The sequence below is a fragment of the Candoia aspera genome, chromosome 3 (assembly GCF_035149785.1).
Source record: "Candoia aspera isolate rCanAsp1 chromosome 3, rCanAsp1.hap2, whole genome shotgun sequence".
NCBI classification, from domain to species: Eukaryota; Metazoa; Chordata; class Lepidosauria; order Squamata; family Boidae; genus Candoia; species Candoia aspera.
Window position 1 is genome coordinate 116137423 of NC_086155.1, and position 288358 is coordinate 116425780.

Genomic DNA, 288358 nt, shown 5'->3' on the forward strand with positions numbered 1-288358 from the left:
TGGGCTTAATGTGGAAAAAAAACAGTGAGTCTGGATCATTTTATACAGAGGTCAGTCTGCTTCTTTTCAGTTCTATTAACCTGGTCCAAATGACGTTCCTTAAACTTCTGAGTGCTTCCACTCAACAGAACTTCACTTACAAGTGTCATCAGTCAGTTTTTTTTTTTTAATCGTATGGCATAGCAGTTCGCTGTTCCTGCTGCTTTTTCTTGCTGGGAAATCCTTGTGAGGTCCAGCAGCCAGATGTGTAGACTATTTAGCCATGACAAGTCACTTTGCCCGGGGTGCACCACGAGGAAGCTAGTCTACATTGCACCGAGCTGGGCTGAGAGAAAGCGACTGGCCCAAGGTCACCCAGCCGGCTTTCATGCCTCAGGAGGGACTAGAACTCACAGACTCCTGGTTTCTAGCCCAGCACCTTAACCACTAGACCAAACTGGCTCTCTCCACTATACCAAACTGGCTAGTGCTTTGGGTACATTTTCCTGCTTTAATAGGGCAGGTGAGCTTAGTATGCAAATTAGTTCAGCTTAATATCACTCTTACACATGTCTGTTTTTTTCTTAAGTATATTCTTTCATTTTTTAGGATTTTATTGTAATGTCTCTGCTTGATTATTGTGAGCCACCCAGATTCGTTGAGAGTCAGATGGCATACAAGTTTAATACATTATTATTATTATTGCACATTTGCAAATGGTTGTTTATTACTTGGAAAAAAGGTAAGTACTTTGAATAAAATAAAGGTCTACAATAAATCAGTTACATCCCTTACAAGCTGCAATGACATCAGTATGTGGTGACACATGTATCATGATGTCATTGCACAAACAACTTAGAATTAAGTACAAGTAAGTAAGTTAAATCATTTACATCATAAGATAATGCAGTTGTTATGCTTTGTTCCCCCCTCCCCCCCTCGCTGCTCTGTGGATGTCTGTGGTTACAGTCCTGCTAATGTCATTCTGGTCCAGTAAGTACATGTAACTAATACTACTACACTGTGTTTTGGAAAACAATAATCCTATCTATCTGTAATTCTAATTTATCACATTATTTTACTTATTAACTACATCAAAGGGAAGATTCTTTTAGGAAGACAAATTAATTCTAGGCTATTTTGTTTGGTAACGATCGACTTTATTAATAATTAAACATATTCAATTGCCTTCAAATAATTTTATCCCTGAATCCTTGGTCTCACACATGGCTTTTTATCTCCTTATGTAATTACAGTCAGTAAGCTGCAATGAGCATATCAGAAGATTTAGAGGGTACCAAATATCATTAAGATGCCTACAATTTGCTGGAAGGATGTGAGTTTTGTACCAACTCTAGCCACTTAAACCCTAAACTGCTATTAGTAGTTTGTTGCAGCTTGATTCCATTTAGATGAAAATATATGTATAGACATTCTCAATTCTACCTCTTTTCTTACATGCCAAACAACTTTCATAACGTGTTAATATATTTCAAAGAAGTAATGCATAATTATAAAGTGCAAGGATGCATATATAATCTTTTGTGGATCAACCATTGACTATGTTAGCTAAATATTCATGACAAGGGGCCCAGTTCAAGCCTCTCTGATGAATACGGCTTAGTAGTATAAATTAGGTTTGCCATATCCAGTTCTATGCCAGGAAAAGGGCTGCATTAATGCACCCTATTCCCACCAACATTGTTCCTAAATATTGTTGCTTCATCTGCAAGCATTTTTGTTTGTTACCAATTATTTAGATAAAAAATTACATGCTGGATCATGACTTTATTATAGATCCATAGAAATTAATGGGAATTTGGGTGACTCATGTTCCTTCTCCTCTGTGGTGTTCTCCTTAAATCTGCTCTGAAACCCATTTAAAGTAAGGAGCAGGGAGAATCCACTTGGAGGGCAGAAAAAGGAGGAAGAATCCATTCTACTGTCAGAAGTTATTCAGTCAGCAAAATGACAGCAGCAAATACAAACCAAGTCTATACTCATGACATAATCTAGATCTAATCCTGTATCTTTAAAATAAATAAACAGACAACACAGAGTTCTCAAAATTAAAGTATTAGGGCTTTCAGGCAGATATTTCCTGATGTTAGCAATCAAAAAGAATTGTGTTTTCCATCTTTTTCTTATTATTTTTCCTGGAAAGAAAAAAGGCAATAGACAAGCATAGGATAATTATAAATGGTGATTTCATCTGGACTCCCTATTAAACTGCATGAATGAGGCAAGGCCACTGCATTAAAAAAAACTAATTTGGAATAATAACAACAATTTGGTGCAAATGGTGTGCAGCCCCTCAACAGGTAACCTGTAGCAAACAAATAACAAACTGATAAAATGCCTGAAAACAGGGAGTATCTTAAAAACTCTTATTGCAGTTATGGGGACCCTGCTCATGCTACTGCAGTAATGTTTAGAAAATTGGATCCTCATAGGTGAGACCAATAGCAGAGATTTTTTTTTCTCTAGCCACTTGTGTTTGTGTACTTGTCCAAGCAGGTAACAAAACTTGGCTACCTTTATCTGGGCATTGTAGCTATGCAAGGTTGGGACTGATTGCTATTTGAATAGGAAACCATCAGGAAATCCTGGGTTTGTAGGCTATCCTGAGAAGTAAAAAAAAAAACATCCTGGCAGAAGGCAATGGCCAGCCCCTCTTTACTGATGTAAATGAACAAACAAACAAAAAGACCTCTGCATAGAGGTATCAATTAAGTCATCAGAAATCAAACTCAACTTGGAGACTTTACTTTTTCTGCTTATGCAAGTATATTCCACAAACATCCCCGAAAAATAAAGGCGGCCCATATTGGCACGTTTTGTGTCCAATTACTAACAGCATCTACCTGTGCAAGGACTTTGGTAATTTGCACCGAGATCCCAAGCTTCGCTTTACAAAGAAGGCTTTGTAAACCTGAAGCATATGTCCTGCTTCATATATGAAATTACCTTCCTTGTAAATTCTGACTGGGTTCAAACAAACTGCCAGGAAATGGGTATTGTGCAAACCCAGACAGTGTCATGAGTTTATGATTCAGTGTATTGCATGAATCCAGGCAGATGGACTAAGCAAACCATAAGTTAGTGTGCTGTATGAACCGAGTCGTTATATTGATCTGTATTTTCCCAGGTGATCAGCTAAGTAGCTGTTCTGCGCTGATAAAGTAGACAGTATTCATAACAACATGGATTAAGGGAATAACTTTGCCATTTTGTCACACAGAACATTCAGAAATACGAACCTTGAGTTGGCACAAGCCACCTAACTACCCATTGTAAGATTTAAATGTCATAGTTACATACTGTATATCTTGCGTATGAAATAGTATTTTACCAGGCAATTTAAATTTAGGTTTTACTACTGTATTTTATTTAACTATATACATACTTAAAAGTGCTCTTGATTATGAGTAGGCATTTTCAGTTATGTGCACAACAATAAACTTCGGAAATAAGTAATAGAAAATGATGGTATATTTGAAAAGATATTGTAAAACATAATCATTTTTCATCTATATGCTAAGTGGTTTGGTCTTTACTGCCAATATAAAGCATTTTCTTTAATATAAAAAAGATTATTAGTCAAAACTCCTTCATTTTGGCTAAATGTGGGTCTCCACCAATGAAATAAAAAGAAGTTTTCTTCCAGTAAATTTTAAATTACACTGAAATTGTTAATGTTGCATTTAAGACTTGTGGGGGGGCTTCAGTTATTGTTCTGCATCCTCTTTTAGATGATAACATAATTCGTAAACTAAAATTAGAAAGCAAGTATTTTGTCATAGTTTAAACTGGCAATAAAAAGTCTGGATTTCAGTCCTCCATAGCTGAAAATTATCAAGTGAGCACCAGGAAATAATACAGGAAAATATGAAAAATTTAAGTTTGAAATTTAAGGAACAATTATTTCATAGCAAAACAGAAAATAAAAAACCTTCATTATGCAATCTCCAAAAATTACCAGCTGGAGAGATACAGCAGGTGAGAACGTAGGTTTCTTCAATTATTTCAAACTTCCAAAAGGTTTAACTTGAAGATTTACTGAGAGTACTGGCCAATCAGTACAACTTCCCAGAAACTTGTTTTTTTTCTCTGACAGATGCTAGTATCGGTGAAATCTGTTTATTCTATCCTTACAGGTGCAGTAAGATCAGCACTCAAAACTGTAGTAATAATGCCTACAAAAGCAAAGAACATCATATTAAAACATACAAAAAGCAACAACCAACAACATAGGCAACTATACATTCATTGGTTAAGAAAGATTCTACACCGCATGGAAGTTCCAAGGGCTAAAATAGAAGCCACGGAAGATTGAAATTGGCCAGCTTGTTTTCATACACCACCCTTTGTGTCCAGCTTCTCCCTCTACAAGCAGATGGAAAGGACTTTCCAGGAAGTGGCATAAGACAAATCTGCACAAGCACTGCTCTGGCCAGATGATAACTAAACCTGTTGCCAAGCTGGCACAGCAGTTGCCCTCCTTTGTAGACTGCCAAGCTGGCACCAAGGCGCAAACTGAGGACATCAAGAACTAGACTCCCCACCAGAGGAAGCTACAGAGCATTTTGCACACCTCCAAGGAGAACATGCCAGATATTTTTCTTCTCTTCTACAGAGCCTTTACAAAAATAAGGCTTGATGTGCTTCTGCTGACAGTCAGATTTAGGTCAGATTTCAAAGCGCCTCTTGCAAGAAATTTATTTACCTTCATGGATTAGGTATAATAGAAAATGTTACTTTACCTTTTACAGAGACTACATTGTAAGCACCCTATTGCATTTTCCAGGTTGATCAGAGCAATTTTAGAGTTTCCGACTGCTGTTACACAAAAATCTTTTCATTACATATAGTGTCACAAAATTCTGTGCAACAGCACATAGAGGTAACAGCAAGGCCACCTTTGTGAATTTAATTTTTATCTTATCTGTCTTGGAGCATTTTAGATTTTAATGTGTTTGTATATGTACAGGTTGATTATGCTGGTAGATTCTCTAACAAATGACTTACTGTACTGATGTACAAATACTACTGCTGCTTAGTAGTATTATACATTCTGTCTGTCTTGCTTTGGCTGTAATATATTTCTCCTTTTACTCCTACTCCTTTGTAGACTAAACTGTGGATTAGAAAAACTAATGTGGCTTGTGATTCTGAGTATCTGAATGAATCCATGCAGAGCTGATCTTTGAAAAATGTACAAATTCTCAGTTACAAGAGGGATGTGTAATATGTGTGTGTATTTGGAGGGTTTATAATAAAACTCTTTATTTTTCTTACACTCTGATGAAATCCGCATTCAGAAATAATCACACAATCCCCTTAGGACTATATCATTTCAGACTGCAGACAGAACTGCATGCTTCCCCAAATCTTTTAAAAGAATCCATACATATAAAAATCGTTGTTTCAGTTGGGTAACAATAGGTAGATTATATATAAACATGTCCCACTTGATGAACATTAGAGTTGAATGTATATCGTTATTACATTGTAAAATGATTGAATTTGTGATGAACAAGGGTATGAATGTTCTCACCATTATGGTTCACTAACATGCTAGCTATCAGATGTTGACAAGCACTTTGCATTAACTCAAGGCTAGAATCTTCCTCCTTGACTTCCTTGCTGGCAGCTGCAGATTCTAGTAAAATATATAGCTGGTGCGATGGAGTGCTTAAAGTGTGGCGAAAGGTGAAATTCCTCCAATTGTTTGTAACTTCTAGAGTAAGGCAGACTTCCACTTCAGTCTTCTATACCATATCTATGCTATGGCTGGCCAAGTTCCTCTGATTCTTGGAGAAAGAGTGTGCTCTCCCAAGACTTATTTATTTAAAAAGTTCATCCCATTTTTCTACTTTAGAAGCACTGATGAATTTTATGCTGTGTTGTTAGAACATATACAGATCTAATGTATTTATTTATTTTATAATAAAATATATAATGTTTATATTTTACATCACTTTGTAAGGGCTATTATATCTTAAAGGTTACTTAGAAATCTTTCAATAAAGCAAGGTTCCTTGGCTTTAGCTATTGACAGGAACGTGCAAAATAATATTTTTTTTCTTTGTCCTGTTTCATAAACCCATAGTGAAGCTTTTGAGTTAACTCTTGGTGTGAGCCAAAGGGACCAATGCCATCCATTTTGTATTTTTGTTATGTAGGCTCAGCTTACCAACCATATGATTTTATTGCATCAAAAATACAACTGGCAACAGTCTATAGATAGCTTAGCAAATGATATCGGCTGTTATGCCAGACAAACATGCAAACATTAAGGAAAAAAGGAAACTAGCTGCTGCCACATGATGCAATTCCTAGAAGAGTAACATGCTCACACTCACATAACACAGACAACATCACCAGCAAAGTTATCAGTTTACTTGTGTGTCTATGTGTCTGTCAGGGTATAAACTGTTTGTATTCAGGTGAGCAGTAGTAAACTGATACCAGATTCTAAGCTGCATTCTTTAAACAGATACTTTGGCAAGTGAAAATCCAGGAAAATGTAAAAAAGCTACACTTCCAACAGCTATGCTTCTCATGTCATCTAGAGTTTTTGGTTTTCATTTTCACTGCACTGCTGATCCAAGCAGTCTGCAGGAGTTTACATGAACATTTACCTAAAGTCAAATAAACTTTCAATCATGTAGACAATTTGTGCTAGCAGACAATGTAAGGCTGAGTTCATAATCTTGGGATGAACTTGTATTAGGGGGCTGAATGTGGATATTATGAGAGGACAGTGTTCCCTATGTTCTGTTTAAGATGTTTCCTCCTACTTGCAGACAGCTCACTTCAGAGCTTTATATAACGCTCTAATTCCCTGAAAGGGATAAAGCAGTTTCTGTTTAAATTGCTACTCCTATCGTGCAGACATCATAATTTACAACTTGACAATAAATCTTATGTCTTATTTATTCAGAAATGCATTCCAGTTTGTTTAAAGTGGCTGAGTCTATATCTGTATGTAGAATTGCAGCTAATACCACATCTCTTCTTTGATTGAAGATAAAAAGTTACTTAATTCAAAAGCTGTTGAACTTATTTAAAGAGTATATATACATGTACATAAGAGAATGAGTATGCAACTCCTCTAGTTAGTTCCTTAGCATAATTATAATCAATGCTCTTAGGAACAGAGAAATGCATGTTGCAATCAAGCACAGTTGTTGCTACTGTGTCTTTGATCCATCCCATGAGACTTCTGTAAATGCAAATGCAATTTCATCAGCTCTCTCCTAGTAAAGAACTTTTAAACAATGTTATCTATCTCCTGCAACTGGCATGTGTGTTTGTGTGTGTATATGCCAAATGCCATACATAAATTCCTCTGAGAATAGTTAGTTGTATGACTCCCATAAACAGAACAAAAAGATGGACATTTTTGAATCTGTAATGGTATGTGGGAATGACCTTGAGGGGAAAAGATGCTGCCTAGGGAATGATCATATAAAAGGAGGAGGAGCCTGCAGCTGCATAACGGCAGAGAAAGAAACTTAGAAAGGACCTGCCCTAACTTAACTAGGCTGTAAAAAGAGAGAGAGGGAGAACTGTACTTTTAGACTTGCAAGATTCTGTTAATGTAGCCTTACAATAAAGTAGAATTAGCTCATCTTGTCATGTTTCCTGTCTGGTCTACCTGGGACGCTGACAGAATCTACCACTGCTAGTTCCTCTGTTTTTTTTAATTATACACTGGTGAATGCATGTTGCATATGCATTATGTATGTTGAAAATGTTTGCATTCATGTATAATGTTTCATCTTGATGGAATGACAAAGGGAATTCATGGTCCCACCAAATCAATTGTTTGAACATGTATTAACCATTAGGGGCATCTGCAGGGGTGGATGGGGAGGAATTCCAAAGTGAAGATGTCAGATGCCACCATATGATCAAATACCCACCCATGCTTAATATGTATGTGACATCTGCAATCCATGTTTAAAAGGGGAAGGGCTTCAATTAAGTGGTCGCACTACCATCTTGACTCTTTCAGCCACCTGTGCAGATGCCCCTATTTACTGTGTGCTTTATCATTGGCTCAGTTTACTATGAGAGAGCATGTGGACTGAAATAACAGAAATATTTTTGGAAAGTGGGTTTGCCAAAATGATGGCATCTAATCAGTCAACAGTCACAACTATTTACCACATAGTGGGAAAAATGAACAAACATCTGCTCTTTTGTTTTGGCAAAACTATGCAGAGATCATCAGGACCTCAAGCTTTTAGAATGTGCAAATGTCTTGCTCTTAACCTTGCAGGTGTTTTTTATTCATCCTTACAAAAGCTTGTGACATTTAAAACCATAAGGAGGTGCTTTCCAACTGGAAATTCCCTTTCCCCAAGCTGTATCCCTAGTTAACACAATTTCTGTCTATATTGTAGATTAACTTATAACATGTTTTCCAGGGCATATCCCAAGGAAAATTTTGCACAACTCACATGAGATCCCAGATTGGATCACTGCTGCTGCTCTGCTCCTACTGTTGTTGTTGTTATTGCTATTATTATTTGCATTTACCCTTGCATTTGCTAATTGCATTTACCCTTGCTTCCATAGACAAAGAGAAAGGGAAGGAATGAGAGAACAGTTGTTAGGAAATATATCAGAGTGAACCAAAACTCTTAGCAAAAAGGTTGCCAAAACTGAAATACTAAAGATGTCAGCTACACTTCTGCAGAGAGTAAAGAATCATCACTGTGCCCCCAAAAGAATATTGGACATATGAGAGGGCAGCGTGGGCAAAGCTACAGTACCAGTTATCATCTCCTACCAAGAGGGCATGCCCTGTGGCATGTGGACAAGAGCCTTTCAGAAAGGTGGGAGGTGTTGCTAAGAAGTATGAATAAGGACCGCTGAAACCTAGCAGAGGAGGAGAGCTGATCAGAAAAGGGAGTCTGTTCATGAGGCCATTACAGTGGCAACTAGGAGATGGTTGGGGAGGAAAAAGAAAAGGAAAAAATGACCACCAGAAGTAAAAAAGTTCATAAGAAATAAGAATCTCCTGGCTCAGAAGATATTTCAAGCAGGAGAACGAAGTAGTGAGCTGTGGAAGGGAGAGTGCTGTTGGAATTGTCTTGTGTGTGTGCATGTGTCAGTGAGATGGAAGTTGAGAAGCTGTAATCAGGAATCCAGCAGACTGAACACCTCAGGAGTTTCAGGCAAGAGCTGTCTTTGGAGAGAAGACTGGAGGGTGAGTGCAGTCTTGTCATTTCCCCAACCTTTGTTAGGCAGAGCCCATTAAGAATGATGGTGGCTGCTAGGCCAGAGAAAGGAGCTGAAAAGAGAGGAGGACGCTGGCAAAAGGAGAGTCCTTCGATGACCCAGAGGAGAGTTCCCACAGATTATAGCCCTAAGGACTGTGCCCACTTGGGGACTAACAGGCCTGAACTGTTCCCAGATAATCAAGCCAGACTGTGCCTCAGTCAACTCTAAATGGCCTGCACAAAGTCCAGCTTAGAGCAGAACAGTCTTCAAAGTGGCCTTGCAGATGTTCCTCTGATACCACTGTTCCCACTTAATACACTTGATACCACTTAAACAGAGTTGCCATCCAGCTACATATGAATATACTCACATATAAGCCCATCTGTGGATAAGCTGACCCTCGCATTTTTAACCAAAATACCATGAAAAATTAACTTATGGATAAGCCAATTGTGAAAAATTAAATCATATGAAAATTTCAAGGGTTGGCTTATCCACGGGTGGCACATTTTTCATGGTATTTTGATTAAAAATTTGAGGGTCGGCTTATCAGCAGATGGGCTTATATGTGAATATATATGGTATTTTCCCACTATTATCACATCCAGAGAGAGCTGGATATATGGGTACTTTAAAAAAGTATTACTGTATATACGTCCATGTTACTTGTGTAGGTGGCATTCAACTGATCTGGAAGAAGTTGCACTTCCCTCCAAAAGGACAACTTCAAAGCTTGGTGACAGACCCATTTTTTGCATTGGAAACACAAGCGTCCTCCATGGCACTGAGCGCCTTTTACCAGCTCAGGCTGCTCTGTCAGTTATGTCCTTATTAGGATAGATTGGTATACGAAGTACTGCACAGATGGGTTTGCCCTCAAAGATGGTCCTGAACTATACATAGTACAAAATATGACAGCAAAAGTACTGTCTGGAACTGGCCATTATTTATTTATTTATTTATTTCTCAAATTTGTGCTACTGCCCATCTCCCCCCAAAGAGGGACTCTGAGCGGTTATGATAATATGATGAATAATGATATGATATTTATGTGACGTTATGATAATATGATGCCAGTTTTTCTTCATCATCATCATCATCTAAATTTATTGGCAACCCAACTCCAGTGGACTCTGGGAGGTGTAGAAACCTAGAGAAAACATAAAAATGGCTAAAAACATTGAATCAAACAGACAGCCCAGACTAAAATAATTAATAGACAACAAAATCCACAAAACAGGAGCCACTGAACAAACAATAAATATCTACCCCAGGCCTGGGACCAAAGCCAGGTTTTCAAAGCTTTCTGGAACCCCAGGAGAGAGGGTGCCATCCTTATCCCTTGGGGATGCTGTTCCAGAGGGTGGGGGCCGCAACAGAGAAGGCCCGCTTCCTAGGTCCCACAAGATAGCAATGTTTAATGGAGGGTGCCTGGAGTGCACCCACTCTGCTGGAATGTACTGGGCGGGCAGAAATAATTGGAGATAAGGGGTCTCTCAGATATCCAGACCCTCTGCCAGACATGATCCATGATCTTTACCGGCTCCCAGCTTCTTTCCAGTCCCATTTAAAGGTACTGACATTAACTCATAACTTCTTTCACAGCTTGGGACTGCAGTATCTGAAGAAATGTTTATTTCTGTGGGTTCTTATCTGTATCCCAAGTTAATTTTCTGAGCATATTCTCCTTTACTACCCTGCCACTCTGAAGTATGGTTGCTGAGACTGGAAAAAATGTTGGTTTTTTTGAGTAAGAGTTTGATGAAAGGAAAATATCAGGACTCAGCATGTGCTGTTCAATGTTGCCTAACATGAACTCTGTTAGCATGAGATAGTTTTATATAATATTAGTACAAATGTTTGGCAGACAATAACATCCTTCCAATGTTCTTGCAAAAACCATAGAATAAGCCAGCTATAGAACAAGCTGGTGCAATGTGTTTTCTTAAGAAAAGAGATAAATGAGAGGCAAAGCCTAACGCTTGAGTCACACAACATTCATTTCACATATTCCGTCGATGTGAATATCACCCCCCCACCCCCCGAAGTGAACACTGAGTCTGTAGCTCTATAAATAAAATACTGGGGGAGTAAACTTGGAAAGTGTGAATAAGGTGGGCATCAAAACAACTGTTTGTGAATTGGGCAAGTTTGACTCAGCTGTTGTATGAGCTCCCCATGCTACTACTGATACCGAAGTTGACAATGAAATTCCAGCTGGACAAACCACACTTCTACTGCTTTCAGGTGTACTTTTCAACAGTGTCCTGTCCAGAGAGAGGTATTTCTGGTATCTCTATCTACCCTTGTGAGGGAAATACTTATTAAAAGCAAACCAAAGCATTTGGAGATAGAAACAACAAGGCTTCTGTCCCAGGATCAGGAGTTAGTGTCATCTGACCTTAGTGAAGAATATTGGACGTGCATTTTTCCACCCAGATTGCAACTTTTAGTTAAATGTTAAAATGGAAATCTTGCTCCCATTTTATCAAAAATGTTTATTCAATTCATTTACTATTCTTTGTAGACATATTTCACTTTTTTGTCACCCTTTTTCTGGTTATTATATCTGCTTAAGTTTACCTTGCAGCAATTTTGGCACATATAAAGTTATTTTTGGTAATCTCATGGCCTTCTCAAAATATTTTTAAGTATCCTTTTAAATCTCCATCTCATGGCCTTTAGGAAGCTACAGGTTTTTAGCTGCTGACTCATTTATGTATTAAAAATGTTTATACACCGTTTCCCATAAAGTACCTCAAAGTAATGTACAATCACAATTGCAATGTTAAAATGCTTAATATAAGAACATACCCATTAAAAATGGATGGGAGAGAAAAAAAATTAAAAACTTTTTTTACAATTCATACAAGGTAAACCTGACTGAAAAGATGGGTCTTCAGTAGGTAGTTAAATGATATAATATGTGATGATCTGGATATGGAGGGCAAAACATCCAGCCTTAGCCATATTCAGATAATTTCCTGATCCAGATGAAACTGATTGCCACCAGGGAACTCTACAAGGTGAATGGACTAATTTGGATTGCCCACTCCAGGTGTCTCAGAGATCCCAATGGTGCTTGGGGAACTTTCCAGCAACTTGGTTGGCTGTTCTGTTGATTGTCTTGCTAACCACTGGCAACAGGAGGCTACTTGAACTCTTGACTAGATTGCTCCTGAGTAGCCTTGCAGTCCTGCAGTCTTGGTTTACCAAGAAGTTCTACAAGAGGAAGAGGCAGAAATAACACCTGGAAGAAGCTGAAAAGTAAATCTGACCAAGCTCATGTATGAGCCCAAATTCAGGCCTATATCAATGTGGTAAGGGAGGCAAAACTGCTCCAACCTTTGTGTATCAGTAGGCTGTTGGCCTTATTTAGGGTTGCCAACTCTATTTTGCAGAGAAGTGAGCAGGTTAGTCTACTGTTTGGCAGCTGTGATAATACAAATGGATCACTGAACAAATTAACCCAGAGTTCTCAGGTACAAAAACATTAAATTTTGGGTCACCCCAGTAAAGCATCTTCAACATGGATGTTAAAATCCTCCAAGAACTTTAGTCCTGGAGTTCCCCAGCACTAGATTAGCCCCATGAATCACAGACCCAATGAATTCAGTACTACAAGTGCATCTGCCATACTTTGCTATGTATGGTGCTTTGCTTGGATATAAATTTTTTGATGAAAGTGATGGTTGTTTCTGAATGAGCCTATTATTATTCACCATGTTGGGCCATGATGCAGGTGTTCAGTTTTATGTCAAAGCTATGTCAGGTGTGTGGCAATGTTACTCTGGCTTAGCAGCTAAAAACATTTAGGATGTTTAGGATTTTCCATAATTGTATGCCCACAACAGCAAGCAGAGAGTAAATTATTCACCAAATCATCTAGTTAGGCTGAGTGTGGGGTTGAACCCCACACTTCATCAGATGCTCTCCAGTATCTTAAGCAGTACAACACATTGGCTTTCAACTGTAGTTTTGACATTGTTTATGGCATTCTGACAATCTGTTTGCAATTTGTATATTTCAATTATTTCAGATATGGCTTTTAGGTAGGCAGGCAGGCATTTTTGTTATTACTGCTCTTTATGCACTTGTGTGAGGAACAGAGACTGTGAAGAAATACTAAAACAGACTACTTAATCTTTGATTCTGCTCCTTTGAGGAGTCATCTCCAAATTACTCTACTTTCTTCATCAGATTCTCTACAGTTACAGTATCTGTATTCCAGTGACTGAAAGTAAATGGAATGGGGGATTATGCTATGTGCATATTTGCTGATGAAAGAAGTGGGCTTTTTCCACCAGAAAATCTCTTTTGGACTAAGTTCTGTGTAGGTGTAAAATAAAAATCTGTGAATGCAAAGATGATATTTGAAGCACAATTTAACGCTAGCACTCTGCTGCAATTTCCTTTAATTTTTCATTCTGAAACTTCTTTAATGAGCAGATGTACTAATTTAAGTAATTTAACATGCAATACTTTTTTCTGTCTGAAAATTTAGATATTTGATAGAATTAGAAGGGTAACTTCAATTTAATCTAGGAAATTTAGGCTGAGTGGTAGAGAGTTAAAACAATACTTTTCCCCGCTCCAAGTAAGGAAACTCAAGCAAAGCTCATTCAAAACTCTGACAAGAACAGTTCAACAAATAAGGAAAATAGTGCAGGACAAATACGGACAATCACAAATGGGACATTCCATGCATCTGCAGAACATTTGATTAGTATTTCAAAAGCATAAGTTTAATCAATCAATGTTTTCTGGTGCCAAGTTAATAGGGAAGGGTAGATGAATCTGTTGAGTTTGATTTTGCTTAGTTTCTTAATTTTTTCAAACTTAACTTCATAGAGTCTCATGTTCAACTTTTCTTTTTAAAAGTTTGTATGTAAGGGTTCTCATACACACCTACATACAGTACAATCATATTTTTCCTAACGAACATATTTGTGCATAATACTTTCCTTTCATAATGCACTCTTGTATTGTTTTCACTGATATAAGCACTTTGCACACATTTTTGGTTTTGAAAAGTGTCTATACTGAAATGTTACTGCATTCTGGTTTGGAAAATGCAAATGTGTTTTCCCATCCCTAAATAGGCCTGATTGATAGGTAGAAAACAGCTGCAGAATGAAGAAATAAATGCAAAAGATACAATTCTGCTATATAAATATTTCACCTATAAGCCACATGGCACAAGGTTCAGCTGCTTAAATTTTTCTCCTCATCATTGAGAATGGAATCTTATTCATATTCTTATCTCACTATATAGAAAAGGAACAGTGCAAAAACTGTTCACATAAAATAGATGCTTACTAATTCAAAAGTTACAGTGAGAGGCTGTTACAGTGAAAGGCAGATAGGATACATTTTTGCCTGTACCCAAACTATGTAAAGCATTAAAAAAAAACTTATTTGGCTGGAAGGTGTTTCTCAACATGATTCGTATTTGAATAATAAAAGGCACACTCAGTCTCCAAACAAACACTAGGCAACTGTCTGATTTAAATGAAATTATTTTCAAGTAATAAGAGCAAAGTTAAACTGTTGAAACATTTATAACTAATGAACATGTTACTCTTTGATCCATAAATGGTTTCCTTTCCTTAAGAACAGTTCATCATAGAAGTTTACTAAATGATTATCTCTGATATAGAAGGCTATTTTTCAGTTGATGCAGGGATGTAATGCAGACTCATTGACCAACCTGAAGAGTTGGCCATTTAGGCAAGTTGTTCTTGAAAACTCCTCAGTTCTATTTATCTGCAGGCTGGTTTTATAAGAGTTAAATCAGTGTCCCGGCAACTCAGTGAGTGCATCCATCCAGCAATGCTCTGCTGCCCGGCAGCTTCCTTCTTCCTTTTCAGGATTGCACTGGAAATTGCCCAAACAAGCAGAACCAAGCAGACTGCAAAGGTCACACCTGGCGTGTGGCCAGCTTGCTCTCTGGCTCCAAAACTGCACCCCCAATTGCCAGGTTCAGGGCAGCCTATGCTTTCCCTCTTTTGTTTCCTTTTTCTTCCCCCAGCTGTTCCATTCATAGGCCCAAGCTCAGCAATCTGCCCTTCCCAGAAAAAGAGCCCCTTATTAAGCTGAGCTAACTCAAAGGGCCAGCACAGCACGTGCCACTCCTTATCGGCACCATCTCAAGATCCTATTCCATGGTGCTTAGGCAACAAAAAAGTAAATGGTTTTAACTCCCATTGGCTCCCCTGCAGCAATTCAAACAAAAGTGCAAAGCAACAAAGACATTTTCCACCATGGCAGGTGTTGGTGTCAAATTCTGCCTGAAGCAAACAGGCGCAAGAGAAAAAGAAAAGAAAAGAAAAGGAAAGAAAGAAAGAAAGAGAAAGAAAGAAAGAAAGAAAGAAAGAAAGAAAGAAAGAAAGAAAGAAAGAAAGAATTTTCTAGCAAAGCTTAGACATGCAGGGCCAGAGAGCTAGCAATAATATTCTTCCTAGTGCTCCTTAGTGAACTGGACATAACAAGGGCTGTTTGTTCTCAGTGCAAACCCAGTGAAAAAGGAAGAGACCAACCCAAATTAAATGAGAGCCATTTCAGCTTCATGCAAGCAACAGAAGGAATCTAGTTAGTAAATTGAGAATGATGCCATGTGAGCAAACTCTTACCTTTCTCAATTACCGTAACGAGATTGTTACATATTTTAATCTAAAGGGAAAGAACATAAATACATGTAAATATGGGAATAGTGTACCTGCTGCTCTGATGACAGTCTTATACACACACATTATTACAAAGAGTTATTAATGGGAAGAGGACATAAGTTGGAAATGAACCTAATGAGCATCAGCATTATTATGGAATAAGATGCAGGTAGTAATACTTCTGCAATGCTATTCTCCCCCACTGCCCCACAATTGGTTTGGAAAACAAGAAAATGTAATAGAAAAAATTAGAATAGCTATTTCCTTTCCATACCATACATACATTATTTGTATGTTCCTATGCTAAATAATGTAACATAGATTATATTACACTAAGGAACTCCTCAATTTTCTATACAGTATCAATTTGGTAATCTACAACAGTCTTTTTCAGGCACAAAGAAGTAATTTGATGCTAAAATAGATCTCATATGATTATAAAGTATATGATTATAAAACATGAAAGTATCAGTTGGATGGGACTTTATAGATCATCTTGACCAATTCCCTACTCAATGTACAAAACCACTAAACAAATGACCATTTAGCCCTGGTTTGAAAATCTCGAACTGAGGGGAATTTGCCATTGCTCCAGGAAGACTTTTCACTTTAAATATTATTTTAAATTATTTTAAAATAAACGTTACTTAGCTTTCCAATTCTTTAAAAGTACAAACATTTGCAATGTGTGCTAATATCAATCACCTGGCTTACGTTCAAAATAAATTAAATGTTTAATTTTTCTCACAATTTAGTTCTTTGAAATATTAGCAAAGATTTGGTGAGATGTTTCTTAGGAGAATGACAAAGTCCAATTGATTTATGATTCTCATGAGTTTGACACTAGAATAATAAAAATTGTAAAGAAACAAGCATTCCCCAAAGCCATACATTTATTTCTGTTTTGCAGGTTGTAAAACACTTTATTCCCTAAAATACGGGCATATAGCCCACAAAAATAAGCCAAATGTAAAAATAAATCAATGAGCCAGTTCATAACCATTTTATTCCCAATAGTATATGACTATTAGATTTGTTGAGGGCATCTCTGAGACAGAAGACCAAATATAAATTGGGTTCAAGCCTTTAATAGTGGGGGGACAGGGGAAGGCTCAGAGCATCACAGGAAACTTTAAAATGAAATAAAATTGTGCTGCCAAGAATCAGATTTTTTGTTGTGGAATTTCAGGGGTTCTTTGAGGCCTGCAAAATGTGGGCTGGATACACTGAGACCTGAGGTTGGGGCCAATAATGGGACCTTATGATAGAAATATGACTTAGCAAGAGGAGGCAGGGACTCTTGTATGCCACATGGGAACTTCATGTGCAATGAAGAGTGCAAATGAATTATATATTTATAGAGACAAAAAGTATACATCCTAGGACACCTTCAGTATCATAGATTCAATCTGAAGGAGAAGCACAACACTGAGAAGAACCAAGCTTTATTGCAACAATTGGTGGGTGCCTGCTTTACAAGAAAGAGGGACCCTGAACAATGGGAAAGCAAATGTTTTTATAGAAGTTGAGATACAAGGCAGGAAATCCTAGAGATCTGATCTGTTGGCCAGTTTGGGGAGGCTAGGCAGGTCCTTGTCAGTGTACCTGGAGTTAGTTCTATTGTTAGGCAAAATGGGCCTTTCAGGAGGGAAGCAGAGCTGAGGAAGTCCATTGTGAAGGAAGTGGAATGTTGAGGTCACCAGCTGATGGCAGATGGAAGGTTGGGGTTCCTTCTAGGGTTGCAGTTCCCTTGTAAGGGCTGCCCTTGGGCTGGGCTGTGAGCAGGTGAGGAGGCTTCTATTCTTTGGTTTAAACAGGATAGTGGTGTTGGGGGCTTTGTCTGGAGGCAGGGAGGATCAATTTGGAACTGATGGGATTAGGCAAAGAGGTGAACTGGGTATGATCCTGGTCATATCCAAAAGACGGGTGGTGGTAGTGGTGCAGTCTCCATTTTGTTAGGTTTATTTTTTCTAGTGCATTCAGTATCTGCACAATCCATAATTCAGAAGAATTAGTTGTCTCAATCCAAAAAAAGCCATGTTTTCTTGCTTTCCTCAAGAATAGGTATTTTTTTGCCTACCTTCAAATAAAACCTCAGATTTATAATGGCTCTCAGTTCTAAATAAAAAGGTATAGAGTTGTCTTATATCTAGTTTAGTTATTCTGTTCCTCAATTTAATTTGACTCAAATCAAAATGAAAATAAAAATACCTACAGTATTGGAAAATAGTAATTGGAATAAAGGCAGGGTATGAATACAATTTTGCCATTGTAAACAAATGGGTGGAATTCTATGAATTTCCAGCTTAGAAACTAATCCAAAGAAAGAATAACTACATATAATAGTGTTGAAGTTACATTATTTTAGTGTGGAGGTGGGAATCTAACAGACTATGGTACCAACATTTAGTGATGTGGTTTTCCTGTAACAAACAAGTTTATCATCTTAACTTGCTTGTTTTTCTTACCCCCTTCCCCATCAAAAAAAGTGGAGAGAAAATATCTGACATTTTTTATTCTGTCCCCTCTGGGGACATCAACTATCACTGCTATGCACATTATGACCATTGGATATCAAAGAAAAAAGAGGCATGGTTTCCATCCAAAAAATGCTTATCAATCCACTGTGGCCATCAGCTCAAAGGGTGAACACATAAGCATCTTCATCATCCATTTCAAATCAAATTATTGACTTGGTATGATTCTGCTCTTTGAGGGTCATCCTATGTAGTCAGTCTATGTAACCATATTTGTTACCCTCATGAAATTGACTGAAGGACTACAAAAAGACCCTGAACAAGCCCAGTATAAAATCTGGCCCATTTTTGGACACATTACAATGCTTCATCAGAAGTTGATCAGGGAATACATCTATTAAGAACAGAAATGGACAGTGTCAATGTCCTCAAGTTCTTTTTCCTCTTCCTTTCTTCTGAGGGAACCCAAAGTATTATTGATCCATGAGATGGTTCTACAGTGTGTTGTCTGTATTCATTATGCATAGATGTTTTTCCTTGATTATAGATCTCAGTAAGGCCCAGAATGTTTTAGCCTGCTCCAAAACCTATATATTGAAAACTGTCTGCCTGACAAAGGAATTTGTGGTAGTTTGGATAACTAAACATATGTTGGACTGTGTAGTGTCAAATAGAACATGGCTTTTTATTGTCTTTGACAAAGCAAAAAGAAAGGAAGACTCTTCCTTGATAGTTTAGAATATGGCTATTGTATTGATATGTATTTGGTGTCCAACTTCTGAATATTTTTATTGGTATTCCAAAAGGATTTCTGATTCCTTTCTTCTTTGCTTATTGAGGAGAAATGGACTTCTGACCTTTCTAAACAGAATTTGTTTGTCTTAGTATAGTAAAGGTAAAGGTTTCCCTTGACGTAAAGTCCAGTCGTGTCCGACTCTAGGGGGCGGTGCTCATCTCCGTTTCTAAGCCTTGGAGCCGGTGTTGTCATAGACACTTCCGGGTCATGTGGCCAGCATGACGACTCGGAACGCCGTTACCTTCCCGCTGAAGCGGTACCTATTGATCTACTCACATTTGCATGTTTTCGAACTGCTAGGTGAGCAGGAGCTGGGACGAGCAACGGGAGCTCACCCCGCCGCGCGGTTTCGAACCGCCGACCTTCCGATCGACAGCTCAGCGGTTTAACCCGCAGCGCCACCGCATCCCACTGTCTTAGTATAACCTGGTCGAAAAGAAAATGTAAGCCTACATAGAAAGCAGCTAAGGCCAATGAAGCTTAGTTTCTTTCTGTTTGGACCTACAGCTGAGAAAGGAGATGGTGATCCTGAAAGAAAGAAAACAAGACACAGGGCTTACCCCTTTGCTGTATGGTATGGCTTGTGGTTAATATTGGCTCCTAAAATCAAGTAAAGTAGGAAAAAAGGGTTTGCTACTTGACCCAGAGATCATGTTTTTTTTCAGTGACCTAGGATCTGGAAGGTTTTTTTGAAGTTACTACTTGTGACTACTTCAAAAGTCCTGACTCAGATATTTATTGATTGTTGTAGGCTGCCCAGAGTTGCTTTTTGTGAGATGGGCAGCCATAGAAATGTGATTAATAAATAAATATTTATATTTCTATAATGACTATTTTTATGTATTTGTATTTGCATGTATTTGTTATTTTACTGATTGTTGTACACCACCCAGAGTCACTTTTTGCAAGATGGGTGGACATATAAACGTGATTAATAAATAAATAAATGAATTTCAGGTGATACTCAGTTGTTGCTTATTTGGATAGGTTGTTTAATATGGTTTATTAAAAGTTTGAAAATTGTATCTGGAAGTATCATGCAGTTAGAGCACAAATATTGATATATCCAAATTTATTTCAGTCTCCCCAGAAAAGCTCAGAGTAATGTTTCTCTTTTTACAGTTGTGGACTTGTACATAAATATTCAGAACAAATGGGTACCATCCAATTAAACAAACTAAATCCTCCTTACTTTTTTGTCTTTACAGCACGGTGGAAGTTTGTATTTTTGGCAAATACGATAGAATATTGTTGCATGTGTTATGCCTTCCCATCCCCTCCATTTCTGAAGGGTTCTTAAACTAAGTTTTATACCAAAAAATGTAATTTAGAATGAAATATTTCTTTACCACTTGAATTTTGAACATGCCCCATTCTATATAATAACACCTTTTAGCATGAACTTGCCAGTCAAGAATGATTTTTCAAAATTCAAATGTAGTGGTCTTTTTGTCTCATCTTGCTTTTTAAAAAAAAAAAAAACTTTCTTTGCATTTCAACATTTACTTTTTTCTAATTTCTTTGTATTTCAATATTTTAACCATTAAATTTTTATATAATAAAATTTCTGGGAAGTTTTAAGATTGTCTTATTTATAACACATAGTGAGAATGTAACAGGTAAATTGGAGAGCCAGTTTTGTGTAGTGGTTAAGGCATCAGGCTAGAAACCGGGAGACCAGGAGTTCCAGTTCTGCCTTAGGCAGAAAACTAGCTAACTGACATTGGGTCAGTCACTCTCTCTCAGCTCTAGGAAGGAGGCAGTGGCAAACCACTTCTGAAAAAACCTTGCCAATGATACTGCAGGGACTTGTCCAGGCAGTCTCTGAGAATTGGACAAGATTGAACAGATAAAAAAATAACATGTAAATTACCAGAGAATGGGAAATCATGAAAAGGCTTTCTTTGAACAGCATGATTGGATTTAGGCATTCTGCTAAGCCACAGTTTGTCTAACCAAGATTTATGGAATAAGCCACAATTGGCTGGATCCACCCAATATACAAATCTTAAACAAAACAAACCATATAATGAACGATTGTAATATGTTAATCAAGCCAAAAAGTCACAGCCAATATACCAGTCTGAACTGGTGAAAGAAGTGCATGCTACATTGCTCATAAGTGATAAAGATGGATTAATTGGCATGTCTGAAGTGCAAATCTGATTTTTCAAGAAGAGACACAGTCCCATTCAGAACAGGCTAAATTCAGTCCTAAAGCTCATCTGAATCACCCAGATTCAGATGAATATACCAACTCTCCATTTTCTGGACCAAGCTTCATTTTACTGATAACAAAGAGTCTATCACTGAGCCAGATATCAGGTTAGTTTTTCTCATAATGTTGTCTAAATCAGATAAAAACAAGAAACATGGAGATGACAGCTCACTACAAATCCTCAGATAATTTCAATGATTCTTTTATGTTTTCTTTAGCATTTAAAATTCTTTAAAATTTGTGGCAACATTCTTAAATATCTTAAGTTATTCACATAGCACTCTATCTGCATTTCGAAATTCACATTTGATGTATACACATGTCAAAAATCCAACCTGAAGCAGAAAATCTTTTAAGTCTTACATAATCTTACAATAATACTTAAAAACACCCTTTTTGGAAATTCTGAGGTGATACAAGTTGCATGACCTTTTTATTGTGGAACTGCATTCCCAAAGAAGTTAGTCTAGCCCTAATTTTGTTTAGCATTACGTAGGTCATTAAAATTGGTTTGTTCTTTTCAGCTTTTGAAGCATTTTGGAAAAGTTGAATTCTACATTTTAATGTCTTCTTTAAAAAGTTTTTTCTACTGTTCTTAATTTCTTTTAAAATTGTTTATCACGTTGAAACATCTGTCAATCTACTTAAAAATAATCATGTAAAATAAGCAAAATGCATACTTGATTTGACCTCTACCCCATTCATATAAGGATAATTTCCAAATCTGGGGAGAGATTTAATATAGATACTTTACTGTTACAGTTATAGACCAATCATTACATTACATTACATTACACAACAATGTAAAAACAGAAGAAAAAATTATCAGCCAGGCCAGATAAAATTATATACAAGCCACCTCAATTATTTCTATCCTACTTTTGAAGTGTCTTCTCCAGCTATTGTTGTTGTGATTGTGCAAAACCCAACCACATCTCTAGAGAACTCTGGATTCTGATCAGCTAGCAAATAATTTAGGGGAGGTAGCTTGGCCCTATATGATATTCTTATGATATGGGGAGTTATGTATAGACTCCAGAAGCCTAATAAAATACAGTATGTAGTGCACAATCACATTCCCCATACTTTCTGTTTCTCTGGCTCAACATTTTCAGTCTTCTGGAAGACTGAAATCTACCCTCAAAGACCACAGATGGCAAAACATTATAGTGTGTCAAAATGATTACTCCTTTGCTCACAGACATTTATCTCTATGTTATAAAGATATCAAGGCTGGACCGAGCTACCCTTAACTCTCACAGGAATGAAGTAGGAGGGGACCTGGCTGATATTCTTTTGTAATTCAGTAACTCTAATATGTTGATTGAAGAACCATTTGGCACGATCAAATCCCATCAACAGCAGTACAGAAGAAGTAAGGCTGCAATAGTTTAAAACATAATGTAATTATTTCCCTCATGGGGACTGAAAACTATTTTGGAGGATTGAGCAAAACTTTGACAATAGCTGATACAATAAATCCAAGCTTGAGCTTTAACTAAAGTCATACCTGAATCTACAAATAACACCAAATTTGAGACACATTTTGCAATGTTTGCAATAATTCCTAAATTAGGAATTTAGACTGAAAGGTCTCTAATGATCCACACTCCTTACAGGCACAGGCACCATATAATCTTGGCTGCAAGTGCCCCTTTTTGTGTGAAAAAAAAGCCAGGACAGGTCTTTGGGCCACTTTATCACTTTAGCCTGTACTAAGTACATTTGGGACCCCCAGGAGCCTGAAACATGAAAAATAACTCCCCCAAAATATAAAGATCTAAAATTTCCCCTTACTTTGCCACTTTGTCCACTTGGTCTCTTTGCAAAATACTCTACTGGTGGTATCTTGATAGTTAATAACCAGGTCCTCATTTGCATAGTAGGAAGTAGTGGCTCCCAAAGTTGTTCTTAGTCCAATAATGGAAGCTGGGTCTCACCAACAGCACAACAAAAGATTTACTTATCAGGCTCCGCAGATGACATTCCTTTATTATGAGTCTCTGAACCAAATCATTAATAAAAATTGGGTAACAATGGAGCTGAAATACAACCTTTAAGGTAGGAACTAAGCTAGGCAATTGCCTATCCCTCTTGTTGCATGTAGGTATCTTCATGCAGCATCTTAAATTAATATCAGGAGCCTCTGACCGATGATCTCACTTCTTCGGAAGCTTGTTCCATCAAAGTACTGTTGAACTGAAAGCTGATTTAAGGTTTATATCTAGGATTCCTCAAGGTATGTGTACGTGTGTGTGTGTGTTCACGTATGCTGTACGGTCCAACACTGATCAGCTGTAACTAACAGGCCTGGTCTTCAGCTAGTATGTTCTACACACATGTTCTATATGTTACATATAACTCCTTTAAAAAAGGTTATGTTACTAAGCAGCTTATTTGGTGAGAACCTACTGTGGTGATTCTGGGTATTCTGTCAGGAGATGGTGCTGGGGGAATGTCTGTCTGACATCTGAGTCTATGGCATCCCATGGTTCTGTCTTGTCTACTTTGCTTTTTAAGAGCTACATGAAACTAACAGGGCAGGTCATCTGCGGCTTTGTAATAGGTATCATCAGTATCCTGATGATGCTCTATTGCTTCTTACAATCTAATTCCAAGAAAGCAATCAGCATCCTTGAATGTTGCTTAAATTTGATAACAGCCTGGGCGAGGGAGAACAAGCTGAAAATAAATTCAGGTAAGATGGAGGTGCTGTTGGTAAGGAGAAAACTGAACTCAGAGATTGAGATGAACCCTGATTTATATGGGGTTGCACTCCTGTAAGTGCAGGTTTATAGTTTGGAGCTGCTCTAGTTTTGCAGCTTTTTTTCTCACTTTTTTCTTTTTTTATTCTCTTTTGCCTTCTTTTAATTTAGTTTTTTAGTATTTCAAATTTGCTAAACTTGTTTTGTTTTGGTCACTTATTCTTCCCTTATCAACAAGTATAAAAACATATATATCTATACTCATACATACACATACAGACACACACACCAAGTAATAACATGATAGAGATTAATATTAAGTAATTTAGATTAAGACAGAAACATTTATTATAAAATAAATGCCTTGATGTATGCTTTTCCTTAATTTTTAAATTTCATTTCCAATGTTATATTTAATTTTGAGGAAAAAGCAAACAATCATAATACTTATTAATATCCAAAACTGTAATTAATATTGATAGAATATCCCCTTTTTTCTCTTATATATATGCATTACTCTAAGGTACCTAAATAGTAAACTATTAAGAATCTATTATATAAATATCACTGTATTGAAATAACGTATTGTATTAAAACTGAGTAGCTGGAGCAATAGATGGTCTATATGGCTAGAGTTAATAATACGTTCAAGGATCAAGCTAGTTCTGTATTAACACTTTATGGATATATCTTTAGTTTCTTCACATGTCATTCATTTAATTACTATTATGTGTATCATTAGCACATGTTTTTGGCTGTACTTTATCATATCTTTTGGTTGTTATATTTTACCAATAAAATATTAAACAAAACAAAACAAAAAAGTATTCACTACCTGCTACCTTTCTGTCAACATCTGCACACCTTTAAATTTCTCCATCCATTTCCCCCATCTTTAGTAAACATTCTACCATGGTATACCAATGAATGTAGTTGCTGTAGCACTTGCCATTTAGTGTAAGTTAAAATAGTTCACTCCAACTACTCCAGTCTTTGATAATATTAACTTTCAGATCCACATTATTCATTGCATTTTATAATCTTAACTAATATTTACTGCTAATCATTATGTTCTCAGCCAATAAAATGGCATCATCTGCATACAAAAATATACTACGTTCATATCCCCAGTCAACGTACCTTTACCATCAACACATGCATTCCTCATACATATTTTGATAATTACATTAAGCAACCAAGGAGACTTCACACATCCCAGTTCAATGTTGAACCATTTGCTAAGCATTCCACTTAATTTGACTTTGCTTCCACTATTTACCTCTCTTTATTATTTTTAGCAGACAACCTTCAACCCCATATTTGTGCAAAGCATTCCATAAGTCAATCCAACCCAACCAAACTTTATTATATGCTTTCTTTGAATCAACAAATGTAAAATAAGCTTTCATTCTTGCATTCATACATTTTCAATAACCGTTTGAAGAGCAAAAACCTGGTCTGATACCCTCTGCCCAGCATAAAACTGCACTGACTTTCCCAAATTTTGTTCATTTTAGTTCTTGTACTCTTTCAACCAAAATTCTGCCAAACACCTTGTCAGGTACATTTAACAAATTTCTCTGTAGTTTTTGCATTCTCTCTTGTACAAAGGAATAACAAGCATTCGTACAGTCATCCAGCATGGACACTCCATAAGTAAATCACATCCATATTTTAACTTTTTCCCAATTACACCTTCTGTACCTGCAGCCTTACTGTTAAGCATGTTGAACATTCTCTCACCATTTTTAACACTGTTTGTTGAGAGGAAGAGAAATCCGATTGGTTGCTTAGAGTTTGAATTTTATGAGATTTGCTGCCCACTATTCAAACTGACTGATCAATTCTTCCATCTCTAAATTGCTGCGAGTATTTTTCCCCCCTCATTATGTGCATGGATCTCAGAATGGCCAAAAAGAATTATGTGCAAACCATGTGTGTGTGATTTGTATATGCATTTCAGCTGGACGCCAGCTGATTCTCAGTTCTACTCAATCTATGTATACCATTTCATAAAATCTAACTTTCATGAATGGATTTTTTTATAATTTATTCTTTTCAGATAATTCTACTACTGTTATTTATTACTGCATGTAAACAGTTCAATTCTTTCACAATACTCAAATCATTAAATTGTTCTATAAAATTATGAAACTGTTTTGTAAGACAATTGAAAAGAATAATCTGGGTTTGATAGAATATATAAATTATATATACAAGTTAATTCACAGCTGCACATTTTAATAAAGATTAATCAAAGCTTTACTTATAAGCTTGCCTAGTGTTGTTTAGTATTCCAGTTCAACAAAGATCAATAGAGGCCATTCCCGTCTCTTGACGCCTCTCCAGGAAACAGAGGTGCGATTATGTAAATAGCGCTAGTTCCTCTATACTTCTGCCAGCTTGCTTATCTCCAAAGCCTTCTGCCTGCTGCCACTGGCGACCAATACAGTATGTGCATCTATCCTGTATCTCTTAACAAAGCTCGAGGACTAGAGCCAGTCATGTTAAACAGTGATGCATGTCTGGTTTTATTTGTAAAGTGATTCATTTCAGTACATTTGATCTCTGTTGTATTTAGTTCATATATAAAAACATAGCTGATCAGTTAGAATAAGAAAGAAAACAGATGCATCCAGACATTCACTGGTGCTTGGGATAATCCATTGACTCAACAATGCAACACAGTATTGCAATATAATTAGGAAATGTCAGTGTCACAAAATGGACACTGACTATAAGGAATAAAGGAATGTACATCAAGAAAGGCACCTGGTTTGCTTCCTGTTCTTTTTGCAAGAGAGCAGTAAATCATGAAATGCACCATCAAAATAAAACATTTATGTTTTAAAAACCACACATTAATATAATTAAATAAATTTATCTCATGATAAAAACTGTTGTAATGAACTGAATATATAAGCATTGGCATTGCCTGACAAAACATATTTATCTTGCACTCTCCTAGCATAATCCCCATTTAACATTACTAGCAATAGCTCCTACTGTGAGCGACTATTTTTTATAAGAATGCACTGATTCACAAATAGCTTTTGCACAACATATTCTCAGCTCAGCAAGAAGTCTACACTCTTGAATGAACCAGAACACATTAGTGAGAGAAAGTTCATTAACCTTGCTAGATTCAGAGGGTTAACAGGATAGTGAAAAAAGGAATCGAGTGAAAAGCTCTGTTGCAAAACAAATTAAAATGAATGTCATCATTCCTTTTGATATTCATTAGCTAATTCACGGAGAGAATGCTTTTCTTAAATTTGCAGCTATTTATCAGTGAAAAACAGGTGTACACCTGCTGTTCAAGTCCTTCTTAGTGATGATGATAATAATAATAGTAATAGTAATAGCAGTAGCTGTAGTACTAACAAATACAACACAGAGACTTACCACATCCACTACGGGAGTAACTGGGAGAGGGAGAGAAGATCTGAGCAGCAAAATCCTCAAATGTTAGTAGTTCCTTGTGATTCTGGATTATTGCATCAAGATATAATGCTCTTTCCTCATAACTGTTGGAAATAGGTTAAGGAAATACACTGTTACCAAGCCTCAACTATTCAAATTTGTATTTAAGACACAACATTTAGAATGAAAATTGTACCACAGTTGCTATTTTCTATTTCCAAAGCCACGGAATTCTAAGTGTTGCAATAATTAACATTTAGACTTTATTCATATGAACGTAATAATTTCAGTGCTAAACAAATTATAGTATTAAAAAGACTGGTTTTCAAATTAAATGTAATGGATCTTTATCAGTGATAAATTAAAATTATGTAACAATGAGGAAAAGTGTTATAATAGATATATACATGCACACATAATATACAATGATACATTTACATCAATATAGACATGCACATACATTTGAGCTACTGATTATGACTGGAAAAATTAGAAATGTTAACCTCTTTATTTAAAATAAGAATATATACAAATACTGACTACATTCTTAAGAGATGCTAATCATGTTTCAAGCCTGAGATTTTCCAGAAGAATTGGCAATTTCTTGAGCTATTCTAATTTTAAAAATAGAACATGTGTACACTCTAGTCTTAAGCATCTAAAACCAATGGTATTGCCTTTTAATTAAAACTCAGCAACCTGGAACACACACCATATAAATGCATAATCAAAAATCAGTCACTAATAAAACTTACAAGCATATCAAGCTGAAGCAACTTTCCAGCTGTCTTAACAGGACCCCTGCTTGTGATATCTTTTCACAGGGAAGGCAGCAAATCTCCCTTTTTGTGTGCAGCTTCTAATTTCTTTGATGGTGATTCATGTACTTAAAACAGCAGCAATAACATTTTGTACATATTTAGAACAGACTAATTTACCTTATATTGGATTTTATGAATTCAGTGGTCAATCAATATAATTATGTATATTATTATTTAGGTTAAAAATAGGTTTTTGGTTGTTTCCAATGTTTTTAAAATAGGAGAAAATTGCTTAGTTTTATGAGACTCCTACAGGGGTTGGAACAAAGAGTGAACCCTTTACCATACTCTTATATGTGTAGTTGTTAGTCCTTAAGGTGATACAAGGGTGTTACTTATGTGGCACATTTCGTTTAAAAGTTTAACAAAAGAAGGAACTTGTAAATAATTTATGAAAGGACAAATAACTATCTTTCTTGGACTCTATTATCCAAGTCAGCTGATCATTACATAAAACAAAACAAGGTCAACATTTTTTTTTCATATCCCTTCGTCATTATTGTGCAGTGACAGAAACTACCAAGGTATTTCACACAACGTACCTGCTTGTTTATTTATATCCTATTCTTAGGTACATTTAGAGATGCTTTTCTGTTATAGGCTGAACTGCTGATGACTTGATGCTAATGACTAGTCTGCCAAACTTCCTAGGAGAGAGGCACATGCCTAGAACCTATTCTAAAGGGACTGATGGATACCATTCACATCTCATTATGAACATGCTTACTCTGCCCGGCGCTTGGCTGTTGCTAGGGATCTCTATTCCACATTGACACAGCAAGTGCTGGTCCTGAACAGCAGGATGTTAGGCCTGAGTGGCCGTCTGGTGCACAGACTTTCTGACACTAAGCTGGCACGTGCTGGCGCAGCAGGGAAAAGCCAAGGCGTGACAAATTACTGAAAGAGCTAAGCTAAACTTATGGCTGAAAACCACCTGAGCCTGTGGACCTCTGTGGGCCTGCCATCTATCTTCAATTCCTTTCACCCTCACCCTTTCAGTCTGCAGTCTGCTTGTGGCCTCAGTTTTGTTGAAGCAGTTAAAACAAACCTTGTTTCCATGCTATATCTATAAACATAATAAATGGAAGAGATGCCGCAACAATGGGGGGGGTATATTGTAGATCGGAAAGCTTGATTAGCCAATTATTTTAAGGCATAATGAAATCAGTAATGATAATGCTACTTCAGAGGAGGATAAACATTCACCCAATACAGCCAGTGATAACCAACAGCATTTAGAAATTAATACAGATTTGTGAAATGGTACCCCCAACCAGCCCCTGGGCATACAGGTGGGATAGGCAAAGATCCACTGCAGTGGAGCTAATCTCCTGATACCTGCAAGAGGTCTTCTATATAGTTTTCTTGGTAGCTATGTGGAAGTACCACAGCTATTATCTCCTTCTGATTTAGACTGTAAACTCCCCAGTCTAGTATACAACTGCAGGATTTCCTAGTTAGCTTCCATCAAACTAAATTCAGCTGGGCTTTTTCAAGATCTGCTGAGATCAGCTAAGTGTTCCCAGTGGTAAATTGTCTAAATTACAATAATAATGAAGATAGTTGATATATTTTAAAAATTTCCTTAAGTGTAACATAGGGCAATTTTCTTATTAGACCATAATTAGAGAGTAATTTTAAAACCAATCTTTCCTGCATATTGAAGATAAGAATGTAAAAAATAGCAATATTCGACAGCAGCAAAGCCAACGAATTTTAAATCTCCTGCTATTCTCCTTGTTCATATTTTATTCTAGTTTCAGGTAGTTTATAATATTCTTAGGTTATTCTAGATGAAGTAACATACTAGATATTAAGTAAGACCTAGAATAATGCAAGTTAGTTTACTTTCATTTGTAACTAAGTCAATGAGTGTTAAACATTTAAGGGAAAATAAGATTTCAATAGAGAGCCAGTTTGGTGTAGTGGTTAATGCACAAGGCTAGAAACTCAGAGTTTCAGCCCTGCCTTGGGCACAAAGCCAGCTGGGTGACCTTGGGCCAGTCACCCTCTCTCAGCCCTAGGAAGGAGGCTGAAAAGCCTTGCCAAGAAAACTGCAGGGACTTGTCCTATAAAATTATGCTATTCACACAGATAATTTGGATAAGTTATTTTCTGGGTGCAAATCATGCATAGTGACTTGGAAATATACAGAAAAAGAACAGGAGCTTAATTTTTGTATCCTAAATACTAGCTGCAGTACGGATGCTGTGTGGCCAGGCATTATGCATATCTTTTAGTTTGATATATCTAAGAATGCTACTTGGAATCCACTACCTATCTTTTGGACCCATATCCTTTCTGGCTATTAAAAGCTATTAAAAGAATTATCTGTATCAGGGATGGAGAATTTCTTTGGCCACATTTTTAGCTGCATTCACATGTACAGTATGTAACATTCTAGGGGCTATGTGCTAGGAATGGTTAGTATCCAAGCAACGTTCTGAGTGTCCCTTTCTTCCTCTGTCAACATTAGCCGTTCACAATTTCCCTTGTATTCTTTGCTGCCTGCCAGGGAAAGGAGCTGAGGAGCTTGATCATAGGAGTATTCTAAAGCAAAAATGGGCAACCTTTTTTAGCTCCTGCAGCTGCATCAGTTGGCAAGTTGATGACTGTACACATGTATGTGCATCCATTTTCTCTCTCACTCATTCACCACTGCATTGCCTTCCCTTCCCAGCAATCCTGATCAGGGGTATTGCGAGGAAGTGGGGAGCATTATTATGTATTTTTATTTATCAGATTTATAATCTATGCTTCGTTTGGAGGTCAAGGCAGCCAACACCTTAACCATTACACCACATTCCACTGTTTCTCAGTGGTGAACACTGAAGGATTTGGCTTTCAGATAGCTGGTTTTATGCTGTAGGAAGCCAGTGATTTTGAGCAGGGTAGCTGGAAGGAGAGGGAACTCCCTCTTTCTCCTTCCCTGCACTTTCGTTCAAGATATATTGAAGTCCCATACCAGTAGCAGCAGGAACCAGCATTCTTGCATAGGGATACAATGAGGGGGAAGCAACAAGTTTTTCCCTAACATCCTACTCAACATTACCCACTGCTAACAGCAATAGAGAATGATCTATTCCCCATTGGCAACCATACTGTTGGAATGGAATACTATTGGTGCTAATCCGAAAGATCTAGCAATATAGATCTTGTTTAATTTTTTTTAAAATTGACACAAATAGAGCCTGTCATTAGTGTCAGCATAATACACATCATGTATAACAAGAAGACAGGCATACAATTGCAAAGTTTTTGCTTTATTGGTTTGTCATATTCTCTACTACTTTAAGCAGGATCTGCCCTGGGGACTCTTCCACCTGAAGCACTTTGATGGCAGTGTTTTTCCAAAATAGCACTGCTGCTTAGTAGGCATATGATAAACAATACAGCATGATAGCTACCCTATTCATAATATGAGCACAAGGTACTGATTTGTAATTGCAGTATTACTCATATTTTGCTCTACGAAACTAGTGATTTTCTGAAGGTTAGCTGAGAGGGACATATATTTGGTGATTAATAGCATTGTGGTTGCACACTCTCATTACTGTTATCTATGAACATGAATAGATTTTCAAAGATCACTACAGGTATTGCAATTTGGTATTTCTTAAAAAGGAAAATACTGTAGTTTCCCATCACCAGTTCTCATCTCTTGATTTTTCTCCTTCCCTGGACAAACTGCCTGCTCTCCAGCAATTTCACAAGCATGTATTACTTGCAAACTCAGTAACTTCCACAGAGTTTCTCAATGATTGTGCTCACATAACAGGGTTAACCTAATTACTTGGTTAACACATTTTCTGTATTTGCACAATACCTGAATCATAAACAAGTCAGATGGACTGAGTTGGCAGATCAAAGTCCTATAAAAAAACCTAACCAAGGTTATTACTAAGAAACCTTGGTATACACAAATGTAACGTAGCTGCTAGGTTTAAACTGACCTGGTTAGGTAAGTTGTGCAAACATAGCCAATGCTTACAGAAAATTTCCTATAAAGACAATAATAAAGTCAAAATCTTGAAGGCATGGGAAAAAATATTTTGAAAGGAAAAGAGGGCCACAGTGACTGATTAGAACATGTACTGTGTTCCAAGGGTGAAGCAATCCTAACACTGACAGGATACTACTCCCTATAGATCCAATCTATACAGCTAATCATCAAATCACAGACTATTACTGATACCAGTAACCTTTTTGATTACGTTTTATAGAAAACTATACAAAATATATTCTAGAAGTCTAAAGAGTTTAAAGAATAATTACAGAGAAAGTGTAGACATTATTTCTGTATTATTTTATAGCTAACCAGGAGATTTTACTAAACCTTGTAAATAAATATAACACGTTATACCCTTAAAAACATATTCTCCTAGGTAGTTTAGATGTGAAATGCCACATATGGTTACAGTCCATCGAAAACTATAGCTACATAACTTTAAAAGAAAAAAATGGTGTAAACAGAACTCTTTTCACTGGCAAGCAATTGTTTAAACCGCACATAAGAATTACCATAATATAGTTTTGATTAGTATATGAATTTCAGAAGATTAAAGCCTAGAAACAAATATTCAACTCATGTAATTAAAGGATTATAATTCTAGAACACTAACACAGTAAACCTTCAATTTAACAGAGTATTAGAGAGAAAGAGGTGTCCATTAAAGTCGAATGCTTGCTAATCCAAAAGGAATTTTAGACATGAGCAGAAGCATTTAGCATATAGCTAGATTTTGTGCCCTACTTCCAAAGTCTGCTAAATTGAGATCTGTTAAATAGAGGGTTTATTGTAATGATTTTGCAGATTAAGTCACAAGACTATTCATATTCAAATGCAACATGGTTTAATGTCTGTTCTGAGAACAGGACTATATTTTATTCACATGTAAACACTCATAGAGAACTGCTACACCGGATCAGTTAACACAACAGAGCCGTTTTGATCCAGCAATACTGCTTGATTACAACTCAAGAGATCTGGTTTATGAACCAAGAGAACATTTTAGATGTTTGAACACAAATTACTCAATTGCTCATTTAACTAGCAGGCAATCTTAAGGGAAGGCCCCCAACTTTATATGTCAATGGGCCAACGTGAAACATAACATGAGGATGCTTAAGAAAATGGCTGGAACAAGCAGTTTGCCCGTTCATTGGATACGTTCCGACATAAAATTTATTTACCAAAAGGCAAAAGGTGAGGGTGTTCCTTATCATCCTCTCCAGTTTCCCAAAATACCCAGCTTCCTCTTTTTGTTTTGGAAAGGAAAATTTACAAAGCCCCACACTGCAACCACTCATAATTTTCCTGAGAATTCACATAACCTACATGAAATTCAAAGACACTTTTGGAAATAAGGATGGTTATGGAGGATTTACAGCATGTCAGATTTCTTTTTTAGTTCCTGCTTTCAAGACAGAAAATGCTCCACAGTTATTTATTACTGCTTTTTCTCCAGGACAGGAGTCATGTATACTGACTTGCATGATAGTCATACTGTAGTGCACAAAAAGTACACAACTAGGAAAGCCTTGAAATATAAAACATACAGTTGCTAATGTCCCAATAACATTGGGAGTAGGATGAAAGTAATGGCTATATAGGTTGTAAACATACAGCTACTGGACAGAGATAGGAAAACCAAGATCTGGGTTGCAAAAATCTGGGCAACCACTAGATGGAAGCAAAGAGAAACCCTAAGTTACAGAAATCTTTGAAGGAGAGGGGAAAGAGATTGTAAGTTACTTAAATTTTTGTTGTACAACAGAACGATTAACAATAAAAAGATAAAACAAATGGCAAGGGGAGATCTTAAAGTGTCTAAGATTCACAAATCCACCAGAAAGAACATCCTGAACCCCTTCATTCTGAAAGGCAGACTAATAATTTTATTAAAATTGCAGTAATATCTAATAATGGCAAAATCGTTAAAATATGGGTAATTTTTAATACTTACAAGGGTCTGAAAATGGGCAGGGCAGAGGAAGGAAGGAAGGAAGGAAGAACAGGAATGGACAGAAGTTTATATGTGAATATATTTGTGGATCTGTGGATAATCTGTAGTAGACAGACAATGATTTCTGCTTTATAATTTTTTAGTAATACTAGCAGCAAAAAAGTGAGTTCCCCTCTCTATCAGTTATATTGCTGAAGTAAAGAGCTTGGATAGGTAACAAAAATGCAAGCTTTTGTTCAGTTTTCTTTTCCTCCTATGGAACAATTTTATGCTCTATTCAATTAAAATAATATAGCTTTTGGACTAGGCTTCAGTTTGATGGATTTCATGGTTGTGCCAAAAAACAGTGTTGATCCTGCAAGCCATAAGATTGCCTACCACTGATATACAGTTTTCAATTAGGTGGTAAGATTGCTGTCCCTGTCATGGTAATGTTACAGATAGGCAATTACTAAAATAGCTTGGACTTCTGTAATCTCTGCCTGCAAAGCAGATGTTGATTCCCAGCTAGGGCTTGAAAGGATTCCATTGTTATAAAGAGGCTGCAAGTGACTTCATCTAGAAAATCTAAAATGAAAGCAAACTAAAGATAAATCAATGCATTTACAGCTGCTGCTACTTGTGTTCTGCAATTACAGACAAATCAAACTAAGTATTTATAATTATATAATAGCATAAAGAGGGAAGGCATATCACAGCAGCCAATACTTATTCCTTGACTGAAAAAAATCTGGTATATAACCTTATACAAAGTATGACAAAATATATTTCTTTCAGATACCACAAACCATTTAAGATAATTCCTTAATTGTAACTTCAAGTTTGCTATCACATTTTCCTTTAGAGTTCCTGAGAAGATATGGTCCTATCACCTAAAATAAGGGTTCATAACCTTTTTCTTTATACAGACTACTGCATTATCAAGAGATTTGGAGGTCCATTATACAGAATAAGCTTGGGCTCAGCAATATGGAGCCTGCATGCACCTTGAGATGGTATTCATAGGAGCTTAAAATTAAGTAAAAATGTTTTTTTAGTGGCTGAATTGATTGCCAAATCTCATGAAATTTTTGATGTAGCTGTCCAAAACCTTGTGAAATTGTGAATGAGAATACCAAAATTCAGTAATCTCTAAGATTTTGGTCATTGAAAAATACAGTTTGGAGCCTGCACCAGAGGCCAAAAACAGCAAACCTGCAGGCCACAGGTTGTGAACTTTTGCCCTAAACTATCATGCATAATTGCTTAAATGCACATAACATGAAAAGGAACATTGTTTGGAGATTGGACTCCTATGCATATTTACCAAAGAGCAAGTCCTGCCTTCTTTGTTGATATCTACAAGATCTCACAGAATGTCAGAATCGTTGAGTTTAAAGGGGTTATTTAGGCCAACCTCCTGCTCAGAGCAGGAATCCAAATTAAAGTATCTTTGACAGATGGCTATCTAGTCTTTGCTTGAATACACCCAGTGAATAGGAGTCTACCAATATTCTGGGTAATTGGTTCCACTTGGAACTATTATTGTTTTTTGAACATTTAACCAGAATCTGCCTTCTTGTAACTTAAATCCATTATTCCATGTTTTGTACTCTGGAATGATGAAGGGCAGGTCTTGACCTTCTCTATGTGTGACATCCTTTCAGGTATTTAAAGAATGCTATTACTTCCTGTAATTTGGAAACCTGTGCAGATACAGTTTAAAAATACATTTGTCTTTTTTTGCAGCCATATTCTGTTGCTGAGTCATTTTCAGTTTGGAATCAACTATTATTCTAAGATTTTTTTTCAGAACTACTACTTCAAATTTACATTATAACAGAGAAGATGGCTTTTTAACTATTAGAGATGAAATTCTGGAATGCTTAACTTTTTAAGAAATGGGAGTTTGAAAAAAACATTATTGGTTTAAAGAATGGATAAGTTTGCCTTTATTGCAAGCAAACCAGATCCCAGTCCATTTCTTTTGAATAGATGTTTTTTTAATCCTAAGAATTGAGTTATACATAATTGGGATCATGAAAAAATACCTTACTAAAGAACCAGGTTATTCCCTTTCACCAGTAAAAGTTACAAGGCAGCCCTAAGGCCAAACAGGCCCTTCCCCACTACTGTGTTAAAAGGCCACCCATCTGTCCTTGAGTTCGCAGGAAACAATGCTGGCATGAAATTTGCTGCCCAACTTTTATTTATTATTCAAATTTTGCTACTGCCCATCTCCCCCAAAAGAGGGACTGTATATTGTTGCTCCTTACTCTGCCTCTACTGCGTCTGTTCTGAGTAACTCCTGAATGACACTGTCTGGATTATGCATGTGGAAAGCATGTTAGGCAAACTGTTGAGTTCCCTGGCTTTGCTGGTTTTCCTCTTCAACATATCACCTGCTACTGGGGAAAACACCTACCAGTCATGGCACTGCTATAGGAACAAGGCAGGTTGAACACCAGAAATTGGACAGAAGCCTCTAGGCTGCTTTGTGTGCCCCTGCTCAACTCCTTTCCGTCAGAACACAAGTGTAATATTGTTTTTTAAAAAACCAAATCAGAATCATAAAGTGAACTGAGTCCCCTGCGGTATCTCCTAAGAGTGGTTCTCACATCATTTCACTCTTCAGCCTTGCACAAAACTAGCAGGGGCAAAGAAAAAATACTTACAATTTCAGTCTTATACACGTTTGTCCCAAATTAAATAATTCTAAATTTCTCCCAAATAAGATATGTGTTCTATTACTCTTGTGAAAATGTGTCAGACCACAGAGTTGCATTCTAGCAACCAAATGGACACACCCTGATAGTTTAGGGTTTGGGATTTTTTTTTACAACAATCCACGCTAAATCTTTTAACTGCTATTTCATGTGCTGGTATGTCCCATTTTTTATGGAGACAACTAAAAAACAGCAGCAGAACAGGAGACTGAGGGCTGGAGGGGAGGAGGCATACCTGCTTCAATCTGAAATGGCCAAATAGTGCCACTGTTTACACTTACTCGTTATCTAAATTCACTTCTGACATAAAGGGTGGTGAACAGAATACTGTATATGAGTTTTAGTTGCATCAGAATATCACTATAGGTAAGGATTGACTTGAGCCTGTCTCACACATGGATGGGGGATGAAATAAAAACAATGACACGAAGCAGCATCTGCAGCAAGCCAAAATGATACATTGTATATACGATATGTACACAGTCATGTCATGACACAAATCCCACCCTTATGTCTTTGTGTCTTGATGTCTCATGTGTTGGATGAAAAGCATTTGTGCATACACATCACCATTCCCAAGAGGGAGAATCTAACCTGAGGAATGATCAGTGAGGGAGGTACATCTACAACAGAAAGGAACTTTATTTAAGGAATTACATGATAGCAATAGGCAAAGCCTAACATCTAGCTAACTACATCCTATGAGGATAAAACTCAAGAGACCAAGGGCATGCTTGGGAATAGAGGAAGAAGTAGTGACTTGAGATTAGCAATCTTATTGACAAAGAGCAGACAGAGTGAGGAGGAGAGAGAGATTAAGTCCTTAACTTTTGATCTATACCACATTGCCTTTATAGTCAATAGATTGTAAGATGCCGAAGAGTCAGTCCAAACTGAAGTCACACTTCCAAGCATTCTGTAATTTGCAGTATTACATCATGACACATTTGTCAGTTGCCCCCTTGCTGCTTTGCAGATGCCCATGATGTCATATAGACGGCCCCCGCCAAAAAAAAAAAAAAAAAAAAAAACCCAAAAAAACCCTTGTTGCCATGGCATGTTTGTGTCAGGAGGTACCAGGGACATGGCTTTAATATAAGAAGCAGTTTCTTCTATTCTTAAGAACTGACTAAGCAGAAGACAAGAAAGATTTCACATATGGTTACAGATTTCATTTGAAAGTGGGGAACCCACAACGGTCCAAAGTCTGCTACTGTTTTAGAAAATAAAGCAGCTCCTGAGAATGCAAAAGTAGCTATTGTTACTCTAAAACATCTGGGTCAGCTGTTTGAGCCATTTGGAGCTATTTATCTTTTCTGTTTTCAGTCCTTTTTTTTTCTGTTTCAGTGCTATTTTAAAAAAAAAATTACACAGGTAAACTAATGGTCCAGAGACAGGGTTACTTACATACAAAAAAAAGAAGAGTCAAGAGAGCTAATAGGTGCATCATGTTGGGATATACAGTACATTTCCAGATTCTAAACCTACAAGCCATACAATGATTTACTTCCCTGTAACATTCAGCAAGGCCTAGGAGAATGCCTCCTCTCATATTTAATGTCTTTTTTGTCTGTGGTTTCATTTTAATTATATCTGCTACTCATATTCAAGATAGTAAGTTCCCCATGAAAGTAACCTTAACCTTATATACTTTTATACATTACTGAATACTTGAATTAAATTAAAATACTGTTGCTCACATGACTGCATGATTGCTAATAGGTATAAATGGAGATCACAATGTACCCTGCCATCTCTTGATAATTTTTTTTCAATCTCTTATTTAAAAAGGCAATTCCTTCTTTTTTTAAGCAAACACCCAACATAATACATATATTAGAAAAATCCTAGTTCTGAGATCAAACATCTGGCTTTTATTCTAAAATATGGGAAGAATTACATACATTTCATATCTTAGTTAATACAAATTAAAATGTCTTCAAATTTTGCTTCACAGAGAATGGTGTCATTTTAAATAATGAATGCACAGCTCTTTCTGGCAGCACACCTTCATAAACTGAGAATTAAGTTGAACTCTTTTTTCCAAATCCAATGAAAACAATCTGAACCCAAATTCTTGAGTCCAGTTTCTATTAACCAACAGCGCTTGTCTTGCCTTGAAATTTAATTTCAACTTGTTCTCTCTCATCTAGCTTATCAAATGTAGGCAAGCATACTGACTGCCTCCTTGGAGTCGGTGGAGCAGCAGGGTATGATCAATACATTAATGGCATCTCACTCCAAATTTCAGAGTGACCTTCTCCAGCAATTTCGTATACATATGAAACATCAGGAGGGACAAGACGGAACCCAGATGAATGTTTAACAATATTTCCCCTGACCACCTTGACAATCCTAAAGGAAGAATAGGAATTACTATGAAACAGTAATTTTATAGTAGCTTCAATTTTCTCAGATGATCCAAGAAAGATAACATGGTGGTGGTACTGAAAGCTGCCAGGAGGATTAGCAGTGATGCTCAACCTTCATGCGTTTAGCCTCTATCATCCACCAAGGTGACCAGATCTAGATGAACAGTATCATCCAGAGGCATTTTAAAGTGTGTACCACCACCACCTTTCCCAGAAATGGAATGTTTGAGACTGGCCTATAATTATATATATCTCCTGGAAAATTAAGGGTTTTCCCCCCCATTTTCTTAGAGGATTTTTCACTGCCTCATTTAGGAAAGGAGGAATATATCCCACCAGGTAAGGAAGCATCAATAAGCTTCCTTAATCATGGTGCCATCCCATCCTGGCCAATTGAATCAAGGAGTTTAAAGCCTTCTTCTCTCCAGACACTATGTCCACATCCTTGAAAACTATAAGCTGAAAACAAACCTCAAGTAACCAGAGTAGATGTCAAAGTTACATCATCGTGACCTATTCCAATATGTGAGTCTATTTTGAGTCCAGTCTGACTGTCATTTTTGGCAAATAATAAGGCAATTTATTCCCAGCAAGTTACCAGCTCTTCTGACCTGCCGCTCATCATCTTGAGGAAAAAGATGGTGCATTGTACAGATGAGTAACACTAACCAAGTCTGTGCGTATTACCACTGGGACCAAGACTTTCCTTGTCCCAAGATTTCCCACACTTATGCTCCGAATGTCTGCCCATCCATTTTACATTAAAAAAATTGGCTGATTTGACTCTGCAAGAGGGGCATCTCCCCAGACCGTCTCTTATTCTGTAGATCAGCCAGCACTGATCTATGGTGTCAGTTAACTGGGACTTACAAAATGACACAAAATGTCGTAACACTGAAAATATTAAAGGAGATCTTTGAAGAATGGAGCCAGAAATGAGTAGCTACAATACAGCATCAGTAATGATGTCTGATTCTATAGATAATGTCCAAAAGATATTGAGGGAATGACAGATGTGGAGCAAATTTTGTCTGACAAGAGAGAAAAAATACTGCAAGTGGAACTACAAATGACAGGCCAAGAGAATGTTCTGGAAAAGGACATTTCATTGGATATACAAAAGAAACTGGCAGAAATTTTAAAAATTAAAGGGGAAATACAAATGACAAAACATGAGAATGACATGGAAAATGTTTTCTTATTGGATCTACAAAAGAGGCTTGTTAAACCCTTGAAAAAGTCTGTGCGATGGGATAAAGAATTGAAGAAAAATCAAATCCTACGACTACTAGAATGACTAAAGATTAAGATTGTTAGAAGTAAAAGGATGGAATATAAATTGGCTTATTTGATCAAGGTTAAAATAAGATTTCTTATTTTGGCAACCCTTTACTGACACCAGGATTGGAAAGTTGATGTTTCATGGATTTGCTTATAGATAAGGGGTGGGATATGGGATGAAGAGATACCTGTTTGTAACCTTATAGGGGGTGAAGAGTTACTAATGTGTCTATACTTGTTGTAATAAAGGTTGGAAGTCACTTCTTTATATATTTTTCATCTTTATCATTTTATTTCTTTTTCTTCATTTTTCTTCTTTCTTGCACTTTTTCTTCTTTCTTACTATTCTTTTTTCTTTCAAGTTTAGTTTGTATTCGTTTTTACTACCATAATCAGAATCCTTAATAAAAAATTATATACAGAACCTCTTTCCTGCCAAAATGTCTGGAGGGACAAGAGTTTATTCACCACCAAAAACATTATAGCTTATAGCTCCTTGGTGGGGCAAGGGATTCCATCTCTGTTCAGCTGGTTTTCCTCTTGGTTATTTCTTCCTCCCTCCGTGCAAAACGGAAAACTAAACTCTTGGATACAGAAATGCATATGAGCACTATGCATTGGCTGTCTGTATCATTATGAATTAAAGAAAGGAGAATTACTGCTATTTCTTTGATCCATAATTGAAATACAGTAACACTAAAAGAATTTTGTTTGGGTTTCAGAAGATTTTTCTGAATTAATTTCCTAGCATGCAGCACATTTTAGTTATTTGCTATATTATCTATAGCCTGGCAGGGTGGTCTTAGTTTATAGCAGGCAATGGTGAACTTCCTATTCACTTATATATTTTTAAAAAAAGTTATTTTATGTACAACTGTGGGAAAAAAAACCCTTTAATTGCTGCAGCAGTACTTACTCTTGTTTCCCTGGAAGTAAAAGCCATATATTTTATCCAGGAAACTAATACACAAAAGATAAGCCTCTTCTATAACATAATCATAAACAAAGGAAGGACAAGCACATGGCAGTTCTCTCTTGCGCAGATTCACCTTTCTCCCCCCGCTCCCCACACTAACATAGATCACTGAAAGAGACACAGACCACCAAAAGGGATCGGAAGGACACCTGGAAGGAGGGTTGACAAAAAGCACTACATCTCAAGGTGGACTAGATGAATGTCGCCCATCCTTCACTGAACTGCTTTAGGACAACTGTTACTGTTAAGCCTAGTGCACTTCATAGGGCTGTTGTGAGGACAAAGATGAAGGAGAGCTTTTGTTCCTGGAGGAGATGCTGGATAGAAGTGAAACAAACAAACAAACAAACAATGTTACTCAAGTTTAAAATTGGACTGATTGGCATTTAAATGACTATGCAAATCTGGCATTTAGGAATAGCAGCTTGAGCAGGCTGAAGCACCCCACCAGAGTGTGGGTAACTTTGGAACATCTACCACTTTCCTTTGGGAAGCTGTCAGCTGTTTTCACTTTATCAGAGCAATCACCATTGTGTTGTGTTTGCTTGGTGGCAAGGAAAAGCAGCTGGAAATGGAAGATTTGAGTTAGGGATGAAATTGAGGGTGGGGAGGTTTAGAGATTCCTCCTTGTTCACCAGGTGACACAGAAGGAGCCAGAAAAAGCGAGTGAGAGGCTGGACAAAGCTAAAGTGAGGTGAGAAAGCAACAGGTCTGGTTGAATATATATTGTGTGGCAGGTTATTTGTTTTATTTGAATAGGCTTGGATGGCCACTGGATGTTTTATCCCTATCGGTCTTAGAGATAGAAACCACCAGAACAAATAACCCGAAAGCTTCTTTCCTCCTCCTACATTTCATCCCATGACTGCAACATCAACCACCCCCTCCTTAGCTTACCTCATCCATTTCATTCTTTGAAAATAATTCAAACATTTCCACACTTTGATTGGCTTAATATGGAAATAAGGAGCCTGAGCTTTAAAAGGCTATACAGATTTTTTTGTAATGTAATATAATCATTCAAAAGTTACAATATAAAGAAAGTTATGCTGTAATTTATAACATTTTCAGATTTCTTGACATTTCAAAGCTCAGTCAGCATTGCTTCCAACAACATCCCTGAGGAAGTTCTTTGATCTGTACTTTTTTGTTCTGGCTATTATTTAGTGCTAACATATTCAAAGATTAACTAGGATCATGCATTCATATTTTGCCAAGCTCAAGCAAGAACTATTAAACCAGAGCAACATTTCTATATGAAGAGACAATCTTCAGATCAAAACGATGGGCAGTTCTCAATGAAAAGAGTGAAAGTGAACATTAGCACATCAAAGGCACTTGTCTATAAAAATAAGACATGGCACACACTTTAATCTTTTTTGACAATCTATTCATGAATGGGGAGACTTCTGACACAACTGTGAATACATAGCACAAGGGAATCTTTGCCAAAATAAAAGCAGCACAGAGCGCTACAACTTTCGAACAATTAAGATCACAGCTTTCAAACACCCCAAATCAAAAATTATTTAATTACAAACAAGTATCAGAAATTTCAGTTTCTTTAATAAAAATATGCAAAATTGTTAGACACAGAAACATGCACACACACATTAGAACTTCATTATTTAGATTGCAACAGCTCTGATCCATGGAATCAAAAGCTCAGCAATTGGTTTCCCTTCTGCCTTGCAGGACTGATTATTGTATACCACCAGTAGTGAACACAAGATCCCTTTTGCCTATAGTCTGCCTAGTCACTTCCCAGAAAATTATTGCCTTGTGACTAAAAGTCCTTCAGGTGGAATCACTTCCTTGCTCATACAATAACTCTCCTTAGATTAGCATAGGAAGATAACACATTTATTTGTGGTATTAATGTTTTTATTTGAGTCATGGTTGATTGCTTTTATGTATAGTCACATTTTCTTATTTTTCATCATATTGTTATACTTTGATTCTTGTATTTCTGCTATCATGGCAGAAAGGAAAGCTTATCGGTTAAGTCTTCCAAATTATTTGTTGTTGGTTCTTCTAGTAACGCAAGTGGTTTTGCTGCATTTATGGCACGTACATTGACATCTAATATTTTTCAAAAGAAATGATAAAGACATTTGTTATTACCAAGTGTTGTGTTTAAATGGTTACTTTTATATTTAACTGGTACTAGCTAGCAAGTGGAGTGACTTTGCTTTATAATGAAACTGTGTAATAGCAGCTTTGGAGATAAATAATTTCTATTTGCATCTACTACAAAAACAAAATGGAAAATGTAGATTTCCTTTACCAATGCTAGGTGGAGTATTTGTTGTTGTTTATTCATTTAGTCGCTTCCGACTCTTCATGACTTCATGGACCAGCCCACGCCAGAACTTCCTGCCGGTCATCAACACCCCCAGCTCCCCCAGGGACGGGTCCGTCACCTCTAGAATATCATCCATCCACCTTGGCCTTGGTTGGCCCCTCTTCCTTTTGCCCTCTACTCTCCCTAGCATCAGCATCTTCTCCAGGGTGTCCTGTAATAATATAATGAGAAGTCATTATGTGGCCAAAGTATTTCAGTTTTGCCTTTAATATCATTCCCTCAAGTGAGCAGTCTGGCTTTATTTCCTGGAGTGGTTTGATCTTCTTGCAGTCCAAGGCACTCTCAGAATTTTCCTCCACACCACAGTTCCAAAGCATCGATCTTCCTTCTCTCAGCCTTCCTTATGGTCCAGCTCTCGCAGCCATATGTTACTACGGGGAACACCATCGCTTTAACTATGCAGACCTTTGTTGTCAGTGTGATGTCTCTGCTCTTAACTATTTTATCGAGATTGGTCATTGCTCTTCTCCCAAGGATTAAGCGTCTTCTGATTTCCTGACTGCAGTCAGCATCTGCAGTAATCTTCGCACCTAGAAATACAAAGTCTTTCACTGCTTCTACATTTTCTCCCTCTATTTGCCAGTTATCAATCAAGCTGGTTGCCATAATCTTGGTTTTTTTGAGGTTCAGCTGCAAGCCAGCTTTTGCACTTTCTTCTTTCACCTTCATCATAAGGATTCTCAGTTCCTCTTTGCTTTCAGCCATCAAAGTGGTATCATCTGCATATCTGAGATTGTTAATGTTTCTTCCAGCGATTTTATCCAGCCTTGGATTCCTCAAGCCCAGCATGTCGCATGATGTGTTCTGCGTACAAGTTGAATAGGTAGGGTGAGAGTATACAGCCCTGCCGCACTCCTTTCCCAATCTTAAACCAGTCTGTTGTTCCGTGGTCTGTTCTTGCTGTTGCTACTTGGTCATTATACAGATTCTTCAGGAGGCATACAAGATGACTTGGTATCCCCATACCGCTAAGAACTTGCCACAATTTGTTATGGTCCACACAGTCAAAGGCTTTAGAATAGTCAATAAAAGAGAAATAGATGTTTTTCTGAAACTCCCTGGCTTTTTCCCTTATCCAGCAGATATTGGCAATTTGGTCCTTAGTTCCTCTGCCTTTTCTAAACCCAGCTTGTAGATCTGGCAATTCTCGCTCCATGAATTGCTGAAGTCTACCTTGCAGGAGCTTGAGCATTACCTTACTGGCATGTGAAATGAGTGCCACTGTTCGATAGTTTGAACATTCTTTAGTGTTTCCCTTTTTTGCTATGGGGATATAAGTTGATTTTTTCCAGTCTGATGGCCATTCTTGTGTTTTCCAAATATGCTGGCATATTACCTTGACAGCATCGTCTTGCAAGATTTTGAACAGTTCAGCTGGGATGCACTCTTCAGGATGTCTGGCTCTAGCTCACTGACCACACCGTCAAAGCTATCCCCAATATTGTTATCCTTCCTATACAGGTCTTCTGTATATTCTTGCCACCTTTTCTTGATCTCTTCATCTTCTGTTAGGTCCTTGCCATCTTTGTTTTTGATCACACCCATTTTTGCCTGGAATTTACCTCCGATGTTTCTAATTTTCTGGAAGAGGTCTCTTGTCCTTCCTATTCTATTGTCTTCTTCCACTTTCGTGCATTGCTTGTTTAAAAATAATTCCTTATCTCTTCTGGCTAACCTCTGGAATGTTGCATTTAATTGGGCATATCTCCCCCTATCACTGTTGCCTTTTGCTTTCCTTCTTTGTTGGGCTACTTCTAGTGTCTCAGCAGACAGCCATTTTGCCTTCTTGGTTTTCTCTTTCTTTGGGATGTATTTTGTTGCCGCCTCCTGAACAATGTTGCAAACTTCTGTCCAGAGTTCTTCTGGGACCCTGTCTACGAAGTCCAGTCCCTTAAATCTATTCTTCACCTCCACTGCATATTCCTTAGGAATATTAGTGAGCTCATATCTAGCTGATCTGTGGGTCTTCCCTAATCTCTTTAGTCTGATCCTACATTGTGCAAGTTCGTGATTGGAACTACAGTCAGCTCCAGGTCTTGTTTTTACCGACTGTATAGATGTCCTCCACCTTTAGCTGCAAAGGATGTAGTCAATGTGATTTCGGTGTTGTCCATCTGGTGAAGTCCATGTATAAAGCCGTCTCTTAGGTTGCTGGAAGAGAGTGTTTGTTATGCAGAGTGAGTTGTCTTGGCAAAATTCTATCAGCCTATGTCCTGCTTCGTTTTGTTCTCCCAGGCCATGCTTACCTGTAATTCCAGGTGTCATTTGACTGCCCACCTTAGCATTCCAGTCTCCCGTGATGAAAATAACATCTCTTTTAGGCGTGTGGTCCAGTAGGTGCTGCAGATCCTCATAGAACTGCTCTACTTCAGCTTCTTCAGCATCTGTGGTTGGGGCGTATATTTGGATCACTGTGATGTTAGATGGCTTGCCCTGAATTCGAATTTAGATCATTCTATTGTTTTTTGGATTGTATCCAAGCACTGCTTTAGCCACTTTACTATTAATTAGGAAGGCTACTCCATTTCTTCCGTGGTCCTCTTGTCTACAGTAGTAGATCTGGTGGTCATTTGATGTGAAGTGGCCCATTCCAGTCCATTTCAGTTCACTGACGCCCAAAATGTCTATCTTTAATCTTGACATCTCACCAATAACCACATCCAATTTGCCCTGGCTCATAGATCTTACAGTCCAGGTTTCAACGGTGTGTTGGTCCTTAGAACATCGGATTCGCCGTTCACCACCTGCACCGTCGGCCGCTAGCCATCCTTTCGGCTTTGAGCTAGCTGCGTCATCACGTCTGGGGCTAGTTGAACTCATCCTCTGTTCCTCCCCAGTAGCATTTTGACCCATCTTCCGACCTGGGGGTCTCATCTTCCGATAGTATACCGACATATCTCTGGTTGTACTGATCCATTTGGTTTTCATGGCAAGTATACTGGGGTGGGTTGCCATTACCTTCCCCAGGGATCGCATTTAGTCTGACCTCTCTGTCATGACCTTCCTGTGTTGGGTGGCCCTTCACGGTTTAGCTCATGGCATCATTGAGGTGCTCAAGCTCCAGCACCACAACAAGGTAACGATCCTTTGCTGAAGAGGTGGAGTATACATTTTATAAAACAAACAAACAACATTTAGCATGTACTAAATCTGTAAAAGTAAAATACAGCAGGTGCCTGCTCAATAACACTTGATGAATAAAAAAGATTTTTATCAGGCAAGTCTGTCTGGGAAAAGCATTTATAAACCAGAGCATGCCAGAAAAGAAAATAACTTCCAAGCTTATTACAGTACCTCCCTTGTCTTAATCAGGGGAAGGACCAGAAGAAGGGCTTTTTAAAATGAGTTTAATGATAACTGAGCAGGTTCACCTGGGAAAACTATTTAGGACTTTCAAGATAAAAGCTTGCACAGAAGCAGATTGGATGCCAACACTGGTATTTTAAAACAGCATGTATTCCAGATTCAAAATTCCAGTTAATCATCTAGGTGCTTCATTTTGTTCTAAGATTCTAAGATTCCTGAATTGTCATTTAGTGTGGCACCAGAGAATGATCATGGGTAAGGCTCTCTGCCCACATCAACCTCAGGGGGAAAGTACTTTGTGCCACTGATGCTATGTGGAACTCCAAAGACAGAGCCAGATATAGAAGCACTCTTTGGATATAGTGAGTTCAGTATAGTATTTATGCAATTAACCAACAGTAAGGATTTTCCAATTAAATCTTCTGAGACGCAGTATCAGCAGAGTTGGACACAATATTTAGTTCTCATATCAATCATCATTACAGAGATAGTGCTGAATGCAGAATGTAGCCAGGAAATTTTGTACTAATCCTTATATACCAATTCTGAAGATTGAAAGCCTGTCATTTTTGGTCAATAGGAAAAATGAGCCCTGTAGCCTACTGATATATGCTATTGGTTGGCATTTATAGAGTCATGCAACATACACATTTAATAAATTATGATGATGTTTATGTTTATATTTATATTACAGTAAGGATTTTTCGTCTCTTCTATTAGAGGCAGAGTTAGCTGAGTTATGATATAATATTTGGTTTAAATGACAGTGTTCTGAGAGGGATTATGTTGATGGAAAAATGTTCTGGTTGGTGGTTTTGAACTCATCCTTAGATACATATTCAGGCAACCAATGCCTTTAAGTTTTCATCCAATGGAAGACATCTTAGACACTGTGGGAATATTGTCTCTTTATAAGGGCCAATGAAATGGTTGTGGTAAGAATCAATGAAACAGCTGAATCCCAAGGTTGTGCCACCAATTAACTGAGAACTGGCTTGTATTTAAAAAAAAAAAAGAGGGGGTGGAGAATTAGTAGAAAACCACCAGATGTATCCCCAGTAGGACATATCAGGAGAATACTGAACTGAGCAGAGTTCTCTCAAGACCATACTATCACAATGGAACAGCAAGATAAAAAGGATTATTGGACACTATTGTTCTGGAGTGCCATTTCCGGCCAGAGGGAGCCCAGAATGCTCCTTATTTTTGAGAAGCTATGTGCAGCGAAGCAAATTGATAGATGATTAGAGTGCAGGTGGCATAAAACATGCAGCAAATGCAACTGAGCAGAAGTGGGAGTGCATAATCATATCTGCCACATGGCAGTGGAAGTACTTAAGAGGGCTGACTTCCATACTCTTACTGCACGCTCAGTGAACTGCCCAGTAGTGCTTTCTTTGGTGATGGATAGCTAATCAAGGTTAGGTTAATCCAAAAACAATCTCAACTGAGCAGTTAGTTAAAAATTCAACATAGACTGAAATGCTTACGCCCACACCAAATCAATTGACATAGTTTATACAGAGCATGCTGAGATTACAGAGACATGATCAGATTAGACTCTGGAACACTCTGTTGCTACAGCCTAAGGAATTAGACAAGATGCAGGGATTGGTGGTCAGAACAACTATTTGATCCTTCAGCCAGCTTTCCCTAAGCTGGGTGTCCTTCAGTTGTTTGCCTGTAGAATTCGACTCCCATAATTTTCCATAATGCCCATTCTGGCAAGGAAATTCTGGAAGTTGAAATACACCTATCTGGAAGGCACCTAGGTTGGGAAGGCTACTTCAGACTCTTGCTAATAAAGGCTGGTAAAGTCAAACAGAGAGAGAGTTTAAGTGTGTTGGTCTAGATAGATAGATTAGGTGTCAGCTAGTCAGTTAAACATGTTTTTAGAAGCCAATATGCAGTTCTACTTCTGTGCTCTAGAGAGAAAGTGTGGTCTACAAATAAAATAAATATAATATATATAAACATAATAATAATAAAGCTTCAGAGTGATATTCATCTATCATTGCCAGTATTAATTTCACTAATGTTGATCTAGATCCAATAAATTAATGATTTCAGAAAGTAGTTCATTATCTCCATAGGATGAAATGAAACAGAAAAACAGAAGTAAATTTAATCCAAGATGACACCACACACTTCCCCCCATCTGAAAATCTACTACAAGCCTGGTTAAAAGTTCAACTCTGGATAATGTTGAAATGGTACAAACATAGCCCTCAACAATGGTAAAAATGTCTGGAGAACTGAGTGAATTCACCCTAGAGTTGGGAGAGATTAAGTGAGGGGGCATGCATCTACATAACTTGTTTGCAATTTTTAAACACAGTTGTAGGTATTACATGCTCAATAGCCCATTTTCTATAACATGTTGCAAGTTCTTTACCAATGACTGCATACCTTCCTCATTTTTCTATTTTCTAGCCAGCTAACTATAAACAAGACTGACATTCTGCTTTCTTTTTTGGAGGAGACTCTATCAAGATATAAAAGAAAAAAAATTGTATATAGATTTGAACTTTAAAAATCCTCAGTATGGATCAGAACAATCCTCACAGTAATCAAATATTTCAATTTTCATTGATGCTATCACGCCTCTCTTTGTCAGCAATGACAGTTCATTGCACGCAATGTGATACTATCACAAAGCCAAAAATAAGAATTTACGTGATATTGATGGGTTCATGCTAAAAAGACTACAATAAGGTTGTTTTTTGGTAGAATGGGAAGCATAATATGACTAGGAATTTTAAAAAAATTGTACAAATGTTGGCAAGCAAGTTCTATCTAACAGTTGAAAAAATATTATAGGCCTTTTACAGTGCTCAGGAACATTTAAGAATTTGTTAATTAAACTGCTTGTGGAACAGATGGAATGGTTATTTGGGATCTAATTACGTTAAGTTGTCCAGAGTTTGCAGATTTTAACAAGCTCAATAAAATGAATGATTACATATCAATCACAATTAGAGATACCAATAAGATAGACTGAATAATAATGGTAACATGTCAAGCATGGAAACACAAAGAACAACAGGCACTGGAAACCCTAATTAGGAATTAAACAACCCATCTTCACCCCTGGGAAAAAAGCTTGAGGATATTTGCACAATTGCTTTCAGTTCATGTACATGGATCAATTTTAGCATTTTCCCTCTCCCATTTTTGTCTATAACCTGAATCTCTAGCTGCAGAAATGAACAGACTGTTTGTCATATTTTTAATCAGCATTGCAAGCACATATTGAGTATGTACCACATAGACTGGCTTAATCAGCAATAATGGCATTGCCATCTGACTTTGTAAAAGATTATGTTTCAGTCTTAGATCTAAAAGGGCCAGTGACAGTCAATTACTGCTTGTATTCTTGTTTATTCTGGTATATACAGTATATGGATACTCTCACCTCAGACTTATCTGCTCTAATAAAAGTTTTGCTATCTGGAAATAATACGGATTAAGAAAATATGATTAATGGTAATCAGCTCATTTAAGACAGGTAGGTCCAGTTACTTTCTATTTAAATAAATATTTACAATTTTAACGAATTATATGGAATTTTATTTAATTTATTCAATTTAGGTGCCACTCGACTTCAGACAACTCTGGGTAGCTCACAATGTAACAACAAAAAAAATACAATATGAATAATCAGAAATAAAAGAAATAAAAATATAAACAAACAAACAAAAAGGACAAGAACAAGATGGTGGACTGGCAACTACACACGAAATACATCCCACAAGGGCTCCATCCACTGTAGCTCAATGCCTGGGAGAACAGCCAGGTCTGTAGGGCCTTCTGGAACACCACCAGGGGGGGAGCCACACGGATTTCCAATATAGTTTCCAATTCTATCGTTATAATTCAGAGTACAGAATATACTAAAACTAAAGCCTAAAAATAACTTTACAGCAACAGTTTCAGAAAACGACATGGTTTTTAAAAATTATTCTACAACCCACAGCTCTGAATATCTAATGTCAGAATAGTCCTGCATTTCTTTATTCTAGCCATTAAGCAATGTGGCTTTAGAGCAGAGCCAGGTTACATGAAGGATACACTGTAGTCCCACATTAGGCTGGGCCTTACGGCTGGAATTCAACATTACATTCACTGATTTCCACCAACATGATCGTTGTGCTTCTTTTCTTCCACCCTGCACATTCTCAGAACTGTATTTTTATAGCGCAAGGCTTTCATGAGGCTCTCCCAGACTTTGCCAATTTTTTTGGGGTAAGCCTTTAGAAACTCTCTTTCCCTGCTTAAGGCTAGTTATATGAAAAGAAATTTAAAATATCCAAGGCATATTTCAGGTATACAGATAAACTTTGTATTTTGAATTAATTTGCTTATAGGCAGTCCTTGGTTAACAACCACTTGTTCAGCGACTGTTTGAAGTTACGATGGCCCTGAACAAGTGGTACTTACAACTGGTCCTTGAAGTTCTGCTGTCCCAGCACCCCTGCGGTCACATGATCGCCATTTGTGACCTTCCCTGCCAGCTTCCCACAATAAAAGTCAATTGGGAAGTCAGCAGGGAATGTCACAAGTTGTTCCAGCAAGTTGCTCATGCTCCCGCAGTTTTTTCTCCTAAGGACCCTGGCTATGGAGTACGAGATCTCAGGGATCTCGTACTCCATAGCATGCGCACCTGCAGCACCTCCCTGCCCACGGCAGCCACCTGTGCACCCTCCGTTGCCCAGCAGCAGCCACTTACCCACCCGCTGGCCTGTTTGCAAGCCTCCTGGGACTTGCAACGTTCTGATAGCTTCCCTGTTGACTTTGCTGATTGGAAGCTGGCAGGAAGTTGCAAGCAGGTCCTCATTTAATGACCCATGATCTTTGCCTAACAATGGCAATGGGACTGCTGTTGCTAAGTGATGCAGTCACGTGATGTTATGCTTTACGATTGCATCACTTACCAATGGAAATTCCGGTCCAAATTACCGCTGTTAAGCAAGGACTAGCTGTATTTTTTAGTCCATTCAATTGTGTCCGATTCTCTGCCTGGACAAGTCCCTGCAGTTTTCATGGCAAGGTTTTTCCGAAGTAGTTTGCCATTGCCTCTTTCCTACGGCTGAGTGTGTGTGGCTGGCCCAAGGTCACCCAACTGGCTTTGTCCCTAAGGTGAAACTAGAACTCACAGTGTCCTGGTTTCTAGCCTGGTGCCTTAACCACCATACCAAACTGGCTCTCACCTGATTGTTTATGTTGTACTTTTTAAGCTTTCAGTTGCCACAGTTGATAAGATGGATTTGCTTTCTTCAATTTTAAGAAATATTGTGCAACGATGGCAAAGCATTTATGATAAATGCACTAGCCTATCTAAGATTTTCATGGTTCTCTTCTTGACCATTTGAAAGCACTTGGTTGAGTACAAGGAGTCAGCACTTTCTAAATGTATTGTCCATTTATTAATTTGCACCAAAACATTTTTATTCTAGAACTGTCTGAATGCTACTTTTAGCATGTCACATAAGACTGAATATGGCCTATCACTGGCTTAAAAGGGTTAACCACCCATTACATAGCTGAAACAGGAATCTGACATTCTGGTCTTGGAGCCAGTTATCAAGTTTGCCAAGATTTTCCATTTCATATTATGAAATGTATGATTCTGCTTTTGTGCATTCCTCATTGTTCAGATGCAATTTTCACTGCAGTGGCGGACTACTTGCACTACTGCTGACATAAAACCAAGGATTTTAGTATAAATTCACATATTGATCTGAAAGTGGTGTTAGCCAATACTAGCTTTTCTACTCCAAATTAATACTTCATTACTTTGTGGCAGAAGAAGTTTGCAAAGTCTCTTCCTGTTAATCATAAAAGAATCATTTTAGATAAGCTTAAACCTGTCGTATGTAAGAATTCAAATAATTACCCAACTCAAACTATATTGTTTAAAACCAGAATTTTAGCAAATGTATTTTCATTTTTAATATATTATTTCATTCAATGAAATTTACAGTAAAACATTTCTCATACATTTTAATCCACATTTTGTCTAAGAAGTTATTCTTTAGATTTCCAAAGATCTGACTGAAGCAAAAGATTTTCAGCCTGAGGGGCTAAAAGTGTGGATGTGGAAGAGGGCTTTTGTCTGAAAAATTAGCAATGCTATGAGTCATTGTGCATTAGTGCTAGAATAGTTTTGCATCTTGTATGAACCCAGACACCATATGTCATGCGAGGACCTATTACTTTATTCGGTGCTGTTGCTGACAGGCAGACACGTGGATATCCCCAATGGAAAGACTGTCTCTTCTCTGTAGTGAGTACAGGAACCCAGTGATCTGAACACATCAGACATTGTAACTAGCAGCAGGAACAGCTGGTAAGCTAGGAAGAAGCAATGGCAATACCAAACTAGAATGTTAATGAGAATGTATGAGCTAAACCACAGTGCTAGTCTCAAAGGGGGGAAAGTCAAATTCGTTTTATGTTACTCATCCATGTAACATATCATCTGGATTTCTTTCTTTTTGAAAATGGAATATTTCATTCTGGTTAAAGCATTAGTTCATATAATTATGAAATAAGTAATTATTAATGAAGATTCTCAGGATTTCGAGGCATCTTTAGCTTTACTTACTTGCATTTCCTCCTAAAAAATAAGATGGTACTTTCTGAGCCTATCTTAGTCAAGCAAGAACATATTTTACTTGTTTTCAACATTACGGAGCCAACACTATTTGAGCTTAGCTCGAGTAAATAACAACATGATACTAAAAGCTACTACAGATAGGAATACAATTTAAAATACATTTATGTACTTGTCTGTATATAATGAATATAATTAACCATTTGGAACAGCACTATAAATAAATCCTTGACAATTACTAACCAGAAACTACCTTATTGACCTTACAAAAGGCAAAGGAAAAGTACTTTCTTTATATATGTGTCTGTGATTGTGAGGGTGTGATTGTGAGCTTCCTGCGTTTTTTTGATGAGTCCACCAGTGTTTTTTCAGTAATTTGAGGTGGAAGAACTTCAACTGCAGCTTCTACTAGAAAAACCAGCTCAGGAACAGAAAAATATTAATTAAAAAACCCAACACAGCATATTTCAAGCCAGGGATGTTCTATATGACAAACAAATGTTATAAGCACTATGCCACTGAGCAGTGCCTTTAAGAGAAGTTGCAGCAGACCATCTTGAGTAAACATTGGGAAAATGAAGTGAAGGTGCATTCTTGCCTGCAAGAAGTAGCTAAAGTGCAGGGGTTTACAACACAGAAAAGAACAGCAGGCAAAATAGACAGCAATGTTTTAGGTGACACAAGCTGGAAAACACTACATTCAACTTGGAGCAGGGAACCATGGATAGAGGTCACACTTGTGGAGGAGCTGGAAGTGAGCAGAAAATGACAACACCCATTCCTGCCCTCCAGAACATTGGGGGCCATTCTTATGATGGAGCAACTTGGCACTGTGAATACACCATGCTGTAGGAACACCAAAACCCAATGTTTACTCCATTTTGTCTATTAGTCTTCTAAGGGAAAGAGCTGAAAACCAGGAGTAGTTGAAAAAACAAGCCTCCCCATCACACAACTGACTGCCATGGCCTGGCAGGAATGTATCTCCCAAACATGATGGACTGCAGCAGCCAAGCTCTAACTAATGGTGCCTGACTGATTGATGGGGAAGGGGGTTGTAATATCATGAAGCCTTGCCAGTATTCCCCTGGTGCAAAGTCTCACTGGGTACCAGGCACTTCCACATAATCCTCTCTATTATGAGCATGCATGCCCTGCTGCCTTTGCTGTTCTTCCATCTGTACTCCAACAGAAGTAGCAGCAAAAAATGGGCATCTGAAGAGTGAGATTGAGATTTTCCATCTGCTGAAGCCCTCCCTTCAACATGTCCCTGAAATGAGGAAAAAAGGCCAACAGAACTAGTATGTTTTCCCTTGAATTATCCCTCCTCTGTTTCTGCCCTGTTGGCATAAGCTCAGCAGGACTTCCTATTTTGCAATTACTCCACCTTCACTTCCTCTTTCACCATTGTCTTTGGACTGCTTTACATCCCTGAGAAATTTATTTTGCCTTAGCTCCTGAAATGAAATAAAAATGGTTTCTGCTTAAAAAAATATTGTGGCAAGAATTCTTATAATACAAGCTGCCTAATTTAACACCACATAGTGCAATTTTAGTTTAAAGATGTTTGCTACTTTAAATCCGAGGTAGAGAGTGGGTACTCTTTTCAATGCTATGTCTATACTGTAGAAGCAATACTATTTAATCATTCAGAGGACAGCCATTTCATAGATAACGATAGTAACATGGCGTAGATAACAGATAATAATATGGCAATACTGTAGTTTTAAAATATTTAATTCCTCATTCTTGAGAATTCATACTTTTCTTTGTTTATAACAAATTTACAGAACAAGTGTGATAGGTTGGTTGGACTGAACTGAGGGGTCCCTCTGAGGAACACTGTTGGCACTGGAAAATACTTTATTTACTTTTAAAAACTTTCAGTAATTCAAGAAGCATTACCCCATTCTAAATTAGCCTGTTTTGACTTTAATCACTATATAAACAAATCTAATTAGTTTCATGCTAAAGTCTTGACTTTATCCTTTTCATCATGCCATTCCTGATTGGATAGGATTATCAACATTATTATTTCTAATGATTATAAAAACATCAGAATGGCACTGAAGCAGCAGCAGCAGCAGATGGAGGAAAACAATAGCAGAAAAACATGAACAATTGCTCAACATTTTTTTTTGTCTTTTCTGAAAAGATTTGTGCTTGGAAATCTTCATACATACAGCCACAAGATCCACATACAGCCACAATAAATATGCCTCAATCTCAGCGGAAGACAATGTCACTTCTGGGGGAGAGTTCTGCTATTGGGCCTAGGTTTTCTCTTCCTGGCAGTCTAAACAATCTGCTGTTCTTGCTGAAAGGAATGACAAAGTTTTGGTGCCTAACAGCAAAACTGGATAGTGGATGCACTGTGATTGCAAAATTTCACAGAACTTCTGGATGCCCCAATGTTCTACATGCAACGTAGTGGGCACGGATCACGTGAACTTGGGCAGTAATGTCTGCAGTAACTTCCAACTCGGGCCCCAGCTACTACAGACTCTACTGCCCTGTCTTAGGATCTTATTAGGGTGGTTTGAATATTACTCTGAAAGTACTACAGAAGGACATTCTCATGGAGGCTTGCCAGCTTACCAGAGACTCTTCAGGTAGCTCAGGCAACTGATTTCTAAAGGCACTGTAATTGGGAAGCAAATTATAGGTAATTCTAATCATGTGGTTGATTCCCTTGAGTGCAGTATTTTCCTTTAACCAACAATGAGAGTAGGCTCACTATCTGGAGCACCACATTTTTCTACTTTTGCCTCAAGAGGAAAATAAATTTCTCTCTCTCATTCTCCTTTCAGCACATCAACAAGCTGTACCTTTAGTCGTCCAGAGAAAGAATCCAGGCAATGGATTCGGTCAAGATAGCAGTGACTGGATATGTGATTGGGCTGGATTAGATAGCTGAGATGGATTGGTTGGGGATTGCATGGGAATGAATGGGAGGCATGCCGAAGATGAGAGAAATGTAAGCAGAAAAAAGGGAAAGAAAGAGTACAGGTGATAGAGATGCTGGACAGAGTTGTAAGAGTGAAGAGAATGAGAGCTGGATGAGGAGAGAGAAGTCACAAGATGACAATTAATAAGGAGTTAGAACATGTGGGATAGTGAGGACTATCAGGAGAACTAGGAAAAAAACAGGGTGAGATTAAGTATCCTTGCCAATGCTGGAGGGGAGGAATGACTGGAGAGAGCTAACAGTGGGAAGGGTGATGGTGATTTTCTTTGTAATTTCATTTTCCTGCTCAGGTTGAACAGGGGCCACCATTTGGGGGGAAAATTGCTGCAGGATGAAGCAGAGTGACAGTCTTGGCTAGTATGGGACTGAGGCCATGAGAGTCAACAGTGTGGGTCATCCAGGTCTGTTTGGAGCTCTGAACCACTGTCAGAGGTTCCATGCATGGGCTCTGACATCACAGGACCTGGCTAAACAACATAAGAACTACATAAGTCTACCAATCTTCCTTGGAGGTTGGAGGGAAGTGTTACCATGTGATGAAGACAAGGAGACACACTCTTGGAGAATAGGGGGAGGGTATTCTGAATTCACTTGTACTTCAGTGAGGAGGGCACAACTGGGGGAGAAATAGGAAGAAGGGAGTGTAATTGGGATGATGGGTGAGGATGAGAAGATAGAATCTGAAGGAGATAATAGAATGGTTATGGCAGACATTGAGTCTGAGAGGTGGTACAGATGAAGAAGGGGTATGATAGGAATAAATATAGGCTGGAAGGTCTAGTTGGAACAGCCAAGGCTGGAAGAGCAGTGTCATAGATTAGGATATGGTACACTATTTAAGGCAAACAAATTGGTATAGTGACAGATCAAGAAAGATAATGGTGTGAGAAGCTGGATAGGCCATTCCAGAAGAAAGGACATAACTATTTGGTGCCTATCTCCTCTTCTTGCCCAAATATTTCAATGCAGCAGCGGCAATGGCATCAGACTACTGCTATTAAATGCTACATTTTTATGAAATAAGATGAAGTGTGTCCACAATTTGGCCATGACTCAGTGTGCAGACCTAATTACCAAGACCTTACTGGGAGAAGGTGGCATTTGTCCTCTTTCAAATAGTCTTAGTTTTGGCTTCTGCATCAGCCATAATCCCAGGATAGGGAAGGTAGGATATTACTGTGTGGGATGATCTTGCAGTGACCAGGGATTATGCCTTAGAGACGACAGGGTGCTAGGGGACTTTAATTTTATGCTCTGGGGGAAAGGATTCTGGAAAAATTCAGGAGTTATGGTCCCATGACAACCATAGGTTTGTCCCAGGTAATCTCAGGTCCAGTACACATAGAGCCCATATTTCTGATCTAGTGTTTCCTCAAAGCAGTTGATAGATTATTGGAAATTAGAGGTCATAAAGGCAAGCCTTTTGCCATGATCAGATTCCCCTTTTTAATACAATTATCATCACTGCCAAGACACTCTGCAAGTTGGGAGGATTTATTAAGATAGTCCATCCCAGATGCCTGGTGGAGCCTGATGAGTTCCAGCAGGTGCTTGGGGATATTCCAAACAATCTGGCAAGCAGGCCTGTAGAGTGCATGGTTGATCTCTGGAATGACCAGCATAGAAATTTGGGAGCCTGGCAGCCCGCCTGCACTTACAACTGCATGGGCGCTTCAATTCCCTCCACCACCTCTCTCTTTCCCCCATCTCTGCCCTTTTGGCTGCCCTTAGGTGGCACTCTGATTTGGAGAAAGGTGGATGCAGCTTTCTTACGAGGTTTTGGAAGGACTCAGAAGCCTTCTGAAGCATCATGAGAACAGTGTGAGTGGCTTGGCATGGCAAGCAGCTATCAGCACATAGGGCCAGCCCAGGCATGCTTGTCAGCAGCAGGAGGAAGAAGATGGCAAAGGTGTGCAGGGTGGTGGGTGGCAGCTGGAGCTTGTGCTGTGGTGGCTGGCTGCAGTGTGGGGCTTGAGGTGGCACTCCTCGGTGGTGGTGCCAGCGGTGCTGGGGCTGAAGTAGAGGCTAAGGGGTAGTGGTGGCTGGCTGAGACCGATGAAGGCCCCAGGCCTCTACTTCAGCCCTAGACCTGCTGGCACCACCGAGGAGTGCCACTGTGCAGAGCAGCCAAAAGGACAGAGATGGGGGGGGGAAATGGGGGGGGAGTTCAAGAGGAGGCAGTCCCTTACCTTACCAAGGCTCAGGGCTGGGAGGGACCAAGTCATAAATGGCTTGGATTGGGGTGGGTCCTCATCTAACAACCAGCAGGATTTAGTTAACGATGGCAGTGGGGACTGCCAGGACTTCCATTGCTAAGTGATGCAGTCACATGATATCGCACTTTACGACCATACTGCTTAGTGATGGAAATTCTGTTCCCAATTAACGTAGTTAACCAAGGACTACCTGTATGTTTTATATTATGCCCCCACTTTATTTGTGGAAATCTGAATGCTACTCTCCCTTACAGTTTTCTGAAACAGCTCAGTCAAGACCAAGCTCTTCCAACGAGTTTCTGATTGTTGTGGAAAAAGATGGTTGAGGAACGGAATCTCTCTTGAGGCCAGGTTTTATGAATTTATGCTGTTGCAAACTACTGGAAGTCAGCATGAAGTTGGTGATATAACAAACAAGTACACAAATAAATAAATGTAAATTTTACACAAAATGATTAAGAGAATAAGGACTGCATGTTTTGCCATCTAGCTCAAGTTTGACATGGGGCATAATTCTCAAAATCTGAGAATCTGGGCTAGATCGTAATATTTCTAATAATGGGCTGAAGGCTGCAGCTTCTTTAGTATAATGTAGAAACAACTATCCACTTGAATACTGATGTTGAACACTGCCCAATATTAATGAAACTTCAAAATATACTCAATCAGATCACTCAAATTCCCCATAAACAGTCCTAAAACTTGGAAAATCTACTTAATTCTAGTGACTAAAGAAATCAAACATGCTATCAACAATAGCCAATGGTTATATGGATAAAAAGGAAGGCAGAGAAAAAAAGATAGATAGTACAGTGGGAGTTATTCTAATAGAACACAAACTTTAATATATCAAACAACACAGGTTGTGAAAACTTTCTTCCATATTTTTTCTTTGATTCCAAAATTTAGAATTTTTAAGTATTTACAGAAACATAATCTTGTCGGGCACCAACATGGTACCATAATTTCAGAATTTCACAATTAAGAACATGTAACTAAGGAGAAGAACCTAAATAAATTCTGTGGAGCTTGTAGTTAGGCTATATGAGATTTCAAAGTCTGAAATGGAACAGAACTTAAAACAAGGGCTGCTAATGTGTATAATAGTTAACCATCTTCATATCTTAAAGTGTTCATAGTACGTATGAAATGTATTATTTCTTTGCAAATCTACAGCACTCACAAAGAATAATCCAATGTTAATACAGCTCTGAAAGCCCCACATGTCATTACAGGTTGGAACAGATTACACCTATTGATTATTGCCTAGAGAAAGTTCTTTCTGTGAGAAGGCAGGCACATGGAAGTGACAGTCAGCTGAGCTATTGATCTATTTCAACAAAGAAACTGCACTCCAAAAGAAGGACAGTACTCCTTCACACCATTTATTAAATCTTCAATAATACTTATCAAGACATTACAGAGATTGGTATGATACCACTGAGCAATCTTAAGCCTAGTAGCTTATAAGCACCATTCAGAGTTTTGGCTGACAAATTAAATTTCTTCCCCTTTGGCAAGATAAAGCTAATAATGTTGAAAGGGAAAAAAAAGTGGCCATTTTCAGTTTGCTGCATGGGAAAGGCGAATGCAAAATTTTTTTCACTATTGACAAAATTTCACAACTGTTTTCTCAAAAGGATGCTTAAGTTTATTGACTCACCATGTTAATGCATTTTTACCATATAATTCACATCTCAGAATTTCAATCAACACATTCCTTGGACCACAAAAGTCCACATGGTCCATGTATTATAATAGCCAGAAATTCTAGAGGAACTGAATTATCTCCTCCCCCATTGTCTATATCATAATGAATGATACCTTATTTTGCAATACTGTAAATTCAAATCTTCAGCAAAGGATTGTTACCTTGTCGTGCAGGAGCTTGAGCACCTCAATGATGCCATGAGCTAAACCGTGAAGGGCCACCCAACACGGGAAGGTCACGACAGAGAGGTCAGACTAAATGCGATCCCTGGGGAAGGTAATGGCAACCCACCCCAGTATTCTTGCCATAAAAACTAAATGGATCAGAACAACCAGAGATATGTTGGTATACTATTGGAAGATGAGACCCCCAGGTCGGAAGATGGGTCAAAATGCTACTGGGGAGGAACAGAGGATGAGTTCAACTAGCCCCAGACGTGATGACATAGCTAGCTCAAAGCCGAAAGGATGGCTAGCGGCCGACGGTGCAGGTGGTGAACGGCGAATCCGATGTTCTAAGGACCAACACACCGTTGGAACCTGGACTGTAAGATCTATGAGCCAGGGCAAATTGGATGTGGTTATTGGTGAGATGTCAAGATTAAAGATAGACATTTTGGGCGTCAGTGAACTGAAATGGACTGGAATGGGCCACTTCACATCAAATGACCACCAGATCTACTACTGTAGACAAGAGGACCACGGAAGAAATGGAGTAGCCTTCCTAATTAATAGTAAAGTGGCTAAAGCAGTGCTTGGATACAATCCAAAAAACAATAGAATGATCTCAATTCGAATTCAGGGCAAGCCATCTAACATCACAGTGATCCAAATATACGCCCCAACCACAGATGCTGAAGAAGCTGAAGTAGAGCAGTTCTATGAGGATCTGCAGCACCTACTGGACCACACGCCTAAAAGAGATGTTATTTTCATCACGGGAGACTGGAATGCTAAGGTGGGCAGTCAAATGACACCTGGAATTACAGGTAAACATGGCCTGGGAGAACAAAACGAAGCAGGACATAGGCTGATAGAATTTTGCCAAGACAACTCACTCTGCATAACAAACACTCTCTTCCAGCAACCTAAGAGACGGCTTTATACATGGACTTCACCAGATGGACAACACCGAAATCACATTGACTACATCCTTTGCAGCTAAAGGTGGAGGACATCTATACAGTCGGTAAAAACAAGACCTGGAGCTGACTGTAGTTCCAATCACGAACTTCTTATTGCACAATGTAGGATCAGACTAAAGAGATTAGGGAAGACCCACAGATCAGCTAGATATGAGCTCACTAATATTCCTAAGGAATATGCAGTGGAGGTGAAGAATAGATTTAAGGGACTGGACTTCGTAGACAGGGTCCCAGAAGAACTCTGGACAGAAGTTTGCAACATTGTTCAGGAGGCGGCAACAAAATACATCCCAAAGAAAGAGAAAACCAAGAAGGCAAAATGGCTGTCTGCTGAGACACTAGAAGTAGCCCAACAAAGAAGGAAAGCAAAAGGCAACAGTGATCGGGGGAGATATGCCCAATTAAATGCAAAATTCCAGAGGTTAGCCAGAAGAGATAAGGAATTATTTTTAAACAAGCAATGCACGGAAGTGGAAGAAGACAATAGAATAGGAAGGACAAGAGACCTCTTCCAGAAAATTAGAAACATCGGAGGTAAATTCCAGGCAAAAATGGGTGTGATCAAAAACAAAGATGGCAAGGACCTAACAGAAGAAGAGATCAAGAAAAGGTGGCAAGAATATACAGAAGACCTGTATAGGAAGGATAACAATATTGGGGATAGCTTTGACAGTGTGGTCAGTGAGCTAGACCCAGACATCCTGAAGAGTGCATCCCAGCTGAACTGTTCAAAATCTTGCAAGACGATGCTGTCAAGGTAATATGCCAGCATATTTGGAAAACACAAGAATGGCCATCAGACTGGAAAAAAATCAACTTATATCCCCATAGCAAAAAAGGGAAACACTAAAGAATGTTCAAACTATCGAACAGTGGCACTCATTTCACATGCCAGTAAGGTAATGCTCAAGCTCCTGCAAGGTAGACTTCAGCAATTCATGGAGCGAGAATTGCCAGATCTACAAGCTGGGTTTAGAAAAGGCAGAGGAACTAGGGACCAAATTGCCAATATCCGCTGGATAAGGGAAAAAGCCAGGGAGTTTCAGAAAAACATCTATTTCTCTTTTATTGACTATTCTAAAGCCTTTGACTGTGTGGACCATAACAAATTGTGGCAAGTTCTTAGTGGTATGGGGATACCAAGTCATCTTGTATGCCTCCTGAAGAATCTGTATAATGACCAAGTAGCAACAGCAAGAACAGACCACGGAACAACAGACTGGTTTAAGATTGGGAAAGGAGTGCGGCAGGGCTGTATATTCTCACCCTACCTATTCAACTTGTACGCAGAACACATCATGCGACATGCTGGGCTTGAGGAATCCAAGGCTGGAGTTAAAATCGCTGGAAGAAACATTAACAATCTCAGATATGCAGATGATACCACTTTGATGGCTGAAAGCAAAGAGGAACTGAGAATCCTTATGATGAAGGTGAAAGAAGAAAGTGCAAAAGCTGGCTTGCAGCTGAACCTCAAAAAAACCAAGATTATGGCAACCAGCTTGATTGATAACTGGCAAATAGAGGGAGAAAATGTAGAAGCAGTGAAAGACTTTATATTTCTAGGTGCAAAGATTACTGCAGATGCTGACTACAGTCAGGAAATCATAAGACGTTTAATCCTTGGGAGAAGAGCAATGACCAATCTCGATAAAATTGTTAAGAGCAGAGACATCACACTGACAACAAAGGTCCCCATAGTTAAAGCAATGGTGTTCCCCGTAGTAACATATGGCTGCGAGAGCTGGACCATAAGGAAGGCTGAGAGAAGGAAGATCGATGCTTTTGAACTGTGGCTTTGGAGGAAAATTCTGAGAGTGCCTTGGACTGCAAGAAGATCAAACCAGTCCATCCTCCAGGAAATAAGCCAGACTGCTCACTTGAGGGAATGATATTAAAGGCAAAACTGAAATACTTTGGCCACATAATGAGAAGACAGGACAGCCTGGAGAAGATGCTGATGCTAGGGAGAGTGGAAGGCAAAAGGAAGAGGGGCCGATCAAGGACAAGATGGATGGATGACATTCTAGGGGTGACGGATTCGACTTTGGGGGAGCTGGGGGTGTTGACGACCAACAGGAAGCTCTGGTGTGGGCTGGTCCATGAAGTCACAAAGAGTCGGAAGTGACTAAACGAATCAACAACAAACAACAATTTCAAATACCTTCTTCAGAACAGTAAACCCAGATGCTGAGCTCCAATGGAACTGCAGCCAAAACTGGCACACTGACAAATAAGAGGGAGATAATTGTATGATCAGGAGAACCAAGATGTTGGCAGTAATATTCACTTTCCAAAGTAAAAAGAAACCATTAAAGGGGCAAAACAAAACAAATAAGCTCCATCCAGTGAGGACTGAGCATGCTTAGTAGCTATGGAACACTGAGTGACACCTGGAAAATAAAGACACAAAATGGATTCAGGGTGGGTGGATGTGGAATACTGTATTTGTATGGAATGGTAAAGCTGAAACTCTTAGTAAGGTCATTCTCTTTTAGAAACTAGGATTTTTTTTTTCTTCCTAGCATTTTTCCCGCAGGTGTAGGGTCCGCTTTTTCAGATCAACCGAATGTTGATCCATTGGTTGTGACAGGAATTGACCGACTGGCTTGTCACCTGAGCCCAATGCTGTGGGCCGAGAGAGTGACTGGCCCAAAGTCACCCAGCCGTCTTTCATGCCTAAGGCGACTCTCCTGGTTTCTCATCTGGAGCCTTAACCACTAGACCAAATTGAGTCCCCTCTTTTAGGAACTAGGATGCCCTGTAATATTTCACTCCTGGTCTCATTGGTTAAATCAGTACTGTTCAAATAAAGACCTCTTTTAACTTTGTTAAAAGGAATAATGTAGGCTGAAATTCTACTCTGAATCTACTGTCCACAAAAAGGCTATCACCAGTGCAAGGTTCCAAAAGCCGTGCCTTCTAACTGATTCAGTCTGATAAAATTCAAATATTCCTGTTTATGTGGGAAAAAATAATTGCTATTTGACTGAGGGGAATAATTACATTATTATTTTAAACACAGGAACTTCATCTGGATATCATGCTAGGCTAGGAATTATGAAGTCATAAATTAGTCTAACTGCTCTGAGGGGTTGTGCACTCCTTGTACCCCATTCTTCCTTCTCTTCCTGCAAACACAAGACCTTGGAAGTTGTTTCCACTTCTAAGATTAACTATAGCTTGCCATTCTCAAGCCCCTGTTGAAAACTTACTTCTCCTTATTTTATGTTGAATTGCCTACTCAAGGCCTTTTTCAGTCCTCCCTACTCCAGAGAGGTTGTCTCATTTTCAGCCAGATGCTTTGTTATTTTGGAAAGCTTATTTTTAAAAAAATAAAAGTGCAGTGCCTGGGTGAAAAAGATTACTTACATTTCTGCAGAGCAGTATAGCAACAGCCTCCAAGCTCAGGAACATCAATATGAATTGCAGTTAAGAGTCTGTTTTCTGTTGTGGCAAAGGGATCCATATCACAAATCTTTTTGTGAAACTTTTAAATACTAAGGATCCATTTACCGTTCAATTCTCTTGCTCCGCTCTCCATGTTATAGACAGTTTCCTTGCTGGTGTTGTGTTTTGATGGACAAGAGATAACCTTCTGTCTATTCAGGTTTCCTTGTTCAAGGAATTGGATTTCATTTTGTCCTGATGATTGACATACGGCTTCAGAGAAATACTGTATGTCTGAAGGAAGACAACTCAGAATTGACTTTAATGGAACTTTAAACAAATTGAGCTCTTCAAAGCCAGACAAATTAAGTCCCATGATTTTGAAGGAGCTGTCGTGATTACTAGGTAATCTTTGGGAAAACCTAGGGAACAGATGAAGTGCCAGAAAATTGCAGAAGAGTTAATATACTTGCAATATTCCAAAAAAGAGAAGAGGAAGGACCCAGGAAATTATGGACCAGTTACCTTAATAACTGTGCTGGCTTAAGTATTAGAAGAGATTATCAAGCAGGATGTCTGCAGGCACTTAGGAAAGACCGCAACCATTACCAGGAGCCAGCATGAATCTGTCAAGAAACTATGCCAGGGCAATTTTATCTCTTTTTATGACAGAATGAATACTTTGGTAGACCAAGGGAATGTTGTAGATATAGAATACCTTGATCTCAATAAAATTACTGACCACCTTTCTCATAGTATCCTTGTGGACAACATGGATAAAAGTGGGCTAGGGAAATTGTGGTCCATTGGATTTTCAACTGCTTGAATAATCATATTCAAAGTAAGTTATAAATGGTTCTACATTGACTACGATGGAAGTACTGAGCAGGATCCCCAGTTCTGTCTTCAGCCCAGTGTTATCTGACATGATGTTTTCCCAGCAAAGTGACATAGCTACATATGCAGGTACACACAGAGACAACTGGGAGTACTGAAATGGCTTTGTACACAGATGCAGATAGAAAGTCAGGCAGAGCTGCTGAAGTTCTCTACCTGGATCCAGAAAAACACGTGGCTGCATTAACAGTTTGAAACGTTATTGGCAGAACGTAAGCAAACTATGCAATGCAGCAGCTAAAAAGGTCAATGCAATTTTGTGCTATATCAACAGAAGCACGGCACCCAGATCATGGGGGTAACAGTCCTACGTACCCAGTTACAACACATTTGTATCTAGTTCTAGGTACCAGACTAAAAGCAACATGGAAAAGCTAGAGCAGGTTCAGTGGAAAGCTACCAGGGTACTAAGGGATATACAAATCAAACCCTCTGAGAAGTTATTAAAGGAGATGAGCCTGTTTAACCTACAAATTAGAAGACTGAGGGAAAATATGATGGCAATTTACAAATAGCTAAACAGTTTTCATGTACAAGAAGAGGCTGGTTCCTTGTTGAAAGTGAAGGCATACAAAGTTCCAACAGCTTGAAATTAAAATACAAGATTAAGGCTGAATATTAGGAGGAATTCCCTGACAGTAAGAGCTGCTGTTTTTTTAGACTAGCAATGGACTCCCTCTCACTGGAGGTTTTCGAGTGGGCTAGATGACCACCAGAGATGGTTTGGTGGATTCCTGAACTGAAGAGGACTAGATGACTTTCAAGGTCCCTTCCAACTCATTTCTATGATTTGATCATGACATATTGTCCAAATATATGATCTTTAATAGTCTCTACAGCTAACCTAATGGCTCAAAATTTCAGCCATTTCTGGAATTTATGTATGTGCCAGTGTAGAGAATCAAAGATAACCTTGGAGAAACAATGCAATGGCTGTCAGAAAAACAAAATTTAAATCCAGAAGAGGAAGAAGACATTAGAAAGAAATTCAAAGTAGCTCTTCCTTAACTTTCTTGATTATAAGAGGGAAGGAGGGAATATGCTGTTAGGCTTTCAAGATTCCATTACTATAGCCTGTATTAATAAAGTAGAGTTCCAGTCATTCTTTTGGAGTCTTGTTTTCTGACCTGGCCTACCTTTAAGAGCTAACAGCCAAAGGTCTGGATCATATTGTTTCATAGGAAGGTTCACCAGTCAAGGAGTTTGGTATCCACCTGTAATCATCATCCAGTTGTGATCCATAGTGACCAAATGTAGCCACAACTGTAGTTCCTGCATTGTCCATGATTACAGCTGGATTTGAAGAAAACAGTGATCTATTTTTTCTGATAGGGAAGATGACATCAAGTCATCAGGACGATGGCTGTTCACAAGACAAGGCATCAGATGCTATAGATTCAACGAAGTGCACACTGAGTTGGAGGAATCTAGGCTAAGAATCCTGTCCCTTCTCTCTTGTTTGAGCGAAACTCTAAACCAAAAACTGTCCAGAATTATTTCTAAGTGATCCACTTGTTGGGAAAATTTGAGGAAAATCTTCTTTATATTTATCATAAAATCAGATTTCAATGCTTAAATAATGAACCGGACCCTAACAAGACATAGTTGTTCAGAAAAAGCTTTGATTAGAATATTAATCAAATATGGATTACAAAATTTTCCCTGCAATAACAGATATGCCCCCAAAGCATCTACCTAATGACCAGATGGGCTGATATCAGGCGAAACATGTGCTCATATACTGTCAGTTATGTTAGCAAATACAGAGGAAGCTTCAATTTCAGATTGGAACATGAGTCTGAAATTCCAAAGGTCTATGGAAGCTAGCAAATCCTTTTTCTGAACTGCTGCTAAAATGGGCTATGTTTTCCATCTTGAAAGATGTCTATTGAGGTGTCTATTGAGCTATTTTATATTTTAGCCTGCTTTTCCTATAAAATAATATAATTCAGCATACCCCTGGATCTCAGGAGTGATAGTTGCTCTATAGTACAGCTTCTTTATTGATGAGAGGTTGCATAGCCTGGAGAAACTGAAGGAATTTGTTTTTGTTTCCTGAGTTTCTTGGGCAACAAATGAACCCCAAAGTATCACCGTATAATATAATGTTTCTCATCTTCCAATTGGGCTATACGATTCAAATAAAAATATGGAAAATGTTCTGCTTAATGGGATCAAAACAAGCATTAGAAAGAATTTTAGTTACCACATTAGGCTTCACATCAAAACCATTATCCTCTTCCCAGGACCCAAACTTTTCTAGCCCTCAGTACCAATGGATCCTTGAAGTGAAAGACTGAGCAGGAATGTCCAATGTCCTGCACACTTTCTCTGCCCTGCTAGTGAAGGAGGGAAAGCAAATGAAATAATTTTGTTTTACAAGTACCAGGGCACATCAGAGTTGAGGCATTTGGCTTGCCAGGTTCTGGGGCACAGAACTAGATGTTCGAGCTACATCATTCAGTCTTGTCAGTTATTAGGGGATACAAACAGGAGTATGTTACTTGAAAAACTCCCAATGAGCCTTTTGGCTCTTAACCAGAGACTTTCTATCTCTATCTCTATCTCTGTAACATACAAACAACAAAAAGTGATATGAAACTTACATTGTTACATTGTCATGTAAACATAAAGTGATCCATATACTACATAAAGAGAAACACATTTGCATTGACATTTTGAGAATTTTGCCTTTTTCTCCCCTTCCACATATCATATATATTTTTTTCGTCAATATCAGCTTACCAGTTTTGAGCAAACTTTGCAATCTTGAATGCAGCTATGTTTTTGCACTCTTCATCCTAAATGTATCAGGAAGTTTAAACATGAATGAATCTAAAAATGCTAATATTATTAGAGAGGCTGAGATACACCATGTTTTTCAGCACAAAATGTAATTCAAAGATAGAGGAAATTAGCAATCCAGACACAGAAACAAATAAAAAAGGATACAAGCTCTGATAGAGAGTTATAAGAGACTTCACAGCTCTGCTGGCATTGATACATGTGGCCCGTATAAGACTTGGCAACAGTCTTGCAGTCACAATTGCTCCGTTAAACAAAGGACCAAAAAATGGGACCTGTCGATAAACAAACAACATGAGTATCAAGCATTAAAGGAGAAGTGAAAAAAAATATTGCTGTGGAAGAATGGGTATTATATTGGAGTTTTTAGCAGCAAAAGTGTAAAACCTATGTGCATACATACTACTGTAAAGGATTAATTTTCATATTTTAGTTACAGATCTTGGCTAAACTTGGCTACTATTACACAAATCAACCAATATTTAAAGCATTTAAAAATAATCTTTAATAACTCAGTCTCAACAGAGTTGAGTTTTAAAGTAAAATCATCATGTCAGAAACAATGAAACTATAATTATATACTAGGATAGCTACATGTTCCATTAAATAAGAAAATATGAATTCTCTATTTAGATACAGGTACAACCCCTAATAATAATTGTCAAGCTTTGACAAATAATCAACATGCACATTGGTTCAATGAGAAAAATGTATAGGATTCCAGTTTCCTGTAATTGATGACAGCCCCCTTTCCTCCTCAGCTTTCCTATAATGTTCCATAATATATTCTGGGGGGATTTTTCTTTGCTGCTTTTGAAACTAAACCAACCCTATTTTATGGCATACATTACAAGAGTTTTTTGGTGAATGTTTCCATCCTCAAAATGATAAGAAAGTCTGCTGCCAAATGCTGCCAAATGAGATCAGTCTTTGTTCTTTTAAAATAAACTGCCCTGTTTTGGGGTTCTTCCATCAATATTCATAATATGTGAAAACAACTTTTTAGATGGGTTTTGTAATGAATTTAATGGGATAGGATATTTAGTGCTTCCAATATTAGCACTTCTAGCATGCCTATGAATAGCCATTTGTTTTTTCTTCAACATATTCTTTCTGTTTGCATGTGTATGTGTTTATGTGAAAAGCAAAACACAAAACCTGTGGTGATAAACCACCTGAGAATTACAAGCAGAAGGTTGTGGTGTCAAAACTGTCTTCCATATTCTAGGAATGAAGTTACAGATACTAAAATAACTATGAGATTTCAGTCTGGAAAACAATCAGATAAAATGTAACGTGTTTAATAAAACTATACTGTAGTCCACGAAAACATATAGGGAAAATATAAAAGTGTCCCATAGATCTTCAAAAATTTTTATGATTGTAAAAAAATTCATTTACACTTTTGCTTTATTCTGTAATTATTGAGAAAAACGAAACAGTGCTATGACTCAATTAAAAAACAGCCAAGTTTAAGTAAAGCATTTGAGTTCAGAGACCTATCTTCCATAGTAAGCAATATAGTTTAAAAAGCTTGTGAATGAGAAAATTATTGTACCAAATGGCTGAGCATTAATCTCCGATGACTAGCTGCAATCTAACGAGGCATCTGTGTCCCAGGGACCTCTCAGTGTGTCCCTGGCGGTATGCACACTGTACGAGTCTGTATGGCATTCTTTGTCTGCTTTTACAGGCAGCTTTTTGCCTCATTGTTTAGAATATCTTAATGCATCTGTGATGTGTGGAATGCATTCATACTAAAAGACTTACTATTGTTTTCTCTCAGAGGCTTTGTTGAGCAAAAGACTGAATCATAGTTCCCAATAATTATATTGGTTAATTAAAAAAACAAAAAACTTTGTCAATCATTGCATGGTTGCCAAGCAGGAGGATAAAAAATGAAAACAATAAAGCTGTAGCAATATAACAAAAGTAACAGCTATTGGATCAGAGATTCTTATATTGTGAAGCAATTAATACAAAATTGGTTAATGTTAATGTTACTCCAGGTGTCTCTACTTAGATGCAAAAAAGGGCTAATATTATGAATGTAAAAGGCCAAATGTTACCATGGATCTTGAAACCTGAAAAAGAAGTGACAGCTTTTTCATTTGATTAGAGAACTCCATTTAAATACCAAGGATTGCAACCAACTAGTCATTTATCTCTACAAGATACTTTCATTCATTCCATGGTCAGTAGCTGATCGACAAACGGTCAGTCACATTTGCCCCTGAAATGTGTTGAACAGTTGATTGTATCATAATAGTTACCTTTTTAATGGAATACTAATTTCCATTTTGATCTTTTTCTTTCCACCATATGGTTTTCTTAGCACACAATGCATAATTTAAACAAACAAGCTTCCTCTAGTTACATATTTTGCAAGGGTATTTCTAGATTGCACTTAATAGCTGCTTTAAGTAGACCTTTGTATAGAAAGAAATCTACAAACTGAACAACAACCATCACCTTTAATAGAAACATTATGAAAGACATGGCATTAGAGGGGGAGAATCTAACATTGAAATATTCTCTTCCAGCTTGGTTCCCTCCAAGACTGAGAAATCCCAATGTTGGAATATTAAAAAAGGGAAGGGGAGAGAAGAAACTGTATCCAGAGAACCTACAGCTCTCACTATACAGGTAGTCCTCATTTAGCGACTGCCTTGTACAGCAACCTTTCACAGTTACAACAGTGATAAAAAAGTAACTTTGCAATCAGTTCTTGCATTGATGACCTTTGCAGATCTGTAAAGCAAAGGAAAGCTGAAAGAAGGTCATCAGCCCAGTCGCAGTTTCACTCAGAGAGCACTTTGCTTAACGACCAAGTTGCCAGTCACAATTGTGGTTGCTAAACAAGGCTGTAAAATTGGTCATGGTCATGTGATGCCTCACTTAATGACCACATTGCTTAGCGACCAAAGTTCTGGTCCCAACTGTGGTTGTAAGTCGAGGACTAACTGTATTGTGTTCTATGTAATATATGCATTCTGTATGTATTCCCTACATATGTGTAACTCAGGGTTGAACTGTGGAGTCCTTGGTGCTCTCTGAGCTTGGCTGTTTGCTTGTAGATGTTTCATTACCCAACTAGGTAACACCATCAGTGCGAGTGAGTGTGGGTTTTTTAGCACTTATGATGTTACCTAGTTGGGTAATTAAACATCTGCGAGCAAACAACCAAGCTCAGAGAGCACCAAGGACTCCACAGAGATAAGCTGTTACACTGGTTGAAATACTCCTGATCCCTCTTCACAAAGAGGTCATCAACAAAACTATAGACATGTTAAAATTGGAATTTGATTGTTCTGCTCAAAAGCCTGAAGTGGCAATGAGTTGGACACCCCTGATGCTAAACGCCAAGGACGCCCTCAACTAACATGGTGAAGAACACTGACACACGACCTGAAGGCACTGAATATCACACGGAAGGATGCTGAAGCACTCGCCCAAGACCGAAAGAGTTGGAGAACCCTTACTGCCCGATATGCCATGTAGCATTGATCCGGGATGAGAGAGTGAGCAAAAAAGCCCAATGTTTTCTCTCTTCCCTTTTTCAGTGCTAAGACCGTTCAAGGCTTTTTAGACCTATCTGTTATAATCAAGTTATACCTCTGTATTTTAATTACATAAAAGAGGCTCTGGAAACCTGCTGCTTGAAAAACAGAGCAAGAAGTTCAATTTAAAAACCCAAGTGATAATAAACTGATAAATTTCGGTGATAATAAACTGATCTAAAAGTGTTATGTAAATGCGTTTTAATGAAAGAGATTTCATTAAAAAGTGACAAAACAGATGCTGGAAAATTAACAAATCACAAAATATAAGTTTATCTGACAGACATTACTACTATTCATTATGCAAACTTCTAACTGCAAATGTCCTTCAATTCTCAACACGTCATCTGCCTCTGAATCTGAACTCCTTTTCTTTTTTCTATGAGTGCTCCAGTGCCTCAGGGTAACAGCAAGAACTGTCCCAGAAGGCTGACTCAGTTTGCCTTTCTGACATCATCTTAAAGTGCATTTATTAAGCAGCTGAACATTTTCCCCACACCAAACAGTGCCACGGGGCAACTTTAACAAATACACACTGAAAAATCTGTGTAAACTGTGAAAAATTACAGCAACTGAACAGGTTGAATAGATTCAACATTTTTGCTATTGGATATGATTTGAAGGCACTAGAGAATAAGGTAAGAGAATGTAAAATAAGAACACATGCCTATTCAAAGATTGCAGTGATGATTATTCTTCATTTGATATGAATTCTTATGTGGGATGACTTCTAATGGAACATAAACATGCATTATTAAATTACATAAGCAAGCATTATTCAAGTTAGTATTAAGTAAAAAAAGCAAGATTGTTTTCCAATGTTACCCTCAAACTTTAGAATGTCCTTCCTTTTTTCATTCTTTTTTACTAAACATCAGGACAAAAATGAAGAAATACAGGATTAAAGGGAAAATAAAAAAGCAAAAGCAATCCTCTCCCCAAAATGAAAAAAAGAAAGAAAATAAAATAAACTTGAATTCATTTTTGGGATTCATTGTTGGGTGTGAAGTGCTTTTTTCAAAACCTTTTGATCAGAAGGAATGACTAACCGGGCATAGCCATCAAAGATGATATGCTATATAAATTTGCTTACTGCCAACATATTGTAGAAAAGTACAATTTAGTGCACTTTAATGCCATATTTGGATTATTTTCAGTTTTTGATGACTTACTGAATTAATTAAAAAAAAAAAAACTATGCCACAAAGAGTTCCAATGAGATTCACTGAGTTCAAATCCCAAATCACCCTCCCAGTTATTTTTTAAGATTTTCAAAAGAACCTGTCATACTTGATGCATGGGTTTTATATAACACTGAAAAGATTCTCTTAATTTTAAATGAATTAGATGTACATAATTCTTCAAAAGGTGTTAAAGGTTGTAAGTGATGGTTTTTAGCAAGCTTACAAAGGAATAATAGAACCTGACTCATCTGAAGCAAAGCTGGAACATGACTAAGCTTTTTGCAGAATATATTTAGGAGTAAGAGTTTTCATCAATAATTATTCATTTAATTCTATTTAATTCATTTCTTTCTATTCAATACATTTATCCTTGTAAGATAATGATTAAGAAATGGGGAAAGAAATCAGGACATCCACCATTTTTCAACTGTCAAAGTTTTAACTATCAATTTGAAATAACCTGTGACCTGTTGGGTCATCCTTTCAGAGATATTTCCTTACCTAAACAGAGAAACAAAATGATCACTGACAGGCAAAAAAGCAGTGGGAGCAGGAGCTCCCAACTTCCTGCCAGCTTCCCCATTGAGTTTCTTTGTGGGAAGCTAACAAGGAGTGTCAGAAATCACTCCTCCTCCTCCGCTGACCTGCAGAACTCCTGCCACTTTGCTGTGGGGAGGGGGAACAAAGGAATTATCACAAGCAGGCAGCAGTAGGAGCGGGAGCAACTTCCAACTTCCTTCTGGCCTCCCCATTGACTTTGCTTGTGGGAAGCTGGCAGGGTGCATCGGAAATCACTCCTCCTTCTCCTTGGCTGACCCACGGAACTGCCTGCCACTTTGCTGGGGGGAGGGGAAACAAAGGGAGCTGTGGACCATGAACAAAACTGTACCCCTGCTCCCCATCTTGGCATGTCCCCAAGGGCCCTCCCCCTCCAGGGAGGAAGAGGACTCACCCGACTGCTGGTGCCCCCCGGACAGCCCTACCTCACCAGCAGGCATCCGAGTTGCTCCCTCGTCCTTCCCTTGCCACCCACCACCATTAAGAGATTTCAGATTTCAGCCCCAGCTCCAAAGCAGCCAATTGCTGCTCAACCTGCAGCCAGCCGATTGGGTGCAGGAGCCAGAGGGAGGCGGGAAAGAGGGCAGGGATACACCCCTCCCATCTATCCTTGTGCCACACAACCTACAGGTTTCTGGGAAGTATAGTTGGAAGGCGGGGTGGCACTGAAGTGGCCACAACTTTGCCAAATTTCAATCCAACGGGAGTAATTGGTCCTGGATTTCAGACACATTCTGTTTGAGGTACCTTGGTTCAAAAATTGTTGCCCTATGATGCACTGTTTTGCCCAACTGAAGATTACAAACAGACATGAGAATTTTAGTAGTATATGGAATGTCCTTGCCTGAAAAGTAGCTTTTTGCTACTGAAAGATTGGTGAATCTTTATTCCACCAGATTTTTGAGATCTTAAGGATCCCATGCATGCTAGGGTTTTTTTATTGTTTATTTCAATTTATTTTTATGCATTAAATACATTTATTTATGTATGTACATTTATTTATATTGTACTTTTATACTGCTGGACTTCAAATGACACCCAGTGTCATAACATAAAACAGTACCCAAGGGCAAAAGAATGAAGATAAAATTATAATATAAAATGCAGGTAGTACACATAAGCAATAAATGGTGACAAATGCCTGGAACAGTTCAATCTTTAAAAGCTTCCAGAAGGCCAGTAATGAGGGCACTAGCCTAACTTCAGGAGGGAGGCCATCTCACAGTATATGGCCACAACTGAAAAACATTGCTTGTCCCCCCCTCCTTCATTTACCTCATGGATTGGGGGGATCATAAGCTGATTTTGAAGAGGTATATGAATTGGATGGGTCAGATGGGCTGCTTTCATACAGAGAAGGCAGCCTGTAAGCATCTATGTGTTAAGGTTCATAGGTTAAAAGCAGCACTTGGGATTATACCTGGAAAACCACTGATAACCAGTAACACAGATAGTATATGAGTACAGCAATTTTGGTTTGCTAATACATGGGCTGCTGTGTTTTGGACCAACTGCCATTTCCAAATGGCCTTCAAAGGTAGCCTCAAATAGACCATATTGCAGTAATTGAACTGGATAGTGATAGTGCATGAATTACCAATATGAGGGCTTCCTGCTGCAGGTAGGGCCACAACTAGCTCATCGGCTGGAGCGGACAAATGCCCCCCCCCCCCGACTACAGCTTCTACCTACCTATCTAGCAGCAGTCAAGGTCTATGACTGGATCTTAATCCAGACAGAAAGAATTCAGACAGGTCTAAATAATCTGCAAGTTTAAGAGTGTCAACATTCTACCACCTTCCCAACAATATTGCCTAAGAAAGGTTGGAGATAGTCATTTTAGATAACTATCTAAAATATCTGGGTCTACCTCCCCACTGCATGCCAAAGGAACCAGAGAATATGGATTAAGCTGTAAATGGCAGAAGTCATAAAGGGTCCACTCTCTGTCATCAGGTATCAGAAAGGGCCACATCAGTTCCCCTAACCAAGCATTTTGCAATAATGAATGCCAGTTTAATTCACTCATCCCTAATTAAATAATGAAGAATATGCCATTGTTACAGATGGAACTGATATTCATAAGCAGTAGCCCAAGGCCATGGTAAACAATGATCTGACTATATAATAAAAAATGACTATATAATAAAATAGTTTTTATTGCTGGAAGCCGCTCTGAGTCACTTGCTGAGAAGGGAGGCTATAGAAATCGAATCAATGAATGAAATATATAAATCTAGAAGAGGGGCTGCAGGGATGGAAGTGGGGACCAGCATCAAGTTGGTATTTCCCTTCCCCTGTGAGAACTCACTCAACACCCCTTGCCGTGTTTCCATCACAACTGAAATATGATCACCACCTTCCTCATCAACAAAGTTCTTTGCAATTCCTCCTCACATAATTAGCAAGTTGAGTCCAAACCAAAATCAGCACACCCAAATGTTTTACACCCACTTTTCCAATTTACTAGAGAGTCCAATGTCTGTCAAGCCACTCTCACCAGCCCCTTAAACTCATTCTCATTCTCTCTTCTAATTAACCCTTCTTCTACTTCCCTCCATTTCATCTACAGTTCTTCCCCTAAGAGCCCCAATCTCATTCAAGACCTCTCCTCTCACTTCCTGTCCCTTACCCAGGGTAATTTTTTAAATAACAAATCAAACGCACTTACACATCCCCTCTTAAACCAGCTCCTGTTATGTCCACATTTCTGCCTCTTCTGTGGGAGACGTGATGCTGGAACCTTTCACCGTAAGTTCTGCTTTCCACTCTCCTTAACCACAGGGGGCCTAGCTAGACAGCCCACTCTCCACTGCCACCAACTGTACCTTGTCCTTCACAGCCACAGTAATGGTAGCACCCTTTTAGCTGGTCATCATCGAAAAGGTGGGAATATTACCAGTACTATCTTGGACATTTGGCCCTGAAGCCACTTCCTGGAATCCTGGCTGCCTTTGTTGTTCTGACACCTGGGGTTTCTTTGAGTTAAATCACTCCACACATCTCCATTATACAGTTTGCATTTTAATTTCACTTCCAAGTTCTTCATTTGACTCCACGTTCCAGTGTATCTTCAGTATATTAATTACATGTCATCAAGTCAATGTCAACCACATAAATAGATACTATTTTAAAACTTAAATTATTTTGCAAATATTTCTAAGCTCTTATGATAAAAGGGCCTGATTCTTTATCTCTGGGGGACATGGCTATGCACTGAGGAAATAACAATGTGGGAGGCAGATGTGCCCTTAGAATTGATCCCAGAAGCTCTAATAAAAGAAAAAACTACTTTACTTTACACCACTGAGGGCTAAGAAGTTTTTGTTAACCCATCTTCCTCAACCCTGGAAGCTCCAGTGGAGCCTCACCTTCTCTGTGCTGGCATTTGCAATTACTGAAACAGTAATATCTATCCATTGGGCAGCTCACCGTAGCAGATTTGATCACACAAGCTGCAGTTCTATTTAATGCTCGCTCTAGGCTTTGTTTATGAGACCAGCCTAAGCTTTGCAGGGAGCTATCCAAGGTGCTACCTGATTTTATTGACTTTGCTTTACTGTCACTGGTTCTGTGCTTTACTTATTTTTGGTTGTTAATGATGAGTTTATACCTCCCTTTTCAAGCATATTATCAGGACAATTTTCAATAAAATATCAAAAGATTGATAAATAGGAAGAACACAGACTAAATTAAAAGTAGAGAATCTGTACAGGCAGAAAAAAATGTATCAAATATCAAAACTATCAATCCACAACACGTCAATACAACAGCCTGCAAAAATAGTAAGACATTTACGTGTGGCTGTAAAGTTATCAGAATAAACACAAGAAATGCCCTTTTCAAGGCAGAGTTCCACATGCAGGGTTTCATCTCTGAAAAATTACTTCCAAGATGGGAGAACATGGGGAAAAAAATCTTTCTGATGATTACTTAAAAGTACAAGCAACTAAATGTAGAAACTAATGATTCTTCAGGAACCTAGTTCCAAGCTATACAGAGATTAGAAGACTAGGACAAGCTTTTTCAATAAAGTGTGGAAAAAGACCAAGAGCAAGTGCAATTCACAAAAGTTCATTTTGGTTCACATACCCCAATTCCAGTTAGAATACAGAAATTTGCTAAACTGGTCTGAGGCCTTCATCTCAGATAGATGGTTTAGACAGACAGTATATCAGCATCCACTATCTGAAGGGTGGCTCACCACAAGCAGTGTCAAATGTCTTGCTCTGCAGAAGGGTTCCTGAGAATGAGGGCACCAAACAACCGCAAATATCTTATTCTGATGGATCTTTTCTTTTCTGGGGAATTATAAAGTGGCATGCCAATTACAGGAGTTGAAGACGAACACAACTGGAGGGCAATATTTGATCTAATTACTTACTAGAGTAATCAGAAAGTTTTCAAGAAGTATACAGGTAGTCCTCACTTAATGGCTATTTGTTTAACAACAGTTTGGAGATACGACGGGGCTAAAAAAATTACTTATGACCCATCCTCAAAGTTATTGTCACACCACCCCCACAGTCATGTGATCACGATTTGGACACTTGGCAACCAGTTTGCATTTACAACCAGTTGCAGTGTCCTGTGGTCACGTAATCGCAATTTGCAACTTTCCCAGCCAGTTTCTGACAAGTCAAATCAACAGAGAACCATTGATTTGCTTAATGACCATGGTAAAAAGGATCGTAAAGTTGGGTTTGTTCACATGATGCCTCGCCTAATGGCTGCATCACTTAGCAACAAAAATTTCAGTCCCAACTGTGGTCATTAAGCGAGGACTACCTGTAGTATAAAGGTGATGGAAAAAATACCATGCATCAATATTAGTATAAATGTAAAAAATGCCATGAGATTTTATCAATGTTAGTACCAAGCACAGAAATAATTGAACATCATTTCAATTTCATTTCGAAATCAAACCTAATTTTCCACTTTGGCTGTTTGCAGTTGTATTTTATCTGATTTTACTTTTGTAATTGCTTTGGCTCCATCTTGATGGGAAAAAAAAGCAGGGACATGTTATTAATTTAAAATGTAAATGTTTAACTTCTTAATTTTTTCTGCATTATGAAGCCATATTTATACACAAAAGGAAACAATTTTATTTTCTCTCGTTTTTCTGCGGTTCCTGCATGTCCTCATAATAAATGAATGAATGTGTGTGTGTGTGTATGTATGTGTGTATAATACATAAACACACACCATTTTCTGCTATGCTACTAAAGAACTACAAGCTACACATCGGTCAGTAATTAAACCAATTAACTTTTGGTCATAAATATAAAGTGAGATTACTCAACATTAAATTTTCCGTTTCATTAAGGGAAAAAAAAAACATTTTTTAAGAATCAGTTTTCTTTAGCATAAGGACGACTCTACTACTATAAGAACCTGACCCTATTGGATTGAACTTCAGAACATACCTCTGGTTTCTTCATAATCTCTATGTAGAACATACGATTCTTCATTGGATAAATAATAATTAAAACATCACCAAAATCTGTTGGTATAATGCCCCTGCGATAATTTCTCGTGTGTTCAGACCAGATAACATGAACTTCATCATTTCCCAAGTGACGAAGCTGTAACAGCAAATGGATTTGCTATTAATCAGAATGACAAAAGAGTTTGAGATGTTAGGCTGCAGGACAGAATTGTAATGCCAACAGTGTATCTGCTTCACCAGAAAAAACTGTATAAAAATTATTTTCTGCATGTTAAAGAACTTCCTTCTTTCAAATACTATGGGACTCTGGCATGACATGGTATGTTATCTTGTGATAAATGAACAATAATACATCAATGACTGGAACCTCAACAAAATGGCAGGGCCTAATAAGCGATATTTCACAGTAGATATGCTTTGTATCCGCTGCAATTCAGTAATTTTCATTCAATTTTCAGTGACTATATTAGGCTGATCTACAATGAAATTAACAAACTGTGAATATTACAGAAAAAAATTTACAATTTCAAAAGCTGTGGCAAAACCAGCGCTCTGTAAAACTTATGATGAAAGTTGCGTTCTTTCTGAAAATAAATTGTATGGAAGATTTTCACTTACTCAAAATTAAGTCTTACTAAACACAATGGGACTTAATCTAAGTGATCATATATAGCCTTGCACAATGCAACAGCAAAGTAAGAAAGAAACTACAATGGATATTTAATTATTAGCTCGTTATGCCTCAATCATACCCACATCTACAAAATAATCAATTTGGGAGATATTAAAAGGTATCATTATAGCACTCATTAGATCTCAGTTAGATTACTGTATTAATTTTAACAGTGGAAACCAAAAGGCAGAGAAAGCAAATGGAAAAAAATGGAATTTGTTAATCCAATATTGCCAGACAGTATACAAGATAATTCCTTACTTCTAAGTTTTCTATACATACAAAAATTTCAGTGCTTAATACTGTAGCTATGTAAAGTTAGTACTGAAAATGGCCCAAGCTGTTAATATTTAAGAAAGCAACGAATGCTTATACTGGAAATAAATTAACTTAAAAATATTGTTTGCTTCTAATATGTTACATATTATGTAGAAACATTTTCTGTGTCTGCTTTAAAATACCAAGGATAGTAATTCTTCCATATTAATTCACAGTTTTTGTTAGTAGGTATTGACTTCTAAAGTGCAGACATTAAAGTTAGAAATGGGATCCATCCATATTTTAAATGATCCCAAATCAGAATTTACAATTAGAAGGACATCTTCACAGGACAAAAGTTAATACAGAGTCTAACTTGAATTTTGCTATCAATCCTATCCAGCATCACATTTCCTCAACTACAATCTATGCATAAGAAGATACCTCTTAGTTACTGAACATTTGCTATTTTTTTCCAAGCCTTTTAACAACAACTGCATGTTTGGGCATGCAAGTCTATGTGTCATTCTGCATCTACTACTTAATAGATAGTGATAAAGGAACTCTACTTTATTCTCCTAGTCTGCCAGGCTACACATTAATGCTGACTGTGGTCATGGTATAGACACCTAATAGCCTGACCTCCTTTCCCTACTAATTGTATTATAGAGCCAGCTGGCTTCAGAAAGGAGTTGTCTGCATGATTGAAGAACTTCTGCTAGGGTTAGGCATGGGTGCTACTTTTACAGAGTAATAGCCAGTCTTGACATCCCCATTGTCTGCCTGACAGAGTGCCCATCCTAAAATCGAAGTTTTATTTGTAAATTAACCAAGAAACTTCCTGCCAGAACAGTGCTGCCTGGAGACTGATAATGTGTGCCTTTCATTCCCTTTCACTCTTACTGTATTCACTGCCAATTTGTTTTCTGCTGCCAGCCAGCCTTAGGCTATAAAAAGCCTTGTAAGACATAAGTGCAATTATAGTCCTGGAGTCAAATGAATTGAACAAATCCAATAGCGCAGCTCTGTCTCCACTTTGGAAACCCCTACAGCAGTTAGATTAGCTGCTAAAAATCTAATCTAGCTATAACTAATGAATTTCTTGAGTAAAGGAGCAAAAGTTCAGTGGGGGGGGTGACCATGTATCTCAGTTGAGCAGCTTTCTGTCACTAATTGATTTTTTTAATAAAAAAGCTACATATAATTTTGACAAGGAGCTGTTAGTTAGCTGCAGTGCATGCATCTCCACTATGGTTACAAGATGACTGGACTGAAAACAAAAACAAAAGACTATTCATAATGACAAATCTTTGAGATTCAAAAGATACCATCAAATGGTAATTTCACAAATCTTCCAGCAATTGCAATTACTTTACTGTTTTTTACACAACACTATTAAAAAAATAGAAAACTGAGTTATCTTACAGTGCTGTCCACCATTGAGAAAACGTATCTTCAATTATTTTATTCTAAACTGTTTATTAACATTCCTCAGTAGAGGTCAAATTTATAGTATTTATTTTAGATGTCATATGCAAGTGCAATTATTTTTCATACCAAAAAAGACTCTCTCACCATTAAATATTTCTATGACATCTGTCTTATACTGTGGGTCAAAAAATATACTGCCTGCCACAGAATGGTCATATTTACAGGCAGCTTTTCTGGGCAGCAGGTGGTATGACCTTCTGTCATGCTATTGAGTTTGTCAGCTAAGCAAGTTATTCAGCTTTCTCCTTACAATGCTTGGAAATTGGCAAATTAAAGTGGTGGTGGGGGAGAATAATAGCGGCAGGAATACAAGTATCACCTAAATAGTTAAAGAACCAAAATACATTGAATACATATTGATAAACAGAGAAGCAATCTTAAAATGTCATACTTTTTCTAACAAGTAATTTTAATATACAGTAGAAGTTTATATTAGAATATAGTCTAGATTTGCTTTATCTTCCTCTCATAAAATAGGTACTATTGCCTTTACAAAAGTCCTAACACTCCCAAATCTGTCCCTAATTTCCTTTTAAAAACATAGTGAGTACACATATTCACTGGAGTCCACAACCTTATCTTCCAGTTCTCTTGCTCCAGAAAAGTACGTGTTGCTTGATAGGTTTGACATGCATTTAGTGCTACTGTAAAGATGCTGAAGGATTCAGTGTGAAATTTAATCCTGCTTTTAAAAAGAGTTTTTTATTTTCAGTACAGAAGTCAGGAGAGAAAGTCTTCTGCATAAGAAATAAATACAGCGATGGCAGGTACAGAACAGCCTTTATGAGTCCCCTTATTTCTATCTTAAATTTAATCTTTATAATGTGGATGAATTCTTCTGACAAAGATGGAGGCAACTAGAGAAGAGGAAGGGCTTGACTGCAGCAATGTTTGGCCCCTGTAATAATTGCTTCAAAATGGCAGATAAAGAATTATTATTTTAAAAACCATAAACAGTTAAAAGAATGGAGAAAACCACATAAGATATGTACCTAGAAGATACTGCAGTTAGAACCTTCGCAGGCAGTAACTCAAGAACAGATAATCTCTGTTTATTGCAAAACTACAAAAGTTGTTTAAGGAAAAAAATCTAGTACCTGCCAAAAAAGAAATGCAAAACATATTTATTGTAGAAGATGATTCAATTTTTGCACACACCTGTGCTACAAAATGGACTAAAAGCTTCACCCTTTAGAAGGGAGAATCACTGATACCTGCCTGTAATTGTTACAGACCATTCTGGTTTCAGGCTGCTTGCTTCGGATTCTGCCAGACCTAGTCCTCACAGCATGTGTAAAATCCCATTCTCATTTGATGCATCTTTAAATGCATAAAATATTTATAATATGCAAAATACAGAAGCATAAATCCCATTCAGATTCAACAGACATTCTATTTTAATGGACGCTTCCCTCTATCAGTCTACTAAATGAAAGATTTACTGTACAAGTTTTATGGTGTTACAAGAGGGGACCAATAACAAAAAGTTATGGGGTGAGTTTCTTGCATGACCTAAGCATGCATCCATACTTCCTTTTCAGTTTTTGAAAATCAGTGAAGCACAAAGCTTCTGCATTCAACTGAGTATTTATCTGACCTAGGAGGAAGTATGAGGTGACAACTTAAGTGATCTTTGTTGCAAGCTGAGAGATGTGGGGAAAATTGGATTGTCTGCTTTATAACCATTTCCATCTAACACAGGTCTTACGCTCCAAGCAGCTAAAGCCCTCCCGGATTCAACTGTTTTTCATTAGCACTTCTCCTAGTAACAATCCATGAGGAGTCATTCTCATAGAACCTGTCTTTGTAACTTGGTCATTCTGTATATGATCATCCTCTATATGATATTGGGGATGTCAGTTCCGAAAGACTATAGATGTGGACAGGATGGCATCCAACTCAGGCCCCAAACCAGGGCTCAGACCTTTAGGTAAAGGAGGTCCAATAGCTCTCATATTACTGCTACCTGCTGCTACTTTGTTCTCCTCCCCACCCCCTCAGAATCTGAAGCAATTGTGATACTTGGCTGTATTTTGCCTTCACAGAGCATCTTGTTTATTTTAGCTTTTCTCTTCTTTTTCTTTTGAACATAGAAGAAGAAGCCGTCTGTCATTCTATCATACAATTCTACAATTCTGAGCTTTCTATGTGTACAAGTTTGAACAAAAAGTAATGCCTTCCATGTAGTCACTTATAGATAGCAGTATTGATGCATTAAAAGGTCTACTGCATTCTTCCAAATCTGTTATTTCACTTGGCTTGGTGGGAACTTGCTGTGAGAAAAGGTTGTGTTTCTATTATTTGTGAAATGGAATCCTGCAGTGAGTACTCATCCATGTGCTTTAAGGAATGTGCTATGGTTGAATTTTTGACTGCTGAAGGAATCCCTCCAATTGAAAATCACTGGCAAATGCAGGTCGTTTATGGTGAGGATTGTGCTGGCATGAATTGTATGCAATTGTATGCGTTGCTGGGCCAAAAAATGTAAAGATGGTGAACTGGGAAGAACTGATTTGTGTGATCAAGAATAACATGGGTGACCTGTGAAAGCAAGTGATATGTTTCACATGAGAAAGGTTAATGAACTGATTAAGGACAATTGGTGGATCACTCAAAGGAAAATTGCTGTCAAGCCTGGCATTTTACAGGGACATGTTGGTCACATTATTGATTATTAGGTTTGTGCAAGATACATGCTGAAGACACAGACAAAAGCTTCACATTTGAAATTTGCCAGCAATTGTGTCATGCTATGATATTTCTTAACATGAACAATTTCTTAGCAGCTTTGTGATAACTGATGAAACTTGGGCTCATCATTATGAAATGAAGTGGTAGTCCATGGTATATAATCACAAAGCTTCCCCTGTAAAGAAAAAAATTAGAACCCTGGCTCTCTAGGAAAACTCATGGTTACATTTTTGGGATGCAGATAGTGTTATTCTCATGGATTTCCTGAACATGCAGCACTACCAGTTCAGAGTGCTACACTGCAACACTCAAAACCTTGAAACAACGATGAAGCAAAGTTCAGAAGCACAAGAAGGAAATTTTGCTGCAATGTGAGGTGCTAGGTCTTACATATCATGAGCCACCCAAGAGGCAATTGCAAAATTCTCACTGCTTACTCTGCACCAGGCAGTCCAGACTTGGTATCATTTGACGTCCACCTTTTCCCAAAAGTGAAGGAATACCTTTGTGGACATCTTTCTGATTCAGATAAAGAGGTGGAAAGGGCTGCCAGAACCTGACTGAAGAGACAAAAGTGTGGGGTTCTTTCATGAAGCTTTACAAAATTTGTCCATTGTTGGTAGAAGTATGTAGTGAGTGTAGAAGTGAATATTGGTAACAAAAGAGCTCATTTCAAGGAATAATTTCTTGTTTCATTTATTAAAATATCCTTTTTAAAACTAAAGTTATGGAGGTGGAATCATTACTTTTCATTCAACCTGTTATTTTTTCTTAGAGATCTATCCATCTATCCACTGTTACATGTATCTTTTATTTTAAAACATCACAGCTAGGCCTGTTATGAAACCAGCCATTGGCTTTTCCTGCTATTGTTTGTTTTTTTCCATCTGTTGGAATTGTACATGCCTGCATAGATACCTTTATTACAGTCACTGACCAGAGTACAATAACCAACAGTGGATGAAATAAAACAAAACAGTTCATTGATGCAATGTCTGCTTTTACAGTATAACACATTTGGCCACATTCATAGAAATGGAATCATATGGCCTGATAATAACAACTGTATATAAATATATCAGAATTGCCTGGGTACTTTGTCAAATGCGGAGCGATAAGATGGACCTTTGCATCTTTATAAAAACACAATATAGTAGAACAATTGTTTCAACAGACCCTTCTCCACAAGGGTACAGCCTTAGCTCATATGAAATCTTTCTGTATCTGCCCTCGAGACCTGCTGTAGGGAGTGCATTAAAGCATCCTAAGATTAGTGCCCTCTGGAGTTTAGGGACAGTCATATGCTGTAGATATCTTGCTGGCTTAAAGAAAGGGGACTGACTGCTCAGGAAAACATTCCTGGATAAGGCAGATCGATTTAGTTGGGCTTCTAGATCTCAAACATGTTCCTTGAGTGCAATAAGCACTTGGTCACAGCCCTGCATTAGAAAAACTACAGTACTGCAATTCTTGCAGAACTGTCCAATTCCATGTTGATTTAAATTGTCTTCAAGCAGAAAAGAACCCAGATCTTCTGAAAAGAACAATAGTTCCAACCAGTCTGCCTGTAGTAGAGGGGCAAAGAACTACATTTACTTTCAATTTTGTATTACATTTTAATGTTCCTTACCAAAAGGGAAGTGCTTTCTTTATTGCTACTTTCCTAAGCATATGAGATAGAATACTAGTATCCAGTTTTGATTACCCTAAATTTCTTTTTATTCCTAGACTAAAATGGTATTTCTGAATTTTTGGGAAAGGGACTTGTGAATGGCTCATGATGCAATAAAGAGAAGATTCTATAGTTCACGGGGAGGGGGGGTCTATACTGCTGACACCTCAACAGATATGGCTTTAAATGGAAGAGTGCACCATCTGAAAACCATATGTAGGGGTAGATAATTTTGCTTACTATGATAAATGCTCAAGTAGACACATCGCTCATCATCCAGCCTCTTACCCTGGTTTGTAATTCTTGTGTTTGCATTGAAAACTTTACTTCTCCTATACTCAGCTCTAAGTGGTAATTGCCTGTTTAAACTCTCTGCATGGAAAACTCTAGCTCCTAATGTAACCCTAAGACTCACAAGCACTTTTGAAAAGACAATATACATTTCATTATTTGACATTTAGGTTTACATTTTACCTTTTTGGTCAGTGAGTCATCTGAGTCAGATGGCATTCGTGTGGATACATGAAAAATTACTTCCACAGTTGAAGTTGCATAATATGGGGCTGTTTGTCCTGTGCTACCATTACGCTGAAGGCCACCCATAAATCCACAGTGAGTTGAAAGATCAACCTTAATCAAGGAAAAAGGAAGATTTTATCCTTAATCTGTAATTCTAAACAAACTTAAGAGGAAATATTCTCTGAATTTAGGGAACATTTTTACTTAACAGACTTAGAATTCATATTTTGTTGTTTTTTTATTTTATTGGCTTATACACCACTCCAACTGGTCCATTCTGGGTGGTGTTTATCTCTGTCTTCATAAATTGGTATAAAACAAGACCTTACACACTGCAATAAAATAACAGCAACCATAAGCCATAAAATAACACTATAGAGAAACATATAGCACTAGGACAATCTAATCAGTTCATTTTATGAACATTCCAACACAAAGTGCTTCAGATTAGATATCAAACATACCAGAGATAACACAATTCAGATGTATTAGAAAAGTAAGTGATTTCAGTGACTCAAGTAAATAACCCAAACCACAAGGTCTGACATCAATGAATGCCAGTGTATTAAGTACTGGGTTGTACACACTCTGGAGTATCCAGAGGGGTCCATAATGTTCTCATTATAAACATTTTATTGTGGATTTTCTGAATGAGGGAGACTAAGTGCTCAGCAAGTAAAACTGTTGCAGTAGCCACTGGTACTACATAATATGCTACCATGTTGAACATATGTTGGGGTTTATAGGTGTTCTGAGTCAAGAAATTATAGCATTAGCTTTCCTGGGCCTGCTTTGCTAAGCACCAAGCTAAGTGATGTTACCTGTCCTCTGATCTTATGGGAAGGAGGGAACAGGCAATATATGAGATTGGCACTCAGGCTCAGTCACAAAAGAAATGCTGAATTAAGTGGATTGGCACCAGTCAATCTAAAATGTGGAGAAATTAATGCACCACCTCAAATATTCCATTACCACGATTAATATTATTATTTGAAACTAAACATTTGGCTAATATTTACCTCCCAACCCAATCCAGCAATAAAATCTTCATATGCTTGGCTTCCTTGTGGGTTGGACAATATTGAACATTTATCTTCTTGTCCTTCAGCAATGTAAACTACTGCAATCTTGTGAGTTTCACGACTGCAATTGCAAAAATAAAAAAAAACCCACTGTATTACATTTATATATTTCTACTCTGAAGAGTTATGTGCAGTGTGAAATAGGTTTAAACAGAAATAATTAAGAATGTGTAATAAAAAATGAATACAAAAAAATGTGTAAAGTACAAATGGGCCATGTGGGCAATTTTTCAAGACAGGAAGAAACATCAGGAGTAATTAATTTTTTTTTGAGGGCTGTCTTTTGTCACTCCCACCTTCTATTTTTTTGTTTTAATGCCTTCGAGTCAGTGTTGACTCCTTGCGATTGCCTGGACAAATCCCTGCAGTTTTCTTGGCAAGATTTTTCAAAGTAGTTTGCCACTGCCTGCTTCGTAGAGCTGAGAGAGAGTGACTGGCCCAAGGTCACCCAGCTGGCTTTGTGCCCAAGGTGGGACTAGAAGTCACAGTCTCCTGGTTTCTAGCCTGATGCCTTAACCACCACACCAAACTAGCTCTCTCCCACCTTCTATATAACAAGTCAAATATTGTTCTGGAGCTGTCACTTCTTTCCAGGAACATTTGGGAACAATATCCAAGGCATTCTGCTGGAAAATGATAGTTGGTGGGAAGAGATTCATGACTGTCACCAGAGCAAAACAAAAATGCTAGTTCATGCAGGGTTTTGAACAGTATCCTCTTCTTCAACTTCAGTTCCCTATTAGCTCTGATGCTAATATTTTCATCTCAAGCTGTAAAGGTGGGAGTTTATGGTTCACTGGAATTTTCAGTGAAAGTTTATAATGTATTATGATTTGTCGCCACATTCAAAGTGTGTAACTTTCATATTATAAATTCCACTTTTAAGACAGCAGTTGGAAACTATGAACATTCCTCTTTCAAATTCATAATCTTACTTTCAAGTGTATGATTGTCAAATAAAAGCTAGTATGGTAAACTCATATAAACGAACAGTATGGTAGTTACTTCTTGTTAGGCATGTACTCAACATTTTGCACATAAGCAAATTTATGCATACACTCTAAGAACTGAAAGCATATCTTTCTGTGCATCTTTTATTATTATTGGGGAAAAAATCACTCTATTTTTGATTGGAAACCAACTAGCACATGGTATAAATTTGTGTAATCAGAAAGCATGTATTTTGTTTTAAAAATCAGCGGGACAACTGGGATAATACTGAATAATCAGCAGTGTTTCTGCTGAGACTAAAAAGAGTGTACATGGAATTGATAGTGATTCAGTTCATGACTAGGAAGGGAATGGTTAATGTTTCCATACATGCTATGGACCCAAAGAAAAACATATTTTAAGTATATTTTAAAATTGGGCATGGCTTTACTGAACCTGCTTTATATGAGATAGCTTGGCTATGTACAGAAAGTGAACAATGGGTGTGAGAAAAGTTCTGCCGATACAGGGTTTCTAGGGAATCAGGGTGTAAATGTATTGCTAGGATATGAGGTCTTTTATAAAATGAACTCTCAGAAAGAGTTTAAGACAACTAGTGACAATATAGCAATCTGCAAGATTTTTTTAATGCATTCAATTGCGTCCGATTCTCAGAGACTGCCTGGACAAGTCCCTGCAGTTTAAAGATCATAACACTGTAATAAATAAGAGTAAATTACAGTTTTTAAAATAACTGTAAATAAAGAGTTTTTAGTAGATAAGATAGAAATACGTGTCTAAAACACAATATTCTGCTACCCATACTGACATCTTTCAGTGTAATGAAAGATGTTTCCAATTTCATCAAATACCATTTTTGGAATAATAGATTCATAGAGACATTTAAACCATGAAATCCACCCCTTGCTCAGTACAGATATCCAAATTAAAGGTTCCAGAAATAGGACTGACTACCTTCTGCTTGAACAGATCCAACGAAGGGAAACCAATCACTTCTCTGGGTAATTGGTTCCACTATAAATTGCACTGTTACATAGTTTGTTTTTCCTAATACTCAGCTGGAATCTGCCTTTCTGTAACTTACCTACGTTATTTCATATCCTACACAACAGAACAAAAGAAAACAGATCCTGACATTCTTTTACGTGACAACCTTTCTATTTGAAGAGAGTAACCTTTTCCCCCTTAAGTGATCATTTCTCAAGACTAAACATACCCAGTTCTTTTAGTATACTCTTACAAAGCTTAGTTTCCAGATTACCTTCACTGCCCTTCTCTGACACTGTTCTTTGAATTCTTCTTAAAACTAAATGCCCAGAACTGGGTTTAGTGCTTGCGGGGGGGAGAGGGGGGGTTCTGACCAAAGCAGAACAGGTGGAACAATTACTTTCGTTTATTTGGGAAAAGATTCATTTGTATTCTTTGTAGCCACATCACACTGCTGGCTTACATTCAGTTTGCAATCAAACACTACTTCAAGATCTTTTTTGCAAGATAATAAGCCAAGTATCCTCTTTTTCTTCTAAGATCTTCACTAAGTTTTTTATGTAGCTATATTGGCTTCTTTTGTTATGCATCATTTATCCTTTTAATTGGAATCGTTTACAATTATGTTTTTAGTATCTCATTCTTTAGAAAATCTCACCCATCTTGAATCTTCTTTCCTATTAGATATCTTGCCATGTGATCCTGTTTATCATTCTGTGAATTTATTAACATCTACTTGTTATTCTTTCCAATCCAGTGAAATATTAGAAATAAATTAAATAAAAGAGCTTGGAACTTTCTTCTACTCACTGAGCTGACCTCCTGGAGCTCACATGCCTTTTTTACTCTTACTTTCTGCTTTTATTCTGTGAATTTGACGTGTATGTAAGCTATGAAATATAATGCTATAAAGTATTGCTACCACTACTTCATTTGGCATCTACTTCATTTGGCATTGTTTACATCTTGGCTGTGTACTGCAACTAAAGATCATTGCGTATCATCCATTAAAAACTGCAGGTCTGTTTTCCAACATTCTGAAATAAAGTATTACAAAAATGCAAATATATGTCCAGTGAGAATTTGTTGATTATAGATACTCAATCTTATACATCAATTTTATCCTCAAATCAGATTCAACATCAATCCTATCATAATATTTTTTTAACCACAGATGCATGCAGATTATGCATGCAGTTCTGTTTAAAACCTTCATAACATATTATGAATTAAATTATAACAGGACACTTTTAGAAAAAAGTTTGGATATAATCATTAGAGGTGTTCAGAATATGGTCAAGAAATATTGCTAACAAACCATATGGAAAGATGGAGACACACAACAGGGTGGCATATGTGCCAGGAAGGAAAAGAGAATGACATAAAAATTATGTAAACTGAGATAAAAGCAGAAGAGAAGGATAAGTCTAGTAAGAGATAGTCCAAGGAGGACATGGGCTCCATCCAAGATAAATTAATCCATTTTTATTCCTCAAAATTCTGAGATTTTTTAATAAACTCAGCCAAAGCGAACAGTTTGACTGTCTCTAAATTTAATAGGTAAAACCAATCAGAAGTGTCCAAGGATCAAATCTGTGTGGATAAGTAAATTTTATGTATTTATTTATGTTCAAGACCAACATGGTTTTGTATGGAATTTGTTCGTAATGATGCATTTATATTTTATAATTATAAACAAAGAACAAGATATGTATTTTTAGAAAACAACATAAAATTCTAAGTTGCATCTGGTAGTACAGTGTAAGCATATTCATGAACTGTAAGTAGTTACAGTGTTTAACTTACCATTGTCTAGAGTCCAAATTTTTCAGCTCTCTCAACAATTTAGAATTTTTCTTCAAAATATTAAAACTTTTTCTACGAAAAATAGAATAAAAATTATGGCAGACTGCCTCATAACACATAACTGTTATATTTCTGTTACGAACAGGAATTACATACTTTTAAACATTACAGTAAAAACATTAAAGCTACCTAAAAGTCCTATACTCTGGCTGTTTTTGGCTCCCACTAATCCCTCCAAATCTAGCAACTTGTATTTAGTGATCCAGTACCAGGATCTAGTGATCACTTAGTACCAGGTATCTAAAGGACTTGGATAAAACAGCCTTCTATAACTATTTATGTAGCTTATTGAGCATGGAAGTATATTAGTTACTTGATTTTTCTCTAAGATTCCATGTTATCTACTATGTAAATTTTCTATTTTCAAATTACAGTCTCTACCTATAAAATTTCAATTATGGAAATACATTAAAATTGAAATATTTCCTGCCAAAATGCAATGGTTTCCTTTGTAAACTGGAAAATAGTGTGTGTATGTATGTATGTGTACATACACACACACTTATCTGAAAGGGAAAAAGAGTGAATTTCAGTTAGGTGATATCTAAAAAACAGTACAAATAATAAAGAAAATTGTGACACCTTAAAGACTAACATACTTCTTATGGTATAAACTCTTAGATTCGATACTGAGGTTCATGGGTTGATACTGTTGTTTTGTTGCAGAAGGCTAAAACGGCAGTGCCTACGCCTTTGAAACTGACAGTGAAAACGTAAGAACTACTTTTAAAAGATTTAACATGGCTAGTGGTGTCCCAGCTTAAATGTGACAAATAAATTTAACTTTTTGTGTACTCTTGTTATAGAGGGCAGACTTAGCTCTGAATAAACACCTTTTCATACTGCACTGGCGTGGGGGAATCCTTGCCATCCAAGAATAAGTTGGTAAAGAATGTATTACTCACAAATACTGAATGCTGAAACCAACTGACAACTACCGAATATATCTGAATTTTAATTGGTGGACAACAACTTAAGGATGGTCCATTAGCTTGCCTATAATGAGATTTAATCCATTTAGGTTGAACTGCTATGCCAAACTAAATTCAGGAGAGGTACTGAGATCATATTTGGAAGCCCTTGGTATCGCCCTTCAGCCAGATGGATAGAAGTAGCAATCTCACTTGAATTACACTAATTATCCCAATTTATTTCCCACTTTTGTGATCTTTGCCCAGTTCTTTATTAAGGAGGCAGAAGATGAAATTGGAGGGGAGGGATGATTTTACTCTTACTCTTAAATTACCCAGGAGGCATTCTCCACCTCGTGACAGCACTCCTTTTAGAGCTTGCAAGAGTCCAATCTTCAAAACTTCTTCAGAGGGAGGAGCCATCTGTCTCCCAGACCGGACTGAAAGAGCAAGATTGCCCTCAGCCCCAAGAACTTAAGTGTTTCTCCTTGTAATTTACTGCAATGAAATGCAGACAGTCAGGATGCAAAACTATGAAATGCACTTTCAGAAGTTGGCAGCCAGATAGGTTTGCAGAGGAACAATGCCTACTAATCATTGGTGTCTGTTTACAGTCTTCTGAAATCACAGGCAGAAAGCCTTAGCTACTGGCTGCTGAAAAGCAATAGATTAAAAAAAAAATAGGTATAAAGACTGGGGCCTCAGGTCCTCCAGTTGAATGCAGTCATTTTACTGGTCCCAGAGACTTTGCTTTTAGGAACTCCAGTAAGACATAACTGCTCTTCAGAACCCTTCTTTGAAGACTGGACTTTCCTGCAAGTAACAGGAGGAGGCACCATCCCAAGGTGGAGAATGTTTCCTGAACAACACAGGAAAACAAACAGGTGACCAGTTACCTAAAGAAAGAAAAAAGTAACAACAACAAGAGTAAATAGTTAAAAAGTAGTAGTACAGAGAGCTCTGAGAAACTCCACATACTTAGCAGTTGACACTACTTTGGGAATCCTGCTGAGATGAGTTGCAGAAGGGGAGCAGATTTTTCTTTTACTTTTGCAGGGAGTAAGAGAGTTCTGTTTGGAATTCTGGGAAGGGGACCTCCAGTTTAACTTTGTCTATTCTCCCCCCACCCCCTCTCTTCTATAAAAAGAGCTCCATATGCCCTCACTTGCAGTAAGATAGGAAAGCAGTCCTACTACTTCTTTCATAGTAGGTAATGAATGCCTGACCATTCGGAGGCAGCTTTTTAAAAAGAGTAAACAGACTTAAGGTTTCTCTCTGCTCCCTGTACACAATTCAGTTGGAAGAGGAGGTCAACTTGGTTCTCTTCTTAGCTGGAAAAAAAAAAGGCTTAGCTCTCCCCCTCCTCTCTTAGGAAATAAATATCACCTGAAGATGCAACCTTACATGGTAAAATGATAAGTGTTTACTAAGGAAGCAGATAAGAGTAGAGAGGAAACTTTTGACTAAACACTGGGCCATCTTAAAAAGAGAGGGAGGGAGAAAACAACAAGGGTAAAATGATCTTCTTTCCCCAACCCCTGGATGCTAATTACAATTTGGCCTCCAACTCACTACAAATTGCTCTCCTACAACTGGTGAGATAAGCAAAACAGGCTTTCAGTTCATCACTATTGGGGAAGGCAGCGATGTTTTTTCCCCTCAAAATTCTTAGTCTACAGTCATAGTTTCAATCAGGAAGAACTCTTCTGCAGGGAGATTTTGGTCTGGGAGTACAGGACAATACAGTATTCTTTTTTAAGTAACACAGTGATACACATTTTTGAATGCTTACCTTTTTTCCCAAGAATTCATTCCCAAGTCATTTAGCAAGAGCTTACATAAATGAAATGGTGACTGCAGCAGAGCAGATCTTGGCATCTTCTGACTTTCACTTTTTGTATTATGATTCAGATTGTATCCATGAGCATATTCATTTTCTGTGCAACTCTGCTGCATTATTGCTTCAATGATATCATTAACTTGGTCATGACTCATGACAGATGGGGATGGGGATGGCTCATTTAATTTTACTTGTGGATGTAAAAGGCACTCAGGACTACTACTGCCAATTCTTTCTAGCAACTCATCAAGAGCATCTTCCCCCTGATCTACCTGAATGAAATCAGTTGGAGTCTCAAAGTTCTGTTTATTTTTTTCCGTAACTGCAGAGAATTTTCTGTTCTTCTGATTTAGTGAACAACCAGCTAACGGCCCATGCATCAATCGTCCATCCCATGAATACTTTCCTGAGATATCCCTAACAATTACTCTTACTTCTGAGAAAGATTCTTCCAGTTCATCATTTATCCCCCTTTTTGAAGGAATCTGAAGGTAAGAAATGACAGTATTGTCGTTGAATTCAAAGAGCTGTAAATTGGGGCTTCTGAAGACTTCAGGTGAGAGTTCAGAAGATTCCATACAAAAATTGTTGTGATTCTCACTAATAAGACTATGTAGAACAGCAGGTCCTTCAGTCAGAGGATAATGGCCCAAATTGTTTACTAGATGTGCCATAATCATTCGGGCTGTCAATGGTATTAACTCCAAGCTCCTCCTCTTCATTTCTGAAAGCAATTAACATTGATAATGATTTTAAAAAATAAAACAGCCAACTATATACTTTCCCAATTTTGAAATTTGGGGCAGGGACAAGGTACATCCTCAGTTTTTGTAAGTTTCTGAAATGAGGAAGGTACAAGACAAAAAATTAACCAATAATATAATTTTAAGAATAGTATCTAAAGATACACTATTTGTGGGTTTGAAACTAGAGATAGGTTTGGTCCCAGTATATTTAAAGGTACCACATTATTATATACCAGATTAAAGAAACGTTAGGAGACGGATTTTCAAAAATCTACAGAACAGAGCAAAAGATCAGGAGCAGTTTATTATTCCAAATGAGGGGTGCATCTGCAATTACTCTTTAATTTGCTCCTATCTGTACTCAAGACATCTTAAGTTTAAACCAGCTTAAGATACTTTGTCAACATCACGCAAGGTATATGGTCCAGGCTGAAGGTTACTACTCATCCCACTGGACAATTCCCCTGCTCCATCTCACCTTTCTGTTCCAGGAAAGCAACACCCAACTGCTTTCCTTCTTGTAGGCAAATCTTAATGTACATACACTTTAAAAAAATATTGTTTAATTTATTTAAAGATACTTGAACAGTGAAAACAGGAAAAAAAAAAGAATTGTGAAGAGGGAAAAAAAGAACATATTAAAATTTTACAAAATACAAAATAGTTTTTTTTCTTTTAATATTCTGTAAATTCTTTACATAAGAAAAAAGAAAAAAAAATCTACTATTAGTCTTATAAGTCACATTATAATGGGAAGGCATATGAAGATAATTATAGGACAGTTTAGCACTTTGAGAACTAATATTAGAACGCTGAATATCAGAGTTTGACAAAAATAGCCAAAGTAATAAGAATTAGTAGTCAAAATAATGAGAAACTGGAGCAGTCAATCCTTTATGGCCAGTCAGAAAAAAATTACTGTTCTAAAACCTCATGTTGAAAGAAATCTGAACTGGATGTGGCAAAAGGCTACATGCAAAATTATAGAATTGGTTTCCAAATCATGTTAAAGTTCGTATCAGATTTATTTATCTAGCAACATTTATCACCTATAAAGTCAATTTGCTATACTTCATAGGAATCAAAGGTTTGGTGATACTTAACTGGTAGAAAAGCTTAAGTAAGTATTGAAAATTTGTTTTAATCATTTCCTAAAGCTACTAAACTTTGTGACATTGCCACCAGATATGGCAAAACAATCAAACCTGGTTCTTACATTTCCAACAATATTTTGAATATGTATTATCCACTTTGGCAATCAACACTGGAGTAATATACCAACAAAAGAAATCTCATACCAGTTTTTCCTGAGCATAATATTCACAGTAAACTTAGTATCTACCTTCCACTGATATTCCCTTTGTTGCATATCAATTGTCCTGTTTAAATTCTGCATCCATATAATCATGTAGTCTTTGACTTGGTCAATTTCTGAATCACATTTCAATAACCATTTATATATAAGCCCTAATAGATGTTCTGTGTTAGAAGCATTCCAAATTCAGACAAATCTCTTAAGATGCCATCACATATACACTTTTACATGTATGTAATATATGTACATATGTGGGCAGATGCACACACATAAATATAAAAAGTTGTAGACGCAAAGTTAAAGCATCAAAGAGAGCCAGTTTGGTGTAGTGGTTAAGGCATCAGGCTAGAAACTGGGAGACTGGGAGTTCTAGTCCTGCCTTGGGCATGAAGCCAACCTGGTGACCTTAGACCAGTCACTTTCTTTCAGCCCTAGGAAGGAGGCAATGGCAAACCACTTCTGAAAAACCTTGCCAAGAAAACTGCAGGGACTTGTCCAGGCAGTCTCCGAGAATCAGACATGATTGAATGGATTAAAAAAAGCATCAAAATGCACAGATATGCAACCACAACAACTTTTAAAACAAAAAAAATCCTTTTTTGTGAACCATTTTGCTCTGTAATAATTTCTAGATCTTTCCTTTAACATCAGAAGTAAAACAGTGCAGTGGCTTGCCTAATAAGAGTTTACTGGTTCAGAACCCAGCAGAAATGTGGTGGATGGTGTTGCTCTTTAATTTACTATATTCTTTCCTTAGCTAGCTTTCTCTAAAAAGTTCAAGGATTTAAGGAAGAAAAGTGCAGGATTCCATGATTTCATCTTTTTTTCCAGGCGCTTGAGATAAAAAGGTTGTACACTGTGCTATTTAACTGCTGTTGAAAAAGGAAATGTCTTAGAAGCTCTTAGAGATAATGGTGCAAATGGTGATCATGTGATTGCAGGGTGCTGCAACTGGTCATAAATGCAAACCAGTTGTCAAGTGCCCAGATTGCAATCATGTGACCATGGGGATGCTGTGATGGCCAGAACTCCGAGAAGCAATTATAACCACCATTTGTTCAGTGCTGTTGTAACTTCAAACAGTTGCTGAACGAATGGTCTTAGGTTTATTACAAGGTTTTTAGGATTTTAACCTAAAAGATTTTAGGTTACAAGAGTTTAACTACAAGATCCCTACCCCTGATCTAAGACTTATAAGCAAACTGTTGAGACATCAGTTATCAATTGCTTAAAGGCTGAGTAGGAAAAAATCCTTGCACCAATTTCAGTTGCATTTGTGGGAAGGGAAAGTTGACAGATCTAATTTTTTTTAAAAAAAGAAATACATTGACATAAAGCAAGACTGAAAAGAAGTGAACTTTATGAGGTGGAAATTTTTTAATATGTATTTTATATTTATAAGGAAAAATCTGTAAAAATTATACCGTGAATTGCCAAGGTAATGGCATTTTTATACATGATAATTGATTTTAACTATTAAAATATTGAGTGCATTTTATTTGTGTAAGAATAATAATGAAATTATCTGGTGTGTGTTATTGGTTTCAAATAACAATTTCAATTTCATTGATGAACTTTGGTTACAAAGGAAAATTCTACAAATTTACAGGGATGTGATAAACCAGCAGTTTTTAATCTTTTCTTTTATGCAGACATCATCATCATCATCATCATCAAAACTTTTGAAAGCCACTGCATAAACTTAATTAGTTAGCAATGATGAAATTAGTCAGCAATGCAGCAGTTGTATGTAGGATGGTACATATATCTTCTTAGAGGGTAACTGCAAATTCTCCAACTTAAATAAAAGTGAAACACACACACAAATTTATTACTTAAATCTCACAAGATTGACAAATCTCATGGTGCTCTCATCTTAAACTTTATTTATTCATGCATACATACTACATTTCTATCTTGCCTTTTCCTCTGGGAGCTCAAGATGGCATGCATGGCAATCTCCTCCCCCTCAGTTTACCCCAGTTAGGTTGGGCTGAGAGTGAATGACTTGGCAAAGGTCACTTAGTGAGCTCCATAGTGAAGCTGGGACTTAACTATGATCTAAATTAAGCATTTAAACCAACACACCAAACTGGCTTTTGGGAGATTTGCGGCAAAGAATGCCAAAACCTAGTGGGATTTGGTGATCCCATGAGATTTTTATTATCTTAAAACATAGTTTTAAGTTGACATCCACACTAAGAACCATCTGCAGCTTCCTAGCAGGGTACTAAAGTCCCTGGAGCAGAGACTGAAAATCATTGTGACATTATTATTTTTGAGTTTTCTTCTGGGTTATTATAAACTTTGAACCTCAGCACAAACACACTTGAAACTATTGGGTTCTAGACTATTATTAGAGAATCCCTCTATGAAGCATTCTTGCCAATTTTTATTATGTAATAATAGTTAGGTTTCTCTTGTTTGCATATGTCAGTCCAGGTTTTTGTCGAAGTATGAAAACTGTTCCAAAAGTAGCCTTTATTGAAAAGGAAGTTTCCCCCTTGCCTTGCTGCAGCTCTTTGAAAAAGTACTGCATGAACACTCTGACCTTCATGAAGGGCTTGAAATATGGACAAGAAATTGTAGTGACAGAAGAGAAGGAAGTCAGGTGGAAGCAACTTGCATCAGTACATGCTCCAACATGCTGCCTCCAAATTGAGGATTTATCATATCTTAAACATAACGCTTACATCTGTTGGGGTTCAGTTCTTGTAAAACATGTATTTTTCTTTTCCAGAGAGTTTTCAATGAATAGACTTAAAAGGTTCTGTCCCCTTTCAAATTATTTGTTACCTTCAGCAACAGTGAGCAAATTATTCAGGTCTGCAGAAGACTGAAACGGAATCAGTTCAGAATTCCTGACATTTCCTAGGGGCATAAAGGGATCATAGATCTCACTGGAGAGGTCTGCAAGACTTAAAAGATAATGGCTTTGCTGCGTGTAAAGGCTTGAACCATAAACACAACAGTTCAGGATCTGCAATAAAACAAGAAAAATATAAAAAATGAAATACCACAAAGTTCTTCAAGAGAAGCCACTAAATTGCTCCAACCTGAGCTTCTAATTGTTCTAATTGCTATGAACACTACAAAATTGAACATGAAACTGAGTAATCCCTTAAACAGTATCTTTTTAAATAGCAGATATACAGTAGATATAAGGAAACAGCCATGATCTGAAGTGGGGTACTGAAATGATCCTGAACATTTAAAGTACATCTACTTCACATTTAAAGTACATCTACTTCACATTTAAAGTACATCTACTTCACATTTAAAGTACACCAAGAATATAGAACAACAAATGTTGCAATCACACATTTGAAAATGTATCTAAAATGCAGGAACAACCAAAAAAAATTAGCAATGTCCATAGGACACGTGTCAGTGAGAAAACTGGTGCAACAACATGGGCAGGATCTTGAACAGCTGTACACAAAGCCTGGCTTAGTTCATCAATCAAACCTAGTTAAAAAGAAGACAGCCTGTTAATATGACTTTTCTGTAATTTTGTTTCAGTATGCCGCTGTTCATATAAGTAGGTACTAGGAAGTGAAATATTTAGGTATGACCATTCATGCTTACCCTATAGATATAATCAAGCAATGGAGTATTAGAAGAATGTTGATTTTCAAAACTGGAAGCAAATACAGGCTCCAACAGTATCTTCACTGGCAATGTCATGCACCAGTCCAATAAGCAAAGTAATAATGAAACTATAAACTAAAACAGAAACATCCAAATATTAGTTCTACTTAGAAAGTTGGAAAACCTCATCTAACAAAAGAAAATTTACCAGGAAATATATATATGATGTGTAATCAAGAGAATATGAACTGAAAAATTTATGAACAAATACCATCCATCATCAGTAAAGTTATTTTGAAGAGTCCTTGGTCATCTATTTGAAGTCTAAAGCAGAAATTTGCTGTTTCCCCACAAAACAGCAATTGTCAATCATACAAACCAAATTGCCTAATTTAAACATTAGCTCCTCATGTTAACTATGCAATATCAGAACCAAATGAAGGCAGTTTATCATCACATACCTTTTTATCACCTTCCACAGAGGAGTATTCTGCACTTGGTAACAGAAATGCAATAGTGGCAACAAGGATCTGTGTAAAAGCAATTTCAGAATAAATTTACAGAAATGTTTGGTTTCCCCAAATCAGTCAAAGCATAGGACAGCTCAAAAATGTAAGTGAAATATGAATACTTTGTGATAAAATATATACCCTTTACCTTTTTTTCCAACTCTGTTACCTAAAAGAAATAATTACCAAAGTTTCCTAGAAGAAAAGAAATTTTTATATTAATGGTATTTCCTTTTTCTTCAGAGATTTGCAGTCAGGGACTTCCGGTGGGGACATGGCAGACTGAATAGCTGTGCCCACAGGCTCTGCGGGCAGAACTGACAACATGGCAGTTTTTTGGGGCTCAGGCAAGCTTTTCCTGAAGCCCAGGAGTGTTTTCACAGACAAAGAAAACACTCGGAATCATCTCATCTGTCCTCCGGAACAGTGACTTGCAGCCAGAGGATTGCAAACGGCATTTGCACTAGTCTGGTAAGAGCTGCTGGGAGGCTGGGACATCACCATTTCCAAGCTGTGCTGTAGCCTTAAAGGGACACTAAGACCAGCCACCCTATTTCTAAATCACCCTATTTATATTTTTTTAAGTTCATGTACCCTAAGAAAGGCTACATTCTTTCTTAGGGTACATGAACTTAAAAAAATATAAATAGGGAAGCGGGCTTTCATGGCACTTGTTATTTTGGGGGTTAATTAAAAAAATTTTTTTTTGACTTGTTTCTCATCCAAATATTAAGGAGGATTTGAAAGTAAATAATTGCCTCCTTATTATTTTTGTATTGTATTTGAAGAAACTACTATTTTCCTACATGTTGAATCAGCTGATTTGAACCTTCAGATTCCTGTTCACTTTCCCTTGAGAACAGTCTGCTATTCACTCTCACTTCATGTAAACAACTTTCTAACATTCTTGTATCTTCGACTTTTGCTGATTAAGCTCCTAGGGGGTGCCATAATCTACTCCGTGAGACACAGAGGAATTCAAGCAGACTTTCTCTGATTTCCATCAAGACCTTAAGCAAATTCTTTCTGATTCTTATCACCTCTTTATGCAAGGCATTCAGGACATTGTGGAAGATACGAACTTTAAAATGTCTCATCTAGTTGGGGATGTCATGGATGAAATGGAGGAATTTAACAGCGTCAGGAATGTCTCTTTGACTTCTGCTGAGAAGCTGGAGGAAGACTGGATAGTGGAGTTGAAGAAATTAAAGGGACAGATCAAGTTGCAAGCCATAAGTGAAATGGATCTTTTGATGGAGTGCCTTGGGAAAAAAGGGGTTAATATGTATGGGAGTTCTCTTGAAGATAAGTCAGAGGTTTTGAGTTTTTGTCTGATTTCTTTAAGAAAAAAGCTCTGTGTGTAATGTGGAGATATGTAAATGCTTTGGTTTATTTTGAAGTGGGAAAAGGGTTTAAGTATATTTACCTGAATAGCTTTAAGGGTTTGGCTGACTTCATTTACCTTTAATGATCTGAATTAAGATTATCAAGGTATAACAACAACAACAAAAGTATGTTTGATTTTGGGTCTGACATGATTAAGATTGTTAAAACTGCTGTATTACTAAGTATAATCAAATGTTATCTTTGGGGGGGGAAGTTGATTAGGAGATAGATAGATAGATATAGATATATAGATATATATTCTTTTTAATATAAGGGGAGGGAACAACTGTATTTAGTGATTTTTATAATGTGCCAATGGTATGTTTTATAGAAATAATGTGACTTTGGTTTAATATAGGGCAAGGGATTCATTATGGAAAATTGTTGTATATTCTTGCTGATAAAAGTCGGAAGTCATCTTTTTCTGTAATTCTTAAAAAAATTCTTCTGTGTTTTCACATCTTTTTAGTTTTTTTTTGTAGTTTTTTATTTTTCTGTAACTTTTATGTTTGTTTGAAATTTAATAAAATTCTTATTAAAAGATTTGCAGTCAGCACTCCTTCACATTTGCAAAGACGAGTTTCAGCAATCAGCAGCTTAACGCCCTAGAATGTCCTGCAGAAGCTTTCTATGGAAGCTGCGATAGCTGATGATATGTTTATAATGAATGATTGTGTGAATGGACATGTGGGTAGCTAAAATAGAAATGCCAGACTTAAAGACAGCAGAGGGTATCCCTGTCTAATGAAATGAATAGATTCCCCTGCCAACTAATTTCTGATGCCTTGATATGTTTGGAATGTTTGCAAATGATGGACTTATATAAATGTTATTCTAACAGTTGCCTATTAAATGAAATTAGACAAAGATTTATACAATGTGAAGAGAAGCCAGAGTATGAAACTAGTAAGTCTTCCAACTTTCCAAATTCAGGTATTATATTTAAATAGAAATGAAGAACATGATCTACATCCAACATACCAGCACTGTTCCTTAGAATGAACTAAATTCACTCCCATCTAGAAGGATGGAGGCAAAGTTTCTTGGGTGTGATGAAAAACCAAATTAACTTTCGGCAGAAAGGATTTGGATGCAATACCACTTTATCGTCATGAAAAAATGTACAACTGAGACTCCTCAAACAGAACTGCAACTCCAAAAACCTTTAAGTAGATGCAACTGCCACTAAAATGAGAATGAACTGTTTCTAGAAATGACTAACTGCTGCAAAGGGCTAGCCATATGATCCATCAAAATCCAACTGAGGTTTCAGGTAGAGAACTAATTAATGCAGTAATCCTTTATACTGTTTTAAAAATTGAGATAAAAAGGAAACTATGACAAAACTCCACTGCAACTTCTGAAGAAGGCACATTAAAAAAAATGGAACCAGCAAAATATTGGTTCCTGCACCTTATTTTGTGGGTGGAAAAGAATAAACACTAATTAGCTCATATGCTTTGTAGTAAATTGCAGCCAGATGGTTTTGGCAGCAGAGGGAGAGACGGTTCAAATACACCACTACAGAATTACTAACCCTATATCTATTGAGTGGGACATGGAACGTGAAGTGGTTTGTGTTTTCTAAAAACATTTTATAATTATTTTAAACAGCTATTGAAGTGCACAGCAACTCCATTAGCACAGGAGGATTAAAATGTGTCTGCTCCAAATAAGACATTACATTTCACTTAAAAAGCAACCATTATAAACAAATGCTAATTGCCATATATAAATATTTTAGAAATGAAACATACTTCAATAATTTTTTGGGGTAGAGAAATGTTGTATTTCTGTAGTTTTTCCCAGTAAGATGTCAATAACTGAAAGATATCACATGCTGCCTGTGCAATCAGCTTGTTAGAAAACTGCAAAAATGAAAAACAAATTAATAAGAAATAAAGGACAAACAGCATCGCAAGCAGACTGTTTTATTTCTAAAATTTTCTATCTCAGTCTCTATAATTACATAAATTCCCAAATGTCGGATCTATCCATCATCCATATACCCAAGTTGGAGGTAACATTAAACTGGCCTGTATTTTACATAACTTAATGTCCAACGTAAATGATGCTACAATCTCATCAACCTCCCTTGACTTACCTCCATGATTCAGGCCAGCTGATGTGTTTTCCCTTAAGAAGGGATGGGGTTAACAATTCTCAAAACAGTTGTTTGCAATTCTATGCATCCCTCCTACAGAATATTACGCTAATCCCATTCTAAAATTAATTATTTTCTAAGAAAAAAAAATCTCTCTCTCAAAGATGGTAAGAAAGTTTTTTTTTTTGCTTTGTTTCCAATTTAGTTAAGTAATTTCAAACTTACTGCAAACTTTCATGCAGAAAATAACAAGTACAAAATGAGAAAAATTGAAATCAGGGTATTATTTCAATACAATTACATGGAACATTTCTTTTGGTTATAATTCAGCAAATAATTATATAAGATTCTAGGTTCATCATTCCAATGCAGCCCTTTATGTTTTATGAAATGGGTACTCTACAAAAGCTTGTATTATAACAGCTTTGTCTAGATATTACAAGACTTGTTGCTCTAAAAGCTTACCGTGGGTACACCTTGGGAAATAAATAATTTATAAATAAATAACTCACTGTCTCAAATACATGGCAAATATTTCTATCTGAAATTTTCAAAAATAGGGTAATAGACCAAAACAAGTGAACCTTCTGCATAACTTAATAAAATATTTTAAGCATCTGAATCCTCTTTGTTTGAGGTTAGCCCATACAGTTGTGTACAGTCAAAATAATTTGCTATACTTGTACCTTTAGTGTCACACCAAAAACATTTATTGCGTCTTTTACTTGAGGATGGTTGGTACAGTGTACAAGTTCTTCACATATCCAAAGCCCAAGACAGCATAGGGCTAAACACCTTAAGAAAGAAAAGTTTAATCTGGTAAGCCACAAAGTCTTCTATATTTTTCAGTACTAGTAGTGTCTTCAACTGAATTATAAATAATCAACGATGCACAAGGTTCAGATTGTCACTGCTTTAAGGTAATCATTCCCCCCCCCCCCATTTTAGTGCTAAATGCAAACCCTACTAAAGTTTCTTTCATAAAAGCAATGTTTGGTCTTTTGCCTAAGCTGTATTCATTTTTTATATTTGTACACATCAATGTGAAGGGCCTTCTTCCACATGTAAAGGCAGTGAAGTTACAATTATTTTTTGCCCTCTTCTGTGGCTTTGCTTTTTTTCTTACATATCTGTACTTCAGTTTAAGCTGAAATAATTTTTATCTTGGACAGGCAGAAATATCATTCTTTCACCAATACCTATTCTTTCACTGTATTTTCTAATATTTTCTGTTTCATACAGGATTTTACCTTGAAGCTTCACTTGGTTCCTCTGTGGCATTCTTTAAAAGAATATTTATGAGGCAAAACTAGAACAAGAAAAATTACAAAAATAAAATGTTTTCTTCTGATAGTCATATTGCAGATTTTGCTTATTTTTCAGTTAAGATTAAATAATAAAACTTGGATAGACAAAGTAAATAAGATTAATTATTGGGCACTTCATAAATCAACAAATGAGACACTACATAAATCAACAAGAGTATTCCTCACCAATTCTGAAAAGTGCTACTTAATAAATAATGACAAAATGGAGGAAATACTATTCAGCTCAGATTTGTCCTACTTTATCAAAATTTACATACATGCTGGCACAACAGCAGCTTTTAAAAATGTCTTTCTGACTCCCCAGTTTCTTTGCACTTTCCATATATACTCAAAAAGCACAATTGTTGTAACTGTAAACAAAATGTTGCTGTTTTTGTCAGAATCTGGCAGAAATGTTTTTTTCAATTACTTTTCTTCGAGCTTCCTATTTTTCTGTTTTTAAAACAAACCCACACACCCTCAAGTGGCGCACTGTTTCATTATTTTTCCAGTCACCTGAGATTAGAAGGGTTTCACCCTCAGCTGCTAAATACCCCAAATAACTTGTAGGGCAATAAAACCTAATTTAAAAAATCCAAACATTTCTGCTGGATTTTGAACCAACAACCTTCTATTTGCAAGGGAAGAATTATAACTGCTGTACTGTTATAGCACTCATAGTAAAAAGGTAGCTATAAAATGCATTAAAGAGGATGGAAAGCATCGGTACTGAACTGCTGCGGTGAGCCTACAACAAACTGAACCATGCTATCCCAAAAGTGCAGGAGTTGGGGATATAACATGAGAGACAGTTTGGTGTAGGGATGAAGGTGCTGGCCTAGAAACCAGCAGACTGAGTTCTAGGCCTCCCTGAGGCATGAAAGCCGGCTGGGTGACCTTGGGCCAGTCACTCATTTTTGGCCCAACCCACCTCACAGGGCTGTGGTTGTGGGGAATTGGTGACTTTGGACCAGTCACTCACTCTCAGCCCATTTTTCTGTACAGAACACTGAAATCTACATTTTGCTTGATAACAGTTCTTTTGGAAAATAAAACTGGGTTTAGAATTCCTTCAGAAAAAATGAGATTATCTATAACTTGGATTGACAATTGCAGAAAAAAGGGAACTACAAGCTCTTGGTGAATTCATGTACTTAACACATCCTATCCCTAGGATTTCCTAATCAATCTGGTAATACATGAAATGACAGGAAAGCAGAGAGTAAGTCTGGAAGAAGAGGAAGGAGGAACAGATGCATATTTTCTCCATCTTTTCCTTCATCAGGGAGTCTCGCCTGGGTTTAAGACCATTTAAACAGAGTAGGTGGTAATTACCATTTCTGGTGGCAGAGAATTCCATAGTTTTAACTATATATTATATTGATAAATATTTTTATTTTATTCATCCTGTAATTTCATGCAATTAGTTTCAGTGGATAAAATTGAACACTGAGAGATAGACGCAAAAACATTTTTCTATATATTTTTTCCATACTATTTATGATTTGATATATCTCTAGGATGTTTTTTTTTAACCTGCTTTCATTCCAAAAAAGTCTCAAATTCTTTGGTGTTTCCTCACAGGGGAGCTGCTTCAGTCCTTTAATCATTTTGGTTCTCCTTTCCTCCATGTTCTCCAGCTCTAAAGTATCCTTTTTAAGGTGTGACTACCCTGGTTCTAGGTTGCTGGTGAACTATTAATCACCTGTGCATTTTTATGGTAAACGAGTTTTCCTTAGGTCTGATTCCCTTTTTGTACCTCACCACAAATCAGTTTAAAATAGTTATCTTTTCTATGCCACCTAAAAATAAGAGCACAAGTGGCATTTGCATAGATCCCTAACGTATATATTAAATGCACTGCTAGTTTCAGGAAGAGAGCCTTACTGCCTGTTATCATATAGATCAGCTCACAAAGAAAAAAAAATTACTTTGACATCTGCGGTTCCTGTTGTGATTTCTGCTTCAGCAACAGATGGTAACAGTGAGATGTCTTGGTAAAGATTAGGAAAGCAAATCAGAGATCCAAGAATAGTATTTGCTTCTAAGCGGGGAGCCTATAACAAATAAAAAAACAAATGCATGTGTTTATAGTCATGTCAATTAACAAAAATTGTAGATTCTGGTAATACCAAAAGCCATTTTAGGACAGTAGTATTTGGGCCAATCCACATCCTGACTCATCGTCAATTATCATTCTCAAAAAGGACCTCCCAACAATAAGCAGCAGTAACATTTAACTGGTTTTGGGGGCAAAGGACACAAGGTAAGTATGAAGAATAAATTTATGCACGCTGCTTCACACTACTGCAGCTATAGACTTGAACTAAAATAATAATCAAGGAAGTAAACTTTTATCTATGAAAAGTAAACTCTTCCTGATGGACCATGCCTAATTATACTAAATTAGGGATTATACTTTTTGGGAAGGATTTTTCAAGGAGAGTTTGGGAGTTTACATTGGTTTGTTAAACCTTTGTTAAGCCTGCTCCACAGCTTAACACTAAAGCTTTTATATGTTATTCTTCTCAAAATGGCAAGAAATTTGATAGTATGGCTTGAAGAGCTTCCAGAGGCCACAAAGAGAGGGATTGGGGGCCACAAATTCCTTTCCCTTGAACATTTTCTATAACAGTCCATGTACCGTAGAGGGAAGAATCCATAATTTCCACGTGCAGTTTTGATTCCATTTCATTCCTACATCAACTTTCTGCTTCTCTGAAGAAGTTCTGATGTAAAAACTTGGTTTGTGTTAAAAAAAACCCCTCAGTAATTAACCAAATCCCTAATTACATGCTGGAATATTCAAGCCTGGCTTCTTGAAGGCACCTGCGGGACATTAAATTGAGTTCCACTGCCAATTTTTGATATTACTCAGACACATAGTACACACCTTTGCTACATATAGGTAGTCCTCACTTAACAACCATTCATTTAGTGATGGTTCAGACTTACAGTGTTGAAAAAAAGACTTATGACCAGTTTACATTTATGACCATCGCAGTGTCCCATGGTCACGTGATTGTCATTTTGGACCTTCCCGGCCAGCTTCTGACAAGCAAAATCAATGGGGAAACCATGTGATTCACTTAACAACTATGTGGTTTGCTTAATGCCCACAGTGATTTGCTTAACACCCGCTGCAAAAAAGGTAATAAAATCGGGTCAGATTTGCTTAATTACTGCCTTGCTTAGCAACTGAAATTCTGATCCCAATTGTGGTCATTAAGCAAGGACTACCTGTAGCTCATGCTGTTCTGGTAAGCAACTGATTACCCAGAGAAGCAATTCAGGGAGCAAATGTAGGTATTAGGGAAGAAAAAAAGATTTGTTACCACAAAATAACTTCTGAATTCAATTGCACTTTCTGAATTCCTTATATGTTTGACTAAACTGCATAAGCCAGCCCCGGAAGGAAAAACAAAGTATGTTTTAATGGCATTTTTCATCAAAACGGCATAATATTTCCAAGCTTTCTTCTGCTACTACAAAAGATTAGACCTGCAAATGTTAGATGGACTGTACAAATTGCCCTCATTTTATTGTTGACAATTTCTTTCTTCCTCAATGTAAAAGTCATTCATTTCTGATGAGATGAAAAATTGAAACATGAACATAAAAACGAAAGAATGAAAAATGAGAAAATATTCAGATCTCAATCAACTGAATTTTCATTTATTTTCATAGCTAAAACAAATGAAATCTAGAAAGCTCAGCTTACATTCATTTTCAACAAGACTGCATTTCCTAGCATTCAGAAGCAGTGAAATTCAACTTAACATTATCTAATAAAAATATCCTACTTCAGCAATGTGAGTTCTGGCTTGGCTGACTAGTGTAATTGGGAATGAGAAATACTTAACAAGATATCACTTCATACTGTCAATCAGAGCAGATATCCTAATGAAAAATATACCGCTAAATTTTGAGACATTTGGTAAGTTATTTGAAAAAAATCATACATCAATCTGCTCCAATGCCACACTGCACTAATGAGTCAATACTGGATAAGAGTAGGGAAATCTGCACATTGCTAACGATTGTACACTTTTGCAGGAACAAGACAACTCAACATTGACATACTTACCTCCAACATGTTGGTACTCAAAACTCTGGTTGCAGCTGCTATGAAGTCTCTTATTAGCAGTGTAAAGCCAGGTAAGCCCAAGAAGAAAAAGAATGGGGAGCAGTGTTTTATGATAGTGTTTAAAACATCCTGAAAAGGGGGGAAAAATGAAATGTGTGAATAAGCCAAGAGTTCTTTCATTTGATATGAAAATCAGTATCCTGTTCTTATGCAATAGACCATAGGAGGAAGATGCTCTGGTCCATGAGGACAAATGTACTGCAGGAAACTGAACTTTTTGATGCAACTGGCTATTATGTGCAGAGTGGGGGTGGGGATGGGGAGGTGGGAGACTCTTCATTCTGGAATTGGTCATGGGAAATATAAACAATACAGACATAATGCTGACTCTGAAGTAAATACATGTCAATATTAAGAGTGATACTCCCAATATTCATATATGAATTTTAAAATACACACATGCATGCACATGCACACGCTCCTTTCAAAATAATATATTGTCTGAGGAAATATCACCAATATAAACCTCAACAAATAGGCACCTATGTTTATGAACATTCCACTCATGTTTAGAGGTGCAAGAAATGCACTAACATGGGGAAGAGACAACCCTAGTTGGCAATATTTTTCTTATGTTGTCCTAACTCAGCCTGGTCGAGGAAATTTGTAGGCAGGAAATCCATAACAGCTCCCCCATCCTTGTCTACAAAACTACAATTGTAAATAAACTTTTTGCCAAATTTTAAATCTGTAGTCCTCAAAAGTTATATAAAGTTATATGTGTACTAATTAAGCAACAACCAAAATAGTAACATGATGTGGCAGTGAACAGACACCACATTTAAAATATGGACTCCAGCAGTGAAATACATTCATTGTAGGTTGTAAGAGCCATAAGGATCGCTTCAGAGCAGCCCATATTCTTGCCTTCAGCTGACCCTTTTAAAAAATGCAACCTGAAAGGCAAAAAGTCAAGGGGAGTCTGGTAGCACCTTTTCTGTCTAACCAATTTTAATAAAAAGCAAAAGCTTTGAACTACAGCTCATATCATCAGAGGCCTAGAGTTCAGTTCATCAGAGGCATAGGTGCCGTCTATGCCTCTGATGGCATGAGCTCCAGCTCACAAAAGGGTACGCCTCTTAATAAAATTAGTTAGTAAGAAAAGGTGCTACCAGACTCCGCCTATTTTTTGCCACCACAGACTAACACAACTCTCCTTCTGTGTCTAAAACCTGAAAAGCAGTGTTACTTCCAGCTTCTGTCACAAATGTAGAGCTATAGATGACTTGTGACATGGGTTATGACATATAAATGGAAATGCAGAAATGCATATGGCTTTTCCGACTCTGCCTGCTTTTCTCACAATCAGAATATTATGTCTTGGTGTGTTGCACTAAATTTTACTTTTCGGGCTTGTTGCATAGAAAGCTGATCAGATCCTGCCTCAACAAGAGTGTTTATTAGAAATAATCTAATAATCTGGCTGTACAAGAATTTTCTTCCACTTGTTCTGCCTTTCTGCTATAACCATCCTCAAGGCAAGTTCCTGACAGAAGGAACTACTTGAAATGGAAAAGGAGTGCTACCTCCTCTTATTCTATAGGTGAAAGAAAATAACAATATATTAGACAAAAATTAGACAGCATAGTAGAGAGGAGGTTAACCCCACAGTTAAACCTTCACATGAAAATAATTTAAATCAAATAAAAAATTAAAATAACAGTTCCCTCCATTACTCCTCCTGCTCTGTTATGCTTCCACTGTGGATTTGTAAAAGCCCTACAGCTTCGTGCTTTTTTTCTCTAACAAGCCTGATATTCAGGAAATATTAAATCAAAACTGCTGCTCTGTATAACTAAAACTTTACAGTTTTATGCACTGATAGTCAGCATGAAACAGATTTTTCACAAATATTGACTAAAAGGTAAATAAATGTTAGCATCACAACACACAACATTTCCCTGTTGAAGCATCACTTCAGTTAATGTTCAAACTGGTTTTAATCACTTCCCATGTTACATTTTAAAGGCAGTATCAGTCAATGCAAATATTCTAAAAGAATGAGCAGATGGAGGCTGGAGTCATGAAGTGGCTGGTAAACTCCTGTTCTGAAGGCAGAACAAAAGACCCACCTTTTCCATAATTACTGGACTGATTAATGCATTGCGTTTTTCTCACAGCACACCTGTAATTATTGAGAGGTAAGCATTGTGCTGTGTGCCTAGTGTCTGAAACAGCTCTGGAGCAGCAGATGGGGCTACATCTCTGTTGACATATGCTACAATAAAATGACTCATGAATCTTGGCATGAAAGGCAGAGTGCAGCATTTTTAAAGATTAATAAATTCTAACTGTTAATCTTGCTGCCTTTTTTCATTAAAGCCATGTGTCCATAAAAAGATTCCAGAGTATTTTTCAAGAGGAGGAGGCTGAAGCCACATTGCATAAATGGACTAAGAACTTCACTTTTGTTTCTAAAGTGAGAGTTCCCTGGCTTTGAGCCCTTTGGGAGCCTAAAGGAACAAAGGGCACAGCCCTATAAAGTTCTCCTATGCAAGGCTTAATGAAATGAAAGGAACTTGGGCAAAAGCACTCATGGCAAATTGCAGCAGATTATTTCTATAGCTGAACTGTTATCATCTAGGCTGTGTCTGTTTAAAATCATTAATTGGCAGCAAAAAGAGGTATACATTATTTTAAAAACAAATAATGAAGTCTTGTGAACTTTATTTTTATGATTCAGTATATCTGCTTTCTTGAACTGCAGTACTTGTTAGTTGTACTGATCATGATAATAGAACAGATCACATAAAATTTAACAACAACAAACCCATTTGCAAAGCTTACTTCTGGCTCAAGCAATCTCCTCAAAATCTCTTTTCTTTGAAATTAAACTAAAGGACCAAATATTAAGAACATGAATACCAGTCAGTACCAAGCACACTATTGCTGATATAGGCCAATCAGTTAAGTCACAGGCTTACACATATACATTTACACACACACACACACACACACACTTCTGGCTCATTTGTTCGGTTACCTCTGATTTTTCATGACTGAACAAGCATCAATAATCTAGTTTCATATCTGAGTAACCGCTTGGGTTCTCAGAAGCTCATGTTTGTTTCATCAGTGATAGTTTTTAACCACCTTGTTTTCTGTCAAGCTCTTTCAACCGATGTTGATTTTTACAAGCATCAGGGTCATCTTCAATCACTCTTGCTTTCACATTACATGTCCAAAATACTTAAGCTTTAGCTCCAGTATTCATGCTTTCAGAGAATACTTTGCTTTTATTTCATCTAGTATTATTTGTTCGTCTTGTAGTCCAAGGTATTCTCAACAATTTTTTCCAGCACCACAATCCATTAGGAAGCTTTTATTTTGGACTTTATGATAACATTTGCACAAAGAAATATGTATGAAGAGTTATGTGAATAGTGAATCCAATTTATAAGAATACCCTCAGGGCCCACATCTCCCTTGCATTTCCGTTCAGTAACATAGAAGCAGTGCCTCAAAAAAGTGATAAAAGAAAATACAGTGGTGCTTAAAAGTTTGTCAACCCTTTTGAATTTTCAATATTTCTGCATATATATGACATGTTTTTGACTCATTTAATTGGGTTCTCTTTATCTCATTTTAGAACTTATGTGGAGAACAGATCACATTTTAGATCATATTTATGCAAAAATATCAAAAATTCAAAAGGGATCACCAACTTTTAAGCACCACTGTATATGCTTGGAAGCTTTTATTTTATATTATATATTAAAAAGCTGAAAGAAATAAATTTTAAAATAAGTTCCACTAAAATCAGTAGGACTTATCCCTGATACAACTCACACAAAGATATAGTACTGAAATCAGTGCCATTCTCATTGATCTCCTCTTCAAAGCAGATCTACAGCTGGTTTAGAGGGAGCAGGGTGTTACTGCTTGAAAGCTTGGTCTCTTTATGGAAGATTCCCTTAGATCTGCTCCCTCTAGGATACAGAGAAATATTCCTCTGGGACTAAATGATGAGCTAAATTACTGATCAAATCCAGAGAGTATAGGAAGCAGAGAATTCAAACCCAGAAAATGGATTTGGTGAACTAAAGCTAGCTTAGACAAACACAGGTTCTTGTCATTGAAGATTTATTCAGGAATAAGAGCTTACCCATGAGTAGAAACTGTGTAAGAGCCACTCCAAAGTCTGAGAACTTGGGCTCCTGATCATTGGAAATTATGCCTTGCTACAGCTCTCTGATCTTCCTATGCTAATTCTAGCCACATAGTCAGTCTGGCTTTGACTCTCCAACAGGTTTTGGCTCTCCATTTGAAAACAAATTCTACAGATCAATCCCGTTTGAATTTGATGCTGATTAATAACCTCAATAAAGATGGATTTTGGTTCAAATTACATAAATGAACCTTGGGCTGCCTACTGACATTGCTGTGAGTAACTGACCTTCTGAATATCTGCCCTAATTCTTCAACCTGACTACTATGTCTTAGAACTACTTTTGAACAAACTTGAAAAATAGCTGTCTATAATACCAACTGAATAACCATGTCTAATCTTGTCCATTATACTGCAATAATTACTGCCTTGTTTATAACACTGGATTCACCTATTGGAAAGTACCGTAATTTTTCTTCTATGGTAAGTATGGTATATTTTTCAGTGACAATAGGCCTTTAATGACTCCTCTGAATTCTTTCCAAATTGTCTGCAGCATTTATTAACTTAAAATAATAGTAATAAAAAATCCTAGCTACTTGTCACAAATATAGCGTCCAATAATGTCCTGCCTTATATTCACCATCTTGTTACGTTTCAGTTAAAAAATATATTTCATTTTGTTTTTTAAATCATAACTGTTAATGCTTCAGTGAACAACTTTCTCCAGTCTGGTGCCAGTTGTCTTGGATTTCATCATGCTGACTAAGGAGCACAAGGTTGGACAAGCCAAAGCAAAATCTGCTCTGTTGTCAAAGTTAAATATTAGAGAGTAGTAAACTATAACTGCATTTTTGCTACATTTTCCATAGCAGTATGATGTCAAGTAGAAAAACAATTCATGGGAAAACCACAGTAGCTAACAAATCCTATAGGAAAATTTCTTCTTTCATTCCACATTTTTATGGGGGGTGGGGTGGGGAATGCAACTTTACACACTCCAAGTCTTATCTCTGGTTATAGCATTCATGTACCTGGAAAAAGCAACACAAGAATATAATTTAAGACAAACATGTTACTGTAATATTCTTACAATAATCAAAGTAGGTGAAATGAAGCCACAAAAAGAATTGGAAATCAGATGTATCCAGTCATTTTCAGCAGTTTGATAAACACCTACTCAGAAGTTAGTCACAGTTAATTTAACTGGGCTTAATGGAAAAGAAGTATCTACACATTTTGGTTTTAATATGTAACATTAATGGTTGACAAAGCAAAATCAATTTCATTATCTTCACTGGAAACTAAGCAAGAGTCAAGTGGCATTAGTACTGAACCCCAAAATTGATGCTGTTCATTTTTATATACAGGAACCCTACTTCATCTCTTTTAATGTATAATTCAAACTCTGTCATATTTTGTCATAAATAAATACAAATTCTCTTATAACATCATGCCAATTTATACTTTAGACATTTTATTTAAACTTTGCCATAATTTGGAATTATAATATTTGCATTTATGTTTTAAAATCACCCATTGATCAATTAAGAAATTTGGTCACAAATGCATTACTGATGAAACTGTTGATCATCAGCAAGTATGACACACCTCTCTTGAATGCCATTCATTCTTCCAAGTTGATTTCTACTTTCTCCATCTACAAATAAGGTTAAGTGGAGACTGAAAACCTGTGTCTGCTGAAGATGATATGAAGCATTATTCCTATTCATGCAAAACTAACATGTCAGATGAAGATTTGGCTAGAATTCTTTCTCAGGGTCTAATTTTCTACATATAGAGGTCCCCTCATTTCTGGTATGCAGGCACTATCAGTCTTGTAAGCAGCAATTTGATTTTCTAGCCCACTCACCAACTGACCATACCACTGAAAATAATGTGTGCGATCATTTTATAGCACTATATTTTTTAGTATCATGAATCATATTACTTGTTTTCAGAAATTTTTAGACAGGGATAAATAATCTGAGAAACTACATTTGCATTCCCATTTTAGCTTAGTGAATCTTTAATCTTCTCATGGCTGTAGATTGTATCTAATGCATATTGCTTCTGAAGGCTAACACAAATTAATAATTCTTTAAAAGTTCATTTTGCTCTACTTGAATTCCCAAGTTCTCAAATCAGTACTCAAATTTTGGTGAGTTCTGAATTCACCCAATTCCATTTAGATTAACCCTGATAAAATATCTGCAGATATGACCTGGTTAATGAATAAAGCCTACTGGTGAGCAAAATTTAAGCAAATCGCTATTGGCAGTAATAGTCCCATTTCCACCAAAACCACTACAACTAATTACCTACAGGTTTGTTCTAATAATTTCTAAGGGTCAAAGGCAAGTATCACCCACATGCCATTCTTCACTGGAACCTTTTCAAACATATTCCCTGGTGGCTCAGATTTAAGCAGCTTCTTCACACTGTGACTAGCTAGGATGAATTCAAGGTAACCAAATATTTTTGACAAGCTGTTGTTGCCAAATGTTTCAAATCTACTGTTTTATGAAGCAACAGAGAAAACTGGCAATTTAGGAAGAAAATTTGCCTCCAAGGAAACAGCAACGTAAGAATTTCTGTGTTGTGTCAGTGAGCTTACAAATAAATACGTAAGGTAGTTCAAACATACCAGGTTGTTTCCTTCCCTTCAAAGTACAGTTCTGTAAATTTAAATAGCATTCAGCAGTCTGCAGCCTAGCAAATCAATCATTTTAATTGGATGCTGGGTACTCAGAAAGTGGAAAACAACCAATAAGAAAAGCACAGGACAACAGCGACAGAAATTGGTTTACAATTTATCCCACCCACACCCTTTACCACTTTCATAACTGATCTATAAACATATAAAATAATTTTGGATTATTATGGTTCCAAATCATTCAACAATTACCAAAATGAAAATTTCAAATGAGAGATTGATTCTGGAAGCACTTCCATTGTTTACATAATTGCAGAAGCATAATTTTAGTGTTGATGCTGTTATAGAAAAAAAAAGCACAGCAAACCACTGCTATTTAAAACGATGTATTGTAGAATCAGAAACAGGAAGAAGGAAGGAGAGATCTTCTGCTTATGATTAAATATCATACTTTATGTTGATAAATTTTCATTTTCAAAGCACTGAAAAAATAAAATTACACTGCATATTCATTTAAATATATTCTTTCATCTGTTTTAAATTTATTGAAAGGTTATAAAAATGCCTTTTTCCTATTTTCATTGAAACTATTGACATTTATATATGTAACTTGATAGCCTGCCATCTGTCTTCAGAAGGATTCTGAGTTGTTCCTAACCAGGAACATTTTAGTGTATGACAGATTAATTCCTGCCTTTAATTATGTAGAGGAGAACAAGGTTTCAGGTACTGTAGAGCTTAAAATCTCTTTCATTTTAAAAACAAAAAGAGATATTTAAATAAGAAGCTGTGTAGTGTGGTAGGCAGCTAAGCAACATCAACATTTAACACATTATTTTGGTAAAATTCCCAGGTAAACCCAATTCAAATATCTTAAAAAGTCTTGTGAAAGATTTATTAAGAACAGTTTTATAGGACAAATGGACTGGGTTTTAAGTACTTGCATTACAAGTTTAGACACTTTCCTGCACATCCTCTTCATTGTTCTGAGCTTCTAGGTTTTCTTTGCATTCCAGTTTAGCATTTAAATTAGGCTTTCTGTATGAAACATCAGAACCGCAAAAACAATGTCCTCATTAATTGCATGCTATTCTTTCTAGTGGAAGGACAAATAATTAAGAGGTTTATATGAAACTGTTACATTGTTGAATTATTTTTGAACTCTGTCAGCTACACTGTTTTCCTCTCTTTATGTAATAATAAAATATTCAGTAGCATGAAAGCTTTTTCTGAAACAGGGCCTCTAATTCTAATTAACGTTTGCATCAAAAATAGTGTGTGCTTCACAAAATAAGAAATGAAATGATGCAACTGTTGCATGATGTTGCCCTTTTAATTGGGAAATGCTGCTGGAATAAACTAAGGGAAAAGAAGAATACCTCATGTAACAATGAAAAAGAAATCATTCTCAATTCTTAGCAAACAACAGAACCCAGAAAATCCCTAATGGTCAATTTCCAACAACAAAATAATACCAACTGTGAAATTGTAACAAATGACTACTTTATACATTACATCAACAATTAAGTCGGGAAGAATCAATATGAACATTTTAGTTTCAAGTCAATGACACTGAATTCCCAGTGTATTATATATTGACTCCATGTCCTTCATACACTGATCTTATTTCTGGCTTATTCCAATAGGAAAACAGTAACACATTTTATAACTTCACAGTCTGATATTTATAGAATTCAAAGACCTAAGAAGACAAGTAATAATCTCCCAAATCACCTACAACTGAGGAAACACAGTTCTGATAAGATATAATTAGTGGGTAGTTCAATTGTCCTGTGAGGTGAAGTTCAGCTGGCTTTAGCTATAGATCACACTCTAAGGATCAAGTTCAGAGCTTCAGGATGGGGGTGGATGGGTTCAGTTTCTACATGGGTTTTCACCAACTAAGAATGAGATTTCACTTGCATCATCTCATAAATGTAGACAAGGCATGGCTATCCATGTTCTGATTATTGGTAGGCTGCACTGTAAATGGGATCAATTTACAATCTAGGCCATCTAGAAACAGCACTTAGTACAAAACAAAACTAGCACTGTAAGTACGATTCTATGACAGTTGTCATTTATCTCAACTCTGAATATGGAACACCTAGGTGTTAATGCAATGATACCTTATTTCAATTATTTCAATACCTAAGTGCTCCATATTCAAAGATGGGATAAATGGCAACTGTCATGGAGTCCTATTTACAGAGCATTGTTGCTTGGCTGGAAGTACAGAAGAGACACCCACTGTTTTGTGTAACATCAGATAATGTGTAATTATTAGTAATATGAAAATCACTCAATATTCAGTTCTAATTGTTGATTCAGTTGGAATTGTTTTATTCTATCAGTCAAGCTTAGTTGAATCATTAATCTAAGTAGCTGAATTGAGTCAATTTGATACAAACTGTCAATTCAATAAAAATATTGTCACCTACTGAAAAGTTGGTCAATCATCAAATTCATATATTTGATTGAGCAACGTGATTCAGAATAAATCAATCAAATCACCTTTGAATTGAAGATTCATATCAAAGCTTCATATATCCTAACGGTTATGTACAGTGAAGTAGAGTTCAAGTGTATCAGCAACATGATGGACTAAGATCAGGACCAGGGGTAATATCTAAATTTGGCAACAACCAGCTGGGACTAGCAAATCCAGTGTGCTCAGATGTCTTCCCACACTGATGGGTTCTACCCTCCTCCCACTCGGATTGTCCAGGTAGTGGGAATGGCACCTTGTCTCATGCTTGGTCTCTGGTGCTTTTAGCCAAATCCCTTCACCAGGGCTGTGTTACTGCCCCTTTGCTCCTCTAACTGCATATCCTGCTGAAGGCCAAAAAGAAAGTTGCCCTGTTCTTTATGAAGAGCATGGACAAAATTAGTTCCTGCTTATGGAACTTGAATGATGCAGAATGGCTGTCTTTCTCTGCTTAGTATATAGAAAAAATTTAACAGCTGATTCACACAAACCAAAATGGTCCCGCTCAGTTACACTCCTGGTCAGAATCCTGGATGAACCATTGCAGAAAAAAAAAATGGCTGAGAACATTTTCCTATAAAGAAATCTATTCAAAAAAAGGCTGTAATCAAATGAAACTCATGATTGTTTCTGTAGTTTTCTGTATTTGCATGGCAAAGAAACATGAAAAGTTGTGGGGAACTAGTGCAGTGCGGTGATTAGGATGTTGGACTAGAGTTGGAGAGATGAAGATAATTGTAATTTTTGATGCTGACCTATACGTTTGTTTTGCACATGCCTCAAAAGTTGGTTTTCAGAAGAGGGCATCAGTACGCACACACATCAGTATAGATACACAGCAATACCTTTGAATCTCAGCTACCTATGACTGCTGCCATAGCATAGCTAGGTCAAAGGGCAGAACCTAAACTAATAAATATATTATCCAAGTGTATTATCCAAAAGTATCAAGTGAAGATACTTTCCATACATCTGCTTCTAGTAACATGAAAATAAGTATCTATGAAATCAATCAATGAAAACACTGGCACTGGTGCAACAGAGTAATTTAGATGAAAATGCCACTATATAAAAGTTAGCTGTGACAAGGTATAAATTAATATCTCTTAAATTCCCATACAAAGCAGAGGCCTTTCTTCTCATTTAGGGACAATAACATACAGTAGCTAGAATAAAACACCTGAAAGAATTCAGTTAGATACACTTTCCTTCTTTTGGCAGTAAAATATATAGTACCTCCTAAATTTATGCATGAGTAGTTGACGCCTTTTTTGCAACTTTCATTGGAGGAAGAAAATCAAACTTGGTAGGGCAGTCTTACAATTCAGAACCCAGTCAGTCCCTAAACAGCAGACTTTAATGATTCTGAGAGTGAAAAATACCAATTTGTAGGGCTGGGAAGACTTTCTTCACTGCAGATGGTAGACAGGGTATAACATGGTATAACAGAGAGAAACAGGAAAGTCAAACTGAAGGAAATGCAAAAGGTCTATGATAAGAAGTATAATGGTACTGAGAATGCTGTTTGTTGAAAGGATTAATGTATGGTCTAATATTTGTTAAATGGTAATGCTAAGATTTTAACAGCTACATTGATAAGTTTATGGAAGATATTACAATAATTCATTTTGCATAATCTGGTTTCACGAAAGTACATCAACCTTCATATAATAAAAGAATTAGGGTTGATATAAGAGCCTTGCCTGTTGATGTAAGTGAATCTGCAAGGCTACTTGCAGATGTAGAAAAAGCTTGTGATATGGATCAAATCAAGTTTTTGCTTTAAGTGTTGAGGAAATTTAGATTATGTTTTAATAAATACAGAATTTATTTCTTGGATTAGAATTTATTATCTTAATTCCTCTGTTTGTGTAATTACCGATTAGATTATCAATGGGACTTCACTAGCAATTAAAATGCAATGTGAAACTTGCCAAGGATGTTCCTTGTCTCCTCTACTTTTTTATTTGGAATTGGATCTCCTGACATGCCTAATAAGATAATTTCATGAAGTCAAAGGAATTTGTTTCACTAATTTGAATAGAGAACGTTGTAATAAGAGAATATTATAATCTCTCTCTCTCTCTCTTGTAATAAGCCAATGATATTTTCAAGTTTTATTTTAATGATTATCAACAATTTTAACCTGAATTTTTTAAAGTGGTACAATATTCTGAGCTTATGGTAAACTGTGGTATGTCAAATATTATACCAACTGGCAAACAAGTTCTGAGGAGTGTAAGAAAAAGAAAAAAAAAGGGTTTTGTCCAGAGGCTATTAAATACCCAGGATTACTATTTCCAGGAAAACATCTAGATTTGTGGATAAGAACATTTTAAAATGTACAATCTAACTGAAAAAGGATATTAAGAGGTGGATGAAAACAGCCTTACATTTGTGAGGAAGTATAAATGTTGTAAAACCTATTTTATATCAAGGTTGATACTAAGAGCAATGCCTATATAGGTTTCACTTAAATATTAAGAATGTTTTTAAACAGATCCTTTTTTTCCTCACTGTATAGGTCTTTTTATATAAAATATTAGATTTCTTTCATAAAATTATACTTACACTGCTGTTTAGTTAAACTGAGTTAATCCTCATTGACAAGTGTGATTCCCAATGGGAAAAAGAAACAGCATTAGATTTGGCCTATTTTAGATGTTCAGCTCAGTATTTGGTAACACTAAGGTCTGAGAGGGCTTTATAAGAAGTCAAGCAAAACCAGGAGGCTGTGAGTTCTAGTCCCACCTTAGGCAAAGGGTGACCTTGGGCCAGTCACTCTCTCTCAGCCCAACTCACCTCACCGGGTTGTTGTTGTGGGGAAAATAGGAGGAAGAAGGAATATTTGGTATGTTTGCGTCGAGTTATTTATAAAAATAATAAAGGCAGGATAGAAAATCAATCAATCAATCAATCAATCAATCAATCAATCCTCCATCTAGATTTCACAGGGCAGGAGAGAAATTTTTCACTAGTGTAACACTGGCCTTTGAAACAGGCCTTTTGCTAATATGTACAGTACATAACATTCTCCCTCTTTCATACAGGAGAGCATTTACTATCACCAAACCCGAATGCTTTACCATCAAGTATAGTATAGTAACCTTCTGTTGCAAAATCAAATCTGTCCCCGCTGGGAGGGTATAGTTGAATCAATATAGCCTATTTCATTGAGCTGTCCACTATATGTTTCACAGCAATCTGGATTAAAATCACCCCCCTTGTAAATCACTCCAACTGTTCTCTGGAAGAGAGCACTTTTTCTTACCTGCTGATAAATCTTGAGAAGCCTCAAAAAAGGTAACTTTTTTTTTACTGTTTCTGAAAGAGCTCTGGATCTGCAGTATCAGCAAGAACAATATTTTCATAGGGGCAACCCTATGTAAAATGTAGGAATTTCAGAAATAGATCTGTATTTCTGCATGGGGGGAGGGTTGCCACTGTAGGTCATATGCAAATATTTTACTCTGACATATATTTACTCAGTGAGAAGATGCATTCCTCCTCCCCAAAGCAAACAGCCTTTAAGCATCTAGAAATTTGCTTTCCATGGGATATAGTGATTTTGATTTCAGGGCCAAAAGCAATGCTTTAGGAATCTAAAACTTTCCAACGAAAGCCTTATTTCCAACAATGTTTTACTGTTTTATGCTTATTTATAGCTGTCATTTCCCCAATCTGCTGCTTCTTATTATTAATCTTACCCAAGAAAGAACAGAAAAATGAATGCTGCCTTTTTGAATCATCAACTATGTGATGTTATCAGTAAGGGAAATAAAGTTGATTTAACAAAAAGGCAATGCTTCCTAGATTGATTAGGTTCCACATGGTCCTGTCACAAATATAGTACATAGACAATTGTTCTGTTGTTTTCATCTTGAATCAGATGAGCTCATTTAATTCATTTGAACTGATCCAAAGCATATGTGAAGAAGAGCCTTTAATTATTGACAAACGTTTGCAAGTTACCTCCTTCTTTAAGAATACTTGCTTTTATCTAACCCTATTAAAAGGACTCAGTAATTTCAATTATATGTTATAGGTAAACATAGTCTAAACCTTTTCAGAAGTTTTATATATACAATCTTGAAAGTCCCACTAGGTTTGTTCAGATTTAGATAAACACGGTGTATTCAGAATGGAAACTAATACATGAAGAAACACAAAAGCAATTCTGTCTCAGAATTTCATGTTCAACACACTGGAAAACCTGAAGCTAAGTCTGCCACCAAGAGGAATGAAAAAGAATTATTTTTACGTTGCTTACTGAAGGGTCCAAACATTAGAAACACTGAGTTAACTTCTTATTCAGGTTATGCATGATTTAAGATAAAATAAAACACTTTGCCAGCATGTATTTGATAGCATTATGTACCTTGCCTGCTTATAAGGGACATAACTTTATTTGGAAATACAAGCCATGTCAATAGCTTAACTTGGAATTCTCATGTTTGAACAAAAATAATTACATTTAATAATTTTACAATAAAATACAGATACTCCTTTTAGTATTAACTTTTATCATTCAGTAATACTAAACAAGAAGTAGATATGCTAACTGAATTGACTTCTTCTATTGAGATAGATCTCCAAAATGCAAGATTCTGATAGCCTACACTATCTTTAGTATCATCATCAGTGGCTATCATTTCAGAGTCATCTGACAACAGTGTTTCAACCACATCATATAAGTAAAAAAAACAAATGTACCATGTATAGCAAACAAACAGACAAATTGCAGAGAAAGACTATCACAAAGAGCTAGACATTGATATCTGTGTAACAGAAACCAATTAGACTATACAGAAGAAGAAACTGATGAAAAAAAATGTTTGGTTTGTTTATGCAACCATCTCTTTCTTCATGGTTAGAAGGTACATTTCACGAACATTGTTCAATCACTTACACAGGATTAGGTCTACCTAACAGAACCATTATTGCAGGGAGAACTGCAGACAGTGTATGTGTTAACACGTTGGGCTAGAACTGGGAAGAGCCATGTCCAGTGCCACCTTCAGCCACAGAAGCCCACTGAGTGATTTGGAACAGTCGCCTTCTCTCAGCCCAACCTATTTCATAGAAATGTTGTAGAAAACTTGGGAGGAAGAAGTGCGGTGCCTGCCACCACGAGCACTTGGACAAAAGGCAGGATATAAATCTAATGAAGTTCATTAGATGTAATGTATAAATAAGAAAGTGAGAGATGTAGAAATAATCTAGAGAGGAAATTTGTTATCCTGAATCTTGATGGATATAGCGATATTCAGTTCCATTTATGTTCTTGTGTAACAGGAGTGCCTTCCTTTACTGAAAGTTACATAAGAATGCATGGATTGCTAAATAATTCCAAGTAACAGCAGTAAAAGTTGTAATAAGCTACCAAAAAATTTCAAATGTTTGCTATGCAGCTTTGTCATGGACAGTGCTACAAATGTATTTAAGATCCGTGTGAATTTAGAGGACGGTTAAGACTCCACCAAACAGCATAGAGCTGCAGTCCCACTTAACATTCCATTTATCAAAAAACTTTAATACTGTACTCCAGAAACAAAGGTTGCAGAATACCTAACAAAACCCCTTTGCAGCAGCTGCTACAAAGAAAGCAACTGGAAGCAAATTACTTTTCTGCAAGAGGCCCAATGAAACACATTAGCAGAAAGCTTGGAGCGCTATATCAAGAACAGGTCTATTGTCATGGCATTCTGTTCACAAAATTGTGAAGAAACAGATGGACAGAAGAAATAGATAGCCGCTTTCATGTGGTGGTGAAGGTGCTGGCCTAGAAACCAGGGACTGTTGAGTTCTAGGCATCCCTTAGGCATGAAAGCCAGCTGGGTGACTTTGGGGCAGTCACTCTCTCTCAGCCCAACCCAACCCACCTCACAGGGTGGTTGTTGTGGGGAAAAACGTAGGAGGTAGAAGTAGGTATGTCTGCTGCCTTGAGTTATATATAAAAAAGGTGGGATAAAAATCTAATCATCATCATCTGTCAGGGCAAAAATTGTCAATTTGGGGCTAAAGAGGAACACTGAACATTTGATGACTATTCAGGACTATGATGGGCCTGAACAACTGCAGTGAAATAACTATTTTATTTCTGATGCTATTGAAATATGTGAGGAACTGGGAAATAAGCAATGATAGCAGCATTAAACTATAGTGGGAAAAAACAGAATGGCAGAAGTACTGCTTCTAGCTTATTTTCTTGTCAGTATTCTCATCATAGCAAGTTCAAACTTCACTGATGACAAGAAGTTAGCCATGGCAAAGGCATCAAGTTAATTACCTTCCCATCATGCCAACTATGGTAACTTTTGGGCTAATGGTGATCCATTCCATATATGCATGTTTGGTGATGAGATTCTCAACAAAGGAAGCTGACGTAAGAAATTTAAACATTTGGATTCAGAGATCACTGAAGGAGTAATCCAAATTGTAATAGCAGTAATTAGTTGTGTTGGTTTACAAAGAGTGTTCTCTTCCTCTGGAATAATTCATTGAAAACTGCAAAGCAATTTGGGAACTGAAAAAGCAAGACAATTTGTTTTTCTTTTTCCAGACTCTGAAGGCACAGATGAACACTTTATTCGCCATTCACCAAAATTTTTAAATGTTTTGTGCTGACTTAATTGAAATTGCCTATTCTTTATTTTTAACAAAACACAGTTTAAATCAGAACTGCATGTTTTTAAGTAATAATCTATTTTTTATTGTTCGCAGAAGAAAGTTAGTCAGAACAAGCGCAATTTAAAAGCAGCTGGTGGTTATGTTACTACAGCATGGCAAATGTATCCTTCAAATACCCACAAATAATTGAACTGGAGCTGGTTCATCTCCTAATGACTTCACAATACACATCTGCTAATTTGCTACTAATATTCTAATTTCATTTTTGATAAAAACTGATTTTTAAAAATCTGACAAAAATTGTTTTAAAATGTAAGTACATTCTAAAATGGGTGTATACATCCCTGAATAAAAAATTGTATTCATACTATATCAAACAAGCACTTTTACTAGAAATGATGATTACATCATTTACCAGAATATTTCTGGTAAGTGAAATGACTTAAACCATCAGTTTGGCCCTCTCATTAAATTATGAATTAGATCAATTTGATTTAAATCAAATCCATCCTACTTATAATTATTCAGATCTTCAGGATCCATTTTTTCTCGGACTGCTTTCACTACGGTCTCTTCTAATGAAGCCAAGATAATTCTTTGTAAGACCAAACTTATAACCCTGAGACCCAGCTGAGCATTCCATTCTTACTAAAGATTATATTAGATATAATACACAAAGGGGGATTACCTAAATTAGCAACAATTGATTCCAATTCCAGCTTCTATACTTCTCCTTCCCTCTCATTTCCAAGGGAACCACAATACTTTATCTAGAACAAATCCACACAACCTTCTTGTTCTGATGCAAGGACAGCCCACTAACCATTTCCCAAGCACATGTCCACATGCCTCTAGCTGTACTTGGTGTCCTTCTGCAGGAGAGCTAAAAGTGCTACAACCTGGAAATTGTGTTTTCCCTTACATTCTGCCTCAAGGTGTGTGCAAGTGATATAGGGTGTGCTTATGTACGTTTGGGGAGGCAGCCTGAAATGATGTGCTTTGCGCTGGCAATCTGATGGCTCCAATTTGTTCTGCCAATTTCCTGTGCAACAACACCTTCCCTGACCTCTTCATATACCCCTTGCCCCCTTTTGGATGCAAGGAACACTGTAATTCTGGTTTCTGCATCCTTTTTTTTGAAATGGATTGATCAACAGGTTAACAGAAAGTGAAAAGCCTTGAAATTGACCACTTTGTATCTGTAAAAGTATAACAAAAAAGCACTAGGACCCATTGTGGTGCTCCCAGGAAGAAACCCTGGAACAGCTCCCCCCAAAAATTACAATTGGTTCTCATGAACAGAGATATCTGGATATATAATATCTCTGAATAAGGCAGAATTTCTGAATAAGCCATAAGGGGCAAAGAATAACTGGACAGGTCTTTCGTTGAACAGTGTCAAGTATCTAGCTCACATCTTCAGGCCTTAAAACCTGGAAATCATTCACAAGAATCCAGTCAGATGCTTTAGACACTTCCACAGTCTAAGACAGGCTTTCTCAAAGTTTGCAATACTACAAGCCCCCAAAAATGACAAATGAATTTGGCAACCCCCTCATGAATATAACCAAATAATTAATATATAATAAATTAATAAGTAAACAATAAAACTTCTGTGATTGGTAGATGACTTTGACAAATGGCTAGACCCATGTATTCAGCCATCTCACAAAACTAGCTATTGGCTTTGTGTTCCTGCTTTGCCCGTGCAAAGCCACTGCAGGCTTCTCCAGGCAAAGTGGGATTGTGGAAGCACTGTTGGAAAAGCACCTAAAAGCCACTTAAAATGGGGACATCTAGAACAACCAATTTTCAGTAAGAAATGAAGTAAAACCTGTTTGATATTGAAATCCCTTCCATTAAAGACACTATCCTAAGTTGGAAGAAAAGGTATGCATTTTTTCTCCATTCATTCTTCCCCTTAGCCTCATTTTCAATCCACTCCAGAGTTCCCTTCCATTTACAAAAATTCTTATGATTCAAATTTTGCAAAGTGTATTAATCAGTGCAATTCAGTTTTAAAATTAGAACTATCTCAATTATACCTGATCTTTATTAGTTAAGCCAATGTGCATGACAAGATAAAAATGCACCAGGTAGTCGGGATTTGGCATAAAATCTTGGCGCCTTGTCATCATAGCACATATCAGTTTGTAGGCATGGATCTTTCCTTCTTTATATTCATCTGGCAAAGTTGTAGCCTAAAAAAAAATTTTTTTTTATTAAATCATTTGTGAACTCTGAAACAATCAGGACATTATATATTAAAATATGTAAATATCCTCATCAGGGTGGTTTTGATTCTATTTCCAATGTTAGTTGGAAACATTTTGTTAAACATTCATGAGAAAAAAAAAGAATTATACCTTAAATTGCTAATCCACAAATGGACAAGATTTTAAATCTAGTGCAAGGCTCCAGTAACACAAAATATGGATATACGGTTTATACATTCCTTCTCACCTATCAGCTTTTAGCAAATCTGTTCAAGACTCCATAATTCCTACCTACCCATGGCCCACTACTGTTCATACAGGGCAATGACAATATTGCTAAGCCTCAATCATTTACTTGCCTGGGTCAGACAGGTACAATGCCTCTGATGTAACACCCCACAAAACGTGCTACACTATTTGCATTCAAGTGATTCTGGATAGCCACTTTTAGGCTAACACATAATGAGAAGAATGCTCACAGCTGTCTTTTTAAAGTCTTTGCTATGCAGAAAGTAGGATTTGTGGCTTATATTGCACATATATGTTGGGTTCTATAGTATGCTTTCTTTTCCAAAGGTAGACATTAGGTAAAATACAAAGCTACATGTACACAGTATACTATACTTACTATGGTGGCTTTGTTGACTTTTGGTCTGAGTGCAGGGTACGCTCTTCATGCTACAGTGGTTAGTGGCATGTTTTCATTGGAGCGAATATGACTAATGAAATAGTTTAACATTATTATTATTATTATTTGCAAATCTACCTAATACAAATAGGTTGGTTTCTGGACTTGTGCCTGTTAAGTAGACCACAATTTAAAAAAAATTTTTTTTTAATTTAAAAGGGTATGTTACAACTGCTGCTTCTATTGTGTGTTATGGGAATTTTTAAAATATTTTTATTTTTTTAAAAATATCCCCTTCACTATTTATTCTCTAGGTTGGATGGTAGGTAGCAGTCAGCATGCAATATCACTCCAACTATTTTTGGGGGCCTAGAGTGAAACAAGAACACAACAGTTTCTGTTTCAAGTTCTCATAATTTCATGTGGCTGAAAGATTCAGAAAGTTTTCAGGATTTTTCTGTTTGGAACATGGATCACTCAATGCATGAGAGTTTTATCTTATTAGGACATAGCCAACTCAGAACATGCTGAGTAAGGCTATTTATCCCAAGTTTGAAACAAAAATACATTTTCTGTGTCATGCACACCTCTTGTGGAATATTCAGAATGTTTCTAGTTTTGTTCACCTGGAACACAGGATACTAAAAACATTCTGAGGGAATATTCCAAGGAGGGCATCTTGTTCTGTAATAAAACTTTTCCCTCCTGTTCCATGCCCATCCATAAACTCTATTTAGTACGAAGTCAAAGTGAACAACTTACCTTGAACAACCATGATGCAAATATTCTAAGTGGTGGAATTAAAACAGGAGGGGAGGGAGTAGACTGGTTATCCAGACTGATTGCCAGATTGTCTCTTATCTAAAACAAATAAACCAGAAACAATTTAAGCATTTCAAATTTCATCAGCCTTATACATATTAAAACTGTCCTAAACAGTGCATTAGTGGAATGGTGGAGAATCCATAGCCTTCTAGATGTTGCTGAATTTTAATTCATAGTATTCCTTCAGCAAATGTCCGCTGCTGAAGACCATAGTTCTTCAGGAACAGTTTGTTTGTTTACTACACCATCACACTAGTTAAAATATAGGGATCCAAAAAGTTTGGCTTAGGGACCACATGTAGCTTGTTAGCATCTATTTTTTAGCTATAAAAGCCCTCCCTCAGCATGTGTGGGGCAAAAAATGGGGGTACTTTTGTACATTTGGGGTGGCTTACTGAAGGTGGCTAAGACATTTATTTGACTTCTTGAAAGTTTCCAAATTTGTGCCCATTTTGGGAGTACGGCCTTCACCATGCCATGAAAATTAAATTGTGATGATCTGAGGTTTATTTTGTTGGCAAAAGGATGAGCACCACAAGACACATGGATACATGCAACATTTCAAAACCTTTTGGCACTCCTTTAAAATATTGGATGTGGTTCTCACAGCTCCCTTAAAGTTACACTTAAGTAGCAAATGTTTAATATAATAGGAGAATATTATGAAGTCTATGAGTAGCTGTAACAGTAACTTGAAGCTGCCATTATCCCACAAATGTTGCATATCTGCTATAATCTATTAATTTCAACTTACCCTTTCATATCATTATTTCTATCACTAAATTATTAATGTGTTAATGAATTTTTCAGGGAGCATAAATTAGGGAGCAGTTAAAACATTTATTCAGGACAAATATCACTCCAATAGAATCAGTCTTGCCTAATCTTAACTGCTGAAGTATTAATAAATTGATAATTAAGGCTATTTAAAAATATTTAAAATTTCATTTTAATTTCATATACTACACAAATTTTCTAGTTTTATTTATTTTAGCTGCTAACATAATAAATTCATCATAGTATTCAAACCTTTGCTAATTTGTACCATAACTCAAAAAGATATTCAACAACTCTGGCATGTATTTTAGGAGACTGGATACTGTTCACATCTCCAAGAATTCCTAATGTTCTTCTCCATAATACAGCTGCAGAGTCAGGATGCCATCCAGTAAGATTGCCACCAGCAATTATGCTACAATCATCAGCAAGGAACTCACTGCTGTCTAGAAGAAAGAATGGCTTGCATTAGCGTTTTTACTTTTTTATGTGCAAAAAGAGGGAAACAAGAAATTAAAATTTATTTTTTAAAAATGCACTCTTTTTGAAACACAAAGACAGAAGAAAATGGAACTGTATGATAAAACGGACACAAAATTTTAAAGAAAGAGTCACAATACTCTTTTTGGGAGTTCGCCGCCTTGAGTTATTTATAAAAATAATAAAGGCGGGATAATAAAGGTGGTAGCTGATCTGTCTTCAGATAGCATACAGAAACAACTGGGACTTCTGGGGGAAGAAATGGTGGACAGAAGACGGCTCTACGAAAAGCAGAACCGATGACTGTGGCAAAGGATGAGTTGGTGAGTAAACCAGCTCTTTGAACCTCTGTGGATAAGGAGAGGACAGGAGATTGCCTACATGTGCTCCAGACAGTTGCTCCTCACAAGGAAACTGCAGGGTCCAGCAGAGTTTGAGCACTGGGAGTTGAGGGAATAGCCATCTTGCTCAAACCGCAGTTGGCGCCTTTAAAAGGACACTAAGTTCACAGACTTCCTTTTCTAATCACATTTAGAAATTGCTTGTTAACTAATTTTCAGCTATTAGAGACCTTTGGATTGACAAGTCTGAAAACACTGGGTGAGTCTGCCTTCAATCCTTAATGAAAGAAAATTTTAACTATAAGCTTAAGAACTTTAAAAAATTGAAATAAACAGCAAAAAGCTAATTAAGACTTTGATTTTAGAAAGTTATACATGGATTAAGGGTCCAGATAAATTTGAAATAAGGTTTTGGAATTAATTATAAAGAATCCTTCCCGCAGGAAAGAGGACTTGTTTTGAATTTTTTCTAAGACATAATAGAGATAAGCAATTTTAAAAATTGGACACTAGGGGGAACTAAAGATTTTAATTAAAGGAGAAGAATATATAAACCTGATTAACAGCTTCAAAATGACACAAAATATTATAACATTGGAAATACTGAAGAACACTTTTGAAAAATGGAACCAGAAGTTAGTATCGACAATGTCAATAGTGATGTTTGCTTCCATGGATAGATAGGTGTCCAAAAGATGTTATAGAAGAAATGGCAGAAGAGGAACAAGTTTTATCTGAAAAGACAGAGTTGAAACTGAAAGTGGATCTACAGATGACAGGCTACAAGAATGACATGGAAAAAGATGTCTTATCGGACATACAAAATAAATTGGTCTACACTTTAAAAATCAAAATGGAATTACAAATAATAAACCAAGAGAGTGACCTGGATAATTCTATTATATTGGAAATATAGAAGAGGTTTGTTAAAGCTTGGATGAATCTTGTGAGAAGATGTGATGACTGCCTTACTCAGCCTACCATTAAATTCGATTCATATGTGGTTAAGTAGAAATCTCTTTAATGGAGTGTAGTATGCAGTACAGTGAAAAAGTTGCGAATAGAAGTTCCGGCGCTTTCTCCAAGTTAAACATCCCAATGAACTCAACCCCCTCCCCCTTCTTCGGTATGCAGCCCCCCTTTCTCATGTCAGTTCTTTCAGTTCTGTGCAGGTGTCTCCAACGGCTCGGCAGCTTGACCTTGGATGCCAGAGATAGTCCAAACAAGATACTTTCACACTCCTGGCTTGTCCCCCTCCCACTTCTACTGACTTGCAAGTCTTGACATGCGTTGACTTCATGCATGCAAGTCTGATCAGATGTTCTGGGAACGTTTGATCTGGGCGCATGACAGAAGGGGCAAAAAAGAAACAGAAAAAAATCTAGTTCTACTTCATTACTTGAATGGACTAAAGATTAAGATTGCTAGAAGTAAAAGGAAGGAATATAAAGTTGATTTATTTGATCAAGGTTAAAAAAGTTATGTTATTTCTGGCAACCCTTAATGGACTTTTCCTGACATGAGGACTGAAGTGACAATGCTTTATGGATTTGTTTATAGATAAGAGATGGGAGATGGGATGAAGAGATTATCGGTTGTAAATTGAGAGGAGGTGAAAAGTCACTAACATTGTTTATACTTGTGGTGAAGGTTGGAAGCCACTTTATATATTTCTTTTCTCTTTCTTATTTTATTCTTACTTCTTTTTCTTTCATTCTATTCTCTACGTTTTTCTTTTCCTTCGCACTTTTTATCCTCCCTCCTTTCCTTCCTTTCAGTTTATATTAGTTTTTAGTATTGCAATTATAATCTTTAATAAAATTATTAAAAAGAAAAAAGAAAAAGTCACAACAACAGGAAAAACTATGGATTAAATCCATTAACTTTACTCTAAGCTACAATTTAAAAGAAAATTGGTACAAAATGTTTTACAGATGGTATACAACTTCATCAATAATCTCCAAGATAGATAAATCGTACAATAATAAATGTTGGAAATGCTATGAAACCGAAGGAACATTTTACCACATGTGGTGGACTTGTCAAAAAACTCAAAAGTACTGGAAAGATACACATAGTTTTGGAAATTAAATCTGAAACATTTTTTTCTTACTAGGTATAATCCCAGAAAACCTCAACAACATAATATACTGAGATACATGTTCATGGCACCAAGAATAAATTTTGCCCAACACTAGAAGAAAGATACAATTCCGACAGTATCTGATTGGGAACTTAAACTTGGAGAATGTGCAGCAGTGGCAAAATTAACAGTATATATTCAGAACAAAAGTTTAACCAAATTTAAGCACAAATGGTTCCCATATCTAGAATATATTACGCAGCATGGCTAACCCAAACATTTACAGTTTGGCTTCTTAGAGGTAAGTTAGAAACCAAATAGCCTTTTCTCCCCTCTTTTTTCTCTTCCTCTTTTTTTTCTTAGTTGTTGTCTATTTTGAATTGTCTATGTTCTCTTTTTCTCAGCATGCACAGACATTGTAAGTAACAACACAGTGGAGAACTTATTATTACATATTCAGCTTAATCAATAATTTGATGTAATTTGCAGTTGTTACATTTAGCTTTGGATGTAAACTTTAACAATTTTATGCTTATTAACATTGACATTTCTAATCATAGTTAACACTGATATAAACCTTTTCTTTTTTCTATCGTAAAGGTCTAAAGATAGACCTTTATACGATCAATAGTCTAAATACCACTGTATTAATATAATACGATGTATTATGTCTTATAACAATATAATAAAACAAATTTTTAGAAAAGAAACCAGGTCTTCCCATTTAGTTATAGTGGAGTAAAACCATATAAAATTCTAAAGCAATTAAAATATACAATATAACATAATACTTAAAAGGTAGACAATAAAGATAATAAAACTGTAAAGGTAATAGCTTGAATCAAAGGTTTTTGAACATCAGCATGTTAAAAACTAACACGCTGATTAAAATGATTGAAATTCCTAGGAGAATAAACACACCTTGGTCCTGTACCTAAAAACTAATAAGGTTATACTAGGTATATCTGACTTTGGAGGGTATTCCAGAGAAGAGAAGCTATCACTAAAACAGCCTGACCCAGGACAGACTTTTGCTGCCCCTCAGTAACACAGTATGGTCAGAACACAACTTTTGAGGATTATCTCAAGGTATGGTAGGAAGATATGGGAAGAGTTATTCCTTTAACGCCCAAGTCATGAAGGATTTTACAGGCTAAATAGCAGAATTGAAACTGAAAACAGTCTGAAAGCCAGTGAAGACTGGAGGGGGCTGGCGTAATTTAATCATAAAGTCTACTTCCAGTAACTACTTTTGCTGCAATATTTTAATATTCCAAAATGATACAACACAATACAAGATCTATACAAGATGTTAGTGGGTAAGTTTTGACCCTCATCTAGTCCATCACTGTTGTGAAGTACTGATTCAGTATTTCTCAACAACAACAAACAAACAAACAAAAAACAAATAGGGAGCAATGGAACTTTGTGGTACCCCGTGGTACAAATACTGTGGGGATGAGCTGAAATCTCAAATTTTCATCTTCTCAAATGCCCACCAGATATAAGTGGAGTGATCACAAAGGCTTCTGAGATGCCTGAGAAAATCAACAGGAACATACCATTCCTGTTTTTTTCCTGGCAAAAATCATTTCACAGTGTGGCCAAGATTAATTTCAGTGCCAGAAACAAGCCTAAAACTGATTGAAACATGCCTAGAAAAATCTATGTTATTTTCATGACTATTCTTATATGAATAAAAAAATAATTGGAAAATTTTATCTGATCAATCCCTACTTGCTCAAGTATGTTATCCAGGAAGAGTTGTTCAATCAGAATTTCCTGTAAAATCTTGTAGTATATAGCAGAAAATCCACTGGGGTATGGGAGTTACTGCAGTGAATTTTCAAAATGTCCCTTTCAGAAGTCCAAGCAGTAGTTTTTTTCTTTTAATTGCCTTTACAGGTTTCATTCAGTTTTGGGTTTTTTTGCTGTTTTCTTAAGAGTTTTCATATTTTTATTTTTTGCCTAAAACGTTCATGTTTGTTTTTTGGAATATCCCATATCAACTAATCAGTTGTTACGGGCTTTAAAATATTAAGCGTATTTCTTATCATAAGACTAATCCAACAATTGTTTTTATGGTTTTCCGACACCACAGAGAATGTTTAACAATGGACTGTGTTAAATTCATTACACTTCATTATGTGTGTAAAATGATGGGAGGACACTTACACATCTGATAGGTGGTTGCCCCATCATTGCTCCATTTCATTATTCATAAATTTGTACACTGGGTTTGGAAAGAATTACATGATTTTAAGATGCAAATATGATTTTGAATTATATATCAACAATTTCAAATTTATCAATATATTAAGATCTATGGTTTAATGGAAAGACAGTAGCACTACAGACTGACAGTACTGTATTAGGTTGATGACATATGTTTACTCTCCAAGCATGAAATGGATCTTTACTGATGCAATGGAAAGATAGATCCATATGCTACACGTGGTCAAACTTTAATGTTCCCTTTAATAAAAAGGGGATAGACAAAATAAAAATTAAACTCAAACACACCTTTTTAATTTAATAAAGTACAGTTGAGTCTCGTTATTTGCACTAGTTATGCTCTATAAAGTCACTGTGAATGTTGAATGATCGAATACTGAATTTCAGCTGGGAACGTGTGTGTCAGGCAACTCAAATTTTTCGCTGCTCTGCACATGTCCATGAATGTGAAAGCCCCACGTGTATTCATTTTGGGGCTACAAATAAATTTTAGCGAGTAGGCAAATTTGCAAATATGGAATCCACGAATAATGAGGATCTACTCATTAAAGCATCTTAGTTCAGGACAGTAGGATCTGTATTTTGGGGACTATGTTCAGATACATGCTTATTTGACAAAAGAATGCTTATGAGGTGAGCTGATTTTTTTCCCTTTCCAACCTGAGGAGTTTTATTTATTGTACCAGTGGAAAAGCACATACAAAAATAAAAGTTTACATGTATACCAGTGTCCATACACAGACATACGCTCTTCCCCCACATATATTACAGTTAATACAGTTTAGGCACTTTAGAAATATGAGAATGCCATATATATTCCCATGTCTGGGAACAGGTGAAAGGACTAATCTCTACACAAGGCAAAGCAGAAGGAGAGCTGGTACTAGCCTCTGAGCATGGAATGAATGAATGAAGATATTATGTCCTTTTTTTTATCTACAAGGATGATGGGTTGAAAGCTCAACCATTTCATAACTAAATTTCCTTAGCTGAAGAGTAGCATTATGGTTAACACCAACTCACCAACACCAACTCAGTTTACCTTTCCCTTTTAAGACTGCATACCTGATAAGTTGGTAGCCTGTGAAGGATTCAGAGGCAACCACTGATGGGCACCTGGGTCAACAGAAATGTCAGCTTGGACGCAGATATCATTATTTTCCTCACATGTTTGCCAGGGAGCCAAACTCATGCCCATTTCATTGCTGTATCCATTGGAAGTATCACTGTTAATACTTTCACCTAAATAAAAAATGATACATAAAATAGGCTGTAGTAATACAGTCTGAAAATATGACTCAAGTAAGATTTTTGAATCTGAAAATCTGAAACATACAATCTGAAAATATGACTGAAGTAAAAAAAACAACAGAAAATGTTACTATGTGCATCTACTGACATCAGTACATTCTATTTTACCAATCATTTCAATAAAGCGATTTTACTGAAAAACTCACACTTTTCTTTCTCTCCCTGACTTCCGTGTAACTGCTGCATATCTATCTTGAGATTTAACTCAGATGGAGTGTTGCTTGCCTGCAGGATTTTGTGAAAAAAATGTGTATTTACATATCAATATAATTGCAATATAGCTTCATAATTTTTCTCCTTCAAAGCACTGATCAATTCCACACGCTATTGCTGCATTAGCTTCACAATATTAGACATCATTCCTTAATTGTTTCATTTATTTGTTCTATGGTCAGAACAAATGTCCTCAATTTTTAATATATTACAGTACAGTACAGTACAGTACAGTACAGTACAGTACAATACAATACAATACAATACAATACAATACAATACAATACAATACAATACAATACAATACAATACAATACAATACAATACAATATTGAGAGCCAGTGTGGTGTAGTAGCTAGGGCACCAGGCTAGAAACCGGGAGACCATGAGTTCTAGCCCTGCCTTAGGCACAAAGCCAGCAGAGTAACCTTGCGCCAGTCTCTCTCTCTCAGTCCTAGGAAGGAGGCAATGGCAAACCACTTCTGAAAAACCTTGCCAAGAAAACTTCAAGGACTTGTCCAGGCAGTCTCCGAGAATCAGACACAACTGAACAGATTAAAAATATAAAATACTATACAATACAATACAATACAATTTTAATATAATAAAGTATAAAGATACGTCTTATTTTAATATACATTGTAAGATGGCGACTGAGAGCAGACGATGCTGATGCCGACTTTTTTTCGCATTTTTGATGCCCCTCCGCCCCCACCTTGGATGGACTGGGGTGCGTAGAGCTCCAGAATGGAGTGGACCAGAGCAGTGAAGCATGGAGAGCTCGGTTGGGCCCTGACAGGACGGCAAGCCCCAGAAGACTGTACCGGCAGCGCGGCAGCAGACCAGGCTGATGGCGCGGCAGCAGGCTGGGCCCGCAGCACAGTGGGTGGCGCAGCGGCAGCAGGCTGGGCTGACGGCGCGGCAGCAGACCAGGCCGCCAGCAAACTGGGCTGGCGGTGCAGCAGCAGATTAGGCCAGCACCATGGCAGCAGACTAGGCTGGCAGTGTGGCGGACTCTGGAGGACCTCAGCCACGCGGGGAGCCTTGGCAGAGGCACCTGGGGTAGTGTCAGTTTGTGGGCCGGGGGCTCTCTGGGACCATCTTTTGACCCCTTTTTGGCCAGCGACGCGAACCCTGGTGACACGGGCCTTGGCGAGCCATGGTGAGACAGATGGGTCTTGGGCTGCAATGGAGAAGTTTGGCAGCGCAACGAACTGGTGGTGTGGTAGATTGGTGGACTGATCTAGGGGGACCAGGCTACTGACACTACAGGCCTGGGGGGTGGACTTGGCCCTCAAGAAAGTGGACTGGCTGTTGGGCTTGGTGTGGCAGACCTTGCTGGTGAGGAGTGGGGAGTGTAGGAATAAGAACTTGCCCATCCCCCCCCAACGGCCCCCGAGACAGCAGGAAGCTGCGAGGGCCCCTCCAGAGTGAATGAGACTCTTCCACAGGGTGAGAGACGAGGGGGGGAGTCTGGGAGTGTGTGATTGTGAAAAAGAACACTCAGCCCCTGAGTGAGAGACGGGGTGGGTGAGGAATGAATGAGTGCCCCCCTGTTGAGCAGTGAGAGAGTTCGAGGGGGGGCATAGTGAATGGGGGGGTGATGGTTGGGCTCTGACAGCGCCGAGAGCGGAAGCTGGTGCGCCAGAGGGCCTACCATCGCCCTGTGGGTGATTGATTGTAAGGATGTATGAATGGAAAGAGGGAGCCCTACTTAAAGCCAGAGACTCCCGAGGTCCAGGAGTGGGGGCTAATGGATTAGGAGTCATGGGGGCTGTAGGGTGGGGCACACTGAGGTGGTGATGGGTAGGGGATGCTATGGTGGGAGCTGGAGGGCGGGCCATCTTCGGGGAAGACGCCACCGGTGTTTGTTACCATTGGGGTGTTCCGGCCCTCTGTGCTCAGACCCAGGCCCTGGTCAGCAGATCCATAGGGGCCCTGGTTCCTGGCTGTTGCTTTTTAATGCCAGGTCAGTTAATAACAAGGTCCCCCTCATATGTGACTTGATCACTGAGGAGGGGGCAGACCTGGTATGCATTACTGAGACCTGGCTGGGCCCCGAAGGGGGGGTGCCCCTTTCGGAAATGTGCCCGGCTGGGTTTACAGTATGGCACCAGCCGAGACACCAGGGCAGGGAAGGTGGGGTGGCTGTTGTCATCCGAGAGTCTCTTGTGGCCTTCAGGGGCCCTGCTCCACAAGTGGCTGGTTGTGAGACCCTGTTTTCCAAGTTGGGTTCCCAAGAACAGTTGGGAGTGTTGCTGCTGTACCAGCCTCCCTGTGTGGCAACCTCGCTGCCTGAGCTGCTCGAGGCCGTCTCGGGGCTGGCGGTTGAGTTCCCCAGGCTCATGGTTCTGGGGGACTTCAACCTGCCATCCCTGGGGTGTGCCTCGAAGGCGGCTTGGGAGTTCATGGCTACCATGGCAGCCATGGGCCTGTCCCAGATAATTTGGGGCCCGACTTGAGACAGTGGCCTCACCCTGGACTTAGTTTTTCTTGTCAGATCTGAGGGGAGAGTTACAGCCGTCCCCTTTGTCATGGTCAGACCACGACCTGGTGGCCCTGAGATTCTCTTATGCCACTCCCCTCCACAGGGAGGCAGGACCCATTCGACTGGTCCACCCCAGGTGATTGATGGACCTGGTAGGATTTCAGAAGGAACTGGGGGTTATACCTGGTGATCTGCTGCATGGTCCAGCAGAGGCCCTAGCTGCGGCCTGGAATAGGGAGGCAGCTGGGGCCTTGGACAGGATTGCGCCTGTGTGGCCTCTCTTGTCCCATCGAACCCGGCACTCCCCATGGTTTAAGGAGGAGTTGAGGGTTCTGAAGAGGATTAAGAGATGCCTAGGGTGCCGCTGGAGGAAGACAAAGACTGAATTCGACCGAACACAGGTTAGAGCCGCTATAAAGGCCTACCTTGTGGCGATAAAAGCGGCAAAGCGTCAATACTTCTCCGCTCTTATTGTGTCCGCAAAATGCCGCCTGATGGCCCTGTTTAAGATCACTCGATCCCTTTTGGGGAAGGTGGGTTTGGTGACCCACCTACAGGGCCGTGCAGAGGAATTTGCTAAGCATCTGCAGGACAAAATCCCTTGGATCCGCTCCAAGTTAGACTCCAGGCATGAGGCTTGGTCTGGAGAGATACTAGGGGAACGGGCTTACCCAGTTATCTGGGAGCAGTTTGATCCTGTTGGACTTGAGGAAGTGGACAGGATCCTACCGACAGTAAATGCCACCACATGTCATCTAGACCCATGCCCCTCCTGGCTGGTAAAAGCAGCCCGGGAGGTGACATGTGGTTGGGTCCATGTGATGGTTAATACATCCTTGGGAGAGGGGGTGTTCCCAGCTACCTTTAAAGAGGTGTTGGTGCACCCCCTCCTCAAGAAGCCATTGCTGGACCCTACTGTTCTGGACAATTTTTGTCCAGTCTCTCACCTTCCCTTTGTGGGAAAGGTGGTTGAGAAAGTGGTGGCTTTGCAGCTCCAGAGGATCCTGGAGGGAACAGATTATCTGGACACCTTTCAGTCAGGTTTCAGGCCTGGTTATGGGACAGAAATGGCATTGGTCACACTTATGGATGGTCTCGAGCAGGATCGTGGCAGTGCATCCATCCTTAATCTCCTTGATCTCTCAGCGGCTTTCGATACCATCAACCATGGTATCCTTTTGAGGCAGCTCAGGGAGTTGGGGGTGGGCAGCGTGGTCTTGCGCTGGTTCACCTCCTTCTTCCAGGGCTGGTCCCAGTCAGTGGTGATAGGGAGCAAGAGGTCTGACCCTCAGCCCCTTCTTTGTGGGGTGCCGCAGGGTTCAATACTCTCTCCGCTCCTTTTCAACATCTACATGAAACCGCTGGGTGAGATCATCCGTCACCACGGGGTGAGATATCATCAATATGCTGATGGTACTCAATTGTACATCTCCATCTCAGATGAGGTAAGTGATGCTGTGACTGCCCTCTCGCGGTGTCTGGAGGCTGTGGGGGTCTGGATGGAGAACAACAGGCTTCAACTGAAGACAGAGTGGCTGTGGGTTAATGGTTCTTCTGTATCTGGGACATCATCATCTCTGGTTCTGGATGGGGTCGCACTGCCCCAGACAGACCCAGTGTGTCATCTGGAGGTCCTCCTGGACTCATGGCTCCTGCTCAAAGAGCAGGTGGCAGCTGTGGCCAGGAGAGCCTTTGCGCAGCTACGTGTTGCGCACCAGTTACGCCCTTTCCTGGATCGGGAGGCCCTTCAAACAGTCACTCACACCCTTGTTATCTCTCATATAGACTACTGCAATGCCCTCTACATGGGGCGACCCTTGAAAAGTATCTGGAAGCTTCAGCTGGTCCAGAATGCAGCCGCACGAACAGTTTTTGGTGCCCCCAGAAGGGCACATGTAACACCGCTGCTGCACGAGCTGCATGGGGTACCAGCTTGCTTCTGGGTGCAATTCAAGGTGTTGGTTATCACCTTTAAAGCCCTACATGGCATGGGGCCAGGTTACCTGAGGGACTGCCTCTTCCCCATTACATCAGCCCGTCCTACCCAATTGTGCAGAGAGGGCATGCTGCAGACCCCATCTCTAAGACAACGTTTGGCGGGGTCCAGGAAGTGGGCTTTCTCTGCAGTGGTGCCCGCCCTATGGAACATACTGCCCCCGGAGATGAGATTGGCCCCATCGCTCCTGGCCTTTTAGAGGAGTCTGAAGACCTGGTTCTGCCGCCTTGCTTGGGGCAGAGAGGGGAATAGATCTACATGGGGATGGCTACTATAGACCACTCCTCCCACACTTGGACTGCTTTAGATTCTTTTGCCACTTGGACTTTTTAAATTTTTACTCTTATTTGTATTATTTATTATTGTAATTTTATATTGTGGATTTTATGATTGTTGTTTTAATTATTACTGTAAACCGCCCAGAGTCCCCCGAAGGGAGGAGATGGGCGGGGACAAATTGGATGGATGGATAAATAAATAAATAAATAAAATCCATTTATTTGTACTTACTTCTTGTATTGTACTCTCCTTGCTCATGGTCTCCTTACTTTTTTGAACAGATCTGGATCCTGAAGTTAAATTTTGTGAACTCTCTGTTTTTCTGACTGTGAAGTATAAAGTGAAATATTATTGATTATAAAATAAAAATTAATTTGACTATAATTTTTACTTTATTATTTAAAACATACAATTTTATAAGCTATGCATATTGTCATGAGTAAGGACACATATATTCATATACAGTATATGTAGGCATATATGCATTTAAACAGTACAATTATTAAATATATATAATAAATATTAAATATATTAAATGATCATAAATAAAATATAGTGTACTATTTTTAAAAAGTTTTTTTTAATAATTGGCAATAATTACCATGTTGAAGTATTACTTTTTAAAGCCATATTTAACTGAGATTGGTTACACTGCAAACTGCAAAATCACATTAAGTATTTAGGAAAACTCCTGGCTTTGAAATAATAAATTGATTTATTGACTGACTGCAAACTTGTCACATATTGGGTTGTAAAAAAACATTTATAACATGACTGATTAAAATGTTTCTTCCATTTGCTTCCTTTTCAGAAAGCCAGTCTGGTGTAGTGGTGAAGGTGTTGACCTAGAAACCAGGAGACTGTGAGTTCTAGTACTGCCTTAGGCATGAAAGCTGGCTGGTGACCTTGGGCCAGTCACTCTCTCTCAGCCCAATCCACCTCATAGGGTTGTTGTTGTGGGGAAAACAGGAGGAGGAAGGAGTATTAGGTATGTTTGCCACCTTCAGTTATATATAAAAAAGGTGAGATAAAAATCCAATAATATATCTCTGTGTGTGTATGTATGTGTGTGTATACACACACACACACACAAAGATGTAAAGCTTGTACGCTTTAAACTGGGAGTATTTCTACTCCAAAAAAATAAGCTGTTTAAACATGAATAACCTCATTCATGTTTATTCAGAATAAATTCTAGTGAATTGTCTGGGTCTTATTTTTTCCTACAAAGTTAGTGTATGTTTATTTTACACAAATGGGTTGCAATAAAAAATGCTATCAGTTTTATTGGAGTATAAAAATTAAAAATGAACTTTCATGGCAAGCTACTATTAATACACAAATTAATACTGAAATATTGCTGCATTTTTAAAATGCTTGGGCAGCACCGTAGGCAATACAAGCAGAGAATGGAATATTAAACAAATTTAGCACCCGATATGAATAGTGTTTCGGATGTCATTACATGTAGCAATTTCATATGAAAACAACAAATCTTTCTCAAATTATTTCTAGATTACCTTGGAAAATATCAGAATTGCACTGGTCTCTAATATCAGAGGTACTACTGCTTCGAGTTAATTGATCTTGATCTGAAAAAGGACTGTTATATTCTGCTCCTGATAAGTTTACTGGTTGCTGATTCACAATTCCTGATCCATTTTCTGATAGTTCATATTGTTCACTTTCTATAGGGATTGACACAAAAGTTTATCAATTATATTTTTAAAATGCCCATACCTCTTTCTAATAAAGGTATTTGACTTATTGAAGTATTTGCATACTTATTATCAGTTAACATATTAAACATTAATGGTCACCTAGGACATAGATATACTTAAGAACAAAAGCCATTGTACTACTTCTTTGACTGCAAAATGATGGGAACGTGCTATGAACTGAAGTATGAAGCAGTATCTAGAAGGATTAAAAACTTAACAGAACACTGTTTCTTCTTAGCAAGATGAATTTTCTTCCAAAGAAATTAATCCCACATATAAGAAATATGGTAGCTGTAAAGAAACTTCAAATAATTAGCTTGTTTGGTTTATCTTTAAAAAAAACCCACATATCTCAAATTTTGTGCCTCTGCATTAATTGATCTAGAAACATTTCTAATTATTAATCCGATATCCCTGCGTGTGATTGGAAGTACAGGCTGGCCATTTACTACTAGGATGGCTAGGATGCCATAATGGGAAGAGAAAGGCTGACAAACTGTTGCTATTTGTTCAACTGAGATATAAACTGGTAGTTACATGCCATGGAAATGCAGCCAGAATATGTCTCAATATTACACAGAGCTATACATACTTCAGGATAAACCTACTGGGCTACTTTTATAAAGAACTGCACCCAGAATGTATGTTAACTACATTGAATTCTGCAACTTATACACATCGTCACCTGTCCTTTGCTGTATGGTTTATTTTGCCAGGGCTCATAATGGGAAAGCACATCAGAATACTGTAAACTGATATGTTATATAAAATTGTCACATAACACTGACCTCCAATTTTTCATTTTTACTTAGAATATCCAGAAGCAAATTTATATTTGCAATGGTTTAATTGTCATATCTCCGTTCAATTATATTTATACAGGAAATAAGCATGGCTGTAAGTCCTTCCTCCTGAAATATTCACACTCAGTGTTTCAGTTTAGCATCACATCTTACTGTGTGCAGTTTTAAGAGCCAAACCCAGAAGTGCAACATGAGTTTTTTGGGAGTGCATTAATTCTGGACCTCAACATAAGATAAGAAAGAACAGTTCTTAACAGAAAAATGTTTTGAATTGACAATGTTATGTTGATAAATGAACAAACTGATTTGTGAAACCAGCTTAAGCTTACCTTTTCCATATTTTTCAAAAACAAAAATGTGACTTTTAAACTATTTAGTAAATTTTTCCTTGAGCATGCATACACCTGTGCACATGTACATACAAACACACACATACATTTAAAAAAAGGAAAGGCAGAAGACCACATACTGCAGGTATATTCCATCCATCAAGGAAACTGCGATCATCATAAGCTTCAGGATAGAACTAACTCATTGATTTTATAAGCCATTCTAGCCTTTTTTGGTACCGCAAGGGAAAAATAAAGACCAATTAAGCTTGACTCTTGGTAACAAATGTTTAATGAATGCTCACCCTCTTTAACATACTTTATATTGTACACATTGGGTACATATAACTTTTTCTCATTTTTCTTGCCTTTCACATACCACGCAAACCACAACACCTTTGCTCAATTTACTAATGTTTTGCTTTCTCTTCTGAATCTTTGTATTCATTTAACCAGATTATAAGTTTCATAGTATGCCCCTTTAGCTATATCTGCATTTTTCTTGTTGAAGAAAGAAGTAGTTTGAGGTCATTTTCAACTCATTATTATCCCTAACAACAGGTTAGTGAAAAAACAGTACTGGCTTTTCCAAACAAGCAGCAAAAACTGGTAGAGGGCGGACCTAATCAGAGAACATTATCATCTTGTTTTAATTATGCTTGCAGTTATGTCTTCTAGTTATATAAACTTAAATATTATGGTTTGTTGGCCATGGTGCACAGGAGGATGAGGCAACTGCAGAGAGTACGTTTATACCAACCAGTTCTTACGATTAAAGTATGACATGCAAATACAGTCTATGTCTGACCTTTGGGCTTGGCTCTTTCCAACTTTCTTGCCATACTCTAACCCAGTGTTTCACAACCTTAGCAACTTTAATATGTGTGGACTTCAACTCCCAGAATTCCCCAGGCAGAACTGTGGTTAGGAAGATTTTATGTTTGCATTAAAGCAGGTAGCAGGTAACCCAAGGTTTCCCACAGAATTTTTCCTGTCATGTTCATTAAGTTTTCAATGGGCACCTCTGCAACATCTTAGCTAGATTTATGATGCACGCCCACATAATGCCTTGATTAGAACATGAACAAGGGGAAGGAAGATAATAATCCTTAGTGATACTAATCCTTATCGCTAGTCTCCCAGCTGCAGTCTTTTTGGTCAGATGGTGAGATCATGGTGAGCCATGTAAATATAAATTGCTATCGCTGCAATCAAATCTCGTTGCCACCTAGGCCTTTTAAGTTATCATGCTGTTCCCTTTCAGGGTAACAGTATTATGCAAAGTGCAGAAAAGTATTAAGAAATATAAGTGAAAGAAATTAAAGGTACGCAATAAGAAAAATGAACAGCTAAAGCTGGTTTACAACAATATATAGTACACTGTATCTCTCTGTACCTTTATATCTTTGCATCCTTCCTTCCATCATGCCCATATACCACTTCATATGTTGCATTCTGTTCTTCTCACTGTTTTTTCTGAGGATCTCATTAGCTTCATCTAATCATGACTTTCTTAAGTCTTCAATTTTCTCTTGATTCATTCACTCTTTTTTCACATTTCTTTCACAAGTAAATCTTCATTCACTCTCTCTGTATTATCAAACCACCTCAACGTATTTGCTTCATGCTCATCACTCAAATTCTGTATTCAACCCATATTTAGCACATTTCTTTCTTGGCTTTCTTCTTGTTTTACCACACAAGCTTAAATGTATTTATTTTCACTACTTTTATGCATCTCTTGAAATAGCTAACTCTCACATATAACAAGTAAACAGAACATGCTCTTATGCATAGCCATTTTTGCTTTTTCTAACAAGCACTGATTTCTTGCACCAGACCACATAATAATCATCACTTCTCTACCAACACTTGCACAACTTAATTTTTTCCATCTATTTCCCATCTATTTCTTGATAAACATTCTATGAAAGCATGCAAATTTGTCTATTTGCTCTTTGCTATTTATGCATAACACAATCATTCATTCCATTTTCCCCTGTCAAATGCAACTACTTTGATCTTTGATATAATGATTTTCAGATCCATACCCCTTGCTGCATCAAAAAATCTGGCATGTGCTGTAAATCATTCAGACTCTTAGCCAACCCAAATGACTTGCAGCAAATGATAGACGGATTATATGGTATTTTTTAATTAACAAAATTAGAACTGTAAATATTAATGCATTGTTGCGTATACCCATTGCCTTTCTTTTATTCTTGCAAGCAAAATCCCCACACGTTGTATTAATCCTTCCTGAAATGATGTGTACATGCGTGTTAGTACATTGGGCTCTACCATCCTGTGACCCCTTTTTGGTCCTGTTTAATTGGCTTGAGCTTTTCATCTATCTAGTGTCACTCACAATTAGTTGTATACAAAGCTCACCATTCTGAGGACAGCATGTTCTGGGGAACTTCAGTGTTCCATTTTTCTTCTGGAATATACCAAACTGGCTGTTCTAGGGGTGGTTCATTACTGTAGGTTTTTGGAAGTACATGTTTCAGAAGAGAAAGTGATTTATGGTGTTCTGATTGTGATCAAGGTCCAAAACACGACTCCTCTGATTGTTGTCATAGGGAAATCATGCTTCCAATACCTCTAAAATTAAATGACTGTAACTGGCACTTGTAGTTGTGTCTGAAAGCTGCAGCATTCTGGGAAAGACAAGAATCCCAGCAGATCTGCATCCTAGTAGATTAGCAACCACCACAAGTCCAACAGTTTCACAGGAAGGGCAGGACAGCCTCATAGCCTCTCCATCTATGGCAAGAGTGGAAGAGGTAATAATTATGGACTTGAGCAGCTGTTCTCTTGAACAGCAGCATTTCTAAAGGGGAAGGTATTAATGGAAAAATGAAATCAACATCAATGCACTCACTGCTTCTGCCACATCACCCTCACTCTAATACAAGCACTCTGAGGCCAGCAGCAGGTAGCATTCCTGCAAACAGGCCAGGTAGTGGAGATGGCAGTGTGGTCTGGATGCTTTAGCACTGGCAGCAGAACTAGAGGAAGCAGAGGACACTTACAATATCAGCAATCTATTGACACACCTGCTATGGCATCCTTAGGTTGCTCTGTTTGGGGTAGAGGCTTGGAAATCTTACAGTAAAGACTAGTCTCCAAAAGAAGGAGAACAAATAAAGTATGCGCCCTTCCCATCTACCCTTCCTCTTAAAATAAATTCAGCTTGCTAAGATGACTTACTTCAGGTGTGACAAGCATGGGTTAATCCATGGACAATGCCAGCATTCTCTTAGCTGGCTATCTGTCCAACTGCAACTCTACAGAAATTTGTATCAAGATTAGGAACTGGAATCATGGCTGATTCACTTTCCTCATTTTCTCAATGGAAGGAGTACAATTGGCTAAATTGGAAAAGGAGCCTTAACCCAAACATACAACCAAGTTGGAACAGATGTGTTCCTATCATGTGATCTCCTGTGAGCTGGGAGAAATTAGCTGCTGATTTAGCTATGTGGCGAGTAACTGGGGATGTCAAGAATGGGCAGAGTGAGGATTTACCTCATTCAAACTGTGCTTCCTAGTGATTATTGAGAACTTGAGAATGTTGTAGAAGATGCCTAAGGAACTGCTATATCTCTTACAGCATAAAAGCATATTAGGAGGCCTGGCATAGTATTTTTCAAGGGAAAGTGGTATATGTCTAGAAAAGGTTTTGGTTTAAGCTTCAAAGAAACGGGAATCTGAAGCTTCTTTACAGATTTCAGATTGTTAAGGTTTACTTTCCAATGGACTTGGAAAAACACCAGTGTTTTCAATCAAAATACAACGCTGTATGCAAGATATAAATAAAACAGAATACAATCTTGCTAAATTATAATTAAATAACTGTATAATATCATACCTGAAAAAGTGCAAGAGTAAGAAGTGTAAGAGATATCAGGCAAGAGAGAGCTCACAGTATGAAGGAGAAGAGGCACACTTTTAGTGGCTGGCAAAGCCTCACAGAGACGAGCACAGTTGTTGATAGACTGGCTTCGCTTCGCTTACAGGGAAAAATAAATTAATAGAAGTAAAAGAGTAATTACTGATTTCACTTAGTAGGATACTGTTTTTCTACATAAAACAGAAAATAACAGATTTAGACATTCATAAACATGAATGCTGTGCACATATGATTCATTAAGGTAAAAAAGCAGTACAGCAGAAATTCAGTAAAGTGTAATCTATAAAGTTACCCATAATCTATAAAGTTACCCATTATTCACTGAAGTTTTTTTAGAAAGCCAGTTTATTAAAACTCTTACTAGAAAAGGAACTAGGTGAGAGAGAGAGAAAAAAATCCTGCTTTTGGAACTTCTGCAACCTTAACGTTGCTCATCACCCTTATTTCTCTTTTGTGTGACTGATTCTACTATGAAAAGCACATCTGATGCTTGCACACTGGATTACTGTGGAGAAAATAGCTACATCATCACCTAGGAATCTGTAAGAAGATAGCAACAAATGCCCATTGTGGTAAGATTTTTATGAGGCAGAAGAGACATAGATTTATCTTCCATATTAGATCTTCAACAAAATCCATTCTATTTCATAATTATATCCCAGTGCTAAACATGTTTGTGTGTGTGCATGTATACGTGCGTGTGTATATATAACCAACAAATAGCAAGCACTAATTCAGTCCTGATTCTAAAGACTGGAGCTAGCTGAAGGACAGAAAGAAAATGGGGTGAGGGAGAGCCAATTAAGTACATGTTCACAGACTGATAACCATTTTGGATATAACAAACAGATTGCACCTTTTAAAAACGTAATTGCTATGAAGAAGTTATAGTGCAGGTGTTCTAATATAATATATTATCCCTACATGTTCCCCATATGCTTTCTTTTTCAATGAAAGGTTGCCAAAAACAAAAATGCACATGTATAATACACATAGTAATGTGTAATGAAGACTGTGCAGCTGAGCCTTTAGACTGATAAATGAAAGAACTGTATTGTGATGTTGCTTGGTGAGCTTTGCAGGATGGACGAAACAAATGCACTGTGTAAAACTCAAATCAGTAGTTGGTAAGTACATATTTACTGTTAGGTTGTTCAGGATTCATCCACTGCTGTTGCTACTTTTAACATATTTTGATTTTTAAAAATCATACCCTGATATATTTTTTCAGCAAGTTGGATAGTAAGCAGCATTCATCATAGAATACCACCATATCTATGCAATCAAGGAATTCAAGCGACTGCTGTAATTCAAGAGCAAGCCCTATATATACAGAAACAATATTCAAAACATTTGGCTCTCATTCCCACCTTATGAAATGAATTACCTAGCCCCCTCTTCCGTTTGGAAGGTCCAGTTTCCATATATCTTATTTATTTATTTAATTTGTCCCCACCCATCTCCTCCCATCGGATATATACTTTGTTCTGCAATAATTAAATTTGGTATTAAATTGTTCTTTGCTAACTATGAGAGAATGAACTGTCAGAGAATTCCTTATCAGTTCTGGGCCCCAGCTTGCCCTATTGCAGATATGCTGACAATAAGTATTCCCAGTGGATGGGAAAAGATCAATAAAAGGGGTCTCCCACAAATCAAATATTGCTCTCACTACCAACAGATGCAGATCTACTTATAAAAGATAGAAGTGTGGACATAGTCCCATTCAGTCAGTCTTCTTGTTGCCAGATAGCTGCAAATCGCATCTGAAAAGGTTTAGACAATGTATGCTGCTTTATTTGTTGGTGTAAAAAACCATAATCATGTTGTTAGCATTGACCTGATAATTCAGTTCCAAAGGATGGGTTTGAATGTAAGGCTTTGAAAATTGCAAAGGTCCAAGTAATTAACTTGATGTTTTCATTTGGAGAGGAACCACATCTCATTTACTCTAATAACACCCAAGAGGGAAATCCAAACTCTATTAGAGGTATTTGTTGATACTGTCATTGAAAGAGGCTTGGATGTGAAAGGAAAGCCTTCTATAAGATTATTCACCGCAGAAGAGGCTTATGCCACCTGGAAGATTTGCAAATTGGATATTTACCAGGAAATAGAATGGGAAGGAAATGGTTTCTTGGGGAGCTATTCGACATCTTGTTGGAGCATGGGGAAAGACAGAGAGTGGTTGCACAAAAACTCAATACAGGTGGTCCTTAACGACCACACATTCAGTCACCAAAATTGCAACAGTGCTGAACGAGTGGAACATACAACTGGTCCTCAGAGTTCCAGCTGTTGCAGCATACCCACGATCATGTGATCATGATCCGGTGCCCAGCTTGCACTTACGACGTTGCAGCATCCCGCAGTCACCATTTGCAACCTTCTTTGCTGGCTTCCAACAAGCAAAGTCAATGGGGAAGCTGGCAGGCGGCCACAAATGACAACCATGTGAAGTCCTTGCTTAATGAGGGCAACCAGGAGTGCCAGAATTGCTGCCACTAAGCAGCATGTTCATGTGATATCACCTTTATGACCACAGTGCTTAGCGAGAGCAATTACAGTCCCAATTGCCATCATTAACTGAGGACAACCTGAAGTGTAGCTAAGGGAGGTAGTAGTGAGATCCATGAATCTGATATAATAGTTTTCCAAGTTAGGCAGTAAGGGCCTAAGTGGGAAGTTCTTGTATCATGGTGGAGAACAAGAAAAGGATTTGCTCCTGGATAAGTCTCACAATTACAACTGACATCAGGTGGTTGATAATAGGACTAATTTTTTCTGCTTAGCAAAACTTTAAAACCGCTGCACCTACTCCAAGGCACAATGTTTCTGCATGCTGAACAAACGCCATCATATGGGAGATGCTCAGTACTTGTCTTACTCCAACAGCCCTATGGAATGGAGCCAGGAGTATGTACAGAGGGCAATTAAGCCTACTATGAAAGTGGGGGTGCAAGTGCCTTGATCTTTTGCAGTATAGAGCTGTTACTTTGAAACTGGGAAAAAAATCTTGAAAAAGACCACATCATTGTAAAAATAAACAAGGTCTAGCTGAGACACATAAGTAAGTAAGACAGAACTCAACAGTGTATTTTGGATAGTTGAAATGATAGTTGCAGTTCATCTAGAGGCAAATGTTACCAACAATTTAAAAAACTATTTTAAAATCTTCATTCTAAAGGGTTAGGGTTGACTAGCATGGTTGCAGACAGGGCACTTTTTCAGAGAGCTGGTGTTAAGAAGAATAATTCTTCCTAGCTTCACTTTGCAAACTTTTGCGATGTATAGAGTTTTCCACTACATGATAAAGATGTGATGGGGTAAGGAGAATGCCTGTTAGTAGCTGGCGATCTTTAGCCCCATTTAACACACTGCCTAAAGGTTGTTTTTGACGCTGTCAACCAACCAACCAAATGCAAATATAAGAATCTTCACAAGAATTTAGAAGTATCTGGACGTTGCTAAGTAGGCAACATACTGTACAAGTATGTCCTTATGGAGCATGAACTTCCTGGTAAAAGTCCTTTGCTGTTTTAGAAGCTTTTGGGTTCTATGCAGCGCTTCATCCATGTGTGACGAACAGAGGCTATAAAGATCTAACTAGGAAGTGGCCAAGTAAGCCATGAGTTCTCTGCAAGACCAACTCTGGCTTTTTCAAGAAACCATGATTAAAACAAGCTATGGTTTAGATGATTGGTGAAGATGTAGTAATGAATAATTGAATGTAAAAAGTGAACCCCACCACCACCAAAAGAGCTGAACCCCAGACAGCTTGTAAGAGAAAACTGGGAGGAAATCAGAGGAATATTTTTTACAGCAGAGGTCATGTTACTAATCTAACTTGCAAAGTTGATGAAAGAATGCAAAAGTATTTGTTATGGATTTTTTTTACAGGAATTTTGTTTTTACTCTGAGAACTCCAAGTATTGCAAGCTATATAACTTATTACAATATTGTATATGCCAGTCACAACAGTCTTGCAATTTGATAGCAAAGGCTTTTACATTATACACATACAACCTTTGATTCTTCCATAAAATTAAAGAACCTGATAAATACTTGAAAATATATGAACACATATAACTGCGGAATGAACCATGCAGGAGTTTAAGAGCTTGTTTCAATCAATGCACTGCAACCCTCCACTTTCTGATGTCCATAATGAATAATCAGAATCAAAAACCAAGTTTGTGCTGCCAAATGATGACATCATGATGATCATATGAATGATGACCCAAGTACTTTTAGACATAGATGTGTGAAATCTCAATTTGCAATCAAGACTATTATCTTCTACCACCTTATAATTTAAAAATGCTTAATTTACCAACCTATTGATTAATTCTATATAATTAACAATGAATAACCCAAGATGAAAAGTTCCCCTCCCCACCCAAGGTGTCTTATACTCATCGAGGCAGAGAAACTGGGCCAAAAACACTCATTCCAATATTTGGTTCATGTACAGATTCTATGCCAAGGGGATGGGTTGCCAGATCTTTAGAAGGTTCCCAAGGCAATGCAAACAATTCATATACAGAATTATACAGAACCAGTGACAAAAAAACAGATTGTTTAAAAGGCAACTCAACAAATCAAAGGACCAGTTATAAAATGTCAGAAATTCATTCCAGTAGCAGTAAAAACTAAATCACTGACATTTTTATTATTAGAACACTCAATTGCCTATTCCTAACCTGTTGTTCTTTGACGCACTATATTCCTCGCTTTCTCAATTCCTGGTACTCCTGAGGTGGTAGCACTCCTAAATCTCATTGGTTCCACAACATCAGGATGATCTCTCCAGCTTAAAGAAAATGATCTTCCAACTGCAGCTCCTTTTTGATGTTCCAAAACACCACCTTTCAATAGTGGAACATACAGCAAATTTAACCTTAATGTACATAAAGAATTCAAAAGGATTAGATTGAACAAAATCTAATCAATAAGAGCAGTTAACCAACTGATTAATCTCCAATACAAATGGTTAAACTGGAATTGTCATTAAAAAAAGATTTCTAGTACAGTACTGTAAATAAATTCTGATTTGAGAAATGTAATTAAGGAACCATTGGATAATAAACACAACCTATTGGAAATTTCTCCAACACATTAGATTTTTTAGGAATCTGCTGAAGCAGGAAGTTAACAGCAAACCACAGTCAGTAAAACCAAGAACAGCATACAAGAACAGAGAGCCAGCAGCTAACCCAAAGCAGACTTGTGCTTATGCAGGAGAAAGACGAAGTTTGAAAGAAGAAAGCAAGAGATCAGTCCTTATGTGGAGAGGTTGGGTGAGGAACCAAAGAGAAGACCAGAGTAAGATGTGGCATTGAATTCTGAAGGTAAATTGAATGTGGCATTGAATTTGAAGGTAATAAACAGATTGTTTTTTGTTTTGTTTTTGTTGCTGCTGTTGTTTATTTGTTCAGTCGCTTCCGACTCTTCGTGACTTCATGGACCAGCCCACGCCAGAGCTTCCTGTCAGTCGTCAACACCCCCCAGCTCTCCCAAGGTCGAGTCCATCACCTCTAGAATATAATCCATCCATCTTGTCCTTGGTTGGCCCCTCTTCCTTTTGCCTTCCACTTTCCCTAGAATCAGCATCTTCTCCAGGGTATCCTGTCTTCTCATTATGTGGCCAAAGTACTTCAGTTTTGCCTTTAATATCATTCCCTCAAGTGAGCAGTCTGGCTTTATTTCCTGGAGGATGGACTGGTTTGATCTTCTTGCAGTCCAAGGCACTCTCAGAATTTTCCTCCAACGCCACAGTTCCAAAGCATCGATCTTCCTTCGCTCAGCCTTCCTTATGGTCCAGCTCTCGCAGCCATATGTTACTACGGGGAACACCATCGCTTTAACTATGCAGACCTTTGTTGTCAGTGTGATGTCTCTGCTCTTAACTATTTTATCGAGATTTGTCATTGCTCTTCTCCCAAGGATTAAGCGTCTCCTGATTTCCTGACTGCAGTCAGCAGCTGCAGTAATCTTCGCACCTAGAAATACAAAGTCTTTCACTGCTTCTACATTTTCTCCCTCTATTTGCCAGTTATCAATCAAGCTGGTTGCCATAATCTTGGTTTTTTTGAGGTTTAACTGCAACCCAGCTTTTTCACTTTCTTCTTTCACCTTCATCATAAGGCTCCTCAGTTCCTCTTCACCTTCAGCCATCAAAGTGGTATCATCTGCATATCTGAGATTGTTAATGTTTCTTCCAGCGATTTTAACTCCAGCCTTGGATTCCTCAAGCCCAGCTTGTCGCATGATGTGTTCTGCATACACGTTCAATAGGTAGGGTGAGAGTATACAGCCCCGCCGCCCTCCTTTCCCAATCGTAAACCAGTCTGTTGTTCCGTGGTCTGTTCTTACTGTTGCTACTTGGTCGTTATACAGATTCTTCAGGAGGTATACAAGATGACTTGGTATCGCCATACCACTTCTGCGCATTGCTTGTTTAAAAATAATTCCTTATCTCTTCTGGCTAACCTCTGGAATGTTGCATTTAATTGGGCATATCTCCCCCTATCACTGTTGCCTTTTGCTTTCCTTCTTTCCTGGGCTACTTCTAGTGTCTCAGCAGACAGCCATTATGCCTTCTTGGTTTTCTCTTTCTTTGGGATGTATTTTGTTGCCGCCTCCTGAACAATGTTGCGAACTTCTGTCCAGAGTTCTTCCGGGGCCCTATCTACTAAGTCCAGTCCCTTAAATCGATTCTTCACCTCCACTGCATATTCCTTAGGAATATTAGTGAGCTCATATCTAGCTGATCTGTGGGTCTTCCCTAATCTCTTTAGTCTGATCCTAAATTGTGCAAGAAGAAGTTCGTGATCTGAACTACAGTCAGCTCCAGGTCTTGTTTTTACCGACTGTATAGATGTCCGCCACCTTTAGCTGCAAAGGATGTAGTCAATGTGATTTCGGTGTTGTCCATCTGGTGAAGTCCATGTATAAAGCCATCTCTTAGGTTGTTGGAGTGTATGGGCTAGACCCTCCCAGGTCCAGATGGGAGATTCCACAGAAGGTTGTGGAGAATGATAGGGCTAAGATCCTGTGGGACTTCCAGATCCAGACAGGAAGGCAGGTACTGGCCAATAAACCGGACATCGCAGTATTAGACAAGGATCAGAAGACAGTGGTGGTGATAGATGTAGCAGTGCCAAATGACAGCAACATCAGGAAAAGGTGTATGAGAAGCTGGAGAAGTACCAGGGCCTGAAGGAGGAACTAGAGAGGATGTGGAAAGTGAAGGCCAAAGTGGTTCCAGTGGTGGTAGGGGCACTTGGGGCTGTGACCCCCAAGCTGGGAGAGTGGCTCCAACAGATCCCAGGAACAGCATCAGAGCTCTCTGTCCAAAAGAGTGCAGTGCTAGGAACAGCTAAGATCCTGTGCAGAACCCTCAAACTCCCAGCCCTCTGGTAGAGGATCCGAGGTTGTGGAAGACACATACCACCCATAGGGGTGAGAGGGGAATTTTTAATTTATGTATGTATGTATGTATCTGATCAGTACAACCAGTTATATGTCAGTATACCATTGGAAGACGAGACTCCCAGGTCGGAAGATGGTCAAAATGCTACTGGTGGATACGTTCAAGTAGCCCCAGATGTGATGACACAGCTAGCTCAAAGCTGAAAGGATGGGTAGCGGCCAACAGTGCTGGTGGTGAAGGGGGAATCTGATGTTCTAAGAATCAACATATCATTGGAACATGGAATGTAAGATCTATGAGCCAAGGCAAATTGGATGTGGTTATTGGTGAGATGTCAAGATTAAATTATGAATTAATTAATTCATAATTAATAGTAAAATGGCTAAAGCAATGCTCGGATACAATCCAAAAAAAGATAGAATGATCTCAGTTCACATTCAGGGCAAGCCTTTTAACATCACAGTGATCCAGATATACACCCCAATCACAGATGCTGAAGAAGCTGAAGTAGATCAGTTCTATGAGGATTGGCAGCACCTACTGGACAATACACCAAAAAGAGATGTTATTTTTATTACAGGAGACTGGAATGCTAAGGTGGGCAGTCAAATGACACCTGGAATTACAGGTAAGCATGGCCTGGGAGAACAAAATGAAGCAGGACATAGGCTGATAGAATTTTGCCAAGACAACTCACTCTGCATAACAAACACTCTCTTCCAACAACCTAAGAGACGGCTTTATACATGGACTTCACCAGATGGACAACACCGAAGTCACATTGACTACATCCTTTGCAGCTAAAGGTGGCGGACATCTATACAGTCGGTAAAAACAAGACCTGGAGCTGACTGTAGTTCCGATCACGAACTTCTTCTTGCACAATTTAGGATCAGACTAAAGAGATTAGGGAAGACCCACAGATCAGCTAGATATGAGCTCACTAATATTCCTAAGGAATATGCAGTGGAGGTGAAGAATCGATTTAAGGGACTGGACTTAGTAGATAGGGCCCCGGAAGAACTCTGGACAGAAGTTCGCAACATTGTTCAGGAGGCGGCAACAAAATACATCCCAAAAAAAGAGAAAACCAAGAAGGCAAAATGGCTGTCTGCTGAGACACTAGAAGTAGCCCAAAAAAGAAGGAAAGCAAAAGGCAACAGTGATAGGGGGAGATATGCCCAATTAAATGCAAAATTCCAGAGGTTAGCCAGAAGAGATAAGGAATTATTTTTAAACAAGCAATGCGCGGAAGTGGTATGGGGATACCATGTCATCTTGTCTGCCTCCTGAAGAATCTGTATAACGACCAAGTAGCAACAGTAAGAACAGACCACAGAAAAACAGACTGGTTTAAGATTGGGAAAGGAGTGCGGCAGGGCTGTATACTCTCACCCTACCTATTCAACTTGTATGCAGAACACATCATGCGACAAGCTGGGCTTGAGGAATCCAAGGCTGGAGTTAAAATCGCTGGAAGAAACATTAACAATCTCAGATATGCAGATGATACCACTTTGATGGCTGAAAGCGAAGAGGAACTGAGGAGCCTTATGATGAAGGTGAAAGAAGAAAGTGAAAAAGCTGGCTTGCAGCTAAACTTCAAAAAAACCAAGATTATGGCAACCAGCTTGATTGATAACTGGCAAATAGAGGGAGAAAACATAGAGGCAGTGAAAGACTTTGTATTTCTAGGTGCAAAGATTACTGCAGCTGCTGACTGCAGTCAGGAAATCAGAAGACGCTTAATCCTTGGGAGAAGAGCAATGACCAATCTCGATAAAATAGTTAAGAGCAGAGACATCACGCTGACAACAAAGGTCCGCATAGTTAAAGCAATGGTGTTCCCCATAATAATATATGGCTGCAAGAGCTGGACCATAAGGAAGGCTGAGCGAAGGAAGATAGATGCTTTGGAACTGTGGCGTTGGAGGAAAATTCTGAGAGTGCCTTGGACTGCAAGAAGATCAAACCAGTCCATCCTCCAGGAAATAAAGCCAGACTGCTCACTTGAGGGAATGATATTAAAGGCAAAACTGAAATACTTTGGCCACATAATGAGAAGACAGGACACCCTGGAGAAGATGCTGATGCTAGGGAGGGTGGAAGGCAAAAGGAAGAGGGCAAGGGCAAGGTGGATGGATGATATTCTAGAGGTGACGGACCCGTCCCTGGGGGAGCTGGGGGTGTTGACGACCGACAGGAAGCTCTGGTGTGGGCTGGTCCATGAAGTCACGAAGAGTCAGAAGTGACTAAACGAATAAACAACAACAAGCCCATACACTGTGCAGCTGTTCCTATACACAATGCCAACTACCTGGTTGTGCCGTTCAGTGTATGCTGTTCCTGCCTGCATCTTACACCCTGCCATTATGTATTGGACTGTCTCTGAGGCCTCTCTGCACAGTCTGCACCTTGGGTCCTGTCTAGTGTGCTAAATCTATGGATCTGGTGCTTAGTGCCTGTTCTTATGCTGCTATGATCAGTGCCTCAGTGCTGTCTTTTAGCCCAGCCCTTTCCAGCCACTGGTAAGATTTCCCAATGTCAGCCACCTCAGCTATATGTCGATGGTATATCCCATGCAGGGTCTTGTCTAGCCATGGCACTTCCTCTGTTTGATCTTCCTTCCATGTCTGCTGCTGCCTCAGGCATTCTCTCAACAGCTCATCTTTAGGTGCCATCTTACTGATGTACTCCTGGATGCTCTGGGTCTCATCCAGGACAGTGGCTTGGACTGTATGTATGTATGTATATTCATTCCATATGGACTACATCTACATATATATATATATATATATATATATATATATATATATTCATTCATTCATTCATTCATTCATTCATTCATTCATTCCATATGGACTATAAAGTACTAATTGACTCTGCAATGGATGGTGAGAACGTAACATACCCTACAGCTTGAAAACACCAGGAATATCGTAAGAGAATTCCTCATCTTGCCCTGCTTCCTTCTTTCCCTTATAGTAGAATGCTGAATTTTGTAACCACTTACCAAAATTAAATGCTCAGTGTAATTAGCTAAGTAAATTAATTTACTTAATAAGCTAAGTAAAGGAAGAACAAAGACTGAAACCTGTTCTGATTCTTAAGCCCCATGCACACCATAATAAAAAGAAAAGAAAAGAAATATATAAGAAAGCAACTTCCAAGCTTCATCACAACTATAAACAAATGTATTAACTTTTCACCCCCCATAAGGTTAAACAGATATCTCTTCATCCCATATCTCATTATTTTTCATGCATTAGAATACTTCAAATGACATTGCCAGTACTCTAGAATAAGTTTTTTCAAAAACAGTCTATCACACCAGAATTATGCAAATAAATAAATAATAAACATTTCTTAAGATTTTCATGGGGATTTGAATTGAAATAAAAACGAAGTATTACCTGCTTTTGAATTTCATCACAAGAAAACTGACTGCTTATACATGTTGAAGAATGTCAAATTCCACTGAGTAGGTAAAACAGGTAAGCAGGAACTTTTTAAGGGAATTCACTATATAGAGACTTCATGTAAACTCATGATTTCCTTGCACAACATTTCAAACAATAGCCCTTTATATATTTAGAAGGAGCTACAAAATTGTATCAGAGTGCAGTATTTGTTTTTAGCAAGTAAATGGCATTTATTAGTTTCTCATTTTATAAGATAATTTCAATAGATTCATTTGCTTATCATTTACCTCTTCCTTTTTGTATTTTCTCTTTTTGCTCACTTAGTTTATCTAGTGGCAAGTTGGTCATTTCAACACCATACACTGTTCTTGCTAAAACAGATGTTAAAGAATCCATTATATTAGCCCATTCCATTACTAGCTCTTCCCAATCTGTAAGGGATGACAGCACACGTAGCAATTCGTCCCAGAGCTCACGAGAAATATAAACACACAAATTTGCTCGGATCCAAGCCACAATGAGAGTCTGTGGTTAAGAGACAAGGAAGAGTGGAGACTAGATTGAATTCACATCTTCAAATGAATGAACTTCAAATGAATTGATTTCTAGGAAAAGGATGCCAGATTATATACCAGATTATTCACGATGCATCATTCTACATTATGGAATACTGCATATCTATCTACATTGTATTTAGGAAACCCACAAAAGCGTTCCATGCAAAGAAGTAACATTTTCCTATTATTTTCATATCTATTTTTTAGATTAAAAATGGTTCAAATGTAATTTCTTTTCATATGTAAGAATGATGCCATATGGGCAATTCAACTATAGAAAAACCATCCGGAATACAGTACTTTTTATACTTTTAGACAATACAGTATACTCTGTATACTGAAATTGTTGCTCACTACTTAAACTTCATTTTAAGTAGGCAATAATTTTTATTATCTTTCCCCTAGCAAACAACATAAAAAGTATTTTTCATATTTAAAACCATTTGATTCTGTTTCCAAATCTATGATGGAGTTTGCAAATCCAGGAAAATCTACTCAAATTAAACAGTTTAAAGTCTTGTTTCAATTTATCTCTCTAACTTGCTTACCTCCAACTTGAATCAATAGAGCACTCTGCAAAGTATTCTATTACATAATGTTCCTACTGTGAAACAGCTTATTCTGATGTCAGAAAGGCCTATTGCAGAGTTGGGCTACTTCCAGAATTGCACTTCTAACTATATATAGTGAAATCAATACCTATAAGCCCATCCCTAATTTATTTGGTGGGGGAGTAAAATTATTATTTCAAAAAATTCCATCTAGCTTTGGGAAGGAGTAAAGGTATTTCAGTCTCAGAGCATAAAAAGTTTAAAATAGGAAAAAACAGAATTCCATCCATTGATAATCAACATATCTCTCATTTATTGAACCTCCCGTTTTCCTGTTCCCCATGCTGAAACCCTAGGAATAAACACTGGTTATACTGCAGCATTAAAACTACCAATTTCATTATTAAATAATAGACCTTATATATTACCAGGACTTTATGTTCTTGTCATTTATGTGCTTCTAAATTTCTGACAAATACATGATTTTTATCTTGTTATAAAATACTGTAACTCTACAACAGTCGGGGTTTTTTTTCATCTTTTAAAAATAAAAATAATCCACCCAGAGTTGCTGGGGGTCTGGCGGCATATAAATTTAATTAATTAATTAATCACAGCACTTCAAAATAATGTTTAAATTGCTGTACAGAAAACGAGACATACCCGGAATAGTAATCCTGATAAACTTTGACCAAATGCATCCTTTATTTGATCATCTTTGGCGTTGCTCATGACAGCTTCTGTTATGCTAAGAAGTATTTGCAACATATGCTCCCTAGGATAAAATTAAAAATATATATTTTATGGATGAATAATGTAGAAAGTTGCTAACGGTATTCATCTTAACACTCTCTCACAATAATGCTGACACTGCCAATATGGGTACTTCTAACATCCCTGAAAAAGTCACAAACTAAGCATAGGAAATATTAGGATTGTGCACACTTAAAAAATGAGTACTAACAAGGGATTTGGGCCTTGTATAAGCACAGCATCCTTTTACTATTCATTAAAGGAGCCTGTCTTGTTTTCAGGCTTCAGTACAGGCTTGAAAAAAGATCTTGTTGTTTTAAGTAGTCTGCTCATTAAAATTAGTGCAACTCTTAAAGCAGCAAAATCTTTTATTCAGACTCATGTGGAAAACAAATATAACTATTTTAAACACCAGCAGAAGGATATTATAATCACAAGGCTTCAAGCATTTCTTGCTACTCATTTTCTAAGAGTGCACAGCCCCAACTGTTATTTTACTCCAGGTTTCTCCAACTTAACCATCCAAAATACAAGTGGTTTTCATTCAACGACTGCTCGTTCAGCGACCGTTTGAACGCATGACAGTGCTGAACCAGTGGTACTTACGACCAGACTTTGCACTTATGACTGGCACAGCATCCCGCAGTCATGGGATCACAATTTGTGACTTTCCCTGATGGCTTTCCACAAGCAGTCAATGGGGAAGCTGGCAGGAAGTCAGAAGTCACAGTCCTCGCTTAATGACCTGCACGGTCCTCACTTAATGGCAGCAACTGACACTGCAGGAACTGCTGTCACTAAGCAGCGTGGTCGTGTGGTTTTTCAACTTATGACCGCATCACTTAATGATGGAGTTCCCAATTATCATCAGTAAGGGAGGACTACCTGTATGTGGACTTGACCTCCCAGAATTCACAGTATGGCGATGCCAGCTGGGAATTCAAGGAGGTACAGTCTACATATCTGTACAGTGCTTAAGCTGGAGAAGCTGCATGATCTTGAATTCAAAGTATTTCCATTATGACATGAAATTGTTATACTAATAAACATAATGGAAATACCAGTAAATCTGTTTCTGACAAATGCGAAAGTAATAAAAATATGACAGATCATTTTGATTCAACATTATCAAAAGAGATTTCAATTGAAACTCAATAGAAAAACATGAATCATTGTTGAATGTCTGAAGGGACACTTAAGGCCAAAAATGTATTATGCCTTCAATAGGGTTCAGATAAGTTGTGTTTCTTTTAGAACCTCTCTAAAAAATAAAAACGACTATCCTCACACAATAAGAAATTAGAATTTCATCCCACTCCACCAATGACATCACCAGTCTCAGAAATTAAAAGATAGGAAAAAAGGAAACCTGTGGTCCTCAGTAAGAAACATACTGTCACGCTCCCAGATCAAATGTTCACAGAACATTCGATTGGATTCGCATGCATGTTCCAGTTAACATGTGTACCTGTCTTGCGAGTCAAAGGCATGGGAAGGGGAACATCGTTGGAGTGTGAAATCATATTGTTTGGACTATCTCGCAGTGCCAAGGTCGTTTGAGAGGAGCCGTTAGAGACAGCTGCAGATTCTTACACAAACTGGCATGAGAGGGAGGGGCGCATACCTGAGAAGGGGAGAGGGGGGGGAATTTGAATTCACTGAAGATGTTTAATGGGCTAAAAGTGCGGGATTTTCCATTCATTTTTTCCTTTGTACTGAATGCTACGCACCATTAAAGAGAATTCTATGTAAATGCTTATGAGTCCGATTTAATGGGAAGTTGAGTATTCCAGTCATCACACATGCTGACCACCTCATTTTATGGATTTTTTAACCTTCTTTATCTGACCATTCTGGTCAGGAGAAGGGTGTATAGAGGTTTACAATGCAAAAGGACAGAACTTGGTAGATTCAAAATTATCTATCTGGGTAAAGCAAAAGCTGTGTCAGTCAAATATGCCGTCTGTTACCACTGTGATTTGTAAACCATATTTTAAAGCATTTGCTTTATTTTAAATATATTTACATTACTTAAATATTTAGCATTTCAATCCAGCTTTCATGTATAACCAAGTAATAAAACGTGTTTTGTAGTACAACACACAATTGCTGAGGAACTGCTGAGTCCATTATTTTTATTAAAATTTTGACTATACTTTGATTTTCTAACAATACTGTCCTAAAAATTAGGTTGCATCCTTAAAACAAATATAACCAATCATGGAAACTTTCTCATTCATTTTGCTATGGTTTGAAAAGTTTACAATATTTATATCACAATATTTTGTAACATGAAATAGTGCAAGTTATAATTAAAATAATATTATATTTGTTCCTTATGGGCAGGAAGGCAGAATATAAATTAAAATAGAAGTGGTAATAATTTATAGCATTCTATATGCATTACTTTTGTTCAGTCATGAAAAACACATATTTCAAATAATCTTGCCTTACAAGAATATGTTTTTCTTCTATAAAGCAAAACAAATTATCAGTGGAGTATCCGTATTTCATTTTGTGCCCTCAGAATTAAAAATCTAACTTTTGCTCTACCCACCTTTCCAGATTTTTGGAAAATCTGGATATTTATTCTCATCCATTACCTGACCTCTAGAATTCCACTTTGTATATAGATAGATATACATAGATATACATAGTAGATTAAATAAAGATTTCTTATTATGGTAAGATAGAAATGCATAGGCTAGGCAACTGGAAATATCCACAGCAAACAATGGAGAAATATTTGCACATACTTGCAAAAAAACACTTAGAATTTCAGCTGAACTTCCAGATAGTGACATAAAAAGAATGTAATATATTTAACATACCATTTTTTCATAACTCAGAGAGAGAGAGAGGGAGGGAGGGAGATGGGAGAGGCAAACATACCAGGTCTTTTTATTCATTGGAAGTTCCATTATCATGCGCCTATATATACTCAAAACTGCTCTGCAAGAAATTATTTGCTCTTTAAGTAGTTCAGGCACTTCATTGCATGGTTCCAATAAAAATACATTTGCAGAGTTGGTCAAGAATACCTTAATAGTTTGAAGGAAAGAGAAAGAAAGAGAGAGAGAGAGAGAGAGAGAGAGAGAGAGGACGAACACAAAATCTTTTCAGGTTATGTCTAATATGTTGAACAATATATTCTTTAAGACATTTAGGATTGAGTTACTTAATCTATTCACAAACGGAGCATCAGCCTTACAATACGTTCATGCTGAAAGTTATAAAGAGCACAGTCCTTCCCATATATTAAACTACGTAAGAACATATTTAGATATCTCTGCCATTTTTTATCATTCTGGGATAAGAGAGCTATGAATCCATTCTATACTGGTGTTTTCCTTTCTAGTAAAAATGGCAATTTGCCCTATGAGCCAATGGGGTTTACGAACTATGCCTATCCAAGCTGCTTTTCTTTTTGAACAGTATTAAAGTTTTTCACAGAATAGTACTATAATAAAAATATTTTTCCATTTCTTTTTCTCAATCAGTCAGTCAACAACTATTATTTTCACTGCAGAATCAGTTTTGTAGTTCGAAAGCTACTTTAAACAGTTGAACTATTTTAGATTACAATATCCCAATAGTTCTGAATTTGAAATGAGGGTAAATATAGTCCTTTAATAGATGTGCTACAGTGAAGGTTTGCATTAAATATCCTTTTTTTAAATATATGCATTAGGGTAATAATCTGCATTTAGAAAGACAACAGAACTCACTATGGTTTCAAACTAACCTCACTATAAAAGGTCTCTGAGGACTCCAGTGATTCTAAAATCCGAGGAAAACTTATTTACTGACAACTTACATTCTTCTACAGTACATGCTAAGCTTATATAGGCACATTTGAAATTTACTCTGTATAAAGTAAATTTCAAAGCATTCTAGAACTTCACAAGATCAGTTAAGTGCCTTTCTGCTTAATTCAGACTGCCACAGTGATCTAAGAACAGGAGAACTGTTGACAGTAAAGAAGGATAAAAGACAACCACAGCAAAATTATCCCTGTGCAATTTAAAGACAACATAAAGACGATTAGCAAGCTAACCTACCCAGCAGTGATTCTAATTAAGTTGGATCCAGAGCATCATGCAATTAAACATTTAAAAAAGGTCAGCTTATGAACAGACTCTCATAGCAAAGCATTTTACATAGGTGAACTGTGAACATGTGACTATCTTGCAAATGTTAGGAGAATGCCTGAAAAACGGACGTAGTGATCATGGGAATAGGACCTGATCAACTTGGGTAAACATTGAAGAGCCATTCATAAAAGAGTTTAATCATAGTTAACAATCCAGTGAGACAGCATTCCAGTGACTCATGGATATTCTCTATCTTGGATTACATAGAAAAACATTATTCATTACTAAGGGGTTTTAAACAGTCCATTTTCAAGAAGTTTTGAGTATAAAATTTCTTGCCTCAAACATGAAATAACTATTTTCAGCTACAAAATGGGCTGCTTTGAAAACCATGGAGTACACAGAGGATTTCTGTTTAGCTTTTAAAAACTTGCTCTTAGAAGCTTTTTTGGTCTTCGTTCCTTTGCTTTTTTGGGGGATGGGGAGAGTTCTTAGACCACTTTGAGGAACACGAAGGAGAAAGAATGTCTGGAAAGTATGACTGCTCATCAGGAATCTCTAGATTTCCAGTCCTTTTTTTTGCTTTTATGCCTTTTAGTACTTCTGGGACTATTTGTGTTCCTTTTCTATTTCCCTTTAAGTTTTTTTGCAAGCCAGACATGGGCTCTGATCCCCCCCCTGCTTTTTATACTCTTGATCCACAGCAGGAGTCCATTCAGAATAATTCTAGCTACAATTAAGGTAACATGAAGTATGTCTTGTGTTTTGCATTTATCAGTTTTAAGGGCCAATATATTTCATTTTGTCCAAAGCGAAATTTCAGTTTCAATTTAATTATGGTAATCTATAAATACAATAAACAAGTACCGAATATAATATACAAAATAATACAAATAAGCTATTCCTTTTGAATCATATATAATACCTGCAGCATAGGTTGAAGACCTGCCTTAACATTCTTGTTTTCATCTTCTAATAAGCACCCTCTGGTAACAGCACTAGAGAAGGAGTAACTTCTTCCCCAACTTGAAGATCTTTTATGTCCAGACACAACCTTTAGAAAAACGTATTAGTCAATATAGGCACCGAGAATGTAATCCCCAGTTTGGTCAGTGCAATTTTTAACAGAAGAATTAGCAGCTTCAATACCTTTCCAAAAAGAAACAAGCAATTAATTGGCTAAAATATTTAAATTCTCTTTATATCATACATTATTTAACACTGTTGAGTCTGTATGTATCAGTGCTGCCACTAGGAATATGTCACTACTAATTTACACATGCCTTACACAATAGAAAGTACAATTTCTACTTGAATACCACTACTGTCATGAGTAAGGATGGCGAGCAGGGGGCTCCCATCCAGACTGTCAAGCGCATGCGTAGCACTGATGAATTGTTCAGCCATTCAAAGAGACACAGATCGGGACCGCCTTAACCCTTGGGGTTTATATGGCTGGGTTTTTCCCACGCTTCTTCAGTTTGTTAGGATTCCTGTTGTACTAGCAATAAATATTAGAGACCAGTTCCTTGTCTCAGTGTGTTTCCTGGCGCACCAATTCATTCTTAATTTCCTCATCCAGCCCTTGTTTGAATTGGTCTTTTAATGCACTCTCATTCCAGTCCAGATCTCCTGCTAACAACTTGAAATCAGCAATGTAGATTCCCACCCTCTTGTTACCTTGCTTGAGCTTCCGAATCTCTCGGCTGGCCGTGGCCTCTCTGATCGGGTCGTCAAAGTGTGCTCGGAACCCTGCCAAAAAATTCTGGTAGTTGTTGAGAATCGGGTCGTTCTCCACCATGGGAATAGCCCATTTGGCTGCTGGTCCCTTTAGCAGACCTAGGATGAAGGTGACTCTGGTTCTGTCTGTGGGGAACTCTGCCGGTCTGCTGTCGAAGAACATAGTGCACTGTGTGAGAAAGGTTCTCAGCTGTCCTGCTTCTCCTCCAAATTTCTCTGGTAGACTGCCCTGGGATCTCAAGACTATTGGTGGGGCTGCTGCTGCTGCTGCTGGTGCCAGTTGTGGGTTAATCGGAGCTGGTTGTTGTAACTGCTGTAGCATGGCAGCTTGTAATGTGTTGATCTGGAGATCTACTTGTTGTTGGTGTTGTTGCAGGGCTGCTGCCAATTGTTGGATGGCAAGCCGCATTTCTTGGTTTTCTGAAGACATTTCTAAACGTATCTCCTTAATTGCTTGTTCCTCCCTCTTTCGATGGGAGTAGGAGTTTGTTAGGATTGATGTCCTAACAACCAGGAAACACACTGAGACAAGGAACTGGTCTCTAATATTTATTGCTAGTACTTAACAGGAATCCTAACAAACTGAAGAAGCGTGGGAAAACCCAGACATATAACCCCCAAGGGTTAAGGCGGTCCCGATCTGTGTCTCTTTGAATGGCTGAACAATTCATCAGTGCTACGCATGTGCTTGACAGTCTGGATGGGAGCCCCCTGCTCGCCATCCTTACTCATGACAACTACTGAGGAAAAAGCGTGCAGTGGCGATCCTTCCAAGTATACTGGCCCAGGGGTCTATAACTGTCAACAGAAATTTAGGGGGTTATTAGGAGGAAAGGAAATGGTTCCATTTACGGAACTACAGTAGATTAACTAGATTAGAACTAGACTAATTATTAACTAGATTAGATTAGATGAACTATTAGTTAATCTAGATTAGATTAGATGAACTATTAACTAGATTAGAAATAATTAACTAGATTACATACTAGATTAACAAGACTTTTATCAACAAACATGGGATGATTTGATACTATTTGAAATCAGATATAGTAATAATACAGAATAGAATAAAGACTGTGTTTCAGATTTTGAATTGAACATGGCTTTAAAACCGCTTTCATTTTCTTTCATGATATGACATACACAGTGAATATTTTCAATGCAATGCAAAAAACAATGATCTGTGACAAAATGTTTGTACAACTTGAAAAAAAATATTCTAATTTTGTATTGGAATCGTATCAACAATTTTACAGGTATTTACCCTCCATTAGTGATGAGTTAATTTGATTTAAACTATGTGAACCTATTGGAAATACAGTTCCAATTTTCTGACATTTCTGTATCAATTTAATGTTATGGCCTGTGTGTCATTATTTGGACTCAGCATAACAATACTGAAGGAGAGATTGGATTTTGAGATTGAATCACTTGACAGATGCTTTTAGAAAAATATACAGGATATCCTAAAAGTTACTTTTCTTTAAACAAAAATATTCATACTATAAAAATTTTAAATTTAAATCTTCCATTTGGGTGAAAATGTATTTAAATAAAAAAGAACAAACATAAACAAACATATATTTCTCCCAGATTAAAAATTAATGCAATCATATCATTTCAAATCCAGACATTTCAGATTTAAAGATCCAACATTTTTTTCCCATATATTTTGATTTTTTGACAAATGAAATGCTCTGAAATTTATAGTAATGATCAGGAAAAAAAAAACCCTTTTCCACCATTATAAAATAATTAAACAAAAGTTTTGGAAGAACACTTTCAGATATATTCCACAGGTAGTCCTCACTTAACGACCACAATAAGGACAGGAAAATTTATGTTAAGTAGTGCAGTTGTTAAGTGAGGCACCATGTGACCAGACCATTTTACAACAACCATTAAGTGAATCACCATGGTCGTTAAGCAAACCACAGGGCATTAAGCGAATCACCGTGGTTGTTAAGCGAATCCAGTGTACCCAATGGACATTGTTTGCTGGAAGCTGGCAAGGTCACAAATCATGATCACATGACCACAGGACGCTGCAACTGGTTGTACATGCAAGCTGGCTCTCAAATGCCCAAATTGCGATCACGTGACTATGGGGGTGGTGTGGTGGCTTGCAACGGTCATAAGTCTGAGTACAGATCGTAAAGCACTTTTTCTGAGGCTGTCATAACTTCAGACTGTTGTTAAACAAACAGTTGTTAAACGAGGACTACCTGTATTTGCTTTCAGATGCATTCAACTTGTGCATGAATGTGATTCTAAGAAATGAAAAGTTTTCAAGGAAACCAAGGCCTTAATTCAATTTTACTATACTTTTCTAACTCCTATACTTTTCTAACTCATACCCAACCTTCTATGTTCTAAGCATATGATTATAATATTCTGTTAATTTATTCAAATAACAACACTAAGAGAAATAATGCATCTGCTAATTGAGGGAATTAGTTTGAAGTGACTAAGAGAAAAATGATTGTTAGGAAAAAAAGTGGAACCAAGTTTTCTATATTCTATTTCCACTAGTCTGAGGAACATCTCTGCTCAGATCATACAACTATTTATAAAACCTAATGAATTACATCACACAAACTCTCCACCTATTAATAATGACTAGCAGCATACATGTTTGCCATCTGTCTCTGCTGTTGAGTATTCTATGATGCCATCATCATCTTGAATAGTCTCCTTTGTATCTGGTTCTTCCATGAACACAGGTTTCTCTTGTAGTATCCATTTCCTATAAACTTTCACAACCTTTTCAGTTAAGGATATCTCTGATGGCGGCAGCAAAAAAGCCTAAAATGGGAGTAGTACATATGAGTAACATGTCCTGAAGAGTAAATATCCTTGTACACATTTGAAGTACAACAGCTATCAACTGGATGTTATTTCATCAATAACAGTCTCTTATAGCACATTTAAAACTCTAGATTCTATTTAAAAAAAACAGGAGATTGAACTTGTTGAAGTTGTCCATTTACCTACTTCAGTCTATCAAGTTGCCATGCAGAAAAAGGAAAATCATTATGACATACACATTTATGTAAGAAAATCAAATCAAGACCAAGAGAAACAGTTTAGAGACAGTTGGAAAGGAAGTTTTATTAATACATACTTAAAATTAGTATAGAATAGCTTTTTTCAACTTAGTGGTCTCCCTATGTGATGTGATGTTTAAAATTAACTTTCATTTAATTTAGAGCACCTAAGGACACTATCTGAAAGGATGTGGGCCATGAAAGCCATAGGTACTACACTGCTGAGTGCTGGTTCTTAAAAAATTTCACTGATGTTACAGACTTCCACAAAGAGAAAGGCAGGGAATTAATACTCTACAACATATAAACAGATGTTAATTTATACCAACCTGATGAAATACTTCATTAACAAAATTCACATAATCTCTTGTAGACAAAAGTATTTGCTGTACCATCTCATATGCAGGCCGGTGCTGCTCTTCAATGCTGCAAAAACTAGAATCACTGGGTATCAGGCTGTGGTTGGTATGATTTTTTTCCTGATCTGATGGGACACTGTTCTCCACTTCAGGATTTTTATCTTGCGCTGTACTACCCACTGTCTTAAGGATATAGGTGGAAAGAAACAACTATGATAATTTATGGACATTATGTAAGAGAATTTAGTCTAACTTCTAATTACTAGCAACTAACTCCACCACCCAAACAATAACAGCCACTGAATTAAAAGTTTAATAAAAATATTGAGTGCATATGTATGCATATATGTAATTTGTAGGAAAAATATAGTAATACATCTTATGTATCTAGTGTTGATATAATAATACATTTGAAATTAGTAAGTAGACAAGAGCATGATACAGATACAGATATGTTACTCAGGCATATAAAAATGAAGGAACTTTGATGCAAATTGTAGCAGTTCTTTTCTCAATTCAACTTTGGATGAAAAAGCTAAATAGTTTTATGCCTGTAATATTCATTTCTTAAATTGTAGCTAATGTTGACAGAATATTTTTTCTTCTCTATTTTCAATACACTTAGCTATCTAAATAATAGAAGGTCTATAATCTTGAATTTGTGATAAACTATCAAATCCCACCAAAAACAGCTTTCATGGAGTTATGGTAATCTCAAAATGACAACCACACTTAAAGCCAAGTTCTCAGCATTATACCTTTTTCTCTGCAAAATGTATTAATACCCACTAACAAAACTTTAAAGACCAAGAAATTATAAATACTATGTTGTGTTTCACAGAAGGGAGGGAAGCAAGCAAGCTATGATGAGGAAGACAGAAAGGTAGAACTTCAAATGTATTCAGAGCCACTCAACAATTGCTTCACTGGTCTTCATCAAGGTAAGCAGGAATGCTGCTTTGAGCGAAAAATAATCAACAGAACTTTGTAAACAGAAGGTATCTTTAAGATAGCTTTTTTTGCTGTCTTTAACCTTCCAGACAGGTTTAGATAGATAGTCCCTCAGGCCGTTAGATCCCAAGTCATTTAGAGTTTTAAGCATTAAAAATACCACCTTCGATTTTGCCTGGCAACTTTTTACACAGGTATGATATGATCTTAGCATCATACACTGATTACAGCCTAGAGGTCCCTATTCCACCAACTGAAGCCTCTGGACAATGCTAAACGGTAGCCCAGCATTGCCCGCAGTTAGGTGACGATCACCATAGCCTGGCCACTCCCCCTGCTGCCTTTATCAGCTTGTATAGCAAACATCCCCTTTTCCTCCCAGTATGCTCATCTGGAACAACAGATGCTTATTAATTAGGCATATCCAGAATAGGTGGCTTCTCTTTACTTGCCATTTTTACTGCAACCAGTGGAATGGTAGGAAATAACAGAAGGGGGCTGCGTATTGTGGGAGTGTGCTGGTGTGGCTCTGTGGATAAATTGGTGCTTGTGAGTTCTACATTGCTAATCTGAGACCAAAGTTACAGGGAGACTCAGTAGTTAAATAAACAAACAAAAACAAAATATAGGTCATCAGCTGACAAACAGGTTGAAAAACAATAATTAAAAAACTATTCTATACCCCTCAAAAAGTATATTTGAATACAGAAGGCACAAGGCTAAATCCTTCATTTTAAACTGATCTTTGCTGCTATTAAAATGTATGATGTCTTCAATAATCTCAAACTCACAAAGCATGTGCACACAATTTAAATGTTCAGGTGCTAATTTTCTGTCTCCACTAGTTTAAGCTACTCTGAAATGAATCCACTAGGCTTAATAGTTGCTAAATTATTAGACAGGCGTTATTCAATTACTAAAGTTGATTACTAGATACATGATACTTAAGATATCAGCAGGTCTCAAAATACAAAATGTTTTACCGAATTAAATTTAAGTTCTAAAGCTCATGTAAAAGTTACAGTTTAGCTAGCGTAACTTGATGTTGATTTGAAAACAACTTCAGAAATGCTAATCTAAGTAAAACTTGCAACATACTTGAATGATTTTGGGCAGAACTTCCACACCATTTTTGAAAGTTTGTGTTGCTGTAAGGTATTTCTTTTCCAGAAAAAAGTTTACAAGCCATTTAATAAAAGTTACACGGGCGTCCAGGTATGGAATTTTTGTACTATAAAAATTTCCATCATCACAAGTTGTACTAACATATGCTGATTTGGGTCGCAGGCTAGGAATCTCTGTAAAACACAAAACACGAAATTAAATTTTTAAAACCCTGACATAATTATAAACGGAAGTTCACATTCCAGACAGTGTAAACTGGGCTGACAGTGCAAATAAGAGAATACAAATGAAGATAATAATGTGTTTTCATAGGCAAAAAAAAAAAAAAGGATGGATGGATGGACGGATGGAGCATACAGCAAGAACTGTACATAATAAAAGTAATCTGAATTAAGAGGGGGAAAATTAGTTGCATAGGATAGGTTTATAAGACAAATTTGACCCTGCTATTTTTTTTTCAAATAATGTAATCTTACAAGAAATTATGTAAAATAGATTAATATTTTATTATCCCTATATTGCAGATAAGAAGCCATGATTAAAAAATAATGTTCTCGCCAAGCTCATCTGGTAAGCAAAATTCTGCCATTATCATTGTTCTCTGGAGATAAATCTAAATTTTAAAATAGAGGGGAATAATAACTGTATGTGGCTTGTGAAGAAGACAATATGTTATCTAAATAAAGATACTTATTTGAATCTTAATTGTGAAAAAAAAACCTTTTCTTCTTATTCAAATAACTGAAGTAAAATAGTTACTTACCAAGCACAGGATTGTAGAGGTTGGTTAGTTTTATAAAAGAGGGGAATAAATGAGGAAGATAATACTTTCTGAACAAGGCAAAGAGAAACTTAAATCCTGTATCAAGGTTCTCCTTATTCTTCCATTCCAACCTTGCAGCCTTTGCCAGAATTAAGAAATGACTCACATTAATGCAAAGAACATTGAAATATTCGTGTGATGAAAAATTCTATATATACTTTTTTAATGCAACCCCCCCCCCCAAAACACACAGGATCCAACCCATTTAGGATATTGTCCTATAAAGGCATACAACAATAGAAAATTAATGAAAACTGTAAATACAGGTAGTCTTCACTTAACATCCACTAGTTCAGTAACCATTTAAAGTTATGATGGCACTGAAAAAGGAGGACTTACGACAGGTCTTTGTAATTGTGGCCATTGCAGCATCCCCACAGTCACTTGATTGCAATTTGGATGCTTGGCAACCGGCTCACAATTATGATGCCATAGTGCCCCACAATCACGAGATCACCATTTGCAACCTTCACTGCCAGCTTCCAACAAGCAAAGTTAATGGGGGAGCCAGCAAGAGGTTGCAAATGGAGATCACATGACCATGGGATGCTGCGACCATGTGGGATTTGCCTAACAACAGTAAGTGGGACTGCCAGAACTGCTAAGTCAGTGCGGTCACGTGACATCATACCTTATGACCTCATCGCTTAGCAACGGAGTGCCCAATTCCAATAACATCAATAAGCAAGAACTACCTATACTTGAATTTGAAAATAATGCCAGTGTTTCTGCTTCCTAAGCCTCAACTTCCTTTAGATATTATGTGAGCAAATGAATGCATGAATAAATTAAATGATTTCAATGAAATAAATTTATTATGTGTGTGCTTACCTGAATTACCATATATTTTAAGAGTATCTGAAGAAAGTAGCAAGTTGGGCCTTCAATCTTTTCACCAGTAGCAAGTGGTAAAAGTGGTGTTATATCCTCAGGATAGATTTTCACTAAAATAAAACACATGAAGAATTTAAAACATCACACCATAAAATTTGTACCCACTGAAACCAGTGGTTCTCAACATCTTAAGTCTCATCTATTGAAGAACCTGAGTCTACCAAGACAGAACCAAAAAGCCTACTTTTTCAGAAAAGGCAGATAGATAGATAAGCAAGCATTTTGACTGTACAATCAACCATAATAATATTATATTAAACTTGTATGCTGCCCACTCTCAATGATTCTGGGCGGCTTACAACAATCAAATTAATAAAATAAAATAATAAATAAAATAATTACAATCAAATCAATAAAACATAAAGGACAAAGATAAAAGATGACAAGCATGATAAAGCAAGGGGTCTCACTCTCCTTCACAGCTCTTCTAGACAAGTTATATCTAGCAGCTCCCCTCACCAGAAAAGTGAGCAGTGCATTGTGAACAATTATACTTTTCAGGTGGTCTTCAAAGGACAAAGATAATTTCAAAATTATTTTTATTGGTTATGGTAAATTTTAAGGATGTAAATAATGCAGTAGTACAATTTTTACTGTTGAAATAATGAGTGAAAGATAATATGGAGCTGAAACTATGCTTGACACAATGATCTTCCCCCAAGTCCCAATAAATAAAAAATACATATACACACATTCCCCCCTCCTGCAATAACAAGAGCTAACTAATGCTAAACACTTTTTAAAACTTTGTCTACTAAACTTTAAACTAAACCCTAACCCAAAACTTTTAGAAGTTGATACAACTCCAAATTCCAAGAAATATTTTGCTAAAATTCTCAGTTCCCTTTGCCTTAATGTACCCAACAGGAGACTTGTCTTCTTAGCCCTCTTTCTGTGCTCTCTTCTTCATCATGGCTTTCTTCCTGATTTGGGGAAATCCAGACTACTAATGTGTACCACCATAAGTGGTTAAGCCTAAGAATCGATCATGCAATTCATCAAGAGCTAATTTTTCTAATTATATTAGAAAAGATCCCTCTAAATCTTTAATATCACATTGCGTCCATCAAAAACTTGTGAATGTAATGAACTTGTGTTAACAAGCTCTGGTCCAGTTCAGACTTTAGCAGGTGGCATGATTCAATTTTATACTTCAAGATTCAAAGGCAAATCAATTCAATTTAAGCCATTCTCAGTTTCAATTAAAAGCTGGGACCATAAAATGTAATGGGGAAACATCCTTTTAATGACTGCAGCTGCTTCATTTTTTGGCATAATAGTAGAATGAAAATTACAGGACTGTAATTCCTGCCAAGTTTCAGCCAGACACCTTCAAGGATTTCACTACAATAAATGTATTCCCTGTGCAACTCTTTTAAGACATTAGGAATGAGGAACAAATAGCATAGCAGCTTCAATTGTCCAGCAAAGAGCCTACAAAGAAACTGCACAAAATAAATGCATAAAGTACCCTACTTCAACTTAAAAAAAAATACTTTCAAAAACTGTGGAAAAAGAAATCTATTGCTCTTCCACCTGCTTTTCTGGGCTAGCCTACATACTGGCATAACACATGGGCAAGGACACAAAGTAATATCAATTTACACTCTTTGGATGACGTATCTTTATACGTTCTACACATTGTCTTTTGTTGTGGCCGTAACTGGTTGGCAAGCTTAGTATCTCAAGCATTTAATTCAGGCATTTCCCAAACTACAATAACCAACTCAATAAAATACAGAAAAGAAAAAGAATTATACTTGTTCCCAAGAATAATCTTAAAAGACACAAAGAACAGAACAGTGCTTATGATCACCTACTGCTCCCAGCTAAAACCAGAAACACATAATCAAAGATTTATAGCACATCCTGGACTTCCCTTTCAAAGACACAGCACAATTGAACAAATAGGTATTAATCAGGAGCATGCAACAATGGCACAAATACTGTAACCAAGCCCTATGGAAGACACAGATGGCAATTCTGTTCACATAGCTTGTTACAACACTACCAGGGCCTAATAGTATCACCCACAAAATGAAAAGAACAAGAATGATTCTTTTAAGGAAGTGAGAGGCATATAAATTTCCTAAATGAATAATTAAAAGTTTTTAAATTATTGCTTAAAACTTTTTTCAATACACACATTTACTACAGCTGACTCTATTACTCGAGATTACAATCCATATCAATTGACTAACATTTCATTAGCATAGCAAGTAACTTTCACTATCTAGAAACATAAGAAAAAATCAGAAGAGTATAAGAACTAACCATTTGGAAGATTAGAAGGAGGACTAATGAGGGTATCCAGAGTACATGGACCTTTTGAAGACATCACTGCAGGAAAACCAGGTACAAGACAAGCAAAAATTAACAGCTGTTCTTCTGCACAATTAGTCTGGAGAGCTTGCAGCCAGAGAAGAAATAATCGTATTCCTTCACATCTTATCTGAAAAGAAGGCACATTTTAGAAACCAGTATAAAAGTAACCATTCACAAAACATGTATTAGAAATCATCACAGTTCTAAAACAAAAATGATGAAAATACTATAATCATATTTTTTAGAATTAAACCGTAGGATCTTAATTTGGATGACCCTCCAAATTTCTGTCTGGAAGATTAGGAATTTCCTGTGGGCATACGCTCCTGCCTTCTCTATGCATCTCCCACAACAATACTCTTCTCCACAGAAATCCCGTTTCTATTTCTACATCCGAGGAGAGAAGCCATACTTCTTATATTTCATTCAAGAAAAGTAGTAGTAGTAATCAAAGTAAATCTACGTTAAGCCAAAACACCTGAATCTGCAAAAAATATTTAATCCTCAAAAACAGATTTTGGATAGAGGATTACCAAAACGGAGCATATAAAAATTCATTTTAACCCAGCAGAAGAAGCCTTGATGGCTCTTCTGTATGAAGATGAGCAAATATCATGCTGTTGTCAGGCAAGCTGGACTGGGAAAGATAAACAGGCACACAAGGATACAAGAATTTCTGATATATTATAGAAAAGTTAAAGCCGCTGTGAAAGAATTCCAGAGAGAGCTGTGTATCAAATGTGAGTTCTATTTATACTGCAATCAGTATTCAAATTCTTGCATTTCTTTTCCCATTTACTCTAGGTAAAGGGCTACAAGCGACCTCACTCTGGATGAGAGGAATCATTCCATCTGTCCCTTGCTTTATCTGCAAATCTTGTTATAACTTTATTTTTTTCTGTTCCAAAGTAAAGAATTTCGCATTTGTCTCAAACTTAATTGTTTTTTTAGCCTATTTTTCTAATGTCTCAAAAAAAAAAAAAAAAAAAAAAAGAATTTTATTTCTGTTTTCTAGAGAAATGGCTATTATGCCCAAATTTGTATTAGGTACAGATTCCCTCTAATATAAAAAATGTAAAATTAGTGCCCAGGATTGAACTTGTGGCATCCATTTGTTGCTACTGTACAGAGTTGTTCAGCTGCTTCCAACTCTTTGTGACTGAACGGACATAATATTGCCAGGACTGCCTGCCAGCAACTACTTTTTTGGATTCTGGTAAACTCATACTTGTGTCATCAGTAATAGGATACAACCACCTGTCTTCTGCTGGCCTCTTTTTGAATTGCCTTCCATTTTTCCAAGCATCAAGGGCTTCTCCAGGTTTCTTGCTATTGCATTATGTATCCAAAATACTTAAATTTTACCATTGCTAACGCATCACTGTTAGTAAGCAATCTGCTTTTATTTCATCTAGCATTCAGTATATATTGTTCTTATGATCCAAGTTGTCTTCTCTGACACCACAATTCAAAGGCATCATTTTTTCAAGTAGTCCAGCTTTCACAAATATATGTTATAACCTTGGCAATAACTTTGTGATCAGCTGGATTGTCATGGCAAAATAGCAGATCTCTATTTCATGGCTACAGTTCTGTGAATTTTTGATCCTTGGAAGATAAAGCCTGATTGCACTGAGTCGGCAATATCTGTTGAAAAAAATCTTAAGGTTTTTTGTTTGTTTGTTTTTAAAATTAAACAACAAATTGGCTTGTGCATTCTCTCTTTTTATCTTCAAAAAGAGATACCTTAAGTTTTGCCTTCAGGCATTTTTGACATATTAACAGTCATCTCACTTTCTTTTGGTTTTTGCATTTTGATATTTTTCTCTCTCTCACTTTCAGCAATCCCAATATGTCAGCCCAGTCAGTTCCACTATTTCTTAACAAGAGTCATAACTAAGATCAGATATAGAACTTATAGAACAATTCTTAACCTATTAACTATGAATCAAGAAAATAATAAAGAATCCAAACATGAACATGTGCCAGGATAGGTTTTTAAAAAGTTTACTCTTTTGAGTTGGAGTAAAATATCTCCATATACAGACCAAATTAAATTACTTAAACACATGGAGGGCACTTTAGCTGTGTACTCAATGTTTCTTAGAAACATTATTGCAGTCAAATGAAGGCTCCAATACTAAATTAGAATTCCCAGCTACCATTATATGGAACGGCTATAAACTAATGAAAAAAACAAAAAACAAAATAACCATATAGAATAGGCTTATTTCTAACTGGACCATAAATTCGTAAGAATCATCTGACTATCACTATTTCCAACAACCAAAATTATTCAGTCACTTTCTGAAATTTTTTTGCTCAATCATATTTAGAAAATCTGAAGACTTTTTAATTACTATAATAATTCTGTCCATGTTCAAATTGCTACTAATATTAATATTTGGTCAATCCATCTTTACAAGTATTTTTCATCAGGAAAATATGGGTTTCTTGCAGAAAAGCTACCTCAAGCTTCAATATATTCAGTTTATACAATATGTTCAGTTTATATATATTTTAAAAAGTTCCCCTATTGGATATACCTCTCAGATCTTTAACATTCCATGATATAATATCTAAACTGACATATTATAAAGATTAAAGTAGTATAATTTTATATTGGAAAAATCCAACATGATCCCAAGTCAAGGTTACAACAGTAACTATAAAAACAAATTGTACTCAGAAAATTACTATTTTCAAAACTAAAAATTCAAAAAAAGAAAACCACAGAGATTATATAAAGTGAAGATGAAAATAAAGGTGAATGAAAATAAAAATAACAGTAGCTATTGGAAAAGAAAGTCCACCACAATTGGATTTAGTTTAGAACAACGATAGATTAATTACAACTTAATCTCAGCTGGGTGAATCTCTCTCTCAGCCCTAGGAAGGAGGCAATGGCAAACCACTTCAAAAAATATTGCCGAGAAAACTGCAGGGACTTGTCTAGGCAGTCTCTGAGAATCGGACAAGATTGAACGGATGAAAAAAAAATTTCTCTATAACAGCCACTAGAGGTTGCTCATCCTCTACATATGGAAAGGTATTCTGCAGATGTAGCCTTGAATCTGTGCCAGCTCCTCTGAACAAGTTGCTGATTTCTTTCCAAATGTTATGTCTTTGGTTTCTAGTTCCTGGATTCTTTTCTCACAAGATTTAAACAGTTATTTTCCTAAGCTCTTTTGTTTCCTTCTGCACAGAATCCAATTTCCTTTCAAGTAAATCAACTTTTAACACATGTTTTGTGACCCTTTTTATGGATTGCATCACAATAAGCAGCTCAAAATTAGTTACTTCTCTTGGCTCCATTCCACAAGGAAGTTCATGGGTTATATTTCTTTGCTGAATATCACCAACTGATATTCAACTGGACTATCAGTCAAAGTAAACACCTCTTCTGATGCAGCCTAACTTTCAGGAAGAGAAATAAGGAGTTTTTGACTCCTTATGAGTGGGCCATTTTAATGGGTGAAACTGAAGAGGAAGGGGAAGTCAGTTTCTTAAGTTTACAAGGCACAGAATCTCCCCAAACATCCAAATTTAGTAGAAAATGGTTTGACTAATCTTTCTGCTTACCAATTCCTTTTAACAAGCAATTCAGATGCAGTTTTTATCAGCATACAGGGAAGAACAAACTGCAGATCATCATATCTGCATCTTGATCAGAAGTGCACAAAAAGTCCTTGGACGGCCAGCAACCATAAAGTTAGGGTTTTGTGATATCTATCTTCCTACCTACCTACCTACCTACAAGATTTATACTGCATAGTGGTCCATCTTATATGCAAGAACTCTGGGAGGCTCACAGAGACAGAATAAAACATAAAAGAACCATGCAATCAGCATCAAAATAACTCTGGCACCCCAAAATAGATTCCCCACACATAAACATTCACATTTATTGGGCTCCAGCCTCACCTTAGCCCAATGCTTGGCAGAACAGCCAGCTCTTTAAGGCCTTCTTCTAGAAGACTAGAAGGGTACGAGCCTTCCAGATCTCAGGAGGGAGGATATTCTGCAGGGCAGGGGCAACTATGGAGAAGGTAAGCTTCCAAGGTCCCGCCAGATGACAACTCTATAAATAGGTCCCGCCAGATGACAACTCCCTTAAGGGAAGGGACCTGGAGTATGCCTTGATCACTTCACAGTTAGATTACTGCAATGCATCTACATGGGGCTGCCCTTGCAGACCATCTGGAAGTTACAACTGGTCCAAGAATGCAGTGGCAGTTTGCCCATATTACACCACTGCTGCACGGGCTGTACTGGCTCCCAGTTTCTTTCTGGGTACAATTCAAGGTACTGCTTATCACTTTTAAAGCCTGGCATGGTACAAGGCCAAGTTATTTGCAGGACTGCCTCTCCCTGAGGGTATCTGCCTATTCCACTAAGCCAGAGAGACCTCAGCTTTCTTTGTGATCCTGCATACTATTCTTTAATAAATCAGATATCTTTGCATTCCTGCTCATGAGTCTGAGAGTGTTTTAGAATAGGCATTCATTACATAAAGCTGAGAATGATAAAAGCGTGCCAAATGCAAACTAAAAACCCTCGGTACAAATGAGATCCCTCCCCCCGTAGAATCCCTCCCCCCGCTCACAATCCCAGGTGCTCCTAACGGCTTCTGATGGTCTGCGGGAAAAGTCCTTGAACAGAGCACATAACCCAAACACATTCCATTGAAATGAACATAGATACAGAGCTTGGTACAAGGTTTCACAGCAGCTCCCTCCCAAACAGAAACGCGTGTCAGCACCATGGCATGTGAAACGTTACGATGTACAGTGCACGTTGAAACAGTGAACATGACAACTGGGTTCATCAGTCACCTGGGGCAGACTGATTGAATAGGCCTCTCCTCCCTGGTATGTGGGGCAGTTGCAGAGAGCTCCGGGGCCAAGTTGGTGTGATCCAGGGCCAAGGGACTAATATAAATATCCGCCAACTCCAGAGCACAATGCCACTGCCCTGAGACAAAACCAAATCTAATGAATGACCTCCATTGTGAGTTGGGCCCTGAATAAGTTGGACCACATCCATGGTGGCCCTGAACTCCTGAGCCATCTCTGACTCTGGGCCCTGAGAAGGCAGGATAAAGAACCATGAACCTGGGGAACTCAACTGTCAACTTAATCACAGGTCGAGGACTTTGGGCAGAGACACTGCTACACTGCAGGGAACAAAGAAAGTAGGCAGCAATCCCAGGTAATCTCTATGGCCCAATCTTGCCGTCTCATTTATGACAAATTGTAGATATGGAAACCTTGATGTCAGCCTACAAGGTAGACCAGACCAAGAAACAGATGCCAAGTGTGCCTAAAATTACTTTTATTAAGATTGGCTATTGTAACAGAATCTTGCAAGTCTGAATGTGCTTCTCCTCCTCTCTCTCTCTTCATGTGAATTTGGCGGTGTCTGATACATTTTCAGGGGCTTTCCCCCCGCATCTGGTCTTCTGCAATGTTTATCTACCCATTACCTCAGCATCTTCCCTTTCTCCATCAAGGTCATCCTATCTACTCTTCACTTTCACCACAGGCCAACCTAGTGTTAAGTAGCAACAGCCGGAGTCTAGAGCTAATGAAGGTCTTGGTCTCATGCCACCCTCCCTCAGCCTGCCCCCGGTCTACTGCCATATCTTCCCATACCTGTCACCACAATACTTTTCCCTGCCCTCTCTCCCTTCTCTCCAAGGTCTCACCCTCCACACCTTCCCACCCCCACATTGAAGGGACCCATCCAACCAGATACCAACAAACAGGGGATAGATATGTCCCAACCGAGTTGTCAGCACTTCTGTAAAATTCATTCAGCGCCTAAACCTGGGCAGTGCCACCATCCCATATCATCCAACAGCCATACTTAGTCCACTCTCTCCCTAACTCCCCACCACTCCACTCTCACCTGGGCTACAAAGGAAAGCTTCACATCCCATGGGCCTAGCAGGCAGGATCTCCCCACACCCCCACAAAGCCTCCATCTTTCACCCGAGGGCAGTTGGCAGGTCTAGGCTCACCCACCTCACACACCAACAAAACAGTTCTTGATAGTCCAAATCTTCTCAATCTCAACCAGCAGCTACAACATAATCCTCCCAGATCTACCTTCGGATCTCAAATGCAGAACTGATCCCCGTCCATTGAAATCCCAGGAGAAAGACAGAAGAAGCCACCAAAATGGCTGCTGCAGCACATGGCCAGTCAAACGGCAACTGCAGTATGCAGGCTACTTTTCCCACAAGACTACTGCCTTGCTCCTGCTGCCACTATCCACTTGCTCCTGCTGCCACTATTGTTTTGGTAAACAATTAAGAAACTATTTCAAAAATGAAGGGAAACTAGAAGTAACTATCTGCCTTTTCTTTTTACACAGATCTATGGATCCTGAACCAAGTCATATGGTGATTTCTCTTACTCTTAGCAAAAAAGCAAATGACCAGGTATGGAAAGATGGAAAGGTAGGGCTTTTATATGTTGAAAGAAACTGTAAGCAGTAAAAAAAAGTCCTCTCCTCAAGTAAACCAAGCATAAAGAGTTAATTGTTTATGAGGGGATGTTTACTGCTGTATTTCACCGAATGTGGCAGTCAAGTTCATAAACTCCATTCTGAGGAAGAGAGATGAGTTTTTAGGAAAAAGATGACAGAGGGAAAACACAATGCAAACTGATAGAATAAATATAATCAAGAAAGAAATAACAAGATGAAAAAAAGAAACAATAACTCAGGTATCACACACATACAAAATATAAGAGAAGCATTCTAAAGTAACTATCACTACGGTAGCAAAAAAGGAAATAAAAGTATAATGGAATTTCCACTCAAGGAAGATTCAGAGGTTGGGTTCCCATTGAAAAGCTTAGCAATTTGACTCTTACAGGTTCTGACAGAGGCAGGCTCCATCAGTGTGTATCGCAGACCATGACAAAGAAATCCATATTTGCCATAATGCAAATTTCTTACATCATTGGCCTGCTTTAGATAACAAGTAAAGGACTAAATATTAGAAACAGATGGATGAGAAATTTGCAGTAAACATGATTGGGATACACTAGAGTTCATAGCATACAACCAGGGGACACTCTCGTTTGGAATGGAAGACAAGCTTAGTTTACACAACTTCTCTGTTATTATGTATGAACTTAATGCTCCAAAGACATTACTTCAACCTGTAATTACCTCAAAGATCCAAACAGACTGTTCAGCCAAATTTAAAAAATGACCTTTGTTTCATAAAAATGAAGATAGCAGCAGAATAGACTATGTGTTCTACATATCAACTCAAGAGTATTGTTTTTTCCTGTGCATTTGATAAATTATAATATTCTTACTCAACGGCTAGGTTTCCTTGAAATTTTTTTTGATTTACTGCTTGCTACTTCCCCCGCCTAAATTTATCTTACTGCTCTTTTTATTAATATTTACTGTATATCTTCCTTCTATAAAGCAATACCAATCTAATAATCTCCAAAACTAAAAAATTATTTCATAAAACATTAAAAATAATTTTCAGTCATAAAACATTTGAAACCATAAAAACCACCAAACAATTTTAAGAGCTAAGTTAAAAACGATAGTTGCAATTGCAGCTCCAAAGAGCCATTTTTCAGTTGGGCGTGATCTAGAAGAAAGCCCTTTTACACACTGAACAAGCTCCTTATGTGGCAGTTATCTTTAGAAATGTCTCTCCTACTCATCTGATGAACTGGAAGATGCATTTGGAAAGAGGCAGATCCTTAAATAACCAGGCCCTAAATCATTTACATCTTCAAAAGGTTAAAACTAATACCTTGAACTGATCCCAAAAGCATTTTTTTTCAGTATTAGGAATATATGAACTCTGTATCATTCATGTATTGAACTGGCTGAAGTAGTCCTGTAAACCACAGCATTCTGAAGGAGGGGAAAGCAGCTGAGCAGAAGAGGTGGAATAATTTGAGGAGTGAAGGAGACAAGGAATTAATAGATGGACTAACCAAAGAGGAAGCTCAGAAAAAAAAATACGAAGAATTTAAACTGAGGAAAGGCTTATAATATAGGGAGTCAGAAAGAGGAATGTCCAGGAGGCAATACATTGTTCAAACTCTCCAGGAAATCAAATTGAACAAGTTAGGTTATTAATATCTAACATTTCCAACTTATTTTCTCATTAAATGTGGAGTAACAGGGAAAAGTAATATGAAAACATTCATAGTTGGAAAATCAGAGTCAAATGTTGTTCAGGATGCTGTATATTGTACTTAACACCCTTTTTTAACCATTACAAATTAAGAACACGAGTTAATATTCTTATGAATAGATCAGTCCATCCTATAACAAGTGAAAGACCTTAAAGAGATTCTTCATCTATTTTTAGGCTATGGAAATCTGTTGTTGTAAATTTATCAGTTTACTGGATCACAGGTAGTCATAATTCTATAAATAGGTATTTCTAGAAATATATTTTCATTGAAGAAACAGTTCAAATATTGCTGGCATAAAGAAAATTATCAGACTTGGCAAAAAAAGATAGGGGGCATATACCACTTCTATTACTACTAAGCAGCAGCAGCAGCAGCCAGGGGTATGTGTGTCAAAACAGGAAGATGGCAGTTACAGTAAGTACAACATTCATGCACATACAAAAGGGGGGTGCTCAAATCACACTGCTGTGACTGCCATCTTGCATGTTTTGACCCTCCTGCCATGTGGAGGCTGCTGCTACTAAGGAATACAACCAGGTGAGGCAATCAAAAGGGCACAACTGAGACCAAAAGCAGTGAAACAGAGAAAATTGGATACCACATGTTTTCTTGAACTAACCAACCAAGCACATATTCATAACAAAATGTTATGAATATGTGCTTAAGAGAAATACAAGATTTAAAGCAAGTGATAAAATACCTTAAGGCAGTTTCCAGTGTGCAAAAGTTTCTTCAAAACTGACCCTAAAATAAAGAAAAATGGATTAGGAAATTTTCAAATTAAAGATTAGCTTCTATCAACCAGGGCTGATAAAAACAAATGATTTTAAAAGTTCCTATTTAAAAAATTGGTCTTTTAATGTTTAAATTGGACTTGGAGTTTCTTAACATGTGAAACGTGAATCCTGATCAACTATATCACTCTACCTTCTAAATTACTTTATCAACACACTTGCTAATAGCTGTACAGGAGATGAAAAATAGCAGATCTAATTAGTCCTATTCTGCAAGGAAAGGACATGCACATGGCAAGTCATCAAGCTCTTACCTCTCTCTCTAAAAGTGCAAAGACAAAGAGAGAGCGGGACTGAAGTTGATCCAAGACAGCAGAGGGGTCTATATAAATATAAAGAAGAGGCTAAAAAAAAGAATAATGAAACAAAAAGTGGGGAATCTTATTGTGAATATTGTGAAAATTATTGTAAACCGCCCAGAGTTCCCCATGAGGTGGAGATGGGTGGTGAGTAAATTTATAAATAAATAAATAAAAATATCCTCTATCAACTGGCAGTAGATTATACTTGGGAATAATTTAATGAAGTTCTTGTCATATCAACATTTAGATTTGGAGATCAACTGAGATTTTTTTCCCTTTGGATTAATTCATATTAAACAGAGAAATAATCTGGGAAATGAGCAGGAAAGTTCCTGTTTCTTTTCCAACAAGGCAAAGGTGAAGACTGTTTACTGTACCAAACACTCAGTATTTTATATTTTACACACTGACTTGGCTGAAATTCCCTATTTTTTATTTTTTTCATACATTTTAACATATGAAGTCCACACAGCTTAAAGTTGCTGAGGTTGAAAAACAGCGGTTTATAGAGAACTCTGAGAGAAGTATGGACTGGATTAATATATATTCCATTATTAGTATAATTCAGGAGGTTTAGATGTTGCCCATGTATTTTGACCAAACTGTGAATTCAAATAGTACTGAAATATTAATGCCTTTAGTGGCCCATAACTAAGAGTTACTATATATTATGCTAACTGAGATTATGTTGGAGCAAAAAATTTTTCACATACATATGGCTCAAAATTATACCTTTGTTCAACACTTTCCAAATATGTCTTGCAACCCTTAATGCAGGAAATAAAATAGAATTATGGCTAAAATTAAATTTCCTACCTTTGTAAGATAAACAATAGTTTAGAGTTTTAAAAAATTCTGAGGGTTGTCCTTGCTGTAAAAAGTTCTTAATATTTTATCTATCTGCTTAAAATAAGCTCAACTTAAAAATAATTAATCAAAGTCCTGGTTGTCACTTATAAAGCCCTATAGCTATGGGGCCAGGATATTTGGGGGACTGTCTTTCTCCAGTTATCTCTACCTACCCCATCAGGTCTGGAAACAGGGGCAAGTTCCAGGTCCCATCCATTAAAGAATGTCATCTGGTGGGACCAAAGAAACAGGCCTTTTCTGTCACTGCACCTGCTGTTTGGAACACTATTCCCCCAAGGTTAGGTTGACCCCAATCCTGCTGCCTTTTAGCTGTTCTCCAAAGCGTAAGGATTGGGACGTTAAGTGAGCCTGTGATATACATATTTTATTGTTGATGATCACTATTTTTTTATTCTAGTTGTGTTTTCTTTTTTCTTTTTCTTTTTCATGTATTATTACATTGACTTTTTTAAACTGTTGCTTATGTGAGTTGGGCAGCTATATAAATTGAATTAAATAAATAAGTAAGTTAGAGGACTACCTCTAAGTAAACACACCGATCTTGAAGCAATCTTTGTTTAACTATCTGTTTTTATAAATTCATTACTCACATTGATTTTCATTTGTCATTTTAAAAAGACACCAGTGGGATTTTCCATACAGATAGTAGAACCTATTGGGACCCAATAGGATTAATTCCATTTAATTGGGTAACCTGATACATTTCCAAACTGTTAATTAACAGCAATAAATTTTGGTATAGAAGATGCATGTCATCATCATATAATAATAGTTTAACACTTCCAGATGCAGTTATACCTGAATACCATTGGTCTCTCTAACACAGCAAGCCAATTGTTTAAATACCAAATTAAATAAAAGAGATAAAGACAGGAGATTATAAAGGTCACCTCAGTATTTTCCATTGGACATTTTAACGTCTGAAAAAGCAATCTAGTATGTAATAATTCTAGTGCAAAGAGTAAAATATCACACGTCAATCCAATTTGTTGTTTCCCGTTAAGGGTACAGTATCTTTTTACTTTAACTGCACTATAAGGTAAAATGGGAGACTGCATCCAATCTGGAACTAAAATAAATAACCTAAATCCAAACCTGAAGTATACTTACCTATGCTATGAAAATGCCATCGATAGAAAATTCTTTCAGGTAACAATTGCAGTATTCTCTGGAGAAGTTAAGAAAATTCATTGTTTTAAATTAACATAAAGCAGCTTCTTAGTCTAATTTGCATATTTTACAGTGTAATCCAATATACTCAGAAGTAAATCCACAGAATTCAATGGGGATTATTCCCAAGTAAAGAGCTACAGAATCCTCAATTGCAAAGACACTATAAACTTCAAAATCAAGCATCCCTGCAACTGGTCATCAAGTCACTGACTAGATTCACACATTATACTATATCATGGTTTCATAATTCATGGTTTGTTAAATAAGCCAAAGCTTGGTTCATACATAGTTTAGATCTCTAAATTATAATTCACAAAACTCAAACCTAGGATCACATAATATGCTAAGCAGAGCCAAGTAGCCTCATTATAATTAGTTAAACATATAAACCCAATCATTGTCCTGATCTATCTATAGTTACAGAACTTAGGAGCAGTAACTCTGCATCATTAGTTTTCTACACAATTTATGCCCCTCTTTTATCAGACATAATATCCTCTGTCAGCATATCTACCATATTAATTCATCTGCACAGTAAATCTACACAAGTAACAACTGTTATGCATCTTTCTCTCCAGTCTTCTTCAGATTTTAAAACACATGGAATCTAGTATCTACCATATACTTCTAGACTCTCCAAGCCTGAGATTTACTCATATTGGATTCTCAAACATCGGTGTGACAGCAGGACTGATAAAAGAAATAGCAAGTTAAATCAAGAACTATACAGAAGTTTGATTTCTACTAAATTTAGTATTGTCCTTTGCCCTGATTAAGTCAGGCATCACTACATGCCTCTGACTTTAGACACAGAAAATATGGGGTAAATAAGGGCAATTTTAAGGTACTTAGGAAGCTGTAGGCTGGCATTTCAGGGGCACACGAAGTAATGAGAAGTGCGTACACAATAGCCTGTGGCATGATGAGGCTAAGATTCTCTTCATCCTGACTGTTCAGCAGCTAGCAGGTAGAACTAACGATCAGACAGCAATGAGACTGACCGATACTGAGAAATGTTCCTTTTCCTGTTCTGTACTTTATAAGCCTTAACCAATACATGTACAGTAAAATTTTATCCCTAAGAAATTCTATGGGTGTGGATATTATTCCTTACATCCCAATAAGTTTAGGCCAGTTTCTCTCAGCCCAAGCTAGCTCACAAGGTTGGAAAAATAGGAGGGAGCACTAAACATGCCACTACAAGCTCCTGAATGAAAAGGTGAGAAATAAATCTAACAACGAATGAATTAGTGTTGCAGACATATCGTTCTGCTCCCATTCCCTGTAACTGTGTATCTGCAATGAGAATGAATCCAAAATGACTGAATAATAGTAATGTTCGGGATGTACAGTTATTCTATTAACGTTGCCACCTTTTCCACAGTCCATATATTGCTTAGAAACCTATTGTTGAGGAGATAGAGGAGACAATTGGTTTTTAAAACAGTGTTACACCTTTTAATTTCTCCCTTTTTTAATACACTATTTAAAAGATGAAGTTTTAACTGTATCACCTTGGTAATTAAAATATTTAGGCATTGACAAGGTGTTTTGTGATCCTGCCAAGTGAGGACTGATGATGAAATGGCTGAAACTGTTTTTAATGCCTTTCCCCTTAGCACTGCTTATTTTTTTATACTTTGTGCATTCTGATTGTTTTTATTAATTTTTATGTAAGCCACTTTAAGTTTTTCCAACTTGGAGGCCATAATAAACAAACAAATAAACAAATACATACAGTAAGTGTGCAGGTGTGTGTATTTATGTATGTGTATGTGTGGAAAATCTATTCTTTCATATGCTAAAATTATTCCAGATTAGCTCCAAGAGTGAGAGATGATTCACAGGAATTTAGTTTTTTGTGATATGCATGTATCTGTGTCCTTCTTAATTCCATTATTTGCACCCATTTATCAATTATGTAGGTACAGTGTTTTAAATATTCAAAATAGGACTTCACAGCAGAAAAGGTACTATCTCTGCTTACTACCCAGTGACATAGAGAACGGAAGCTCTGAACAATGTCAATCCTAGTCACTGAATATCTTTATTTGGAAACAGGAGTGCTTTCATACCAAGGTATCAGGAGATACAAGGATAAAGCAAAAACCAAGATTTTGAACTAAAAGCCTCCACAGCTAAACAAAACTAATGGGGATATATTACAGATCCCTTCTATTTATGACACATTCTGTATATCCATGGAACCCTGGACTTGATCTAAATCTGAAACTTTGATTTTGAAAGGCCTCTTGGTCTGTTATGATACCTGACAAGCAACCACAGGTAAGATTGCTGGCATTTTCCTAGAATTCATGAGATGTTCTGATCTATTGCTTAAAGTCCCACTGTTAAGCTGATTCCTAAGAAAATGTTACAATAGTCATTTTTAAAAAATGAGGAAATATTAATTTATTTTTAACATTTGGCTAAGTATTTGGGTGTTGGCTACATTTCACAAAGACAGATAGCTGATTAATTTGTCAGATCAATTTTCTTGGTCAGACACAGATACAAGTATAACTTCTAATTAATGAACAAATCAGTCTTGTCCTGGTTAATTAGAGGCAAGAATTTTCACTTAACTCCTTCTATTTGATCATGTCATTATTCACTTTATTGCCTCATGTTTTGACCATCTAGGTATCTACTTTGATAGATATTTAGATGTGCTCACAGAGCTGGTTGACAGTTTCATAAATGTTCTGGCTAGAACCTGCAAAATGGAAACTTATGTTCCTGAAATAGTTAAGAGTCTGCCTCTAAGTCTCTTCTCTCTCCTTCTCCCTCCTTTTAACTGCGACTTGGTTGCTTGCATTCCACATACTGCCTAACAAGACACTGGCTGATTATATTGCCATATTTCTATCATTTACTTAAACAACTGAAACCCATGCAACTATAATGCTCAGTAAATATTGAAAATGGATAACTTACTTCAAAAAGAAAAAGAATGGAATCCAACTCTTCCCTTTGAGATTTATTCCCTGAAGGGGTAGAAAAAAAGAGCAAATACTGCATTTACTTGAAAAAAAAAAGAATATTCTTCTGCAGTTTAGCAGTAATATGGGAGGGCTGCCACATTCACTGAGATTAAAGTAATGGAGGCAGATAAATATTTTTCTCCCTAAACTTCTCTTGACTCTTTAGGAGGTGATACAGGAGGAGAAACACTTATATTCAGAGACGTCATCCTTTGGGGTAAATATGGTGTTAACTTTCAAGGTAACTGCACTCATAAGTAAGCCTACATATGAAACTATAATTAAGGTTTGAAATAATTAATGTTAACATGTATACAAAGTAATCACAATAAACACATTTCTACTGATCTTTTCTTCACTGTTTGCTCTAATTCCTACTCTGAGCTACATCCTACACACAAAAGCCATAGACGAACAATCCTTTTAGACTGGAAACTAGCAGAATCAGCAGCATTCTGAAAAAAATTCTGGTTATTTTATTTATTTATTTAATCGTATTTATATAGCCACCCTTCTCACAAAACATGGCTCTGGGCAGCGTACAATAAAAATGAACCGTAAAATAAATATTATTACAAAGAATTCTACAATTAAAAACATCGATCAGTATCACCATTAACAGACCTGCAGTGAGTTGGATGTCATAGACAATGCAGCCACCTCACTAACACACCACTTCCTGGAGATCCCCAAGCCTGTTGACACAACCATGTTTTGAGGGACTTCCAGAACGCTACCAAGGATGGAGCCAGTCTCATCTCAGGGGGAGGGGAGTGATGTTCCACAGGGTGGGTGCCAGGGCAGAAAAGGCCTGCCTCCTGGGTCCTGCCAGATGTACTGTAACTATTTCATAGACGGGACCAACAACATACCTCTTCTGCTGGACCTGATAGGGTGGGAAGATGTAATCAGGGAGAGGTGTTGACTTAAATAACCCAGCCCCATGCCATGTACGGCTTTAAAGGTCAAAACCAGGATGTTGAATTGGGCGCGGAAGCAAACTGGCAACCCATGCAGCTCGTGGAACAGGGGTGTAACATGTGCCATTCTAGGGGCACACATAACTGCCTGTGCCACCACATTTTGCACAAGCTGAAGCTTCCGGATAGTCCTCAAGGGCAGCCCCATGTAAAGCACACCAGTAGTCCATCCAGGAGGTGACCAGGGCATGAGTGACTGTGGGAATGGGTGCAACTGGCACACAACACGAAGCTGTGCAAAGGCCCTCCTAGCCGCAACTGCTGCCTGCTCTTTGAGCAGGAGTTGCGAGTCTAGGAGGACCCCCAGATTGCACACCAGGTCTGTTTGGGGAAGCACAACCCCATCCAATACCAAAGATGGCATAATCCCTGAACCAGAGGGCCCCAAAACCCAGAGGCACTCAGTCCTGCAATTCCAGGGTGGTGAGATAACAGGTTAGCTGCAGCCTTCAATTCAGACTAAGGTTCCTAACATCATTGACTATATTCAACTAATTCTGCCACTCTACACCCAAGATTTGCAGTTTAAGTACTACTCTAGCTTGATTATAACTCATGGACAAAAAAGTATAGGCCCACATTTTATCCAACAGAATCTACTTCCAGGCCAAATTGAATTTATCACAAACTATTAAAAGAACCAGGCACATTGAACTATAAGCTTTAGCCAAAGATCAAAGATTTAACAGACAGGCATGGGTCTCCACTTTGGCCAGTCTCTAACCATAAAATGGTGTATGAGACACTTAAGGACCTGAAGCACTATCCTTACAATTTGGACTGGGCAGTTTCCAGGGGACACTAATTGGGATATGGGCTTAACTAGAATAGATGCTAAGAAATAAGCTTCAAATAATTTAATTTAGCAGACACAAAACTCCCTCTTTTAACACAGAAGAAGCTTTAGATATCTGCAGCAATCTACACTGTTTGTGTGCTATCTACACTGTATTTTTAACCTAGGCCCTCTTCTTGGCTGAAGTATGGAATACAAGCCCCATATATATAAAGCACTTAACCTGTTCAGTGATGATGTCCTGGATGTTCTAACTGTTCATCTTGGGGCTTGGGGCAAAGACCATAATCTTCTGATAATTGATCAGAAAATCAATACCAATGAAATATTCAGCAAGGGCTAACCAGTGTCTATAAGAGGATCATAGCATCTTAATTATAGAGTAGTACTAGAAAACTTTTACCAGTATCTTTAAAAGGGATATGATTTAGGAGTCAATGTAGGGCTTAAAAAGTAAAGAGGTTAACAAACATCCTTGCTTAACCCCTTCCTGGGTCAGGGTACAACTTGTAAATGTGCCAAAGGACTGCATCTTTCTCACAGGTTTGTGTTCAGATGGAGTCTGAAGTTAAGCAGGAAAAAGTGCTAAGCTTATGCCATGAGACTTTTCTTCAAATAAAATCAAAACTGCAATTAAAATTGACAAATTGATTTATAACACAGCTTTGGGTTTTCTAGAGCATATCTGACCATATATTGTAAAACCAATGCTTACCCTATAACAGAACATCCTGAATTAAAGCCTGCTAGTTCCCTGGCCTGAATGCTCTGCTCCAACCAGTCCTAGTTTCCAATATATGTGCCTAGTGTATAGTTGATTTATGTTCAGGGGGCTTATGGGTTAGTAGTTAATAAACTCAGCCCTACTCATTTTTAACAATTAGCCATGGTCACTGGTAGCAACCTCTATCTGTATTTTTTGTTTTGTTTTCAAATATTTATTCAGATTTTTATGTGGCCACTCTGGCTTCTTCAGCCGTTCTCCTTGGGGGGGCAGAAGAATTCCTTTCAACCTTATTTTTAATATATCCTTTTATAGAAGCTCCCACTCATCTTGAGCTCATTTTCTTATTAGTTTCTCTAGATACAGAACTGTCTTGCTGCTCTACGTTTATTAAAATTCCATTTCTTGAAGTCCATGACACCATTTGAGTGCACTCACCTTTGGTTTCTCTTAAAATCAAGAATTCCAGCAGTTCTTAATATAATTAAAATCTCATACCATGACTTCTTTAAAAGATCTGCAATTTGGTTTTGGAAAGCATCATTCAGATCTTCGCTTTAGTTTGAGTGTCAATAATAGATAGGAACAATTGTGCTCATTTTATTCATTCTTCTAACTTATTTTAACCCAGAGATTCTCAAATCACCGCCAAGTTAATTTCTTTGGATTTCTGCACACATGTGCATAGTTTTAACATGAAGTGCAACTCTTCCTCCCTTTGTATTTTGTTCCTGTTGAACAAGCTGAATCATTCCACAGATGTATTCAGTCATGAGAATCACCATCAGGTTATACTAATAATTGCCTTTCTGAAATAAGACTACATGTTTCATCTTGGATATTTCCCATATTCTGAGTATTAGAAACATACAATTAATTTGATGGACTTTATGGGTCAATATTCTTCCAGAAATTTCATTGATTTGTTTAATATACCCGAGTTTAATTATTCTTTCAATGTGTAAGTTCTTATCTGAAGTTCTTCCGGATGTCCATCTTTAACTCCGCCAGAATTCAGAAATAAGTCCATCTGATCAAATTCAAATTCTTAATCCAACCACATTCTTCTTAGTCTTTTGTGAAGAGCAATCCAACTTATGCCAAAAGTTTATTATCTAGACCATCCTCCCAAAATCCAAACATTTCCATCCCCACCCTTTCTGAAGCTAGTTGTTCATCTACAATACTCTTTTCTCTTTGCAGTTCTCTTCTACAGAGTGGAAGATTGAAAAAGGACACCACTTGAGTTCCCAAACTTTTCAGCTTCCTTCCTAAAGTTCTGAAGTCCAAAGTTATGCTGTTGCACAGTTGCTCCTGGTAGTATCTTTCAAGAGTCATTTTTAAAATAAATTAATCAGAGGTCCCAGTTACACCTATTAACTTTGTTTTAGTTAATTCAAACAAGCCAGGATAATAAGATTTTAGACTAACCAAAATTCATCTAGCTTGGATATAATGAGCATAGCTGTTGTTGTTATTTGCTTTTTGATCGATCTTTTTGCTCAGAAAGCACTGAATGAAGCTAATTTTAATGTTGTGAATGTTGTTGATGAAACAAAAAGGGGGCAATACACGAGTGCAAGGTTTGCCTTGGATGTGCACGTAATATTAAACCTTAGCTTAGCATTACCGCTACATCAGAGCAGTTCATCTGGGAACTATGGCTTTTTCCATGCTTTGAATGGATATCCGCCTATCACTGCGAAGGCATCTGAGATTAATCACTGCATCAGTGTTCCCTACTTCTTTGCTCTCTCTCCATTTTCTTCTTTTATTTCAAGATCACTGTCATTGTTTTGGTCAGGGAGCCAGAACAGGTTCTCAGTAACAACAAAAAAATCAGACTTCACACTGTCACCTGCACAAATGCTGTGCTTCATTTCTTTCAAACATTCTTGTTTATTGGAGTTTTTTTTTACATACTCAGCAAAAACTTCACTTTTCTCCATCCTTCCTACAGAATGCCCTTACACTGTTTACCTGAAGAAGTATCATAATATTTTACATTGTTCCATGTCTAATGTGCACCTTATAAACCTTAAGTATTCCAGCAATCACATCTTGGTTTAGCCATACCCTGCATCCCATTCTAAGCTTAAATTTGCATTTTCCTCTACAACCCCTTGTTCTTTTTTAATGATTTGTCATACCTCTCTGAATAATCATTGCTAACTTTTCAATTTTACTTTCCTTTAAATTACTTACTACATTTATGCTTTAATTCAGGGGAGGAAGGGGAGAATTCACAGACGCTGGTTAGTCAGTCTTTGGAGGAAAATTTGAATCCTCCAATCAGCACGCGCAAAAGACGTGCCGAAAAGCTCATGAAGGAGAAGGCAGCCCAATTGGCTGCAGAAGGGAATAGGCGTGCAAAGGATGGGCATGAAAGGCAGACACGCGAAGAGCAAGCTGAGACAATCGATCCTTCAAGCTCGCAGTTCCAGCAGAAGAGTCCTTACCTGTGTTGGAAACATCGTCTGTATCCGGAGGGGTATCAGCGCCAGTGTTTCCTATCAGAGAGGGCATGGATCCTGCAACCACTGCTGCAGAGGATCTTCTCCCTACTGAACCCAGCAACCTCAGCCTTGCGTCCAGCTTTGGACCTCTTCGTCATTGTGCGCGTTCCGGACACGCTTCCAGCCTTGCTTCGAGTTTCCAGCTGTGTCCAGAGTCTCTAGTCCAGCTTCGTCATGCTTCAAGTCCTCAGCCTTGCCCGGAATCTCCAGTTCAGCCTTGCCACGCTTCCAGCTCCCAGCCTTGTCCAGTCTCCAGTACAGCTTCGTTGTGCTTTGGACCTTCAGCCTTGCCCTGGATCTCCAGCCCAGCCTAGCTCCACCCAGGTCGCCCAACATTGTTCAGGAACTTCAGATCTATCTTGTTGCAAATTGGGTTTTCAATCAAGGCTTGTGGTCCAGTCCAGCTGTGTTTCAAGCTCTTCGCCTAGTCAAGAACCTCCAGTCCAGTCCATGTGCTAAGCTTCCAGCCCAGCCCGAAATCTCCAGCCAAGTCCAGTCTTGCTTTGAGTTATCAGCCTCATTCCGAGTCTCCAGCCCAGTGTATTCAGTCCAGTCTGAGTTGCCTAGTTTGGCCCAGTCCTGCCTCAATAGCCAAGCCTTGCCCAGTGGTTCCAGTTCGGTCTTCCCCCGTTCTCCGGTGCCAGCCTAGTTCAAGTGGTGTTTTAGATCGCGTCCAATCGTCTATAGTTCCAGTGGTGCCACGCGCCCTAGTTTCTTCCAGTCTTCCAGCTCCCGTCAACGAATCCTGCTCCGCTGTTTTACCACAGTCTTCTCCTGCAACCTTGCCGGTTTCCTCGCTGTTATCCAGTTGGTTTTGATTGGAACCAGCCTACCTCTTGACCATAAGGACTTATTTATTGTAAATAGTTATTTAAAAAAGAGTATTTTTGATAATAAACCTGCCTAGCTGCCTCATAGTCTGAACAGGACAGGTATTTCAGATACTGGAAGTATCATGCAACTATGTAGTTTTATCTCAGTAATATTGGCTTTGATGCATTGAACTATTCAAGCCTTGATGTAGAAAATTTCATTGCATGAATGCTATTCTCTACTAATCTAATTGTGATCTTTCTATACTATTTTAGTTGGTTTTAACAAAGCAAAAAGAGAAACCCCAGATAATAATTTAAACACAAAATACTGTGTGCTAAGGGCCTCAGTTACTGCCAAGGGAAGTTTGATGTATACTTCAAAAACTGTGTGTCCAGCAATTAATAAGATAATGGTTTTGAATATGTTCTGCAACGTTATTGCTGTTAAGCACCAACAATCTAGTTCCACTAAAGTTCAAATTGAATATATTTTTATAGACTTAGCTTCTCCCAAAATGGTGCGTAAGACTTTAAAACCCCCCATTAATTTCATATATTAATTGCCATGTGCTCATGCTGAAACAGCTTGTGCACAGTAACTCCTTACTATATCAAAAAAAAAGAAAGAAACCTTCCTCAAACTAGACTGATTGAGCATATTAAACCACTTTGTACATGCCCATTACTCAGATCAGTAGGAGAGGCTATTTTGAAGATCCCCTTAATTACCAGAAGTTTACTAATCTTGACAGGGCCTTCACTCGCATGGACGCTAGACAACAGAATGCATTCACCATACAGTTCTGCATGGTTCTACTCTCCCAGTACATAGAAAAATGGCAGGAAAAAAACACATTTATTTCACTAAGCTTTTAATTAATTGAATTGATTTTATTGATATTGATTTTTTTAAATTTTAATTATCTTGTTTTATTATGCTAAAATGCATTTTTATTGCTGTAAGCTCCCTTGAGTGTTGTATGGATAGAATGGTAGGATATAAATTTAATAAATAAATAGTAAAACAACTTGCAAACCATCTCAAAGACAATTTTTTGAAGGGCTATCTTCGTGAGATTATGGTCCTGGCAACTGCAATCTTTTAGGTTAGCTAGACTTCTCCAATTTCTATCAGTCTGCTATCAATTACTGAAGTTGAGATATACAGAGATTTATATGGTACAGAAAATAGGACAGTATTAAGCATCTTAAAACATTCTTACCTCTTTGTTTCAAGCTGGTTTCCACTGTTACAAAATTTTCATAGAAGATAAAATAAATTAGAGAATAGTTGATCTCAAAGAACTGTTTAAGTTCACTTCCATCCACAGCATCTAAACAAGAAAGATTAAAAAAAGTTTTTTGTGAAAAGATATAGGAGTATATAAAAATATTATTAAAATGCTATAAACAAATAATTTAACAGGAAGAAACTATTACGAACTATATGACACGCTCCAGCATTAGATGATGGTATTCAGATTACCTGGAATTTTGGAACTGCCTAAGTTACTTATATGTTTAATAATGTACTGTATTTGTTACCCACCCAATTCTTACAATCCTGAGCAGTGTACAATAAAGTAAAAACAGACCAAAAATAATACAATTAATAAAATAATTAAAAACACAACATATAAATGTATAGAGCAACAACTGTACATCAACTGACTGGAACCAAAACCTCAATGGAGGGAGTGAGGTTTTCAGATCTAAGATATTCAGGATTCTGATATTAGATTGCTAAGGTCACATAAAATATTTATAGTTTTTCATTGTTTTACAGTTCAGTTTTAGGATAAGAATTTAAGATACTGCAATTTCTGCTCATGCTAGAAAAATTGGAATTACAATTAAAAATAAGGCATCTTAAATTCCATGTGATAATGGATTTAATTCATTCTTGTATTGCTTTACAAGTTAGCTCCATGCATTCACACAGTTTGTGTCATGAGTAAGGATGGCAAGCAGGGGGCTCCCATCCAGACTGTTAAGCGCATGCGTAGCACTGAGGAATTGGTCAGCCATTCAAAGAGACACAGATCGGGACCGCCTTAACCCTTGGGGGTTATATGTCTGGTGCTCTGGGGTTTTCCCATGCTTCTTCAGTTTGTTAGGATTCCTGTTATGTACTAGCAATAAACATTAGAGACCAGTTCCTTGTCTCAGCGTGTTTCCTGGCTGTTAGGACATCAATCCTAACAAACTCCTACTCCCATCGAAAGAGGGAGGAACAAGAAATTAGGGAGAGACGTTTGGAAATGTCTTCAGAAAACCAAGAAATGCGGCTTGCCATCCAACAATTGGCAGCAGCCCTGCAACAACACCAACAACAAGTAGATCTCCAAATCAACACATTACAAGCTGCCATGCTACAGCAGTTACAACAACCAGCTCCGATTAACCCACAACCAGCAGCAGCAGCAGCAGCAGCTCCGCCAGTAGTCTTGAGATCCCAGGGTAGTCTACCAGAGAAATTTAGAGGAGAAGCAGGACAGCTGAGAACCTTTCTCACACAGTGCACTATGTTCTTCGACAGCAGACCGGCAGAGTTCCCCACAGACAGAACCAGAGTCACCTTCATCCTAGGTCTGCTAAAGGGACCAGCAGCCAAATGGGCTATTCCCATGGTGGAGAACAACGAACCGATTCTCAACGACTACCAGAATTTTTTGGCAGGGTTCCGAGCACACTTTGACGACCCGATCAGAGAGGCCACGGCCAGCCGAGAGATTTGAAAGCTCAAGCAAGGTAACAAGAGGGTGGGAATCTACATTGCTGATTTCAAGTTGTTAGCAGGAGATCTGGACTGGAATGAGAGTGCATTAAAAGACCAATTCAAACAAGGGCTGGATGAGGAAATTAAGAATGAATTAGTGCGCCAGGGAACACCAGCTACCCTAGAAGCCTTATATCAGTTATCGGTGGTCATAGATGCCAGACTAGAAGAGCTCAGGCAGATGCAACCGGGGAGAAACAGGACCCTCAGAGCGTTTTCAGGATTTCCAGCTCTCTCCGTAGCATCCTCTCACTCAGCACAAGAGGAGCCCATGCAGATTGGGGCAAGCAGGAGACTGATTTCCGAGGCTGAGAGGCAGAGAAGGAGAGAGAGAGCCCTGTGTTTCTACTGCGGAGCCCAGGGGCACATGGTGAGAGCTTGCCCAGCGAGAGGCCAAGCAACTCCAGTAAGAGCCCCAAGGCAAGCAGCTGAAACAGGAACCATCTCCGCCTCTGCTTCCAACCAGGGAAACTCCATCGGTCTCCCTCCACAGAGCTCAGCAGGGAGACCATCAATCAATTAAGAAGGGCTCATTCCGAAGATTCCAGGCAAGCCTTTTACTACTTACCCGTAATCATGCACATCACCCCAGAGCACCAGATCAAGCTAGAGGCCATCGTGGATTCCGGAGCTTCAACCAATTTTATTGATGTGCAGACTGTACAGGACTTCAACATCCCGACCAGAGAATTGCCATGCCCCATAGAAGTGGAGACCATTGACGGCCAGCCCCTCAAGGCAGGGCCGATTAGAAGGCTCACAGAACCGGTGCAACTGACAACGGGAGACCACACCGAATGGATCCAGCTTTATGTTACTGCATCGCTAAATGTGCCGGTAATCCTAGGCACGCCTTGGCTGAGGATCCACAACCTGTTGCTGAACTGGACTACAGGAGCAATCTCCTTCCCAGCTAAGGAATGCCAGCACCACAAGATTCAAGCCGCTCCACGCTCTCCAGCAACCAACGCAGTCACGGTAGCAGGGGGAGTCCACTTGCCAACCAAGTATGCAGATTTTGCAGATGTTTTCAGCGAACAAGAGGCCACAGCACTACCCCCCCCCATAGGGACTGTGACTGCACCATTGAGTTGATACCAGGAGCCAAGATTCCAGCAAGGAAACAATATCCCATGTCCCCCAAGGAACTAGCCACCTTAAAGGATTACTTGGACTCCAATCTCCAAAAGGGTTTCATCCGACCATCTACTTCCCCAGCGTCTGCTCCTACCTTCTTCGTACCAAAGAAGCCTGACCCGTTGGCACCTGCAACCCAGGAGACACCCATGAGAGTGGTCCACGACTTCAGTTTTTTAAATAAACAAACAAAAAGAGAATCCTATCCTCTGCCCTTAATCTCGGATCTGCTAGATCTCTTACAGAAGGCACGCATTTTTACCAGGTTGGATCTCAGGAGTGCGTACAATCTGATCCGGGTGAAAGAGGGGCACGAATACCTGACTGCTTTCGACACCAGGTTTGGAAAATTTGAGTACCTTGTTATGCCCTTTGGCTTGTCTAATGCAGGAGCCATATTTTCCAGATTTATGAATCAAGTTTTCTCTGATTTACTAGATGAAGTATCTGGTCATTTATCTAGATGACATATTAATTTTCTCTGAGGATGCTACAACTCATGTAACCCATGTACGTAATGTCTTGCAAAGACTGAGAGAGAACAGGCTGTTCGCCAAGCTAGAGAAGTGTGCCTTTGATTTAACTGAATTACATTTCCTGGGCTATAAAGTCTCAACAGAAGGCATATCCATGGATCCTTCTAAGGTCCAGGCAATTCTCTCTTGGCCACCTCCCCGAAGTGTTAAAGATGTACAAAGGCTGTTAGGATTTTGTAATTTCTATAGGCATTTTATAAAACGCTATAGTGATCTTGCTAGACCCCTCACACAGCTTTTGAAGAAAGGAGCAAAATTCATTTGGGGGGAGAGACAGCAAGCAGCCTTCCAAGAATTTAAGCAGCTCTTTGCATCCCAGCCGCTGTTAAGACACCCTGATCCCACGAAACAATTCATCATGCATTCAGATGCTTCCGATATTGCCATTGGGGCAGTGTTATTGCAATATACAAAGCCGAGAATACATTGCTTCCTTGTGCCTTTTTTTCACGCCTGCTCTCACCAGCAGAGAGAAACTATGATGTTTTTAACAAGGAGTTGCTGGCAATTAAAGCAGCATTCCAAGAGTGGAGGCACTGGCTAGAAGGGGCGACCTTTCCTGTGAAAGTTTGCACCGATCACAAGAATTTACAGCTTCTACAAAACACCAGAACCCTCACCCCACGCCAGATCAGATGGAGCCAGTTTTTCTCCCATTTCAATTTTGTTATTTCTTATGTGCCCGGGGCGCAAAACTGCTTGGCAGACGCCCTGTCTCGATCCTTTCAGGCAAACTCCGCCACTCACCAGGAGGTACAGGCTACCATATTACAACCTCACAACTTTGATCAGTCTATGAGGGGGAGCTAGACAGAGATTTTAGCAGCAGGCAGACAAGCAGAGGACCTATTTACAAGAGTCAGAGCTCAGCAGCAACAGGACCCATATGCCAGGGCCAGGATGGATGACCTCCAGAGGGCCCCGCAAGACACTGCCTCCCCATTCAATGTGGAGGCAGGAATCCTCTGGCATAGTGGGCGATTGTATATTCCCCCTTCATTGAGGGAAGAAGTACTGAGACTGTGTCATGACCACCAAACGGCAGGCCACGGAGGCGTTTTCAAAACTCTCCATAGAGCTCTGAGAGACTACTGGTGGCCTAAGATGGTTGCAGACATAAAGGGTTACGTTGCTTCTTGTCACACCTGCAGACGAGCCAAGCATCTCCCAGGAAAGCCCACAGGACTCTTGCAACCCCTACGCACCCCTAGTCAGCCTTGGGATACTATCTCCATGGATTTCATCACTGATTTACCCCCGGTCCAGGGGCTGACTTCCATACTGGTGGTGGTGGACCTTTTCACAAAGATGGCACATTTTATTCCTTGCAAGGGCCTCCCATCTGCACCAGCCACAGCGCAGTTGTTCATGGACCACGTTTTTAGGTATAGAGGCATGGTGAATCACTTGGTGAGTGACAGAGGCCCACAGTTCACTTCCAGGTTCTGGAGGGCCCTTTTCCAGTCATTAGGGGTCCAGATCCACCTGTCATCAGCGCATCATCCTGCCAGTAATGGGCAAGCCGAGAAAATTAACCAGTGGTTACAGCAGTATCTCAGGTGTTACACCACTTATCGGCAAGACAATTGGCCAGCCCTGCTACCCATGGCAGAATTTACATATAATAATTCTGTACAGTCCTCTATCAAGATGTCCCCTTTCCAGGCACTCTATGGGGTTAACCCTCGGGTGTTGCCCACCTCCTCCCAGCAGGGAACTGTTCCAGCCGCGGCTGATTTTCTTAAAGAGCAACAAGCCGCACAGGAGTTGTTAAAGGAGCAGCTGAACAGGGCAAAGAGTGCTTACAAGAGGGCGGCAGATGCTCACAGACAGGAAGGGCCAGCGATTGCAGTAGGAGACAAAGTGTGGCTCTCTACCAAGTTTTTGAACTCTACCAGACCCTCCAAGAAGTTGGACTCTAAGTCTGTGGGCCCTTTCACTGTGGCGCAGCAGATAAATCCAGTGGCTTATCATTTACAGCTCCCACCATCCATGAAAGTCCATCCATTGTTTCACAGAGCCTTGCTAGCCAAAGACCCTCCCCCAAGTGCCTTGCGATCGCAACTGCCCCCCCCCCACCTCCAGTAATTGTGGAGGGAGAGGAGGAGTACGAAGTTGAGGAAATTCTGGACTCTAGGAGGAGGGGAAAGGGCATCCAATATTTCATACACTGGAAAGGGTACCCTGAGGAAGAGCGCACGTGGGAGAATGCCAGAGATGTGCATGCACCAGCACTGGTTCATCGTTTTCATCAGCTTTTTCCTCACAAACCCAAGCAGAAGAGTTCGTGAGTGTGCACCTTCCCCCCCCCCCCCGCCTGAAGCCTTCACTCCAGTTACAGAGGAGGTGGGGGAGCCGCAGCCCTCCACCTCGGGCTTGCATTTCCCAGGGGGGAGGGGGGATGACTTTTCTAATTATCTAGATGTTTTCCAGCAGCAGCCACCTGGCCCAGAAGCGTTATCAGACCTGGAGAGCAGCACTGATTCGTCCGTGGAGGAGTTTTCCTTTGAAGACCTTCCATCGTTGCCCAGTTCCCATGGAACCTTAGAAGCAGACGCCAAATCTTATCAAGACTCTGGAGGGGAGGGGGCTGAAATGGAATGTGAATCTGGAGGGGAGGGTGATGTCATGAGTAAGAATGGCGAGCAGGGGGCTCCCATCCAGACTGTTAAGCGCATGCGTAGCACTGAGGAATTGGTCAGCCATTCAAAGAGACACAGATCGGGACCGCCTTAACCTTTGGGGTTTATATGTCTGGGTTTTTCCCACGCTTCTTCAGTTTGTTAGGATTCCTGTTATGTACTAGCAATAAACATTAGAGACCAGTTCCTTGTCTCAGCGTGTTTCCTGGCTGTTAGGACAGTTTGCCTTGGTATTTCATCTCAATAATGATCTGGTCTTCAGCAAAGGATCGTTATCTTGTCGTGGTGCTGGAGCTTGAGCACCTCAATGATGCCATGACCTAAACCGTGAAGGGCCACCCAAGACGGGAAGGTCATGACAGAGAAGTCAAACTAAATGCGATCCCTGGGGAAGGTAATGGCAACCCACCCCAGTATTCTTGCCGTGAAAACTAAATGGATCAGTACAACCAGAGATATGTCCGTATACCATCGGAAGATGAGATCCCCAGGTCGGAAGATGGTCAAAATGCTACTGGGGAGGAACAGAGGATGAGTTCAACTAGCCCCAGATGTGATGACGCAGCTAGCTCAAAGCCGAAAAGACAGCTAGGGGCCAACGGTGCTGGTGGTGAACGGCGAATCTGATGTTCTAAGGATCAACACACCATTGGAACCTGGAATGTAAGATCTATGAGCCAGGGCAAATTGGATGTGGTTATTGGTGAGATGTCAAGATTAAAGATAGACATTTTGGGTGTCAGTGAACTGAAATGGACTGGAATGGGCCACTTCACATCAAATGACCACCAGATCTACTACTATGGACAAAAGGACCACAGAAGAAATGGTAGCCTTCATAATTAATAGTAAAGTGACTAAAGCAGTGCTTGGATACAATCCAAAAAATGATAGAATGATCTCAATTCGAATTCAGGGCAAGCCATCTAACATCACAGTGATCCAAATATACGCCCCAACCACAGATGCTGAAGAAGCTGAAGTAGAGCAGTTCTATGAGGATCTGCAGCACTTACTGGACAACACGCCTAAAAGAGATGTTATTTTCATCACAAGAGACTGGAATGCTAAGGTGGGCAGTCTAATGACACCTGGAATTACAGGTAAGCATGGCCTGGGAGAACAAAATGAAGCAGGACATAGGCTGATAGAATGTTGCCAAGACAACTCACTCTGCATAACAAACACTCTCTTCCAACAACCTAAGAGACGGCTTTATACATGGACTTCACCAGATGGACAACACCGAAATCAGATTGACTACATCCCTTGCAACCAAAGGTGGCAGACATCTATACAGTCGGTAAAAACAAGACCTGGAGCTGACTGTAGTTCCGATCACGAACTTCTTACTGCACAATTTAGGATCAGACTAAAGAGATTAGGGAAGACCCACAGATCAGCTAGATATGAGCTCACTAATATTCCTAAGGAATATGCAGTGGAGGTGAAGAATAGATTCAAGGGACTGGACTTCGTAGACAGGGTCCCAGAAGAACTCTGGACAGAAGTTGGCAGCATTGTTCAGGAGGCGGCAACAAAATACATCCCAAAGAAAGAGAAAACCAAGAAGGCAAAATGGCTGTCTGCTGAGACACTAGAAGTAGCCCAAGAAAGAAGGAAAGCAAAAGGCAACAGTGACAGGGGGAGATATGCCCAATTAAATGCAAAATTCCAGAGGTTAGCCAGAAGAGATAAGGAATTATTTTTAAACAAGCAATGCGCAGAAGTGGAAGAAGACAATAGAATAGGAAGGACAAGAGACCTCTTCCAGAAAATTAGAACCATCGGAGGTCAATTCCAGGCCAAAATGGGTATGATCAAAAACAAAGATGGCAAGGACCTAACAGAAGAAGAAGAGATCAAGAAAAGGCGGCAAGAATATATGGAAGACCTGTACAGGAAGGATAACAATATCGGGGATAGCTTTGACGGTGTGGTCAGTGAGCTAGAGCCAGACATCCTGAAGAGTGAGGTTGAGTGGGCCTTAAGAAGCATTGCTAATAACAAGGCAGTAGGAGACGACGGCATCCCAGCTGAACTGTTCAAAATCTTGCAAGATGATGCTGTCAAGATAATGCATGCTATATGCCAGCAAATTTGGAAAACACAAGAATGGCCATCAGACTGGAAAAAATCAACTTATATCCCCATACCAAAAAAGGGAAACACTAAAGAATGTTCAAACTATCGAACAATGGCACTCATTTCACATGCCAGTAAGGTAATGCTCAAGATCCTGCAAGGTAGACTTAAGCAATTCATGGAGCGAGAATTGCCAGATGTACCAGCTGGGTTTAGAAAAGGCAGAGGAACTAGGGACCAAATTGCCAATATCCGATGGATAATGGAAAAAGCCAGGGAGTTTCAAAAAAACGTCTATTTCTGTTTTATTGACTATTCTAAAGCCTTTGACTGTGTGGACCATAACACATTGTGGCAAGTTCTTAGCGGTATGGGGATACCAAGTCATCTTGTATGCCTCCTGAAGAGTCTGTATAACAACCAAGTAGCAACAGTAAGAACAGACCACGGAACAATGGACTGGTTTAAGATTGGGAAAGGAGTACGGCAGGGCTGTATACTCTCACCCTACCTATTCAACTTGTACGCAGAACACATCATGCGACATGCTGGGCTTGAGGAATCCAAGGCTGGAGTTAAAATCTCTGGAAGAAACATTAACAATCTCAGATATGCAGATGATACCACTTTGATGGCTGAAAGTGAAGAGGAACTGAGGAGCCTTATGATGAAGGTGAAAGAAGAAAGTGCAAAAGCTGGTTTGCAGCTAAACCTCAAAAAAACCAAGATTATGGCAACCAGCTTGATTGATAACTGGCAAATAGAGGGAGAAAATGTAGAAGCAGTGAAAGACTTTGTATTCCTAGGTGCAAAGATTACTGCAGATGCTGACTGCAGTCAGGAAATCAGAAGACGCTTAATCCTTGGGAGAAGAGCAATGACCAATCTCGATAAAATAGTTAAGAGCAGAGACATCACACTGACAACAAAGGCCCGCATAGTTAAAGCAATGGTGTTCCCTGTAGTGACATCTGGATGCGAGAGCTGGACCATAAGGAAGGCTGAGAGAAGGAAGATCGATGCTTTGGAACTGTGGTGTGGAGGAAAATTCTGAGAGTGCCTTGGACTGCAAGAAGATCAAACCAGTCCATCCTCCAGGAAATCAAGCCAGACTGCTCACTTGAGGGAATGATATTAAAGGCAAAACTGAAATACTCTGGCCACATAATGAGAAGACAGGACACCCTGGGGAAGATGCTGATGCTAGGGAGAATGGAGGGCAAAAGGAAGAGGGGCTGACCAAGGGCAAGATGGATAGATGATATTCTAGAGGTGAGGGACTCGTCCCTGGGGGAGCTGGGGGTGTTGACGACCGACAGGAAGCTCTGGTGTGGGCTGGTCGATGAAGTCACAAAGAGTCAGAAGCGACTAAGTGAATAAACAACAACAATGATCTGGTGAATGAAGCATCCAACTAAATATTCAATGGATGCATCTTACCCAATGATCTCAGAGGCTACAAATGAGTCATGCCCGATGTATCTCTACAACGTGTGCAGCTTCTCCAAAGTTCCACCTATTATAGTTGCAGCCTTTACCTTCTTCCACCCACTACCACCAGCAGAGAAGAGGGAAAAAATAAACTCCCTCACTATTAACATTACAGTTCCTATCTCAAGCAACTGGAATGAAAACAGTCCAGGAAACATGCCAAAATGACCACTATTCCAGTCTCAGTTTAGAAGAGATCAAATTAGCCAGGACCTTAACAGAAAGAAAAAAAAATGCCTCTCTTTCTGTTTTAAAATAAGCTGAACTAACTGCTACAAGAGGACACTTGCGGAAGAGACTGAGGCACTCAGTGTAGCCAAAGACGGCATTTCAGTGCCTGATCTGTTCTTCTACTTGCAGGGACAAAATCATTCCCGTCTCATCTCCTCCTTGTCTGAACTAGCCTTCTACTTCCATAGGCCATCATTCCAATTCCAATTCATTGTATTCTTTGGCCGCCAACAGATAGAAAAAAAAAACACAAGCAGAACACAGAAGCATATTCAGTCTTCAGGCTTACTTTTCACCATGGATCCCCTGTCATAGTCTTAAAGCTAGGTAACAAAACTTTGCAACATTTGATGTTACATAAAATATCTTGTCCATGAAAAGGAAATCAACATGGAAGTCCTCTGAATGGCCAGGGACTGCTATTAAAAGAGGGCAAATACCGTTGGCTATTGGATGGTTTAAATTTTTTAATATAAATAACGAAGTATCTAGTCATGACCCTTCTGTCATGTTAAACTTTACAATTTGTCAACAAATTGTGTACTTTATTATAAAGCACATAAATCTGTTTTTATTTCAAATGAAATCCTCTGCTCCCTTCGCTGCTGGAGGTGCAATCAAAAGTTATGAATAACAACAACTCAGGTCTTCTAATTGTTATCATAAACACAATTTAAAGAGCAAGCAGGGTAAATCGGAAATTGCAGCAAACTATAGGAATAAGCATGCACAGTTTATTCATTAATCTATGTAATGGAGGAACCCTAAGGACATGCAAGTATATCCAGGAAGAAGTAATACTGAAAGGAAAGGAAGTTCATTTTGACCTTGCTAATAAGATTCTGCATTCTTACATGATTCCACTTGCCTGAATAATTCATGACTGTTAACAAAAAAGGAAGTAGATAGCACTTCCTCTCATTTTACAGTAACTAAAAATGAATGGATTAAAGAGGATCAACTAGTCTCATAAAACTTGGGCGTTCCTGCCTAAAAGCGTAACAAATTTTGGTTGAGAATACCAATATCTCACAGGATTTGGGGATCTTCTCAGATGTCAAATATTACATTTTAATACACACACCCATACCTACCTACCTATCTACCTACCTGGTTTTTCTGACAATTTATTCTGAGAGCTCATCTGGCTACTGAAATCTATTTATCTGTTTAAGAAATATCATAGATATTTTATTAATATTTTTCATATTTGTCCTTCTCTTAATTGTGATTATTATATCTTAATTATTTAAGATTTAAGTTGTAAAACTATGTTTTGTTTTGAATTATGAATTTACAGCCTGAACACCATAATTTTAGTTATATAATCTCAGAATTTGAGGCAAGTGGAAAAGAAACTGAGAAGCTGTTAAGAAAGATTATTAGTTTTACAAGCAGTGATAATTTTTAAAAATTCTCTTTTAAACCTTCTCCCCCAAAATCTAGGTATTTAAAGGAGGAATAAAAAAATCTGATCATAAACTTGTGGTTTTACCATCAGATTAGGATAATTTAGGATACAATTAAATTCTTATAAATTATTTAATAGAATTTCTTTTCCACAAATCTGAACATGTTATGATCAGACAAATAGGATTTTTATGATAATTCCTAAGGAATGACAATCTAAATCCTTTTGGGGGCAACTATTATTTCCAATTCATCTACTATTCAGACTTTTATTATACTTCATCTGGCAAAGATTTCCTCTGCACACATTTGCAAACTTTGCATATATTTGGTTGCACAACTACTTACTTTCATTTTGTTATAAGTATTTTCAGATTGGTTCATTACTTTCTGAACTATGAGTTTCCTCAAATGTAGCTAAAGCCACACCAATAACTGAAATGTAATATTGTACAGTAATTGCCTTTATTAAGATAGTAGAATTTGCCCACAACTTCTTTCTTACCAACATACAATGAATTGGCACAGGTGCCGTCTTTAGTACAAGTTTAAAATAATGACACTAACAGTGGCAACTACCATCTTACTTTTAGGCGAGCTTGTTTTCCAACATTCAGGATTAGAAGGAAATATGATATGTATTAATCACTGGGTTACATGCTAGGAGTAAGGAAAAAAGATTTTAATACTAAATGTTTTATGCCCAAACACCTCAGTTCTTTAGAGTTTGAATTAAACAATTAAAGCCGTTCTGGGAGTGTTCTGAGCTTCAAACAGCCCATTTCAAGGTCAAAGTACCTGGTTGTAACTCAAAACAGGGGTTGAAATGTTTTGCATGCCCCTTTGACATACCACAACTTAGTCAGCAGATAATAAAAGTTAATTACAGCTCAGCTACAAGCGCAGCCACTTTTAGTAGCGACTCAAATGCACTGTTGTTGTTCTTAGCATTTGTCTCATATGGCTGCAGTGGCTGCTTGTTTTTACACTGTGTTCACCTAGTACTTCAGGTGAAGCTATCTGTGCTGTGACAAGGAATTCTGTTTATCACCCAGAGCAAGATACCGATTAGAGATGAGGAGGAGCGACTGGCCATGATCACAGAGTTGGCTTCCATTCCTAAGGGAGAACTAGAATGTGAGTCCCCTCACTCATAGTCCAGCAACTTAACCAGTACATGATGCTGGCTCTCCCAGGGAATAAAATCCATTAACCCATAACATTTACTTCCTATTGTAGCAAAAGAATACAACCTACATTTTTATGAAGAGATCCCAGCATTTTACTAAAAGGACAGGGTGGCTCTTAGCTCACAAAAATGTACACATCTCTTCTGCATAATACTTCATTGTTTTGGGGTCTCTAAAAACAATACAATGTTGCTTTTATAAGCTCACATCTTTTTCATCAGCCTACTCCCTTTGAAGAGGTTACTAATCCAGAAATGGATATATTCAGGTTTATAGAGTTAACACTGTTTTTCAAATCTTTGAATTGAAAAGCCAGTGTATATAAGATTTCTTTACTCATTTTATTCAATTTTAATGCCCCTTGATTCCAACCAACTCCCTTTCATCTCCCTTTCCAGGCAATCTCCAGGGCTTTATAATTTTTAAGGGTATATACTGAATGAGAGCCTCGTGTGGCGCAGAGTGGTAGGCGGCAGTATTGCAACCAAAACTCTCCCCACGACCCGAGTTCGATCCCAGCAGAAGCTGGATTCTCGGGTAGCCGGCTCAGGTCGACTCAGCCTTCCATCCTTCCAAGGTCGGTAAAGTGAGCGCCCAGCTTGCTGGGGAAAGTGATGACTGGGGAAGGCAATGGCAAACCACCCCGCTATAGTCTGCCAAGAAAATGTCACGAAAGCGGTGTCCCCCCAAAGGGTCAGACATGACTCAGTGCTTGCACAGGGGACCTTTCACACATATACTGAATAGTGAGTGAAGACAGGGGTTCTGTTGGTCTATCAGTCACCTTGCCACATAGCAGACTGAACTGATACAACTAGTCATGAAGGTGAGGGTGGAGACCCCAAGACTTTTGGTCTTGGAAGACATCAACCATTTAATTCCAAGACTCTCCCGACAAGTGAAATTCAGAATCTTAAGAGCCTGTGTAGACCTCAGCAGGATTATTTCAGCATCTATGCAAGAAACAGGTAATTTATTTGATCTGGTTTTCGTCATGGAGAGCAATAGTTTATATACAGGCATACTAAAAATGTTGCCTTTTATCATGGGCTGACAGCATCTGGGAAGTTTAGACTTTTCATGCTCCCTCTGCAGGCATGAAAACTAAATTAGGTCGGTCTCCCCAGAGGTGGGCAGATTGTACTAGATTTCAGAGAGTTTGAGGAATATTCTCTCAAACCTGGTCTTTTTCAGCAGTCTCCCAGTCATTTGATATGGTGCCTCCTAATTGCCCCCTGTCCCACGCCAGGCCCACATTTTTACAAGCATCACAATAGATATATTTGACATCAACAAGCAATTTGGCCTTCTATATGTAGGCCCATGTTATAAAATCAGTTGCCATTAGAATTGAAGCAAGTTCTTTCCTTACTACAACTCAGAAGGGAGAGCAAAATATATTTATTCTCTCACTATTATAACTTCTGTTTTACATATTATGTTTTAATAGTGTTGAATTAGTATCGTTTTCTGTACTTCGTAACCCACCAAAGCTGTAATGGTGGAATAACTGTAAATGTATCTAAATACTCTAAATAAATATGATCAAGATGCTAAATTTAATAGAAATGAGGCCATCATAAGAAGCTAACATTTACAATGCATGTCTGAACTCAGAAGTAAGAAGTCAGTAAGCTTACTGTCATGCTTGTTTCTTGAAAATGTGTAAAATATTTTAATTTAACATTTAAAGGAATCCTCACAATGTAAATTTTAAAAGGTCAAAAGGAAAACATAATTAAAATGTACAAAAGTAAATAAACTTCAGTAATTCTTAGTAGCTGCTACTAAATGGTAAAGCTATGGATAACATATGCCACTTCAGCAAGCAGATCAGGAGCCCCCATGACTGAATGCATCTCACTGTTCAAAATATTAAATTTTACCAAGAAAGGTTTCTAGTCGCTTCCCTTTTAATGGTATCTTGTGTAACTTCCTGGAAGATCACTGTTTTATTATTAGAAGCAGATAAGGTTAGCTGAAAAATGCTGCTTTTTGTTGCTTGTAGTCACTTTTGATAACATTTGTTGACCAATGAGAGAAAATCCTCAGAATAGAACTTAGGTTAATGCACAAAACCACTATATTCAACTTTCATGCATTGGAAACTGGACCACCTGCTGTACTGATACTTCCAGACCCAAATATTTTTTATATTATATAATATTATAAATATTTATATTTATAATTATAAATATATAATATTTATATATTCCAAACTCAAATATTTTATTTATATATATATATATATATATATATATATATGAGCCCAATATCGCCCTGTGTGTGTGTGTGTGTGTGTGTATCTCTGACAACCTCATATAATTCTTCATGAAATGATTTCCTATATTCTCCAGTGATTCCCTGCATCATTATGACACTGGTGAGTATCCAAGTCATCAGAGGATGGAGAGGAGAAATGAACATTCCTGTTTTAAGTTTACGACTCGAGGATCCTGTACTATGGCTTTTAAATTTCACATTGCTATCAGTCACTTGGTAATTTGCACGGATTGAACTGCAGAAATAAAAACGTATCATCAGTTCTCCGGCCTATTTTGCTGTATCTAACCTTACGAAATAGGATTACTTTGGCATTTTTAAAACACGGCATTTTTAAAACAAAGCTTCAGGCATGACATTCTGCACCGGGAGTCAAATTTCACGTGACAATTGTTTGGCTGCTACTGCGAAGACTGCCGAACGTTTAAAGCTCTTCCGGTAACCACTGCTGTACAATCCAGTCAGCCAGACCAGGATAACTGCCGCCTGTGCAGAAGGCAGGATATACACGATCCTAACCTGAGACGCGCCGCTTCCTACTCCCGTCCTCCCTTCCATGGCCCGAGGCGTCCCCTCCCCCTCCCCTCCCCTCCCCTCCCCTCCCCTCCCGGGCTCCCGGCGCCGCTGCCGTTCCGCGCTCGCGCCGCTCACCCATCAAAACCCGAAGGTGCTTGAGGCGAGTCAGCGGGTCCTTCCGCGGGTCCAACGCCTTCTGCGCAGACTTCTTGACATCATGACCCCTCCGCGAGAACATCTCGAGGGCGCCTGGGGGGAGCGCAGCCGCCGGGGCCGCTCTTCCGCCTTTGTCCTCGCTCGGCTTCTCCTGCTCCGAGTTCCGCGCCCCCGGCCAGTCTTGGGTTCTGAGCCGGACGCGCAGCTATCGAGGAAGAGCAAGGTTGCCGCGGCGGGGGAAAAGGAAAGGAGGGAAAGAGGCGGAGCTAAGCCCCGTGAGGGGAAATGGGCGGGACCTGCCGCCGTGGCTGGGCGGGGCATGAGGTAGCGGTCAGAGCGACCCCGCTAGTTGCTTTTGAAGGGGGCGCTTCCTTCATGGGAGGGACACGGTTTGCTTTCTATATTGCCGGAATATGTTTTATTTATTTAATAATAAGTGGTTCCTCCCCAAGGGTTGGCAGCTCTAGCCACGCGCATTCCCGTCACCTGAACTCGCACATTTCAGAACTACAAAGTCCAGAGGGCTGGATGGGCGGCCATCTTGGCGGGCGCGGGTTGTCCAGAAGGCGCAGCCTCTCGCAGCAAGTCCAGGGAGCGCCTTGCGCGCTACGTTGCTCCTGCGGGCGCTGGCGAGTTCTCGTTATTGTGACCTTGACATGAACCCCGCAAGACAAGCCGTGATTAATTGTACTAAATTGCGGGGATTTTCCTAATGGTTAACCAGATACAATTAATTGTAAATTTCGAGTTTAGTTGTTGAAATGGATCTAAAATTGCACTTTGTTTGCTAGCTGTCTCTATTGGGAATAAAGCATGCAAAATTATTGCACTCAATCAGACCTTCAAATAGACATAGAAGCAGCTGACCTCCCAATCAGAAATTGTTTGCTTTAGAAGAGCCTTACTCCATATATTTTGGAGTACAACTCCCATGATTCTTAGTTGGTGTATCTGGAGAAAGTTGTTTTTCGTTGCAAAATACGTGCGGTACTGGGCTTTTGAAGCTTCATGATGTAGGACTCTTAAGGAAGAAGCTTATTTAATTTCTAGAAACATTAATTACCATATATACATGTATTCCATTACCAATCATCTTAAATAAAATGTTGAGTGGCTCAGTTCTCAGCTTAAGGAGGAAATGGATCCAGTGCAAATAGTCCAGTGCTCTACCTGACTGACCCCAGAATCCCCTGCAGTATGATTGGCTTCCATGACAGATGCACAAGGCTGATGTACAAAGGGCTCCCTAAATGAATAATTGTTTTAAACTACCTAACAAAAAGGGTATCATGTTTGGTAAAGTCGAGGGCCAGCAGAAAAGAGGAAGGCCTTCAATGCGATGGATTGATACAATTACCTCAACAATGGATGCAAACATTGGAACAGTCAGGCACATGGCGCAAGACCAAACAGCATTTTGTTCTGTTATACATAAGGTCGCCATGAGTTGTAAACGACTCGACGGCAACTAACAACAACAACAGACTCCTTATTTTCACTGTTTGGTGCCAGCTTGAGGAATAAATGTTGCTACAATCTTGTTTGTACAGCAAAGTCTATCTGCTTCTTTCTCCCCTTCCCCCCCCAATAACAAATTTTTTAAAATAACATTATCCTTACTTGAAAGCAATCCTGGAGCGCCTCACAGAGTTCGTTCTATAGTATCTGTATTTCAGGACTATAGTCTAAATAATAGAATATCAAGATTTCTTGTGATCTCTGAAAAATAACACCAATAAAATAAATCTTCCTTTTGTACTTCTTTTATTTGATTTTTTTAATTTTTTTTATCCCACCATTATTATTTTTATAAATAACTCAAGGTGGGGAACATACCTCATACTCCTTTCTCCTATTTTCTCCACAACAACAACCCTATGAGGTGAGTTGGGCTGAGAGAGAGCTTTCATGCCTAAAGTGGGACTAGAACTCACTGTCTCCTGGTTTCTAGCCTGGTGCCTTAATCACTAGACCAAACTGGCTCCTCTTTCTTTGCTCATAAAAGCAATTTTATTTCTAAATTTCTGAAGATTAAAACAGGTGTTAACAAAAAGGCTTAATGGACCCACAGTTCAATACATAGGAATCATTATGGAAACAAATTCATGGCATTTTTTAAATTGCCATGTGCATATTACCTCCTCACAAGACAGCTACAACTGGGATAAAACAGCCAGATTTGACTTATAGATGATAATCTGGGCTAGTTTTGAAGTTTAATTTTGAATGTCACTGATCAATTGATTTATATTCGTATTTAGAAACAAATAGTATGCATGTGACCTTCTGTATTTGTATAGTATTCTCTCTTGGAATTTCTTTAAATGTAAAAAAAAGTTTTATAACATTTAAAATGTTTTGTTCTACTTCCAAACCTTTCTAGACTGCATTCAACTTCTTATTTCAGCAATATAGTTCAATTGTTGGTCTTACTTTTTCATCCTTTTCTTTTTCATCCTAATTTTAAGTTGCAGTCTTTTATTTTATTGTCCTTTAAAAGCTTTTACTTGCTGGTTCTCTTCAATTTGTTTCTTTTTTCCCCTCTTTCTTGTCTTTTATGTAATGTTAGTCAATTTTACTTTCTCCTATGTCTAAGTGTGGCCTAGAGTTAAGGTGTTGGACTAGGAACGGGGAGACCCCGTTCGATCGTTCTGTCTGCCATGGAGGCTTGCTGCGTGACATGGGGTCAGTCAGTCGCAGTCCAACCTCCCAGACAGACTTCCTCTTGTGGGGAGAACTGTGCGGAGTGAACTGCCTTTTGCTCTGGAATGAAAATTAGGATAGAAATCAAATAGACACATGAACTTGTTTATACCTTACGAAGTTCCAGGCTGTGATCTTTAGCATTCTTACAGATAAATTATCCATACTAAATTGAGTGGGATTTCCTGATGAACATATATACAATTATTAAGTTAGTGACTTAAATATTTTCTTAATAATAAATGTTAGCACATGTACTTACTTCATCTGAGAATTAGCTTGTGATTATATACAGATCTACAAGCTTTACGTTTTCAAAGAAATGTTCTTGTTGTTCAGCTTTGTCCAGAATTGCTGCTCTTCATATTTTGGTGTGCACATCTTTGTACTTGACAAGACATTCTCACCTGAATCAGTTTTCTACTACAGTACCGGCAGAAGAGATGGAATATATTTGCTGACATTCTGTATCTATAAGGTCATCAACATTTGCTTCAAAGAGGAAGCAGTTTGGCACATTTAAAAGAACAGGGGCATGCTCCAATTTGCTCTATTAGAGCACAGCATATGTACCGTGTGTGGGCTTTTGGTAAAAATAGTATTGTTTTATGCAAGTTAAAGCGCTTCCACACATCATTCTTTCTATTTCCAGATCCATCCAACCCTTTTTGAAGCTAGCTATGCAATTGCCTTTACTGATGGCAATCACAGAATCCTGAGAATAGGCAGGGAACATCTTGACTCAGTCTGTGGTCCCTCCAGATGGTTAATAGGAGTGAAAAAAAGAGTAAATTATTCAGTGATCCATGCCTTGGGCTATGGTAGCTCCTGCAGTAATAAAAATCCCCTCACCCCACTCATCCAAAAGAGGAAACAAAGACAGTTGCCCAATGTTTTCAGTACAAACTATGTGTTTGTCTAGCTGTTTTGCTAAAATCTAAGATGATGGGGAAGTTGCCTGGCCCTCTTCCTCCCTCCAATTCCCTATGGAAAGTTGTGCTGAGGACACCATACCACACTTGTGCAGGCAGGTGTTTTTTCTGATAGTTGCAATCATGGTTATTGTTACAATGGGTTACAGCGAGATCCTCTTGAATTGGGAGTAAGAGAAGAAAGCCTTGGTTGAGCCCATAGCCTGGAAGTTGGAGTGAGGTAAGATGTGGGTACCTGCTGCTTACATAAGCAGAGAAGATCAGTCAGGCAGCTATTAGAGGGATTATGAAAATGATTAGAAATTAGAGCCCACCAGCCATGCTGCTATTATTCTACAATGATTTCTTTGGATAGTCAAGTCAATTTTCTTCTGTTTTGCAATGCTAAACCTTCACGGAACCTGCAGCTGTTATTAAAACTCTTGTCTTATGCTACTTCCTGCTGCCTGAAAATTAGTGTGCCCATTCTCTTTTAGGTGCACATTATTCCCCTAACACCTATTCACATGCCCAAACTATTCAGTTGTGTCTCTTTGTATTTTTGTCCCTTTCTGCCTTTCTTTTTCAGCTAAGGAAAGGGCAATATTTTTCAGAGGTGGCAGCATGCAGTGAGATTAGACAGCCTGCATAAAAAGTTCAACAGGAACCATCCTTCTCCAGATCTGATATAAAGCATACCCTCTTGTGTGTTGAAATTTATTGACAGAGGCAAACCAGTTAACAGAATTCTCTCCCAAGGAACCAATTCTGGCACTGACCTTGACTTTTAACTGCCAAGTATAAACTACTTTCAGTTAGAAATATTATAGCACTATTAATTAGATATTTTGATCTCACAGGTTTTCAGCAATGTTTTTACCTGCTACTTTTTGTGTACTTTTTAATTGCTTTGATTTTTTAAAAAACATTTATATGTCTTATTTAAAGTATTTGTTTATATAAAATGCTATCACCCTAAGAAAATATTTAGGCAGTGAGTAATATAAACACTTAAAACCTGTGTTACTCACTAGTTTCCTCACCCTGCATACCCGTATCTGCCTGGTGGTTCTGTGTGATCTGGCCCAAGCAAAAGGCAACAATACTGTTTGCTGAATTGTATGTATCTTAATCTACTGCCGAACAATCTGTGGATAGATTATATCCGACAAAACTAGGGTAATATATTCACAGCATCTGATCTCTTGCTCACCTATCCTGTACTAGAGATATGCAAAATGTTTCATGAACTGCTTTATGATGATGATAACAACTGATGAATATCCATAATTATCTCAGTTGTATTTTGGGCCTTAACCCTCATGAAATCATGGGGGATCCAGTGTACACTCCGTTGTGAGCCTTGGTCATTGTCCTGGATCCTGCTTTTGCCTACTTGTGGGCTTTGATTTCTATTTTACAGGCCCCAAACTGCCACGTGGCTGACATACATGCAGAGATGGACAGAAAGGGGGGAGAGAGGGGAAGGAACTGCTACATGAGATGTTTGGATCACAGGTATTGGATGGTCATTTTGAGCATAATTAATGTAATGTTTACATTTTTTAGCCTTGTGGACTTGTATTGTGGATTTGTTGTTATAGCTATATGCTTAGTAGCTTATGCCTGATTTGCTTTGGATCAACTTGCTGTGGTGCCTGCTGAATCCTTTGTAATACCTGCTGTCAATATTGTAAAACTTCTTTTCTAGACCCCAGCCCCTTCCCCAGTAGGTCTGTCAATTATCATGCTGGCTTTCCTCCTCCTTATCCTCTTGAGGGGGAGAGAAGACAAATAGGAAAATGTGGGAATATGTATGTATGAATCTAACCAGTGTTTCACTTGTGTTTCACTAAGGTAGGTTTTTTCTTTTCATACTAAGTTTCTGTAAGGATTAAGCAGGCTTCGGGCCAGCAAACTTATAATAGTTTCTCAGTAGAGTGATGCATGTTATATTTCCAATATATTCCTGAGGGGTGAATTGCTGAGGAGACAGATAACAAAGCCTAGGCATGGTATTTCCTGGGAGAAGTGTGAAGAAGGTAGCCTCCTCACTGTAGTAAAGGATAGTTGACTCTAGTTGACTTATACAGTACTATTGTGTGGTTGAGATGTAGATTGTGAGCTGCAGGAATCTTCTACGCAGACATGAAGGATCATAAATTGATTATTTGTGACATCTTTGTGACACCTTTAACATTCTCCTCTTTCCTACATAAATGTTTTTGAATGCTTGGATTTTTTTTGGCTGGGAGCCCAGTGATCACTGTATGTTTTTGCATACCACTAAGGTCACTTTGTTGTGAAATCTTCAAATGCTAATACTGTACAAACTACTCTGTGAACCCTTTAGGATGGTGCTTTACTCTATTGACATACCTTTGGAGGCTTACCTGGCTTCCAGTCCCACTAGACTTTTAAAAATTAAGTAACATAATTAAATGCATGGCAAACTAGAATATTGCAAAGCAATAACATTATTTTTACTTCCCAAATATAATCCCTATAGTAGGACTCCCAGATCTGATCTGCAAAACTCTGGATATCCCTTAAACAGAAGCCAAGAAACAGAAAACGCTACTGTACCTGTAATTCTTTGCTCCACCTAGTGGTCATTCTAATATTTTCAGCCTGCTTCTTGTGAAAGGTGAAAGGTCCCCTGTGCAAGCACCGAGTCATGTCTGTCCCTCTGGAGGGATGCCACTTTTGCGATGTTTTCTTGGCAGACTGTAGCGGGGTGGTTTGCCATTGCCTTCCCCAGTCACCACCTTCCCCAGCAAGCTGGGTACTCATTTTACCAACCTCGGAAGGATGGAAGGCTGAGTCAACCTGAGCCAGCTACCTGAGAATCCAGCTTCTGCTGGAATTGAACTCAGGTCGTGGGAAGAGTTTTGGTTGCAGCTTTACCCAATACAGTAGGCCAGCCTTTGTCAATTAGGTGATCTCCCAGGGAACCCCTAGTGACCTCTCACAGAACCCTGGTTGAGAAACCCTGCAATGGGCAATCTTAAGAGAATAAAATTTGTGTGTGATTGCAGCCAAGCATTTTGTTTAAAATATGTCTGCATGCCAAGAAAAAAACAAACTAATGCAGACTGAAAAGGAGTGTAAAAGAGATGTCAGAGAACAAACTTACCAGTTGCCTTTAATAAATGGGTATTACAACTGATTGTGCCCACTAGATCAATCATTTTGTGCAAAGAGGTTTTACTGTCCATGGCAGGGCTTCTCAACCAGGGTTCCGTGGAACGCTAGGGTTCCGCAAGAGGTCACTAGGAGTTCCCTGGGAGATCACGATTTATTTAAAAAATTATTTCAAATTTGGGCAACTTCACATTAAAGAGGTAAGTTTCATCCTTTATTTTTAGTTCAAGAACACTGCTAATGCATAGATACAGGCCTATACATGAAACAAATATAGTAATTTTGTAACTTGTGGCCTATATTTGAGCCTGAATGTGCAGGGCTTCCCCGAGGCCTGAAAATTATTTCAAGGGTTCCTCCAGGGTCAAAAGGTTGAGAAAGGCTGCTGTATGGGGACCATTAAAGAATATTTAACATAAGTATTTGATGTGGTATTGTTATGTTACGTTACGTTTGTTCAATTTAGGTGCCGCCTGACACCAAACTGACTCTAGGCAGCTCACACAAAGACAATATAAAAACAACAATCTACATTGAAAGTAACAGGTGGCAAATCTGGTCAACACATATGAAGTCATACACCCAGGAGGGGCTCTACCCACCCTAGCCCGAAGCCTGGGATAATTTTCAGAGACTACCCACATAAGAGGGCTATCTATCAAAAGAATTGAAAGAATTTTAAAACTGTTTTTAAAACCTTAACATACATTATTTAATTCAGAAAAATTTAGAACCGAGTCCTGGGTATCATGGTTTTCCAGGAGATTTTAATAATTGTATTTATTGTCTATGAATTACAAATAGCGACTTACCCAAAATTTCATAACCTGAAAAGATGTTTGGAAGGTTCTGCAAAATCCCCTCCCCCCACAGTTCACCAGGAAGTCAAATGTAAGGTGTCAGATAGTCTGTCAAAGAAAATGGGAAGGCAGCGTTGCCTAAAACAAGAGTTAGGAAAAGTTCACCTGTTCTCGTAAAACTGGAAATTCCAGATGAACAAAATAAACATTGTTCCTGATATACGGTTATATTGCTTCATGTAAAGATACTTTATAATCAACTTATCAGTTGGTATTCTCAAAAAAGAATTTAACAGTTTTTTAAAAAAAGCATAAAATCATAACATAGAAAACAACAAAGAAATATTGAGGATTGGGAGATAATAAAAAACTGAAGAGCTGCCATTTCGAAACAATCGCTCATAATAAAAGCCTTTCTAAAAAAGGGAACAGGCGAAGCAGAAAAGTGATGGCAGAATGGCTCCCAAATCTGCTGTCCTAAATCTGTACATTGGCACCTTCTCTAAATTTTAGGTGCCTGAAACATATGGGTACATTCAGTTTTGCTCATGATCACTAATTTGTTCTCTTTTTTGCTGCTATTTCAAGAGTCTATACTTTTAGTGTTTTCATTTTACTTAATATATTTAATGTTTGTTTGTTTATAATAGGCACATATCCTTTACAGATAGAGGCCTGGCTCAGGTATTCAGTGAGAGAGAGAGAGAGAGAGAGAGAGAGAAAGTACACTTAAAGCTTCCCCTCTGCTGTCTTACTTGCTACGTGTAGAAGCAGGTTCCCTGCAGCATCATGTCTTTTAGCTGTGTGCTTGTAGGCTCAGAATAGCCAAACAGGATTACATCCTCTTCATGGAACTGGATCTTAAATAGAACCCTCCCTTGTAGCTCTAAAATCACTGCGAAAGGGGCAATTTCAAAGGGAGTTTCCCTTTAGAGAAACTTGGGGGCTGTGGGAACCCTACTTTTATTTTTCTGTATTTATGCAGGTATCAGATAGGCCAGAGGAATGTAGCCTGCTGATTGGTTGTTGTTTGGTGGTGACAGATACACTAGAAAAATAGGGGAGAGGGAGGAACATACAACAGCTTGTGGAAAATATGGTATGCAGTGCAAATGGCCATTGCAGAGAAATGAATATGACCAATAGCAGGCCACCCTTCCCTTCAGATTGCAACCTAAAAATAGTTGATAGAGATGAGGACCCCAATCAGCTTAAAAGTCTTGCCTTTCAGTATCAGATCAGTTGTTGGTAAAAGGTCTATTGTCTAGGATGTCCTAGATGAAAGTTCTGTTCTGGCATGTTTCACAGCACCCTGGGAGACAGAAGAGGAGGAAATTAATTGTTCAGCTTTGTCTACCAGGCTACTCCATGGAGTAGCACGCTAGAATAAAGAGGAAGGTGGAGTGGTTATGGTTTACAGGAATTCTATCTCCCAAATGCTCCAGCCAGCAGTCAGCCAATCTGGAGTGCAAGCTGCTGCCTTTTGGTGGCCAGGACAGAGTACAGATAATTAGTGTACAATCCACCCTGCTGCCTAACAGTCTCTTTCTGGACTAGCTGAGATGATCTTGGATATGGTGCTGAATTACCCTTGGCTTTTTGTCCTGGAGGGTTTCAGTGTCCATGCTGGAGTTGTTCAGAGCAGCTACTTAGGACTCCACATCTTTCATGATGAACATGGGCCTGACCCAGCTAGTTTCTAGCCTCCTGAATGCAACAGAGCACACACTAAATTTTGTTTTCTGCTGTAATTGGTGTTCTAAAGGCTGAGAAGCCCATATTTGGATCTGTCATCATAGACAGATCACTCTCTAATGAGGTTTAGAATAACAGCTGGGATAAACCCTGCAAAATTGAAGAACTGCTTGGAATAGTCTGATCCAGATGCCTGATGGAACTGGTTTCCCAAATGCATTCCACAGTATACTGTGGAATATAGTGTCTGCCTGGATTATTGAAGCTGTTGCTCCTCAGCTTGTTCTTCTGACTTGCAGAGTCTTTGTTTAAATGGGAGCTGAGAATGGCCAAGTGGATTGGACATGAACTGAACTACAAGTGAAGGAACTCTAGGGATGGATCAGATCAAGGCAAGAGTGAGGCCCAAATGATGGTGCATTTCAACTGCTATTCTACTGCAGTGGAGGAATCATAGAATGCTTATGTCTCCACCACCACTGATTCTACATAGAACAAGTTGGTGTTGCTTTTCTGTATTGTTCAGCATTTTCCCAAGGTTAAAAGATGTGAAAGGAGGGAGTTGGAACAGCCAATGGCCCACTGTGATGAGGAAATGTCAACATTTGATAGTGAGCACACTTTATATACAATTTTCTAGACATCTCTTAATTGCCATGCTATCCAGCTTCACTCAAGTAGTATTACTAGCTGAAATGTTCTGCTAAAATCAAGATAAAGTAAGTCTACTAAGGAAGTTACTCAAATAAAAATAATAAAATTAGTCTAGCAAAACTTATTCTTGACGAATCCATGCTGATTTCTTATATTTACTGCATTGTTTTCAAAGTGCGCACAGATTATTCTTTTATCACCTGCTGTAGAATCTTTCCAGGTATCACGATATTGTGGACTTTTGTTCCTCAGATCCCACTTTTTCCTCTTTTTGAAAATGGACAATATTTGTGTTCCTCCAGTAATCTGGCCCATCATCAATTTCCCAGATTTTCATAAACTTCATATATAAAGTTTGGCCAGATAATTTGCTATTTCTTTCAATATCACTGGATTCAATTCATTTGGCCCTGGAGATTTGAACATATTCAAAGTAAATACTGTAGGTATTCTTGACTGATATTTTCATCTGCTTCTAGCTTCAATTCTGCCTGCTCTTCATAGTTGCCTGGTGGAATACATACTTCTTGGTAGAGAATGAAGCAGGAGTTGAATACCTTGGTATTTCTTTATCACCTGTTAGTCATTGCTAGCCTCAATAACCAGAGGCATATTGGGTTTTTTCCCTTTCCCTTTTATTTTTAACATGTTTAAAGACCTTTTTGTTGTTCTTAGTAAGTGTTGCCAACCTCAACTCATCCTTAGTTTCCAGCTATCTTATATACTCTCTTGGTAACCTGGCCCTTTTTACATCTACTGTGTATATTCTTTTTTGTTTTGTTTTCAGATCTTCACTGAGCTTTCTGTGTACAGTTGATGCACAGGCTTCCTCTGTGTAAGTCACCATTCTTTTCTCACTTGAATTGTTTGCATCTGTGGTTGGTTCTGTTTTATTTTTGGTGCCTTCAAGTCAGTCTTGACTTCTGGCAACTGGCTGGACAAGTTTGTGCAGTTTTCTTGGCAGCATTTTTGAAATGGCTTGCCTTTGCCTTCCTCCTAGGGCTGACAGAGAGTGACTGGCACAAAATCACCCAGTTGGCTTCATGCCTAAGGCAGGACTTCATGATCTCCTGGTTTCTAGCCTGATGCCTTAAACACTACACCAGACTGGCTGTCTAGGTTTTTAGTATCTCCTTTTGAAGGAATCCCCACTCATCTTGAGCTCTCCCCCCTCCATCCCATTAATTTCTCCTCCAAAGAATCCTACTTATAATTATTAAGAACTTATTCAAATCCACTTTTTTGAAGACCAAGATAATGAGAACAATTAATTTTAGTTTCCCTTCAAATCAGGAATTCCAACATTACATAGTTACTTTCCCTTAATGTTCCTGCTACTTTCACTTCCTTGACTAAGTCTTCCCTGTTGAGAATATCAGCTGATTCTCTTGTACCTTCTGCCATCATCTGAAGGCAAAAGTTATGGAGCAGGACAAGTTAAGAATTTTTGGAAAGGTCCATCTTGGCAGAATTTGTCTCCCAACAAATACTGGGATTCATACAGCCCCCAATTGGTAGTATTTAATGCTTCTTGAAAGTGTATGTAATAATAAAGTTTTTTTCCTACCTCCAATAAATGGATCTGCAGAAAGATCCTTATAGGCTTTGTTTGTTTTTGCTTTTTATTAGATATTTTTAGAGGATATAATGAAAGATAACAAAAAGAAAAATAATAAAGAAACAAAAAGTAAATAGAAAAGAGATTCACAAGTATAAAATTGAACGAATGAGTAAAATTTTAAGGTAAAATTAATTTGTTCTACATATTGAAATACCTTATATGATTTCAACACTTCAGATCAAACTTCATTATACATTGAATACCTCAGCTACAAACTTTTACTGAGTTTATCTGGTTTGACAACATTTATTCATGTTGTACCTGTATTGCATTTAAACTATTGAAATTGGCTTTACGTGGGGCTACCTATGAAGAATCTCTGAAAGCTTCGAGTGGTGCTACCAAGTTGCTAACTGGAATTCTGCATCAAGATTGTGTTATTTCGATGTTGAAAATCTGCATTGGTTGCTAATTATTTTCTAAGCTCAATACACTTTTTTTCTTTTTACTTTTAAAGCCTCCCCAAAATAACTTGCACACATTTGTAAGTAGTAGACTCTGCAATTTGTGCATACTGTTATTTTGACCAATACCCTGTCTTTCTGCCTATCAAGTACAAATAGGAGAAGAAATGGAAGTCTAGGAGGAGATTTTCTGGTTGGAAAAATGCTAGCCCATTTGGTATTTTTACCAATAATCTCTTTTCAAGGTATGTGCTTCTGCAGTTTTCTCTCCAGTGAGAATTTCAAGCACCAAGCAAAGTGTAGAATCAAAAGACAAATTGTTAATAATTGGCGTTGGAAAGAAAAGTGAAATAAAGTGACTGAGAGTCCAGAGATAGGAGACAGACAGTGCCACTAAAAGAATACTAAAATAATAGAATAGGTATAACTTTGAGCTGACACTAGAATTCCAGACGTATCTTAAAGGAATGCGGTTATACATTTATAGCAGGATTCTAGTTTGTGTGGTTACTATGAAGAAGGTTTTCAAATGGTATTGCTTTCTTCTGGACTTCCATGCTGATTTTTGGCAATAGGTGCTTTACCCTCAGTGTAGCTGCCACATTTCCACTTACTGCAGGAATTATGATAAAGAAGAGGGAAATGTCTAGGCCAGGCAAGGCCAGAAATAGGTTGTCCTACTTGAATCCAGAGCGGCAATAACTCTGTTCTCACGCTAGTTGCTGCTGGTGTTCAGTGGAACTGGTGGGACAGAAAAAAGTGCAACAAACAACTTGTGCAATCAAGAGTGTTTCAACAGATAGAACCAGTGGGCAAAGCCAGTAAAATATATAATGGCTTCTCCTTTCATTTTGAAGTATCTGAATGACACTTAATTTATTTCAATCATTTGTCATCTAACAAAACTGAGGAATCACAGCTTATTAAGAAGGGTTCCTAATGGCTGGTTCCTATCACATTAGGTTTTGTTATAAGTGCATACATGCATGGCTTCTACCATTTATTTATTTATTTATTTTTATCCCACCTTAATTTTTTTTTATAAATAACTCAAGGCAGTGAACATACCTAACACTCCTTCCTCCTCCTATTTTCCCCACAACAACAACCCTGTGAGATGAATTGGGCTGAGAGAGAGTGACTGGCCCAGTATTTCTTTAACAAGGAGTCTAACCTCCATGATGTTTTACAATCCCTGGTCTATTCAACTGTGTTTTATTCCTTTATTCTTTTAGCATGTTCTCTTTTGTACTTGTTTACATTTGTTCTTTAATGGGTCCAATAAAAAAGGGGAGAAAACCCTAGGGGTTTAGGCCTGAATTTTGGGAGCCTGGTTCATCCAAACTTTGAAAAGAAGTGTCTTCAGATGCTTTAAAACTACAGTTTTGCAAAAGATATTTGGAACAGCACTAAAACTAGAAACAAGGAAAGAAACAAGATGTGTATCAATATACAAATCAGTCTTTGCAATCCAGGGCAGCTACCCTTTATTAATAATGAAAAGCTCATTTCAAGATCATGGATTGAAAGAAACAATTACAATGTCTTGAGAGGGTAATCTGCACTTTGAAACTCCATTCTTTTGACACTTTAAAACTCCATTCTTTCTTAAAACTCTTCCTTAGTAGCTGATCACCACAAATCCCACTGTCAAGAAAGTAAACTTAAGAAAGCATCTACAAGATCCTGAATGCAAAAGGGCAGAGTGCTCAGCAATAAGGAAGCAACTAGATCTACACACCACCCCATTCTGGGATGTGTGTGCATACATACCATACATCCTATCCATCCTCAGTCTCTCACTCTGTGTAAGTATGAGCTAATCGAAACATTAAAAAACACTTTCCATAAACATCAGTGTCATCAGTCCACAAATATGTTGTGCTGACAGAGTTAATTATTTTTTTTGCTATGCTGCTGATTGTAAAACATTTGCTAGCTAGAAGGCATTTATCAATATACAGGCATAGTTCCTGTGCAACTTGAGACAAATCCGATCACAAAACTCATTAAACAGAGAACTTCCTTCCCAGGTTTTACATCATATTCTTGATATTGCTCTAGAATAATAATACTATAAGAATGCAAGAAATGGAAAGTCTATTTATAAAGTTCCTGGCTTAATCTGGGTTTGCTATATTTTTCTTTCACGTTCAACTGAAAAACTTAAACCACTTGATGCATTCCCCCTTCCCTGGCCCCACCTGCACTTTACACATGAACCAGCATGCTCTGGCAACCCAATCTTCCTCCTTGATCACATGCTGTTAGTCTTGCCTCATTCCCAGCCCATGAGTTAAACAGTCATGTGTATTACTTTATATACCAGAATAAAGTAATACATTATTTTTCTTTTTAATCCAACACTGTTTCATCATACCTGCAATGTGTATAAAATCTATAATGTTTTACTACTCATTGTCTTGCAGATAAAGCCAAATGACATGTTATGGGTGTGACCAAAGCTATATTTCAAGTATGTTCGAAGGTGCAGCTTCCTTCCTGTTAAGCACTGGCCAACCTCTGCTGCAGCACCACAGCTTTTTGTCATTGCAGCATGCTGAAAATAATGAAGGGTGGATGTTGAACTTAGCTTCTGTTGACTGTTTGCCAGTTTCCCAGTATAAATCACTTTCTGTGGTGAGGTTACAAGGGTGGTTGCCTGAAAGGGATTCCGTCATCCTATTCTCCAATTACCCCTGGCTGTCCCTTTTCAGCATGTAATCAGGCAGTGGGAAGATATTCCACCAACTGGGGCATTATAGGATGAATAAGATCAGGGCCGCAACTAGGGTCTGTGTCACCCGGGGCAAACACGGGTTCTGTGCCCATTTTGGTGCCCCCCCAGCATTCATTTTGGCACCCCACCAGCGTGGCGCCCGGGGCACATGCCCCAGTTGCCCCCCCCCCATTGCGGCCCTGAATAAGATGGGTCTGATGTTACTGAGTTGTATTTGTCTGCTGATTGTCTGCCCTACTTCCCATATCCTGTTCAGGCACTTAGTAATATGAAATAAAGGAAGATTTGAGAAGCTTGCACCCACTCATAAAGAGCTGGCTAGAAAACTATTCACTGAGGAGCCCTAGATTCTTATTCAGGTAGTATAGTCAAACACACACACACACACAGAGTAGTAAAGCAGAGGAGAAAGTCTATCACCTTGCATATAATAGCTGCCATGCCCATAAATCTGGACAGCAACGATCAGTAGGGAGTGGCAGCAGAGGCAGGCAGGATCTGTCAAGTAGCTAATTTTATAATGGCAAAATGTACAAAATAAAAATGGTGGCCTACTACTACTGGTAGGGGATGCGGTGGCACTGCGGGTTAAACCGCTGAGCTGTCGATCGGAAGGTCGGTGGTTCGAAACCGTGTGGCGGGGTGAGCTCCCGTTGCTCGTCCCAGTTCCTGCTCACCTAGCAGTTTGAAAACATGCAAATGTGAGTAGATCAATAGGTACCGCTTCGGCGGGAAGGTAACGGCGTTCCGTGAGTCATGCTGGCCACATGACCTGGAAGTGTCCTATGGACAACGCCGGCTCTAAGGCTTAGAAACGGAGATGAGCACCACCCCCTAGAGTCGGACACGACTGGACTTTACGTCAAGGGAAACCTTTACCTTTACCTTACTACTACTGGTGGAAATGTAGTTCTCATTCACTGATCAGATCTGAATAATCAGTCAGAGTCTGCTGGCTCTGTGAATGTCTGCTGGAAGATGCTACTGTCTAATTACTTATCTAATCAGGGGGCCAACTAGGCAAACCTGACTGTATTGTGTGGGGCTTTTCGTAGAACTTGTCCACATAGCCTCCTTAAGCAAGTGTGACTATTTGTCAAAGACACGTCCTCACAACATACCCTCTGCTAAAGCAGACCTTCTGTAGCAGTCTAGGGTGGCTGAGCTAGACAGAAGAATAGCTATTACTGTATATGGCTCTAAGTTTTAAAGAGGACAAGGCATGACTGCCCTCTGTTTCTCTCAACGTTTTAATCTGTTTGGAACTTTTATCAAATGCATGGCTGAATTATTCATCATGTTATGAAGGGTATGATCGCAGGTTAGGTCTTCTGTTTGGTACTACCTCTAAGTGAAGAGGAACTGAGGAGCCTTATGATGAAGGTGAAAGAAGGAAGTGCAAAAGCTGGCTTGCAGCTAAACCTCAAAAAAACCAAGATTATGGCAACCAGCTTGATTGATAACTGGCAAATAGAGGAAGAAAATGTAGAAGCAGTGAAAGACTTTGTATTCCTAGGTGCAAAGATTACTGCAGATGCTGACTGCAGTCAGGAAATCAGAAGACGCTTAATCCTTGGGAGAAGAGCAATGACCAATCTTGATAAAATAGTTAAGAGCAGAGACATCACACTGACAACAAAGGCCCGCATAGTTAAAGCAATGGTGTTCCCCGTAGTAACACATGGCTGAGAGAGCTGGACCATAAGGAAGGCTGAGAGAAGGAAGATCGATGCTTTGGAACTGTGGTGTTGGAGGAAAATTCTGAGAGTGCCTTGGACTGCAAGAAGATCAAACCAGTCCATCCTCCAGGAAATCAAGCCAGACTGCCAGGGTCAAGCCAGGGAATGATATTAAAGGCAAAACTAAAATACTTTGGCCACATAATGAGAAGACAAGACACCCTGGAGAAGGTGCTGATGCTAGGGAGAGTGGAGGGCAAAAGGAAGAGGGGCCGACCAAGGGCAAGATGGATGGATGATATTCTAGAGGTGACGGATTTGTCCCTGGGGGAGCTGGGGGTGTTGACGACCGACAGGAAGCTCTGGCGTGGGCTGGTCCATGAAGTCACGAAGAGTCGGAAGCGACTAAACGAATAAACAACAAACTAAGTAATGACAGTATCAGATAAAGTATGAGCTAAGAAAGCAACAGCTGTGCCAATTTAACCAGGTATAGTCATCTTTGCTGATACCCTACTTTTGAGGCTGATAGTTTCCATTTTTACCCTATCTGAAATAATTGAAAATGAAATCTCTGGTGGCTTGGCTTGGGACAGAAGTTGCACAGACCAAACAGGAGAAGAGTTGGCCCCCTTCCCACCATTCTGTTCCTGTTTCGTCCTTTCATCCTGTGCAGGGAATGAAAAAGAAGGGCATAGAAGGAGCCAGTTTGTTCTAGTGCTGGGCTACAAACCAGGAGGCTGTGAGTTCTAGTCCAGCCTTAGGCATGAAAGCCGGCTGGGTGACCCTGGGCCAGTCACTCGCTCTCAGCCCAACTCACCTCACAGGGTGGTGACTGTGGCGAAAAGAGGAGGCGGAAGGAGTATTAGGTATGTTCACTGCCTTGAGTTATTTATAAAAAATAATAAAGACGGAATAGAAAATAAAATAAAAAATAAATAAATAGATTTATATAACAACCCAGACCTTCCACCTCTGTGCTAGGGACCAGAAAAGAGAAATAGCTTGTCAAGTGAACTCTGTTTTCCAGATCCGGGCAACACACAGGTTAAAGAACTCAGTGACTAATCTTAGGTGCAAAGGGTGAATTAAGGTTTAACAGCCATCCTTCTAACTTCAAAATTCCAGTGTTTCCAGATTCAGACAATATGGTGGGTCTGTCATTAATTCCACTGAGTACATTCTGCAAATACAGCCAAAGATTATCCAGAGGAAAAAGAAATATTTGAAAGAAGAGATGAGATGGTTGAAAATAACCACAGGAAACTGGTTTAGATGGCAATGGAAAATCTTTTTGCTTGTTTGTTTTATTATTATTCACAAAGTACAAATACTCACATAGAAAGAGAGAAGAAAAAAGGGCTATTGATATACAAAGAAGAGAAAGGAAAAAGAAAAACAATAAAAATAAGTAAAAATATTATTAGGAAACTTCTTGATTACAAATTATACTCTTCCCTCTGACTGATACACCGACTGATAAGTGCAATCAATATATTTGTAATCATTAGGAACTGTTTCTGATTTCCATTTAAGTCTTTTCATCTATTTCATCTATTTTGGATCCCACCCCCCCAGAGACCATACTCTAAATAGCTGAGTTTGCTTTTTTGTGTAATATGTCATATATAAGGGAGCCATTCTTGCTTGAATCTAGTTAGCTTCTCTTGTCAATATATACCATTAGTTTTGCCATTGCTGTGTCTCCTCCAAGTTTGATTTCCTAATCTGATATCATCAGCAAAGTATCTTTTTTCCAGTGTTATATCAGATTCCAGGCAAAAATGGGTATGATCAAAAACAAAGATGGCAAGGACCTAACAGAAGAAGAAGAGATCAAGAAAAGGTGGCAAGAATATACAGAAAACCTGTATAGGAAGGATAACAATATCGGGGATAGCTTTGACGGTGTGGTCGGTGAGCTAGAGCCAGACATCCTGAAGAGTGAGGTTGAGTGGGCCTTAAGAAGCATTGCTAATAACAAGGCAACAGGAGACGACGGCATCCCAGCTGAACTGTTCAAAATCTTGCAAGATGATGCTGTCAAGGTAATGCATGCTATATGCCAGCAAATTTGGAAAACACAAGAATGGCCATCAGACTGGAAAAAATCAACTTATATCCCCATACCAAAAAAGGGAAACACTAAAGAACGTTCAAACTATCGAACAGTGGCACTCATTTCACATGCCAGTAAGGTAATGCTCAAGATCCTGCAAGGTAGACTTCAGCAGTTCATGGAGCGAGAATTGCCAGATGTACAAGCTGGGTTTAGAAAAGGCAGAGGAACTAGAGACCAAATTGCCAATATCCGCTGGATAATGGAAAAAGCCAGGGAGTTTCAGAAAAACATCTATTTCTGTTTTATTGACTATTCTAAAGCCTTTGACTGTGTGGACCATAACAAATTGTGGCAAGTTCTTAGTGGTATGGGGATACCAAGTCATCTTGTATGCCTCCTGAAGAATCTGTATAACGACCAAGTAGCAACAGTAAGAACAGACCACGGAACAACAGACTGGTTTAAGATTGGGAAAGGAGTACGGCAGGGCTGTATACTCTCACCCTACCTATTCAACTTGTATGCAGAACACATCATGCAACAAGCTGGGCTTGAGGAATCCAAGGCTGGAGTTAAAATCTCTGGAAGAAACATTAACAATCTCAGATATGCAGATGATACCACTTTGATGGCTGAAAGTGAAGAGGAACTGAGGAGCCTTATGATGAAGGTGAAAGAAGAAAGTGCAAAAGCTGGTTTGCAGCTAAACCTCAAAAAAACCAAGATTATGGCAACCAGCTTGATTGATAACTGGCAAATAGAGGGAGAAAATGTAGAAGCAGTGAAAGACTTTGTATTCCTAGGTGCAAAGATTACTGCAGATGCTGACTGCAGTCAGGAAATCAGAAGACGCTTAATCCTTGGAAGAAGAGCGATGACAAATCTCGATAAAATAGTTAAGAGCAGAGACATCACACTGACAACAAAGGCCCGCATAGTTAAAGCAATGGTGTTCCCCGTAGTAACATATGGCTGCGAGAGCTGGACCATAAGGAAGGCTGAGCGAAGGAAGATCGATGCTTTTGAACTGTGGTGTTGGAGGAAAATTCTGAGAGTGCCTTGGACTGCAAGAAGATCCAACCAGTCCATCCTCCAGGAAATAAAGCCAGACTGCTCACTTGAGGGAATGATATTAAAGGCAAAACTGAAATACTTTGGCCACATAATGAGAAGACAGGACACCCTGGAGAAGATGCTGATGCTAGGGAGAGTGGAAGGCAAAAGGAAGAGGGGCCGACCAAGGGCAAGATGGATGGATGATATTCTAGAGGTGACGGACTCGTCCCTGGGGGAGCTGGGGGTGTTGACGACCGACAGGAAGCTCTGGCGTGGGCTGGTCCATGAAGTCACGAAGAGTCGGAAGCGACTAAACGAATAAACAACATCAGATTTGTCGTTGCAGCCATCAACCTGTATCTTAATAAACTGTGGTATTTCTTTTTTTATATATTCTGGAGCAATTCCTAGTAAGAATATTTAAGGTTTCAACAGAAATTTTATTTTTAGGATTTTTTGTATAATGCTATGTATTTCTTTCTAGTACTTTCAAGTTTTTTAAAATAACCACCACATGTGATAAAATGTTCATTCTTTATTGTAACATTTTTTGTTATATGATTTATCTATTTTTGTAATGATTGATGGAGTTATGCACCATCTGTAAAACATTTTATACCAATTTTCCCTTAGCTTATAGCTTGGGATGAATTGAATTGATTTTTTTCCATAGTTCTTCCCATTGTTGTATCATAATTGTTTAAGTTTTGCATCCATTTTATCATGCAATTTTTTACTTGTTCTGTATCCATGACATATTTTAATAAACTTTATATATACATCCAAATAGGTTGTCTTGATTCTGTATAAGTGTTTCAAATTCTGTCATCTTTTTAAAAATCTCTCCTTTCCCAATATCACTTTTTATTTTTCTGGCGATTTGTAAGTATATCAAGCATGGTAAATTCCTGCCCTCACTGAATAATTCTTGCTGTGCCTTTAATCTATTTCTGGGATCTGAATGCACCTGTCTGCAGATGTAATTACACTTTTCCTGCTATAATTATCCCTGAAATAGAAAGCATTTGAAGGTGAGACTGGTGATGAAGCTGCTGGATGCATTATTATTTTTAAAGAGTTCTGTGTTTTTGTCAAACTTTGTCTTATGATCTATCCTTTAAAATTTTTGTCTTCTTTTGTTTCTGTATACCATAAATACCAGTGAAGTCCATTGGTTAAGCCAGCTCCTTCGAGTCCTGACATTCTGATAGTTGGGGATTTTATCCATTCTATTATCCATGACAAGCAACTTGGACAGCAATATAGTTTAAAATTTGGAAAAGCAAGTCCATCTCTGTATTTTGTAAAAAAATTAGTTTTATTCTGATTTTTTTCCCACTCCCTGTTCTTGCCTGTTCTTTGCCAATCTTGCATGGTATTGTCTGGGATTGAAATCGGTGCTATTTGAAATAAGTTTATCTTGGGTGATATGTTAGGTATTTCGGTTTTTTTGGGGGTAGTATGTTTACTCTGACAGTTGCTATTGATCTTAACCAGGAGAGTTGGTGAAAAGGAGAGATGAAAGGCAAAAAGGTGGAAAAACTTAATCAGTGGCTCAAAGGGAACTTGATATGAAAGGGATATAGATCAATTGTTGCAATGAACATCTTCCCATAAGTTATTTTTTACCTGTGAATGTGTGAGACACATGATCTTTGCAACTGGGTGCTCCAACCTTACAGAATGCTTGCTTTAGGTATGAACAGAGTGAAACCAGGACTAGACATGGTTTTGGAGCTGAGATATATTTGGAACTTTGGAACTTTGGAACTGCCATGGCCACAAAACAGCCAATTTCCAGAAAGCAAAGTTACTTCCTTATTTATTTTTTCATTTATTTATGGACAGAAAATGAAGAACGGGGCTATAGCTACCTAACATATTCATTTTCTAAAATTGCTAATTGCCTTATAGGACCAGTGTGGGGCCAAAGGAAGAAATAAAGACATTTAAAGGTAGCATCAGAGCATTTCAGCTTCCCATTTATTTTTCAAATAAAAACGATCCATACATTAAAATCAGATGGGATAGGGAGGTTCCTGAGTATCTGTGGGCACCATGGCTCACAAGCACTATACTGTCTATTACTCAACTACACTGAAAAGGTGTCATTATTTGTGCATAGACTTGTATTACATATAGTGCATAACCATATAAGAAAGGAGGTGTACTACATTTTTAAATAGAATTATAAACCTGTGCATTGACCATGCATCCAAAAAGATGGCTCACTTTGACAGAACAAGACCTTTTGTTCCACAGTCGTTACGTAAGGAGCCTGCAGATGTCACTTCACTTCTTACTGACAAGGAGACAAGAAACCCCCAAGAATTACATAGCAGGCAGCCTACCACAAAAGAGAAAAAACACACTGGAATCAGTATGCTGATGATACACAGTTCTGTTGCTCTTTACCATCCTATTCCAAGGGAGCAATTGGTACTTTTATCTAATGGGCTAGATAAAAAAAGAACAAACTGAGAAATCCAAGCAAGATGGAGGTGGGATAGGAAAACAGGAAACTGGGCTTGGGGACTGAGGTTCAGGTTGTTCTGAATATATTTGCACTTTCACTAGTCTGCTAACTGATGCAAAGTACTGGGATCCCATACAGTGTTAGCATTGAAGTTTAAATCCTAAATAGCTTAAGGCTTGATTATTTAAGGCCCTGCCTCCCTCATTACAAACCTGTCCACTGTGAAGACTAGCAGGAGAGGTCTGCTTGAAGATGTTCTCACTGCTGAGTTTTGTCTTTCTGACTGCTAGGATAGGGCTTTCCCCTGTATTGTTCCCAGGCTATGCTATGCACTCTCTCAACAACTGCATTTTGCTTTGATTCTCTCTCTGAGTATACAGGAAATCTGTAAAAACATACATTGTTCAATTGGTTCTTTGGGTGGGAATTTAAACATTTGTCCCTGAAAATCATGTCTAACTCTCAGATATTTTAAAAAATTATTGTACTTGCTCTTTGTTTTTGTAGTTCTGGAAAAAAAACAACCCACATGCTGTTTAAAGATGGTGGGAGTTGTAATTTGAAAGAACTGTGAAAGTGAAAGGACTGTGTAGGAGGAGGCACCAGACTAAGGACGGCTGGTACAGAAGATGATTCATTAGTATATGCATTCTCAGCTTACTCTGAGGACTTCTATCATCTTCTTATTTCTTAGAGTACTCCCCATTTTGGATTGCTTGTTATTCATTTTTTTTAATCCGTTCAATTGTGCCCGATTCTCAGAGTGTCAGAATCTATGATCAAAGGATTAATTAATGGTTTGACGTTGTTTATCTGCCATGATGAGTCAATGCGTGTCAAGCACCAGAAAGGAGGGGGACTCAGCAAGGAGTGTGAAAGAATGCTGTTTGGGCTGATGAGGAGAGTCAAGGTCATACCAACAGAAGACATCTGGGCTTGGGATGCAGGACTGCTGGAATTAGGGGTGGTGCTTCTGGTTTGCTTGCTTTTAGTTAGGTAGTTTAGATGGGAAATTCCAGTTGCAGCTTTTTACTTGTTCTGTACACATTCTCAATAAATCTGAAATCTGCATATTGAACTTGTGCATGAGTCAGAATATTACTGGGACCACAAGTGTCAGATTCTCACACAGAGACTGCCTGGACAAGTCCCTGCAGTTTTCTCGGCAAGGTTTTTCAGAAGTGGTTTGCCCTTGCCTACTTCCTAGAGCTGAGAGAGAGTGACTGGCGCAAGGTCATCCAGCTGGCTTTGGATACCCTTTGGATACCCTTTGGATACCCTGGATATTCTGATTATATCTACATTTAAATCACCTACCTAGATTACTGGCTGTGGAATTTTGGGAACTGAATCCATACATCTTCAGGTTGCCAAGGTTGAGAACCACTGCTCTAAAGCAATGTTCAGTTCTGTGGAATACCATGTTTCAGTCAGGGCCCTCTCTTCATCACTGTGTCTACACAAAGTTTTCTGTTGTATTCTAGGCAGCTTGCACCTTTGTAGGGTAGGACCAGGAAATAGAGGCTCCTAGTCAATACTTTAGCAGATCCAAAATACTGACATATTCCCCCAAAGATTGATTATTTGTGAATGACCATTGGGTACACATTTTAATTTTTCACATATGGAGATAAACTGCTTATAATAGGGTTTTACTTAAGATCTTTGCTATTTGTCCTTACTTAGGCTTTATATCTTTCCTGTTTGAAAAGTGCTAAGTGATGTACGTATGTATGATATATTTAATTCTCTTTTTTTAAGTTATTGTACAGTTATTTGGGCTATGGACTTCAGCTGAGAGACAAAATAATAGGAGCAGTTGCATAACATTCTCTTAAACTCACTTTTTGAATAACTGCTGTGTTGCTGCCTTTTGTAGCAAAGCAGAACTACAGAATGACAGATTGGGATGAGAGTTTCCCAGAAGATTTTGAACTGGGGCAGGGCAAGATAGTGCCATCTACTACAGGTCCTGTAAGCAAAAATTTGTCCCAAATAACAGTAATCTATTCTGGATTTGACTTCATCCCAAACTGGTGCACAACCATAATAATATATAGGTATTATAAATATATTAATGTATTCTAGTATCATGGGAAGAAACCCCATTGTCTTCAGCCAAAGTATACCTCACCCTATAACGAAAAATAATAAAAATATAAGTAAGAAAAAAAATTATGTGATCATCTAACTGTTAAAACTACTGAGAGCTACTTCAATATCTCTGTGGTATTTAGAGAGCCACAAACCCACCCCCAGATTTATTCCTGACCTAAGCAAAGCCAATTAATCGTGACTGTCAGTTTTCATTTGGCCCATTCCCCAGCCAAACAAATCTTTCTCTGTTCTGTAAGCTCTACCACTTCATCAGGAAGCCATGCTTGCTTTAGATCTTTTCTATCACCATGACTGTGTATTTTGCTTTCTTCCCTCACATGGCCCCAACTCTCCCCCATCAGTTATATTGCATTTTCTGGGCAAGCCTTCCTCATCTGCAGTGCCTTTCAGTTCAACTCAAAGGAGGAAAGACACCAAAATTGTGAGCCCCGATATCCAGAAGGGGTGAGTCACAAGCTGCTTTCACTCACTGTAAGAGAAAGGAAGCCTCAGTCTCTCAGCTCTTCCCCTTCTGCTGTGAACAATTTCTGCATTTGTCTTGTCTTCCTTGTCTTCCTCTGCCTGTTCCCTCCCTTGCTGATATCCTTTGGTGATTCCAAGACTGCTTTTCCTTCAGATGCACTCCAATCCAGAGGACCTGAGGAAATTAGGACTTACCTTGCGTCCCAAGCCCAAACCATACACCAATAATGGACAATCTGGAAATTAACTAACATGTTCCAGACACTTCCAGTGATCACATTCATTCATTCCTCATTCTTCTGTTTCCTACATGGCAGGTAACCTTATGACTCAGGAAATGTTTTATGTTCTTTATTTATTTATATTTATTGCATCACTTTCTATCCTGCCAGCTCACTAGACTCTAGATGGATGTTTGCACTCTTGATTCTATTATGTCAGTGAACTGGACTTGTATGTCAGCAATGCATATAAGCACTGCAATGGATGTGGCCCTTGTGCTTCCACTGGCAAGAACTGACAACTGGAGGCTGCAATCAGCCAAAGTACATTGACCTGAAAGCTACCAAAAATTGAGATCAGGCTTACTCTGCTCTCTAACTTTGGACATTCCTTCCTTTTGTGTTGGATGCTGAAAATATTATCTCTTCTTTGTAGAAGAAAGAACTTGAATGCTATGTGAGTTGCTCTTTTTGCACAGCAAATTATACCACAAGAATTCTTTAGGAGTTCTATCTGCAGCCATTTATTAGTCATACATCTAAACATTATTTCATAAAAAATCGAATCAGAAGAACCAGAAAGCATTTCTTGGTGGTGGTGGTGGTGGTAGGGAAATAAGGGTGTGTAGCTATTCCAGAAGGGTGAAGGTCCTTCTGAAGCAGATGGGGGACATAGAGAACTGAAAGGGGCAGGACCAAGAAAAAGTCTCATTTCATGAGCAGACTATTATGTATGTGATGTTGAATATTGCCTTATAAATCTGGAATTCTAGAAGATGTGCCTTCTGTTAATACCCTGGACTGTTGTAGTTGTTCTGCTATATAAATAAAGAGTGAATTATTGATCAGTGTAAATACAAATCTACTTTAAATCAATAGTTAAAACAGGAAAGCAGAAGACATTGACATTTTACATGCTACGGTACCTTAAAGACAAAACAAACAAAAAGGCCTACCTTTCTGTCTTCAGAATATTACAGTCTTAAAAGCCTGCTGAAAGGAAAAAGACTTACCTGAACACCAGAGAAGTGGATATGTGATGACAAACTAAACCAATCTTCTTAATTATAGCTGCAGGATAATTCTCTATTAAAAGGAGGCAATAAATTACTCTGAGTTACCAGGAGAGGGAGCTGCTAGCCCACAAATGGTTTATCACTTCTCATTTTCGGATATGCCAAATTCAGCCCCAAACTAGAAAGAAGGTTTGAGATAAAATCTAGATGTTTTTATCTTTATTTGTGAAATGTTGCAAGGAACTCCAAATTTGATCAGAATAGTGATGCTGAGATTAGTATTTTTTTTGCTTTTCCCCATGCTACTTTCTTGATCTAAACCACACTTCCTGATTCCATTATTAATTTTCCTTGGTAAAAGTAGCATTGGGGAAAGGTATTGTACGCCCAATCAGTTACAGAATAATCTGTTTCTAAATGAACTTCAAAGTCTTTTAAGATTCTGTCCTGAATATGCAATATGCTGTTGGGGTTACAGGGAGCAGAGCTACCATATCTGGCCTGCAACAATCTGGAATACCTCTAAGTGGTTTCTTTATTTTCCTTATTTATTAATCAAATTTATATGGCTGCCCATCTCTCTAGTAAACCCTGACAAAAAAGCACCAAGTTGAACGCCCAATAAAAAGGCCCACATATCACAGGTGTCCGCTCTGGAGCTTCAAGAACTGAACATTCTGGCCTCATCTTCTCAAGAGTAGCCTTTCAAAATAGTGTCTTAACAAAGCAGTGGGCACTCCTGGTGCTGTGCAGCCTTAAATTTCAACTGCGGAGTGTTGGGTATGATTTAGGAAAATTGATCAGTAACATGCTGGGATTTCCAGAGACTTCCAATTGTGTAGTTCTCCCCCCCAGTTCTGTACTAGTGCAGTGAAAAGCAGTTTACTGTTGTGTATTGTGTCTAATTGTTTTGTGTATAGGGTGGTTCCTTCAACACCATCCCTCATGGAGAAGCCTCATAGTTCATGCACATGTATTTTGGATCCATTTTACTGTTCTTCATTGTAACACATCATTGTATAGTTATTAGTGCTATTTATTTATTTATTTATATTTATTTATTTATGTATTAACGTTTTTACAAATGAAGGGTCACGTCTGAAGGGTTGCAAATTAAGGTATATGTGATTGCCTATTGGGAGAATGCTCTTTGTTGTTGGGGATGTTATTTATATCATCGATCAGGTACATACCTTTTAATCCATGGGCTTGTATTAATTTCCTTCTTTTTCTTTACTAGGAGAAAGAGTTGATCAATCGATTGATTATGTGCATCAAGTTAGCGTTGACTCTTATTAAACACAAAGTTAGACCTTCTCCAGGATGATCTGTCCCCAACCTGGCCCTTCAGGTTTTTCAATAGTGCACTCATCACCACTGTAATCAATCCATCCACCTTGAAGCTGGCCCTCCTCTTCTCTTTTCTTCCACCTTTCCCACCATCATGGATTTCTCAAAGGAGTTGAGTCTTCACATAAGGTGTTCAATATATAATAATTTGAGCCTGGTCATTTGTGCCTTGAGTGACAACCCTGGTTTGATTTGTTCTATGATCCATGTGTTTGTTTTCTTGGATGCCCATGGCATTTTAGGAATCTTCTCCAACACCAAAGTTCAAACTGTCAACACTCTTTGTATCCTGCTTCTTCAGAGTACAACTTTCAGTTCCATAGAGTATCACATAGAATATTTAACTCATTCTGATGTATACATACGGACATACGCAGAGAGGGAGGGAGGGAGGGAGGGAGGGAGGGAGGGAGGGAAAGATAGATAGATAGATAGATAGATAGATAGATAGATAGATAGATAATAGATAGATAGATAGATATGAATTCTTCCTGCTGGTTGATCATAAAGAGAGTCTTTAATTAACAGTAATATGTGGGGCACTGTTCCAGAGAAAAGTATTTTACAGATATTAACAATATTTGACCATATTCAGTGATTTTTTTAAATGTAGAACTTTCTCATTCACCTATTTAGGGATTGTGCATATATGAATCTATATCTTATATAAATGTGTTCAGATTATGTATGTATTTTTTTTAAAAAAATAAAATAGAGAATCTGAAACTATCAGCAGTGTTTGCGAGATAAAAATTTTCCACTACTGTTTTAGAATTCCACTGTAAAATCACAAGGTGGCAATGAACAAAAAGAATTTTAAGACAGCAAAAACCTCCTTAATGGAAAAGATCAGAACAAACAAAAATCCAAAGCTTTTGTCCTTAACAACATGTACAAAATTCTACAAGACCATAGAGAAGTTTGCCAGTACCATAAAACCTTGTAAACTGAGGAGGATACTCTGAAGAAACCTGGTTTCCTTACATTCATGTAAGGTGTAAGGTGATGCCTGGTACAGCAGTTCTTAATTACAATCTATTTACTATACATACCAAACTTTTTGTAGGCACAAGGAAATGTTTACTACTGGTTGTAGGTTCATTAAATGCATTTTTTGCCCCCGTAATGCAAGACCAGTGGACTATTCTTTGTCATAAATGTCATAAACAAGCAAGCCCACATCTGAAAAGTGAAACCAAAGGGTTTTTCTCCAGTTCAGCTATAATCAAATGATTTCCTAATTATCTGGATTTGGGATGAGTGTATCTCGCTAACATTGTGCAATTCTTCTTTAACTGGATTATCTGAAGAATTGTTAGATCAATTAAAAAAGTTCCAGAGGAAGATTCTCCAGGGCAGAAGGCACTAGAACTTAGAAGAGTTCTGGGTGAGGATACTCTGGAAGCAACACAGTTAACCCTCTTTGCTGCCTTCACTGCCATACATATTAGATTCACTTAGGAGCCTGAGCGCACAAGCTCACTCTTGCATTGGGTTGTTCACCACTGACATCCAATCTGTTTCATTGCGTAGAGATACCTGATAAACTAAGGAGCAGCCTTTGCTCTGCTGGATATGTAAGCCGTAGAAGAAGTGAATGTCTTGTTTTGTCAGGGTTAACCCTTGGACTTGTCCTCTCTAAACGAGTTTATGTTTAAAGTTGGAAAACAAGAAAACATCAGTGTCTGTCTCTGTATGACACAGTTATTAGGGCTGTTCGAAGTGGCAACCCTTTGCTTCACAGAGCCATTTCAGCTCCAGTCTCTGGAGTGATCTGCTTGAAGGCGGTGTCTTGATGTGGAAAAGCGAGGCCCTCTGCCTCACTGCTTCCAGTTGCAAAGGCCAAGCAAGGCTACTTTGCTTCAGCTGAAATGCTTACTATGCGGAAGACTAGTAAATCCAGCAAAGTGGTCAGCTCAGAATAATGCAGCAGCTCCAACACCGTGCCTATGAGAAGAGCAGGGCTTCCTTCTCAGAGTGTTTTGCCAAACCTTCAAGAAAGCAAAGGACCTTCTTTGTGTCTTTGCACAGGCCTTATTGTTTTACTAGTGCTGTGTGTATATTGGTGTGCCTGCAAGAGCACTTCATTTTTCTGCTTCTTATAATTTACTTCTAAGATTGGAGCAGGCCTGACTTCAAAGGGAGCTTCATCGTTAGATAGCTGGTGCTTAACCATCTCCCTTTATTCCCCTCTCCTGGCCTCTTTTTAACTGGACAAAGTCCAGTGATTTATTTTTTTAAAACCCATAGCTCTTATGCAGTCAGTCAACTCTGGATGGGATTGCACATAGCTGAAGAAGAGCAAAGAGGGTTTCTGAAAGGTGAATGACAATACTACTCTTTACAGGCACCCACCACAGGAACTCTTCTTGGGAGGGACAAAGCTGCAATACAATAGGCCATACAAATTTCACAGATAGTGTCTGCTGCCACAAAAGATCTACACTATCAATTTTCCTGTTGTGTGTTACTTAGTGTCATAGACCACAGCAAGACATAGGAGCACATCCTTAAGAATGTGCAAGATCATTTTTCATAAATGTGACAATTTCACATGAGTTGTCAGGAAAATATGATCTACTTTAGTTTTGTTTTGGCATTTTTGTTCTTCCAGTCAGTTGTATTCTTTTATATATTGTTTTTTTAGTTGTAAGCTGCCCAGAGTCATTTAGGAGTCAGGTGGCCAAACAAACGTATGTATGTATGTATGTATGTATGTATGTATATGTATGTTTGTTCCTAGATGATTATTCTTCTCCATGGAAGTTATATTACAGGTCAGGATCTTTCAGGATTCAGTATTATCTTCCATGGTGCTTAATTTCTACATGAAACTGCTGTGGGAAGTTGTCCAGCAGTGAGCGTAGTGCTCGCTAGATAGAGTAGACAGAATGATGATGGTGATGACAGCACTCAGGGAATTGTGTTGGGATTTACCATACAAAAATAGTACCTATAATTACCTGCCTGAATAGCATAATGGACTCTGGGTAAGCACCAAGAAGCTGAAGCTCAGGTCAGGCAAGACAGAGGCCCCATTGGTGAGTGGGTTATCTGCCTGGTGAGTGGTGTTCAGTTGGTTCTGGAAGGAGCTGCAGTCTCTTTGAAGGCTTAGGTACACAGTTTGGGGATACTTCTGAATCCTTAATTTTCACAGGAGGCTCATAAACTCTTATGAACTCTCCATTGGAATAGTACAGTTGGATTCTATCTTTGAGGATGGTTCAGAAACTTAAGTTAGCCAAAATTAAATCTGCTAAGTTTCCAGCTGGGACTGAATGATGTGATAATGTGACATCAACTGGACTGACCACTGGCCTGTTTTGGGACCTAATTCAGAGTGTAGGGGTTGACCTTTGAAGTCTTGAACCATTTAAAACCAGAGGAACTTAAAGAAGGGCTCTCCCATATGTTCCTGTCCAAGTGTCTTACTCATCTTGGAACACTTAAATGAAATAGTCAGATGACTCCAAGGGATATTTGTAGAATGCCCTCCCTGGACAAGAAATTCCTCTTCTTTCAGACAATGTTACTGTTTTTACTCCTTTTTATTGTTTTGATTTTAAGGATCCCATTTACTCTGAGATGCTGTCATTCATTCATTCATTCATTCATTCATTCATTCATATATATATATCCATTTTTCCTGTAGTATTTATTTACATTTACTCTTTTTATTGGTTTATTGCTTTTACATCTTTACTGTTTTGCATTTTTAATTATTTTGTAATCTGCCCAGAGAATTCCAGTTACAAGACACTTTGAAAAAACAGTATATAAATAAGTATCTGAGTAGGTGATATTTCAAAATATTATTTTGAAAGGAGAAATATTGGAAAGGAACAGTCATATTACCAAAGTCCCTGATGGACTGATTATGTGCCATCAAGTTGTTAACAACTCTTAGTGACCACATAGATAGATTTTCTCCGTGACAATCTATCCCTAACCTGGTCTTTCAAGTCTTCCGAAGGTGCACTCATCGCCACTGTAACTGAGTTCATCCACCTTGCTGCTGGTTGTCCTCTTTTTCTCTTTCCTTCTGCCTTTCCCAACATTACAGCCTTCTCCCGAGAACCAAAGTCCTTATTTTCAGTTTATTCTTTTGCCAAGTTTCGTTCTATTATATATTTTATTGCATCTACGTGGCAATGTTCAAGCATGCTTTACATGCTTTAGCCACCAGGTGTCAGCATTGGCCTGGCGGTGCTGCAAGGGAATACAGTGAAACTTAATTCAGATCTCTATTGTTAGCCAGGGTTACCAAATTACCAGGACTGGATGGTGTTCCAGTTTTTCATAAAATACAGATTCAAAGATTGGGGAGGAATTTACTCTCAATATGTCAGAAATTTTAAGTGATACTAAATGGGGCAGCCAGACTTTTATCTTGCACTGCTTGGATGGAAGAAGTTAATCTAGGTTTTTATTATCTTAAATTCAAGTCACTAATTTTTATATCAATTCCCTAAACGTTTGAAGATTTTAAAGACTATTACCCCTCCCCCCCATTTGCACTTTCCATTTAACAACTGATACATACTTCCCTGACAGACTTTAAGATTTGGTAGGCATCTATAATGGACAGAATCTGTAATACTATCAAAATTGAGGAATTCTGTCACCTTTTCTTATTCTTTTTGTTATTGTAATGGCTTTTCTGGAGACCTTTGAAGAAAGCTGACTCTTGGCCTGGCCTGGCCGTCTGCCTGCCTGCCTGCCTGCCTGCCTGCCTGCCTGCCTGCCTGCCTGCCTGCCTTCCTTCCTTCCTTCCTTCCTTCCTTCCTTCCTTCCTTCCTTCCTTCCTTCCTTATTTTTTCTATCTGAGTAGGGATGATTCTGTATTATTTTGCTAACCCAAAGCTTTATTCTAAATTCATACTTAGTTTGAAATTAGTGTTTGCCTAACTTGTACTACAGAGTTCATTGTAAGCAATTTTTTAGTTCTTGTAAGAAAGAAAGAAAGAAAGAAAGAAAGAAAGAAAGAAAGAAAGAAAGAAAGAAAGAAAGAAAGAAAGAAAGAAAGAAAGAGGGAGGGAGGGAGGGAGGGAGGGAGGGAGGTGTAAATAATATAACATGATGCAGTTTGGATCAGTCTGGATGTTGGTTTCATACACTGACTAATAATGAAGATTTTAGAAGTGACTTTTAAAAATACCATTCGTGTATGTTTCCAGTATCAGCCCATATCTTTTATCTGACTGTCTGAAAGGAAGTAAATGCATCTTCTGTCTTATACACTTGCATTTAAATGCACATGTGAACACCAAAGCAAGATACAGTGTATAACTTTTGATTTCATTTGCAGATTGTCAGGCTGTATTTATTTATTTAACAAAAGTATAAACTGCTGCTGATGCTAAAGGCAATTTAAATTTAGATTCAGAACAAAAAGACTCTTAGGATATCAAATATAAACCTATAACAATATCAACATTTAAAGCATTAGATATTTAAAAACATTAGAAGAAAACAAGCATTGGAGGATATGTATAATAATACACACAACTTTGACACTAGAAAGGCATGGGGAAATGATTCTTCAAAGGGTATTAAAATTCCTCAACATTGGGAGGTAGAGCATCCTGAAGAGTGCAAACTGCCACAAAGAAGGCATGCTTCCAAGTAAGCAGGAAGGCCTCCTCTGATTATCTGTGGACAAAACAAGTCTATATCAAAGGAGATGATCTACTGGGTAATACAAGGATTCAGAGTTACATGTCAGGAATAAGACTCTGAAACTTGTTTGGTATCATGAAGACTATGAAATGTTAACTTAATCAAATCTAACCTCATGACAGAGACCATCTCAATCAGAGAGACTGTTAGCATTGTGTAATATACATTGTAATATCCCTATTCTGTCTCATTTTCCCAATACAAGGCAAAAGTCCCCAGTTTGGGAGGGTGTTCTGGTGAGTGGGATGATATTCCTTTGGACTAATTCTCCGTCCTAGGCTGATGTTGCATTGAGAATTCGGTTGGGTGAAGCTAGACCAAATCACTTCCAACCAGCCCAATCAGCTATTCTCCAGTAATATTTATCATGTCAACTCCTTCATTCAGAATCAAGTTATGGATGAGTGAGGTATGAATTAAATCCAACATATAACAGTAATGCCACCAGTGGAAAAGAACCAGAAATGAGACACCTGGGTAGAGGAAAGGAAGGGATATCAATCAATTAAAAGGTAAATCAGTACCTTTTACTCATTACCTCATGCCATCTCTGATGTTAGATTACTGTTACAGAGTTGCCTTTATTCTCTTCTCTGTTTAATCTTTATTCCAGACACATAGACTTTTTCTTACATACACACCCCAAATAATACCTGCTTTGCCCACAAAGAGTCAAGCTATACCCTTCTAGGTCCATCAACAAAGCCCCTGGGGTGCATTTTCAAGGAAATGGGCAAGCTCTCACTTGAGCTACTTTATTCCCTTCCCTTAGAACCAGGCCTCACCGCAGCAATGACACACTTGTTAGCCTCTGGAATATCTGGAAGGCACTAAATTGCCTTCCCCTGATTTAAAATGTGTAGGTATTAAAAGAGCAGTTAGTACATGGCAAACTACTGCAGAATATAATTCACCAGGAAATTTAGCAGTTTATAATCTACAAATAATGGAGAACACAAGACATTTTGTACGTTCTGTCCAGCAGGGGGAGAAGGTGCTACGCCATTAGGTTCAAGGTATTTGCCATGCAGTAGTTAAGGGAGTGGTTGTTGTTGCTGTTGTTGTTTTTGCCCTCTGATATTACAGTATGCAGAGAGAAAAATTCTCTGAAGGGCGAGCCCAAATTAACTCTGTGCTGGGACTGATTTTTGGCATTTTGTCTTGGTGTTTCCTCCATCTCTTTTCAGTCTTTCACCTTTGGCTGATGAACAGCTTAATAGTGGTTTGTGTTCTTAGGACAGAACTAAAATCTGTAAAATAGCCAATGGGCTTCTTAAAGTACCAAGAAGTCATCAACTGCCCATGTCTACATGCACGCGCGCGCACACACACACACAGAGACACCCACAACATTTGTGAAACTTGTTAATAGGGGCTTATAGAATCCAGCTTTAACAATATGTATGTAACTCAGAAATGAAACCAATATTAGCAAGATGGAGCAGTTGAAAGAAAAACAAGAATCGTGGATGAGATAAATGGATTTGCTAAAGAGCCTAGGAAAGAAGAGCAGGCTAACAACACTTCCTTGAGAACCAGTGTAGGGAGGGTGATTAGTGTGTTTGACCAGGACTGACATTGGGCTGGTTATTCCCTCTCAGCCAACCTAAGACACAGAGTTATTGTGAGGATAAAAAGAAAGAGAGATCCCCATGTAAGCTGCTTTTTTTTAAATAATAATTTTATTAAGATTGAAACAAAGATAAAAGCTACAAAAAAGCAAAAAAACTACAGAAAGAAAAAAACCTAAAGGAGTGTAAAACACAAGAAAAAAGAATTTTGAAGATTACACAAAGAGGTGACTTCTGACTTTCAACAATAAGAATATACAGCAATTTCCATAATCAATCCCTTACTCTATATCAAACCAAGATCACATTATTTCTATAAATCATTCCATTAGCACATTACAAAAATCACTAAACACAATTGCTCCTTCCCTTTATATTAAAAGAAAAAGAAATATATAAACCTCCAAATCAACTTCCCATCCAAAAACAACATTTATTTATTTTTTTCCTTCCTACCAGTATTCTATATATTTCTGTCCAGTATAATAGAAATCAAATTATAAAAACATTTAAATCATCTACTTTTATAATTATTAATACTATAACAATCTTAGCCTTGTGTGGTGCAGAGTGGTAGGTGGCAGTATTGCAACCAAAACTCTCCCTGTGACCTGCGCTCAATCCCAGCGGAAGCTGGATTCTCTCTCGGGTAGCCGGCTCAGGTCGACTCAGCTTTCCATCCTTCCGAGGTCAGTAAAATGAGTACCCAGCTTGCTGGGGAAGGTGACGACTGGGGAAGGCAATGGCAAACCACCCCGCTATAGTCTGCCAAGAAAACGTTGTGAAAGCAGCATCCCCCCAAAGGGTCAGACATGACTCGGTGTTGCACAGGGACCTTTCACATTTCACTTTTCACATAACAATCTTAACCCTATTAAACCTAAAACCAAGCATTATTATATCTTGTAAGTCTTAAAAATCAAACAAATCTAAAAGCAATCCAGTAAATCTTAATCCAAATCATTAAAGAAAGATAAAATCATACAAGCCTTAATATCAATCCAAATAAACATTCTTAATTCTCTACCCCACCTCAAAATAAACCAAAACATTTAGATATCTCCATATTACACATAAGGCATTTTTCATACAGAAATCAAACAGCCCAACTTCCCCCCTTAGAAATTGAGACTTCTCAGCAGAAAACCTCCCACAGAACAGAGCCTCTTCTTTCCCATAACATTCCATCAAAAAACAAACAACCCCCCCCTCCATTTGTAATTTGCAGCTCATATTGTTCCTTTAATCCCTTCAACACCAAAATGTAATAGTTGCCTGGCATTTCAACAAAAGTTTCAATCTCACTGTCAGTAGAAACATCTCTATCTTTGTTAAAATCTTCATCTTCTTCCATAATGTCCTCAGCCAGATGACACATTTTAAAGCTGATATTTTCTGCAATGTCCCAAATATCTTGCAGAATAGCTTGAACAGGTATCATAAAAGATCTGTTTAAACTCACAGTGAAGCTCACAATGGAACTCTGAGAAAATCTCCTTGAAATCCTTCATGTTTCAGGCAGTAGTTTATGGCACCCCCTAGATACTTGACTAGCGAGAGTAGGAGTTAATGGAAGATCTCCAAAAGTTGTTGACATAAGAGAAAGTATGTTAACAAGCAGTTCCCAGGGAAAGTGGAAACCAGAAGCTGAAAATTCAAAACAGCAGATTCAACGTTTAGAAAAATATTAAATCCTTCAAATTCAACACAAAAATAATAACACTGAGATTATTATTTACTGTCAGTCCTCCTCAGTATCCAAATGGGAAAACAAGCCAAAGCTTAAAAAGATTTTAAAAAATTAATCTAAAAAATAACGACAAGCACCAAGAGAGATTGCTTCTCCTTGCTGTAGAAAGTCTCTCTTAGGATACATAACTTAAAAAATATATAAATTGGGTGATTTAGAAATAGGGTGGCTTGACTTAGTGTCCCTTTAAGGCTACAGCATGGCTTGGAAAAGATGGTGTCCTGTCCTCCCAGCGGCTCTTATCTGATTGGTGCAAACACTGTTTGCAATTCTCAGGTTACAAGTCACCATTCCAGAGGGCAGATGGGATGATTCGGAGCATTTTCTTTGTCTGTGAAAATGCTCCAGGCTTCAGTAAAAAGCCTGCCCACGCCCCCCAAAAACCCACCGCTGTCAGTTCTGTCCACAGAGCTCACGGACACAGCTGTTCAGTCAGCCATGTCCCCACCAGAAGTCCCCTTGTAACCTGCTTTGATGTCCTGGAGAAAAAGTTTCAACTGATTTTGACTTACAGCCAAAGACCCTAAAGAAACAATGATATAGGATAAACCAATAAAACAAGGTAAGGAATTAGCATATCAGAAGAACAGAAGTTAGTGACAGAGATTAAATAACACATGGCATAACTAATCAGACAATGTAAGCTTAAGTGTAATACAACCCAGCACTTTCTAACAACAGTTGAAATTAAGCAGAATTTAGCAACTTTCATAGAAATTTTGATAGATCAATCTGCTAGCCAAATGCATAGGTGCAGCTCTATTTCAGGCCAACATGTGCATTTCGGGGCAGTATTAACTCAGAGCACCAAGTATGACAGCCAAATATGGACAAAGGGACTCCCAGTGTGGCATGTTACTGTACCTCCTCTTCAACACACTTGAGGATAAGATATTAAGCCCTGCTAATGAAAATGCCCTTCTATGTGGAAAGAAATGAAATGTGGAATGGAAAGAATAGTGAGAGATAATTGGCATAAGAAAAGTCTGCTACAGATGCCCTCATAGTGATGGTTTGAAACTTTGGATTCTGCAAATCCAAATCTCTGTTTGACTTCTTACATGGCTTTCTCTGGCCTAAGTATTAGTGCAGACTGAGTTGAGAGGCTTCAGTAAGACACATCTGAGGCCACATCTTATTTCCAGGAGGAGGTAAACTAACTTGTAAGAATTCATCTGATCCAAGGACCTACCCCAGAAAATTAGTTTTAGCCAATATTTCAAGCAACAAATAATTCTAATTTGGGGCACCATAGACACACAGCCCAGAAAACATAGGATATAAAGCTAACAAATAAATACATAAAATGAAGGTACTTTGAATCTTAAATTAGAAGTTCTGTTTCTTTAATTCATATGTTACTAAATTATGTAAAACTACAGGGACACAAAATGAACTTTCTTGAACAAGGCCATTCCAACTCAGACAGGTCTAACGCTTACCAAGACATACTGCTATAAATGAGAATCACTTGAAAGAGCTGTAAATAGAGCATACAAAAATTCATACTTGCCAGTTAAAGATATTCTGTGGGTGAAATCTTTTAAATATCAGTTTTGAAAAACTTAAGTAGTCTGCCCTCAATTTTGCCAGGAGAGAAAGGAAATCAGCAAAGCCTTCTGAAATATACAAGGCTGTTTACAGAGTCCTGTAACATGTCTGAGGTTGTAAAGTTACAAACCTTCCACTTTCAGTGTATTGTAGCTTCAAAAAATGCTCTGTCCGGCTGTAGAATATTTCATGATTCCACTACTTGGAAGGTAGATTAACTACCTCTCCCAGCTCCTTCCTCTTTTGCAAATATTCTTATCCCCATTTGAAATAATCATTGCATGGTAACATGGAATTCTGCTTTGACCCTCAATAGATGTGTTCTTCTATGGATATTTTGACTCGTCTTACTACCAAAGAAAAGATTAGGGATTTCGAACAAGTTCCTTTGTGGAAGTGCTGAAAAGAAACCACAGATGATCACATCCCTTATTAAAAGTTGCATTTGCTTGATTGTCAGACTTAATTTATAAGAGTCTTCTTCAATCTGGTGTCCTCAGATGTGTTGGGACTACAATTTCCAATCAGCATGTCCAAAGGAAGATACCAGGTCAAGGAAGGCCATTTAAAAAGAAGGATTCTGACTTGCAATTTACAAATCCTGTCTTTGCTACCTTAAAAATTGCTGTTGTCCTTATTGTCCAAAACAGTGGGTACCATTATTTATTATTAAATCTATTGATGTAATATCTTCTAAAAGTTTAAAATGGATATTCTGTCTGTTGCAGAAATTAGTGAACCTTCTTTAAATAACTTAGACGTCCTTTTATTTTAATCTTATCCTCAGGGTTCAGTTCAGATCTTTATTTGGGCAAACCTTGGAGGGAGAACATAACTTCTACTTCCACCCAGAAACAAATATATGCGCAGGCCATCAAAACTTCAATACATTGCTTCGTTTGTATATTACCCAAAGATGGTACTGGTTGGAATCATATTCCTTCTATATCCAGCCATACATTCAAATAGCAAAAGCTTCAGCCCCTAATTTAAAGGCAGCAGTTATGCAGCTATAACGAGAATGTCTAGAAGAGAAAGGCAACCATGACTGATCTTTCTGGCAGAAGCAGCTCCTTATATAGTGCTTTATTTTCAAAAGGAGTAACAGTGGTGAACAGCATGGACTCCTTTCCATATCAACTTGCGGGAGTGTGGGGGGTGTAGCTGGTGTGGTAACAAAATTCTAGACTCAGTATTCTTTTGGTATGGATCAATATAGGTCCTTTATGTTCTCATGTTTTTTGAACTGTTAGAAGTAACAGAATATGGTCTGAAAAAAAGCAAGATGATAGAGAGTAATACATTCCAATGCAGTAACTCTGTAATAAGTTGCACCATAATTATTCTTTTGTTGACCAGGCACAGCCCAGGCTACAATATTTTGCTGCTGTAATAGAAGATTATGTATTCTCTGGCAGATGACTACAGCCTATGCAATTAAGTAAAGTTAATTAGAAAATAATTAGAAAATTATGAATAGAAAAGGAGTATCCACCCATTAACTATTCATATCCAAGTTCATTAATAAGAAAATGAATATTAAACTGGACAGTGTTCTTAATCATTTAAGAATACAGTAATGCTTGCTTGGAATTAATTCTGACAATATCCTGCCTGATCTTGGAAATAAGAATATAGCTTAGGATATTGATAAAAACACTGCAAAGCACCTTCTCTTTTTTTTAAGAGGTCAGACTGGCTTATTGGTCTGCTGGGAACTTGATGATTATGGGATAGTAACACAGTACAAACAGGTGTTATCTGGACAAGATCACTGGTTCAAAATTCAGAAGAGCTTTATCCTTGGCTCATTTTAATGCTCTCCCCACGGCAGTGCTGGAAGGGAAATAGAAGAAAATCCCCGTCACTGAACGATGGTGCCCCCGTGATGCAGAGGCAATGCAAACCACTGCCAGCTCCACAGGGGCACTGCTTGCAGCTGATCTCCCCTTTCTCTCTACCTTCCCAGGCATTCTGATTAATTTTATTTGCATCACCTACTAGATAAGGAAGATAATTCTGTATCCTTAAATGTTGCCAAGTTTTGTTATACTGTGTGTAAACTCCACCCTACTGTGAGTTGTAACTGCTAATGGTTATGCAATGTTTTGCTATGATGGTTTTGGTCTATGACCATAATAGAGTCTTACCTATCACTTATGGAATAGCAAGAATGATGAATGAATGAATATCTTTATTACGGTCTTTGACCAGCCTTTAGCAAGAATGATATCTCAGCAATGGTGGTGGGGAAAACGCTCATAAATCCAGATTTTAAGATGTACTCTGAAGAAATAAATGATACATAACCTATTATAATGTCGATACATTTGCTTCATTTGCATATTACCAAAATCTTAGGACTGCTGAGAAATCTCACTTTCTGTCACTATAGCTCTAATCAAATCAAATTTCATTATTACAGTCAAAATCACTAATCCAAAGAGAATAAAACAAGGAGAATAAATTAACTAATAAAGTGGATCCAGGTTGGAAAATTTATCACTTTTGTACTAATCGTTGCTGTGTTTTAATTGCAGCCACACAAATTTTGCCTACTGTGTTGGCTATAGCATGGTTGGAGTCTGAGAGAAGAAAATCGGCATAGTATTTTTCTGCCTTTTCTGGGAGGTGTTGCAGCAAACGCGATACAGTATATAATCCTTGCACAGATCTTTATTAAAATTGCAATGAAGCAACACAAACTGGACAGCTTCTATTTCCCAAGTCACATGGACAGGTGCATTCACTTAGTGGAATTTTGGTAAATGTGCTGTTATAACACTGATAGTAGCATGAGTGCCTTGCCCTGAAAAAGTCCTTCAGCCTGGAGAAGGTTAGTGTGTGTAAGTAACTTGCAGATTGTCAAGTGCTTTTACCTATCAAGGTTCTGCCATGTTGGGGTTCTGATTTAGGTTGGGTATTCAACATAATTCAGCCTTTGGAGGACTGTTTTCTTGGTCTGGTCAAAACTGGAGAACAGTAGTGAATCTATGGTTAACCCAGGGAGCCTCAGTCTCTGATTCACTGAGGATAACCATGGGGAGAGGGGGTCATATGTCAGAATTAATGGGACCAGTCCATCGGGGAAGAATGTAATATTTAGTGGGGATGCCATAACAAGCCTCCATGCCCTTGCCCCTATTTGGGGTATTCACATCTCACTCTTGAGTACTGTGAATGGGGACATTCCTTTGGGGATGCCAGTAAGGACTTCAACATTTTTGTTTGAAGGGGATTGAGTGTATAAAGTCCTACCTGGCCTCCATATAGAATTTGAGCAAGGATTTAGGGCTACTGGTATTAACACCCTCCTTTGGTGTAAACTCCCCACCCCACCCCATAATAGCCATTGAGGATTTTGGAGCTGTTTGGGCAAAGTAGCTCCAAGTGTCTTCTGTTCCTCCCAACTGTGCTTCTGCTGGACTTGAGATTAAAGTACTTAAAACTATTGCAGTATAATTGCTGGTTGTGAACATAATGCCTGATCATCTGATTTAATTTAATTCATTCTTAGAATCTTCCCAGGTAGTGATGTCAGTCCAAGTAGCCTATAGATCATAGATCCTCCTTTTTCCTCTTTTTGATGATAAGGATGTTGCACTCCTCCAGTTATCTGGCGCTTTGCCCTTTCTCCAAGATTTATTAGAGAAAAAACAAAGTTCAGCAAGTCCACCAGCAAGTTCTTTCAATATTGTAGATTCAGAGCAAATATTCTCTGACCTGCTCTTCACAGTTGCTGGTGGAACACACACCCTTTTCTTGGAGAAGTTAGAGATGAAATGAAATTAATTAGCTCTGCCTTTTCTTTCTCATTTGTCACTGTCATGCCGTCTTCATAAAGCAGCTGGTATTCAGATCTTTCTCTTTTCCTTTTATTTTGAAGATATCTAAAGCTTTTTTCCCCCTGGTTCTTAGCATCCTTCACCAAGCTCAGCTCATTCCAAAGTTTAGCATCTGACAAACTCTCTCGAATTTTGGGCTATTTCTGTGTACTCCCCCTTGGTGACCAGACTCTCTTTTCTACCATCTACATGTGTCCCTAACCGGTCTTGAATCTTTACTAAACTTAATGTAGGGCCACATTGGCTCTTTTTGCTGGCTTCTTCCCCACCCCAAAGTCAAAACTGTTTCTGATTGGGAGTTCCCAAAAAAAGGGATACTAAAAGCACAATCACCTGGAACTCATTTTCTCATTAGTTTCTCCTGCAGCTGAATCCTATATGTATATTTCTGTTCTGAATTTAGCAAATGTAATATTAGGCTGCATCAACAGCAGTATAATTTCCAGATCTGGGAAGTAATCATTCTCCTCTATTCTACTTCATTAGACCTCACCTCAAATACTGTGTCCAGCTCCAGGCAGTATTAGGGGATTCAGAGAAACTGGAGCAGATTCAGGGAAGGGCAACAAAGATGATGAGGGTACTATAAACTAAGTCCTGTAAGACAGCTTGTAAAGACGTTGACATTTCTGCATATAATCTTGTAGAGACATGAGTATCAAGTTTCTCTTTCTGCTCCAGGCCAGATATAATATTGCTTTTATAAGTTCTTCCACCCATCTGCAGGGGGTGTCACTGATGTCAAAATGGTAGGTGTGGCCTGTCAATTGAAGCCCTCCCCTTTTAGTGTGTGTTACACACATCACAGAGATATAAAAAGGGGAGGGACTTTGATAGCCCGGCGGTGCCTGCCCTTTTGGCATCATTGACAGCCCTTGCAGACACTGTCTTATATCTACAGTGTTTTAGCCCAGGTGAACCAACAAAATCACTCACTTGGATTTCTTGGCAGTCGTAGATGCTTTAAATATACAGTACAACATAATTCCTCCTTTCTCTCTTTTTGTTGCTTCTGCTCATTTTAAATAAATTGTATATTTCTGTTGCTTTATTCCAATCATGGGAGTCCTCCCACCAGCTATTATACCAAATCGTATTTGCCTTCCTGTTCAAGTTCATTTTTTTTATTTCCCATACTCTGAGAGTAGAGTATAGATAATTGAAGCCCATAAGTTCATCAGCCAACATTCTTCCAGATTTTCACTGAGTTCTTCAATAGGCCCCATTACAGCAACATTTCTACTTCCTTCTACAGCACACAAGTCTTTTTCTGATATTCTTACTTCAGGGATGTGGTCATTTCAGATGATCAAGCTTATCATGTTTTAGGTAAGTGCATTTTTAACAGTCCTTGTCAGGTACAACCCATTCTCTTTCTGCTTTTCTTCCACAGACTGCAAAGATGGATGAGAATTCCCCAAATTGTTGAACTTCCTCTCTAGATCTTCAGACTTTATTGAAGCTCATAGAAGTTGCTTCCTTTGTCATCTCCTTTTGAAGAATCTAATTTCTTTGATCTAATAACTCTTCAGCCTTTTGCATGAACTGAAATTTAGCTACTTGCTATTTCAGTCCTCTGGCTTTTTCTCTAAGGATTCTGATGAGCTTGCAGTTGTTGCAAATTTATGCTGGGTTGTTGTCAGGCAGGAAAACATGCCACAGACATTGTATGTGACAACAGCAAAATCCTGTTCAATCAGTCTCACTTTTGTTACTTAAAGTATCATCCAAAGTTTTGTTTTCCTTACTCCGTTCTAAGATTATCTAGTTAGCAATCTACACACTGTTGACTTAAATGGATTTTTAAAGGACAATTTCAAACTTTGCTGGCAAACTCCTTTTTGCTCTCCCTGTTCACTCAGTTATTGAGATCACCCCTAGAAACTGGCTGCCTTGTGTTCCTCCTATTGTCTCTTTCTTGGTAGAAGTCAGTCACTTGACTCAGTCAGCTACAGCGGCAATCAGCTGCTCTCGGGAGATACTTCTTGCAATAAACAGGTATTAAGGAAATGGACGTGTTAAGTTCTCTGTTACTCTTGTCTCTTCCTTGTCTCTTCCTCCTATTGAACTTCACTGGAAAATTCCTGTTTGCTCTTCTTCCTCACTCATTCAGTGAACTCCTTGAAATTAGGCCATAAGAGCCGACATTTGTTTCCACAATCAGAACTGAGGATTTTAACTGTTGGTCATGATTAATTGTGGTGGGTTATATTTAGTGGAATGGATGGGAGTTGCTCTATAATTTAATAAAAGTCATAATGGTCAGAATTGGTTTTGCAGTTGAAATAGCCCTTTCTGCTTGGTTTGTGATTAAAGGAAGTGAGTTTTAAAATATGGATAAATTTGCCCAGCTTGGTGTATACTGGAGAGGGCTTTCTCCTGGCTACTCCATCAGGCCTTTTAGTAGGGTGGCTAAAATCAAAGGTGGGGACTTAAAGTTGCGGTAGGATTTCAACTCAAGAATCTTAAAGTTCAAGTTGGTTAAAATTTCTGACCATGTTTATTTAAAAAAAAAAACTGCCTCCACTAAATGTTAACTTATTTTGCTTACAATAACTAACTGTACAAACTGTCTTCAGCTCTTGGTTTGATTTCCAAGTCAAATGCCCCTCCCCTTCCCCAAGCCAAAACTAACTCCTGTCCTTTCTAGGTTCTTCCTTACCATATTAAGTATCACCTCCTCCTTCTCCTGTATAACATTTCACTACGCCAGGTAGGAACAGTGACCAAACATGTTTGGTACAATACTTGTAACTATTTTTGGTGTGATACCACATGTATCTTAGTTATATCTTATTTTAATTTCTGTAACATATCTATCTAGAGCTGCTTCCTAAAGAGGTTTAGGAAACCAGCTTAGTCAAAATGTAGCAGTGGGACTCTTTACTGGAAGTCCATAACTCCTCCATTATCTTTATTTTCTGACAGTCTAATTCTACATTTTTATCTTTAAGATCCTGAGCCCGCTGGTATGCTGGAGAGTTAATACAAGGGAGAGGAACTCTAGGATATTTTTTGCAAGAGCACCCAAGTAAAATTGATGGCAAGTAAATAAAGTGGTAATGAGTCTGTCAAGTTTCACTTGTTTTTTGGTATATTAACATAAAAGATGAAAAAAAAATAACAAGAATAAATTGAGGCATGATTCTTTAATGAGGTTTATATTTTAACACTTCCTTTGTAGGATCCAGTGCATTTCAGCCACTGCAGTTGGCTGATGCCTGATGATCTGGGAACAATTTTCTGTGCAGGTTGTTCCTTATTCCTTCTAAAGCAGTGTTTTTCAAAGTTGGAAACTTTAAGATGTGTGGATTTCAACTCCCAGAATTCCCCAGCATGCTGTTCTAAAGCATAGCTGGCTGGAGTTGGTAGAACCAATAGTTCAGCAACATCTGGAGCAGTGTTTCTCGACCTTGGCAATTGTAAGATGTGTGGACTTCAACTCCCAGAATTCCCCACCCAGTTTGCTGGCTGGGAAATTTTAGGAGTTGAAGTCCACACATCTTACTTTGCCAAGGTTGAGAAACACTGATCTGGAGAATTGCCACAGGTTCTTGACTGCTATATGAAGAACTGATTGTTCTGGATTAAACCAGGGTACTTTAGGATTTTTGCGGTATTTTAAGGCTTAGTACCAGCCACTCTATTTAATGATATATAGGTATCAGGCAGAGAAATTATTGGCCTGGAACAAAGGGGAAGAATGAGGAAAACATATTGTGAAGTATTTCTCTTAAGGAAAATCAGGGCTGGCCATACTGGTAGGCAGAGAAACATGGCCCCTTCAGCAATAAATTTTGGCTACCCTGAAAGAGCAAGCAATCAGTAAATAAGCAATCTGGTTATTTAGTTGTTTTTTCTATATTTTAATGCTAGAAACAGGGTAAGGCAATTGTTGGATTTTCAGTCTCCTGTGTCCTAACCATTTTACTGGTTGGGATGTTCTGGTTTTTGACAGGGGTGGGGTAGAAGGGGCCATTGCAGCAAAATGTGTTGTGCCAGCCCTGCAGAAAATCCAGCTCGTCCTTCTTCAGCTGCGCATGAATTCCCAATCTTTGTCCTGTTCTTCCCTCAGAGATTGATAAAATGGATTATGTTTTTAAGGGAGGCAGCCAACATACAGTATTTCCTGGTCAATACTGGTGAGCTGGTGCCAGAAATCCTACCCTCTTCTTATGGTGTTTGGTTTGTAGGTCTTAATTGAACGTCTTAGTTGCTGTTTGCTGTAGAAACCCGTGAGGTTTTTGAAAGGCAGTTTAGAAGTAAATGAGGGATACAACCCAGATCCATCTCTTTGTCCTCTAGTCGGTATATTCAGACAGTGGGGAGGGCAGTAGGGGGGCTGTTTTTAATGGTTCTAGTCATGTCTTCAAAGCTGATGAACAATTTCAAAGGAATGAACAAAAATAACATTTAAATTAAATATCCGGTATTTTGCTAACTAGTGAGGCATGTTTACCCAATAATTCCAGGTTGCTTTGAATGAATATAAATGATATTTTCTGCAAATTGATGCTTTGGATGGATCCGACGTAGCCTTGCTGAGCTTACTTCTAAGCAAGGGACATATTCAGACTGCGTGCCAAAGAAATCCTTCAAAGAAGTAAAAGGGCTTCTTCTCACACCAGCCCTGCTGCTCTTCTTCCAGAGCACAGGAATTCATGCTGTGAATGTAATATGACATTGTGGCTTCTCCATCTGCTAAAGGCTCCAAATCCCCCCTTGAACTGATATGAAAGATGAAGCTTCAATTTGCTTCAAATCAGCCTTGAAGTCTGCCATATTAAAAAACAAACAAAAAATCATTTAAAAATGTATTTAGTTTTGTGGTTGTTTTTATGTAACATTTAGTAGACAAGCCTTCCCCAATTTAGTACCCACTAGACATGTTGGGACTACAGCTCCTGGATATCTCAGCCCTGGAATGAGATCTGTTGGTCTGACTGCCAGGAGCTCATACTCCTTCTCTGGGTGCAGCCAGATGGCTGCATTAAAGAGTTGTCCACCAGTCACTGAACCAGCAGAAAACTATGGCATAAAATTTACTAATCCAGTTACTAAGCTCTATACTACCCTAATAATGAGCCTGTCAACTGATGCTGACCTTACTGTTTTCATGCTAGAGAGGTTAGGGAGAGTGATCAACTGATTTATCCAGCTTCATTTTCCCTTCCATCAAGTATTGCCTGCCTGCAAGAAAACAACCACCAACCATTCTCCCTGATATATGGTGGGGCAGGGTTAGGCAATTGTAGGTGGGTGATTGGAATGGCATTAGCCGCTTGTCAAGTGGCACCACTAATGGGTCACAGCTACAGAGGTGCTTGAGCCTGCAAAACAAACAAACAAACAAAAACCTATACAGGCATGTATATATGTATATATTGCTGCCTCATTGCCAGTCTAAATCCTGCCATAGGTGTGGTGGTGGTAACATTATGTATTGTGTGCAAGGCATGTAAAGGACAAGAACTGGTGGATTCCCCTGGCTGTGTTCCCTTCCTACCAAAAGTCACCAGCCAATAGGAAAACATACACTGGCCATTTTCTTTAACGTGAGATGGAGCTGGAGAAGAAATGAGCTTTCATGAATGCCTAGACTTGATCATTTAGCCACTTGTCAAAAATCGCTCCAGAGTGTCTAAGAGATGACCTTGCTATGGGGGTGGCTGCATAATGAAGCAGGAGGGAACTCTATACCATGAAGCATCTTCCCCATGCATTTCAGTAAGGCTTCTTTTAAACACAGTTTAAAAGTTCATCAGAAAATGTGATTACCAATAGTGTGAAACAGAATGGGGCTTGTCTTGACTGAATGTGAACAAACTCTGCTTGACCAGTACATGTCTGCAAATTCATCTCTTCAAAGACATTAAAAACGTACTAGGGAAAGGCAATATTGATGTAATATTTAGAAACTGGCCAGCATCAGGTGGATGAAAAAGATATATTTTTGTTTTAATCTAAGCCCTTGGGTACAAACAAATGCATGCATTTATGTCTGGAATCTGGCAGATCTGGCACTTCGGCCCCTTGGATTCCTTGACTGGGGGTCCTTAAAACTTCCCCCATAATCCCTTTTGCCCCTTCGTACATTCCTAGGCTGGCTGGAAAATTCTGAGAACACAACTTTATATCTCCCACCACAAGTTGGGAGAAGGCTGGCTTGTAGATGAACTGCCTCCTACACAAAATGCCACACAATCTGTCAGACTAATTGACCAATTTGCCAAATGCAGGGTCTATGGGAAAATTAAGAAGTTGTGCCTATTCTGAGGAACCATGTACATGTGCATCCATATTGGTCACTGCTTGTTTCAGACTTACTGACAAATCATGCTTTGCGGTTAGAAAACAAGCAGGCAGGACCCTTCTCCCATTTGCCTTGCCTTTGCACAGAAAGAAGGAGGTAAAATGTAGCTGGCTATGGCTTGCAACAGACCACTAGCACTGTAAAAATGTTTGGAAAGTCAGATTAAATTTTGATTTTCCAGTACAGTACAGGAAAAAAACCTTTCTCCGTATAGACAATTATTTACCTTTGTCCATATAGACAAAAATTTCCACAAAAGTACTCTAATTCTGTTCTCTATTTGCTTTCATTCCAGGATGTCAGGGTTAGAAGACATTACAGCAGTGTTTCTCAACCTCAGCATTGTTAGCATACTTTTTCCTGTGTCAACAGCTTTCAGAGATTTTCTATTAACTCATTAACTCCTATGTCTACCAGTCAAGTATCTAGGAGGTGCCATAATCTACTGCCTGAAACATGGAGGATTTCAAGGAGACTTTCTCAGAGTTCCATTGTGAGCTTCGCTGTGAGTTTAAACAGATCTTTCATGATACCTGTCAAGCTATTCTGCAAAATATTCAGGACACTGCAGAAAATATCAGCTTTAAAATGTTTCATCTGGCTGAAGAGGTTGTGGAAGAAATTGATTCCAATGAAGGAGATATTTCTGCCAACAGTGAAATTGAAGCTCTTGCTGTGCCAGATGACCAGATTTTGGTGTGGAAGGAGTTAAAAGAACAGACTGAATTGCAAATCACAAATGCAGTTGTTTTTTTGATGGAATGTTATGGTAAAGAAGAGGCTCTGTTCTGTGGGAGGTTTTTTGCTTTTACTGAGAAGTTGGAGTTTCCAAGGGGGGCAGTTGGGCTGTTTGATTTCTGTATGAAAAATGCCTTGTGTGTAATATGGAGATATTTAAATGTTTTGGTTTATTCTGAGGTGGGGTAGAGAATTAAGAATGTTTATTTGGATTGATATTAAGGCTTATTTATCTTTTTTAAATGATTTGGATTAAGATTTACTGGATTGCTTTTACATTTGATTTTTAAGACCTATAAGATACAATAACATTTGCTTGGTTTTAGGTTTAATAGGGTTAAGATTGTTATAGTATTATTAAGTATAAAAGTAAACAATTTAAATGTTTTTATGATTTGATTTCTATTATAGTAGACAGAAATATATAGAATACTGGTAGGAAGGAAAAAATTAAATAAATGTTTGCGGGGGGAAGTTGATTTGGAGGTTTATATATTTATTTTTCTTTTAATATAAGGGGAAGGAGCAATTGTGTTTAGTGATTTTTGTAATGTGCTAATGGAATGATTTATAGAAATAATGTGATTTTGGTTTGATATAGAGTAAGGGATTGATTATGGAAATTGCTGTATATTCTTGTTGTTTGAAAGTCGGAAATCACCTCTTTATGTAATCTTCGGAATTCTTTTTTCTTGTGTTTTGTACTCTCTTAGTTTTTTTCTTTTCTTTTTAGTTTTTATCTTTGTTTCAAACTTAATACAATTCTTATTTTAAAAAAGAACTGGTGAGACAGATTGGTTATGCAGATGTAAGTTATGTGTGGAACAAATTACTAGTACCTTATTAATTAACAGTTGTAATGTGTTTAAAAAAGACTATTGTGTTTGCTGAGAGCTTTTGAGATTATCTGAAACCTGGCTATGTATGGTCTAAAGAATAAGGACCATGACTGAGAAGGCCTGTCATCCTGTCTATGTCATATAAATTTGATTGATAAATAAATAAATGTCCCACAGGCCTCATGAAATGGGCAGATCCTCAGTAGACCTTCCCTAGATGTTCATATCAGTTGGGCAGATTCTATATTGGCAAGGTGATACCTGTTATACTCTTCCTTGAATAGTTTTTAAAGTGTTGTCTAGTACTTTGAATTAAGTTCTGAAAGCAGCCGGCAGCCAGTGAAGTGACTTCAGGATAGGAGTAATTCTTCACTGATGGGGTAGTCCCATCAGGAGCCTTTTAAACCAGATGTAGCTTCCAAGTTGTCTCCAAAGGTAGCCCACATGTACTGCATTAAAATAATCTAACAGTGTGGTGATCAAGGCATGAGTCAGTGTCACCAAGGCATCCTGGTTGAGGATAATGGATGATTGAGCCTAACAATTGTATACATCTTGTGGCTTAACTAAAGACAGTTTTAGCCTGTCTGGGGATGAGATGAAAGTATTGATATGGGAACCTACCAGAAAAAACGTGTATTGCTAGGGCAGGTTTGGGCCATAATTAGATGCAAGTGGGGAAGGCCATTAGTTCCAGTTTAACCAAATGGATGCAGGAGAATTTAGCAAGAAGACCAAGTACTGGAAATTAATCATGTAATTGGTATGACATTATAACCCTGGCATCTAACATATACTTACTTTGAGAGAATGAAAATATTGTGGTTATAATGAGCCCTTTGCTGGAAAAAATCTTCGAAGATCAATAAGCATGGCAGTACAGTTCTTTGTATTAAAAGATTGAAGTATTCCAATCTTATAAATTAGTGATAATCAGTGGGATATGCCTTACTGGGGGGCATATAAACATTTTCTCCCCACCAGTCAAAGCATGTATGGGGACTGGGAAAAAAAAGAAAGAGGAGGTGGTAAAAATGGAAAAAGCTGAAGACTTTGGCCTAGGCTGAAAAAAAGGTCACAGACTGCTTGCCTCCAGAAATACCTTTGAAGAGCAGCTAACTTCTAAGCAAATGCAACACTGGCTAAATCTGAATGGCCATCAGAAGCAAGGACCATTCCCACCCACAGCCTTGCTCAAACCATCAGGATCCATGCCACTGGTCTGGCTGTGGGTCTCCTGGCTAGTTTGATCAAAGGTGGCAAGCAGCACAGAAGAGAGAGGTGAACTTCTCTCATCACCTCTCATCTATTTTCATCCACTTCTCTTTGTGAAGCTGGTTTTTCCGCACCTGTGGCTCTTAAAACAGTGTAGCAGGTTGACGACCTAAGTTGTGTTTGCTTTATGCATGTTCAGAATTCAAATGCTTATGGTAAGCAAATATCTTCAGTGCTGACAGTGATAACAAATGCAGCAAATAATGTATGTTTGATGTAAAAAGATCAGAATCTGTTTTCTAAATGTACAAAGTTAATTTGTTTTTAATTGCAGTATTTTGATTAATTGCAGAGATTTTTATTTTTATTGAGCTGGAATATAGGCTTTAAAAAAGTTGAGAAACATTGGTGAAATGTGGAGGATTGGAAGCATTGCCTAGCTGTTGAGTAAAGCTCTTATTGTGTCTGCAACTTCGCTTCTCCTAGCCCGTCCCTCTAACTAGCCCATCACAATCATACTGTTGTGATCACTCTCAGGATTAGCGCTTGGGTGACCACACAAAAGAAGCAGCAAGGAGGAAAGTTGCTGGAGAGGAGGGGATTCTGCATTCATGTCCAACAACCCCTCTCTGGTGTTGCATGCTTAAAGTTGGGACACTCCCCCTGGCTTGTCTCATTTGCCATAACTTGCTTGGTTTAGTATCCCTCGAGTTCAGAGTCAAGGAAGTGGTGATTGCTTGATAGTGTTTTTTCCAAGCTTATAGAATACCCTTAGGCAAATGACAGGCTTCAAACTGTTTATGTCCCTCCTATGTTGGTCCCTCTAGCATTTGCCCTTTTATCCATTTTTCCCCCTAGCTTTGAACAGTGGGAATTGCCTGCCACGCTGCCTCTTTGCTGCCCTGCTGCTTTGGGGCATTTTCATAAAAGGTTGTATCTCATGCAGCGATATTATGGATAGCAACCAAGATTTTTCTTCCGTGTACTGACATTGTAAGAGCAGGTGTGTAAACACAGCTGTAGCAGCTGCTCTGTATAGCTTACATGAACTGCTACTTGTAAATTGCTATGGTGACCTGATCTATAAGAAGATCAAAACATCCAAGATAAAAGCAGTGTGGGTGTGCAAGCAAGCCTGATCCGCATTACGTAATGTGTGGGATGCCAAAGACAAAAGTGCCTTTTTAATTTTAAACAAAACATTATCAAATGCTGGATTGAGTTTTTTAAAAAATGAGATTTTCAAATTATAATTTATAGTGTCTTTAACATTAGAGTCCTCGACCTTTGTACTCTGAAATACAACCGAGCAATGGGGTGGCTCCCTAGCAAGGGGTTTTTGGATTACAAGTGCCCTTAGCCTTTGAGTGACATGCAGAAGGTACACTCCCCAAAAAGTAGGGTAGATGGATGCAAGTAGAGCCAGGACAACACTGAATTTGGTTTGAATTCATTTGCTTTTAATTAGAATTAAATATACAGTACTTGATATGCTTGTTCTCCTTAATGAAAGAATAATTAGTTTAATTTAATACATGGTCATAATTATCCCTTTTTTGATCTATTAGTCAATCCACAATAACTTTCAGTGGGTTTTGGAGGCTGCATCAGAGAGCCTCAGTTTCTGCTTTAGATATAGGAGATGTTGGTTTGCATCTTTGACCTGATGAACATTATGTTGAAGTGGGCAAATGGGAGGTTATTGTCAGGCTTCCATCTCAGTTATCACCCTCACACTTAAGAAAACAAGAACAGGAGGGAGCACTGAATTAATGATTGTATCTGTCCATGTCTAAATTTATATTTATCTTAGCGTACACCAAGAAGAAAAGGGACAAAATAAAGGGTCTTCATGTGTGGGGGTGCACACACATGTGCAAAAGTTATATGCAGACATAAATATGAAATATTTATGAAAGTCTGATAAAACATACTTTGTTTGCCCTCATGCATTGGGGTCAATTAACTCAATGTCTTGTAATCTGCTGTACTGGGAAGTGACTTCTGCCTTATCAAGAAACACATTAAGCCCATGAAGATAAATATACTTAAGAGCATATTCTTGTTTGAAAGCTTTCACCTCTGCTAACTGATGGAGTTCAACAATGTTCAGCCCTTTCCTGTTCACCCTTCCAACAGCCTCCCATAAATGTCATCTGCTTCATTCCATGTTGCCACTGATGGAGTTTTTAAAAGTTAATAAAAGAACTCCAAGCAGCAAACAGCAATCTTGCAGAGTAGAAGCATGAACCAAAAAAGGAACTTGCACATTAAGCTTAATTATGTTCAGAAATAAATTCAGTCTTCACATAGTAGTTAGATGAAGAAAAATGAGATAGCTTACTTTTATTCAGTAGATCTGAACACAGGTAGGTTCATAGTAGAAAGCACTTAATCATCACTGGTTCTTTGCAGACACTTTCTAAAGGGGGAGAGCTGCATCCTGCAGCAGCTCCTGCTTCCATGTCTGCCCACGAGGTAATGGAGATTGTTAATCCCCAAGCCCAAGAAGAAGGAGGAAGTGGAAATCAGGTGACCCATGTGACATCCCACAAGCACAATAGAGATACGTTTACTAGAGAGACCCCCTTATGCTTATGAGACAATGCTGAGTTGACCCCTGATAATTCCAACACTAATAAGTTATGATTTTATATTTAAGTAATAATGTATGGCTCTTTTTAGTATAAGCAATCTCTATAGGTTTGGTGTGTGTGATTTAATTTATAATATCAGTAATAATAGCATTTATATATGATGGGAACCACCTGGGAATTTCAGGGCTGTTCACTAAACTAGGAAGTCAAAACAAATATTGTAGAAGTAGCGAGTGGCATACAATGCTGCCAAAAAATTCTATGGATGCAGTTACCACTAGTTGACTTTGATTGCAGGGCATCTTTACATTTTACTTTTGAGTATTCATAGCACTTCAGATATAGTATTTTGAACATTTGTACTAAATACTACAAATGTTACAGCGCATATCACTTGAAGTAATTCAGGTTTGGTTGTCAACAGAGCAATTCCATATTAAACTGAGAGTTGTATTTTATGAATGTAAATTCTTAACAGAACAATTATCAGGGCCTACTGGGGGGAGGGGGAATGCCACAGAACTCTTCAAATACCTGAATGTGATGGTTGCCTTATTCCCAAAGAGACACGGACTCACTTAGTTAGGGCTAAGGATTTCCGGTTTATTGGGAATAGAATGCATACACATAAAAAGACGGGAATGAGCACATGGTGTGCGGGGTAGCCCGTAAATACCCGCGGTGCGGACCTGGCCCTTCTCCACCCCCCATTGTCCCACAGTCCGGATCCGGAGTCTCGATGGGCGATCAGGAGAATTAGCGCTGATCACCTCTGTCTTCTTCCCGTGTCCAGCGCAGGTGTGTCCCCCGGGGTAATGCAGCGATGTCCGGGAGATATGCTGATGGCTTCTCTGGTCAGGGCAAAGGTATGTCTCCTTTGTCCTTTAATTGTATTTGCATCTGAGTGTTTAAAGAATTAGTATGATTCCTTCCTCCTTCCTTCCCTTTTCCGGAAAGGCATGTTCCCCGTTGTGATGCATGATTGCATTGCAACGGGGGACATGACATACTGCCTCCCCAAGAAAACTTCAAGGCACCGGTTTGGCAGGATACGCTTCATGGAAGCGTTTGACAAGCCGCTGCGCTGAGACATCCCGAGCCTGCACCCACTCTGGGTGGGGAAAATGTCTCCAGCAGACCAGGTACTGGAGGGTGCCCCGTAGCCTTCGGGAATCTAGAACCTCCTTTACTTCAAAATGCTGTTGTCCATCGATCATGATGGGAGGAGGCGGGGGGAGGTCGTTATGCCACCTTGAGGAGGTAACCGGCTTCAGTAATGCACAATGGAATACCGAGTGTATGCGTTTCAAGTTGTGTGGCAATTCTAACTTGAAAGTTACCGGGTTGATTATTTCCACTATTGGAAACGGGCCAATGAACTTGGGGGCTAATTTCTTTGAGGGCTGCGGAGACTTAATGAATTTAGTGGAGAGGTAGACCTTATCTCCCACTTTGAAGTCTGGCTGAGCAGCCCGGTGGTTGTCTGCATATCTCTTGTATGTTGCTTGGGCTTCGGATAGAGCCAGCTGAATGATTGGCCAAACGTTAGCTAGCTGAGCCGCCCAGTCATCTGGGGAACAAGGCGGGGCCTCTGGTTGTGGCAACTCCGGGATCGGGACAAAGTCTCGACCATAGACTACCCGGAAGGGGGTGTGCCCCGTGCTCTGGTGCACTGCATTGTTATATGCCACCTCAGCAAAGGGGAGTAAGTCTACCCAATCATCTTGCTGGTAGCTGATGAATGAGCGCGGGAATTGCTCCAGGGTGGAGTTGAGGATCTCCGTAGAGCCATCCGTGTGGGGGTGCCAAGCAGTGGACAATGCCTGCTTGGTGCCAATTAACTTCAAAAATGCTCTCCAAAATTTAGAAGTAAATTGTGTACCCCTATCTGTGACCAAGCAGGAGGGGGTACCGGGTAATTTGTAAATGTGGTTTAAAAAGAGGCGTGCCAGCTGTTGAGCGGAGGGAATGGAGGCGCATGGGATAAAATGTGCCTGTTTAGAGAAGTAGTCTTTTACCACCCAGATGACCGTTTTTCTCTGGCTGGGTGGCAAGTCTACTATAAAGTCCATTGAGATTTCCTCCCAAGGGCGGGAGGGGCTTGCCACCGGCTGCAATAGTCCCTGGGGCTTCCCTGCTTTTCGCTTGGCCATAGCACATGTAGGGCAAGCAGCGACATATTCTTTTACATCCCTCCTAAGTGTATGCCACCAGAATTGTCGCCTTACCAGATGCAGCGTTTTCACAAAACCAAAGTGCCCTGCCGTTTTGTCATTGTGAGAACAGCTCAGAACCTCTGCTTGCAATTGCTCCGGCACGTACAAGCTATTCTGTTTCCAGGCCAAATCATTTGCAAAAGAAACATTGTGTTTATTTGCTTGCAACCATGTATCCGTTTTTAAGGCTTGTACGAACTGCTGTTGCAATTGCAATGAAATTAACATGCATCTCCCTCCCCTTGCAGGCGGTTGTGCCGGGGTGCGCTGCGTTCCAGTTTGGCTGCGCATGACAGCTTGGCAACCCAGCTGTGTGTCAGTCCACACAGTACCTACAATGTCAGATGCCTGACTGGCATCCTGGGGCCGCCTAGAGAGAGTGTCAGCTAAGAAGTTCTTTCGTCCTGGTATGAACTTCAGCTTAAAATCAAAACGGCTGAAAAACTGCGCCCAGCGAACCTGCTTGGGGCTGAGGCGTTTCGGGGTACTGAGCGCTTCTAGGTTTTTGTGGTCCGTCCAGACCTCAAAGGGGCAGGTGGCCCCTTCCAGGAGGTGTCACCATGCCTCTAAGGCAGCTTTGATGGCAAAAGCCTCTTTCTCCCATACATGCCATCTCTGTTCTGTCTCAGAGAACTTGCAGGAGAGGTACGTGCAGGGCTTCAGCTGGTCATTTAAATCCCTCGGTAGCAAGAGTGCTCCGATTGAAAAATCGGAGGCATCCACTTGGACTACAAAGGGCTTGGTGGGGTCGGGGTGTTGGAGAACCGGCTTGGCTGTAAACAGGCTTTTGAGGTGGTCAAAAGCCCTTTGGCAGTCCGGAGTCCAGTTAAGAAGCGCTCCTGGGTTTCGTGCCTTGCGCGTGTTGCCCAAACCCTTTGTGCGGAGTAAATTAGTTAGGGGCAAAACGATTTCTGCTAGTCCCTTGATGAACCCCCTGTAAAAATTAGTAAATCCGAGGAAACTCTGTAGTTGCCTCCTAGTGCGTGGGCGCTCCCATGCCAGGATGGCCTGGACTTTTCCAGGGTCCATTTCGATGCCCCTCTCAGAGATTCTGTAACCCAGATAATCTATCTGGGATTTGTGAAACTCGCACTTAGAGAGCTTGGCAAATAGCTCTGCTTTGCGGAGTTTCCGGAGCACCTGCTTAACCAAGCGTTTGTGCTCCTCTTCAGTTTCCGAGTATATCAACACATCGTCTAAATAGACGAGTACCCCCTTGAACAAGTGGTCGTGCAAGACCTCATTAATCAATTGCATAAATACCCCTGGTGCCCCTGCCAAACCAAACGGTAACACTTTGTATTGGAATGATCCCAGTGGGCAATTGAAAGCCGTCTTCCCCTCGTCCCCCTCCCGTATGCATATGCGAAAATAGGCTTCTCGCAAGTCCAGTTTGGAAAATATTTTGCCTTTTGCCAGGTGTGCTAATATGTCTTTGATTAGGGGTAAAGGATATTTGTTGGATATGGAAGCTGCATTCAAACCGCGGTAGTCCGTACAGAGTCTTAATGTCCCATCCTTTTTCTCCCTGAACAAGACTGGGGCTCCAACTGGCGAGTTTGCGGGCTCGATGAAGCCTCGTGCTAAATTCTTGTCCACAAACTCCTGCAATGCTGCCAGTTCCTTCTGGGTCATTGCATAAATTTTGGGCTTTGGCAAGGGTGTATTGGGGACCAGTTCTATGGCACAGTCCATCTTTCTGTGGGGTGGGAGTTTGTCTGCTTCTTTCTCCCCGAACACATCTGCAAACTCCGCGTACCTGTCTGGCAAGCCTTCCAGGGCTGCTGCCGCCAGGTGTGTTGTTGTGGATGCCGCCCTCCCCACCGCAGCACGGGGAACTCGATCCCCTGTAGGTGCTTGGTAGAAGCCGTCTGTAAACGTGATTGTCCTGGTTTCCCAATTTATGTATGAGTTCCTTCGTACCAACCACAGGATGCCGAGGATGATTAAGGGTTGGCCCACCGGTGCCACGACAAATCGCAGTCTCTCCCGGTGGCTGCCTAACTGCAGCGCCACTTCTTCGGTGAATTGGGTGACCGGGCCCCCTCCCGCCGCCAAACCTTCCAATTGTGTAAATACTATGTGGTGCTGAAGTGGACAGCAGCGGAGCTTTAATTCGGCTACCAGGTCCGGGTGCATTAGGCACCTGGAACAGCCCGAGTCGATTAGGGCCCAAACTTCAATTGACTTCTTCTTGGAGGTTAATTTAACTTTCACGTACAGGGTGGGACAGTTGGCACTCACCCAGATGTCGCTGCACCCATTCTCCTCCTCCACCTGCCCTCTGGCGCTTCTTAGGGCAGGTGGCTGGCGTTTCCCGCCAGTTCTTCCTCGTCGCTCTCCTCCTCTTCAATGGAGTAAGGTAGATCTTTTGCTCCGATCTCTCCACTGGCCGCTGGCATCTTTTTGGGTGCTGCGGGTGGTTTGCCCGGTGGTTTTCTCGGTCTGTCAGCTGCCTTTGTTTTCGGGCAGGCTGCCGCTTTGTGGTCCTCTTTCCCGCATCGAAGGCATTGCCCCTTGGTGAACCGTTGCTCCCTCTCCTCTCTCCAGGGTTGGGGTGCTGGTTTCACCGGTCCTGCAGTGGTTCGGGGTCCCTTTGCCATCGCTGCTTGTTGCAGCTTGCAGGAAGGTTTCCTGGGCATTTTCCGCCTTACCGGCCAGCCGTATCCACTCAATTAGAGTGTTTGGGTCGTCTCTGCATAATGCCCACCTCAGAATGTTCAAGTTCAGACCCTCTTTGAAGCGTTCAATTAGGGTAGACTGCGACCAGTCCTCCACCTTTCCAGCCAGTGCTTGAAATTCCATGGCATAATCTGCCACAGATCGTTGCCCTTGGCTGATTCCCCTTAGGGATCTTTTTGCTCTCTCCTTCTCTAAGGGATCTCTGAAGTGCAGATCCAGAGCCCAGAGAAACTCGTCGACATAATCGAGCTCTGAGGCATCTGCCTGGCATAGCTGGACATACCAGTCAGCCGCCCTTCCTTTGAGTTTGTTCGCAATGGCATTGATTTTGCCCTTTTCTGAGCGGAAATATGGCCCATATTCTTCCATGTAATTTTTTGTGTTCGTAAGGAAGAAAGATAATGTGGCTGGGTCCCCGTCGAATTTGACCCCGAGGTCTTTCACTGCCGCTCCTGGTGGGCTCCAAACCACATCTGGTTGTCTGGGCGTACCTCGGGCTGTTGGGGTTCTCTGGTCTCAGTGTGGGGATTCCCTCAGCCAGACTCCGGGCGGCGTTGCCTCCATCTCGTGCCGGCTCCAGCCTCTTCCCAGCTGTCGCGTCTCCCGGGTGGGAGGGGGGGAAGATGACCTCCTGGCTGGTTCTGCGAGGTGAACTCTGCCCAGCGCTGCCTCAGCTTCCTGCCATCTCCGTCCTCGTCCCAGCTGTCGCGTCTCAGGGATGGGAAGGGGGGGTGATAGGTTTCTGGTGCCTGGTTCCGATCACTCATGCCGTGGAGTCGGGTGACCCGTCGCTGGTCCTCTGGTAGTCATCTCTTCGGGGGTTGAGTCTTTCCATCGCCAGCTTGGACCCCTCACAGATGAAATCTGGAATGGTGCTAGCGGAAATTTTTTTTTTTGATTCCCGTCTTTATGTGATGGTTGCCTTATTCCCAAAGAGACACGGACTCACTTAGTTAGGGCTAAGGATTTCCGGTTTATTGGGAATAGAATGCATACACAGAAAAAGACAGGAATGAGCACATGGTGTGCGGGGTAGCCCATAAATACCCGCGGTGCGGACCTGGCCCTTCTCCACCCCCCATTGTCCCACAGTCTGGATCCGGAGTCTTGATGGGCGATCAGGGTGCGATTCCGGGGTCTCGATGGGCGATCAGGAGGATTAGCGCTGATCACCTCTGTCTTCTTCCCATGTCCGGCGCAGGTGTGTCCCCCGGGGTAATGCAGCGATGTCCGGGAGATATGCTGATGGCTTCTCTGGTCAGGGCAAAGGTATGTCTCCTTTGTCCTTTAATTGTATTTGCATCTGAGTGTTTAAAGGATTAGTATGATTCCTTCCTCCTTCCTTCCCTTTTCCGGAAAGGCATGTTCCCCGTTGTGATGCATGATTGCATTGCAATGGGGGACATGACACTGAAGGATTTGTCACAGAAAAATTTTGGTCCTGTTTTGAGTCAAGATAATTTCTTGAAGAACAGCTTAGAAATGAAAAACCAAAACAATTCAGATATAGTATATAAAGAGACCAAGTGGAATAAAGGTGCTAAATCGTTAGGAACAAATAAACAAAAGTAACTAGAGAGTAAATTCAGGTAAAATAATTTTATTGAACAGTATTACTACCTCAGTAATGGATGACAATGAAATAAATTGAGGTTGAATTCCCATAACATGGAGGTACTGTGTATTGCCTAGGAATCTGTGATTGTGACAATCCTGAGTGAGGTTGCATCCTTCTACGGAGCAGGTACATAATCTGGGCATACTTCTTGATCCATCTTAGGAGACGCTCAAGTAGCCTCCTAGCTGAAAAAGCCTTTTCCCAGTTCTGGTTATTCCTGGACAAAGGCAATCTTGCCTTGCAGACCATCTTGCTTCCACCAAGTTCATGCATATGCCACTTCACATTTGCCTTTTGTTCTTCAAACTTCTTACCCCTCTCTTTTTCTCATGAGCTCTATTCAACCACAACTACACCTTCCTCTCAATCTATTCAGTCTTCCTACATATACAATATTTGTTTTACCATTCAATCCTCATTCAGTCGTTCTGCATTTTTCCTCACATGTCCGGCAAAGAATAAAAACTGATTGGGAGAATACGAAATTATGAAAGATACGTAGATCAGAAAGAATTTCCCTGTTTCATTGATTCCACAAAAGCCTTTTCAAACATTTTTGCACAATCAAGACAGAAGAGTACAAGCGTTCAACAAAACATTATATAAAATTTAGCATCACTCATTTGCCACATTTATTTTCCAGATTAATTTTTTATACAAATCCTATTTTTTCCAATTAAGTAATTTAATAGGAAAGTAAACAATGTTTTATGCTCTCATGCATAATATTATTTTATATTTTATCTCCAAAAAGCTAACTACCTGCCCACACAACCACACAAATGCCAGCTCTCTTCACTGATTGATAGATCGGTCTGGATATTTTTGTGCATAAACTAGGAGGTTTGCTCCAAATGGATGAGGCTTAGAGGAAGTCCTCCATTTTGTGGTAATCAATTATCTACATAAATCATTGCTGCTGCAAAGGTAGGATAAATGTAACCTTTTGAATGAAGGATCATGAAAAGGTTTCTTCAAATTTATGTTGCTATTGCTCAGAAGTACAGTATGGTGCAAAGGGGCATCTAATTTCTTCTTTTTCAAGAATGACAGCTAATCTATTTTTTCCTTCTTCTTCAGAATGCTGCTGACGTTTCTCTTAGCGCCCTGCATTCCTTCAGGCACTGCTTGTATATATTTTGAAGGGACTTCATTGCACACAAACACACATGGTAGGCATGAACATGACCAGGTGCTTAAGGAAATAGAGGTAAAAGATAGATGAAGAATACAAATCATGATAAATCACAAGACAGCAATCCTAATCCCTTTATGTTGTCTGCTAGAGTGGATGAAAATGCCTCCGTTGGCAGTCTAGGAGCACCCATTGTTCCTAATAACAAATTAATATCAATTAACCACACAGGAACATTTATGACAGCAATATAGGAAAGTTGGGTCTTTTCAAGTAAATGTGCAATATTTAGTGTGCTTTATTGTATACTGCCTAGAGACCTTCAGCTAGTGGGCAGCTTAAACTTTTTAAATAAATACATACATACATAAAAATAATGAGAACATCCTCCACATCATTAATATAAGCAAAAGACAAAGCAAAGATTAAACAGACTAAACTGGAAGGGAGAATAAAGAACTGACTCAGTAAAGGTTTCTTCTTAGGTCAGCATTTCTTCCATTTTATTTTTCAGGTTATAGTTTAAAATTCATTTGTTTGTGCCACAATAGCTTTTCTAAAATTCTCTAATCTGTACGTTCCCAGTTATGCTTTTCTGTTGCTTTTGATTACTTTTTATTTATGCTAGTGTACGCTTATTTGCCCCATTTCCTTCACATTATGTCCCAATGAATTTTAAGGCAATGATAAAGGGAGGAAGCATTGTCTTTTCCAGAGTCTCCCTTACTGGCTTAATTGAGTAACATTTATATTGCAAGATATAGTTTATTGTCATGAGTGCCGTTGAGCTAAAGTAATCAGCGCAATGGCACTCATGACAATGACAAGGAAATAGGTGAAGGGGTACAAGTTAAGTAGCCATCAACCCACAACGACTAACGGCTAACAAACAATAGATAAACGGATCACGGAGCCACCCAAGCCATCAGCAGCAATACCACGGGGATCGCCCAGCTGAAAGCAATCAGCAGAAGAATGAAAACCTGAGGATGGGCGATCCTAGAAACCCTCAACCAATGGCAGGGCAACGCATGGGACAAAGGGGGGTGACGTGACCGAGAGCGAGGGGGCGCTGACCGGCGCGGGGTATTTAAACCCCGCACCGGCGCGCTCCTGTCACTCTCAGCTTTTTCTAACAACGTTGTACCTATCCTGAAATAAACCAGAGCCTGCTTTGCAACCCAGTGTCTGAACGTTATTCAGAGGTAGGCAGCGCATGACATAAAGCTGAGAGTCATAAACTCAGCCTCGCCGAGCCCCACCGGACGACAACGAGCCGCGGGAGGAGTAGACGGCGAGAAGACCAGCAAGATGAGGCCGGAACGGCGCGGGCAAGGAGGGCGAGCCGCGCGGCAAGAGACAGAGGAGGACCGACCGAGGCCAGAGGCACCGCGGACTCCCGGAGCCATGGACGCCCGCCCCACCCGACCCGAGCCTCAGCTCCAACCCCAAGGGGAGATGGCGACGGAGGCAACCCGACCGCGGGAGGGAGCAGCACGACTTCCGAAACCAGCGGAGGACCCCGCGCCCCACATCGCACCCCAGCAACGGGCGTGGAGCGACAGCCCCACGGTGCTCGACACGGAGGAGGACGACGGAGACACCCATCAGACGGAGGAGGAAGCGGACCCGCGGCGGAGGGACGATGAACCCCCCCCCCCCGAGGACGCGCCAACGGAACCGGCCCCAGCGGCGGTGCGGGCTGTGGACGAGGAGGCACGAGCTGAACTCGCGGCCATGCGGGCTCAGCTGACGGAACTCCGGACCATGCTCCAGGCGCTTATGCCCCCCGCGCCACCCAATGACGTCCCCGCACAAGCCCACACCCCGAGCGAAGCACCGAACCCACACGAGCCAGCGGAAAGCCAGCAGACGGCACAGGCGGCCGACACCACATCCCGGGAAGCGAGAGGCGGGGCCGCGCAAAACGCCCGGGCCCCAAAGGACTTCCCCATCTTCTTCGATGGGACCCCCTCAAAACTCTCGTTTTTCGTCACCAACGCTAGGGAGTTCATGGGGAGGCACGGACACTCCTATGACTCCGAGGCCGACAAGATCGGCGCCGTGGCAATCAAACTCCAAGACAGGGCGGCGGACTGGTACGTCCAACTGTACGAGTCCAGCTCCCCCGCCCTCGCCACCTTCCCTGCTTTCATCAACGAGATGAAAAACTATTTCGAAGACCCCCTAGCCAAAGTACGGGCGAAAAGCGCACTCCAGAGACTTAAACAGGGCGCACGCACGGTCCCTGACTACGCCCTGGAGTTCAAAGCCCTCGCGGGAAAGGTCTGCGACTGGTCTGAGACCACCCTGCTGGAAATCTTCAAAAAGGGGCTCAACCGCGACGTTCTCCAATGGGCCCTCTACCGCGACGACCCAGAAACGTTACACGGGTGGATCCACCTCGCGGGGAAAGCCGAACACGCGCACCGCACCTTCCTTATGACAACCACGGAAGACACAAACTACGTCGGGAAAAAGGTACCCGCACCACACGGGGGGATGGCCGGCCCCATATACCCTAAAAAGAAGTTCAACCGGGAGCCCTGCGGGAGGTGTGGCAAATTAGGGCACAAGACGGCGGACTGCTTCGCCAACCGACCGCCGACCAGCGCGCCCAAGCCCGCCCCGAAAATTAGCCCCAAACCACCCAACCCGGGGCCGCCCCCTCACCGCCGAATGACCGTGGCCACAGCGACACCGGAAGAGGGCTGGGACGCTTACTGGGGAGAAGAGGACAATACCGACCCCGACCAGCCGGCGGGAAATGCTCCCCGCTTGCCCTGAAACGCGTGGCGAGGCAGGCGGCGGGACAGCAACGCGAACCACCTCAACGAAACGACAAAAGCTCCGTAATATTGGCAGCAATTCAACTCTCTGCCGGCAACGGAGCCACCACGGCCGCGGCACTAGTGGACTCGGGGTGCTCAAAAAACCTTATCCACCCCGACCTAGTCGCCAAACTCGAACTCCGCTGCTTCCCCCTCCCCACGCCGCTGGCATTCCACCAGCTGGACGGCTCCACAGCGGGGGGGAAACCAGCCACGCTACAAACCGAGCCGGTCACCCTGCAAATGGGCACTCACACCGAGCGCACATCGTTCGTAGTCACGCCCATCGGACGGCCCATTGCAGTCCTGGGGATGCCATGGCTCGCGAAAAACAACCCGCGGATCAACTGGGCGACCCGCACCTTCACATTCGGCGACGGCGAGTATCGAGCACCAGTACCAGCTGGCAAAAGCAACCCCACGGTAGGACGAGCGGAGGCGACCACACAAGACAACGCCGCTACCACTGCAGACCTACCGGAACAATACGCCGACTTCTCCGAGGTCTTCGGAGAAGCAGAGGCAGACCAACTACCCCCCCACCGCAAGACGGATTGCCGAATCGACCTACTGCCCGACGTCCCCCTACCTAGACCAAAGATCTATTCGATGACCCCGAAGGAGATGGCAACCCTCCGGGAGTTCATCGATAAAAACCTAGACAGGGGATTTATAGAGCCAGCATGCTCACCGGTCGGAGCCCCCGTCCTATTCCGGGAGAAGAAAGACGGGACCCTACGGCTCTGTACCGACTACCGGGGCCTAAACGCGGCTTCCCTGTCCAACAAATACCCCTTACCCCTGGTGAAGGACATGCTCGCCCACCTGTCCACGGGCAAAGTCTTTTCCAAATTGGACCTGCGCGAGGCGTACTATCGCATCCGAATCAGGGAGGGGGACGAATGGAAGACGGCGTTCAACTGCCCCCTAGGCGCTTTCCAGTACAAGGTACTGCCCTTCGGACTCGCGGGGGCCCCTGGGGTGTTCATGCAGCTCATCAATGAGGTACTGCATGAACATCTGTTTAAAGGGGTCCTGGTCTACATCGACGACGTCCTTATTTACACAAAAACATACGAGGAACACGTAACCTTAGTCAGGCAAGTCCTCGACAAGCTCAGAAGGGCGCAGCTCTATGCAAAGCCCACAAAGTGCGAGTTTCACAAAGACCGCCTAGACTATTTGGGGTATCGAATCTCCGGGGACGGCATCGAGATGGACCCCGCAAAAGTCGAAGCGGTACTAAACTGGGAGCGGCCCCGCAACAGACGGCAACTACAGAGCTTCCTGGGATTCGCGAATTTCTACAGGTCCTTCGCCCGGGGGTTCGCTGAGATAGCCCTACCCTTAACGGACCTCCTCAAAACCAAAGGGGTGGGGGACACCAGACGCGCCAAGAACCCAGGCACAGTGCTGAATTGGACTCCCGCGTGCCAGACCGCATTCGACAAGCTGAAAGCGCTGTTCACGACGGAGCCAATCCTCGCGCACCCGGACCCAGAACGGCCGTTCGTGGTCCAAGCCGACGCCTCAGACTTCTCCCTGGGAGCCATCCTCCTACAAAAAGACTCCACGGGGCTCCTGAAACCATGCGCCTACCTGTCAAGGAAGTTCTCCGAGACAGAGAGGCGATGGCACGTCTGGGAGAAAGAAGCCTTTGCGGTGAAATCGGCACTAGAAACATGGCGTCACCTACTCGAGGGAGCCACCCAACCATTCGAGGTCTGGACGGACCACCGGAACCTCGAGGCCCTACGAACGCCTAGACGCCTTAGCCCAAAACAGGTCCGATGGGCACAATTCTTCAGCCGCTTTGATTTCCAGTTGAAGTTCATGCCGGGCAAGAAGAACTTCCTGGCCGACGCCCTCTCCCGGCTGCCCCAAGACGAAGAGCCCGCCCCAGACACCATTGGGACGGTCCTATCCGCCTCGCAACTGGGGATGGCCGTGACCACCCGAAGCGGCGCACGGAGGCAGCTCGACGCTACGGCGCAGCCGACGGCGGGACAACCGGCGACGGAAAGAAGGCAACCGCAACTACCAGGGGGAATGCGCACGGACCTCGCCGCCGCCCTCAAAACCGACCCCTGGTTCCTGGCAAACCCCGACAAGGTAACGATGGCGCAAGACCTAGCATGGGGGGAAGGCAGAATCTACGTCCCGGACTCGCAACGCCAGGCGATCTTGCATAGGTCACACGACGCCAAGCAAGCGGGACACTTTGGGTTCCTCAAGACCCTACACCTAACACGGCGGCAATTCTGGTGGCCCGCGCTCAGGCGAGACGTAAAAACCTACGTGGCGTCCTGCCCAACGTGCGCTCGGGCCAAACGGGCACCAGGCAAACCCGCGGGGCTATTGCAACGGGTGGCAGAACCCTCCCGCCCATGGGAGGAAATCTCTATGGATTTTATAGTGGACCTCCCACCCAGCCAGAAGAAAACGGCCATTTGGGTGGTGAAGGACTACTTCTCAAAGCAGGCCCACTTCATCCCCTGCACGTCAGTCCCATCCTCACAACAACTAGCCAAACTCTTCCTCATCCACGTGTACAGGCTACACGGATGTCCCGCACGTGTGGTGACCGACAGGGGCACACAGTTCACCTCCAAATTCTGGCGGGCCTTCTTGAAGCTGACGGGGACCCAACAGGCCCTGTCTACGGCTTGGCATCCGCAGACGGACGGAGCCACTGAGGTTCTTAATGCCACCTTAGAGCAATTTATACGATCCTATACGAACTACCACCAGGACGACTGGGCTGAACTGCTCCCGTTCGCCGAAGTCGCATACAACAACGCCGTCCACACGAGCACGGGAAAAACCCCGTTCGAAGTAGTCTCGGGGCGCGACTTCGTCCCCATACCGGAGCTACCTCAACCCCCGGAACCCCAGGTGGACGCCAGCGACTGGGGACGGAAGATCGCGGAAGCATGGCCAGTAATCACGGCGGCGCTGAAGGAGGCACAGGCTGCTTACAAAGAGCAGGCCGACAAGCACCGGCGCCAACAACCGACGTTCCAGGCGGGGGACATGGCCTATCTCTCCACCAAGTTCCTAAAGTCAACCCAACCCTCGAAAAAACTGGGGCCTAAGTACATCGGGCCGTTCCGAGTCACGCAAATAGTGAACCCGGTAGCAATACGCCTGGACCTGCCACACAACCTCCGGAGGCTCCACCCGGTGTTCCACACCAGCCTCCTAAAACCGGCAACCACCTCCCGATGGCACCCAAGCACGCCTCAGCCCGCACCGCTTATGATCGACGGGCAACACCACTTCGAGATAAGGGACATCCTCGACTCACGCAAGCAACGAGGAACCCTACACTATCTGGTCAGGTGGAAACACTTCCCCCACCCGGAATGGGTGGCGGCGCACAACGTTAAAGCGCCTGACCTGACCAGAGCATTCCACCGGGCATACCCCGACAAACCGCAATCAAGGTCAGCAAAACCAACCCCCCCCCCGCAGGCCTCCCCCCGCCTCCCGTGCCCCAAGGGAAGGGGCCCCCCCCAAGCCCGCGACTTGGGTGGACCTTCCCCCCCCCGGGACTCACTCCCCCCGCCCCGGGCCCACGGGGTGGTGACAAACGATCGCCAGCACCCTCCCCCCGCCCCCTGGCCGCGGGGGAGTGGCAAGCAAGTCAACAGGGCAACCTGGGGGCAACGCCCAGGAGACACAACAAAGGCGACGCACTCCAAATAAGCAAAAAAGGGCCCTACCTGGAGCTGAGCAGCACCCGACCAGCCACGCCTCTCGCCTCGCCGAACTGAGCCAAACAAACAGGGTGTGGTTGGAGCATGCGCACGCCAGGTCAGAACCCGAGCATGCGCACCATGGACACACCCTGGGAAGGCACGTGGTAGAGGGAGGAGCAAAGGGAGGGGCGACAACTACTCCGGCGGGAACTTTGAAAAAAAAAAAAAAAAAAAAAAAAAAAAAAAATGGCGTTTTGACAGCTCCATGGGGGAAACCCAGAAACCCGGGGGAGAACACTATTCGGAAAGGGGGCAGTATGTCATGAGTGCCGTTGAGCTAAAGTAATCAGCGCAATGGCACTCATGACAATGACAAGGAAATAGGTGAAGGGGTACAAGTTAAGTAGCCATCAACCCACAACGACTAACGGCTAACAAACAATAGATAAACGGATCACGGAGCCACCCAAGCCATCAGCAGCAATACCACGGGGATCGCCCAGCTGAAAGCAATCAGCAGAAGAATGAAAACCTGAGGATGGGCGATCCTAGAAACCCTCAACCAATGGCAGGGCAACGCATGGGACAAAGGGGGGTGACGTGACCGAGAGCGAGGGGGCGCTGACCGGCGCGGGGTATTTAAACCCCGCACCGGCGCGCTCCTGTCACTCTCAGCTTTTTCTAACAACGTTGTACCTATCCTGAAATAAACCAGAGCCTGCTTTGCAACCCAGTGTCTGAACGTTATTCAGAGGTAGGCAGCGCATGACATTTATGAAGGTTATAATTTTCCTATCATCTAAATTGCAGGCTAAAAATTGTGTTAAGAAAACATTGTAGAGAATGAATTGCTGCTTTCAGAATGAGTCTTATTCACTGACAGCATAACTGGCAAATGATTACCAAAAATGGGATGGTTTTTTATCTAACATTTGTCAGTTGTAGTATGGATTTCTAATTGCAGTCCATTTGATAATGTGTACATTATAATTTTGAGGAGCAAATGACCGCAGCCCATGAACATGAAGAAATTATACTGTATATGGTAGTGGCTAAGTATACTGTAGGATCCAATCTGTTCCACCAGAAGCATTAAATTTTATGAGGACAACATAGTAGAGGCAGCTTAAAAATACATTGTACTCTTTTTTTCAGAATGTCCAGGTCAGCCCCAGAATCAACAAGGAAGGCTATTTTATGTTTTGGCTTATGATTTCTTACTCCATTCCCAAGTCTGTTACTCTTCATCACTAAGACATACAACAGTCATATTTTCTATTCTAATCCAATGGGTTCTCCCGGACTCTGCACCTGAATTGCAGGATCTTAGTCCCAGGATTTCTGGCAGTCCTATGATCTGTGTCCTCACCACTTCCTTAACCCAGTTATTTAAAGACCTAGCGGCTCGAGCATGACAGCTTATTGTTGTGGTTTGTGGTTTAGCATATTCTGAAAACCCTATTTGGTACTCTGTGGCCCAATGTACAGGTTGGGGTATGCTGGAGGGGTTTTGGGGAGCACAAGCAAGATCCTTGTAAATTTGGGGGGATTACACTTGTTAAGAAAAGTTACCAGCGATAATAGGATGGCAGAGGACAGGCTGGCAAAGATTACAGAGGAGGGAAGCTCTCAGAGAAGGAGTGTGGAAGGAGAAAAGAGGAAGGGAAAGGAGGAACAGGACAAAGGGGGAGGGGATGGATTTTGGAGATGAGAGGAACCTGGGGGAAGAGAAGGATTTATTGATACAGTAAGAGAGTTTGGATTATGGAACACTTTTATTTATCACACTTTTTGTTACCCTTTGTACTTTGGTTTCAAATGAAAAGACAAAGCAGGTCATTGCCTTTTCTTAAACCCAAACAAATCCAAACCAACCCATCTTTTACTGCAGAAAGCTGCAGAGTTCTGGTCTACTATGGATTATAAATACAGTGGAGTCACTTGCTACAGCAAACAGCTCATCTGTAATCCCAGACAGCTGGTCTCAAATCCAGGCCCCATATCGCAGGAACTGTTTGTTGCTCAAGTTTTTTGTAGAGCTTCAAAACACCATAAAATCTGCCCAGGCACCATAATGTAGTGAAAGAAATAAACCTGTTGGGCAAAGAAGATTGGAAGAATTTGCTTTGCTTAAATTCAAAATAGTGTGTTACTACATTCAAAGCAGGATCTGCAATTCATTGGTCCTCTGAAATCCTTGGCCTGTGAGTGGATGTGGCTGGGCCTCTTGTTCTTCCCCAGTCATCCACCTTCCTGGGCCCTGTTCTGAGATTACAACTCAGCAGCTGGGAGGGGGAGTCTCTACAAGTCTCTACAAGTCTCTTTCTACTATTTCAGCTGGTTTCTCCTCAGCTGGATAGGGTGGGGAGGACAATTTCCCTTCTCTGAGATGCTCAGCTGATTGGCCACTTAAGGACAAAAAACTTGATCTTTTTCTCCAGTGACACTCTGTGGTGATTCCACAGACTTCAGGGAACATAAGAAAGGGATGTGGCTTTGATTACACAGTTGCAGCTGCCATCTTGACTTCTTCGACCCCCTTGTAGATGCCTCTGATGGCCTGCCTAGTGAGATGAGAGCCTTCTTTTCCAATTCAGGACCAAAGTAAGGCAAATTAAATGGAGGGACTGGGTACCCTGTATGTGAGTATAGGTGGTATGTGATAATGGAGAGTCAATATATTTCTGTGCATATGAGCTTTGACTAAAGCCCCACTCACTGATCACCCATGCTTTCCTCAAGACAATGCAGCCCTCAGAAGATAAAAGATTCCTATAGCTTATTGGAATAAACTAACGGTAGAAAATACAGTTTGGTCTGGTCTTCTTTCAGTTAATTTGTTCTGGAAGAATCAATTTCTGAACTGTCCCATGTCAAAAGACATGATGAGAAGCTTTATATACATTTTTTTAATAAAATGTGATCAACTCAAACATACTGATAAAATTCAGCTGAAACCATTTTAAAGTATGAATTATAATAAGAAAATATATTAAACAAACAAACAAACCATACTCAGCACTCACACATGGAAGCCCTGTGTGAAGAGGTAAATCCTTAGGAAATGTCCAAAACTTATCAGGGTTGATGCCACCTCAGTATGAAGGGCAGGAAGCTTCCAGAGCAGGGTTTCTCAACCAGGGTTCCACGAGAGGTCACTAGGGGTTCCTGGGAGATCACGATTTATTTTTAAAATTATTTCAAATTCAGGGAACTTCACATTAAAGAGGCAAGTTTCATTCTTTATTTTTAGTTTTAGAACACTGCTAAAGCATAGATACAGGCCTACCCATGAAACGAATGTAATAATTTTGTAACTTGTGGCCTATATTTGAGCCTGAATGTGCAGGGCTTCCCCGAGGCCTGAAAAAATATTTCAAGGGTTCCTCCAGGGTCAAAAGACTGAGAAAGGCTGTTCCAGAGGTTGTGTTTGTATGACACACTTAGCCAGAATGTCATAATCTGTGAGTCAGAGTTGATCAAATTTGAAGGGGGTTGGAGATTTTGGGAGACATCCCTCCTGGTAGCAGAATCATTGCCAGAACATGGTCCCATTCTGCCTCCGGAGGGGCCTGTCTGAGTGGAGCAAGGGCACAGGCTGGCAGGGCTTTCGTACAGTCTTGCTGGGATCCAGCATCCCTGCCTCCAGGCTGGATCACTGTCTAGGTAGGGTGGGAGGCATGGAGCACAGCCTTGCAAGGATCTGGCCCTGGGTGTCTGTGTAACATAAATGCTCAGGGCTCGATCTCTATCCAGGAAGGGTTGGGGAGGGGAGACCCTCAAATGTGGTCTGGCAGAGAGCCAATTCTAGGTGCTTAAGGAAGATGAAATGTAATTGTGTGTGTGTGTGTGTGTGTGTGTATTTCATGCTTTTGCTTAGCCCCAATGAAATCTTTAGCTTTGTTTATGGGATGGGGGGGGGCACACAGATTTTTTTTTTTTTGTCATTGTCATGGATCTTGCCATCACAAATTTTGGGGATCACTGCACTAAGCCAAAAGCTCTCTTAATGAGTATACACTTTAACCCATGCTCATACATGGTTCTTTAATCAGAATCTTAATTTACACATCCTATGAATCAGGAGCCATTTGGAATTTACAAAACCTAGAATTTAACAGTATGATAAACTTTGATTACAAATTCTGGTAAGCCTTTTTCAACCAGAATCTGTTCCGGATGAGGGTAAAATGGGCTTACATGTTCATCAGTCAGACTTCTGTTGTGTGAACACAGCCATCATTAAATCCATGAATGTAACATGTAGCTGCACATGTTAACTGCACTTTTTGATTATTAAAGCTGCACTAACAATGTCCCCAAAATGTTTGACACTTCTGTCAAAATTTTAAAATTTAGGTTTTGATGTTAGAAACATGGATTTAAAAATCATCCAGCGCTGAACTGCACCTTTAATTTATTCACTTCTTTAAATTGTCAGCCTGACATAATTTATTATAATCCTTTAAAAAAAAAAAGCCACATGCAAATGTTTAATTTTGCCCATGAAAAGAGCAAATAACTGTCTCTTTATCTGTACCTTTAAACATTTTAAACTCTTGTAGGATTTTCTGTGCAATCTGGCAGCAGAGCTCTCAAAGGAACAAACCCCTGGTGAAGAAAGCAATTTCCTGGGCTGGGGTGTCATTTGTCTGTTATTTAAACAAAAGCAAAAAAAGTTTCAAGAATCAAATAATTTCATTTAAGGTGTGACTAATGAAGGGTTTACGTTTGGGGTTAGGGCAAATTAGCAATCAGTGACCAAAGCCCAGCTCATTTTCTCTTTCTGTTTGCTAGATTATCTGAAAAGATAATAAATTAGTGAGCAATACAGGTGCCCTTCTATTCTGAGAGAAGGTAGTGAACTTTCATTTATTACCATCAAATCCATGTTGCTGAAAGTCAAATCTCTGTTTTTTGCTTGCTGTTAGTCCAGACCATGAAGCAATCAAGCCATAAGGGTCATTTTCTGCATGAGCTAACCTTTTCCTCCGCTATAGTTTGAAGCTTTGTTGACAATAAGATGCTCAGTGGGAACATTAAATTAACACTCCATATTCGTGCCTGTAAATTTACTGACAGGCTGAGGAAAAGTCAGGGAAAACAAACACTTCATCATTTCTGCTTCATTTAGCTTGTGAAGGGGAGCACTCTCACCTGCAGTGAAAAGAGGTCAGGGCAGATGGGGATAATTTTAATCTGACTCTCAGCTGAGTCTTTAGCTGTAGTGGATTGTGTTACACTCTCTGCTTAAAGGAGAGATGAGAGGGAGATGAATGCAAGAAAAATCATCCTAAGTATTAGGTGAAATGCATCAGAGACAATTTGTTCTAGATCGTAATGTGAAACAAAAGAATAGCTGTGCAAAGTGACTAGGGATAGGAACAGGTTAAATACCATTAATCTGTTAATGTCCATAAATATTGGTGTATTTTCTACCAGAAAATAATTAAGCAAAAACCTTTAAAACACAAAGTACCCTCTCTGTAAATGGAACAAATGCATAATTATTTTCTATGTTCCATTTTTAATTTAATTAACTTTTTTTTTAAGAATGGGATGGAGCAATTATCTATGAAAGCTGTTTCATAAAGTAAATTATTTTTTAAGCATTGCAAACTCGTGTAGTAAACTGTGGTGCTAAAAGCAATTTCCTATGCATATATACACAGTTCATATGTCCAAACAGGATATACTGAAAACATATAATAGTTCTATGAATCTAGAAGAATTGATCCGCACATGGAGGTTGGGAACTAGTATTTTCCTTAGGTCTACCTGGGCTGCATAACTCTGTATGACCACTAGATGGCCACAAAGTCTATTTCTTTTCTGCCATCTTCTGGTCAACTAGATTTTTGCAGCCCTAGTACATGTTCAGCATGAGCTCCAATGGATGGGTTCCCATATGTGAAACTAGTATAAGATTAATAACAAGACACAAGTGTCCCAACCTTTGTTCTTCAGCGCATTTCAACAATTACATAGGCCTATGTTCCAGCCATCCTTAAATAGCTCCCTGCCAGAGGCATTCACAGGATTGGAGGCTTTCATCAAAATGATGAAAGCAGCATTGTCCCATCTCGAGGCAAGCCCCACCTCTTTTGTAAATGTATGCAACCTCATACCGTATGTACAAGAGAGGCAGAGCAGCAAAGGCACAGCCCTGCTTTGTGAAGGACATCTCTAGTTCCTTCATAAGGGTAAAGTTAAGTCTTCTTAGAATGTATGTATGTATGTAGGGACGCGGTGGTGCTGCGGGTTAAACTGCTGAGCTGCTGAGCTTGCCAATTGGAAGGTCGGCGGTTCGAATCCGCGTGACGGGGTGAGCTCCCGTTGCTAGTCCCAGCTCCTGCCAACCCAGCAGTTCGAAAACCTGCAAATGTGAGTAGATTAATAGGTACCGCTTCAGCGGGCAGGTAACGGCGTTCCGTGTAGTCATGCCGGCCACATGACCACAGAACTGTCTACGGACAAACGCCGGCTCTTTGGCTTTGAAACGGAGATGAGCACCGCCCCCTAGAGTCCGACACGACTGGACTTAATGTCAAGGGAAACCTTTACCTTTACCTATGTATGTATGTTACGTAAATGTGGGCAGATAGACATGAGAATGGTGTTCTCCCAAAGCAGATGAAACTATTTTGCAGCACTAAATAATGTCCTTGGCATTATTTACACAAAACCAAACAGAAATAGACCACTCTGTCAGCTCTGTTGAAAAACTCTCCCTACGTTATCAAGTTTTCTTTTCCCTGAACTAATTCCAGCCTGGTTTATACCCCTTACAGTTCTTTCTTGCTTCTTTTCTATAAAGTCTTTCTGTGGACTGGGATTGACTTGTTTAGTATGTAAGCTGCTCCGTTTTGTACCTGAAGAATAGGGTTAAAATGCCTTAAATGAACAAATTAAATAGCTACCCTTATAATTTTTATCTCACCCCCCAGCAGTGAAATTTCTCACTTCAATTTTTCAGAGGGCAGCAAATGGAAGTCGGGGGGGGGGGGGGAATGTGCATTAAGCCTCAGTCATTACAATACTGAAAAACAAAAAATCCAAAAACCAAACCAAAACCCAAAACCCTACAAACTTTCCAAAACCAAAATACTGAGCGTAGTTTTGATAAGGGAAGTAAACTATATCCTTCCTTCTCCAAAGGAGAGCAGAAGGGTTATGAGGTAAAAAGCGTCAGAATGGATCAGAGCAAAAAGGGTTTTGCTCTGTTCTCATTATGTCCAGCCAGATCCCATCAGGAAGCCTGTCACTCGACAGAGTATGATAGAACCTCCATTTGTGTTTCCCATAACCAAGTATTGAGAAACATGTAGAGACACTGGCCATATAATAATTAGGGGAAGCCATTGACATCCATGCCCTCCATGAATTAGTCTCATCCCTTTTTAGTGCCAAATCGAGGGCAATTAACATAACTTGTACAGTGAACTCCACAGTTTACCCATATATGTGTGAAAAAGTACTTTGTTTAAAATAGGTCTAGGCCTCCAAATTAAGCCCCCCAGGTTGCGATAACATTTTAATGGAAAGAGTCTCACAAAATAAAAAAGTAGAAATGAATAGATACAATAAACAACAGCAATTGTAATACAATTGCAGCTACAAATCAGTAAGAGTTTAATAAAACATGCTTGTGAAAAGGCCACAGGTAACAGGGATGGCTGTTTCTGTGCCCATTAGGATGAATAGGTCCGAAGCAAATATAGCCAACAGCAAGGGGAAGCAACTAATTCTGTTTGGGCCCATCCTTTTTCTTGCAAGAAAGTTCATTAAGACATAACATAGCTGATTTTTAAAATAATCACTTACACTCTTGTAGTCTGCTTGACATGTTACCCTACTTGATACACTGCTAGGAATAAAGCATGGCCTTGATAGACCACCACTGTTTTCAGCCATCTCTATCATCCAAT

At 38.9% G+C, this 288358-nt stretch overlaps 1 protein-coding gene across 1 annotated transcript; it reads right to left on the reverse strand.

The window, feature by feature from the left end:
• Nucleotides 1–3338: 3338 nt before the first annotated feature.
• Nucleotides 3339–213236, reverse strand: RALGAPA2 (Ral GTPase activating protein catalytic subunit alpha 2). Its single transcript, XM_063298698.1, has 40 exons — nt 213017–213236; nt 197805–197915; nt 190704–190753; nt 187704–187761; nt 185328–185371; nt 176391–176568; nt 174054–174166; nt 173163–173301; nt 172373–172572; nt 170294–170506; nt 169549–169722; nt 166103–166231; nt 163976–164124; nt 160994–161105; nt 159510–159747; nt 153069–153233; nt 148324–148464; nt 143117–143284; nt 141828–141922; nt 136767–136845; nt 136375–136551; nt 130423–130616; nt 129331–129429; nt 127770–127925; nt 109783–109911; nt 107627–107752; nt 105639–105697; nt 105075–105183; nt 104042–104152; nt 100851–100919; nt 100387–100524; nt 99595–99778; nt 94690–95461; nt 91927–91998; nt 88120–88243; nt 87056–87211; nt 79774–79932; nt 69190–69317; nt 27486–27607; nt 3339–4175 (listed from the first exon to the last, which is right to left on the reverse strand). Exons 1-40 carry the CDS (start codon nt 213117–213119, stop codon nt 4120–4122), a joined length of 5799 nt encoding a protein of 1932 aa, XP_063154768.1. The 5' UTR covers nt 213120–213236; the 3' UTR covers nt 3339–4119.
• Between the last annotated feature and the right edge of the window lie 75122 nt (nt 213237–288358).

Bases quoted from the DNA above. Each gene is read 5' to 3' on its own strand.
- RALGAPA2 (XM_063298698.1), bottom strand. From the start codon at position 213,119: ATGTTCTCGCGGAGGGGTCATGATGTCAAGAAGTCTGCGCAGAAGGCG. The intron at 127,926-129,330 runs GTAAGTTGTTCA...ATTTTTTTTTAG, and splicing joins TTGCATCATGGTTGTTCAAG to GCTACAACTTTGCCAGATGA. The intron at 107,753-109,782 runs GTAAGTATGTCA...TATTTGTTATAG, and splicing joins TGAGTACCAACATGTTGGAG to GCTCCCCGCTTAGAAGCAAA.